At 46.0% G+C, this 288,358-nt stretch overlaps 4 protein-coding genes across 4 annotated transcripts; 3 read left to right on the top strand and 1 right to left on the bottom strand.

Annotated features, from left to right (window-relative positions):
• Positions 1 to 65,327: 65,327 nt before the first annotated feature.
• Positions 65,328 to 194,452, top strand: PIEZO1 (piezo type mechanosensitive ion channel component 1 (Er blood group)). Its single transcript, XM_073659170.1, has 51 exons — positions 65,328 to 66,308; positions 116,357 to 116,452; positions 142,712 to 142,834; positions 142,927 to 142,969; positions 143,965 to 144,130; positions 145,737 to 145,917; positions 146,577 to 146,790; positions 154,966 to 155,137; positions 155,277 to 155,393; positions 155,854 to 155,947; positions 159,640 to 159,740; positions 164,260 to 164,520; positions 165,005 to 165,116; positions 165,200 to 165,378; positions 166,071 to 166,219; positions 166,416 to 166,592; positions 167,373 to 167,461; positions 168,434 to 168,594; positions 168,713 to 168,889; positions 169,534 to 169,659; positions 170,142 to 170,342; positions 170,430 to 170,634; positions 170,717 to 170,821; positions 171,661 to 171,814; positions 172,188 to 172,431; positions 172,663 to 172,759; positions 173,134 to 173,302; positions 173,453 to 173,542; positions 174,034 to 174,110; positions 174,262 to 174,339; positions 174,968 to 175,068; positions 175,154 to 175,283; positions 176,328 to 176,405; positions 177,232 to 177,404; positions 177,984 to 178,120; positions 178,200 to 178,406; positions 178,502 to 178,760; positions 178,850 to 179,038; positions 179,142 to 179,310; positions 181,228 to 181,333; positions 182,193 to 182,340; positions 182,427 to 182,641; positions 182,718 to 182,876; positions 183,148 to 183,295; positions 184,135 to 184,323; positions 191,344 to 191,436; positions 191,530 to 191,702; positions 192,132 to 192,254; positions 192,349 to 192,428; positions 193,227 to 193,422; positions 193,512 to 194,452. Exons 1-51 carry the CDS (start codon positions 66,245 to 66,247, stop codon positions 193,759 to 193,761), a joined length of 7,545 nt encoding a protein of 2,514 aa, XP_073515271.1. The 5' UTR covers positions 65,328 to 66,244; the 3' UTR covers positions 193,762 to 194,452.
• Positions 194,453 to 196,865: 2,413 nt separating this feature from the next.
• CTU2 (cytosolic thiouridylase subunit 2) lies at positions 196,866 to 207,614 on the bottom strand. The gene is made up of 15 exons (XM_073659172.1): positions 207,356 to 207,614; positions 206,234 to 206,308; positions 205,829 to 205,907; positions 204,737 to 204,796; positions 203,165 to 203,225; positions 202,903 to 203,012; positions 202,148 to 202,428; positions 201,924 to 202,059; positions 201,633 to 201,764; positions 199,181 to 199,272; positions 198,789 to 198,889; positions 198,094 to 198,238; positions 197,942 to 198,008; positions 197,596 to 197,654; positions 196,866 to 197,064 (listed from the first exon to the last, which is right to left on the bottom strand). Exons 1-15 carry the CDS (start codon positions 207,412 to 207,414, stop codon positions 197,004 to 197,006), a joined length of 1,518 nt encoding a protein of 505 aa, XP_073515273.1. The 5' UTR covers positions 207,415 to 207,614; the 3' UTR covers positions 196,866 to 197,003.
• A 68-nt stretch (positions 207,615 to 207,682) lies between these two features.
• Positions 207,683 to 221,885, top strand: RNF166 (ring finger protein 166). The gene is made up of 6 exons (XM_073659174.1): positions 207,683 to 208,088; positions 213,266 to 213,422; positions 214,261 to 214,373; positions 215,450 to 215,564; positions 216,071 to 216,178; positions 217,598 to 221,885. The coding sequence occupies exons 1-6, from the start codon at positions 207,919 to 207,921 to the stop codon at positions 217,661 to 217,663; spliced, it is 729 nt and encodes a 242-aa protein (XP_073515275.1). The 5' UTR covers positions 207,683 to 207,918; the 3' UTR covers positions 217,664 to 221,885.
• Positions 221,886 to 232,117: 10,232 nt separating this feature from the next.
• LOC141174657 (uncharacterized) lies at positions 232,118 to 244,764 on the top strand. The gene is made up of 3 exons (XM_073659582.1): positions 232,118 to 232,321; positions 235,633 to 236,181; positions 244,208 to 244,764. Exons 1-3 carry the CDS (start codon positions 232,243 to 232,245, stop codon positions 244,387 to 244,389), a joined length of 810 nt encoding a protein of 269 aa, XP_073515683.1. The 5' UTR covers positions 232,118 to 232,242; the 3' UTR covers positions 244,390 to 244,764.
• The last annotated feature ends 43,594 nt before the right edge of the window (positions 244,765 to 288,358 follow it).

Here is a 288,358-nt window from a genome sequence, read left to right as displayed (position 1 = left end):
CCCCCGCCCCAATGGCAAACATGGTGGAGGCGTAGGTTTCCTCCTATCGGAACTCTGCGCTTTCACCAAAATCCCACTGCCACCCTCCGTTACACTCCCCTCTTTTGAGGTGCACTGTGTGCGCATCTATTCCCCCTCCAACCTCCAACTGGCCGTCGTTTACCGACCCCCAGGGCAAGCCACCACCTTCTTAGACCACTTCACTACCTGGCTGCTTCACTTCCTTTCCACTGACATCCCCACTATCATAATGGGTGACTTCAACATCCCCATTGACACTCCCCACTCGTCTGTCTCTAAGCTCCTATCCCTCACCTCCTCCTTTGGACTCACTCAATGGTCTTCCACACCCACCCACAAAGATGGCCACACACTGGACCTCATCTTCACCCGCCTCTGTTCCCTATCTAACCTCTCTAACTCACCACTCCCTCTCTCTGACCATAACCTCCTCACATTCTCTACCCTCTCCTCTCCGGGTGCACAATCCCCACTCCACAAACTCACACACCCTCGCAGAAATCTCAAACACCTTGACCTACACTCTCTCTCTGAATCCCTCCTTCCTCTCACAGACATAAATTCCTTGCACGATGCAGACGTTGCTGCTGCTTCATATAACACCACAATAGCTGCAGCTCTAGACTCGATCGCCCCTCTCACACACACCACACCTCGCACATTCAACAGGCAACCCTGGCACACTAAACTTACCAAAGAACTGCGCCGGGCCTCCAGGGTTGCGGAGCGGAGATGGAAAAGGTCTCACTCCATCGAGCACTTCATGGCATTCAAGCAATCCCTCACTAATTTCAAGTCCGCACTCACTACAGCAAAACAAACCTACTTCTCATCTCTCATATCCTCCCTATCTCACAACCCTAAACAGCTATTTAACACTTTCAACTCTCTCCTTCGTCCCCCAGCACCTCCTCCCTCTTCTCTCATCTCAGCCGACGACTTTGCCTCATTCTTCAAACAGAAGATTGACACCATCAGACAAAACTTTGGCCTAAAGTCCACACAACCCCTCCTCATATCTACTCAACCATCCTCCTCCAAACCCCACTTCTCCACCATTACAGAAGGTCAAGTCTCCTCTTTACTCTCCAAATCACACCTCACCACCTGCGAACTTGACCCAATCCCATCCCACCTCATCACTAACCTCACCTCAGTCTTCATCCCAACCCTAACCCACCTCTTCAATCTATCACTAACAACCGGAGTCTTCCCCTCATGTTTCAAACATGCCGCAATCACACCCATCCTCAAAAAGCCCTCCCTTGACCCTTCCTCTCTGACCAGCTACCGCCCCATATCACTTCTCCCCTTTGCCTCAAAACTTCTAGAACAACATGTCCACCTTGAACTGTCCTCCCACCTCTCCTCCTGCTCCCTCTTCGACCGTCTACAATCTGGCTTCCGACCGCATCACTCGACTGAAACTGCCCTGACCAAAGTCACAAACGACCTACTAAATGCCAAATCCAAGCGACACTACTCCATCCTCCTCCTTCTGGACCTGTCATCTGCCTTTGACACAGTGGACCATTCCCTCTTACTCCAGATTCTCTCATCTCTTGGCATCACGGACTTGGCTCTATCTTGGATCTCCTCATACTTAACAGACAGGACATTCAGCGTCTCCCACTCACGCACCACCTCCTCATCTCGCCCCCTATCTGTCGGTGTCCCCCAAGGTTCAGTTCTAGGACCCCTGCTCTTCTCCATCTACACCTTCGGCCTGGGACAGCTCATAGAGTCTCACGGCTTTCAGTATCACCTCTATGCTGACGACACACAGATCTACCTCTCTGGACCCGATATCTCCTCCCTACTAACCAGAATCCCACAATGTCTGTCCGCCATCTCATCCTTCTTCTCCGACAGGTTTCTAAAACTCAACATGGATAAAACAGAGTTCATCATCTTTCCACCCTCTCATTCACATCCCCCATCTGACCTATCCATCAACATCAATGGCTGTTCACTCTCCCCAGTCCCACAAGCTCGCTGCCTTGGGGTAACCCTGGACTCTGATCTCTCCTTCAAACCACATATTCAAGCCCTTTCCACCTCCTGCCGACTCCAACTCAAAAACATCTCCCGGATCCGTGCATTCCTCAGCAAAGACTCTGCAAAAACACTAGTGCATGCCCTCATCATATCCCGCCTCGACTACTGCAACCTCCTGCTCCGTGGCATCCCTTCCAACACTCTTGCACCTCTCCAATCTATCCTAAACTCTGCTGCTCGACTAATCCACCTGTCCCCCCGCTATTCCCCGGCCTCTCCTCTCTGTCAATCCCTTCACTGGCTCCCTATTGCCCAGAGAATTCAGTTCAAAACTCTAACCATGGCATACAAAGCCATCCACAACCTGTCTCCCCCATACATCTGTGACCTAGTCTCCCGGTACTTACCTGCACGCAACCTCCGATCCTCACAAGATCTCCTGCTCTACTCTCCTCTTATCTCCTCCTCCCACACTCGTATACAAGATTTCTCCCGTGCTTCCCCCCTACTCTGGAACTCTCTACCCCAACATATCAGACTCTCGCCGACCGTGGAAACCTTCAAAAGGAACCTGAAGACCCACCTCTTCCGACAAGCCTACAACCTGCAGTAAACACCACTGCACGACCAGCTCTACCCTCACCTACTGTATCCTCACCCATCCCTCGTAGACTGTGAGCCCTCGCGGGCAGGGTCCTCGCTCCTCCTGTACCAGTCGCTGACTCGTTTTGTTAAGATTATGTAAATGCTTTTGTTATGTATATCCCTATCACATGTAAAGCGCCATGGAATAAATGGCGCTATAATAATAAATAATAATAATAATAATAATACCAGGCCGCCGACCCAGCCATGACATGGTGGCCGGCGTCTGCCTCCACAAGCCTAAAAGGCCTTATTTCAAGTGCAAGCAAGCTAGCAGTATGGTATTGCAGCCTGGGGGCGGGTGGGTGGCAGGCTGCACACTTACGCTTGCATTCCAAGAAAACAAAGCAGATGCTAACTTCTATCATCATCATCATGCTCCTCACCTTGGCACTCTCATCTCCCCTGATGGAGAAGCCAGGGCCCACCGGAGGAGTCTGGTTGTCTGGTGGGCTCGGCCAATGCTTCCCTAAAGCAGGCCAGGCTAAGAAAAGTGTGGGGAAGGTTACCGGGACAAATAGAGGCGGCTGGGGACCGAGTATGGACACCCGGCCGCCCCCTGGCGGCTGGGGACCAAGCGTGGCCACCCGGCCGCCGGGCGGCTGGGGACTGAGTGCCAATATTCAAAAAGGGAGCGAAAAGTGACGCCGGAAACTATCGGCCGGTGAGTCTGACGTCCGTTGTGGGCAAAATTTTTGAAAGCTTCATTAAAGAGGCAATTACGGAACATCTTGATGCTAATAATCTTTTAATCCCGAACCAACATGGATTCATGAGGAATCGCTCCTGCCAAACAAACCTGATTGACTTCTACGAGGAGGTTAGCTCTCGAGTAGATCAGGGGGAACCAGTGGATGTCGTTTATCTCGACTTCTCAAAAGCGTTCGATAGCGTGCCACATAATAGGTTGGTATACAAAATGAGAATGATGGGGCTGGGGGAAAATGTCTGCAAGTGGGTAGCTAACTGGCTAAAGAATAGAAGGCAGAGGGTGGTTATAAATGGAATATACTCAGATTGGGTAAGCGTTACTAGTGGGGTACCACAGGGGTCTGTACTAGGCCCAATGTTATTTAATATATTTATTAACGACATAGTCAACGGGATAAATAGTAAAATATCAATATTTGCAGATGACACAAAGTTATGTAAAACAATTAATACAAAAGAGGACAGTGCAGACCTACAGAGGGATTTGGATAAGCTGGGTAGGTGGAGCATTAAATGGCAAATGAGGTTTAACGAGGAGAAATGTAAGGTCATACATATGGGAAGGAAAAATGGAAGTCACCAGTACTCACTGAATGGGAAATCATTGGGGAATTCAGAGATGGAGAAGGACTTGGGCATCTTGATTGATAGCAAACTAAATTGGAGTGCCCAAAGTCAGGCGGCTGCTGTAAGGGCAAACAGGGTAATGGGATGTATCAGAAGAGGTATAGCTGCAAAGGATGAGAACATTGTTCTTCCACTGTACAAAGCACTGGTCAGACCACACTTGGAATACTGTGCTCAGTTATGGGCCCCAATATATAGAAAGGATATAAATGAGCTTGAAAAGGTACAAAGGAGGGCAACAAAATTAATAAAGGGAATGGAGGGACTGCAATACCCAGAGAGGTTGGCAAAACTAGGACTATTCAGCCTGGAAAAGAGAAGGTTGAGGGGGGACATAATAAATGTGTACAAATATGTTAGGGGACAGTATAGAGATCTTGCCCGGGATTTGTTCAAAAGGAGGGATATTACGGTAACAAGAGGGCACTCACTAAGACTGGAAGAGAAAAGGTTTCAGCACCAGCATAGGAAGGGGTTCTTTACGGTAAGAGCAGTGAGAATATGGAATTCACTGAGTGAGGAGACGGTAATGTCAGATTCACTAAACCAGTTCAAGCGGGGACTGGATGCATTTCTAGATACCAGGCAGATTTCTGCATATACTTAAAAATAAAATAAAATAGTAGGTTGATACAGGGATTTATTCTGACTGCTGGTTTCAGAGTCGGGAGGGAATTTTTCCTCAGGTGAAGATTGGCTAAATCATTTGGGGTTTTTGCCCTCCTCTGGATCAACTTTAGAAATTACAGAACTAACAGGTCGAACTTGATGGACGCAAGTCTTTATTCGGCTTTACAAACTATGTTACTATGATACCAGGCCGCCGACGCAGCCATGACATACATGGTGGCCAGATTCCGCCTCCACATACCTAAAAGGCCGAATTTCAAGTGCAACCAAGCAAGCAGTATGGTATTACAGCCTGGGCATGGGTGGGTGGCAGGCTGCATACTTGCGCTTGCATTGCAAGGAATGGGGGAGGTACAATTGAACACTGCCCTGGGACGAGGACTTGCACGGGGATAGTTGCAAGTCTACATCTTCTGATGCGGCAAGGATCACTTCTGATGGGCACACTTTTAGGCAGTGACCTGGGTGTCAGAGATGCTTCCAGGGGTCTTCCCCATGCTGTTCCCATGTCTTTTCAGCACTGTATGCATGTGTCACACAGCACATGGCCAGATAAGGTTGTAAAATGTTAAAATGACATTTCCCGGTGAATGTATTTGTCATGGTTGAAAGCAATACAAAAGTGCAAAAACGCATAAAAAATGCTACTTGTGAACATAGCCCAAGGTGTGGAGGAGTATTTTTGTTTTTGGTTATTTATTTTACCTTATACACAAGTCTTTACCCTGGAAAGGAAGTTCCTTTACATATTTCACGGGAAAGCAGTTTCACTTTCTTTTTTGAACGTTTTATTGTGAGCCCGTAAAAGTGGCTTAATACCTCTGACCACGTTGTTGACAGCAGTGACCTGGGGGTCAGAAATGCTTCTTGGGATGATCCCCATGCTGTCCCCATGTCATTTGAGCACTGTCACTATCGTTTTGGGCACTTTTTAGGCTTTCTACAGACTGCCGGGGGTGCCGCCGCGAAAATGCTCGGGTCTCCCATAGACTAACATTGGGCTCATTGCTCGGGTCGAGCACCCGAGTATCACGGTGAGCTCGGCCCAAGCTTCGAGCACCCGAGCATTTTAGTGCTCGCTCAACACTAGTTATTACCAAAATAACAAGTTTATTGTTTTATAGTTTTCTATTTCAGTTGAAAAAAGTAACTAATTTAGAAATTAATAGCAGTAACCCATCTCCAAAAAGTTGGGACAGGGTTAAGAAAAGGCTGGAAAAGTAAGTGGGGGTCAATACTAAACTAAGTCACATGACTGTGTATAACAAGAACATGTTAGAGAGGCAGAGTCTCTCAGAACCAAAGATGGTCAGAGGTTCACCAATCTGTGAACAACTGCGTCTAAAAATTGTGGAACAATTTTAGAAAAATGTTCCTCAATGTAAAATTGAAGACTTTGAATGTCTCACCATCTACAGTGGGTACGGAAAGTATTCAGACCCCTTTACATTTTTCACTCTTTTGTTTCATTGCAGCCATTTGGTAAATTCTAAAAAGTTCATTTTTTTCTCATTAAAGTACACTCTGCACCCCATCTTCACTGAAAAAAAAAACAGAAATGTAGAAATTTTTGCAAATTTATTAAAAAAGAAAAACTGAAATATCATATGGTCAGAAGTATTCAGACCCTTTGCTCAGTATTGAGTAGAAGCACCCTTTTGAGCTAGTTTTTTACACCTGGATTTGGGGATCCTCTGCCATTCTTCCTTGTAGATCCTCTCCAGTTCCATCAGGTTGGATGGTGAACGTTGGTGGACAGCCATTTTCAGGTCTCTCCAGAGATGCTCAATTGGGTTTAGGTCAGGGCTCTGGCTAGACCAGTCAAAAATGGTCTGAGTTGTTTTGAAGCCACTCCTTTGTTATTTTAGCTGTGTGCTTAGGGTCATTGTCTTGTTGGAAGGTGAACCTTTGGCCAAGTCTGACGTCCAGAGCACTCTGGAAGAGGTTTTCATCCAGGATATCTCTGTATTTGGCCGCATTCATGTTTTTTTCAATTGCAACCAGACGTCCTGTCCCTGCAGCTGAAAAACACCCCCATAGCATGATGCTGCCACCACCATGTTTCACTGTTGAGCAGTGCCTAGTTTTCTCCACACATACCACTTAGAATTACCGCCAAAAAAGTTCTATCGTCGTCTCATCAGACCAGAGAATTTTGTTTCTCATAGTCCGGGAGTCCTTCATGTGTTTTTGAGCAAACTCTATGTGGGCTTTCATATGTCTTGCACTGAAGAGAGGCTTCCATCGGGCCACTCTGCCATAAAGGCCTGACTGGTGGAGGGTTGCAGTGATAGTTGACTTTGTAGAACTTTCTGCCATCTCCCTACTGCATCTCTAGAGCTCAGCCACAGTGATCTTGGGGTTCTTCTTTACCTTCAAAGTTTGCTAAAAAAAAAAAATGGCGGCATTTACCAAGACCCCTGGCGTCTCAATTTTTCGTGATCTGGGGCCGGGTGAGGGCTTATTTTTTTGCGTTCCAAGCTGACGTTTTTATTGATACCATTTTGGGATAAATCCGATGTTTTGGTCGCCCATTATTGCATTTTATTGCAATGTTGCGATGACCAAAAAACCGTAAGGCTGGGTTCACACGATGCGTTTTTCATGCGTTTCCACGGCGTTTTTGCAGTTGCGTAAACGCCACGGAAACGCATGAAAAACGCATGGTAGAAGGGCAGCAATGTTCCCCAATTGAAATCCGCATGTGCTGTGCCCATGATGCGGATTTTTCCGAAGCGTAAACGCGCTCAAAAATCCGCAGCATGTCAATTAATTTTGCGGAAACGCTGCTTTTTTGGCGCCATTGACTTGCATTAGACCGCATGGAATCCGCATCACTTTATATGTTGATGCGCTTTTCATGCGGTCTAATGTGCGGATGGTACCCGGGTGTGGAGGAGAGGACTCTCATCCAGACCCAGGTACCATTAAAAAAAAAAGAATAAAATAAAAAATATATACATACTCACCTTCTGACGGCAGGCGCAGCGCTCCTGCTTGGTTCCCCGCACTTCGCGGTTGAATGAAGAAGGACCTTCGCTGACGTCAGAGTCATGTGATGGGTCACGTGACGCTGACGTCGGCAGGTCCTTCAGTCTTCACTGCCGGCAGCTGAGACTGAGCGAAGCCGGACACCGGGGGCCATCAGAGGGTAAAGTATATATTTATTTTTTATTTTTTGACATTCACACACTATATAAATCCATGCCGGCTGCATGGATTTATATAGTGTGTGAAGTTGACAAGCACTTTCCAAGTGATGCTAAAATCGCTTGGGAAGCGCTTGTCAACCCGCATGCGGAAATGAAAGTGAAGAACGCTTCACATCCGCATGTCCCTGGCAGGAAACCGCATGTAGAATCCGCATGCGTTTTTTCCTGCCAGGGAGATGCAGAAATGCTCAGGAAAAAATCGTGTGCACATACCCTAATTCTGGCGTTTAGAATTTTTTTCTCATTACTCCGCTTACCGATTGGATTAATTCTTTTTTTGTATTGATGATCGGGCGATTCTGAATGCGGCGATACCAAATATGTGTATGTGGGAATTTTTTTATTATTTTATTTTGAATGGGGCGAAAGGGGGGTGATTTAAACTTTAATATATATATACATTTTTTATATTTTTAAAACCATTTTTTACACTTTCTGCATGCTTCTGTAGTCTCCATAGGAGACTAGAAGCTGCAGTTTCCTGATTGTTTCTACTGCATACAGGCGACGAGCAGATCGCCTATATGTAGGAGAAATGCTCCTGTGCTATGAGCGCCGACCATTAGGGGGCGCTCATAGCTAGCGAGACATGACAACCACAGGGGTCTGCTGCAGACCCCGGGTTGCCATGCCCACCCATCAGTGACCCGCGATCACGTGACGGGGTCACTGATGGGCGGGGCTAAGGCCGCGCTTCTGGCGCGGCGCTGTTAAATGCCGCTGTCAGCGATTGCAGGCACATGTCAGCTGTAAGAATCATCTGACATGTGCCCGGTTCAGTGGGGGCTCAGCGCCGGAGCCCGCGCTGAACCGGGTGTGATGGCCTGGGGCGTACTAATACATCATAGCCTATTAAGGGGTTAAAGGACATATGCTCGTGCTTCGGGTGCGGCCTGTGGGGGGGGCGCTATTTTGTGCTCTGCTTATATATTCATCTGCATGCTCTTACGGCAGCTCACTGTGCCTTCACTGAGCTGCCTCCTATTTTACATAATGCATCTAGTAGTGCAGGGCTAGGTAAAATAGGAGGCAGGTCAGTGAAGGCACAGTGAGCTATCATAAGAGCATACAGGTGAATATGTAAGCAGAGCACCAGATAGAGCGCCCCCCCACAGGCTGCCCCCGAAACACGAGCATATCATTATCTCCAAACTGAAAGTAAAGATTACACAAGAACCACAGGACGGATTTCATCAACCAAGATATCATATTAATCAGTGTAATTTCACCCAACTGACAGTGTATGTGGTTTACTGAGCACAGTCCTGCTGACAGGTGGGCTTTAATAAAAAGGTTAAAAAGAGTCGGTCCTAACACAGATCCCTACGGTCCCCACTGATGACTATATCCCATTTAGAGAACATACCATTTATGACAACTCTTTGTTTCCTATCATTTAGCCAATTCCTTACCCATTTGCATATAGTTCCCCCAAGTCCTTGCTTCTGTAGCTTCAGTATAAGGCTGTTATGTGGTACAGTATCAAATGCCTTTGCAAAGTCCAGATAAATCACATCAGCCGCATTACCAACATTCAGACTTGCACTTACCTTCTCATAAAACCCCAACATGTTGGTTAGACATGACCTATCTTTCATGAATCCATGCAGATTATCATTTATTATATTATTCTCTGCGATATAACTATGCATGTCATCTCTTATGATGCCCTCAAAAACTTTGCACACTACCGATGTCAGACTTACTGGACGGTAGTTACCTGGATCCATTTTCTTACCTTACCACATCAGCTATCCTCCTATCCTGTGGCACTACCCCTGTTACAAGAGAGTCTAAGAAAATGAGATTCAGCTGTCTGTCAATTACTGAGCTCAATTCCCTCAGTATCCGTGGATGAATACCATCTGGGCCCGGGGATTTGTCAATGTTTAATTTGCTCAGACACAGGCGTACTACTTTTTGTGTTAAACTAGTTATATCAGGTGATGAACTTTGATTTTTGCCCCGTTGAAAGATCTGTTTGTTGGTGAACATGGATGAAAAGTGTCTGTTTAATATCTCAGCCTTTTCTTTGTCCTCTATAATTATATTGTTATTATCGTCTTTTAAGATGCCGATACCATTTGTTTGTTTTTTTTCTTTTTGGCATTGATGTATTTATAAAAAATTTGGGGATTTAATTTAATGTCCCTGGCGATTTGTTTCTCTGTAGATAATTTTGCTAGTTTGATTTCTTTTTTAGATTTCTTATTTAGGTCTTTATACTCCTAAAATGCTATTTCTGTATTCTCGGCCTTCAAAATTTTAAATGCCCTTTGTTTTTGTCTTATTAAACTGTGTACTGTCTCATTTATCCATAATAGTTTATTTTTATTCCTGAACATTTTATTACCAGAGGGTATAAATTTTCTATAGGATCCTACTAGTATTTCCTTAATCATGCCCCATTTACGTTCGGTATCCCCAGTTACCATGACATGGTCCCAGTCTACACGATTAAGCTCTTCCCTTAATCCCTTAGTGATCAGACCAATTTTTGAAATCTAACCAGAGCCACTTTATGTAGTAATAACTCTGGAATGCTTCAACATATCCCATTGATTTTAAGATTGTTTCTTCGTGACACCTGATACTTTATAATAATGGTAAATTTAGGTTGATATCTTTCGAGTTTATTTATAAAAATATCAGAAATTTGACAAAAATGTTTTAAAAATTGCAATTTTCAAACTTAGAATGACTATCCCTTTAATCTCAATAGTAGTGTTGAGCGATACCTTCCGATATCCGGAAATATCGGATCGGATTGGATCGGACCGATACCGAAAAAGTATCGGATATCGCCGATTCCGATACCGGAAACCAATGCAAGTCAATGGGACATAAATATCGGTGTAACGGGTCCGGGAGGCGGAACCTCTGAGCTACTATACAAGGGGGCGGCCCTTGTAAGGGAGCGGGTGGCAGTCTCTGGATGAACGGACAGGGAGATACGGCAAGTGATCAGGGCAGTCTCTGAGAGAACGGACAGGGAGATACGGCAAGTGATCAGGGCAGTCTCTGGGTAAGGGGTAGGTACGACCTGTGATGGCAGAGCCTCCGGGTAGGCTAGCAGGCAGATGGTAGATTGGTGCTCCCAGGTGAGCAAGCGAGAGTCTCTGGAATAGCAGGTGGTCACGGCACGTGACGGCGGAGCCTCCGGGCTGGCAGGCAGGCAGGTAACGGAGAAGCGCTCCCAGGTGAGCGGGCAAGAGTCTCTGGAATAGCTGGTGGTCACCGCACGTGACAACGGGACCTCCGGGCTGGGAAGCAGGCAGGTAACGGAGAAGCGCTCCCAGGTGAGCGGGCAAGCTGGTCCATAGACAGACTGACCGGAGTAGTAAGGCAGACCGTCGGACCTCAGGCAAGCAGGCAGGTAGCTGATATGCGCTCCCAGGTGAGCGGGCAGGCTGGTCCTTAGACAGACTGACAGGAGTAGTAAGGCAGACCGTCGGACCTCAGACTGGCAGACAGGTAACAAGTATTCAGGCAGGAATCAGGCAGGTAACTGGCAGGAATCAGGCAGGTAACTGGCAGGTAACTGGCAACGGGACTTGAGGGCTGAAGCACAGGTGAGACACAGGTGCAAACAACATTGCTCGGGCACCTCCATTTTGGAGGAGGTGCCTTTTATATGATGAAGTCCTCCGGCCATTGGCCGGGGACTCTTTAGGGCGGCGCGCGCGGCCCCTTTAAAAGGAGGGGAGCGCGCGCGCGCGCGCCCTAAGCACAGGGGCCGGGAAGGAGCGCGCGCCGAGAGCAGAGCAGGGAGAGGACGCCGGGCACGGAGCAGAGCGGTGAGGGGAGCAGCGTCCCTGCCTAGCAGAGGGCAGGGACGCCAGCGCTACAGTACCCCCCCCTTTAGGCCCCCCCTTTTTTAGGCCAGACAGAAATTTAGCTAGGATGAGAGGGGCATGGATGTTCTCCCGGGGCTCCCACGTTCTCTCCTCAGGACCAAACCCCCTCCAATCTACCAGAAAAAAGGTCTTTCCTCTTACCCTTTTGCTGGCAAGAATGTTCTCTACCTCAAACTTGTCCTCAGCAGAAACCAGAGCAGGAGGCGTACCTGTAGACTTAGAAAAAGAGTTAAGTACCACAGGTTTGAGGAGAGATACATGGAAGGAGTTAGGGATCCGTAAGTTGGCCGGGAGTTTCAATTTATAGGCTACCGGGTTGATCTGACCGATGACCACCAGTGGGCCGATGAACCGAGACCCTAACTTATAGGAAGGGATCTTGAGTCGGACATATTTGGACGAGAGCCAGACTTTATCCCCAGGACGGAATTGAGGAGGGTCCATCGCTAAATGCTGCCAGGGGGCAGCAGGTACTGGCAGAGGAAGAAGGCGGCCGGCCGACAGGTGTCTCGGAACTTTGTTGCGGGCGCAGGACACACAGGCAGAAACAAAGTCCATAACATCCTTGTGCAGGTTAGGCCACCAGTAGTGTCGGGTAATAAGCTGGAGGGTCTTTTTCCGACCGGCGTGGTCAGCTAGTTTAGACGAATGACCCCAGTGTAGGATTCTCTCCCGATCAGGTACCGATACGAACGTCTTACCAGGAGGGAGACAATTTAGACTCACGGGAGCCACCTGCATTACTCTGGCGGGATCGATGGGGCAGTCACATGGTCTATGAGGTGGTGATGTCTCTGCCTCCTCCTTAACAAAGACATCAGCACTAGACCAATAAGGAATCGGAAGTCCAGGTAGATTAGCTGGGATAGGAGAGGGACGGACGGAATGGACGGGAACCAGGCAGGTTTTATGACAGGCCTGTCCCCAGTGAAGGACTTCTCCGGTTTGCCAGTCAAGCACGGGTGCATGTCTCTGGAGCCAAGGCAGACCTAGCAAGAGGGCGTGAGGGAGACCAGGCAGAACGTGAAAGGAGATACTCTCTGAATGCAGCATTCCCACCTGCAGAGTAATGGATTCGGTGATGAATTGGATGGGGCGAGGTAAGAGGCCCCCATCCACGGCAACAACAGACAAGGGTACAGCCAAAGGTTTGGTGGGGATGCGGAATTTCTCCACCAGGGACTGTGAAATAAGATTTCCGGCTGCTCCAGAGTCAAGTTGGGCTAGTTCGGAATAACGATTCTCCCCGCAGATGATTGAGACTGACAACAGCAGGGATGGAGAGGATTTATTTTTGTCTAGATCGACCCCTCTGAGTGAACCTAGATACAGGCGTTCTCCCGACCTCTCCGGGCAGGCACGGATCAGATGCTCCTTACTGCCACAGTAGAAGCAGCTCCCCTCGGCACGGCGGAAATCCTGACGGGATTTGACCATCTTGGTCTGGTCGACCTGCATAGGCTCAGGAGAGTGTTCCTGTGGAGAAACGGAAGGAATGACGGGTTCCTGGAAAGTAGGAGCTAGACGTGGAATCCTTCTCTCACGGGTGACCTCTTTGGCACGCTCCTGGAACCGTAGGTCAATCCGGGTGGCAAGGGTTATTAGATCATCGAGAGTGGTAGGAATGTCCCGACCAGCAAGTTCATCTTTAATACGGCCGGACAGACCCTCCCAGAAGACGGATACCAGGGCTTCGTTATCCCAGGCCAGCTCCGAGGCAAGGGTACGGAACCGTATGGCATATTGGCCCACGGTGAGGCTTCCCTGACGGAGGCGAAGCAGAGAAGATGCGGATGAGGTCCTCCGTCCGGGTTCGTCGAAGGCTTTCCGGAAAGCCATGAGAAAGGCAGGCAAGTCGGACACCAGGGGATCTCCTCTCTCCCATAGAGGATTTAGCCAGGCCAGGGCCTCCCCGGTGAGATGGGACATGATAAAGGCAATTTTGGCTCGGTCGGAGTTAAACTGGTGGGATAATAGTTCAAAATGCAGGGTGCACTGATTTATGAAGCCCCGAGCCAGGACGGAGTCGCCTCCGAAGCGAGGAGGTGCAGAGAGCCGGGGTCCGGAAAAGGATACCATGGTACTGGCGGAGGTTGTTGGTGGATCAGACAGAGTGTTCAGGCGAGTATTAACATTCCGCAGGTGACCCAGGATGGTCTCCTGTTGGGACCTCTGACGGGACAGTTCAAGACAGAGGTCCGAGAGCGAGGGAGCTTGGGGGCCACCGGGTTCCATGGCCCGAGCAAACTGTAACGGGTCCGGGAGGCGGAACCTCTGAGCTACTATACAAGGGGGCGGCCCTTGTAAGGGAGCGGGTGGCAGTCTCTGGATGAACGGACAGGGAGATACGGCAAGTGATCAGGGCAGTCTCTGAGAGAACGGACAGGGAGATACGGCAAGTGATCAGGGCAGTCTCTGGGTAAGGGGTAGGTACGACCTGTGATGGCAGAGCCTCCGGGTAGGCTAGCAGGCAGATGGTAGATTGGTGCTCCCAGGTGAGCAAGCGAGAGTCTCTGGAATAGCAGGTGGTCACGGCACGTGACGGCGGAGCCTCCGGGCTGGCAGGCAGGCAGGTAACGGAGAAGCGCTCCCAGGTGAGCGGGCAAGAGTCTCTGGAATAGCTGGTGGTCACCGCACGTGACAACGGGACCTCCGGGCTGGGAAGCAGGCAGGTAACGGAGAAGCGCTCCCAGGTGAGCGGGCAAGCTGGTCCATAGACAGACTGACCGGAGTAGTAAGGCAGACCGTCGGACCTCAGGCAAGCAGGCAGGTAGCTGATATGCGCTCCCAGGTGAGCGGGCAGGCTGGTCCTTAGACAGACTGACAGGAGTAGTAAGGCAGACCGTCGGACCTCAGACTGGCAGACAGGTAACAAGTATTCAGGCAGGAATCAGGCAGGTAACTGGCAGGAATCAGGCAGGTAACTGGCAGGTAACTGGCAACGGGACTTGAGGGCTGAAGCACAGGTGAGACACAGGTGCAAACAACATTGCTCGGGCACCTCCATTTTGGAGGAGGTGCCTTTTATATGATGAAGTCCTCCGGCCATTGGCCGGGGACTCTTTAGGGCGGCGCGCGCGGCCCCTTTAAAAGGAGGGGAGCGCGCGCGCGCGCGCCCTAAGCACAGGGGCCGGGAAGGAGCGCGCGCCGAGAGCAGAGCAGGGAGAGGACGCCGGGCACGGAGCAGAGCGGTGAGGGGAGCAGCGTCCCTGCCTAGCAGAGGGCAGGGACGCCAGCGCTACAATCGGAATTAAAATAAACCCTTTCTTTCCTTGTAGGTTATTTCTACATGAAGGAAAACAACTAAGAATAATGTAGAATGTATTGGGGGAGGTGGGGGAGACAATAAAGGCATAGAGGTTTAGCCCAGTCAAATGGAATAGCAGGAATTAATATTTTTTTATTATGTTCTGAGTTACGGAAATATTAACTATGTTAAGTATTTTTATATTTTGTCAGATATTTATGTTTCACTACTTCCATGCTCTTCACCTTCTTTTTTACTTCTCCCACACTTTCTCCTTCATCATCCTCAGCATCTTTTTCATCCACTTCTTCTTCACCTTCTTCTTCTTCACCTTCTTCGTATTATTCTTTTTTTTACATTCTTCATATTCTACTTCTTCATCTTCTTCATATTCTTCTTCTTCATCATATTCTTATTTGTGACAGGCATTCCTGTAGTTGTTATCTATAAAAGGTTGGACATTACACCTTTCGTTCTGCCCGTCACAAAAGATTTACAACAGGATTTGTCCGCGTTCAGTTTGGCCTGCAGCAGCAGGTCTTTTCCAGGGGCACCACGAGGAGGAACGGACTCACCCCCATACACTGCTTAGTCATCTTCTGCTTATAATTTAGATATTATCTTTTGCTCTGATTTTTAGTCTTATGCTTAATGTTCTTCCGCTTTTTGTTCTGCAGCTTCTTGTATTTCTGCTTCTTGGTTTTCTGTCTCTTGTTTTTCTGTATCTTGGTGCTTGTCTTCTCTTCTTTGTCTTCTTGGTCAACTTCTTCAGGGTCATCTTCTTGGTCTTCTTCGGGGTGGTCTTCAGGGTCGTCGTCTTCGGGGGTCCTCGTCTTCGGGGTCCTCGTCTTCTTCGGGTTGGTCTTCTGGGTCCTCGTCTTCGGGGTCCTCGTCTTCTTCGGGGTGGTCTTCAGGGTCCTCGTCTTCTTCGGGGTGGTCTTCAGGGTCCTCGTCTTCTTCGGGGTGGTCTTCAGGGTCCTCGTCTTCAGGGTCATTGTCTTCGGGGTCCTCGTCTTCTTAGGGTTGGTCTTCAGGGTCCTCGTCTTCAGGGTCCTCGTCAGGGAGATCCAGAGTGATTACCAAGAACCATTTCAAAAAGCTTGAACTTGGAAATGTAGCAGAAGGTACAAGAAAGCTGAGGAACTACCGAGGACCAGCTGACGGTACTGGAACCCGGATGGATAGCAGAAGGTACAAGAGCCAATGGAACTACCGAGGACCAGCTGATGTTACTGGAACTCGGTTACTAAGCAGGAGGTACCTGTGCCAGAAAGCACTACCAAGGACCAGCAGACGTTGGTGGAACTTGGATACCGAGAAGGAGGCACCTAATCCAAAGGCACTGCCGAGAACCAGCTGACGGTACTGGAACCCGGATGGGTAGCAGAAGGTACAAGAGCCAATGGAACTACCGAGGACCAGCTGATGTTACTGGAACCCGGATGGGTAGCAGAAGGTACAAGAGCCAATGGAACTACCGAGGACCAGCTGATGTTACTGGAACTCGGTTACTAAGCAGGAGGTACCTGTGCCAGAAAGCACTACCAAGGACCAGCAGACGTTGGTGGAACTTGGATACCGAGAAGGAGGCACCTAATCCAAAGGCACTGCCGAGAACCAGCTGACGGTACTGGAACCCGGATGGGTAGCAGAAGGTACCCATGTAAAAAAAAAGTTCAAGGCCGCGAGCCGGCCGCAGTTACCAAAACCCACAGTCCTACAGAGGGTGCTTGTCCTATTGGCACTATGGAACCAGCCTTCATTGCCAGATCCCGCAGCCCACATAGGAGTCACCTAAACTGCAGGCACCATAGAGTCGGCTAACCCGACCGCAACACGACAGGACAACGCATTGGAGGCAAAGTGACGTTGACACTACCCGGAAACAGCTGGCGTGCTGGAACCAGGCTGGGCAGGAGGGAGTACCCGTGCCAAAGACACTGCCGAGAACCAGCTGACGGTACTGGAACCCGGATGGGTAGCAGAAGATACAAGAGCAAATGGAACTACCGAGGACCAGCTGATGTTACTGGAACCCGGATGGGTAGCAGAAGGTACAAGAGCCAATGGAACTACCGAGGACCAGCTGATGTTACTGGAACTCGGTTACTAAGCAGGAGGTACCTGTGCCAGAAAGCACTACCAAGGACCAGCAGACGTTGGTGGAACTTGGATACCGAGAAGGAGGCACCTAATCCAAAGGCACTGCCGAGAACCAGCTGACGGTACTGGAACCCGGATGGGTAGCAGAAGGTACCCATGTAAAAAAAAAGTTCAAGGCCGCGAGCCGGCCGCAGTTACCAAAACCCACAGTCCTACAGAGGGTGCTTGTCCTATTGGCACTATGGAACCAGCCTTCATTGCCAGATCCCGCAGCCCACATAGGAGTCACCTAAACTGCAGGCACCATAGAGTCGGCTAACCCGACCGCAACACGACAGGACAACGCATTGGAGGCAAAGTGACGTTGACACTACCCGGAAACAGCTGGCGTGCTGGAACCAGGCTGGGCAGGAGGGAGTACCCGTGCCAAAGACACTGCCGAGAACCAGCTGACGGTACTGGAACCCGGATGGGTAGCAGAAGATACAAGAGCAAATGGAACTACCGAGGACCAGCTGACGGTACTGGAACCCGGATGGGTAGCAGAAGGTACAAGAGCCAATGGAACTACCGAGGACCAGCTGATGTTACTGGAACTCGGTTACTAAGCAGGAGGTACCTGTGCCAGAAAGCACTACCAAGGACCAGCAGACGTTGGTGGAACTTGGATACCGAGAAGGAGGCACCTAATCCAAAGGCACTGCCGAGAACCAGCTGACGGTACTGGAACCCGGATGGGTAGCAGAAGGTACCCATGTAAAAAAAAAGTTCAAGGCCGCGAGCCGGCCGCAGTTACCAAAACCCACAGTCCTACAGAGGGTGCTTGTCCTATTGGCACTATGGAACCAGCCTTCATTGCCAGATCCCGCAGCCCACATAGGAGTCACCTAAACTGCAGGCACCATAGAGTCGGCTAACCCGACCGCAACACGACAGGACAACGCATTGGAGGCAAAGTGACGTTGACACTACCCGGAAACAGCTGGCGTGCTGGAACCAGGCTGGGCAGGAGGGAGTACCCGTGCCAAAGACACTGCCGAGAACCAGCTGACGGTACTGGAACCCGGATGGGTAGCAGAAGATACAAGAGCAAATGGAACTACCGAGGACCAGCTGACGGTACTGGAACCCGGATGGGTAGCAGAAGGTACAAGAGCCAATGGAACTACCGAGGACCAGCTGATGTTACTGGAACTCGGTTACTAAGCAGGAGGTACCTGTGCCAGAAAGCACTACCAAGGACCAGCAGACGTTGGTGGAACTTGGATACCGAGAAGGAGGCACCTAATCCAAAGGCACTGCCGAGAACCAGCTGACGGTACTGGAACCCGGATGGGTAGCAGAAGGTACCCATGTAAAAAAAAAGTTCAAGGCCGCGAGCCGGCCGCAGTTACCAAAACCCACAGTCCTACAGAGGGTGCTTGTCCTATTGGCACTATGGAACCAGCCTTCATTGCCAGATCCCGCAGCCCACATAGGAGTCACCTAAACTGCAGGCACCATAGAGTCGGCTAACCCGACCGCAACACGACAGGACAACGCATTGGAGGCAAAGTGACGTTGACACTACCCGGAAACAGCTGGCGTGCTGGAACCAGGCTGGGCAGGAGGGAGTACCCGTGCCAAAGACACTGCCGAGAACCAGCTGACGGTACTGGAACCCGGATGGGTAGCAGAAGATACAAGAGCAAATGGAACTACCGAGGACCAGCTGACGGTACTGGAACCCGGATGGGTAGCAGAAGGTACAAGAGCCAATGGAACTACCGAGGACCAGCTGATGTTACTGGAACTCGGTTACTAAGCAGGAGGTACCTGTGCCAGAAAGCACTACCAAGGACCAGCAGACGTTGGTGGAACTTGGATACCGAGAAGGAGGCACCTAATCCAAAGGCACTGCCGAGAACCAGCTGACGGTACTGGAACCCGGATGGGTAGCAGAAGGTACCCATGTAAAAAAAAAGTTCAAGGCCGCGAGCCGGCCGCAGTTACCAAAACCCACAGTCCTACAGAGGGTGCTTGTCCTATTGGCACTATGGAACCAGCCTTCATTGCCAGATCCCGCAGCCCACATAGGAGTCACCTAAACTGCAGGCACCATAGAGTCGGCTAACCCGACCGCAACACGACAGGACAACGCATTGGAGGCAAAGTGACGTTGACACTACCCGGAAACAGCTGGCGTGCTGGAACCAGGCTGGGCAGGAGGGAGTACCCGTGCCAAAGACACTGCCGAGAACCAGCTGACGGTACTGGAACCCGGATGGGTAGCAGAAGATACAAGAGCAAATGGAACTACCGAGGACCAGCTGACGGTACTGGAACCCGGATGGGTAGCAGAAGGTACAAGAGCCAATGGAACTACCGAGGACCAGCTGATGTTACTGGAACTCGGTTACTAAGCAGGAGGTACCTGTGCCAGAAAGCACTACCAAGGACCAGCAGACGTTGGTGGAACTTGGATACCGAGAAGGAGGCACCTAATCCAAAGGCACTGCCGAGAACCAGCTGACGGTACTGGAACCCGGATGGGTAGCAGAAGATACAAGAGCAAATGGAACTACCGAGGACCAGCTGACGGTACTGGAACCCGGATGGGTAGCAGAAGATACAAGAGCAAATGGAACTACCGAGGACCAGCTGACGGTACTGGAACCCGGATGGGTAGCAGAAGGTACAAGAGCCAATGGAACTACCGAGGACCAGCTGATGTTACTGGAACTCGGTTACTAAGCAGGAGGTACCTGTGCCAGAAAGCACTACCAAGGACCAGCAGACGTTGGTGGAACTTGGATACCGAGAAGGAGGCACCTAATCCAAAGGCACTGCCGAGAACCAGCTGACGGTACTGGAACCCGGATGGGTAGCAGAAGGTACAAGAGCCAATGGAACTGCCGAGAACCAGCTGGCGGTGCTGGAGCCCAGGGTAAATACTAAAAACAGAAGAGCCAGAGGTGTATTTGGAGGAGGTTTTAAATCCGTACTACAGTGGATGTGGACAAAGCAGGAGAATTTGCCGGACACACAGCTGGGGATCAGCTGACGTTACTGAATCCCAATAACACTGGAGCAAGCGTTGACTGTGCAGACGGCACTTCTGAGCAGCAACTAGCGGTATTGGAGCCCAGGGTAAATACTAAAAACGGAGGAGCCAGAGGTGTAATTGGAGCAAGTTTTAAATAAGTAGCACAGTGAATATGGACAGAGCAGGAGAAATTGCCGTGAACACAGCAGGGGAACAGCTGACGTTACCGAACCCCAATAACACCGCAGCAAGTGTTGACTGTGCAGACGGCACTTCCGAGCGCCAACTGGCGGTGCTGGAGCCCAGGGATAAGAATGAAAACAGAGGAGCCAGAGGTGTAATTCGAGCAACTTTAAAATGTGTAGTACAGTGGATGTGGACAAAGCAGGAGAAATTGCCGTCCGCACAGCAGGAGAACAGCTGACGTTACTGAACCCCAATAACACGGCAGCAAGTGTTGACTGTGCAGACAGCACTTCCGAGCGCCAACTGGCGGTGTTGGAGCCCAGGGTAAATACTAAAAACGGAGGAGCCAGAGGTGTAATTGGAGCAAGTTTTAAATAAGTAGCACAGTGAATATGGACAGAGCAGGAGAAATTGCCGTGAACACAGCAGGGGAACAGCTGACGTTACTGAACCCCAATAACATGGTAGCAAGTGTTGACTGTGCAGACGGCACTTCCGAGCGCCAACTGGCGGTGCTGGAGCCCAGGGATAAGAATGAAAACAGAGGAGCCAGAGGTGTAATTCGAGCAACTTTAAAATGTGTAGTACAGTGGATGTGGACAAAGCAGGAGAAATTGCCGTCCGCACAGCAGGAGAACAGCTGACGTTACTGAACCCCAATAACACGGCAGCAAGTGTTGACTGTGCAGACGGCACTTCCGAGCGCCAACTGGCGGTGCTGGAGCCCAGGGATAAGAATGAAAACAGAGGAGCCAGAGGTGTAATTCGAGCAACTTTAAAATGTGTAGTACAGTGGATGTGGACAAAGCAGGAGAAATTGCCGTCCGCACAGCAGGAGAACAGCTGACGTTACTGAACCCCAATAACACGGCAGCAAGTGTTGACTGTGCAGACAGCACTTCCGAGCGCCAACTGGCGGTGTTGGAGCCCAGGGTAAATACTAAAAACGGAGGAGCCAGAGGTGTAATTGGAGCAAGTTTTAAATAAGTAGCACAGTGAATATGGACAGAGCAGGAGAAATTGCCGTGAACACAGCAGGGGAACAGCTGACGTTACCGAACCCCAATAACACCGCAGCAAGTGTTGACTGTGCAGACGGCACTTCCGAGCGCCAACTGGCGGTGCTGGAGCCCAGGGATAAGAATGAAAACAGAGGAGCCAGAGGTGTAATTGGAGCAACTTTAAAATCTGTAGTAGTGAGAATGTGGACAGAGCAGGAGAAATTGCCGTCCGCACAGCAGGGGAACAGCTGACGTTACTGAACCCCAATAACATGGTAGCAAGTGTTGACTGTGCAGACAGCACTTCCGAGCGCCAACTGGCGGTGCTGGAGCCCAGGGATAAGAATGAAAACAGAGGAGCCAGAGGAGTAATTGGAGCAACTTTAAAATGTGTAGTACAGTGGATGTGGACAAATCAGGAGAAATTGCCGTCCGCACAGCAGGAGAACAGCTGACGTTACTGAACCCCAATAACACGGCAGCAAGTGTTGACTGTGCAGACGGCACTTCCGAGCGCCAACTGGCGGTGTTGGAGCTCAGGGATTACAGTTCAGGTGGTAGAAACATGAACAGAACAGGAGACCTGGATACTGTTGCCAACCAATTATTTATTCTGGAAGAGGACTGGCAAATTCATGAGAGATCCAGGCCTTGTTCATTTTGAGAAAAGTAAGCCGGTCAACGTTATCGGAGGATAGTCGCATGCGACGGTCTGTTAGTACACCACCTGCGGCACTAAAGACGCGTTCCGATAATACACTAGCAGCAGGGCAAGCTAGCACCTCCAGTGCATACTGACTAAGCTCTGGCCATGTATCCAGCTTACAGACCCAAAACTTGAAGGGAGAAGAGCCGTCTGGGAGTACACTAAGAGGGCAAGACATGTAGTCTGTCACCATCTGACGGAAACGTTGCCTCCTGCTGACTGGAGCTGTCTGTGATGGTGTAGACATTTGTGGCGGCGGGGACACAAAACTTTGCCACATTTCGGCCATACTGGTCTTGCCTTGTGCTGAGGCGCTGCTTCTGCTCCCTCTTTGTGCAGAGCTTCCTCCACTGCCTCGACGCACTGAGCTGCTTTGTAAAGCACTAGCAGCACTGCTCTCGGTTGGAATGGAGAACATGATGGAATGCACCAGTGCGTCTTGGTACTCCCGCATTTTACGCTCCCGGTTCAATGGTGTTATGAGGCTTTGTAAGTTGTCCCGGTAGCGAGGATCTAGGAGGGTGGACACCCAATAATCAGCCGTGTTGAGAATGTGGGCGATGCGGCGGTCGTTTCTGAGGCACTGCAGCATGAAATCAACCATGTGCTGCAGACTGCCAACTGGCCAAGAAATGCTGTCCCCTGCTTGAGGCGTGATCTCTGCCTGCTCTGCATCACCCCACCCTCGCTCTAGATACTGACTACTAGAGCATTGTGTACCTCCCTCCTCTGGACAGATGTCTTCCTCATCCATTGACTCCTCCTCATCCTCCTCACAAAGTGTCCCCTGCCTAGGCCTTTGTGAGGAACCACGTTGCGCAGACTGTAGAGAAGCAGATGGCATTTGTGACTCCTCATCCTCCACCTCTTCCAAAACCTCGTCCCTTAGTGCTTGCAGTGTTTTTTCAAGCAGGCAGATAAGGGGGATAGTCATGCTGACTAGTGCATCATCTGCACTCGCCATCCGCGTGGAATAATCGAAGGCACGCAAAACGTGGCAAATGTCCTTCATAGAGGCCCACTCAGTGGTGGTGAAGTGTGAACGGCGCGCACTGCGACTTGTTTGCGCCTGCTGCAGCTGGTACTCCATTACTGCTGCCTGCTGCTCACACAACCTCTCCAACATATGTAACGTTGAATTCCACCTGGTGGGTAGGTCACATATGATGCGATGTTCCGGAAGACATAATCGGCGCTGCAGAGCTGCAATGCGTGATCTTGCATTGCTGGAACGCCGCAAGTGAGCGCACTCTATGCGGACCTTGTGAAGCAGTGCATCAAGATCCGGATAGTCCCTCAAAAAACTCTGCACGACCAAGTTGAGCACATGTGCCAGACATGGGATGTGAGTGAGGTTGCCTAGGCCCAGAGCTGCCACCAGATTTCGGCCATTGTCACACACTACCATGCCTGGCTGGAGATTCGCTGGCACAAACCACACGTCACTCTGCTGCTTGATGGCATTCCAGAGCTCCTGCGCTGTGTGGCTTCGATTCCCCAAAGAAATTAATTTTAATACGGCCTGTTGACGTTTGGCCACGGCTGTGCTCATATCGGTCATCATAACAGGTAACCGTTCACGGGTCGATGTGGAGGTAGACCGTGACGGCTCCTGCAGCGCTGATTCAGAGGAACTGGAGTATGAGGAGGAGTCAATGTGTACAGACTGGATTCCTGCAATCCTTGGAGTTGGCAGAACACGTACAGCGCCACTCTCAAGATCTGTACCCGGCTCCACAACATTTACCCAATGGGCAGTGAGGGAAAGGTATCGTCCCTGTCCATGCTTACTGGTCCACGCATCAGTGGTCAGGTGGACCTTGCTACTGACGGCGTTTTGTAGCGCATGTTTAATTTTTCCCTCCACATGATGTTGCAGGGCAGGGACGGCTTGCCTGCTGAAATAAAAGCGGCTGGGCACGTTGTATTGTGGGACTGCCAATGCCATAAAGTTACGGAATGTGTCAGTCTCCACCAGCCTGAATGATAGCATTTCAAGGGCCAGTAGTTTAGCAATGCCAGCATTCAGAGCCTGTGCTCGGGGGTGGTTTGCCGAGTATGGGCGCCTTTTCTCCCATGCCTGTGCTAACGATGGCTGTAGACTGGCCTGGGAGTGTGAGGATGACTGGGAAAGTGGTGCTGTGGGTGGAATTACACTGTGTCTCTGTACAACAGTGCCAGAGATTCTTCCATGGCGATCCTGTGAGGAAGCCGAACCAGCTGTGTGTGAGCTGGAGGAAGAGGCTACAACACGAGCTGAAGAGGTGGTAGGTGGCGCTGTAGGTTGGCCTAGGTCTTCAGTGTGTTTGTGTAACTCCACCACGTGCTTGGTCCGCACATGTTTCCACATATTTGTGGTATTGAGGTTGCTGACACTTTTCCCTCTTTTCACCTTCTGATTACACAGCTTGCATTTGACAAAGCAAATGTCATCTGCAACTGTGTCAAAAAAGGACCAGGCACTGCAAGTCTTGGGAGCGCCCGCTTTGGATTTTGGAAGAGCCATGCTCCTAATGGGTGCCGAAGTGGAGGCTACAGGCAACCAAGTCTGCCCCCTCCCTCTCCCTCCTTTTTGGGCCGTTCGGGGAATCTCTTCCTCAGAGCTGCTCCCACCACCTTCCTGTCCCTCACGCCATGATGGGTCAAGGACCTCATCATCTACACCACCCTCTTCAAACAACTGCTTCTCCTGGGTAGTCTCGACAGCACAGTACGCACCAGAAAGTGGCACCTGAGTCTCATCATCAGATGCGTACTGAGGTGTGCTGCTGACCATAGGCACTGGCCCACCCGCCTCTTCAGATTCAGAGAGACAAAACGGTTGCGCATCACTGCATACTACCTCTTCTTCAAATTCTCGAATTCTGCTTGGCTGGCCCCCTCTTTCCAAGCCAAGAGATTCAGAGAACAGAAGTAGAGATGGCTCCTGTCCAGGGCTCTCTGACTGCCTGGGCAATTTGGCAGGTGGTGAAGAGACAGATGGGTGCTCTTCAGTGCTCAGGACCTGAGAGGATCTGGAACTAATTGAAGTCGATGCGTTAGCTGCCATCCATCCGACAACGGCTTCAATTTGGTCCTCGCGCAGCAGTGGGGTACGGCTAGCTCCTACAAAGCTGCGCATAAAGGACTGTTCCCTGGTAAAACTGGGGGATGCTGAGTCACTGGTGCCCGCAGCAGGCACAGAATCCCCACGTCCTCTCCCTGCAGGCACAGAATCCTCACGTCCTCTCCCTGCAGAAACTCCACGCCCACGCCCACGACCACGACCACATGCCTTACTCCCTGCCTTCTTCATCTTGGTAGACTGATAAAGATAGGCAGAAAAGTACTAAGGGCTTAGTGTGCTTATTCCTGAACAGCTGCTAACAGGTATAAGAAACACTAATTTTATAAAGTGTGGACTAGACTTTAATATGAGCTAATGTGGCCTACACAACTGTAAAGTGGAGTGTTTGGTGAACTTTATTTAGGTTTTTTTTGTCACAAAAAGACACTGGATGTGCCTAAAGATGTAATAACGATAGTATCACAAACTTTTTGTAGCTATTACAATGTAGGAAGGTAACCTACAATGCAATAGATGAGGCTGCAAAAAATAGGCTAATACTAATCTGGCTGGGGCTGCAGGGCCCAATGCTGCAGAAAGGCTCCTCTATCTACTCCTATATAGTGTGTTTGGAATCAATTTAGCTGAATATGGATGGAACCACCACACTAATAGGAGATATCAGGAAAAATTATGAATTGGCAATAAAGGACAATGTATGAGGCAGTGACACACACTGAGTGCACTACAACCAGACGGGGTTGAAGCACACACTACAGGGTGAGCTGCACTCACACACCAGACCTTGCAGACAGCGGTGAACAGTACAGATGCAGAGCACTGTGCACTAGTGCTGCAAGACGGAAAAAAATTCTCTATCTACTCCTATATAGTGTGTTTGGAACCAATTTAGCTGAATACAGATGGAACCACCACACTAATAGGAGATATCAGGAAAAATTATGAATTGGCAATAAAGGACAATGTATGAGGCAGTGACACACACTGAGTGCACTACAACCAGACGGGGTTGAAGCACACACTACAGGGTGAGCTGCACTCACACACCAGACCTTGCAGACAGCGGTGAACAGTACAGATGCAGAGCACTGTGCACTAGTGCTGCAAGACGGAAAAAAATTTCTCTATCTACTCCTATATAGTGTGTTTGGAACCAATTTAGCTGAATACAGATGGAACCACCACACTAATAGGAGATATCAGGAAAAATTATGAATTGGCAAAAAAGGACAATGTATGAGGCAGTGACACACACTGAGTGCACTACAACCAGACTTGGCTGAAGCACACACTACAGGGTGAGCTGCACTCACACACACAGACCTTGCAGATAGCGGTGAACAGCACAGGGAACTGTGCACTAGCACTGCAAGGCACAGTGATTTAGAAAGTAGCTTGGGTAAAGCAGTATAGAGCAAATAGGTAGCTAAAACTGTCCCTCAGAACAACAGCGTCCTATCCCTAACTGAATTCACAGCAGAGTGAGCTCAAAATGGCGGCGGTGGCTTTTATAGTGCATCATGACATCATTTCAGCAGCCAATCACAGCCATGCCATTAGTTAAGATGCCTACATGCCTAACAGGATGTGCCCACACTTCTTAGGATCCTCATTGGCTGAATAAAATGAAAATGTCTCATTGCATTATGGGAACTTCCGATTCCGGTATACGATATTGCAATAGTATCGGAATTAAGTATCGGAATTCCGATACCGCGAATATCGGCCGATACCCGATATTTCAGTATCGGAATGCTCAACACTACTCAATAGTCATACCACACAATAAAAGTAATAAATAACATTTCCCTCTTCTCTGCTTTATATCAGCACCATTTGTAAAGTGTTGTTTTATTTTTTTTTTGCATTTTAGAAGGTTTAAAAATGTATCAGTAATTTTTCATTTTTTTCAAAGGAATTTACAAAACTTATTTTTATAGGGACCTGTTCAGTTTTAAAGTGACTTCGGGGGTCCTATATGTTGCAAACCACACAAAAGTGATACCATTTTAAAAACCGCACCCCTCAACGTATTAAAAATTGCTTTCCGGTAGTTCATTAACCCTTCTGGAAGTAATGGAAAGTGGCATGACAAAAAATGAAAAAGTTTATTTTTCTCTAGAATCCTCGGTTAGATGAAGGAGCAAGCCGCTTCCTTCTCTGGAATCCTCGGTTAGATGAAAAAGCAAGACGCTTCCTTCTCTGGAATCCTCGGTTAGATGAAGGAGCAAGACGCTTCCTTCTCTGGAATCCTCGGGTAGATGAAGGAGCAAGCCGCTTCCTTCTCCGGAATCCTCAGTTAGATGAAGGAGCAAGACGCTTCCTTCCTTGGAATCCTCGGGTAGATGAAGGAGCAAGCCGCTTCCTTCTCTCGAATCCTCGGGTAGATGAAGGAGCAAGCCGCTTCCTTCATCGGAATCCTCGGGTAGATGAAGGAGCAGCCGCTTCCTTCTCTGGAATCCTCAGGTAGATGAAGGAGCAAGCCGCTTCCTTCATCGGAATCCTCGGGAAGATGAAGGAGCAGCCGCTTCCTTCTCTGGAATCCTCGGTTAGATGAAGGAGCAGCCGCTTCCTTCTCTGGGAATATTTTGATGAAGGAGCATCTGCGTCCTTCTCTGGAATTCCCAGATAGCTGAAGGAGCATCCGCTACCTTCTGTCTGTGGGTACTCAGTAGATGAAGGAGCAGCTGCTTCCTTCTATCTCTGAATATCTTGTAAAAGAAGGAGCAGCCGCTTCCTTCTGTCTCTGTCTTGTAGATGGATTTTATGCGATGGAATATCCATGTTTATCATAGTCCGGTAATAAAGAAAGTCCAGTGAATTTGTCCAGTCCAAAAAATGAAAATTTTCATTCCTAGATGCTTCCGGAATGGGGCTGATTTCTATCAGCCTGATCCTCCTGTAAGAAAAGGAATGTACAGATATAGGGATCAGTGACTCACAAATATACTGTATACTGGGGGGTTAATATAATGATAAGTAGAGATGTGCGATAAGTTCTCGGGTGCCCTGGACAAGTAGCCACATCAATAATCCGTGACCGCTGGACAGGAGCCCTGAAAACTGCATCATGCCCTCTGGATTCCCCAGCGCCTCTTCTGGTTTGTAGGTCCGGCGTAATGTCATTGTGGCAACATCACGCACCCATGAAGTCACAACGGGCCTACTAATGAAAAGAGGCATCAGAGAGGCCAATAGCAGGCGGTTTACACTTGTCTGGTGGATATGGACTAATGATGTTGTTGCTCTACCAGGGTCCTGAGAATCGATTCACTCATGTTTAATAAGGTTATATGTGTGTTATTGGGCAGTGATAATGTAATGCAGGTGCCGGAATGCAACGCACAGAGACACAAGGCGAGAACAGTCAGAGATGTTTGCAAACAGTTTTATACAACAGGTATACTGAAACAAAGGATTAGCAACAAGGGCAATGAACAGTGGTTTGAAATATCAGCAAAATACGAAATTTCTCAAAGTAAGGCGCAGTCTCTTAAAGTAACGTGATGCCCTCAATCATGAGAGACACCACACAAGTTCTTTAACTGTGAATTTGGCCCTAGCGGGGGTCACCGGTTATTCCCGCTAGGCCGTGAGTCTCTTTCCGGATGAATTCAATTAAATCACGTTGTGCTACTTTAGCCCCAACCGTTCCCCTCCCAACCTGAGTACTTAAACCCAATTGTCCCCGGTACCGTGGGTGAGCAGTGGAAGTGACGGCCCTGCTCACGTATGCAGCTCTTGCTTGGCTGTTGGAGGCAGTCTCTCGAGCCTTGGATAGGGGGGTCCAGGCCTTGTCTGTCGGCGGGTGACGTCAGGTTCCGCGAACTCACTCAGCACAGCGATCAGGTTCCTAGTCTCCTCAGCAGGCACAGCACTCGGGTCACAACTGTGAGGGATCCGGAGCTCTTTTACCGGTGCCCGGCTGGAGCACCTCTCAGGCCTCTGGATTTGGCCTGTCACGCGGGGTTTCTCAGGATGCAGGGAGCACGTCTGCTCCTTTCTGCTGCTTGGCGCCAAAGACCCCTCAGGTTTGGCGCGCTGGCCTCTTATCTCCCTGAACTCCTTCCTGGAAGTCACCTGATCGGGTCCAGCGTCTGAACCTGCTCTCCCTGCAACTTCCTTTGTATATTTTGGTTCCTCTTGACTGTATCTGGCCAGTAGATGGCAGTATCGCTCTATCCTTGAAACGTCATGCTGAAGTTCTTTTACAAGCTTTCTTGCCCGTTCTACATTCACCCCTCCTTTTTGCTCGCCAGTCCTCGGGCGAGTGGACTCCTCGCAGAATTGATGTCTCCTTCCAGGCAGTGCAAGCTCAGACAGGAGTTGGGCACACTCCTGCGTTTTCTGTTGGATTCGAGACCAGATAAACTCTTCCTGAGCATGCCGGTTAGGAGGAATTCCGGCATTAGCCCGCTCAGTTCTGCGGGGCTCTTCTTGCAGAGGGGACTCCGGGAGATCTGAGGAATCAACTACTGGGGATTGCAAATAATTTCCTGACTCATTCTGAGTTCCACTCGGGAGTGACACCAACGGTTCTGATGGGCCCAACTGCATTGTGGCCCATCCTTCTTCATCCCCCAAGGTTCCTGTATGTGGCACTTCAGCCAACACGTCTGAGGGCTCAGCCCCGTTACAGACTTCTGCTTCAGAGGAGCAAGGTCGCAACATATTACGGTGCAACACCCTGGATGTCGCGGCGTCATCCCCTTCGGGCCTAACCTCGTAGACGGGGTTGTCTGGGTGAACCTTCTTCACCACCCAATATGGTATTGCCTCCCAACGATGGTCCAGCTTACTCCCAAATCATTTAGCCCTCACCAGCACTCGGTCTCCTGGCTGAAGCGATCCACCTGTGGTCGGGGGCCGAACTGCATGCTCTACTTCCTGAAACTTCTGAGCAACCAGTCTTCTCACGGTATGGAGTCGACGCTGGTGTTCTCGAATCCAGGTACTTGGGCTACTGCCCGGACCTGGGTCTTCTGAGTCTAGCTCCAGTTCGGTGATTTCTCGGCCACTTCTTCCAAATAGCAACATGTAGGGGGTGTAGCCGGTGGTTGCATGAACTCGATTATTATACACCCACACCAGCTCGGACACAAATTCGGGCCACTTCATCTTTTTGTCCGCTTCCAGTGTTCGCAACATTCGCAACAGGGTTCTATTAAAGCGCTCGCATGCACCGTTCCCTTGCGGGTGGTAGGGCGTTGTCCGGGAATGGTCGATCCCATAGATGCGGTATAGCTCATCCATCACTCGTCCTTGGAAGCAGGCTCCCTGGTCAGAATGTATTCGCTTCGGGCACCCATAAATCCGGATGAAATCTTGACAGATGGCCTTGGCTGCGGCTTCTGCCGTCTGATCTTTAGTGGGCGTCACTACTGCGAACTTGGTGAAGTGATCAGTCATGACTAAACAATGTCCATAACCGTTGTATGAAGTTCCTACCATCAAGTAGTCAATCATCAAGACTTCCAAGGGGGCAGAAGTTCGGATGGTCTGAATGGGAGCTCTTTGCTCCGGGGGCTTGTTCAACTCACACTGGCGACATGTTCGGCAGACCCCCTCGACTTCTTGTCGCAGTTGAGGCCAATACACCAGCCTTTGCAACCACCGGAAGGTCTTTTCTACTCCGAAGTGAGCACCTCTTCTATGAGCTTCTTGGGCTAGCTGTGATACTAGCGCTCCTGGAACTACCACTTGCCAGGTAACATCAAACTCTCGAGGCAGCAGGATTCTTCGGCATAGCAAGCCGTCCTTCAGGAGGAGCCTCTCCCACTGGCCTAGGATTTGTAGGGTAGTTGAAAGTGAAGCGGCTCTGGTTTCCTGGTCGGGTCTCTGATTCAGGGCGACCCATTCTCTCAACTTTGCTAGCTCCGGGTCGGATTGCTGCAGATGTATCCATTCGTCTCTTGAACGGCCCAGAATCTGAGTGGGCCTCGGCTCCTCTCTGGTCTCTTGGGCGTCGACCACAGCAGCGGCGAACTGGCTGAAATCTGGGATCTCGTCGCCTTCGAGCTCCTCATCTCTGTCCTTCTTCGGCCCCGCCTGAGTGACCCGGGACAGGGCATCTGCATGTGTGTTCAGGGCCTTGGACCGATAGGCAATTTTATACTGGAATTTGGACATCCTTGCGACCCACCGCTGTTCTAACGTGCCCAGTTTGGCGTTCTCCAAGTGGGCCAAAGGGTTGTTATCTGTCCGCACTTGCACTTCTGACCCTGACAAGTACTCAGCAAATTTCTCGGTCATGGCCCACACCAGTGCCAGCAGCTCCAGCTTAAACGAACTGTAGTTGTCCGGATTCTTCTCCGTATCTCGGAGTGACCTGCTGGCATACGCGATCACTCGCTCTTTCCCTCCTTGTACTTGAGCCAGCACTGCTCCCAGCCCATGCAAGCTTCCATCAGTGTACAACATGAAAGGCTGTGAAAAGTCAGCGTAGGCCAGAATTGGGGCATCTGTTAGCGCCATTTTCAATGCTCGGAATGCCTCTTCTTGTCGTGGGCCCCACTGAATGGGCTGCCGCTTGGCTCCCCCGGCCGTTCCTCTCAGCAATTCATTGAGCAGGATCGCAATCTTAGCGAAGTCTTTAATGAATCTGCGGTAGTATCCAGCAAGCCCCAGGAATGCCCTTAGTTCCCTTAGATTGGCGGGCGTGGGCCACTTCTGCACGGCAGCTATTTTCTCCGCAGTGGGGTGCACCCCTGCACTGGACACAGTGTGCCCCAGATATTCAATTTCTCGTTTGAAGAGACGACACTTACGAGGCTTAATTTTCAGGCCGTGCCTTTGTAGCCTTTCTAACACTTGTTCCAATCGGCGGAGATGATCCTCAAACGTAGCGGAATAGATAATTATATCGTCCAGATATATTAAAGTGGCTTCAAAGTTGAGGTCCCCCAAGCATCTCTCCATCAGCCGTTGGAAGGTTCCTGGCGCATTTGTTAGTCCAAACGGCATTCGATTGAACTCAAACAGGCCCATAGGGAGAACAAAAGCTGTCTTCGGACGATCCTTCTCAGCTACTGGGACCTGCCAATAGCCACTGGCCTGGTCGAGGGAGGAGAAGAATTTGGCGCTCCCTAGTGCAGATAGAGACTCTTCGATTCGGGGGAGTGGATAGGAGTCCCGTACTGTACAGGCATTCAGCTTTCGATAGTCCACGCAGAATCTCAGGGTACCATCCTTCTTTCGGACCAGCACGATCGGAGCCGCCCAGGGGCTCTGGCTTTCACGGATAACACCGTTCCGCAACATGTGGGCCAACAGCTCTTTCACCTCCTGGTACATTTGAGGCGGGATCTGCCGATATCCCTCTCGGATGGGAGCAGTATTTCCGGTGGGTATTTCGTGCTGAATGTCCCGAGTGCACCCGAAATCATCTTCATGCTGTGCAAACACTCCCTGATATCGCTGTAGAAGTTGTTCGATCTGCCTTACTTGTCCAGCTGAAAACTCAGTCAGGTTAGCTTCCATTTCTTCCAGGAGGTGGCGCCCAGCCAACGGTTCTCTTCCATGTTCCTGGCTATTGAGGGACACCTCTAGTGTCCATGGTTTTCCTTCCACAGGTGCCAGCCCTATAGCGTCAGCTCTAGTAAGGGCCCCTGGCATTATGCACACCCGCGCCACCTCTTGTCGGGGCAACAACTGTAAACTGGTGCCACTTAAATTGATGCAGCGCACAGGTACTCGACCGTGCCGCACGGTGGCCAGAGTTCGAGCAATCAGGAGTCCAGAGGGCGCTTCTTCTCCCTCCATTGGTTCAACTTGAATGTCCACGCCGTCTAAGGACACATGTGCCAGCACAGGCAAAGTGAGTACAGTCTGTCCCACCGGCAGTGTCATTGTGGCTTCGGGCGGTATCGATACCTTACCAAGGTACTGGGAGGTAGTGGGCAACTTTTGAATCTGACTGACCCGCACGAGGTGCTGGAATACTCTCTTGTTAGCTGGGTCTCGAGTGGCGCGGGTCCAGTTGTTTTTGCTACAGCCCTCAGCCAGGAACTGTCCGACTTCTTTCAGCACATTCATGCCCAGGGTTACAATGGGCCCATCGCCTCCGGGCCCGGTGGTCAGTACGATCCCTTTTCGACCGAGGTCCTTTCCACATGCCCGCACGGACATCCATACTACTCCCGCTACTGGGATAGGTAGTTGATTAGCCGCCACCAGTTTGACAGTGGGTTCCCGGCAGGAACGAGCGACTTCAGGAAAGTGACTTTGGAAGTACGTCTCAGGCATAGTGGTCACTTGAGACCCAGTGTCCATCAAACAGCGGATCTGCTGCCCATTGAATTCAGCCCAGATAATGGGCCTCTCGGAGACGATGTCTTCAGAGCTCCCTCTTCTACTCTCTGAAGCTCGAGACCCCACGGTATGCTCCACAACCGTGGGGCATTTTAGTTTAACGGCTGTCCCCTCCTCCTCCTTTCTCGGTTGGGACAGTCTTTGGAGATATGCCCCCTACCTCCGCAGGTCCAGCACTCCGGTCCTCGTTCTGCCGATAGGTCGGGTACATGTCGTGCTGGGGCCGGATAGGAACGTCTTTCTCGTTCTGGTCTCCGTCCGCGTTGAGCAGTACGGTCCGTCGGCAAAGGGGGCAGTAGGAGTCTTCCTAATAGCATTCAGCTCACCCCGAATGTCTCGAATTTCCTGACGTATTTACCGTACCCAATCAGGCTCTTGGTTGGTGAATCCAGGAGCAATTGCCTCATGACTTCTAACTGTGGCTTTGAGAACAGGTACTTCTCTCTCCAGGACTCTAGCTTCAGCCCCTACCTCCAGGAAGCCCATATCAGGGCTCAATCGCAGCTGCTCCTTCAGGATCTGCCTCAGGGAAGGGTCTTTCAAGCCAGCAATCAGTTGGTCACGCAACACCTCATCCAATGGTCCCAGTCCTCGGTTCCCATCTCGAGTTTTCTTAGTGATATGGGCCGTCACTTCCTGTAATGCATTAACATACTGATTTACTGTCTCATTTTCCCCTTGGACCCGCTGAAACAACCGTAAGCGCAAGTGTCCCAAATCTGTAGTGTCACCGTGCATGTCCTCTAGAATTTTTATCACTTTATCCACGGTGTCACGGTCCCCAGGTGGGCGGTACATCACAGTCTGTCGGGCCTCTCCATCAAGGGTTAGGAGGGCCAGCTCCGCCTGGGCTAGAGGGTCAAGGGGATACATACGTAGCATACTTCTCAGTCTTTCTGCCCAGTCCCACAGTGACGTGCCATCCCCCGTAAACTTGGGAAGATGGCTGAGCATAGCCCCCAGGGGTACATGGCTCCGGCCGGACCCAGCCACAGACTGATCCGCCATCTCTGCGTCTGAATGTTGCATCCTGCCGACTACGCCAAATGTAATGCAGGTGCCAGAATGCAACGCACAGAGACACAAGGCGAGAACAGTCAGAGATGTTTGTAAACAGTTTTATACAACAGGTATACTGAAACAAGGGATTAACAACAAGGGTAATGAACAGTGGTTTGAAATATCAGCAAAATACGAAATTTCTCAAAGTAAGGCGCAGTCTCTTAAAGTAACGTGATGCCCTCAATCATGAGAGACACCACACAAGTTCTTTAACTGTGAATTTGGCCCTAGCGGGGGTCACCGGTTATTCCCGCTAGGCCGTGAGTCTCTTTCCGGATGAATTCAACTAAATCACGTTGTGCTACTTTAGCCCCAACCGTTCCCCTCCCAACCTGAGTACTTAAACCCAATTGTCCCCGGTACCGTGGGTGAGCAGTGGAAGTTATGACATAGTCAACGGGATAAATAGTAAAATATCAATATTTGCAGATGACACAAAGTTATGTAAAACAATTAATACAAAAGAGGACAGTGCAGACCTACAGAGGGATTTGGATAAGCTGGGTAGGTGGAGCATTAAATGGCAAATGAGGTTTAACGAGGAGAAATGTAAGGTCATACAGGAAAAATGGAAGTCACCAGTACTCACTGAATGGGAAATCATTGGGGAATTCAGAGATGGAGAAGGACTTCGGCATCTTGATTGATAGCAAACTAAATTGGAGTGCCCAAAGTCAGGCCGCTGCTGTAAGGGCAAACAGGGTAATGGGATGTATCAGAAGAGGTATAGCTGCAAAGGATGAGAACATTGTTCTTCCACTGTACAAAGCACTGGTCAGACCACACTTGGAATACTGTGCTCAGTTATGGGCCCCAATATATAGAAAGGATATAAATGAGCTTGAAAAGGTACAAAGGAGGGCAACAAAATTAATAAAGGGAATGGAGGGACTGCAATACCCAGAGAGGTTGGCAAAACTAGGACTATTCAGCCTGGAAAAGAGAAGGTTGAGGGGGGACATAATAAATGTGTACAAATATGTTAGGGGACAGTATAGAGATCTTGCCCGGGATTTGTTCAAAAGGAGGGATATTACGGTAACAAGAGGGCACTCACTAAGACTGGAAGAGAAAAGGTTTCAGCACCAGCATAGGAAGGAGTTCTTTACGGTAAGAGCAGTGAGAATATGGAATTCACTGAGTGAGGAGACGGTAATGTCGGATTCACTACACCAGTTCAAGCGGGGACTGGATGCATTTCTAGATACCAGGCAGATTTCAGCATATACTTAAAAATAAAATAAAATAGTAGGTTGATACAGGGATTTATTCTGACTGCTGGTTTCAGAGTCGGGAGAGAATTTTTCCTCAGGTGAAGATTGGCCAAATCATTTGGGGTTTTTGCCCTCCTCTGGATCAACTTTAGCAATTACAGAACTAACAGGTCGAACTTGATGGACGCAAGTCTTTATTCGGCTTTACAAACTATGTTACTATGTTACTAAGTAACGGCCCTGCTCACGTATGCAGCTCCTCTCTGCTTGGCCGTTGGAGGCAGTCTCTCGAGCCTTGGATAGGGGGGTCCAGGCCTCGTCTGTCGGCGGGTGACGTCAGGTTCCGCGAACTCACTCAGCACAGCAATCAGGTTCCTAGTCTCCTCAGCAGGTACAGCACTCGGGTCACAACTGTGAGGGATCCGGAGCTCTTTTACCGGTGCCCGGCTGGAGCACCTCTCAGGCCTCTGGATTTGGCCTGTCACGCGGGGTTTCTCAGGACGCAGGGAGCACGTCTGCTCCTTTCTGCTGCTTGGCGCCAAAGACCCCTCAGGTTTGGCGCGCTGGCCTCTTATCTCCCTGAACTCCTTCCTGGAAGTCACCTGATCGGGTCCAGCGTCTGAACCTGCTCTCCCTGCAACTTCCTTTGTATATTTTGGTTCCTCTTGACTGTATCTGGCCAGTAGATGGCAGTATCGCTCCATCCTTGAAACGTCATGCTGAAGTTCTTTTACAAGCTTTCTTGCCCGTTCTACAATAACACTATGGGTGTCCCTATGTGCTATACTTACATCTTTGACCCATCTGAATGGTGGGTCGGCTTCGCCGGTCTCCACGTCACTCCAGTTTATGGAGAGGAAGAATGGGTGCTCTCGGATGCATGATGAGATAGCATACCGGGCAGATGGTGTTTTGCAGAGAAGCTGGAAAATGAGAGAGACCATTAATCATTATATTATGTATTATTACTGATAAGTTATTACACAATGTCTATGGACTGTCCACATCTTATCTTCTAGCTTTCCTTATAGTCCCCCATCATCCTTCTTATCCTACTTACCCCTTCTAAGATGTCAAGGGCATCGCTGGGTATCCAGGATGGAACATGTGGGACATCCTCCTGCAGAGAACGGTGGTATTCCTGTAGTGTGCTGCCGGTGTAGAACGGCTGTTTTCCCAATATCATCACATACAAGATGACTCCGAAGGAGAATGAATCTACCTTATGATTGAATCGTTCTTTATCCATTATCTGTGGGAGCATAAGATAGGAGATGAATATATCGGGGAGGGGATTTACACACAGAGGCCATGAGGACCACCGGTCTGTGATTAGATATGAGCAGCATCCTCAGATTTATACTCAGTCCTACTATCGGCATCAATCACACAGGGATGTTCCTTACCTCGGGTGCGATGTAACCTATCGTGCCAACAAAATCATCTAATTCAAATTGGTCATCCTCGCACGCATTCATGATTGATAAGCCGAAGTCCGAGATTTTAACCCCTTAACAACATTTGCCGTACTAATACGCGTCTGTGCCCTGGGACTTAAGAGCCAGACCCGTATTAGTACGTCATGGCGATCGCGCGCGCACACAGGCTGTGCGGGCGCGATCGCCGCCGGGTGTCAGCTGATTGTCACAGCTGACACCCGGTACTATGTGCAGGGAGCGGTCCTGCACCGCTCCCAGCACATTGACCCCCGCAATGCTGCGATCGAAGTCGATCGAAGTCGATCGCGGCATTGCGGGGGCAAGGGGAGGTGATCGCCGATACTCACCTCCTCTTCCGGCTTCCAGCGCAGTCTGCAAAGGCTTCCCAGGTGTTGCCATGACGACCCGATGTCGTCATGACAACATCCGGGTCACCAGACAGCAGGAAGATTGCTTGGACATGCGCAGTGCATCTCCAAGCAATCTTCACACTGTGCATTTCTGACGGCTTGCATGGCATAGGGATGGTGCTGCATTCCTGTGCCATGCAGGCGATCAGAGAAAAAAAAGTGAAAGTCCCAGAGTGGGACAAAGTAATAAAGTGTATAAACTGTGTGAAAGTGGAAAAAAAAAATAAAAAAAAAATAAAAAAAATATAAAAAAAAAATAAAAAAAATAATCCACCAAAAATAAAAATATAATGTACCCATCAATAAATATTATTATAAAAAAAAAAAAAAAACAATAAAAGTACACATATTTGGTATTGCCGCGTCCGGAACAACCTGACCTATAAAACTGTCCCACTAGTTAACCCCTTCAGTGAACACGGTAAAAAAAAAAAAAAAAAAAACGAAGCAAAAAACAATGCTTTATCACCATACTGCCAAACAAAAAGTGGAATAACACGCGATCAAAAAGACGCATATAAATAAAAATGATACCGCTGAAAACGTCATCTCGTCCCGCAAAAAACAAGCCGCCATACAGCTCCATCAGCCGAAAAATAAAAAAGTTATAGCTCTCAGAATAAAGCGATGCTAAAAAATATTTTTTTCTAGAAAATAGCTTTTATTGTGTATAAGCGCCAAAACATAGAAAAATGATACAAATGTGGTACCGCTGTAAACATACTGACCCGAAGAATAAAGATACCTCATCAATTTTACCACACGCGGAACAGAATTAAAAAAAAAAAAAAAAAACAATTCCTGAATTGTTGGTTTTTGTTTATTCTGCCTCCCAAAAATCGGAATAGAAAGCGATCAAAAAATGTCACGTGCCTGAAAATGGCACCAATAACAACGTCAAGTCATCCCGCAAAAAACGAGCCGTCACATGACTGTCTGCCAAAATCTGGAAAAATTATAGCTCTCAAAATATGGCGATGCAAAAACTAGATTTTACAAAAAATGCGTCTTTTAGTGTGTGACAGCTGTCAGTCATAAAAACCCCATATGATTCTGGCATTGCTGTAATCACACCGACCCGAAGAATAAATTCGCCTAATCACTTATACCGCACAAGGAACAGCGTCAAAAATAAACTCTTGGGTTAGGATTGGGCTAGGGTTAGGGCTGGGTTTGGGGCTAGGGCTATGCTGGGGCTAGGGTTGTGCTGGGGCTAGGGTTGTGCTGGGGCTAGGGTTGTGCTGGGGCTAGGCTTGTGCTAGGGCTAGGGTTGTGCTAGGGCTAGGGTTGTGCTAGGGCTAGGGTTGTGCTAGGGTTAGGGCTGGGGTTGGGATTTTTTTAAAAAGTAAGAAAAAAAGATGACGATATGGCGACTAGTGTTGAGAGCAAGTGCTCGCTACTTGAGTTTGCATCGGGTGCTCTGGTATGCATTGAGTATCGTGGGTATTTGAGTGACATGCTCGAGTCTCTGCCCCATATGCTTCGCGGCCAAAAAACTTTACGGGGATTGCCTGCCATGCACGAGCGATCCCCGCATGTTTTTTTTTGGGTGTCTAATAACCGTGAAACATGCGGAGCAGGGACTCGAGCATGTCACTCGAGCACACGCTGTACATGGTGCATACCTGAGTACCCGATGCAAACTCAAGTAGCGAGCACTTGCGCTCAAGAATAATGACAACTTATTCAATATGATGACCTAATGTAAACAAATTCTGTGCCGTACCTCTGGGTTCAAAATGTTCACTATACACCTTAATAAAATCCTTGAGGGGTATAGTTTCCAAAATGGGAACACTTGTGGGGGAGCTCCACTGTTTAGGCACATCACGGGCTCTCCAAACGCGACATGGTGTCCGCTAACAAATTGAATGGAAAATCGACTCAAATTGTTAGCGGACGCCATGTTGCGTTTGGAGAGCCCCTGTGTGTCCAAACATTGGAGCTCCCCCACAAGTGACCCCATTTTGGAAACTAGACCCCCCAAGGCACCTATCTAGATGCATAGTGAGCACTTGGAACCCCCAGGTGCTTTACAAATTGATTCGTAAAAATGAAAAAGTGAAAAAAAAAACACTTTTTCATTTTTATGAATCAATTTGTGAAGCACCTGGGGTTCCAAGTGCTCACTATGAATCTAGATAGGTGCCTTGGGGGGTCTAGTTTCCAAAATGGGGTCACTTGTGGGGGAGCTCCAATGTTTGGGCACACAGGGACTCTCCAAATGCAACATGATATCCGCTAACAAATTGTCGGCTCAAATTGTTAGCGGACACCATGTTGTGTTTGGAAAGCCCCTGTGTGCCCAAACTTTGGAGCTCCCCCACAATTGACCCCATTTTGGAAACTAGACCCCCCAAGGCACCTTTCTAGATGCATAGTGAGCACTTGGAACCCCCAGGTGCTTCACAAATTGATTCGTAAAAATGAAAAAGTGAAAAAAAAAATACTTTTTCATTTTTATGAATCAATTTGGGAAGCACCTGGGGTTCCAAGTGCTCACTATGAATCTAGATAGGTGCCTTGGGGGGTCTAGTTTCCAAAATGGGGTCACTTGTGGGGAAGCTCCAATGTTTGGGCACACAGGGACTCTCCAAATGCAACATGATATCCGCTAACAAATTGTCGGCTCAATTTGTTAGCGGATATCATGTTGCATTTGGAGAGTCCCTGTGTGCCCAAACATTGGAGCTCCCCCAAAAGTGACCCCATTTTGGAAACTACACCCCCCAAGGCACCTATCTAGATTCATAGTGAGCACTTGGAACCCCAGGTGCTTCTCAAATTGATTCATAAAAATGAAAAAGTGTTTTTTTTTCCACTTTTTCATTTTTACGAATCAATTTGTGAAGCACCTGGGGGTTCCAAGTGCTCACTATGCATCTAGAAAGGTGCCTTGGGGGGTCTAGTTTCCAAAATGGGGTCACTTGTGGGGGAGCTCCAAAGTTTGGGCACAGAGGGGCTCTCCAAACGCAACGTGGTGTCCGCTAACAATTTGAGCCGATTTTCCATTCAATTTGTTAGCGGATATCATGTTGCATTTGGAGAGTCCCTGTGTGCCCAAACATTGGAGCTCCCCCACAAGTGACCCCATTTTGGAAACTAGACCCCCCAAGGCACCTATCTAGATGCATAGTGAGCACTTGGAACCCCTAGGTGCTTCACAAATTGATTCGTAAAAATGAAAAAGTGTTTTTTTTTCACTTTTTCATTTTTACGAATCAATTTGTGAAGCACCTGGGGGTTCCAAGTGCTCACTATGCATCTATAAAGGTGCCTTGGGGGGTCTAGTTTCCAAAATGGGGTCACTTGTGGGGGAGCTCCAAAGTTTGGGCACAGAGGGGCTCTCCAAACGCAATGTGGTGTCCGCTAACAATTTGAGCCGATTTTCCATTCAATTTGTTAGCGGATACCATGTTGCATTTAGAGAGTCCCTGTGTGCTCAAACATTGGAGCTCCCCCACAAGTGACCCCATTTTGGAAACTAGACCCCCCAAGGCACCTATCTAGATGCATAGTGAGCACTTGGAACCCCTAGGTGCTTCACAAATTGATTCGTAAAAATGAAAAAGTGTTTTTTTTTTCACTTTTTCATTTTTACGAATCAATTTGTGAAGCACCTGGGGGTTCCAAGTGCTCACTATGCATCTATAAAGGTGCCTTGGGGGGTCTAGTTTCCAAAATGGGGTCACTTGTGGGGGAGCTCCAAAGTTTGGGCACAGAGGGGCTCTCCAAACGCAATGTGGTGTCCGCTAACAATTTGAGCCGATTTTCCATTCAATTTGTTAGCGGATGCCATGTTGCATTTAGAGAGTCCCTGTGTGCCCAAACATTGGAGCTCCCCCACAAGTGACCCCATTTTGAAACTAGACCCCCCAAGGCACCTATCTAGATGCATAGTGAGCACTTGGAACCCCTAGGTGCTTCACAAATTGATTCGTAAAAATGAAAAAGTGTTTTTTTTTTCACTTTTTCATTTTTACGAATCAATTTGTGAAGCACCTGGGGGTTCCAAGTGCTCACTATGCATCTATAAAGGTGCCTTGGGGGTCTAGTTTCCAAAATGGGGTCACTTGTGGGGGAGCTCCAAAGTTTGGGCACACAGGGGCTCTCCAAACACAACATGGCGTCCGCTAATTATTCAAGCAAATTTTACAATCAAAAAGTCAAATGGCGCTCCTTCCCTTCCGAGCCCTGCCGTGCGCCCAAACAGTGTTTTTTCCCCAAATATTGGGTATCTGCGTGCCCAGGGGAAATTGCACAACAAATTTTGGGGTCCATTTTTTCTTGTTACCCCTGTGAAAATAAAAAAAATTGGGTCTAAAGTAACATTTTTGTGAAAAAAGTTAAATGTTCATTTTTTTCTTCCACATTCAAAAAATTCCTGTGAAGCACCTGAAGGGTTAATAAAGTTCTTGAATGTGGTTTTGAGCACCTTGAGGGGTGCAGTTTTTAGAATGGTGTCACTTTTGGGTATTTTCTGTCATAAAGACCTCTCCAAGTGACTTCAAATGTGATGTGGTCCCTAAAAAAATGGTTTTGTAAATTTTGTTGGAAAAATGAGAAATCGCTGGTCAACTTTTAACCCTTATAGCTCCCTAACAAAAAAAAATTTTGGTTCCAAAATTGTGCTGATGTAAAGTAGACATGTGGGAAATGTTATTTATTAACTCTTTTGTGTGACATATCGCTCTGATTTCAGGGCTTAAAAATTCAAATTTTGAAAATTGCAAAATTTTCAACATTTTCGCCAAATTTCCGTTTTTTTCACAAATAAACGCAAGTGATATCGAAGAAATTTTTCCACAATCATGAAGTACAATATGTCACGAAAAAACAATCTCAGAATCAGGGGGATCCGTTGAAGCGTTCCAGAGTAATTACCTCATAAAGTGACAGTGGTCAGAATTGTAAAAATTGGCCCGGTCATTAACGTGCAAACCACCCGCGGGGCTTAAGGGGTTAATATGTCCCTTGTCATCAATGAGGACATTCTGAGGCTTCAGGTCACTGCAGGGAGAAGGAGCAGATACTGATTGTGAGGACAATTCATGAAAATATCTTTCTACAATAGATATGTAAGGAGACAACAGAGATTTATGAAGATGAACTGATTACCAATGTATCACGCCATGTTCATGGAGGAACTGCAGTCCGCATATCATTTCTGCCGCAAAGAGTCTGTGGAGTAGAAAGTAGAGGATGGATCAGTGGTTACATACACAATCATACAGAGAACATCAGGAGATCACACACGTGTCCTTTCCGGGCTTCATTTTCTCCTGATCTCATTGCTCTAGGACTACAATGTACGGACAGTGGATTATTAGGATTCAGCTATTAGAAATGTACCTTGATGTTTCCATATCAAACGTATTTGATGGAGCCAGGTGGCGAAATAGATCTCGTCCGACCAAATACTCCATGGCTACTATGTATTCTACCGGGCTCTCTAAACAGCCCCGCAGAGTTGCTATGAAGCGGCAGTCGACAGTCATTCTTAGGATGTCTAATTCTGTAGTGATTGAATCTTCATCACAAGAACTTTTCGCGATTATTTTTACGGCCAGCATTTCTTCAGTGTCTGGGTCAGATGCCAAGATGACCTGGAGAAAAATCACAAGAGATCAGAACAAACTCTGTCATCTATTATACCGATCTGTTTAATGCAGGGGTTGGTAATTAATTTTCCCTATGGGCTACAAGAGAGACTCTGGCTATTGTGGAGGCCCGAACTTAATTATAGCACTACTAATATTATATATTCATATTTATCACTTATTAAGTCTGTGGACTCGCTGCTACAGCTAATGCACAGTATCCAACATAGTATGATGGAGCCTGGATCTTCCTACAAACAGCATGATGTCCCCACTGCTCCCCACACACAATGATGCCCCACACAGTATGATGAACCCTACAGCCCCCTACACACAGTATGATGACCCTATAGCCCCCTACATAGTATGATGGACCCTATAGCCCCATACACACAGTATGATGGACCCTACAGCCCCCTACATACAGCATGATGGACCCTACTGCCCCCTACATACAGCATGATAGACCCTACAGCCCCCTTCATACTGTATGTTGGACCCTACAGCCCCCTAGACACAGTATGATGGACCCTATAGCCCCCTACTCACAGTATGATGACCCTATAGCCCCCTACATAGTATGATGGACCCTATAGCCCCATACACAAAATATGATGGACCCTACAGCCCACTACATACAGCATGATGGACCCTACCGCCCCCTACATACAGTATGATGGACCCTACAGCTCCCTTCATACTGTATGGTGGACCCTACAGCCCCCTAGACACAGCATGATGGACCCTACAGCCCCCTACATACAGTATGATGGACTCTACAAACAGCATGATGTCCCCACTGCTCCCCACACTGTATGATGGACCCTACAGCTCCCACACCGTACGATGGACCACAAAGACCACACACAGTATGATGGACCCTACAGCCCCCTACATACAGTATGATGGACCCTACAGACCCCACACAGTATGATGGACCCTACAAACAGCATGATGTCCCCACTGCTCCCCACACAGTATGATGGACCCTACAGCTCCCACACCGTACAATGGACCCTACAGACCCCACACAGTATAATGGACCCTACAGCCGCCTACATACAGTATGATGGACCCTACAGCCCCCACACAGTTTGATGGACCCTACAGCCCCCTACATACAGTATAATGGACCCTACAGATCCCACACAGTATGATGGACCCTACAGCCCCCTACATACAGTATGATGGACCCTACAGCCCCCACACAGTTTGATGGACCCTACAGCCCCCTACATACAGTATAATGGACCCTACAGATCCCACACAGTATGATGGACCCTACAGCCCCCTACATACAGTATAATGGACCCTACAGGTCCCACACAATATTATGCACCCCACAGCTTTTTACACACATTATGATATGCCAACATCTCACGTATACATATAGATCTATACTATTGTAGGTCTGGATAATAGATATGTCCCAAGATATGTGTAACAGGTCTGGGAGGCGGAACCTCTGAGCTACTATACAAGGGGGCGGTCCTTGTAAGGGAGCGGGTGGCGACCAGGCAGGCAGTCACAGCAGGTGACCGGGACAGTCTCTGGATGAACGGGCAGGAGGTCACGGCAAGTGACCGGGGCAGTCTCTGGATGAACGGGCAGGAGGTCACGGCAAGTGACCGGGGCAGTCTCTGGATGAACGGGCAGAAGGTCACGGCAAGTGACCGGGGCAGTCTCTGGGTAAAGGGTTGGTACGACCTGTGGCGGCTGATGGTAGACGTGAGCTCCCAGGTGAGTAGGCGAGAGTCTCTGGATAAACGGGTGGTCACAGCATGTGACGGCGGAGCCTCCAGGAAGACCAACAGACAGGCAGCAGATGAGCGCTCCCAGGTGAGCGGGCAGAAGTCTCTGGACAGGCGGGTGGTCACAGCATGTGACGGCGGAGCCTCCAGGTAGGCTAGCAGACAGGCAGCAGATGAGCGCTCCCGGGTGAGCGGGCAGGAGTCTCTGGACAGGCAGGTGGTCACAGCACGTGACGGCGGAGCCTCCAGGTAGGCTAGCAGGCAGGTAGCAGATGTGCGCTCCCAGGTGAGCGGGCAAGCTGGTCCATAGACAGACTGACAGGAGTTGGAAGGCAGACCGTCGGACCTCAGGCAAGCAGGCAGGTAGCTGATGTGCGCTCCCAGGTGAGCGGGCAAGCTGGTCCTTAGACAGACTGACAGGAGTTGGAAGGCAGACCGTCGGACCTCAGGCTAGCAGGCAAGTAGCAGAATATCAGGCAGGAATAAGACAGCAAGCTGGCAGGAATCTGGCAGGTAACTGGCAGGTAACTGGCAACGGGACCTGAGGGCTGAAGCAGAGTAGTGAACAGTGCAACAACATTGCTCGGGCACCTCCATTTTGGAGGAGGTGCCTTATATATGGTGAAGTCCTCCGGCCATTGGCCGGGGACTCCTTAGGACGGTGCGTGCGGCCCCTTTAAGAGGGAGGGAGCCCCTCTTATCCTTGCTAAATTTCTGTCTGGCCTAAAAAAGGGGGGGGCCTAAAGGGGGGGGGTACTGTAGCGCCGGCGTCCCTGCCCTCTGCTAGGCAGGGACGCTGTTCCCCTCACCTCTCTGCTCCGAGCCCGGCGTCCTCCTCCCGCTCTGCTGGCAGCGCGCGCTCCTTCCCGGCCACTGTGCTTCGGGCGCGCGCGCTGCCAGCAGAGCGGGAGGAGGACGCCGGGCTCGGAGCAGAGAGGTGAGGGGAACAGCGTCCCTGCCTAGCAGAGGGCAGGGACGCCGGCGCTACAGTACCCCCCCCCTTTAGGCCCCCCCCTTTTTTAGGCCAGACAGAAATTTAGCAAGGATAAGAGGGGCATGGATGTTCTCCCGGGGCTCCCACGTTCTCTCCTCAGGACCAAACCCCTTCCAATCTACTAGAAAAAAGGTCTTTCCTCTTACCCTTTTGGTGGCAAGAATGTTCTCTACCTCAAACTCGTCTTCAGCAGAAACCGGAGCAGGAGGCGTACCTGTAGACTTGGAAAAAGAGTTAAGTACCACAGGTTTGAGGAGAGATACATGGAAGGAGTTAGGGATCCGTAAGTTGGCCGGGAGTTTCAATTTATAGGCCACCGGGTTGATCTGACTGATGACCTCCAGGGGGCCGATGAACCGAGGCCCTAACTTGTAAGAAGGTATCTTGAGTCGGACATATTTAGATGAGAGCCAGACTTTATCTCCGGGACGAAATTGTGGAGGATCCAGGCGTTTTTTGTCAGCATGTCTTTTCATCCGCTCGGACGACTGAAGGAGTCACTGGACAGGCAGGTGGTCACAGCACGTGACGGCAGAGCCTCCAGGTAGGCTAGCAGGCAGGTAGCAGGAGTGCGCTCCCAGGTGAGCGGGCAAGCTGGTCCATAGACAGACTGACAGGAGTAGTAAGGCAGACCGTCGGACCTCAGGCTAGCAGGCAGGTAGCAGGATATCAGGCAGGAATTAGACAGCAGACTGGCAGGAATCTGGCAGGTATCTGGCAGGTAACTGGCAACGGGACCTGAGGGCTGAAGCAGAGTAGTGAACAGTGCTACAACATTGCTCGGGCACCTCCATTTTGGAGGAGGTGCCTTTTATATGGGAGGTCCTCCGGCAATTGGCCGGGGACTCCTTAGGACGGCGCGCACGGTCCCTTTAAGAGAGGGGGAGCGCGCGCGCCCTAAGCACACTGCCGGGGAAGGAGCGCGTGCCGGAAGCAGCGGGGAGAGCAGCGCTGGAGGATGCCGCGCCAGGATCGGGGAGGTGAGAGGGACGGCGTCTCTGCCTAGAACGGGGCAGAGACGCCGATGCTACATGGCTCTCCAGAAGCGTGAGGTGAACTGTACCCCACGATCCGACACGATGTGGAGGGGCAGGCCATGGAGACGAAAGATGTGACGAATAAAGTCTTTAGCTAGCTCGGGTGCAGACGGGAGGCCTGGCAGGGGAACGAAATGAGCCATCTTGGAGAAGCGGTCAGCGACCACCCAAATGACCGTACAACCGGCAGAGACTGGGAGGTCAGTTATAAAGTCCATTGCTATATGCTGCCAGGGGGCAGCAGGTACAGAAAGCGGAAGGAGGCGACCGGCTGGCAGATGTCTTGGAACCTTGTTGCGGGCGCAGGACACACAGGCAGAAACAAAGTCTATTACGTCCTTATGCAGGGTAGGCCACCAGTAGTGCCGGGTAATAAGCTGGAGGGTCTTTTTCTGACCGGCGTGGCCAGCTAGTTTAGACGAATGACCCCAGTGAAGGATCTTCTCCCGATCAGGTACCGACACGAACGTCTTTCCGGGAGGGAGACGATTTAGACTCACGGGAGCCACCTGCATTACTCTGGCGGGATTGATGATGTGTTTCGGATCTTCCTCAAGATCAGACACCAGAAAGGATCGAGACAAGTTGTCCGCCTTGACGTTCTTGTCAGCCGGGCGAAAATGAAGAACAAAATCAAAGCGAGCAAAAAACAAGGACCACCGGGCTTGGCGCGGGTTAAGTCTCTGGGCATGCTGGAGGTAAGCCAAGTTCTTGTGGTCTGTGTAAATTATTACCGGGTGAAGAGCCCCCTCGAGCAGGTAACGCCACTCCTCCAATGCCAGTTTGATGGCCAATAACTCTCGGTCTCCTATGGAATAATTGCGCTCTGAGGAGGAGAAGAGTTTAGAGAAGAAGCCGCAAGTTACCATCCTCCCGGAAGATGATTTTTGAGTAAGTACCGCTCCGGCTCCAGAGGAGGAGGCGTCAACTTCCAGGAAGAACTGCTTGTTGCCGTCCGGGCGATGCAGCAGCGGGGCGGAAGAGAAGGCCTGTTTTAAGGAAAGAAAGGCCTCCTCTGCTTCGGGCGGCCACTCTTTGGGATTAGTACCCTTACGGGTGAGCGCGGAAATTGGAGCAGTCCGGGAAGAGAAGTGTGGTATGAAGAGGCGGTAGTAGTTGGCGAAGCCCAGGAACCGCTGAATGGCCTTCAACCCCTCCGGTCGAGGCCATTTCTCGATGGCAGACAGTTTCTCTGGATCCATTCGTAGGCCGGTCTGAGAAATAATGTAGCCCAAAAACGGAAGCGAGGTCTGCTCAAAGAGACACTTCTCGTATTTAGCGAAGAGGTGATTCTGCCTGAGCCTGAGCAGAACCTGACGAACGTCCCTCCGGTGAGTCTGGAGATCCGGAGAGAAGACCAAGATGTCGTCCAGGTACACCACTACGCAGGAGTAGAGAAGGTCCCGGAAGATGTCATTGACCAACTCTTGAAAGACGGCAGGAGCGTTACAGAGACCAAAGGGCATTACCAGATATTCATAGTGGCCGTCCCGGGTGTTGAATGCCGTCTTCCATTCATCCCCCTGACGGATACGGACCAGGTTGTACGCCCCACGGAGGTCCAGTTTGGTGAAGATTCTAGCCCCCCTCAGACGATCAAATAACTCCGGAATGAGCGGAAGGGGGTACTTATTCTTTACCGTGATCTGGTTAAGGCCTCTATAGTCTATACAGGGACGGAGAGAGCCGTCCTTCTTTTTGACGAAAAAGAAGCCTGCTCCCGCCGGAGAGGTAGATTTCCGGATGAATCCCCTGGCCAGATTCTCCTCAATATATTCGGACATCGACCGGGTCTCAGCAGCGGATAATGGATAAATACGCCCACGGGGAGGAGTAGTACCGGGTAACAGGTCGATAGGGCAGTCGTATGGTCTATGAGGGGGTAGTGTCTCTGCCTCCTTTTTATTAAAGACATCAGCATAAGACCAATAAGGAATCGGAAGTCCAGGTAGATTAGCTGGGGTAGGAGAAGGACGGACGGGATGGACGGGAACCAGACAGGTCTTATGGCAGTCCTGTCCCCAGCGAAGGACTTCTCCGGTCTGCCAGTCAAGCACGGGTGCATGTCTCTGGAGCCAAGGTAGGCCTAGCAAGAGGGCGTGAGAGAGTCCAGGCAGAACATGACAGGAGATACTCTCAGAATGCAGCATTCCCACCTGCAGAGTAATGGATTCGGTGATGAGTTGGATGGGGCGTGGTAAGAGGCCCCCATCCACGGCAGCAACAGACAAGGGTACAGCCAGAGGTTTGGTGGGGATGCGATATTTCTCTACCAGGGACTGTGAAATAAGATTCCCGGCTGCTCCAGAGTCAAGTTGGGCTAGTTCGAAATAACGGTTCTCCCCGCAGATGATTGAGACTGACAACAGCAGAGATGGAGAGGATTTATTCTTGTCTAGGTCGACCTCTCTGAGCGAACCTAGACACAGGCGTTTCCCGACTTCTCCGGGCAGGCACGGATCCGGTGCTCCTTACTGCCACAGTAGAAGCAGCTCCCCTCGGCACGGCGTAAGTCCTGACGGGTTTTGACCATCTTGGTCTGGTCGACCTGCATAGGCTCAGGAGAGTGTACCTGGGAAGAGACGGAGGGAGTGACGGGTTTCTGAAAAGTAGGAGCTAGACGTGGAAACCTCCTCTCACGGGTGACCTCTTTGGCACGCTCCTGGAACCGTAGGTCAATCCGGGTGGCAAGAGTTATTAGGTCATCGAGAGTGGTAGGAATGTCCCGACCGGCAAGTTCATCTTTAATACGGCCGGACAGACCCTCCCAGAAGACGGATACCAGAGCGTCGTTATCCCAGGCCAGCTCCGAGGCAAGGGTACGGAACCGTATGGCATATTGGCCCACGGTGAGACTTCCCTGACGGAGGCGTAGCAGTGATGATGCGGATGAGGTCTTCCGTCCGGGTTCGTCGAAGACTTTCCGGAAAGCCGTGAGAAAGGCAGGCAAGTCGGACACCAGGGGGTCTCCTCTCTCCCATAGAGGATTTAGCCAGGCCAGGGCCTCCCCGGTGAGATGGGACATGATGAAGGCAATTTTGGCCCGGTCGGAGTTAAACTGGTGGGACAGAAGTTCAAAGTGCAGGGTGCACTGATTTATGAAGCCCCGAGCCTGGGCGGAGTCGCCTCCGAAGCGAGGAGGTGCAGAAAGCCGGGGTCCGGGGTAGGATACCATGGTATTAGTGGGCAGCGGAGCTGCCGGATTGCGAGTCATGGCACTGGCGGTGGTTGCTGGCGGAGCAGTCAGAGTGTCCAGGCGAGAATTGACATTCCGCAGGTGACCCAGGATGGACTCCTGTTGGGACCTCTGACGGGACAGTTCATGACACAGGTCCGAGAGCGAGGGAGCTTGGTTGCCACCGGGTTCCATGGCCCGAGCAAACTGTAACGGGTCTGGGAGGCGGAACCTCTGAGCTACTATACAAGGGGGCGGTCCTTGTAAGGGAGCGGGTGGCGACCAGGCAGGCAGTCACAGCAGGTGACCGGGACAGTCTCTGGATGAACGGGCAGGAGGTCACGGCAAGTGACCGGGGCAGTCTCTGGATGAACGGGCAGGAGGTCACGGCAAGTGACCGGGGCAGTCTCTGGATGAACGGGCAGAAGGTCACGGCAAGTGACCGGGGCAGTCTCTGGGTAAAGGGTTGGTACGACCTGTGGCGGCTGATGGTAGACGTGAGCTCCCAGGTGAGTAGGCGAGAGTCTCTGGATAAACGGGTGATCACAGCATGTGACGGCGGAGCCTCCAGGAAGACCAACAGACAGGCAGCAGATGAGCGCTCCCAGGTGAGCGGGCAGAAGTCTCTGGACAGGCGGGTGGTCACAGCATGTGACGGCGGAGCCTCCAGGTAGGCTAGCAGACAGGCAGCAGATGAGCGCTCCCGGGTGAGCGGGCAGGAGTCTCTGGACAGGCAGGTGGTCACAGCACGTGACGGCGGAGCCTCCAGGTAGGCTAGCAGGCAGGTAGCAGATGTGCGCTCCCAGGTGAGCGGGCAAGCTGGTCCATAGACAGACTGACAGGAGTTGGAAGGCAGACCGTCGGACCTCAGGCAAGCAGGCAGGTAGCTGATGTGCGCTCCCAGGTGAGCGGGCAAGCTGGTCCTTAGACAGACTGACAGGAGTTGGAAGGCAGACCGTCGGACCTCAGGCTAGCAGGCAAGTAGCAGAATATCAGGCAGGAATAAGACAGCAAGCTGGCAGGAATCTGGCAGGTAACTGGCAGGTAACTGGCAACGGGACCTGAGGGCTGAAGCAGAGTAGTGAACAGTGCAACAACATTGGTCGGGCACCTCCATTTTGGAGGAGGTGCCTTATATATGGTGAAGTCCTCCGGCCATTGGCTGGGGACTCCTTAGGACGGTGCGCGCGGCCCCTTTAAGAGGGAGGGAGCGCGCGCGCCCTAAGCACAGTGGCCGGGAAGGAGCGCGCGCTGCCAGCAGAGCGGGAGGAGGATGCCGGGCTCGGAGCAGAGAGGTGAGGGGAACAGCGTCCCTGCCTAGCACAGGGCAGGGACGCCGGTGCTACAATATGTAGGGATAGACTATAAATAACAGTACAACCACCAAGTAAAGCCTATGCCTGGAGACATGGTAGACCAGTATAACCAATGGGGGACTGAAGAGAGCGCCACTGCTCTTGCTTTTACTCATACCATTTCTATTAGGACAAGTTTAGGGGATTCTTGCCTCTTACTATGGGGATTTTTTGATGCACAGTTAATCAATTTCTATCTGTTTCCTGTTGTGAATCTTTTATTCGTCTCTTTCCCAACCACTTTTGTTTTCATTGCAATTACTTAGCAATAGATGTTATATATTTTACTTTACTGATAATATTGTGCCTCTTCCCCCTTTCTTCTTCTTATTGGGTATATGCTATATTTATGCTATTTGCCCTTTTTGAAATACTCCGTTTAGGTTTTATAAAGGGCCGGATGTGGCCGACGAGCCGCACTTTGCCCACATCTCACTAGTTTATCCCAATTATCATTACATACAGTGGGTACGGAAAGTATTCAGACCCCTTTACATTTTTCCCTCTTTGTTTCATTGCAGCCATTTGGTAAATTCTAAAAAGTTCATTTTTTCCTCATTAAAGTACACTCTGCACCTCATCTTGACTGAAAAAAAAGAAATGTAAACATTTTTGCAAATTTATTAAAAAAGAAAGACTGAAATATCACATGGTCATAAGTATTCAGACCCTTTGCTTAGTATTGAGTAGAAGCACCCTATTGAGCTAGTAGAGCCATGAGTCTTCTTGGGAATGATGCAACAAGTTTTTCACACCTGGATTTGGGGATCCTCTGCCATTCTTCCTTGCAGATCCTCTCCAGGTTCGTCAGGTTGCATGGTGAACGGTGGTGGACAGCCATTTTCAGGTCTCTCCAGAGATGCTCAATTGGGCTTAGGTCAGGGCTCTGACTGGGCCAGTCAAGAATGGTCACAGAGTTGTTCTGAAGCCACTCCTCTGTTATTTTAGCTGTGTGCTTAGGGTCATTGTCTTGTTAGAAGGTGAACCTTCGGCGACGTCTGAGGTCCAGAGCACTCTGGAATAGGTTTTCATTCAGGATATCTCTGTACTTGGCCGCCTTCATGTTTCCTTCAATTGCAACCAGTTGTCCTGTCCCTGCAGCTGAAAAACACCCCCATAGCATGATGCTGCCACCACCATGTTTCACTATTGGGATAGTATTTGGCAGGTGATGAGCAGTGCCTGGTTTTCTCCATACATACCACTTAGAATTATCACCAAAAATCTTCATCTCATCAGACCTGAGAATCTTATTTCTCATAGTCTGGGAGTCCTTCATTTGTTTTTGAACAAACTCTATGCGGGCTTTCATTAGTCTTGCACTGAGGAGAGGCTTCCGTCAGGCCACTCTGCCATAAAGGCCCGACTGGTGGAGGGCTGCAGTGATAGTTGACTTTGTGGAACTTTCTCCCATCTCCCTACTGCATCTCTGGAGCTCAACCACAGTGATCTTGGGGTTCTTCTTTACCTCTCTCAGCAAGGCTCTTCTCCCACGATTGCTCAGTTTGGCTGGGCGGCCAGGTCTAGGAAGACTTCTGGTGGTCCAAAACTTCTTCCATTTAAGGATTATGGAGGCCACTGTGCTCTTAGGAATCTTGAGTAATGCAGAAATTATTTTCTAACCTTGGCCAGATCTGTGCCTTGCCGCAATTCTGTCTCTGAGCTCCTTGGGCAGTTCCTTTGAGCTCATGATTCTCATTTGGTCTGAAATGCTTTGTGAGCTGTGAGGTCTTATATAGACAGGTGTGTGCCTTTCCAAATCAAGTCCTATCCTTTAAATAAACACAGCTGGACTTCAATGAAGGAGTAGAATCATCTCAAGGAGGATCACAAGGAAATAGACAGCATGTGACTTAAATATGAGTGTCTGAGCAAAGGGTCTGAATACTTATGACCATGTGATATTTCAGTTTTTCTTTTTTAATAAATTTGTAAAAATTTCTGCATTTCTGTTTTTTTCAGTCAAGATGGGGTGCAGAGTGTACTTTAATGAGAAAAAAATGAACTTTTTAGATTTTACCAAATGGCTGCAATGAAACAAAGAGTGAAAAATTTAAAGGGGTCTGGATACTTTCCGTACCCACTGTACATCACATAATATAATCCAAATTGTTATACATCTGTCCCAGATCAGTACCTTGCAGGGAAGCAAGGTACTGATCTGGGACAGATGCATAACAATGATCCACTAAACTCTGTTGTGCTCCACATCGGGCTTTGCAGATGTCCCATGATCCCATCTGAGCATCAGCCAGGGTCTATATAAGGCTCACTGAGACATAACCCTGTGTCTTGGTATTGCACTAAGACTTCTGTGTTGCTAGACCTTGGTTTGCTACACACCTTTTTCTGCACTCCACCTGCCTGCAGTCTCCAGACGTCCTCCTCCTGCCTGCGGTTTCGTGCACTCCGCCTTACCGCCTACGGTCTCCTGATGTACTACCCCTGAATACGCTTTCCTGCACTCCATGTGTCTGCCTGTGGTCTCCTGCACTCCACCTACCTGCCTGAAGTTTCGTGACGTCCACTGCCTGCCTGCGGTTTCCTGTACTCTATGTGTCTGTCTGCGGTTTCCTGTACTCCACCTGCTTGCCTTCGGTTTCCTGACGTCCTCTGGCTACCTGAGGTTTCTTGACGTTTTCTGCCTTCGGTTTCCTTATGTCCTCTGCCTGCCTAAAGTTTCCTGCACTCCGCATGCCTGCCCGTGGTTTCCTTACATCCTCCGCCTGCCTGCAATCTCCTACACTCCACCTACCTGCCTGCGGTCTCCTGTCCCTTCGCTGTCTGTGTCCTGTGTGCCCCTTCTATAAGCTGCCCTGATGCCCGTGGGCCATGGGCCCACCCAGACCTTGTGCTTAGAGGATCCACCTCACCTGTTGAGTCTAACAAATATTCAGAGAATCTTTAGACATCCATGTACCCAAGAAATAAGGAGGTGTCTGAAAAAGGGTTTAACCGTCCACTATTGAAGTTGTATAGTAATTTAGACAAAAAATGGTTCCAGTGAGTCTTCTTGGCGCCCTTGTGTTTGATGTCATCTCACGTCGATAAGAATGCTTTGTTTAGTTTATTAAAAAGTCAGCGAGACGTCTCTCACACTTCCCTCCACAGCAGGCTGGTGGCGGCGATGCAGTGTCATCCAGTTCCACTTAATAAGAATATCAAACACAACTGTATATACGTGGAAATGCGTATTAAGCCCATGTGGAAAGAATCTGACATCTGATTGGAAACAAATGTATTTCTCAGTTCCAGATGGCAGACACAAGACACAGCATCCTTATATGAAGATCCTTTAATTCTGGAGTTATTATATGACAGCTTCAGCTCATACACGGTGTATGTCATACACTACATCTGCATGTCTACAGTGAATCATACCAGCAAGGGAAATGATTTCATCCTTTTTTAGAAAAAAATGCTGTTTTCGTCGGCCACGTTCTTCAGTGTTTGTCCTTGTTTTTATTCTAAAAGTGACAAAACCAGCAACTTTACCTTTTGCAAATATGTCAAAGACGTCACCTTCTTATAACAAAGTCTGTTGGCACATGCTGAGTCGAACGGGCTGCATGCTCCTGCTTTATTATAGCAAAGAGTGGCAACTATCTATGGTGGTCATACAGTGGGGAAAATAAGTATTTGATACACTACCGATTTTGCAAGTTTTCCCACCTACAAAGAATGGAGAGGTCTGTAATTTTTATCGTATGTACACTTCACCTGTGAGAGACAGAATCTTAAAAAAACAATGCTGAAAATCACATTTTATGATTTTTACATAATTAATTTGCATTTTATTGCATAAAATAAGTATTTGATACAATAGAAAAACAGAACTTAAATATTTGATACAGAAACCTTTGTTTGCAATTACAGAGGTCAGACAATTCCTGTTATTCTTCACCAAGTTTGCACACATTGCAGCAGGGATTTTGGTCCATTCCTCCATACCGATCTCCTCCAGATCTTTCAGGTTTCGGGGCTGTCACTGGGCAACATTGAGTTTCAGCTCCCACCAAAGATTTTCTATTGGGTTCAGGTCATGAGACTGGCTAGGCCACACCAGGACCCTGAAATGCTTCTTATGGAGCCACTCCTTAGTTGCCCTGGCTGTGTGTTTCGGGTCATTGTCATGATGGAAGGCCCAGCCACAGCCCATCTTCAATGCTCTTATTGAGGGAAGGAGGTTGTTAGCCAAGATTTTGAGATACGTGACCCCATCTATCCTCCCTTCATTACGGTGCTGTCCCCTTTGCAGAAAAGCACCCCCAATGTATGATGTTTCCCCCACCATGATTCATGGTTGGGACGGTGTTCTTGGGGTTGTACTCATCCATATTCTTCCTCCAAACACGGCGAGTGGAGCTGATACCAAAAAGTTCTATTTTGGTTTCATCTAACCACATGACCTTCTGCCTTGCCACTTCTGGATTATCCAGATGGTCATTAATGAACTTCAAACGGGCCTGCACATGTGCTTACGTGAGCAATAGGACCTTGCGTGACCTACAGGATTTTAATTCATGATGGTGTAGTGTTACTAACAGTAATGTTTAAGACTATGGTCTGAGCTTTCTTCAGGTCATTGCAAGGTCCTCCCGTGTAGTTCTGGGCTGATTCCTGACCTTTCTCAGAATCATCCTTACTCCACGAGGTGAGATCTTACATGGAGCCCCAGACTGTGGAAGATTGACAGTCATCTTGTGTTTTCTAATAATTGTGCCAACAGTTGTTGCCTTCTCACCAAGCTGCTTGCCTATTGTCCTGTAGCCCATCCCAGCCTTGTGCAGATCTACAATTTTGTCCGTGGTGTCCTTAGACAGCTCTTTGGTCTTGGCCATGGTGGAGAGGTTGGAGTGTGAGTGTGTGGACAGGTGTCCTTTATACAGGTAACAAGTTCAAACAGGTGCAATTAATACAGGTAATGAGTGCAGAGTAGGAGGGCTTCTTAAAAAAAAACTAACAGGTCTGTGAGAGGCAGAATTCTTGCTGGTTGGTAGGTGATCAAATACTTATTTCATGCAATAAAATGAAAATAATTATGTAAAAATCATACAATCTGATTTTCTAGATTTTTTTTTAGATTCTATCTCTCACAGTTGAAGTCTACCTGCGATAAAAATTACGGACCTCTCCATTGTTTATAGGTGGGAAAACTTTGGCAGTGTATCAAATACTTATTTTCCCCACTGTATGTTTATCCGCTATACCCTAGGAATTCAGCCGTGGTCAATAAACGTACAACATGATTAGCTATGGCAATGCCCCCTCTTATTTCACAGTACCAATGAAAATACAGTACTGGAGGAGGCTGGCCTAAATCAGCTGTTTACCGTGTGACTGTCCAGGTCCCACATATTCTGGGGTACTGCTGTATAGCTAGTAGTAAGATCTTGTGGTCCACCACTGAACCACTCTTTCGAGGAGAGATTTCTTCTCGGCGTGGAGGAACCTGATCTCAATCACTTGCCAAAGCTATCTACCCTGTCACTGACTTGCCAACTAACAAGTCCACACCGCCCATCCCCATCAGATATCCAAATTCACCCTGCTTCATAGCTAGTGATAACTTCCTGTGGTCCACCACTAAACCGATCTCCGCACACAGTCATTTTACCATTGACAGGAAGGGCTGAGTGACTCTTTGCTTTCCAAAACTCGTGCTGCCCACTAAGAATCATTCTACAATACCCTCATTATTGACCCCGACAATCTTTGCACCAGGGGCTGGCTAGCAAATTTTATCCTGGGGGGCAAGCACACAACTGGGATTGCAAAATTGCAAAAAAAACATTTTTGTTTTACTTGGTCATTTATCAAGACACAAAGAAATAGTTTTTAAAATTGAGAATGAATAGAGCGGTGGTGCGCATGCTTGACCTTGGCTCCGTCTGGATGGGACTCTACACAGCACCAACCTTGGAATTGATGGGGTCCCAGCAATTGAGAAGCTATCCCCATCTGATGGATTGGAAATAACCTACAAAATTGGCACAATACTTTTTACAGGGGCGTCCATTTCTTCAGGGTAGGATACTGACGTTCGGTCTCTCAGATTAAAATCCCTTCGCGACATATGACATATATTTACGTCATATGTCGCGTCCCTGAGTTTGATGTGGGCTCCGACGCTGAGCCCGCTTCTTTCCCCGCACATGACAGCTGATTTAATCAGCTGCCATGTGCCTTTACCAGTAATGAGAAAAAAAAATCAAAACTCCAGAATAAATTTTTTTTGCTGCCGCAACATTTCAATAAAAGCAATTAGATGAGAACAAAATATTGTATCTACCCCAAAATGGTATCCATAAAAATGTAAGCTCAGGGCACAAAATATAAGCCCTCACCCAGCCCCAAATCCCAAAACATAGAAATGCTGCGGGTCTTTGAAAATGGTGACAAACGGCAAAAAAGTATTTTTTTTTCACCACTTACAATGGTGGCCAAAAGTATTGGCACCCCTGCAATTCTGTCAGATAATACTCAGTTTCTTCCTGAAAATGATTGCAATCACAAATTCTTTAGTATTATTATCTTCATTTAATTTGTTTTCAATGAAAAAAACACAAAAAGAATTGTCCTAAAGCCAAATTGGATATAATTCCACACCAAACCTAAAAAAGGGAGTGGACAAAAGTATTGGCACCCTTTGAAAAATCATGTGATGCTTCTCTAATTCGTGTAATTAACAGCACCTGTAACTTACCTGTGGCACCTAACAGGTGTTGGCAATAACTAAATCACACTTGCAGCCAGTTAACATGGATTAAAGTTGACTCAACCTCTGTCCTGTGTCCTTGTGTGTACCACATTGAGCATGGAGAAAAGAAAGAAGACCAAAGAACTGTCTGAGGACTTGAGAAACCAAATTGTGAGGAAGCATGAGCAATCTCAAGGCTACAAGTCCATCTCCAAAGACCTGAATGTTCCTGTGTCTTCCGTGCGCAGTGTCATCAAGAAGTTTAAAGCCCATGGCACTGTGGCTAACCTCCCTAGATGTGGACGGAAAAGAAAAATTGACGAGAGATTTCAACGCAAGATTGTGCGGATGGTGGATAAAGAACCTCGACTAACATCCAAACAAGTTCAAGCTGCCCTGCAGTCCGAGGGTACAACAGTGTCAACCTGTACTATCCATCGGCGTCTGAATGAAAAGGGACTGTATGGTAGGATACCCAGGAAGACCCCACTTCTTACCCCGAGACATAAAAAAGCCAGGCTGGAGTTTGCCAAAACTTACCTGAGAAAACCTAAAACGTTTTGGAAGAATGTTCTCTGGTCAGATGAGACAAAAGTAGAGCTTTTGGGGAAAAAGCATCAACATAGAGTGTACAGGAAAAAAAAAAGAGGCATTCAAAGAAAAGAACACGGTCCCTACAGTCAAACATGGCGGAGGTTCCCTGATATTTTGGGGTTGCTTTGCTGCCTCTGGCACTGGACTGCTTGACCGTGTGCATGGCATTATGAAGTCTGAAGACTACCAACAAATTTTGCAGCATAATGTAGGGCCCAGTGTGAGAAAGCTGGGTCTCCCTCAGAGGTCATGGGTCTTCCAGCAGGACAATGACCCAAAACACACTTCAAAAAGCACTATAAAATGGTTTGAGAGAAAGCACTGGAGACTTCTAAGGTGGCCAGCAATAAGTCCAGACCTGAATCCCATAGAACACCTGTGGAGAGATCTCAAAATGGCAGTTTGGAGAAGGCACCCTTCAAATATCAGGGACCTGGAGCAGTTTGCCAAAGAAGAATGGTCTACAATTCCAGCAGAGCATTGTAAGAAACTCATTGATGGAAGCTTTTGTTCGCAGTTATTTTGGCTAAAGGTTGTGCAACCAAGTATTAGGCTGAGGGTGCCAATACTTTTGTCTGGCCCTTTTTTGGAGTTTTGTGTGAAATGATCAATGATTTGATTTTTGCTTCATTCTCTTTTGTGTTTTTTCCTTGCAAGCAAATTAAATGAAGAGAATAATACCAAAGAATTTGTGATTGCAATCATTTTCAGGAAGAAACTGAGTATTATCTGACAGAATTGCAGGGGTGCCAATACTTTTGGCCACCACTGTAAATAAAAAATAAACTATATATGATTGGTATCTGTGTACTCGTACTGACCTGGAGAATCATGTTATCAGGTCAGTTTTACCATATAGTAAACATGGTAAATAAAAAACTCGAAAAACAATTGTGGAATTGCATTTTTGTTTGCAATTTCAGCGCACTTGGATTTTTTTTCCTGTTTTCTAGTACACTATATGGTAAAATCAATGGTCTCATTCAAAAGTACAACTCATCCTGCAAAAAAAAAAGCCCTCATATGTCTATGGGGATGGAAAAATAAAAAAGTGGAGAAAGGGAAGGAAAAAACGGAAACTGAAAATGGCCCTGGCGTGAAAGGGTAAAAGGGGTGGTCCGAAACCAAATGTGAATTTCATCCTAAATGTCTATCACTTTAATGTAATAATTGGATCGCTTTTCTAAAATACTTTAGATAAAAATTTCCTACTTCTCCCTCTCTACTGTAAGTCCTTGCATTTTTTTTCTACTTCCATTCCGAAGACATTTAGTTTGCGAATCCCCAGTGCATGCTGGGATACTCAAATAGGTTGTTATCAGGGGGCTGGGCTGCAGTCATTAGGGAATTTATAATTAATGTATATTAGAAAAATGATTCTAGTTATTAAATTAAAGCGGTTGTCTGGTCTTAGACTACAAGTCTGCAGTCACTGTATGTGACTGCAGACTTGTGAATCCACACATTGGGAGCAATGCAAGCTGCAAGGATTCTCCAGTGCAGGAAGCGATGGGAACATGACTGCAAGTATGCGATTTACATACTTCCGTCCACATTCCAACTGTTTCCGGTCTCACTCAATATACTAGCATTGAATGAGGTTGCGCCCATTTAGTTGGCATGTATGAAAATCACACATACTTTCAGTCATATGCCCACCGCTCCCGGGACTCGAGAGTCCTCAGAGTGCAGTGTGCGCAACGGGAGGATTCACAAGTCTGCAGTCACATAGAGTGACACATAGTGACTGCAGACTTGTAGTCTAAGGTCGGACAATCCCTTTAAATAGACATTTAGGGTGAAATTTTATTGCCTCCTGGCCCAGCCTACCCCTGCTTTGCGCTATACTTTTTCCACCATAAGGCCATTTTTTTTTTCACAAAAGCTCACCTCTCCCCCTCCCAGGATCATTATAGCCAGGTACACATATAAAATTGGGAAGGGATGGTGAAATCCAGCATCGGAACTATAATAAATTAATTATTTATTGGATCAACATTAAAACAAACCAAATGGGACACGTAACACCTTACACGTTTCAGACAATGATGTACTTACTGATACCGAAACGTGCAAGGTGTTACGCCTCCCATTTGGCTTGTTTTATTCTTGTTTGATTTTTTTATGGTTCCGATGCTGGATTTCACACTCTCTTCCCAATTTTGTCTACTCGGGAATACTGGTTCCGAAGATCGGTTATTTCCTGAATCCATGGATATTTCATTATGGTTGGTGAGCTGATGGCGTTTCTTTTTATCTTTTTTTGACTACCCTTATATAAAACCGCCATTAGTCTCCCTAACGAGTCAGGGTTTTCCCTTTCCCCCGTAATTTCCTTCTCGTCACTAATGGTCCATGTTTGGTCAGATTCCCTCCCACATATGTAGTGCTATCCGCTGAGCACTGCCTGGGGTCTCCATCAAAATTCCGAATAAAAACCTTGACCAATGGAGTCACTTTGGACACTCTCTAGCCTCCGTTCCGGGAATGTATGTTTCGTCTGCTATGCTTTTGGGTACGTCTAAAAAAGACGAACACTAACAGGACAGAGGCCATACTGTGTCCACAGTGACTCAGTCTGCCTCATAGTAAATGGCTAAGTTCCCACCATGAGTTTTTGATGCTGCGTATTTTCTGCATGAAAATCGACTCAACGTGTGAACTTATCCTAAAATGTTTAGGACTACAATGCCATGTGCACATAGGACTTGTCCTCTGTGGATTTTCCGCAGTGGGAAATCGTGCAGACTGGTCAATTTTTCACTTGCAATTTTTCTTCGCAGCACGGAGAAGAGATTTGGTAAATCTGCCAGTCCTGTAATAGTAATTAGTTCATAGACATCTGGTAAATCTGTGCAGGACGCTCTTTCACCAGTGCGTGATCTTGTGCTCTCTCAGCTCACTGTCATTCATTGTTCTCGCAGTTTGAGAGACTGCCAACCCCCTGACCGTCTGAGTGCCTCTCCTCTGATGGTTCAGTGCGGAGGGACGGGAAAGGGGCACAGGCACGGGACAAGTATTGTCACTGTGGCATTATGAAGCCTTTGATGCCCTGAAAACTTGAGCGCGCTCTTGTAATAGATACCATGTGAAACTAGTAAGATGCCAAGGGTTTGATGCACACAGCCATTGTTCTCCCAGAAATGTATTCATAACATCCTGGACTGTGCCAGCACGGACGAGGCTTTATTATACAGTCGCTGGATCTTGTAATGTGCCATTTCTTTCAATCCACCACTTCTTTATCCTCAATGCAGTTATGTAATGAGAGATGGAAGGGGCTTATTCTAGTGATTTTTGTGGGGGTCCCAACAAACCAATATTTATCACCTATCCTATGAAAAGGTGAGAAATATTCATCTTATGTTTCCATACAATGCAGCAGATTTAATACCCATATTGACCATTTACATGGTGCAAACTTGGATTTAAAGGGAATCTCTCATTAAGTTCGACCCTCCTAAGCCGTTTACATGGTCGTGCAGGTCTTAGAAAATTGAACACAGTAAAATGGTACCTTGATATCTGAAATCCAATGTCTAATTCCGGAGAAATCCACTGTAACAGCCACTGCCGGCGCCCCTGCATGATTCCCCTGCTCTCTCCATGCGGGGACGCCGACAGACTTACTGCCCCAACTGCAGCAGCGTCCTCGCACTCCTCCTCTCTCTCTGTTTTCTGGTGGCATGTCTAGTGCGCACGCTCGGTCCCCTGCTCTCAAAGGGGCAGCGCGCACCTGCAAAGATGCCCCAAGCCAATAGCTGGGAGGAATCTTGTATATAAGGCACCCTCCCCAATAGGGAAGTGCCTGAGCAACCCCTGTAGTTAGTTTGTTAGTGGTGTGGGTGTGTGCAGCTGTATGTTTCCCAGGTCCCCCTAAGTCTGTTATAGTTATTCCCTTATCCTGTGTCGTCCCATTAGCCTAGTATAGTGGGTTTGTGATCCTGTAGCCTCTTCGGCGGTATACAAACCCTGAAACCACACTGGCGGTACCTGAACTGTTTCCCGATATGTTTTCATTCAGACATGCAGTCTATGTCTGAGACCAAGTTATCCGGACTGTCCGTCAGTCTCTGAATTCTGCTTGTCATTGACTTCGGTCATGTCTCTTTATCCAGCGAACCCGACCATTTGGGATCGGCAGCTGCGGTACCGGGGACTACCTGGGAGTGGTACATGGCAGCTACCTACAGCTAAAGCCTGACTCCACATTCAGGAGCTCCAGTGAACACCACGTGAGCCACGTGCAAGAGTGACATCCACCTTTTTCTTAAAACGTTAATGAGCTGTTAAGATCTCCGGGCCGGACATAGATCTCCCCAAGAAGCTGTCTCCACAGCTTGTTTTATATGAAACTTTACCAGTGTGAGACATGTAATGACTGACAGTCTGCACTCCTGATCTAGGTGTCTCACACTGGTAACAATCCCTTTCATATAAAACAAGCTCTGGAGGCAGAATCTCAGGGAGATCTATACCCCGCCCATAGATCTATAACAGCTCATTTGCATATTAAGAAAAATATGGGTATCATTTTATTCACCTTCCTATGACCTACATGCCCATATAGACGGCTTAGGAGAGTCGATCCTACTGACAGATTCTCTTTAACTGTCACCAAATGTATTGCATAAAACTGTGATTTTTTTTTTTCCAGACAAACCACCACTTATTATTGGTTCACTGTGCTGTCCGCTGGCATAAATATACAGTGCCTACAAGTAGTATTCAACCCCCTGCAGATTTAGCTGGTTTGATAAGATGCAAATAAGTTAGAGCCTTCAAACTGCAAACGAGAGTAGGTTTTATGAACAGAAGCATAAATCTTACAAACCAAAAAGTTATGTTGCTCAGTTGAATTTTATTAAATTTTAAACATAAAAGTGTGGGTCAATTATTATACAACCCCTATGTTTAATATTTTGTGGAATAACCCTTGTTTGCAATTACAGCTAATAATCGTCTTTTATAAGACCTGATCAGGCCGGCACAGGTCTGTGGAGTTATCTTGGCCCACTCCTCCATGCAGATCTTCTCCAAGTTATCTAGGTTCTTTGGGTGTCTCATGTGGACTTTATTCTTGAGCTCCTTCCACAAGTTTTCAATTGGGTTAAGGTCAGGAGACTGACTAGGCCACTCCAACACCTTGACTTTTTCCCTCTTGAACCAGGCCTTGGTTTTCTTGGCTGTGTGCTTTGGGTCGTTGTCTTGTTGGAAGATGAAATTACGACCCATCTTAAGATCCTTGATGGAGGAGCGGAGGTTCTTGGCCAAAATCTCCAGGTAGGCCGTGCTATCCATCTTCCCATGGATGCGGACCAGATGGCCAGGCCCCTTGGCTGAGAAACAGCCCAACAGCATGATGCTGCCACCACCATGCTTGACTGTAGGGATGGTATTCTTGGGGTCGTATGCAGTGCCATCCAGTCTCCAAACGTCACGTGTGTGGTTGGCACCAAAGATCTCGATCTTGGTCTCATCAGACCATAGAACCTTGAACCAGTCTGTCTCAGAGTCCTCTAAGTGATCATGAGCAAACTGTAGACGAGCCTTGACATGACGCTTTGAAAGTAAAGGTACCTTACGGGCTCGTCTGGAACGGAGACCATTGCGGTGGAGTACGTTACTTATGGTATTGACTGAAACCAATGTCCCCACTGCCATGAGATCTTCCCGGAGCTCCTTCCTTGTTGTCCTTGGGTTAGCCTTGACTCTTCGGACAAGCCTGGCCTCGGCACGGGAGGACACTTTCAAAGGCTGTCCTGGCCGTGGAAGGCTAACAGTAGTTCCATAAGCCTTCCACTTACGGATGATGCTCCCAACAGTGGAGACAGGTAGGCCCAACTCCTTGGAAAGGGTTTTGTACCCCTTGCCAGCCTTGTGACCCTCCACGATCTTGTCTCTGATGGCCTTGGAATGCTCCTTTGTCTTTCCCATGTTGACCATGTCTGAGTGCTGTTCACAAGTTTGGGGAGGGTCTTAAATAGTCAGAAAAGGCTGGCAAAAGAGATCTTTAATCCACACATGTGAAGCGCATTATTCTTGGTGCCTGAACTACTTCTTAATACTTTAGGGGGACCAAGCAGAATTCTTGTGGTTTGAGGGGTTGAATAATAAATGACACTCTGAATTAACTTTTAACGTTTTTTAAAAAAAAAAAAAAAAAAAAAAAAAAAAAATTTGCTGCAGTGCATTTCCCACTTCCGGGCTGATCTACAGTACAAATGTCACAATGCCAAGTTAATTCCGCATGTGTCAACCAGCTAAATCTGCAGGGGGTTGAATACTACTTGTAGGCACTGTATACTCATCTGAACAAGTCCTTATTGGGTTTTCCAAATTTCTGACCTCTTGGAGTTAACAAAGCTGGGGAGGGGTCGTGAAATAGTGAAGAACTGAAGCACAAAACAAATTAGAAAGTTGCAAAAGTTTCAATTTTGTAGTTAAGCGTTTACGTATCTTAAGAGTTAAACACATTATGTCTGGACTAGATATTGTTATCACAGCTGAACACCCTGCACAGCACCCTCTGTGCTATTGCAGCCGGCGTGACATATAAATAGGTGGGCACTAGGGGGTGCTGTTTGCAAACTTTTTTTTGCTTTTTTTTTGGGCATGAAATGATTAAAAAAAAAGTGAAAGAAAGAAAAAAAAAACAGAAAAACTGCCTAACTGAAGCCAAGAGCTGCACACAGCCAGTGACGCATGGGGCAAGGACTCAGACAGCAGCTGGTAGCAAGGCATCCTGGTGACACTGGCACACACAGCATGGGACACTGCATGCCTGGGCATCTGCAGCAGAGCCATAAAGGAGGAATACTAGCAAAGCAATGAAGACTGGACTTGGGGAGGCAGAGACAGCTGAGCAGGTGGCACAGAGGCATTACTAGTGTCCTGCACTGAGGAGAAGAAGATGCCCATTAGTGGGGGATGCCATCTTTGCTGCTTGTGCCAGGCACTCTCATTGCACTGAAGCACATGCTGGCAGCACTCTGGTAATTCCAAACTGTGTGTGATGACAGCAGAGGGTGGGGAGTGGGGCTGGCACTGGTGGTGGGGGATCCTGCTCACAGGAGGAGCAGCAGGGCAGTGCCCCCTGCACCCCTCACCCTGCAGGGCTGGGACTGTTATGTGGGTGTTGCCAGAGGCTTTCTTTTGAAGGAAGTAGGGGAGAGTTTAGGTAGGAAATGCTAAGGGAGGAGGCTGGTCCTGTATAAAGGCTGTGAGTGAGTAAGAGAGACCTGTAGAGGGGGAGCCCCCATGCTTCTGAGCTCATGCTGAATAACTTGGGGGAGTGACTAGGACAAGACTCAGAAGTTGCACAACTACTTGGAGGATCCTCATCAGATCTGAAGAAAAGGAGGAGGTGCTGCTGCACTGGAGGTGTGCTGCTGCTGCTGACCTGCCCTGCTCCATGAGGACAAGTGCCACACAAGCTGCTCTGGCCATCAGCACCTGGATGGGGACTTGGTCCTGAGTGACACATGGCCTGACAAGGGCCCCCACACCTTCCCTGGTCTGAGCCTCCACGTGGGACTGGACTTTATTTACTGGCTGAAGTGTGAACATGGAGCTACAGGTCCTGTGTGGAGCTTTATTCTGGGTCTTACTGCCCCTCTCTCTCCTGGCAGGTAATGATCACCTTCCTGTGCCAAAGCCCCATTGCTGGAACATTGACATAGTGACAACATGTATATCCTATAATGGGAGGGTCCTGTGTATCTCTTGCTTGTTTCTCGTGTACTCAGGGCTGTTTACTATATACTGCACAAGTTCCTATTCATTTATTCTTAGTATCTGTTAGTTTCCCCATAGTTCGAGCCTCCTATACAATGGTCACTGAGGCATCAATGTCCAGGTGAGCGACCGCTGTCATTCCAACTTGTCGCTGTCTTCTTCTAGGAATGGCTGACTTATTATGATCTGGTGTGTGAATACTTGTCCTAGTGTTTATTTGTTGGTAGGAGATGCTGGGATTTGTAGTTCCACATCAGTTTAAAAAATGCAGACCCTTTTGCCAAATTGGCTACTGATTACTGGGACTCTTTTTTTTTTTTTTTATTGATTACTGGGACTTGTAGTTCTTGTGATTCTAGACCTTCAAAAGGGGTTGTAGTTTCCCAACATTAGAAAAATTAATAAAAATGAATGTTTATTGTTATTAACATTCATTTTTATAATAATAATAATTAATAATATTTTTTTATTCTTGGTGGGAGGGGTGGAGGAACAAATGATCTGGACTCCAATGGAATAGCATTGGTCCAAAAGTGGTGTGTAACTATTCAGATCATAAGAAAATATATATTACAGTTGTGTGAATTTGGCTTTACTGAGACTTGTATTTTGTTGGGGGGTAATTCTTACATTTACACCTGCGGCTGTCAGAGCATGCTGGGTGTTGTAGTTTTTACACTTTGTTGGCAGGTATGGTTTAGACAAGTGTTTTCTCGAAACCTGATATGGTGTGCCATAGTCGGTAATTGATTGCGTTCTTAAAGTATGCCATCGCTCACCGGTAGGTCTTGGCAGCGTGATATCAGAAATGAAGGTTTTCCCTATGGGTGAATAAATGGCATGCGATATTCTAGATCCGCAGTGGATGAGGAATCCCCTGAGGACAGGCAGGGTGCAGTGCATGGGTGTTGTATTGTGGGTCCCTCTGTGGAGGTGCGGAGCTTTTGGCTGGTACATAACTTTGTGTGGTGTGTGGGATCGCAGGCTCACAACTCTGGAATGTCTGTCCCAGCTGATGCATCACTGTGCAGGCAAAGGCTTGAATTCAACCAGTAATCCATAAAATAACAATAATTGGCCTGGGGGTAATTGAACTGCTGGTGAAACGCAGGAGGATCATCGGTGAGGTTGACATCATTATTGTCTCACACCTCCAATTTAACTCTTTGAATAAATTGACAAGCGACGGATTTGTTGCAAAACAAAAAAATAAAAAATTGCACCACCGTCCTATTCGTCTAAATGGGTATCCGTAAAATCTAAGTCCTCTCTGTAGGGGGTGGGGGAACCACTGAATGAACGGGACTGATTTTCAGTCTACAATTTGCTGCAGGTGAATTGACCTCAGGCTGAGTTCACATGTGGCATAATGCCAGCAAAGTGGATGGCTTTTAATTTTAATCATTCAGATTTTGTTTTTTTTTCTGCCAAGAGAGCAGGTTTTGCCTGCGGGGGAAAAAACCGCAACGTGTGAACGTAGCCTTACAGTACATGCTCATGGGATCTTTCTGCTGTGGGTTTGCAAAGGATGCAATCCAAGAGAGAAATTGCCATGCACCTGGTTGATCTGCGGCTTTGGTCAATTTACATTGCAGCTTTTCTCCGCACAGTGTGAATGAGCTTTTACTAATCGGCCCAAGTTATAGTATGACTGTGTGAACCCAGCCTAATACACAGCGTGTTTTCCTTTAGGAACTTGCTGCAGATTTCGACCTAGGGGTAAAATTTGTAACAACAAAAAAAACATTAATCAACTATCTATACAAATCCATACAAAACTCCATGGAGTTTTGTATGGATTTGTACAGATAGTTAATTAATGCTGCTTTTTTTGCACATTTTACTCCTAGGTTGAAGTCTGCAGCACAAGTCTATTTGCACAAGTTTCTTTTTCAGTACAATACAGATGACGTTTGTTTAATACAGGGTGGACGTGAGGATTTTTCGGCCCCCGGACAGAGAATCCATTGTACCAGTCTCTTGGCCATGTTCACATGTAGCGTAAATACTGCGTTCTTAGTGCAGAAAATCTGGTGCGTTTAAGTAACGTGGATGAGACTTTGTGAAAACTCATGCCTTTACATATTTGATTGAACTCCCAATTATTTTTTGTTGCATTTTTAAGTGTAAAATCAAATTTTTCTGTACAAACAAAAAACTTTTTGCACCAAAAAAGTGAAAAAAAAAATGCATTAATCAGATTATTTTTATGTATTTTGGTGCAGTAAAAAAAAAAAATGCATGTTGCGTTTTGTTACGTGTGAACACGGCCTTAGGCAATTTTCACACGTTCAGGAATAATACCGTGCAAGACAAGTGATTGGGGATTTCAAAACGCAGTCCCACATGTAGCTGAAGTTCTGATTGTTCTTGCAGCCCTTTTTCTTATTAGGCTTCCTATAGAGGCCTCTCTGGGCCATTGTCGCCTGTGTTTGATCATGTGTAGCTATGCGGCACAGGCGGCTTTGGTAATGCACCTGCAAAAGCTGTCCCGGACGATTGTGTCAGTAAATGTTCCTGTGCACGGATGGCTGATGCTATGATCCTTCAGATGAAATACTAGCTAGAGAGTCAATCAGTAATTTTTAAAGGGAATCTGTAAGTATGTATTTTGCTATTTAATCTGAGAGCAGCATAATATTGCGTACGAGTGCCTGATTCCAGGAATATTTTACTTATTAGGTTCCATACAATCAGTATTTTATCAGCAGGGGATTATCAAAGCAGGACTACATGTCAAGGGCAGACTAGTCTGTGTAGCACCGCCCCACCACTGCCAATCAGGGGTGTGAGCGGGGTTACGCAGCCCAGAAGTCGTAGCTCTGCTACATCTACATTAGAAAAAACTGGGATTCTATCAAAACTACAGCAAGCAGCCCAGTAAGTGACACCTCACTGAAATCGGAGTCTCTTGCTCCATGCTATGGTGCTCTCAAAAGAATGGATATATAAAAAGAAAAATTATGTTTATTTAAGAATATTAATATACCAACAAATGGTGAACAATTGCAGATCTGCTCGCATTGACATTCATCATTCTAGTTCAGCCCTACAGCAGACATGTAATTTCCATTGACATTATAGGTACAGTCATGCCCAGCGGTAATTATGTATACACTGCTTTTGTCATGGGTTTGCCATGGGAACGTTTATTTGCGATGGCTTTTTTTTTTTGTCCTGCAGGTGGTGATGATAAGTAAACACTGCAGCCCCTTCATTCTTAGTATGCTTGAGGTCCAAGAAATTGGTTTCCCCCACCAATCACAAAATGCCGCATATCTTAGTGATGGGCCGTCGATGTAAATGAAGCAGAACAGGATGTAGTGCAGGTGTTGCCTTCTCGTCTTCTGGAGAGCCCATTGACACCCTCGGCACTTTACTAATTTGTCTTACAAGACCCCTGAAGGACATGTAGGGAGCACTCCTAGGTCTTTTCATGCCAGTTTGGCCACATTTTGCTACTTGAGAAAAGAAAATGAATAGTGACTAATTGTTTTTTGCGTATCTGAAGCAAGCACAGGGTAATAAAGCCATACAGCGCCATATATCTCTGTTTACTGCTCCTTTTGTGGGATGAAACTGGCATTACACCTGACTACCGTCAGCCCTAGGAGCGCTTTACTACTTCCCATCAGTATCTCTCTAGCTCCTAAGCATGAATATTTATTTCAGTAGGGAAATATAATAAGCCTATCTTCCTTTTGAAATAAAGGATGGGGCATGTGAAAATCCAACATGCCCAATCGTCCTCCTCCCCAACCCCGATAGCTGCCACTGGGGAGAAATGACTATACTATAGTGTGTAACTGAACTTTTAAAAACCTTTGGACATGGCAGAAATTTTGGTTTTGACCGGAATGCTGATACCCCATTCCCCCGACTGATTGCTAAAAGAGAGGGGCAAAGCTACTCTACTGAGATCCTCTTCAATCTCCAAGGAGAGCCACACTTGGCTGCACTTCTTCTGCCCCTTTAGTTTTGTAACCGGTGGGGTCCCCCCAAAAGTCAAAATATCTGACATGTCAGGGTGCAGTTATACTTTTAGGTCTTCAGGAGCTGTGAAAATAACTTTTTTCTTCTGACTCCTTCCCGCCCAGAGCAGCGATGACTCTCGGGCCTTTTGCATTTTGTTTGTTTTATTAATTCACCTTTTATACCGATCGCCTCTTATCCCTGAGTAAACATTATGTGGTTTCTATGTAAAGCGTTTCCAAAATCTCTGCACACAGTCCTGCGGGGCGCACTAACGCCACTATATTGCATCTGAATCACATATCCCATACAGATAGACTTTGGGGAATTGCTCATGTAGCAATTCCCTAATATTTTTGTATTATCCGAATAGCTCCCTGGAGTGCAAGTGATCCTATAGTAGGGCAAGAGGGGGAAGAGAAAAAAAATGTACACCCTGTATTTCACTATCAGTACAAGTGGATGAGAGAAATTTTACTGCACTGATGTGCATAATTCAACTTTTATAAAGGAGTTGTCCAACAATAAAGGAACTATTTGAATAATTAAGCCAGCCCACTTGCCAGTCAGTCATTGCATGGGGGGGCTCTGGACTGGCTGATGGAATGAGCAGTCAGGCAGCCCCCTTTACTCACAGTACTGATGATGTGCCCACTAGGGGAAACACTGTTCTGTGTCCAGCACAAGTCAATAATTTTGGCAGTGAAGACACCCGACTGGAGCAAATATTTTCCAATCTGTTAAAATAATTTATACATTGCAGGTTTAATGGTATATATTCACACACATTAAAAAAATATATATACAGTACAGACCAAAAGTTTGGACACACCTTCTCATTTAAAGATTTTTCTGTATTTTCATGACCATGAAAATTGTACATTCACACTGAAGGCATCAAAACTATGAATTAACACATGTGGAATTATATACTTAACAAAAAAGTGTGAAACAACTGAAAATATGTCTTATATTCTAGGTTCTTCAAAGTAGCCACCTTTTGCTTTGATGACTGCTTTGCACACTCTTGGCATTCTCTTGATGAGCTTCAAGAGGTAGTCACCGGACATGGTCTTCACTTCACAGGTGTGCCCTGTCAGGTTTAATAAGTGGGATTTCTTGCCTTATAAATGGGGTTGGGACCATCAGTTGTGTTGTGCAGAAGTCAGGTGGATACACAGCTGATAGTCCTACTGAATAGACTGTTAGCTGCTTTTTTTCTTGCCATAATACAAATTCTAAGTACAGAAAAACGAGTGGCCATCATTACTTTAAGAAATGAAGGTCAGTCAGTCCAAAAAATTGGGAAAACTTTGAAAGTGTCCCCAAGTGCAGTTGCAAAAACCATCAAGCGCTACAAAGAAACTGGCTCACATGAGGACCGCCCCAGGGAAAGGAAGACCAAGAGTCACCTCTGCTTCTGAGGATAAGTTTATCCGAGTCACCAGCCTCAGAAATGGCAGGTTAACAGCTGCTCAAATTAGAGAACAGGTCAATGCCACACACAGTTCTAGCAGCAGACACATCTCTTCAACAACTGTTAAGAGGAGACTTTGTGCAGCAGGCCTTCATGGTAAAATAGCTGCTAGGAAACCACTGCTAAGGACAGGCAACAAGCAGAAGAGACTTGTTTGAGCTAAAGAACACAAGGAATGGATATTAGACCAGTGGAAATCTGTGCTTTGGTCTGATGAGTCCAAATTTGAGATCTTTGGTTCCAACCACCGTGTCTTTGTGCGACGCAGAAAAGGTGAACGGATGGACTCTACATGCCTGGTTCCCACCGCGAAGCATGGAGGAGGAGGTGTGATGGTGTGGGGGTGCTTTGCTGGTGACACTGTTGGGCATTTATTCAAAATTGAAGGCATACTGAACCAGCATGGCTACCACAGCATCTTGCAGCGGCATGCTATTCCATCAGGTTTGCGTTTAGTTGGACCATCATTTATTTTTCAACAGGACAATGACCCCAAACACACCTCCAGGCTGTGTAAGGGCTATTTGACCAAGAAGTAGAGTGATGGGGTGCTACGCCAGATGACCTGGCCTCCACAGTCACCAGACCTGAACCCAATCGAGATGGTTTGGGTTGAACTGGACCGCAGAGTGAAGGCAAAAGGGCCAACAAGTGCTAAGCATCTCTGGGAACTCCTTCAAGATTGTTGGAAGACCATTTCCGGTGACTACCTCTTGAAGCTCATCAAGAGAATGCCAAGAGTGTGCAAAGCAGTCATCAAAGCAAAAGGTGGCTACTTTGAAGAACCTAGAATATAAGACATATTTTCAGTTGTTTCACACTTTTTGTTAAGTATATAATTCCACATGTGTTAATTCATAGTTTTGATGCCTTCAGTGTGAATGTACAATTTTCATAGTCATGAAAATACAGAAAAATCTTTAAATGAGGTGTGTCCAAACTTTTGGTCTGTACTGTATATTAGTAATTATTTTTTTATATATTTAAATGGAAAATATGGGGAAAATATATATTCTTGCACCTTGTTAGCCAGTAGATAGAAAAATATTTAGATTTGAGAGTCCTCAGTGGTTGATACCTTTTAATGGCTAACTGAAAAGATGGTAACAAATTGCAAGCTTTCGAGACTACTCAGGTCTCTTCATCAGGCGTAGTATACCACAAAATCTGAAGTCACATATTTATACACAATAAGACACACAAGAAAAAAAATAAAAGTAAAAAAAATGCAATAGGTAAGACAAGTGATGAAAAGCTGAGTTATTATTGGAAGAGATAAACAGTTCTGGCTATAAATATTTAGCTGTTAATAGATAATGAGTGTGAAGGTTTTATTGTCCTGTGACCAGGTCCAGTGTTGTGATGGCCTCACAATTCTCAGGAGCACATTCCTTAGTTGATGTAGAATGACATAAATCCATGCGACAAATTCATTCCTGCTCTGAAAGTGTTAAAGGTCATCATATATTTTTATATTCTTTGACTCTCTTTTCTCTCTGAGATTTGAAGTTACCTTTTAATACTAGTAATTTCATATCTTTTATGCTGTGATCAGGGGAACAAAAATGCTTGGCTACAGGCAGATCTATTCTTTTTTCTTTTATTGTGTGGCGATGATGATTCATCCTTGTTCTAAGTTTTTGCCCTGTCTCCCCTACATAAAAACCCCCAGCTGGACATTTGGTACATATAATTAAGTACACTACATTAGATGTGATACAGCTGAATGTACCTGGGATCTTATAGTCCTGATGTGAATCAGTCATCAAAGCAAAAGGTGGCTACTTTGAAAAACCTAGAATATAAGACATATTTTCAGTTGTTTCACACTTTTTTGTTAAGTATATAATTCCACATGTGGTAATTCATAGTTTTGATGCCTTCAGTGTGAATGTACAATTTTCATAGTCATGAAAATCTAGAAATTTCTTTAAATGAAAAGGTGTGTCCAAACTTTTGGTCTGTACTGTATATAGACGTGTGTGTGTGTGTGTGTGTGTGTATTTTTTTCATATATAAATTATAATGTAATTTTTTTAAAATACAAATACATTTTAATAAATAATATTTAAATGTAATGAGGATAGCTAGGGGATCGCTGTTGCAGAAGGGTAATGTGTCAGATGTCTAATATATTATTTCTGTAGTGGAGGTGTTCCTTAACATGACTTTTCAAGAGCAGCTTGTATCTCTTCCCACTTGCGCAGTAACCTCTGCAGCCTTCCAGATGGACACTGAGGTTATCACCAAATTGAAGTGTTGACGTGGCTGCAAAAAAAAAAAAGGGGTTGATGCCTTGTTTTGGCAAGGAGTCAACTGGCCAGTGCCAGCCTCACAAGTGTCAGTGGCAGGACGCCACTACTACTAATTCCCAGATGTGCAGTGACGATGACTGTCACTTGTACAGGAAAAATATCATTTGATCCCCATGGACCTCACAGCTTGTTAGAAGAGGACAGCAGAACCATAAATCCATCAGCATAAAATATACCTCCAAAATATAAATAAGGCCATGCAAGAAATTAGGAGTAATGCAATGTTTTATGGCCACCATAAACCAGAAAGAAAGAGTTGTTGTGAATCAATGATCGGGCATGTTGAATTTTGATGCCTGATCCTTTATTGCTTAGCTGCCTGCAGACTTAACTGCATGATCTCCAGTGAAAACGCATTCCTGCTCAGTCAACCGGAGTGTGCATATGGTGGAGACCGGAGAATTAGCTGCTGGCCATACGAGCAGTCTTGGTTATCTAAGGTGTATGCGTACCCTTAATTTGCCAGTAGTATTGGGTATGGGCATCCTCTTTTTTTTTTTTTTTTTATAACTTCTGCTAGATGGTCTGTAGTGTCCAGGATGCAGGTGTCTGGAAACTGTTTCTTCTTCATGTAAAATAAGAGGAAATGATACTGCTGGAGAAGTAAGTTTTCTACCAGATTGTGGGAAGATCGAAATCCTTCAGTAAAACACCCCACAAGATGCCTCTGAGTCAGACAAAGTGAGTCAGAGGGCGCCGTGCGGAGAGGAAACCAAGTTATGTTACTCTTCTTAAAGGGAGACAATAGGACGAGGACAGGACTGCTCTGATTTCTGAGTTCTATGGTTGCTCAATTCCATCACTCTGTAGTAAACCAATGAGTAGATTCATCTTATAAATGAAAATCTAGATCTGAGGGGGCAGAGAATATTTACTGTCAAATATATATATTATATATAGTATAGTATATATTTTTTTTCTACATATTCATAGACCTGCATTGGTGAGTTTGATCCAACACTTATCAATATCTGACAAGTCTCCGCACTTGTGTGGACCACTTAGTAATAAAAAATAATCGCACATGTGAACTACCCATAGACTATATAAAAGGTACGAGTGTTTGTGTGTGGTTGTGACAGGGACTGTCGTACACCCCCACCTCCCCGATGGTAGCGTTTGCGAGAAGTATATTTAGATATGTGGTTTTATTGTATTTTCTTAGCAGTGTGAAGTGCATGGAACCTTATAGGCACTAATGTATGCAGTTCTTCTAATGTGTAGTGTATAGGGAAAGCGTAGTTTGGTTTTGGGGTATAGTATAGGGCTGATCGTTTAGCATAGGAAAGGGGAAATATGCAGTGGCTGGCATATTGGTTATAGGAAGTAGTGCACAAGTTTACATACAGTTGATTTGTTTGGGACCGGCCCAGCATGGGAGAGGCTTAGGTCGTATAGAAAAAGGGAGCACTTCCTGGTTGAGATAAAGTAAGATTTCATGGCTGGAGGTCACGAGAAGTACGCATTGTTCTGACAGTATGAGAACGTTAGCAACTATTTTCAGCGGACATTCCTGTAACATGTGGCCTACGGCCTGAACTAGGGACTAGTAAGTGTGCCTTATTCCCTTCCAATAAGTGGAAGCTGGATGGGGAAACGCATGAGGGAGACGGGACGGGTCTTGTGAATACTGCGGAGCCGGACGGAGTATCCCGGGGGCTGTAGGAGCCAGTAAGCGAAGGGATAGCTCAGGCTGAACAAATGGAGAACATGGAAACGTACTGTGATTTGTCATCAATTGAACTCGGACTGTTAAGCAAAGTTGAACTGGTTGTTAAGAAGCGAGTATATCCTGGTTTATGTGCGGCTGATCCTGGACCACCCTGTATACCTTACAACTGCCTAAAAGTGGATCGCACTCAAATGAGAAAAACGGACGCCTGAATGAGTCCTTACAGTGTGGCACCAGTTCAGACTATGCACCATGACAGACAGTGGCCAAATTCCTGTAAGGTGGACAGCTAATAAAGCTGCTCAGCATTGGAAGTACTCAACTAAATGGCACCTCATGAGTCCGTTTTGGAGAGGGATTTATTTATTTTTTTTTTTTTTTTTTTCCCCACTAGGAATCGGCGTGAAAGCGCCCCATAAAATGAACATAATGCACAGCAATTTCAGAACGCAATTGCTGCGTACATGTTCCGTCTTATGTCACTTCAGGGTTCTGAAGCCGCCCGCTTTATATACTTCACATGATGGAGTAAAAGACTCTTCAGGAAAACAACTACCGGCATTTTAATGGAGCAGCTTCGCCTTGGAAAACGCTGCATCGGCGTCTAATAGCCGCTGTGTGAACATAGCCTTAGGCTGGGAGTGGAGCTAGGATACATCTACCATAAAAAGTCCATTGTGTTGTCCATGTGTCACCTTACAGGAATTTACACACTGTCCGTCCTGGGGCATGATCTGAGTGGGTGCCACCCTGTAGCCTGCGATGTCTTCACCCTTCTGTAGCAGTTACATTGTGCTGCGGCTGTACAAGGCTCAGTACATGGCTCTGTGCCCTTACACTGCTATGTGGCAGAGGGGGCTTTGTGGCCCTCCTGAGGTCGCAATCTTTACTTTGATACCGGTCTAACAAGAGGTTACACTTCTCGCTTTCTGTTTCTATTTGCGCTTTTTTGGATTTCCTTTCATATACAGATTTATTTTTTTGCTGTTGCTTTGGATACTTCTGTTTAGTCAGTGTATCGAAGCAACGTAATACTTGTATCGTGCAACTAATAACAGCGTCATCCAAAACTAGTGCTCAGAAGGCTGAAAACCTAGACAATGTGTGTGTGTATTTTTTTTATGTACTTTTTTTAGTAGTCGCAGCTTTATTTGATTTATTTTTTTGCTTTTGTGCACATATATAATTACAGAACACTTAATGGTGCAAGCACAAACTTCATATTTAATTTTTTTTTTTTCCTTTTTCACTCTTTTATGGTAAATGCAGCATGGTGGGTTCCTGGGTTCAAATCCCACAAAGGACAACATCTGCAAGGAGTTTGTATGTACCGGTACTCCCCGTGTTTGCGTGGGTTTCCTCCGATTTCCTCCCACACTCCAAAGACCTATTAGTAGGGAATGTACAGTTGTGCTCAAAAGTTTACATACCCCGGCAGAATTTTTCCTTTCTTGGCTTTGTTTCAGAGAATATGAATGGTAACAAAAAAAAACCTTTTTCTCCACTCATGGTTATTGTTTGGGTGAAGCCATTTATTGTCAAACTACTGTGTTTACTCTTTTCAAATCTTAATTACAACCAAAAACATCCAAATGACCCTGATCAAAAGTTCACATACCCTGGTGACTTTGACCTGATAACATGCACAGAATTTGACACAAATGGGTTTGAATGGCTATTAAAGATATCATCCTCACTTGTGACCTGTTTGCTTGTAATCATTGTGTGTGCATAAAAGCTGAGTGAGTTTCTGGGATCCAGGCAGACTCTTGCATCTTTCATCCAGCCACTGATATCTCTGGATTGTGAGTCATGCGGAAAGCAAAAGAATTGTCAATGGATCTACAGGAAAAGGTAGTTGAACTGTATAACACAGGAAAGAGATGCATAAAGATATCCAAGGAATTGATAACGCCAGTCAGCAGCGTCCAAACTGTGATTAACAAATGGAAAATCAGCCGTTCTGTAAAAACCAAACCACGGTCAGGTAGGCCAACAAAAATTTCAGCCACAACTGCCAGGAAAATTGTTCGGGATGCAAAGAAAAACCCACAAATAACATCAGCTGAAATACAGGACTCTCTGAAAACTAGCGATGTGGCTGTTACAAGCTGCACAATAAGGAGGCACTTGAAGAAAAATTGGCTGCATGGTCGAGTCACCAGAAGAAAGCCATTACTGCGCAAATACCACAAAGTATCTCGCCTACAATATGCCAGACGGCACAGAGACAAGCCTCAAAACTTCTGGAACCAGTTAATTTGGAGTAATGAGACCAAAATTTAATGTTTTGGCCACAACCATAAACGTTACATTTGGAGAGAGGTCAACAAGGCCTATAATAAAAGGAACACCATTCCTACAGTAAAGCACGGAGGTGGATCACTGATGTTTTGGGGATGTGTGAGCTACACAGGAAACTTGGTAAAAGTTGAAGGAAAGATAAATGTAGCACGTTATCGGCAAATACTGGAGGCAAATTTGCAACTCATCAGCCCGGAAGCTGCGCATGGGACATACTTGGACGTTCCAACATGACAACGATCCTGTAACATCCCTGGTGGCGTGCTTGCATGGTGCACCACCTCCCACCATGCAAGACCGCAATCTTACCTGTCAGTCCATGCTGCACTATTTTTACCTGCTGTGTCCATGTCTCTTGTCTGATTGCTTAGGACGTCGGCGCGGCTTTCTGCTTGTTTCTTATAGCTACTGTGTGCACAGTCCTAATGCGTCCCCAGCCTATTGCTCTGAGTCACTGGATACTTAAACCCCCTCCACCCAGTAGGAGGGGCCTGAGCAACACTTTCACTCAGTTTGTCTTTAGCAACTGAGTTGCCAGGTAGGTCCTGTCCTGACTCTAGTCTGTTTCTGCCACCCTGGGGGCTGAGTACCCAGGGCCGCTACCTGTACCTGTGACTTCTAGTCAGTTTCTGCCACCCTGGGGGCTGAGTTCCCAGGATCATTCCTGTATCTTGTTCCTGGTTCAGGCCCTGTCTGAACAATGTCCTAGTCCGTTACTTGTTTGTCTCTGTCTGTATCTTCCCTTTTTCCTGCAGTATCTGAACCTGCACCTAATTCCAACTCGTTGTCTCTGTACTTCTGTTTGTGAGTTTTGTATCCCACTCGCTACTTCATTGCAAGTACCTTGTGTGCATCTGGTTCTGTTTCCCTGCCTCTGTATCTAACTCCTGTGTTACAGCTGTCTTCTTGTGTTTTCCGGTCTGTTCCATGTGAACAGAGCCCTGTCCTGTCTACCGCATCTGCGGGTTTTGTTCTGCTCTGCTTTGCTTGTTCACCGCATCTGCGGGGTTTGCTCTGCTTTGCTTGTTCACCGCATCTGTGGGTTTTGCTCCGTTCTGTTTGTCTACCTCACCTGTGGCTCTGTTCCTGTATCCCAGTCTGTACTGGTCCCTATCCTGCCTACGTTCCTACTTGCCAGTACTCTCCTGTCTGCATGCCAGCCGTGCCTGCCAGTACCCACCAGTCAATATGCCAGTTTAACCTGCCTGTTCCTGGATTCCCCGGTGTGGGTTAACAGCTGTGACCGGGGTCTGACCTGCAGTAGCAACTGGTCCCTCTGCTCGGTTCCTCCCTGGTTCACGGAGTCGACTGAGCCGCCGTGTGACCTTGGTCGGATCGAGTTGATACTTGGTTACGCCCCTCCAGGCACTCCTCGGTTCATGGTACAGTGGGATCACTAATCACGCTCACGCCAGTCAGTCCGGGCGCGAGCGCAACAGATCCAAAAAGCACAAGGCCGAGTCGACCTGTCATTGGCTACAGCAGAACAACATGAAGGTTCTGGAGTGGCCATCTCAGTCTCCTGACCTCAATATCATTGAGCCGCTCTGGGGAGATCTCAAGCGCGCAGTTCATGCTAGACAGCCCAGAAATTTACAGGAACTGGAGGCTTTTTGCCAAGAAGAATGGGCAGCTTTACCATCTGAGATAATAAAGAACCTCATCCACAACTACCACAAAAGGCTTCAAGCTGTCACTGATGTTAGAGGGGGCAATACACGGTATTAAGAACTGGGGTATGTGAACTTTTGATCTGGGTCATTTGGATGTTTTTGGTTGTAATTAAGATTTAAAAAGAGAAAACACAGTAGTTTGACAATAAATGGCTTCACCCAACCAATAACCATGAGTGGAGAAAAAGTTTTTTTTGTTATTATTCATAGTCTCTGAAACAAGGCCAAGAAAGGAAAAATTCCTCCGGAGTATGTAAACTTTTGAGCACAGCTGTAGATTGTGAGCCCCAATAGGGACAGTAACATAGTCTTCCTTCAACCTTAAAAGCTAAGTCCATCTAGTTCAACCCATAGCCTAATATGTTGATCCAGAGGAAGGCAAAAAAAAACATGTGGCAAACCCTAAGCTCCACATTGGGGGGGGGGGGGGGGGAATTCCTTCCTGACTCCATATGACAATCAGACTAGTTCCCTGGGTCAACACCCTATCAAGGAATCTAGTATATATAACCTGTACTATTATGCTTTTCAAGAAAAGCATCAAGGTCCTTCTTAAATATTAGTAGTGAATCACTCATTACAACATCATGCGGCAGAGAGTTCCATAGTCTCACTGCTCTTACAGTAAAGAATCCGCGTCTGTGATTATGATTAAACCTTCTTTCCTCCAGACGTAGAAGATGCCCCCTTGTCCCCGTCTCAGGCCTCAGAGTAAAAAGATCAATAGAAAGGTCTTTGTACTGTCCCCTCATATACTTGTACATTAGTAAATAACCCCAAGTGTAATAACCTGTCTTGGTATTGCAGACCCCCCAGTCCTCTAATAACCTTGGTCGCTCTTCTCTGCACCCTCTCTAGTTCAGCTATGTCTTTCTTATACACCGGAGATCAGAACTGTACACAGTATTCTAAGTGTGGTCGCACTAGTGACTTGTATAGAGGTAAAATTATGTTCTCATGATCATCTATGCCTCTTTTAATGCATCCCATTATTTTATTTGCCTTTGCAGCAGCTGACTGACACTGGCCACCAAACGTGAGCTTGTCGTCCACCAATACACCCAGGTCTTTTTCAGTGACAGTTTTGCCCAGTGTTTTACAATTAAGCATATAATTATACATTTTATTTCCTCTGCCCAAGTGCATTACCTTACATTTATCCCCATTAAAGCTCATTGCCATTTATCAACCCAAGCTTCTAGTTTACATAGATCCTCCTGTAATATAAAATTGTCCTCCTCTGTATTGATTACCCTGCAGAGTTTAGGGTCATCTGCAAATATTGAAATATTAGTCTGTATGCCCCCTACAAGGTCATTAATAAATATGTTAAAAAGAAGGGGGCCCAATACTGACCCCTGTGATACCCCACTGTTAACTGAGACCCAGTCTGAGTGTTTTCCATTAATAACCACCCTTTGTTTCCTATAACTGAGACAATTCTTAACCCACATACATACAGTGGTGGCCAAAAGTATTGGCACCCCTGCAATTCTGTCAGATAATACTCAGTTTCTTCCTGAAAATGATTGCAATCACAAATTCTTTGGTATTATTATCTTCATTTAATTTGTCTTCAATGAAAAAACACAAAAGAGAATGAAGCAAAAATCAAATCATTGATCATTTCACACAACTCCAAAAATGGGCCAGACAAAAGTATTGGCACCCTCAGCCTAATACTTGGTTACACAACCTTTAGCCAAAATAACTGCGAACAACCGCTTCCGGTAACCATCAAGGAGTTTCTTACAATGCTCTGCTGGAATTGTAGACCATTCTTCTTTGGCAAACTGCTCCAGGTCCCTGATATTTGAAGGGTGCCTTCTTCAAAATGCCATTTTGAGATCTCTCCACAGGTGTTTTAAGGGATTCAGGTCTGGACTCATTGCTGGCCACCTTAGAAGTCTCCAGTGCTTTCTCTCAAACCATTTTATAGTGCTTTTTGAAGTGTGTTTTGGGTCATTGTCCTGCTGGAAGACCCATGACCTCTGAGGGAGACCCAGCTTTCTCACACTGGGCCCTACATTATGCTGCAAAATTTGTTGGTAGTCTTCAGACTTCATAATGCCATGCACACGGTCAAGCAGTCCAGTGCCAGAGGCAGCAAAGCAACCCCAAAACATCAGGGAACCTCCGCCATGTTTGACTGTAGGGACCGTGTTCTTTTCTTTGAATGCCTCTTTTTTTTTTTTTTTTTTTCCTGTACACTCTATGTTGATGCTTTTTCCCAAAAAGCTCTACTTTTGTCTCATCTGACCAGAGAACATTCTTCCAAAACGTTTTAGGCTTTCTCAGGTAAGTTTTGGCAAACTCCAGCCTGGCTTTTTTTATGTCTCGGGGTAAGAAGTGGGGTCTTCCTGTGTATCCTACCATACAGTCCCTTTTCATTCAGACGCCGACGGATAGTACGGGTTGACACTGTTGTACCCTCGGACTGCAGGGCAGCTTGAACTTGTTTGGATGTTAGTCGAGGTTCTTTATCCACCATCCGCACAATCTTGCGTTGAAATCTCTCGTCAATTTTTCTTTTCCGTCCACATCTAGGGAGGTTAGCCACAATGCCATGGGCTTTAAACTTCTTGATGACACTGCGCACGGAAGACACAGGAACATTCAGGTCTTTGGAGATGGACTTGTAGCCTTGAGATTGCTCATGCTTCCTCACAATTTGGTTTCTCAAGTCCTCAGACAGTTCTTTGGTCTTCTTTCTTTTCTCCATGCTCAATGTGGTACACACAAGGACACAGGACAGAGGTTGAGTCAACTTTAATCCATGTTAACTGGCTGCAAGTGTGATTTAGTTATTGCCAACACCTGTTAGGTGCCACAGGTAAGTTACAGGTGCTGTTAATTACACGAATTAGAGAAGCATCACTTGATTTTTCAGAGGGTGCCAATACTTTTGTCCACCCCCTTTTTTAGGTTTGGTGTGGAATTGTATCCAATTTGGCTTTAGGACAATTCATTTTGTGTTTTTTCATGGAAGACAAATTAAATGAAGATAATACCAAAGAATTTGTGATTGCAATCATTTTCAGGAAGAAACTGAGTATTATCTGACAGAATTGCAGGGGTGCCAATACTTTTGACCACCACTGTATATTTTCCCCTATCCCCATTGTTCCATTGTTCTCATTTTATGTATCAACCTTTTGTGTGGAACTATATCAAAAGCTTTTGAAAAGTCCATATACACAACATCCACTGCATTTACTTGGTCCAGTCCAGAACTTGCCTCCTCATAAAAGTTGATCAGATTAGGTTTACAGGAACGGTCCCTCGTAAACCCATGTTGATATTGGGTCATGAGGTTATTCATCTTCAGATACTCTAGTATAGCATCTCTTAGGAAACCCTCCAGGATTTTACCCACAGTAGAGGTTAAGCTTATTGGCCTATAATTTCCAAGTTCAGTTTTTGTCCCCTTTTTGAATATTGGCACCACATTTGCTATACGCCAGTCCTGTGGTACAGACCCTGTTATTATGGAATCTTTAAAGATTAAAAATAATGGTCTATCTATGATGTTACTTAATTCCTGCAGTACTCGCGGGTATATCCCATCCGGGCCCGGGGATTTGTCAACTTTAGTGATTTTTAGACGCTGCCGTACTTCCTGCTGGGTTAAGCAAGTGACATTTAATGGAGAATTTTTGTTATCACTGATCATGTTTTCTGTCATGCGATTTTCTTGTGTAAATACTGTTGAGAAAAATTTTTTTTTTAGCATATTGGCTTTTTCCACATCCTCATCCACCATTTCACCCAGACTATTTTTAAGGGGGCCAACACTATCATTTTTTAGTTTTTTACTATTTATGTAGTTAAAGAATATTTTGAGGTTATTTTTAATTTCTCTGGCAATGAGTCTCTCTGCCTCAATCTTTGCTGCCTTGATTTGGTTTTTACATAATTTTATTTAATTTTCTGTATTTTTTTTAATGCCTCATCACTACCTACTTGCTTTAGTTCTCTAAATGCTTTCTTTTTGTCACTTATTGCGCCCCTTACAGCTCTATTTAGCCATAGTGGTTTCCTCCTATTTCTAGCATGTTTATTCCCATAGGGTATATATTGTGCACAGGTCCTATTCAGGATGCTAATAAATGTCTCCCATTTGCTTTGTGTAGTTTTATGTCTCAGGATATCGTCCCAGTTTATTGCACTAAGATCATTTCTCAACCGTTGGAAATTTGCCTTCCTGAAGTTGTGTCCTTGTAACCCTTCTACTACACATCTTATTAAAGGATACATGAAAACGTATTATTTTGTGATCACTATTACCCAAGTGACCCCCCAACTCGTATATTTGATATGCGGTCTGGCCTGTTGGTTAATATTAGGTCTAGCAGTGCCCCCCTTCTTGTTGGGTCCTGAACCAGTTGTGAAAGGTAATTGTCTCTCAAAGTTGTCAAAAACCTATTACCTTTGCTTGAACTACATGTTTCTGTCCCCCAATGTATTTCAGGGTAGTTGAAGTCCCCCATAATAATGACTTCTCCTTGAGTCGCTGCTTCATCTATTTGCTTTATGAGGATATTCTCCGCTGCTTCCATTATTTTTGGAGACTTATAACAAACCCCTATCAGTAATTTATTATTTTTCCCCCTCCCCTTATCTCCACCCACAGGGACTCTACATTTTCATTAGATTCACATATATCCTCCAGCAAGATGGGTTTTAAGGATGATTTTACATATAACCCCCCCCCCCCCCTCGCTTGTATGTACGGTCATTTCTGAACAGACTATAGCCCTGTGAATTAACTGGCCAGTCATGGCTCTCGCCCAACCACGTCTCGGATATCCCTACCATGTCATAATTATTTTCCAACAAAATTAATTATAATTCCTCCATTTTGTTGGTGGGGCTTCTGGCATTAGTGTACATGCATTTTATGTATCTCTCTGTACCTCTATTCCTTCTTACTATATTGACTGTTGTAACCCCACCACCCATTTCTTTATTAGTGCAGATAGTGACCTGGGCACAATCTTCCCACCTATAAAATGAATACCCTCTCCCCCAATCCCTAGTTTAAACACTCCTCCAACCTTCTAGCCATTGATGATGTCTGTAAAGTGCTGCTGAATTATTGGAGCTATATAAGAGTAAAATAAATAAGATCAGCAGACGCATGGCGAGGTTTGGATTGCGGTAATTCTTATCCGGATCGTATGGATATATAGAAACCCGGCCTGCACAGGATGGTCGCTGAGGAGTCGGACTGTAGTGGCCAATGTGCGTCGTCCCCCCCTCCCCCCCCCCCCCCACAACCCAACTCCAGTGTTAGATCGGGAGAAAGAAGTGCTGCACAACCCCATTAAGGTCTTAGGATTGTATGACTTCATAATAAGTCACTCCTAGCCTGCTATGGCCCATATTCTACTTCTGTATATTATGTGTCAATGTGCAAAATTGTGGTTTTATTCCATGTTGTAATTGGTGGAGAAAGGTCTTTTTTCCAAACTATGTATTCCAAAGGTATTCTCTAATAGCAAAGGGCATGCAGCACTGTAGCCCATAGAGGAGCCATGCGGCAGCACATGGACTATAGGTGGTCTGTAATATAAGTGCTACCATTAAGCTGAAACCTTTGGTAAAACAACTGGAGGATCATTTATATTGTCACTGACACCAGGAGATGTCTGACCTCCTATAGGTATGTATATAGTCATATTAGGTGAGTGGGGAAAGGATATGCTGCTCCCTGTTAGCTGCAATAGAGAAGGGTAGAAAAGTGAGCCCCATGAAAACTAATAACCTGACGAGACTGGTACCCATAAAAAAGTTAGAGTTCACATAGTTGTGTTCATTTTTATCTGTTACTCGTTGAGAAACAAAAAATCAAGTCTGAACTGTTCCATACAGCAACAGAAGTACTCCGGAGTAAAGTGAAGCTTTAATTTCTTGGCGGGAGGAACTCCTACCCCAGAATTGCACAATGATCAGATAAGGTCGTTTCCTCACTACCAGTGGTATATTTCTGTGCAAAAGCTGAAAATATATATTTTTTTTTTTCTAGATGTACCTGTTTATGGAAGCAGTGATATTTGGCATACAGGATAGGCTTCTGCGGGGGCTGTGATCTAAGCGTACTAACTCTTTAATATTAATCTCCCCCCGACAAAGCGAGAAATGTTGCAGATCGTGCACAGAATGCCAGGCCTGGAGGAGAGGGATGCCGAACAGTTTATAACATGGCAAACAGTGTTATGTTGTTAAAGACTACCCTGTGTAGTATTAGAAAATAGGGATGGATGGATTGTGTGAACAGAACACTTAGTTACACTAAAACGGCCAGAAATGTGCACCGAGGGATGAACCTAGCGTAACGTTGTCTTGACTGTGGATTCAAAGGCTAGCCAGGCGCAGTGCACTAACGATGAAGCCTAGCTATTTTCTAGTTAAGTAGCATTATTTTAACATGTAATTTTATTTGCAAAACTAGTAAAGAGTGTGGCACCCCAGGGGTCTGGTTTCCACAGTAACAGCAATGTTATGTCTGAGAGCAGGTGGGAGGTCTCTTGGTCAGGAATCCTATGCATGCCACACCTCCTGCCCAGTCCTGGGAGGGGAAGGACTTCCCCTATATAAAACTGGGGCTGAGGCAGGGTTAGAGAGAAGAAGAGTAGAGAGAAGAGAAGCAGTAATAGGAAAGAAAGATCAGGAGCTCTGTGGGAGTCGTGCTAAGAGTAGGTCAGGGCTGGAAGCTGTAGAGCTCGCCCTGATTGAAGATTTCTTACCGGACCCGGAGTCCGAGGCTGTGGGGACTAACTCCTACCCAGCAGCAGAAACCTACCAGCAGGGGATTTCAGGTCCTCTGGCCCAGAAACCCGAAGGCTCGGTCACATGTGTGGGACCAGCACCGCCGTCGTGGAGCGGAAGCTACTAGAAGGCCCCGAGTCACCGGCCATACGGGAGAGCACCACACGGTACACTCAGGGACGTGGGCTACTTTTACCCGCCTCTAGCAAGGTAGCCAGAAGAGTACAATTAGTTGGGGAGGCCTACAACTCCGCCTGGCCAAGGGAGATCCCATCTGCTCAAGGACTGACCAGGCCCCGACCACTAGCAAGTACTCCGGGAGGGTCTATCTTTGTCACCAGTAAAGACCCTGAACTACACCGCACCGTCTCTGAGTGGTTCCTGCTACCCCCATCATCCCCATCGGCTGCCCTGAGGCCATACCTCTCCCGTTGGGGGTTATACCATCACGCTGCACAATCTTACCACCGGCCTCAGCGGTCTGCCCTGCAGCGGCTGCTCCATAGCTGCATTCAACGGGTGGCGTAGTCGTCCAACATCTACTGCTAAATATACCGCCACTTAGTCTGACTCCCTGGGCACGGACCGGGTCACCGCCACGAGACTACTACCCCTATCAGATCTGGCTCCGGGTAGTCCCTGCGTGCGCAACGCTACATCACATAGGCCCAGGGCGTGTCAAGAGCACATCAAAATAAATAAAATCCAGAACAGAAAAACATCAATGTGACAAAGTAGATAAATCATTTTGTTATGGTAAGAACCCTTAGAACCAGTTCACTGATGTGTGTGTGTGTGTGTGTGTGTGTATAATAATATAGATAGAGATATATATATATATATATATATCAACCTCCTATGCTGATAAACTACAACATATCATTCAGAATACAGCCGACACGTAAAAATACACTGATTAAAAACGCACACCAACTTCCGTTTCCTTCGAATAAATACAAATTATATGACCTATATAGCATCCCTGAATCATATAGCCCTTTATAAAGTCTTCACGCATTTCACTTCTCCTGTGGCAAGCGACTCCTCAGGAAACAATAATCTTAAGTTAATAGGTTCACAAACTATTACCCCTGAGACCTCAAATAAAATATAAACCCAGTGACCTTATTCCTGAGTACTGCACTTCGACTAGCAGAGCCTTTTGCAGCTCAGAACACATCAAATATAAAATTTGATATAATTTTTTTTTTTTTTCCCGCACGTTTTTCTATATTGGATTTTCGTTATATTTTTTTAACAAGATGCCCTTTTAATTACTTTTCTGGAAGATAACTTAACACCTCCTACTAGTAAAAGTAATGTTCCATATAGCATTCATGTTGTCATCAGCACACACACACCCCTTTTTTACGTTGGAAGATGTGTTGCCAATAACTTTTTTTCTATTCTGACATAAACCGCACAGTCGGCGACTCTAGAACCCCACCATCCTCTTATAAGCAAGGAGGAAGCCAGAGACTGGGGTTGGCTGTGCGCTCCGAAGTCAAGATGTTCATTCGGGGCCAATTTATGGACTGATATTGTCACAAAGGAGCATTCCCAACTATCGGCTTGTGTTAACACGTCAATGATCAGATGATAAAAGAAGGAACATACTAAATAGGGCAAGTTGAATTATTCTTTTTTTTTCAAAACCAGATACTTTTATTAAGACGGGAATAACCCTTTAAGCTCATGCACTTCATCTCCAAATTTATACCAGCTTGAACTAGAAGGCCGATCCTGCTCCTTATCTGCAGGGAAACACTTATCAGAAAGAAAATTCAAGGAGTTCATAGGCTGCTGATGTTGTTAATGTGTTAGAGAGGAATGAGTTCCAGGAGAACTGGATTTCCTGGATTCCAGCTTGTTGATGAATACATTAGGATCCCGGGTTACGTACGGCAGGTCATGGCAGTATACATGACTGTGTAGCTGACGTATAGGTCTGATTGCGTGTAATTAACATTTTTCATATTGCTGTACTTGTCAAGCAATAATTTTTATGTATATAGCGCCAACATATTCCGCAGCACTATACAATTAAGCGTACACGTCAAACTTCATCTTCTTGAACTTTATTCTCCATACCTCAACTTTTTTATAGAAAAATTCCTTGAATTTAGGCATTGACAACGCAACATTTTTTGCTAAGAACTTGTATTTGTCCTGGGGGCAAGCAGATCTGGATTGCCACCACCTTCATTGTACATGCCACCTTAAATACGGATAAGCTCTTGTTTTATTCTCCTTCCTTAAGGCCCTCGTACACCCTAGACAGTGGCCTACCGCTCTCCTTCACTATACTGCATCACGAGCTGTGTGTGGGGGGGTCACAGTTGGGGGATCATACGGTGTTTGGGTCACCATACTCTCCCGATAGAGTTTAGGTGGCCTACAGTAGGGTCATCATACTGTGCGTGTGGGGGTATCCTACTGTGTTTGGGGGGCACTTACTTTAGCATCATACTTTATGGGGGCAATGAAAGGGCAATCTAGGGTTTCAGTAGGAGGAAAATTACTTTGAAAATATCTGATAGCGGCTCTCCCATAGCGAAGACTGGAGCGTTTGGCCGAGAGCATTCCTAAGTATGGGAGAGTCGGGTGAGATGTCTGCCATCATCACAAAGTGTGGGGTGGGACTCAAAGACTGGTACATAGTTGCAATAGTCTGAAATTTGATCGACTGGCCCAATGGTTCACACAAACTGTGCCTAAATATATGCATTTCTACTGTATTTAGTATGGGACTCCTTTTTACTGAGATGTTTATAAGTATGATGGGGCCCGCTGGTATAATTTTGTAGGTTGGAGAAATTTCCAGCAATTATCACTAGTCTTAATAGTGTTTTAGCTGTCATATGGGCCAAAGGCATCCTTATGCTCCAGGGCCCGGGTGCGATTGTAGGCCCTGCACTCATTACAGGACGCCCCTGCTGGGGCCACGCATTGATGATGGTCATGTTACTAAGTGATGCGATGTGGTCACGACACGATAGTTCCTGGGGGGGTAAATCACAAACCTGTTGGATATTTGGTGGCAAATTTTGAAAATAATGCCCCATTATTTTTTTCCCTTTAAATACTGATTTGCACGCAACGAATGACCAACTCGCACACATATATTATTTATACACTTAATGTCGTATAACCAAAGTCTTAAATACATTTTTAGGCTAGGCATTTCTCACTTTAATGAATTTTATGTAATGTAGCAAAGATGGCCGATTCCCTCAGCTATGTTCAGCTCCCTTCACATTGGCATCCTATTTAGCTGATTGGATATAAAATTTGTGATAACCCTAGACTTGTTGTATTAATATTAAGAAGGAAAAAAACACGTTCCAGAAAATCTTTGTCATGTATACATTGGCCAGGATACCGGCCTCAGTTATAAATGGAGTGTAGATGTTGCTAATGGCAACCAATCAGACTGCTCCTTTCATTTGAGAAGCTGCACTTGAATAATGAGAGGGAGAATCTGATTGGTTGCTATGGGCACCACTTCTAGTCAGGCTTGGTTTCCGCAGACAAGGCCTGCTGTTGTGGTAAGTGTTAGTGCCTTGAGGCTGTGGGCACTATTGTTTTCCTGTGGTATTGTGTGCCCAATAGATATAGGCACTGGAAGGGGTAGCCCATATTTAACAAAAAATATGAAGGGACCCCAGACTATGGGGGGGTGGGGGGGGTGGGATTTACTTAGACTGGTATATTATTCACCAGCCTTAAACAGCAGTGCGCTGCAGCAGGCTATAAGAAGGCAAAATTTTGCTCTTTAAAGGGGTATTCCAATCTTGTACGTTTTTATGGCAGATCCATGGGATCTGCTGTACTGTTACACATGTCTGTCCTGAGCCAGGCTCCGCCGCCCTTTGCTGTGCTCCACATCAGGTTTCACTAGTTGCCTGGTGTGGGTCCTCCGACATCACCCAAGGCCTTTTAAGGTCTGTTTTGACACATAGGTGGTGTCAGAGTATTGAGTCAGTGATGTTCCACTGATGTTTCTATTGGAGATAACAACAGAAGAAAGTGGCAATCATCTCCTAAGACTACTGTGGTTTCTACAACTTGCTTGTACTGCTGCAAAGACCAGGCCCCTCGTTTGCTGTAAGCGTTGCAAACTGCTTCCTATAGACTGCGTTCACATTACGTTGCAAACTTCTATGGTTTCTATCTGCATCTACTGCTTTTGTGGATCAGCTAGTTAACCCACTGCAGTGAATAAGGACCTATGGAAAATCCAAGGACCCAATGCATGGAGGCTGTTTGGATCCCTAATATGAGGACCCTAAGACTCTGCTGAACAGAGATGTAAACCACCATATAAAATGAGTTCTAATGACTATGGCTTGGGGACCACCCTCTTGTTATCTGCTTTTGAGGCTATATTAATATTAATACATTTGCTTCAATATACTTTTCAAATACTGCATTAAAAAAAAAGAACTTCCCAAAAAGCAGCGTCTCCTGAAAAACTCATTAATTTTGACCACTTAAAATTTTATATATATATTTATTATAATTATGGTCATAGCATAAACCAGATTTTTGCTACCCATCTGAGAGCATCAGCATGATATAGGGGCAGAGACCCTGATTCCAGTCATGTTGCTTGCTGCTGTTTTGATAAAATCATTTTTCTCTGCTGTAGATCTATCAGTTCTCTGAATGCCGAGCCCTGTATAACCCTAGCCACTCAACTGATTGACAGCTTTCTGCCTATGCACAGTGTACATAGAAAGCTGGCCATCAGTGGTGTGGGCGGGGTTGGACTACATGGCAGCAGGTTTACTAGTCCTTTAGTGATAATCTCCTGCTGATAAAATAATGATTTTTATCAAAACTACTGCAAGCAAACCAGTAAGTTACACATAGCTGGAATCAGGGTCTCTATCTCTACATTATGCTGCTCTCAGGTTAGGTTGCAAAAACCTGGTGCCAGATTCCCTTTTAAGAGGGTCTATGGAAAGAGGTTGTCCAGAATGGGCCTAATTTACGTTGGCTAGTATTTCTCCTGGTATTCTTATTTGGCTTTTACCGCTATTGTGCAGTGTAGCATTTCTAATCTTTTATTATGGCTGCAGATAATGATTTTTTTTTTTTGCCCTTTTTGGGATTTTCTTACAATGAGGGAATGTGAGAAATCCAACCTATTTTGACATCATTGGAATGCAGATGCTCAATCCTTCCACTAACCGTACTCCCACCTCTGCAATCCCAGCACATTATCAGATATGCCAGACAACAAGCTACAGAGCTAACTATACATTTGGAGCAAAGTTTTGCTGTGATTTTTAAGCTGCTCCTTAAAAAATGTGCAAGACTGGTGAGCCAAGTGTGGTAATAAACCCTGCCCCATCTGTTTACTGTCATTGTAATATAACAAGGATGACACAATATAGAATCTGACAGCCACGCCGTGTAATATAGGAGCTGGCGGTGTATGCATTTATTCTCCATTCACCTTTCATTCACGGTCTATTGGCCGATATACAGTACTGTGCGAAAGTTTTGGGCATCTATGGGGTAAATGCTGCAAGGTAAGAATTCTTAAAACTTTTATTTTTTATCAATTAACAAAATGCAGAGTGAATGAAGAAAAAATAAAATTAGATCAATATTTTGTGACCTCTTTGCATTCATTATTTCTAGGTCAGAGATGTCAAACTCAAACATACCGAGGGCCAAAATGAAAAACATGGACAAAGTCGTGGGCCAACCAGTATACAGTATTATGGGCCCCACATAGTCCTCCCTACAGTATTATGGGCCCCATATAGTCCTCCCTACAGTATTATGGGCCCCATATAGTCCTCCCTACAGTATTATGGGCCCCACATAGTCCTCCCTACAGTATTATGGGCCCCACATAGTCCTCCCTACAGTATTATGGGCCCCATATAGGGATGCTGGTTCTGGTGTCGCAGGCCAAATAAAACCACCTTGCTGACCAGATTTGGCCCACGGGCCATAATTTGACATGTATGTTCTAGGTACTTGTCACTTCCACAGAGTTTTTGAAGGAACTTTAAAGGGCCGTTGTTCCAAACATCTTGGAGAACTAACCCCAGATCCTCTGTGTATGAGGCTTGTGCAAATCCTTCTATCTCGTGATGTAATCCCAACAGGCTGAATGATGCTGAGATCCGTGGGGGCTGGATCATCGCTTCCAGGACTCCTTGTTCTTCTTTACTCTGAAGATTGGCTGAATGGTTGAGGCCATTGTCTTGCTGCAGAATAAAACTGAAGGAGTACATTGTGAAATCTTTGAGTTTGAACCTCCATTGGAGGTATACAATGTACATAGAGCGTAATTAGACCAGAAAGCTTTCTATATGCTGACATTAGTTTTGTATAAGCCTATTAATCTCTTGATTCTGGAGACCTAAGCTAGGGCTGCGCTGCAACTTGCCATGAATTACAGGATATGATGCATGCGTATGTCAACCCAAGGCTGTGGTATTCCAGATAGGAACATGTTGGGTTTCTCCCATAATGAGCCATTGGTTCATATTGTGCAACGATAACTTTACTATTGGATGGTAAGACACTTTAAGGGATTCCTGGCAAGACTGAACTTTCCGGTTTGGACAGTAAAGACCTATTACAATTGGGCAATTAGCATTGCCGAAGACTGATTTGTTAAATCCTAGTCATTTCATTTATATATTCCCTTCTCTGTTCTTATGTCAGTGAACAATGCGCCTATTGTAGAGTTTATATTGATAGCGCGCAAACATGAAAGAAATCTGGAAATGAAAGTGTGGTTTAACACCCAATGTGCGTTTTTTGAGTTGAAGCCAAAAGTAGATTCTAAAGGAATGACAAATATGAAAATTGTATACTCTTCATTCTTGATGGATCCACTTATGACTCTGGATCAGAAAACAGCATATTTTATAAAGGCGCCACTGCAGTTTTTAATGTAGTGTGTGTGAAACTACTTATAAATGGGGTTGTCTTGGACTAAAGCCACCCATGCACAGAAGCTGTGAATGGAACCATAAAGGGGTTGTCAAGGTTGGACCAAAAGTCTTCAGACGCTCAATAAGACTGCAGATTTGTGAATCCTCATGCTGTCAGGATTCTCCGGTGCTAATGGAGAAACCGGGTGGTCATGAGACTGCAAGTATTTGATATGCACACTTCCGGCCGCATTCAGACTAGACGTGCACGGACTCTCTCAATTCACTTGCATTGAGTGAGGCTGCACACGTTTAGTTGGAATGTGGCCTGGAGTAACCATGGCGCATATTTGCAGTCAGAAGACCGCCTGCTCCCACCGCCAGCACTGGAGAATCGTAACGGTATGCGCCGTCAGAGTGATTGGAGCCTTTCGAGACCAACCTCAACAACCCCTTTAAGCCACTGCCAGACTAATCTGGCAGCAGTTTATCTTCCTGCGGAACAAAAGGCTCAGGAAGTGGAAACGTTCTGATCCTTCTCTTTCCCAACATAGTCTGTCACGGGCCCCAAATACAATTGAAGGCCAACTGATCCTACAAAAAAAAGGTTGGTTTGGCTGACCTTTCATCTAATGTGTATGGGAGCTTTAAGACAACCTATCCTTAATATCCGATTGGTCCAACTGTTGCCCCCACCGATCTGCTGTGACGTCATAGCTATATATACTCTGTGGTGGTATCTCTTGGGTACTTCAGCTTGGCTCTCATTAATTTCATAGAATTGGTCCCGGACATCCTTTGTAAACTGCTTGCATTTTCAAGTACCCGGTCAGCCATTTGTAGTCAAGATTTTGCCTTTTCAGGGCCCTGATCTATCAGTCGCATTGGAGTGCAACTATGGAGAGGCTGCTTGCTCCCTTTCTCTGGCTCGCTATCACTCTCCTCTCCTTTCTGTTTAATTTTTTTTTCTCTGTGGCAGTCTGTCATAACCCTTTAAATAGCTGATAAATACTGATATATTCTGTAGTCTCTTTACCATTTGTGAGTTCATGTATGACCTGAAAATGTCATGGGTGTGTCAGGTGTAATAGACAGGCGCTCTGGATCTGGCTGTAGAAGGTCACTGCGCTTGGCATTGCAGACACCTTCTTAATCCTTCTTCCTTTTGGACCCAGCGGCGACCTCCCTCCTGCTGCTGATTGAAACACCCTTGCATGGGAGTTAAAAACCCTGTTTGCTCCAGGCAATTGCCTGTGATACTTCTATGTACCTTGCATGCTTGGAGCACTAGCTGTTGGCTAGTTTCTTCTCTGCTGCCCTTGGAGGACAGTTGGCGTTCTCTCTGCTGTCTTCTAAAGCTAAGTTAATCCCCTTTTGTTTATCTACCTTGTTGTCTTTAGTTTGTAGTGGGGTCTGACCAGGGCTCACCCCTCCATCTCCCTATCTAGGGCCAAGCTCTAGGGACATACAGGGTTTAGGGTCCTGCTCAGCAATAGGTGTGGAACCTATATAGGGATGATAGGGTAGGCAGGGTGATATTAGATCTGCCTAGGTTCTCCACTCCCCCTTTCCCTAGTGTTTGGGCTTCCTCCCCCTCTTTCCTTCGTGTTGCACTTAGTCTTTCCCTCACCTTGTAATCTTTTGCAAGAGTCTGTTCTGCTTCCCTGTCTCTTTTCCTGACACGTCTCTCTTGCAGAGTCCAGTTGGAACGTTCTGTAAACTCCCAAAACCAGATTCTAGTTCCACCCTCTTCGGAAGCCGATTATCACATCATTGAGATTTTGGACACGCATGTGTATCTCGAGCAGCTGTTCGTATTTACACATAGTCCAGACCTGGTGGCTTATGAAAGAAAAGCTCAGGATAAATGTACAGTTTTGTGTGCGCATTCGCTATTTACATGAGATAAATCTGTCACTACGGGATGCGGCAATTGATAAAGGGGGGAACTAATCACAATACAAGGGTTAGGCGCGGCTTTCATCTGTTTGCTATGCTGCACTGATCACCTGGCGTTATTGGTGAACTACAGAAAGAACAACCACCCCAATATTGGTCCATAGCACGATCTAGGGAATACGAGTTTATAAAGTAGTTATTAAAGGGAACCTGTCTAGCCATATTATTGGTTTTCCGTAGTAAAATCATCTAAAAGTCCCACACAACAATACCTTTTTTTTTTTTTTTTTTTTTTTTTTTTTTTTAATCTGATGTTCCTGATCAAATCAAGCCAAATTCAAAATATCTTTGAAATACATTGAGGGCGTAATGGTGCACTCAGTATCTGCTCACCCCCAACGTACTTCTTTCCTTACTCATCATCGGTGTTACCGGTGTGTCAGATGTAACAGACAGTCTCTCTGCAGTTGGTTGTAGAAGGTCACTTTGTTTGGCTTTGCAGATGCCATCTTAAATCTGTCTTTCTTTAGGACCCAGCGGCTACCTCCCTCCTGCTCCGATTGACATCCTGGCCTGGGTGTTTAAATACTTTCAGTTTGCTACAGGGAGGTGCTTGTGATATTCACACGTTCCCTTGTGAAGGCTTGGAGCTATTGCAGTCTGCTTACTTCCTCTCTGGTGCTCCGGAGGACGTTTGGTGTAATCTCTCTGAAGTCTTCTCAAGTTAAGTTCCCCCCTTCCCCTGTGTTATTCTCCCTTGTCTGTAGCTTCTAGTTGCGACTGACCAGTTCTCGTCGCCCCTTCCCCCTTCAATATCCAGGACCTAGCTCTAGGGATATACAGGGCTTCCGTTTCCTGTTCAGCGATTGGATAGGGACGGTAGGGGGTGATATTAGTTCAGCCAAGGGGTCTCCACTTCCCCTTTCCCTAGTGTCTGGGCTCCCTTCCCCTCATCCTTTCTTATTGCACTTTCTTTCCTACACTGTGCGTGACAATCGGCACTCCAGGTTACTGCAAAAGAGTGACGTTTCCATTGCTTAATAAACCCTTACCAGTAGTTTCAGAAGTAATATTGTCCGGACAGGTTCTTTTTAACCAGGGATGTGGAGTCAGGAAGCCAAACCAACGACTCTGATTACTCAACTTCCAACTCCAACTCCACAGGACTGCCTCACTACTGAGTATCTACATAAAGTGCAGCACAGATTGATCACAACAGCCTAAATCCTTAGATCAGGAACAGAACAGACATTTATAGGACATTTCATAACTTTCCCAAATTCTTATGAAAACGTTTACAGCACATCCTGCCCTGTACTACTGTACCCAATTTATTATATATTTTAGGAGTCGGTCCATTTTATACCGACTCTGACTCCACAGCCCTGCCTTTAACCAGCCCTTCCTGATACTGGGCTGGTCCAAGGCCTTTCTGATTTTGCAGTTTTGTTGGCTTGTTCCAGAAGTCTCTAAAATGAGTATCGGCACAAAATGACTTCAAATCACCAAGCACAGGCGCTCAGTGCACCCTTGGTGCAGCTGTTCAGTGCACCTTTTTTACCTACCTTTTTTCTATATATCTCAGATACCTCTGGCACCCATAAAGTCAAAGCTGTCAGTCAAGGAAGACGGGGGCTTGGATGGAAGGAAAACAAGTGGGTAGGTGCACTGAACTGTTCAAATCAAACACAGGAACTCCGTGCACCCTTGGCTTGGCCTGTCATTATTGTGCCGATTAAATTCCCTTCAATTGCCATTTGTAGACAGGCTACTTGAACATTCCCGATCATCATCATCATCATCATCATCATCATCCATACGAAACTGTGTGTTGATGGTCTGCAGAGGAGTTAATAGTTTTTTCCTTTTATAGGAAGAGTTCATAATTTAAAAAATTTTTTCAAAATTTTACAAAAAAATTGCATGATTGCTAATGAAGGCTTCATAAATACTCTACTAGGGTATATGCGTATGGACTTTGAGGTAGTTAAAAAAACAACTTGTTTTCAAGTGGAAATGCTCCTTTTTGGAGGGAGTTTCTTGTTTCCTGAAGAGGTGTATGTGTGTGTGTGTGTGGGGGTTTTCTTTGCAGCCTTTTGATTGGACAGTGCTTAGTTTGGAGCAGATTCCGGCAGAAGATGCTTTACGGAAAAGACCTATGTTGGATCCTACTGAAAATGCCCCAAAAATGTTTGGAAAAATATTAGTTTTTGACTGTAGTATTTTCTATCTAGTCATTGGTTAGCTTAGTAGTAAAAATGAGTTTGACATCTTCCTTCCATATGGAAGAGGGACTTCTTTGCTTAGCAACGCAGGTCAAATCCCAAAATCTATCTGCTGCTATTTGGTGGAGTACGGGGAAGCCAATCCCTTTTGTTTAACCTGTTTATTTTTTCTCTGAGCAGAATATTTCGCAAACCACTCCAGAATTATTCTTATGTCAACCACAAGTATTTGTCTTCTTCATTATGCTAGCGGATTACCTTTCATGGCTAAAGGTAGCCATACACTGTAAATGGCTGTTGGCTCATCACCCTGGAGAAGTATGAAGCATGTTGAAATCAGCTATCTGTCCAATCCTTCTTCTACTCCCATCACATCTGCCATTGGGAGAACGTTATCTAATAAATAGAGGATGGATCTGAAGGACCCGGCCGCGGCCACTATAGTTTTGACAGAGCTGCTGTGTACCGGCAGCATCTGAGAACTTCCAGTTGACGCCTCGTAACAAGTGATTAGTGGGGGTGTTGGGTGTTGTACCCCCATCGATTTTTAGATATTGACGGCCAATTCTGAGAATAAGAGTCAAGGGTGTATCAGATGTAACAGACTGTCCCTCTGGATCTGGCTGCAGAAGGTCACTGCATCTGGCATTGCAGACGCCTTCTTAATCCTTCTAACTTTTGGACCCAGTAGCAACCTGCCTCCTGCTCTGATTGACACAACCCTGGTCTGGGTGCTTATAAACTCAGTCTGCTTCAGGGAGTCACCGGTGATAATCTCATTTTCTCTTGTAAAGGTTTGGAGCAATAGCAGTCGGCTAGCTTTCCCTCTGGTGCCTTTGGATGACGTTTGGTGTTATCTCTCTGGTGTCTGCTCAAGCCAAGTCCCCCCCCCCCCCCCCTTTTGTTTGTCTCCCTTGTTTTCTTTAGTTTATAGTGGGGATTGACCAGTGCTAACCCATCCCCCTCCCTATCTAGGACATAGTTCTAGGGATATACAGGGATTAGGTTTCCTGTTCGGCGATGGGTGCGGAACCAATATAGGGATGGTGAGGTAGGCAGGCTGATATTAGATCTGCCTAGGGGTCTCCACTCCCCTTTCCCTAGCGTTTGGGCTACCCTCCTCTCATCCTTTCGTGTTGCACTTAGTCTTTCCCACACTGTGCGTGACAATAGGCCATCAATAAACCAGGGCTGTGGAGTCTGTAAACCAAACCTCCGACTTCTCCCTTTCTCTGACCTCCGCCTCCACAGCCCTGCAATAAAAGTAGTGGCCAACCCGTCACTTACTTTATAATTTTACCGTACTTGCATTCTGGTATGAGTTTATTGTTTTTTAGGACATACAATGTGGTCTGTCCTCCAATTTTCTTACATAGAAGTCTGTTTTGGACTTAGCGCCATTAGACGGCAGGTTATAGCAGTTCTAGATTCGCCCAGTGAAAAAATTTCAGCCCCTTTTGCTGGTGACTATATGGAAAGTGGTCGGGGTCAGTGGAAACTTTTTCTTGACCTCTAGATTAGTAAATATTTATTAACTTCTCTTCTGCAGAACTTCTCACTATATCCTGATGAAATAACCCAATTCTTACTCATTCTTCCTTTCTTGCTGAAACCTAGCCCTATATCTCTATAATCTTTTAGCGTTTAGTTCATATCCGCCGTGGTATTTTGGTTGTGGTCCAAACTTTTTATTTCTGTTCTACCCCCTCCACAAACCATTTTCTAAAGCTTGGTTATCAGGAGACCGGTCAAAATGTGTTTTGTGATGGTTCCTTTTATATTCACATTTCCTTTTTTAATCAACACTGTGCAGCAATTGATCTTCCACCCTATTTCCTGCTCTCTTATCTGACCGCACCATGTATTGAAACCTATTGGTCTGAAATCCTTTTACCTGTTTCCCATCCCAAACATTAGGGGAGGGTCCATGTGTGCAGCTCATTATTAGGTCCGGGCCAGTGCAATGTCTTATTGACATTGCAGATCCACAACTGGCATCCTCCACTTGGCAAGGGAAGCCCTGAGCTGTTAATCCCATTACTGATGCTCTGAGCTGCCAAGAAAATACTTAACGCGTTCAGCACTGCGGAGCCAGGCGTTTCTCCAGATCTACATAATGTAGAAGTCTGTAGGAGGTTGTACGAGCGAATAAAAGACATGGCTGCTTTTGTCAGACAGCTCCACCCTTGTCCATAGGCTGTGTCTAGTATTGCAGCCTTAATACAACTTCGTTTTAAAGAGAATCTGTAAGCACAAAATGACTGTTCAAACCAAGCGCAGATGTTAGGTGCACCCATGGCGTGGCCAAAAAGCTTTATTACATTTACCTAAGCAAGAAGCATGTCTCTTGCAGGCTCTACGCTGGATCCGTCCAGCTTCTGTTCCTGTAATGCAAGGTGTAGGAAAGACTAAGTGCAACACGAAGGGAAGGGGGAAAAGGGTGGCCAGACTCTAGGAAAAGGGGGTAGTTGAGACCTCCTAGGCTGACCTATATCACCCTGTCTCCCCTAACATCCCTATATTGGATCCGCACCAATTGCCGCCCAGAAACCACACCTTGTCTTTCCCTGGCGTTTGGCCCTAGCTAGGGAAGGGAGGGGATGAGCGCTAGTCAATCCCCACTGACAACTAAAGGCAAAAAGGGGGAACAAACAAGGGAAGATAGCTTAGCTTTAGTAGACTTCAGAGAGATGAACACACGTCCTCTTAGCACCAGAGAGGAAGAAGTGCTGCACTAGCTTCAAGACTTTACAAGGGATCATGTGAGTATCGCCGGCACCTCCCTCTAGCAAACAGCAGGTATTTTATACACCCAGGCCTGGGTGTTAATTAGCAAGAGGAAGGTAGCCGCTGGGTCCTAGAGAGACAGCTTCTAAGAAGGTGTCTGTAATGCCAAACAAAGATCTCCTGCAACCAACTGCAGGGCGACTGTCTGTCACTTCTGACAGTTCCCCTGGCTTCTCTCAAAAGCTGCTTCATATCGAAGCTTGGGAAAGAGTTTCGTTTGGACCAGAAGCACGACCATGCCGCTGGTCCAAACTATCCATCTTGAGAAGCGATGCGCTCTTGAATGAAGAGTCAAGCCCTGGCTTTTCTAAATATCAGCCAGTTTATCTGCCAATTAAAAGACCTATAGTTTTTGTAGATCCTGCACTAAAAGTCTTCAAGTCATATGAGGCTGATTCCCCATTACTGGCCATTTGTAGACCAAACTTGATGCAGAGTCTATTTTGGCGTTCGATTCTGCAAATTACGATGCATGCACCTCCTAATGAATTCATCGCATCTTCCAGTTGATAAGCGCTAGAGTCAGAAATTTAGCGACATGTACAACAGTTTTACACTTGCACCAACTGCTTAATGGATCGGGGCCATAGTGTTCTTCTCCGGCTAATGGGATTTATTCTTGAGTCTTCAAGTTTAGATTTACAAGTTTTCTCTCTCCCAGAACAAAAAAACTTTCACCAACTCCTTGGAGATAGTTTCCCTGTAAGTTAAAACCCTGAAACTTTAAAAGTGACTATACACTTTTGGGTGGAGAGTCGCTTTAATGTCTGACCTGTTAACGAGCCATGATCTAATTCAGCCAGCCAATCTTTTCTCTACAGCAGTCTATGTAGTACTCGCCCCTCATCAGTGTAGAGAAGTGTCCTATATCCCTTGTCATGATGCAAGGCTTGTTATAGGGTCAGACAGTGACATATAGGGCAGCAACATGAACTAAGAGTCACTAGGATCTGTCTCTACTTAAATGACAAGCTATACATGATCCGACTATTGCAGGTTGATCACAGAGCGAATGTAAGATGACCGTGGTCCTGGTACCTTGGCTGGTTGGTCAACTTCTGTGTGTTGATATTTGGGATGACCTATAGGCATGGACATATAGTAGCAGATTTTTTTGGGTACAATTTTCCAGCTTGTAGAGCACGTGGTGCATGCAATAGCCTTCAGCATCTGTTTCTCTCCTTCTCCAAGTCTGAGTTCTCATAAAACCATGGAACTACCGGTGGCATCTGCTTTCTGCTCCTCATCTGGCATTGTGTATGCAGCCCCATACTATGGTGCAGTTCCATTATCCTTGGAGCTCATGTAAATGCCCACGTTCTGTAGACCTGAGGATCCTTATGTCTCTATATAAAGCTAGATAATCTGCAGTTTCACCTTCTAAGGCTATGTTCACACTAGGCGTTTTTTCAGGTTCTTTTTCTGCAGCAAAACCTGATCTCTTGGCAGGAAAGAAGCTGCATCAAAGACGCATTTTTTGGTGCGTTTTTCAGGACCCCGAGTTCAGCTTTGCTTCCACCACAGAAGCATACAGTTCACCAATGCAAGACACATGTGAAAACATATTAACCAGAATTACAAATGTAACAGTGGGGGAGGTGAATTATTCAAAAATAGTTTTTCTAAGACACTGGCAGTGCATTGAGTTTGTAGGACACTATTTATTTTCACACTATGGTCTGCCATTGAGTTGCTCAGGGATTGTTCAATTTCACACCTCCTTGGGCCACAGGTATTGTTCAATCTCACACCTAGGTCAGCCAATGTTGACATTGTACACAACCCTAATTTAACTAAGCTGTCCTATTCCAAACTGCCACCTCAGGTGACAAAGACAAGATGGTAAAGTAACAAAAATAAATGAGCTTCACATACTGCTGTACTTGCTCTTTTTCACTAAAAACACAGCGAAACCTGATGGCTATGTTCACACTAGGCGTTTTTTTTTCACCACCCATTACTTTCAATGGGTGAAAAACGCTAAAGTGGTCTGCTCTGTTGTGAAAAAAAAAAAATGCAAATCACAAAATACTGATAACACAAAAACCAAGGTGTGTGCATGAGATTTCTGGAATCTCATAGACTTTGTTGGTACTGTAAAACGTAGCTGAAAATTTGCATAGAAAAAACGCCTAGTGTGAACATAGCCTAAAAGGCAATTGACCAGGCTTCTCCAAATTATGTTGTGCATCTGTGTAGCACTAGGTCCTTCTTCGTTACCCAAATCACACAGCAGAGACTGTATTAGAATGTCTCACTTCAACTAAGAAGTATGTATAGCTCGGGGGTTGGTATTTATAAGCATGTTTGCTAAAGGTATGCTTCTTATACCAAGTAGTTCTCAAATAATCTGGAAGACAGGAATTTCCTCGCAGCGATTATCTGTGAAATACATATATATATATAATTTTTTTTTTAATTGTTAACGTTCATGGACTGAAACGTATACTTGTTTACTCAAAGGTATACGTAGGAGATTCATGGACCAGCCACGAGTTTCCCGGCCTCCTATACCTATATAATGAGGCTATGAAGGAGACCCTTGGCCAGTCCAAGTCGCCTAGTCCATACTCTGACTGTGATACAGATGTGACTGTAGCGTAAGAGTGAGAAGTCCTCCTAGAAAAGCTAGAGCAGATTCTCAACAAATATTGTGGATTTCAATGCAGAATTACAGTGGATATGTGGTCTGCAAAGGGTGAAATCCGTAGAGAAAATCCACAGCATACATTGACCTACTGTGAAGGATACATAGTACTGTGGAAAAAATGCTGCAAAGTAAGTGTTTTAAAAAATAGAAGTGTTTTTTTAACAATTTTATTTAGTTAATTTTTATCTATTAAGTGAGTGAACAAAATAGAAATCTAAATCCAATCAGGATTTGGTGTGACTGACCTTTTTGTTTTCAAAACAGCATCACTTCTTCTAGAAACACAGAGTTTTTGAAGGAACTCTGCAGGGAGGTTATTCCAAACATCTTGGAGAACTAACCACAGATCTTCTATGGATGTTGGCCTGTACTTCAAGTGTTTTGACTTCTGCGGGTCAGACAAGTTTTGACGTTTAAAATTGTTGTCCCAATTGGGAAAGTTATAACCTATGCACAGGATAGGTGATGAAATGCTGATCTGGTGGGGGCCTGACTACTGGGACCCTCACCAATCCTGAGAACAGGGTTCTAAAATGACCCAGTAGAATGGAGCCAACGCTCTTTCATTGTCTTCGAGAGTACTGGAGATAGCTGAGTCAAATTTCAGAAAATTAACTATTTGTTACATGGAGTTTTTTTCTTTTTTATTATGATCTTTATTATAAAAACAAAATGAGCAATTTTGCAATTTTCATGTGGCTTTTTTAGACTCCTACTGTCATGTGTCTGGGTTCAAACCCTTGAGCCTGTACTTTGTGGTTGGCTTCTCTCTCCACTGAGCAACAGCAGATACACTTTTTTTTCTTTTTTGGGTAACAGGTCTTTTCATTTACTCATTTGTCTGCCCCATCACCTTTTGGGTGAGGATTTATATACTTTCCCTACTGGTGATATTCTCATTTGGATGTCCAGCCATACTGCTAGTTTACGCCAGTCAGTGAAAGACCAGCTAGGGTTTCGCTTTGCTGTTTGTCCTTTACCCTGCACATATATCTCCTGTTTTCTTTTTAGGAAGTAGGCGGCATATTCTCTAACAGTACGTACTTAAGCCTTTTATTTATTTTTTTTATTTTGTGGTTTGTTTTACTCACTCTGGGATCTTTCTATTTCAGCACACTTTCGCTTCTGTAAGTAATTTACACTCTGCTCTGCCCTCCGGTTCTTTAGGAGGAACGTGAAGCGCTCAACGGCCTTTCAGGCTGCATAGGTCCGAGTTGCCATCTTCTAGTTTGTGGTTAGGGCTATTTCAGCTCACGCAGGATCCACTAGAGACTGCGGGGTCAGGATCTCTAGTCTGTATAGGAACCGGCAGGGTCAGTTGCAGATTTTAGTGTGTTTTTATCTATTTTCCCGAGTGAGTTGCTACATGATTATAATGCCTACTTCCTGTCCTCTTCAGGAAGAATTTTCACCAGGCTCCTTATCAGTAGAGGTAGGATTACAGTGACAGATGTACCCTCTATACACAGCTCATAACACATTGCCCACCAATCACAATAGGTAATGTCACAGTTCCTCCCCTCCATTTACAATGTTTTTTTTCACACGCTCATTAGATGCTTCAATACAAAACCTAGTGTCTGTTCATTGCTGCTAATGTACATGTGCATTTCCTGAAACATAAAGTTAGAATCTTTAAAAAAAAACAAAAAAAAAAACAAATGGCCTTTATAAAAACTGCAAAAAATATATATTTTTAATACAGATATTGCCACATTGCTTTTAATCTCCTTTGGTGACACTTTGCAAGTTGCAATCTGCTGGGTCTGAATCGGTGGGGGGGGGTCCCAGGAGAGGAGCTGCAATACTGCAGACGGCCATAGACAGGGGTAAAGTTGTAGACTGCTATAAATTCATCCCATTTTAACCCTGTAGTATATGTTGTATTAATATTTTGCGGCCATTTATGATTTTCATGAAGCAGTCTTAAAATCTCTGGGGCTAACTCTGACCATGTGGCCCAGCATGTGATTATGCATCCTAGAGGTTTTGCTCAGTGTCCTCATTTCATGACCACATTGTAACACTGTACTATGTGTCAATTGCCTAAATGTTGTAATCTGTTCAGCATGGTGATCAGTTACATTGTGCAGGGAGGGATCTGGTATAAATACTCTGTGCCCCCCGGGCATTGCATTTCCTGACTTCTCTACTGAATATACCTTCATCCTGGCGAGTCCAAAAAAAAATGTATATCCTACAATAGGTGCATCAGTGTCCAGGGTGTTTGTTTGTTGGGTGGGGTTTACTAATGGCGTGCTGCCCCCTGACACATAGACAGGAAGATGGAAAATTCCTATGTCCTAACACCAGGAAAATATTCTATACAACAGAGCGGCCTCTGTAGGGAGGGGATACGAATGTTGGGCTGCGTTTCCGCGTGTGTGAATGTGTTTTGTGAATTGCAGAATATATACTATTATAGATTTGTTATGAAACCTGTAAAGTGTGAGAGGTAAGGCATGATTCTTCGCTGCGGAGAATGCACTGTGTACGGGGGAGAAGGATGAGCCAATCGCTGGTGTCCTCCTGTAGGACAGATCCTGAGTATTCTGCATATGGGATTGCTCGCTCTTCTAACAGACCCCTTACTGTTCATTGCAGGTAGTACAGAAATATCCCTATTTTGATCTGACATCTTTTGAGAGGCTCCGATAAAGAAAACCATTAGCTGACTACTGGAATTCCTGGACTGTCCGGTCCTACATGAAGGGGATTGTACTGTACAAGCAAAAGGGTCTTTCGGGTATAAGTTGATAACCCATAAGGGTCGGCTTCACCTTGATGACCCTTTCCTTATATATAGGAATGAGCAGACCTGTGGAAGCTCGGGTTCTGGTACCTGATCCAAACTTTAGTTCAAAGACCCCGAACTTCCCCCGAAAGTCCCCAACCCCATTGAAAATAATGGAGACCCGAACTCGGGAAAAATCTTGCTCTCGCTCTCTCTTTCATGCTCTCTCTCTCTTTTGCGCTCGCTTATTTGCTCGCTCGTTTGTGCTCTTTTATGGTCTGGGGAAATTCCATGGCATCTAAATATCCTGTGCTAATATTCTTTTGGAAACTGTGGCTGCACAAACATTTTACAGTTGTCCTAGTCAGTGCCTTCCCTTGCAGCATTATGCAAGCACTTTCAGAACGATGTCCTATTTAAAGGGGTGTTCCATTTTTTTCAAAATTTAAATAAAGCTAAATTTATTTCTCAATGAAATCCATTAACTTTCTGCAGACGCTATTGTGAAGGGGATATTTTATACTTCATTCATAAGCAACCGGATAAATCTGTTTCCATTCATGATTTCTGAGTGAGGGTTTTGTTTTTGTTTTTCTTATCAGCACTATAGGTGCTGGAACATTCTTTCTCCTCATTTTCCAAGATGCATTGCTCATACGATCTGTACGTGTAGGCTGACGACGTTCCCGTCAGCACATGTCCTGTGTACATGTGGTGGTGTGCTGCTGAGAACGATGATTTTTTAAGCCTGCATTTTGTTCATTTGTTGGGTGATCGGCAACTGATTTGCATTGCACGATTATTGAGAAACAAGCATTCCTATTCTGGAAACAGCATCATATACTGATTAAACCAAAAATAATTCTTTATCCTAAAAACACACACACACACACACACACACACACACACACACACACACACACACACACACACACACACACACACACCCACACACCCTGTGTTTCAGCAGCAGGCCTCAAGCAAACCTCCCCCCATCTTCCCCTCCAGCCCACGCATACTGTGATTTTATTTTTATTTTTTTTAAATGTCTATATCACTTCCTGACAGGATGGTACCAAAAATCACTTGGGATTTGTGTTTTGCTTTTTTTTTTTTTTTTCATATTTATTTCTTTAGTCATCCTATCATTGTGCGGACCCCATGCTGTTGTTACTCCATCTCTTGCCCAGATCATTACCGCTGCATTGTGGGTACTAGCCGCTAGCGCTAAACTAAACAATGCATTTATTATTTTTTTTGGGCAGTGCCGAATGTTATCTGGCTGTATTTTACGCTTTCTGTTCTCATTTGCAAGGTTTATTTCTCAAATGTATTTAAAATTAAAACAAAAAAGCTACCTAGCACATCCAACAAGCCTTTTATATGCTTGCACTCACTACTAATATCGACTGAGCCCACCATTAGTCTAATGTGTATGGAGGCCTCCCGACTCTTCCCCCAACAGATAATGTTGGGAGAAATAAGGATCTGACCAGTCCAATTTTAGGGACTGTTGATCCTTTTGTTTTCCGCAAGATAAGCTGCCAGCAGATGATTCTGGCGTCAGCTCGATCATAGAGAACACAGCCGTGCTCTGCAGAGCAAGTCAGGAGAGATGTCTTTGAAGACTGCTATATCATATTATTTATTTATTTATTTTTGTCTACAGCTCCTTTGTAGACTTATTTAATTCCATGATTACAAAAAAACTTTGTACAGTTAGATCCTGCTGTCTTACTCCTTCTCTGTCCCCTACTTCTGCCTAACCTACAAGAAGTAGAAGCAGGGGAAGATGGGAGTGTGAGATCCTGCAGTCATGCTCCTTTTCTGCTCCCTACTTCTGCCTAACCTACAGGAAGTAGAAGCAGGGGAAGATGGGAGTGTGAGATCCTGCAGTCACACTCAGAGGCGTACCTAGGGTTTTGGTTCAGGGGGGGGCGAAACTTCTGAGTGGGCCCCTAACCAGGTAACCCTGATTACAACTATAGTGGCGCACCCTAATAGTGGATGTAGGAGAACCTCAGCAGATGACAGCGCTGTTACTGAAAATAATCTCTATACAAAGACCAGCACTGATATTACCGCCATATGGTGACATATATTGATAGATACCAGTCCTGCAGAACATATAAGAGATCACAGCACAGTTATATATCGTACCTTACAGCTGACATTCTTTCTGATTAAATTGTTCACTTTTCCCGTCTTTTCCATCTGGCCCAGACCGTCACGGCAACTTCTCCAGCCAGGGCTCAGTCTCAGGTCTGCAGAGATCACAACAAAGACACATTTGACTCCTTACATTTCGGGCACTGACCACATATATCCCCAACCTGCACAAACTTCTCATCCTGCTCATACCCCAATACTCTGCCTCTGCTGCAAAATGTGTCCCTGTTTACTGCACCTACTGTGTGCCCCCTAGATTGTAAAACAAACCTTTATAATATATATAATACCGTGTGCAAGTGTCCTAGAAAACAGTAACCAAATTGTGCCCCCTAGAAAGTAATAATGCCCTCTGTGTGCCCGTCTGACAGTAACTATAACCGGAGTTCCCCTATAACAATAAGTGCCCACTTAAGATTTAATAATGTCCTGAGTCTCCCCCCATGTACAGCTCCCCTCTAACCAGTATGATGTTCTCCTATACACGATATAATTCCCCCGCACTGTATAGTACCCCCACACAGTATACTGACCCCCTTAGTAGCCTCCAAATTGATGGCTCCCACACTGTGCAAAACCCCCACATTATCTCCCACACTGTATGATGGCCCCCACACTGTGCAAAGACCCCACATTATCTCCCACCCTGTATGATGGCCCCCACACTGTGCAAAGACCCCACATTATCTCCCACACTGTATAAATAGCCTACATATAGTATAATGCACCAGATAGTACTCAATATAGTATAATGCACTCCCCATAGTCCTTCGTATAATATAATGCTCCCCCCCTCCTCATAGGCAGAGTCTGTAGTATAATGCTCCCCCCCCATCTTATAGGCAGAGTATGTAGTATAATGCTCACCCCCATCTTATAGGCAGAGTCTGTAGCATAATGCTCCCCCTCTCCATCTCATAGGCAGAGTCTGTAGTATAATGCTCCCCCCTTGCTCCACATAGGCAGAGTCTGTATAATGCCCCTCTCACCTTTAGGCAGAGTCTTTAGTGTAATGCCCCCCCCCCATCTTATAGGCAGAGTCTTTAGTATAATGCCCCCCCCCCCCATCATAGGCAGAGTCTGTAGTATAATGCTCCCCCACCCCATCTTATAGGCAGAGTCTGCCTATGGGGAGGGGGTAGCATTATACTACAGACTCTGCCTATGGGGCGGGGGAGCATTATACTACAGAGTCTGTAGTATGATGCTCCCCCCTCTCCCATAGGCTGAGTCTTTTTAGTATAATGCTCCCCCCTCCCCATAGGCAGAGTCTTTAGTATAATGCTCCCCCCTCTCCCATAGGCTGAGTCTTTTTAGTATAATGCTCCCCCCCTCCCCATAGGCAGAGTCTTTAGTATAATGCTCCCCCCTCTCCCCATAGGCAGAGTCTTTAGTATAATGCTCCCCCCTCTCCCATAGGCTGTCTTTTTAGTATAATGCTCCCCCCCCCATCATAGGCAGAGTCTGTAGTATAATGCCCCCCCCCTCTCCCCATAGGCAGAGTCTTTAGTGTAATGCTCCCCCGCTCCTCATAGGCAGAGTCTGTAGTATAATGCTCCCCCACCCCATCTTATAGGCAAAGTCTGCCTATGGGGAGGGGGGAGCATTATACTACAGACTCTGCCTATGGGGAGGGGGGGAGCATTATACTACAGACTCTGCCTATGGGGAGGGTGGAGCATTATACTACAGAGTCTTTAGTATAATGCTCCCCCCTCTCCCATAGGCAGAGTCTGTAGTATAATGGCCCTCCCCCCTCCCCCGTGGCTACGCTACTGGTCACATTTCTTCTCTGCCCCCTACTTCTGCCTAACCTACAAGAAGTAGAAGCAGGAGAAGATGGGAGTACGACACCGGATAACTCTACAATACTGTTTAGACTATTTTTTATGTTATTTTTTTTCTTAATGAAGAGGTTTTGAAAAAGTGCATGTCCCTTTTTTTTTTTAAAGTGGATCCTGATGGAATCCAACAATCCAAATTGGAAACTCTTAGATTAAGACTCGGGGGGACGGGTCAATTCTTCCAAAATCATTCAAAACTTCATCAAAAAAACTGTTTCGGGAAAACAACATAACAACTTTCCAAAAAAATGGAGTTTACATCATGACATCTACTTGCCAGTTGTCTACGCCATAGTGGTGGTGCAGGGTTTTGCGGTATTTTCTTTTACTTTGACGGGACAACTGCAATACCCCACACCCTTGCTACCAACTAGATGGAGTTTGTAAACCGTGAAAAGGCTGCAGGGTCATTGTGGCCACTTCAAACAACTGGGTGGCCAAGAGTTGGACCCTCACTTATTTTAATATTGATGAGCTGTCTTAACAATGGGTTAGAAGTACTATAAACCCCCCAAAAAAACTTTGAAAGGTTATTCGGATCAACAAGTGATGGTGATGTCTGACTGTTGGATGTTGATGATTGCCAGTATGTAGGGAACTGCTAAGGGTACATGCTATTTTAATCTTGTGATCTATGGGGGTCTCAAGGTCAGACCCTCACTAATCAACTGGTGTCTCTCCCCCCCCCCCATATGCTTCAAACATGCCTTAATCACACCTATCCTCCAAAAAGCCCTCCCTTGACCCATCCTCTGACAAGCTACCGCCCTATGTCACTTCTCCCTTACGCCTCAAAACTACTGGAACAACATGTCCATTCTGAGCTGTCCTCCCACCTCTCCTCCTGCTCCCTCTTTGACCGCCTCCAATCTGGCTTCCGACCGCACCATTCTACTGAAACTGCACTGACTAAAGTCACCAAGAACCTACTAACCGCCAAATCCAGCGACACTACTCTGTCCTCCTAGACCTATCATCTGCCTTCGACACAGTGGACCATTCCCTCTTACTACAGACTCTCTCATCTCTTGTCATCGCAGACTTGGCCCTATCTTGGATCTCTTCATACCTAACAGACCGGACATTCAGTGTCTCCCACTCACACACCACCTCCTAATCTCTCCCCCTGTTCAGTTCTAGGACCCCTGCTCTTCTTCTTTATCTACACCTTTGGCCTGGGACAGCTCATAGTCTCATGGCTTTCAGTATCACCTCTATGCTGATGACACACAGATCTATCTCTCTGGACCAGACATCTCCTCCCTACTAACCAGAATCCCACAATGTCTGTCTGCTATTTCATCCTTCTCTGCTAGATTTCTAAAACGTAATATGGATAAAACTGAATTCATCATCTTTCTACCGCCTCACTCAACTCCCCCATCTGACCTATCTACCAACGTCAATGGCTGTTCACTCTCCTGAGTCCCGCAAGCTCGCTGCCTGGGGTAACCCTGGACTCTGAACTCTCCTTCAAACCACATATCCAAGCCCTTTCCACTTCCTGCCGACTCCAACTCAAAAATATCTCCCGGATCGGCACATTCCTCAACCATGAATCTGCAAAAGCACTAGTGCACGCCCTCATCATCTCCCGCCTCGACTACTGCAACCTCCTGCTCTGTGGCCTCCCCTCTAACACTCTCGCACCCCTCCAATCTATCCTAAACTCTCCTGCCCAACTAATCCACCTGTCCCCCCCCCGCTATTCCCCGTCCTCTCCTCTCTTCTCTGTCCATCCCTTCACTGGCTCCCCATTGCCCAGAGTCTCCAGTTCAAAACCCCAACCATGACATACGAAGCCATCCACAACCTGTCTCCCCCATATATCTCTGACCTAGTCTCCCAATACATACCTGCACGCAACCTCCGATCCTCACAGGATCTCCTTCTCTACTCTCCTCTTCCCACAATCGTATACAAGACTTCTCCCGTGCATCCCCCTACTCTGAAGCTCTCTACCCCAACACATCATACTCTCGCCGACCGTGGAAACCTTCAAAAGGAACCTGAAGACCCACCTCTTCCGACAAGCCTACAACCTGCAGTAACCACTGCTCCACCATATCGCTGCACGACCAGCTCTACCCTCACCTACCGTATCCTCACCCATCCCTTGTAGATTGTGAGCCCTCACGGGCAGAGTCCTCGCTCCTCCTGTACCAGTCGCTGACTCGTTTTGTTCAAGATTATTGTTAAGTGTTTTTATATGTATACCCCTTTTTCACATGTAAAGTGCCATGGAATAAATGGCACTATAACAATAAATAATAATAATGCTATTTTAATCTCATGATCTATAGGGGTCTCAAGGTCAGACCCTCACTAATCAGAAAATTATGGCAAACTTTAGCAATATACCATTGCTTTTTGTTACTGGTGGACACATATGGTGAAGGGCCCAAGAGCTCATCATAATGCACAATTCCATCTGATTTAGAGATAGAAATGGGCCCCTTACGTTTTTGGCTCCTATGCGGCTGTATATGTCCGCCCCTGCTTTCTGTGATGGAAATATCCCTTTTAGGTAAGGGTATACTACCGTGCGGCTGACACCGACCCCTAGGAAGGAGGGGACTCTGCAGTAGCAAAGTGTATGGAACCAGCTATGGCAATGTTAGCTTGGCTCAGTATTTTTGATCCTCTCTTTTGTTGCCTTCTCTATGTATATCACTAGGATTGAGGTCCATTCCGCCCAACATGGGGATACCATATTTTTACATATGCTGGGAATCCGCTTCATGTATAGTTCATTTCCTATTTTATTTTTCCATGTACGGCTCCAGTTTTGGACTCTGCCAATTTAATCATTAATGAATTCTGGTTTTCATTTCGCCTGTCAGTTTAATATTTAGTCTAAGTTTGTTCCAGTAACAATACTGAATTAATTTGTGGCAACGATTCGCATGTGCACAGATCCAACTTCACTGGGAGCCAAAGCTTTAAAATTGGATTAAGAAAAACATATCTTTTTTTTTTTTTTGTGTAATGTAAGACAAAACTTCCATCAGAGACCCCCGCACTCTTCGTTGGAGACCAGCACAATGAATTGTAGACCTAGTATCCTTGTAAGAAAGTGCTTACCACCAGCCACCATATCCAGTGTCGGACTGGATTGACAAAGGCCCACCAATAACAGTGATTCTTGGGGCCCACTTTTCAGCTACATGCAAAAAAACTGACCCTAGTAAACAAATTTACTTTTACGTCTATGTAAAATAATAATTTGGCTAGCTTGCTTAACGAATGATAAGTTAATACTTTTTTTTTTTTGCACTACTCATTAGCAATTCTTCACAGGGGCCTACCGGAGAATACTCCTGTTACCCCGGTGGGCCAGTCTGCGCCTGACCATACCTGTAGTACTAGAAGAGATAACATTGTGACTGTGCAACCAATCAGTGACCTCAGCAGTCAAGTGACTGACGGTCAAGATGTAATCTCTGACAATCTGGAAGAAACTGTTGGAGTGGTGGAACTGGATCAGAAGGCAGATTCTGGGGGTAACCATGCCGTCTTTGTTTTGTTTTTCTCCGCTCCGTTTCTCACTCGTTTGTTGGCTGATTGGATCTTTTAGATGATCCTTTAAGTTATTGTAGATAGCCGACAACATGTATGGAGCATGAGCAATGACCTTAATAGTTCTGTGCCCTTACAGGTTGTATCCACCTGTGTGATGGGGCCTTTTAAACCATTGACTTGTATGTACCCCATTGGTGCTTGCCGCATTCAATGGACCTTTTATTGGCCTTAAACGATCCAATCTGATCAGCGGCACGTTTTAGATGGACCACCAATTGGGAATGTGCGTGTCTATGAACGCTTGTTCCTAGACTGTCAGCTCGTGTGAAAAATCCTTTATGCATGGTATCAGGTCCTATAATTTTAATGGTCTTACGACACAGATCTTTTTTTCTAAAATATCAGTGTCTGCCCGCTCATAACGTATAGGATCTTTCCTTCTTATGTTTATAGGCGGCTCACAGGATAAGAATGTGCTGTCGTTAATTGCCGGAACGATGTCCAATCTGTAAAGCTTCTTTTGAAGTGATTATTTTAACCATTGTTGGCAAACGAACCATGAGGTGTATCAAAATGACACCCTTCCTAATAAACCCCCATTGACATTATATAGCATAATGGCCGCTAACAACACTGTATGGAAACTCTGAGCAAAGCATGACCATTCCCGGCACATACTTTCCCAGAATGGTCCCGAATGTTAAATTCTAATTCTCAGAAGTCCAATCTTTTGAAATGTTTCCATTGTTGAACTTTGATTTTCTTCATGTGTGTCATGTACAGAATGCAATACGTGCCATATTATTATTTTTTTTTCTATGGCATTTTAAGTTATTACTTAAACCCTATCTCTATAAATATTACAGCCGGGGTCTGTCTTTTTGGTTTCAGACGTATTCTTAGCACTGGTTATACATGAAACTTTTGTGACATTTTTGGGGTTACAGTTCTGGGATGGCATATAGTTTTTTATGACTCCTTGTGATAACCAATATGAGACTAAAAAATTTTGACAGCGGCATATGACATTGTCCATAGCATTCCAATGTATACAGTCATGAGAAAAACTAACTCTTTAAATTCTAGGATTACGTATTAGGGCATTAAAAAAAAATCTGTTCCTTAGAGAGTCTTAAAATTGGGTAAATACAACCACATGACAAATTACACCATGTCATAATTTTTCACACACCGCTTCTTCCTTTTTCTCCCTGTTTTTGCTAAATAATGTACCCCCTTTCTGCTCCCATACAAATAAACATGGTAATTAGCAGTCAGCTGCTAATGAAAAGCCATTAATTAATTGTTCATTAGCAAGTGTGATCAGCTCTATAAAAGCAGAAGTTTTGCTTGTCTGGAGCATTCAATCATGTGTTAACAAAATGCCAAGGAGGTAAAAAATCTGTAATTATATTAGATAATTAATTGCTGCCCATCAATCTGAAAAAGTATTTTAAGGCCATTGCCAAACAAGTTGGAGGCCATAATTCTATAGTGAAAAAGATTATTCACAACTGGAAATCATTCAAGATGGTTATCGATCCTCCCAGAAGTGGAAGTCACACAAAATGTAGCAGCAGCAGCTTAATATTATTTATTATTATAATTAATAATATTTATTATGCTCTGAGATCTTGCTAAATAAAAAAATAAAAAAAAGGAAACCTAAGAGCTACACCTCAGACTCTAAAGGCCTCAGTAAGGTCAATGTGCAAATTTATGACAGTACAATTAAAAAAAAAAAAAAAACTTTTGAAGAATTAACAGCAGAAAGCTTCTGCTTTCTAAAAATAACATGGCAGTATGGCTAAAGTTTTCAAAGTTGTATCTTAACTAAAGCTATTGATTCCTGGGGTGTACTTTATTTTTTTCACATACTAGTTCTGCATTTCGGCCTAGTTTTTATGGCCATAAATAACTTTGTGTGTGTGTGTTTTTGTTTTTTTTTTTTTATTTTTTTTTTTTATGCACCCATATCTGTTCCTGCTAATCCTCGAGATAAGACAGTGTGCACTGAGCCTTACATCTGAGGGCGCAGCTACAGAATTTATTACTGTTCTCTTGGGTCTGGCATTGTCCTAAATTAGCCTTTGCATGTGGTCAGAACTATATTGCACTAATGTTCAAGATTCTCGCTCTTCAGGAGCCTAAAGTTGAATGAGAACTTTTAATTAGGTGCACGTCCGCCTCGTCTAATCTTAGCTGTAGAATAACAATATATTGTAAACAGCCGGCCTGCCAGCTTCACGGCTTCCCAAAATTTCAGTGTTTTTTGTATTCAGTATGTGACTGTTTTGTGGTTGCAGACAGCGGTTGATTAAACCATCCTGTATTCTCATCCTCCTTCTGTGTTTGGAAAACCACAGAGTAAAGCATTTATCATCCACAGGATATAGCAAATGCTTTTTACTCATGAGTCTATGGGTTATTGCCATTTTGCGAAGTGATGGTATATAATTTATGATCAGTGGGGGTCTAACCTTTGGAAGCCCCTCCAATCCGGAGACTGAAGGAGCTGCAGCACTTGACTGTTTTCTTACTTGCACATCAGCACTTCTGGCCCTGTATAACCCGCCCACACCACTGATTAGCAGCTTTCTGTCACTATACATTATGCACAAGAAACTGCCAATCAGTGCTGGGGGTGTGGTTGGACCAGGAGGCACATGACACCTAGTCCTGGAATGATAATCTCTTGCTGATAAAACGCTGATAGTATTTAAACCGCCTAGTAAGTGACACATTGCTGGAATCAGGGTTTAAGCCCCTACATCATGATGCTCTCAGATTACATAGCAGAAACCTTCTTTTTGGGGCATTCTCCGGTCCACATCGTCATCGTTGCATGGGCCTCCTTTACAGTACATGCACAAGCTGTTTGGTCCAACATGACTCAAGCTGTTGTACAATTGCTACCATCATGTCGTGTGTGTGTGTGTGTGTGTGTGTGTGTGTGTGTGTGTGTGTGTTTTAACCCTGATATACTGAAATTGACTTTTATTTTTTTCTTTTACCTTCCACAGCCTGTCTATTTCGTTACAACGTATTGTCCCTGATGTACCTGCTGTTCCTGCTCCTATTACCATGGTTCTGTGGTCCGAATGCGCACAGCATGAGAGGTATCAATGCTTTATATGCACTGATTATTATCCCTTTTTTTTTTTTTTACAGATACAGAAAGTAAATGCAAAATCTTGGCGTAATGAAATTGTATAAGCTTTTCCAAAACAACTTTCTCATATTCATTCTACATGGTGTTCAAAATCTCTGCTTGCTGTCAATCACTTTATTTGCTTCCAGTGGGTGAAAATGTTTCATGGCCATGTGATGATCACACAGGTGCCCCTGCTTGTTCCCTGCCCCTGCTTGTTCCCTGCCCCTGCTTGTTCCCTGCCCCTGCTTGCTCCTTGCCCCTGACCCTGTAATGAGCTATGTGCCTGTGTGTCCATCGATTGGAAAGCAAGTCCTAGAGAAATGAAGTTATATGTAACACGCGTACAATAGAAAAAAGCAATGTGATATATTTGGTTTATTTAAATGTTGCAGTTTGGTCTTGATTTTCCCCCGTTGCCTCTTTTGAACAGTAGTAAAATATTTCCAGATAACTATTACTCATAATAAACAAATGTGCATTAATACCATCTGTCTGAAAAAGACTGCCAAAAGAGGGAAAACCTTCCAGGGTTTGTGTCCACTACTGGACAATCCTTTAACAAATTAACTGTGCAACATAAGATAAAAAATAAAACATACTCGCCATTCCTCTACTAGCAGTGCTATGTCTTCTGGTGGCCATGAGACCGCTGCTGCCAATCGGCGAAAGACTGCAGCCAATCAGGAGCTGCTTATTGGTTGCAACACTTAGATGACATAACAATGTCTCGTGATTCTTGGGAGAAGACACGGCGCCGGTCCGCCAGGCAAGAATGAATATATTTTTTATTTTATAATGCACATTTTTAGCTTTTAAGAGGTTGTTCAGTAGTGGACATCCCTTTTTAAGAGTTATCCTTTTTTATTTCCCAATTATTGTACTGTAGTAGCTCTATTTAAAGGCCTAAAATAAAGCGGCTATCTCCTATCCAAAAAACAGCTGATCTTTGGGTGTCCCACTGTTGGGTTCCTTATCAATCTTGTGAATGTGCTCGGACGTTCCCCATTTGAATGCCTTTATGGCCAAACATCATTTGGTTTGCTGATATTTGATCTGCACCGATGACAACTGATGGTATATCTTTGCCATTGTCATCACTTTAAAAGGTGGGAATAACTTTTGAGCCAACTTATCCTGTATGTTTTAAGATGTTTTCACATCTTAAACGTTTATGAAGTGTCTGTGGGTTAAGCAGAGATCTCCCTTCTCGGACTGTGTTCCTTTTGGGAGAACAAGGGACTGTGTCTGAAAACTGGGAAGAAACTGAATGGAAAGGTGGCTGGGTTTGTTTGCCACCAGTGAGTGCAGAGGTGCCGGCTCTTTTTATTCATTGCTATAGGAGTTCAGAATACAGCAGAGTAAATGGTCCCACTACCTCCTCGCCAGTGGCCGGACGACTGCAGGAACACTGGATTGGGGACACATTTTTGGACATGGGTGTGGGCACGCAACTATCTGACATTTGTCATATATAGGATGAGAAGTTTGGGTTAGTCAGGTTCGACCTTACTTTTGTCCAAAGTTTGACTTGGGTACCAGAACTGTACCCGAACTTGAACCTGAAGCCCATAGAAATCAATAGGTTACTCTAACTTTGGAGCTGGGGAATCTCTTCCCTTCTCTCTTCCTTCTCTCTTCCTTCTCTCTTCCTTCTCTCTTCCTCTCTCTCTTCCTTCTCTCTTTCTCTCTTCCTTCTCTCTTCCTTCTCTCTTCTTCTCTCCTTCCTTCTCTCTTCCTTCTCTCTCTTCCTTCTCTCTTCCTTCCTCTCCTTCTCTTCCTTCTCTCTTCCTTCTCTCTTCCTTCTCTCTTCCTTCTCTCTTCCTTCTCTCTTCCTTCTCTCTTCCTTCTCTCTTCCTTCTCTCTTCTTCTCTCTTCCTTCTCTCTTCCTTCTCTCTTCCTTCTCTCTTCCTTCTCTCTTCCTTCTCTCTCTTCTCTCTTCCTTCTCTCTTCCTTCTCTCTTCCTTCTCTCTTCCTTCTCTCTTCCTTCTCTCTTCCTTCTCTCTTCCTTCTCTCTTCCTTCTCTCTTCCTTCTCTCTTCCTTCTCTCTTCCTTCTCTCTTCCTTCTCTCTTCCTTCTCTCTTCCTTCTCTCTTCCTTCTCTCTTCCTTCTCTCTTCCTTCTCTCTTCCTTCTCTCTTCCTTCTCTCTTCCTTCTCTCTTCCTTCTCTCTTCCTTCTCTCTTCCTTCTCTCTTCCTTCTCTCTTCCTTCTCTCTTCCTTCTCTCTTCCTTCTCTCTTCCTTCTCTCTTCCTTCTCTCTTCCTTCTCTCTTCCTTCTCTCTTCCTTCTCTCTTCCTTCTCTCTTCCTTCTCTCTTCCTTCTCTCTTCCTTCTCTCTTCCTTCTCTCTTCCTTCTCTCTTCCTTCTCTCTTCCTTCTCTCCGCTCATCTCTAGTCATATACTCCCGATATACAATGGGTCAGGGCTCCTTCATTCCAAAATAGTTGGAGGTCTCAACTCTTGGACCTCAATCTATGATCTATTTAGGTCATATGCTATCCTGAGAGTGGCACAAATATAACATAGTTTTTCTATTTGCCTCACATGATGGTCACCGCATGATATCACAAGACTTCTATGTGAAGGCAGAAATACATTACCGCATAAAAATTCTGGACACAGAAATCCTAGGAGCCCAGAGGTCTTCAGAAATGGTTCCTAGTGCCACAGTTCTGAATGAGAAATACAAGCAAACGCTTGTGTGTTTTTTCCTTTTTCGTTCATGGGGGCGGGGGTTGCTAAACTCCCCCACCACGATCTGTGTGAATCTTTCTTATAAGAAAAAAAAGTTTTGGTAGCAGATGAAAAAAATATTTAATTGTTCTAAGTGGGAGAAACAAAATAATCTTGTAGTTAAAAGTTATAACAAAAAATAAGTGATTTTACAAAACAAGCTTTCAAGACTACTTCATCAGGCATGGTATAACAAAGTATCTGAAGAAATACAAATGTATACACAAGAAGAGCAGAGACGGCAGAATAAATGGACATTAAAAAAAACTATGCTCAGAGAATGGATCCTTCATTAGCTTAGTATGTATAGCGCCACCTATTGGAAGCAGCAATCCTACAAGTCACAATCATCCCTTTAACGAGTCGTGCAATATGACTTAGGATAAAAGCCAAATCAGAATCTCAATTTGCAGACACAGTGTTTCGGGCTGTTGGCCCCATTAGCTTAGTTAGATAAGTGGTGTGAACTCTTATTGTCCTAGACGATGGCACTCACTGTCTCTGGAGCCGATTCCTCAGATTATTGTAGAAAAATATTAAAATGTGAGAGTCCTCAGTGGTTGATACATTTTTGCCATTTGTTGCCATCTTTTCAGTTGGCCATTGACAGGTATCATAACTATAAGATTATTTTGTTTCTCCCACTGAGAACAATGAATCATTTCTTATCTGAGGTCATGTACAAATCCCCATTCTGTAAGGAAGAAGGTGACAAATTGCCTTATGTGAAAAGTGTCTTTTCACTACCTTTTCTGTATATTTTTCTTTTTTTTTTTTTTTTCTTTTATTCCTTTTTACTATTTGCATTTTCTTTCAATGTTCTAAATCTGTCTGTCTCCTCACTTGTGTCTGCAATGACTCTGTTCCGCCTGTCTCTGTAAACTTTTTATTTTTCAGTTTTTTCTTTGTTTTCTTTTCCTTTTTTGTTCTTTCTCCTCTGTTCTTGGTCGTGCTTGCTTTTTCTCCACTTCTCCCCATCTCTTCCTTTCTTGGTCGCGCTCCCTCTTTCTCCTCCCCTCCCCATCTCTTCCTTTCTTGGTCGCGCTCCCTCTTTCTCCTCCCCTCCCCTTCTCTCCCTTTCTTGGTTGTGCTCTCTTTTTCTCCTCCACTCCCCTTCTCTCCCTTTCTTGGTCACGCTCCCTCTTTCTCCTCCACTCCCCTTCTCTCCCTTTCTTGGTCACGCTCCCTCTTTTTCCTCCACTCCCCTTCTCTCCCTTTCTTAGTCGTGCTCCCTCTTTCTCCTCCACTCCCCCTCTGTCCCTTTCTTGGTTGCGCTCCCTCTTTCTCCTCCACTCCCCGTCTGTCCCTTTCTTGGTTGCGCTCCCTCTTTCTCCTCCACTCCCCTTCTCTCCCTTTCTTGGTCGCACTCCCTCTTTCTCCTCCACTCCCCTTCTTTCCCTTTCTTGGTCGCACTCCCTCTTTCTCCTCCACTCCCCTTCTTTCCCTTTCTTGGTCGCACTCCCTCTTTCTCCTCCACTCCCCTTCTTTCCCTTTCTTGGTCGCACTCCCTCTTTCTCCTCCACTCCCCTTCTTTCCCTTTCTTGGTCGCACTCCCTCTTTCTTCTCCACTCCCCTTCTTTCCCTTTCTTGGTCGCACTCCCTCTTTCTCCTCCACTCCCCTTCTTTCCCTTTCTTGGTCGCACTCCCTCTTTCTCCTCCACTCCTTCTCTCCCTTTCTTGGTCGCACTCCCTCTTTCTCCTCCACTCCCCTTCTTTCCCTTTCTTGGTCGCACTCCCTCTTTCTTCTCCACTCCCCTTCTTTCCCTTTCTTGGTCGCACTCCCTCTTTCTCCTCCACTCCCCTTCTTTCCCTTTCTTGGTCGCACTCCCTCTTTCTCCTCCACTCCTTCTCTCCCTTTCTTGGTCGTGCTTGCTCTTTCTTTCTCCTCCACTCCCCTTCTCTCCCTTTCTTGGTTGCGCTCCCTCTTTCTCCTACACTCCCCGTCTGTCCCTTTCTTGGTCTCGCTCCCTCTTTCTCCTCCACTCCCCTTCTCTCCCTTTCTTGGTCCCGCTCCCTCTTTCTCCTTCACTCCCCTTCTCTCCCTTTCTTGGTTGCCCTCCCTCTTTCTCCTCCACTCCCCATCTGTCCCTTTCTTGCTTGCGCTCTCTCTTTTTCTCCTCCACTCCCCGTCTCTCCCTTTCTTGGTCGTGCTCCCTCTTTCTTCTCCACTCCCCTTTTCTCCCTTTTCTACAGGCAGCAGAGTATACTTATCTTGTGCAGCAGCCTTTTTGTTTTCTTAGTTCTCAGTGACTTTTTTTTTATCCATTCTGGTTTCATCTGACATTCTTTAGTCATTCACCCCCTGCCATTGTGCCTATTCCCTATACTGTATCGCTGATCTCTCTTCCCTGCACTCCTCCTCTTGTGTCCTGTCTGCCAAGCTGCTTCTTCATATAAACCTTCCTTGTTTGAATTCTTCTCTGTTAGCCTCTTCCCTGTCCTGCAGCTTTTATAGTTTATCTTGAGTAAATAGGGGCTGTTTTTCTTATTTTTTTTGTAGCTATAGCCCTGTATGATCTTCTCTGCTTCCGGGAGACGCTTCTTTGCTTGGCTCCACACTTGCACTTGGCCTGCTGCTATCCCCCAGAGATCTAACCCCATCTGATGAATAAAGTTGACTTTCGTTTCTTATACAGCCATGATTTACATCACTAATTCATGCTAGATCTGTGGTGAAATTCAAGAACTGCTTACTCAGGTTATAGTTATATATGGTAATATTATTTTTATTTATTTTTGCTCTTCTATCCTTATTCTAGACTCATGGTGCCAGCTTTTTTTTATTTCTATGTATTTTTTTTCCGCTTCTAGACTGATAGTTTCAGCTTTATTTTTATTCATATAGTTCTTTATTTTTAATTCCCCACATTTTGAATTTTTCTGCACTGTCTGACCATACGTTTTTCCACCAATCTGGATTATGGGGAGAGTAAAGACTTAGACAAAGCGCTACTCAACACTCCTACTATCTTCCAATTACTATTCCCATTTTCTTTTTCTTTTTATAGATTTTGTGTAATTTTTATGGCTGTCAGACAGTTTTAGACCTCTAATTAGAAAAGTAGTATAGTTCTTCTGATTCGCTATGTCGCTTACCCCATGTCCAGGACATTGCAGTAGCTAAGGTATCCATGGTTACGACCACTCGTATAATGACAGTTAGTTGTTAGTGATTGTAATCATGGATACCTAAGCTACTGCTATGCCCTGCACATGGGGTAACTGACATGGCGAACCAGAAGAACTATACATTTCTAATTGGAGGTATTTGCTAATATTATTACATCGACTACATATTGGGATAGGATATTGACGGTGGGAATTCCCATTTAACCCCTCTCTGACATTTGTGGTAATAGTACGTCCTTGTGCCCTGGGCCTATTGGGCCAAGGACGTACTATTAAGCATAATGGGATCGCACACAAGCGGTGCGGGGTGATCGCCACCGGGTGTCAGCTGACTGTTACAGCTGACACCCAGTGCTATGTGCCAGAAGTGGTCCCGCAGCGCTCCCGGCACATTAACCCCCGCAATGCTGCGATTGATTTCGATCGCAGCATTGCGGGGTCAAGGGGAGGTAAGCGCAGATACTCACCTCCTCTCCCGGCGTCCCACAGTGTCTGCAGCGGCTCCCGGATGTTGTCATGATGACCCGATGTCGCCATGACAACATCCGGGTCTCCAGGAGGCAGGAAGTTACTTTGGTCATGCGCAGTGCATGACCAAAGTAACTTCTCCCTGTGCAGCTCTGACAGGCTGAATATAGCATAGGGAGCTTCTTCTGCTCTCTATGTTATACAGCCGATCAGGCTGCAAAAAGTGAAAGACAAAGTGTAAAAGTGTAAGAAAGTGAAAAAAAAAAATAATAATAATCCCCAAAAAATAAAAATATAATATACCCATCAATAAATATTATTATGAAAAAAATAAAAAAATAAATAAAAGTACACATATTTTGTATCGCCGCGTCCAGAACGACCTTACCTATAAAACTGTCCCACTAGTTAACCACTCATCATACCGCCAAACAAAAAATGGAATAAAACGCAATCAAAAAAGCGAATGTAAATAAAAATGGTACCACTGAAAACATCAACTTGTCCCGCAAAAAACAAGCTGCCATACAGCTCCATCATCCGAAAAATAAAGTTATAGCTCTCAGAATAAAGTGAAGCAAAAACAATTCTTTTTTTCTATAAAATAGTTTTTATGTAAAAGCGCCAAAACATAAAAAAAAACGATAAAAATGTGGTACCGCTGTAAATGTACTGACCCGAAGAATAAAGCTGCCTTATCAATTTTACCACACGCGGAGTAGAATAAAAAACAATTCCTGAATTGTTGGTTTTTGTCTATTACGCTTCCCAAAAATCGGAATTGAAAGCGATCAAAAAATGTCACGTACCTGAAAATGGCACCAATAACGTCAACTTGTCCTGCAAAAAACAAGCCGTCACATGACTGTCGGCCAAAATATAGAAAAATTATAGCTCTCAAAATATGGCGATGCAAAAACTAGATTTTACAAAACAATGCGTCTTTTAGTGTGTGACAGCTGTCAATCATAAAAACCCAATATGATTCTGGTATCGCTGTAATCGCACCAACCTGAAGAATAAAGTCATCTAATCATTTATACCGCACGAGGAACGGCGTAAAAAATAAACGTTAGGGTTGGGGTTGTGCTAGGGGGGTTGGGATTTTTTCAAAAGTAAAAAAAAAAAATGATATGGCGACTAGTGTTGAGTGCAAGTGCTCGCTACTTGAGTTTGCATCGGGTGCTCGGGTATGCATTGAGTATCGCGGGTGCTCGAGTGACATGCTCGAGTCTCCGCCCCATATGCTTCGCGGCCTAAAAAAACCTCACGGGGATTGCATACCATGCACGAGCGATCCCCGCATGTTTTTTTTTTTTGGGTGTCTAATAACAGTGAAACATGCGGGGCAGGGACTCGAGCACACGCAGTACATGGTGCATACCTGAGTACCCGATGAAAACTCAAGTAGCGAGCACTTGCGCTCAAGACTAATGACAACTTTTTCAATATGATGACCTAATGTTATCAAATTCTGTGTCGTACCTCTGGGTTCAAAATGTTCACTATACCCCTTGATAAAATCCTTGAGGGGTGTCGTTTCCAAAATGGGGTCACTTGTGGGGGGTTTCCACTATTTCGCCACACCAGGGGCTCTCCAAACGCGACATGGCGTCTGCTCTCTATTTCAGCCAATTTTGCGTTCAAAAAGTCACACAGTGCTCCTTCCCTTCTGAACCCTGCTGTGCGCTCAAACACTGTATTTTCCCCACATATGGGGTATCTGCGTACTCAGGAGAAATTGCACAACAAACAACATTGCAAAATTGGGGGCTGAAAAAAACATTTTTGTGGGAAAAATGTGAAAATTTTATTTTTACGGCTCAATGATATAAACTTCTGTGAAGCACCTGGGGGTTCAAGGTGCTCACCACACACCTAGATAAGTTCCCTGAGGGGTCTAGTTTCCAAAATGGTGTCACTTGTGGGGGGTTTCCACTGTTTAGGCACATTAGGGGCTCCCCAAACGCAACATGGCGTCTGCTAATTATTCAAGCAAATTTTACATTCAAAAAGTCAAATGGCGCTCCTTCCCTTCCGAGCCCTGCCGTGCCCCCAAACAGTGTTTTTTCCCCACTTATGGGGTATCAGCGTGCTCAGGGGAAATTACACAACAAATTTTGGGGTCCATTTTTTCTTGTTACCCCTGCAAAAATAAAAAAAAATTGGGTCTAAAGTAACATTTTTGTGAAAAAAGTTAAATGTTCATTTTTTTTTTTTTCTTCCACATTTCAAAACTTCCTGTGAAGCACCTGAAGGGTTAATAAAGTTCTTGAATGTGGTTTTGAGCACCTTGAGGGGTGCAGTTTTTAGAATGGTGTCACTTTTGGGTATTTTCTGTCATAAAGACCCCTCAAAGTGACTTCAAATATGATGTGGTCCCTAAAGTGTTTTTGTGAATTTTGTTGGAAAAATGAGAAATCGCTGGTCATCTTTTAACCCTTATAGCTCCCTAATAAAAAATAAAAAAAATTTGGTTCCAAAATTGTGCTGATGTAAAGTAGACATGTGGGAAATGTTATTTATTAACTATTTTGTGTAACATATCTCTCTTAAGGGCATAAAAAGTCAAATTTTGAAAATTGCGAAATTTTCGCTAAATTTCCGTTTGTTTGTTTTTTCACAAATAAACGCAAGTGATATCGAAGAAATTTTACCACAATCATAAAGTACAATATGTCACGAAAAAACAGTCTCAGAATCAGGGGGATCCGTTGAAGCGTTCCAGAGTAATTACTTCCTAAATTGACAGTGGTCAGAATTTTAAAAATTGGCCTAGTCATTAACATGCAAACCACCTTCGGGGGGTAAATGGGTTAATGTACAGAAGACTCTTTTTAGAAGTATCAGATGATGCTTTATTCACAATATGACATTATACATCAGCAAGACCTAGCGGCAGCAAATATTAGAGCCTGACATTCTGCGTAAATCCTGTCTGCCTATGCATAGCATGTCTAATATAACTACAATTGGTGACAAATGTAGATTTATGACATTTTTCGTTACCATACCCCCCTTTTCTGTGATGTGGTACAAGGAGGTCATTCTGACCCGATTTTTAGGCCGTTCTTTGCAACCATTGTCCCTTGCTTTCTTCATTTCCGTGATTTAGCAGCTTGATGGATACACTAATCCTCTGTCTAGGAAAAGTTATTCATGTTCTCCACGCCCTTTTTGATGCCATTATTATTATTTTTTTTTTTTTTCTTTTAAGGTTTTCTGAAACCAAAAATCAACATTTTGTTCTCTAGGTATAATATTGCATGTAAATTATGTAAGGTTAGAGCCAACCAGTCCCTTGTGGGCTGCCTGTGCCATACATGCGGCTGCACAGGGAATGGCGCTTCTCCTCTCCTGTGTGTCCCCCATGTGTATGGATACAAGAACACCTCTGATGGGCATGAATTCAAGCGCTTAGCAAAAATGTAATTTTTCTAAAATATTAATAAATTGCAGTACAAAAGGACCTGAACAAATGGAGATTGTCATGGTCTATACATACAATGTATATTGGTCCATTATAAGACTTTTAATTTCTTTCAGAAGGGGCTGGTTATTTTATTAATGGAAATCCCACTAATCTAAAACACTGTGGAATTCTTTTCCTTCCGCGCAGGATTTCTCTCCTTCCGCGCAGGATTTCTCTCCTTCCGCGCAGGATTTCTATCCTTCCGAGTCATACGTGAGCATCGGATCTCATTCACACAGCTGTATGCAAATGTTTCTATCTTTTTCTGAATGGGAGACACGTGAAATAAAATGGTGACGATGGAAATAGCTGATAAATGGGATTGATGGATAAGGGTGTAGAGGGCAGTCGGATAGGCTGTAGCCCCTTTTATACAGAATAGTTGACACAGTGACTTCTGCTGACTGGTAAATGTTACTGCGCCTAACTGCAAAATGTCTTTTGGAGACCATTTCTTCTTACTTAAATGCATGTATTTTTGGCTTGAAATCATTTTTTTTTTTTTGTAATCTGGCTCTATTTAAAAACATTGCAGCCTATGTGATACACTGTCTACTGCTGGCTGCAGAATGAGTTAACTGAGAGTCCATCAGTGATTTCATTCTGACAGTCCAGTGAAAGGGTTTCTACATGTTTTTTTTTAGTTAGTTTTTTTTTAATAAAAGCTCCTTCCTGGGGATTTATGACCATAGACCATATCAAAGTTGAATGTGCTGGAAACAAAGCCTGTAAAAGTGAAATGGGGCAACATTTTTAATAAAACAGAATTACAATATGGATTTTTAGCCCCAAGTACATGCATTTACGTTAAAAAGTTTTTTTTTTGTTGTTTTAGGTAAAGATCACCAGAGCATTGTAGAATTTTATTTTACTTTGTTCCCCACTTTCTGAAATGTAATCATCTCTGTTGAAAGTTGGGTATGTGCAGCAGCAGTAAGTGATTTCTAGTGATCGACCAATGATTCGTGAGAATATAGAGGTCCTTAAATAGATCTTTAATCACTATCTGATGCTTTGTGGATTTACTTAGTTTTTCAGACACATTTATGAGAAAATGCTTTGTAGGAACTAATCTCCTGTGTCACTAAGCCCCTGTGCTCATCATCTTCTCCTGGAGACGTTCTGCTTCCTGACACTTGGCTTTGTATATGGAACACTTTCCGCTCTTTCCAGATGATGGTTTCTTTTCTTTTTTCTGGGTGGGGAGGTGGTGACTGTGAGTGACAGTCTGTGACTCTTTGTAAACTGATTTACATTCATTGTTTTTCTGATTTGGTTTCGTTCAGCCTCTGTAGTTTCGCACTCTGCGGAATAATAAATGAGGTTATGACAGACGTCGAATATCCGTATTATCAGGATGTCTTTGGGGAGCGATCTAGATTTACAGCAGAGTGAAGTTCAACTTCTTCGCCCTTTCCTTTTCTAACTATCCATCCACAAGCTGCAATGTACCCTGCACTACTAATCCCTCCGAAATAGAAGAGGACACTGTGGCTTTAGTTCCTGACTGTTACATGTGCCAATTGGGGGATTAAAGGGGTGGTTCCTTGATGGTGGTGAGCTTCTGATGATTGACAGTTCAGACTAGCAGCATAGCCTGAAATGTGAGATCACTGATTCTGCAATATGAGGCAGATTTGCCTCTGTCTCAAGATCCAGCGATTCCTGCCAACGTCAGCGCATTGCTAGCAAGCTCTATAGCATTGAGCTTGCAAGCGCTGCACTCCTTGCTTAAGAAACCGTCCACTGCTGATAAACTGCAGAAGTGACCAGTAACCCAGGCAAAGAACAGTAAAAAAAAATATATATATATCAGTACAGACCAAAAGTTTGGACACACCTTCTCGTTTAAAGATTTTTCTGTATTTTCAAAACTATGAAAATTGTACATTCACACTGAAGGCATCAAAACTATGAATTAACACATGTGGAATTATATACATAACAAAAAAGTGTGAAACAACTGAAAATATGTCTTATATTCTAGGTTCTTCAAAGTAGCCACCTTTTGCTTTGATGACTGCTTTGCACACTCTTGGCATTCTCTTGATGAGCTTCAAGAGGTAGTCACCGGAAATGGTTTTCATTTCACAGGTGTGCCCTGTCAGGTAGAAATGTACATTAAAGATCCGGCCAGACCGACTGGTCGTCCACCTACTCATGGTGATATCTTAGTCAGGTCTAAACAGATGGGAGGCCTCGGTCTCCTGGATTGTTGAAAATACTATATGGCTGAAGTCCATCCCAGAATACTTGATTATTTTCACCATCAACATGGGAAACTTTGGGCTCATATAGTGCAAACTATATGTCCAAAAACATTCTCCTGGAACCAACATCCCTCAGCCCTTAAACCCTCTCAACAATCCTACAGCACATTCTGTACAGTCCTAACCCTACACTGAGACAATAATATCTGTTGAATTGACCCACAGGGCCCATTACACCCAATCTCAGACAATCTCACCTTCTTACCGGGACTAACTTCCAATCAATTTCTGGGAAGAAGTAAATATCACCCTCTTCACTTTACTCATGTACTGTCTAACGCATATTTAATACCCCTCAACGAGATCTTTCGGGACTGCCCTATCCATCCAAGAGCCGACTACGACTATAGACAATTGCAACATTTCTATTCCCATGTTAAGAAAGTTGGATGGCTCAATAAAGATCTTACAAATTTTGAAAAACTTTGCCTCTCATCATCTCCACTCTCGCCCTCCATCTCATTGCTCTATAATCACCTAATAGGCTAACCTATTGCGCTGCATGGGGAAAAAGAATCGGGCAAATATTTTGAGGTCAAATTTTTTTCAATTTGCTCACAAAACTTCCATTGCAACCAAAGCTCAAGAGACCTCCTTTAAGATTATCTCCAGATGGTACCAGGTTCCCGTATAACTCCATAAGTGGTTTCCCACAGTATCAGATGCCGGAGATGTGGAGTGGAAGAGAGGACAATGACACACATTTGGTGGAGCTGTCCCATAACAAGAGGTTTATGGACAAATTATTCAAAAAATGACTAGTCTCTCTGTTCCCGACTCTCTTGAATATTTTGCTCTTTATGATACCAACTGGTTTCGCCAGATACAAAATATCTTTAATAAGCTACCTTATACAGGTTGCTAAGAATATCATTCCTCGTCACGGGAAAAGTACTTCTCCGCCTACTCTGGAGGAGTGGTTCTCTGAAATAGCCCTTCTAAATAGGATGGAACCTTTGATTGCCCAATCCTCCACGGACTGGGTAGATACTGTGAGACTTGGAGAGACTGGATTGAATTCCAGGAATCCGATGCCTACCACCTTATCAGACTGACGTGACTGACCCTTTTTCTTGGGTGCTCTTCTTTTCTCTACTGATTATGCTCCGCGACTGACTGCACTATGTATGTGTCAGGTGTGACCGACAGTCGCTCTGGAGCCAGCTGCAGAAGCTCACTGCGCTTGGCATTGCAGACGCCTTCTTGATCCTCTCATCTCTTTAGTGTTTGTTATATCCGTCTTCCTTTAGGATCCAGCAGCTACCTCCACCTTCTGCTGCTGATTGACACACCCTTGCTGGTTAGATAAATAGTCTCAGTTTCTCCTCCAGAGAGTTGCCGGTGATACTTCTATGTATCTTTGTGCAGGCTTGGAGCACTAGCAGTTGGCTAATTTCTTCTCTGGTGCCCTTGGAGGACAGTTGGCGTTATCTCTCTGGTGTCTGCTCAAGCTAAGTGTATCCCCTTTGTTTGTCTACCTTTTGATTGTCTTTAGTTTTATAGTCGGGCCTGACTAGTGCTCACCCTGTCCCGTCCCCTATCTAGGGCTAAGCTCTAGCGACATTCAAGGCTTAGGTTCCTGCTCGGCGATAGGTGTGGAACTTGTATAGGGACGGTAGGGTAGGCAGGGTGATATTAGATTTGCCTAGGGGTCTACACTCCCCCTTTCCCTAGTGTTTGGGCTTCCTTCCCTTCTTCCCTTCGTGTTACACTTAGTCTTTCCCACACCTTGCGTGACAGTATGGTTCCCTTTTGGATTTTAGTAACCTCATAATTGGAATACTGATGGCTTAAAATGTTCTCTCCCCTTCCCTCCTTTTTTCTTCCTATAAATTGATGTTTTATTGAACGTCCTACTTATATTTTACAATATATTGATACTGATCTTGTCCTGTTTATTCTTTTTTGTATCTTTTGTAATTGAAAATGATATAATCCTTCAACAAAAATTTAATTTTGAAAGACCATAGACAGAAACAAAATTAGTTCGACTCTGCCCCTGGCCGGCTCCTCCCAGCATCGCTGATTGACAGGTCTCTTTCATGTGTGTACATAAGGAGAGACCAGTCAATCGGCAGCGCTGGGAAAAGCTGGTCTAGTCTGTTTTCCTACTAAGGTCACCAGCCGGATCTTAAGGCTAAGTGGCCACGATGCAGAAATGCTCCGTTTTTTTTCTGCATCTCCCTGGCAGGAAAAAAAGCATGCGGATTTTACATGCATTTTTCCTGCCAGGTAGAACCTTTTGTCAAGCGTTCTTCACATGCATTTCCGCATTCGGGTTATCAAGCGCTTTTCCAAGTGATTTTAGCGTCACTTTGAAAACTGCTTGGCAACCGGCATGGATCTATATAGTGTGACCAAGTTAATAGTTTTAAAAAAGACTAAAAATGGTAAAAAAAAAAACAACACATTATACTCACCTTCTGATGGCCCCCGGTCTCCTTTTCTGGTGCGTCCTGTGTCTTGTACGGCTCGCGGTGGTGTAAAAGGACCTTCCATGATGTCATTTAGTCATGTGACAGGTCACGAGACCGCTGACGTCAGCGGTTGCGTGACCTGTCACATGACTAAATGACGTAATGGAAGGTCCTTTTACACCACCGCGAACCGCCCAAGACACCGGACGCACCGGAAAAGGAGACCGGGGGCCATCAGAAGGTGAGTATAATGTGTTGTTTTTTTATTTTAATTCTTTTTTAACTACAAGTACTATGGTACCCGGGTCTGGAGGAGAGTCTCCTATTTTCCAGACCCGGATACTATCCGCACATTGAAACGCTTAATATCTGCATGTGCACATGTAGTAATGCGGATATTAAGCGATTCAATGCAAGTCAATGGCGGCAATTACGCCGCGTTCCCGCAAAATTAATGGACATGCTGCGGATTTTTCCGCAATGATGATCCACAGCGAAAATTTCCGCAGCATGTGCACAGCACATGCGGATTATCATTGGGGAACATGGGGCACGTATTACCAAACGTTTTTTAAGCTTTTTCGCTGCTGAAATTCCGCTGCAAAAACGCTTGAAAAACGCATAGTGGGCACGCAGCCTTAAAGCATATTTTTTCAAAAAAAAAGGATCCCTGGCTGCAATCGTACATCCAGGTTCTGATTCATGCCGCCTGCAATTTGGGCAACATTAATAAGGCTACAGTTTCCCTTGTAATATAGGGCTGGAAATTTTTTCGCAAAGCCATTCTGACACTTATTTCTTAGACCTGATGAGACTGGCGTACTTACTTTGAAAATCCATATAATATATGCAGATAATATTGTGAAATCTGGTGACAGATCCCTACTGTTTTATAAAGGACTTGCCATATGTCTTCTGTGGACCACCTTTTGAGGCTTGGAACACCCCTCTATGAGCCAGAAGGTAGAGCTCATTCTTTAGGGTTCATGTTCCTACATTTTGCAACCCCTTGACATGCTAAATGCTTAAGACGTATGACATTTGGATTGGTGCTTGTGATCTGCTTCTTTTGAATCCCGCTTACTCTATCTTGGGCAGCTATGTGATAGGAGTTGCATCACTTTGGGGGGTCGGCAGCTGTAATATTAATTATGGAAGCCGTCAACGCAGTCCTGCTATAGGACGGAGCATCTATCCTTTAAACTCCTAATAAATGTATTGGCCGGGGCAGCCGGTGGCCTCGCACACGTGCTGCCATCTGCTATTAGACCTGACATTCACTTGCTTCCTCCCTGCTGGGATTTTGGCTGCAGTCATGTGTAACTCGATGAGCACTTGGATCAGATCTCCAGGGGCTTTAAGTCCGGACCCCTTTCTGCCTCAGCTAAAATGAGGAGGATTTGTGTGTGATGATAGTCGCCTTCCATCAGTTTCCCAGTGACTGATCCCTCCCTTCCGGGCACTTGCAAAAGCGATCACGTCTTAATATTATGCTCATGAAATCGGAGACGGAAAAGTATATTTGCCCAAACGCCACTGACATCTGTCAACAACATTAGGAGGATTTGCAAAGAAAGAAAAGAGAAAATGCATAAGTGTGTAGATTTGTCTTAGATAAACCTTTTATTTAATGTGGCCAAACCAGTCACTTCCTTCCACCAAATAGTAGTAGGTATTTACCCTTAAAAGTGGCTTCTGACTTCATCCAGGGGAGGCAAGTTGGTTTTAGTTTCCCACACATGCATCATTAGTATTAAGATCTATGAAAGATGACGAAAATAGGTGCGCAAGCACCCATATTGCATTAAAGGGGTATTCTCATCTCCAAGATCCTATCCCAATATGTAGTAGGTGTAGTAATAATAATATTTAGAAATGTGGTATAGTTCTTCTGATTCGCTATGTCGCTTACCCCATGTGCAAGGCATTGCAGTAGCTTGGGTATCCATGGTTATGACCACTAAGAACTAACTGTCACTATATCAATGGTCATAACCTTGGATACCAAAGCCACTGCAATGCCCTGCACATGGGGTAAGTGACAGAAATGTAGTATAGTTCTTCGGATTTAGCTATGTCACTTACCCCATGTGCAGGTCATTGCAGTGGCTTTGGTATCCAAGGTTATGACCATTGATATAGTGACAGTTCAGTATCCATCGTTTTGATCACTAAGAGCTTACTGTCACTAGATCAGTGGTCATAACCTTGGATACCTAAGCCACTGCAATGACCTGCACATGGGGTAAGTGACATAGCTAAATCAGAAGAACTATACTACATTTGTGTCACTTACCCCATGTGCAGGGCATTGCAGTAGTTTAGGTATCCATGGTTATGACCACTGATATAGTGACAGTTAGTTCTTAATGATCATAACCTTGGATACCTAAGCTACTGCAATGCCCGGCACATGGGGTAAGCAACATGGTGAATCAGAAGAACTATGCTAAATTTCTAATTGAAGGTATTTGCTATTAATAATAATAATATTCCTCCTACTACATATTGGAATAGGATCTTGGAGATGGGAATACCCCCTTTAACTATACTGGAGCGTGACTCTTCAAAACTTGGTAGTATGGCTGAAGATACCAGTACCCATTGTCCAATACCTCACACCCTCTCTTTCTCAAATAGGCAGTTTAAAGGGTTATTCTCACCTTCATAGATGGATATTATTGGAGAGCACAATCACTTTTACAATTACAGTTTATTGAAACTTGCATCCGTTCTTGAGATATTAACATTAACACTTTTTTCCCCTCCTTTTAACTACAGCTTGTTGCCTAGGAGTCCGACCACTGCAGCCATCTAGCTTGTAAGCGCTGCTCTGAAGCTGGCCAGGATTAGGAGATAACTGCGTTCTCCGGGGATCCTAGTTAGCTTCAAAACTGGGCTTACAAGCTCAATAGAAAAGCGCTTGTTCGCACTGAGCATTTTCTGACATCTAGTAGTGGTGGTCGGTCTCTAAGACAACGAGCTATAAACCACTCCATACAAAACCTTCAATTATCTTATTAGAAAACCCATTTTAACTACTGTGTAAGTATGGACCGTGATTTTCTGGACCGGCTGCTATTCTGCTAGCCCAAAATTTACTTGAGATTGTTGAGTTTGGTTCAGAAGATCCACTTCCAGTCGAGACAAAATTCAGAAATTCGTGAAACGAGGTTTCTGAGCTTCATCTGGAATGAGTGAACACTGAAGAGGACCCCACACATTGTGGTGACAATGGGAGCAGTGTAATATGTCACTTCTCCTGCGGGTGTGCTGTGATGGAATGAAATACTTGCTAGATTTCCTCCATAGAGTCCATCTGATCATTTGGGGTTAAAGTATTCTGGTGCCTAGTGATCCTCTTATTTTTGAGGGACGTTTTTCACAAAAAGAGGATTAAAGAGAAAACCCATTTAACTAGTTATACTGGTTATAGTGGCTATGATGAGTGACAGCCTCAGACATCCTGCATATTTAATACCTGGAATTAAAATTCATCAATGAAACACTATGATCCTGAATTTGCAGCTTGCGCCTATGTAGGTCACCTTTACCTGGCGGAGAGACTTTCTTTTCCCCTGAGATCGTAAATACCTTGCTGCCTCTGTATTTACTGCGGCACCATCCTGCTGTCATCACCAGCAGGTTCCCTTTCCCGGAGTCACCCGAAGAACTGACTGAGGTTTTCTGCTTTACTTAAAATATATAGATTTATGTGGTCCAGGAAACCCAGCTTTAAATTCCAGCTGACACCGAGACTCCGCACCTCTGGCCTCAGTAAATGCGTAAGCAGGAGCAACGCAGGGGGTCAGGCCGGAGGGACGCACTTGTAACATGTCTGTGATTTTACAGCTAGGAGGTGTATATTACTGTCACATTATAGTTGGCGACCTTAGTTTATAACCATTGTACTAGTTTAAAACCTATCCCAGCCTGCAGCCATAATTCTTCTAGTAGGACTGGTCATTAATGCCAATAGTTGGTGACTCTGATGACAAAACTAGTAATTAAAGGGGAAATAATTAGGTTTTTATGTTAAACTACGTTTTATTAAAAAAAATAAATTCATGTCACAGCTCACCTCCTCCTCCTGTACAATCACTGATATCACCTCTACATACAGTAGATAACACTGGATCCACCATTCACAATAGGTGATGTCACAGCTCACCTCCACCTCCTCCTGTGCAATGACAGATAACACGGGATCCACCATTCACAATAGGTGATATCACAGCTCACCTCCTCCTCCTCCTGTACAATGACTGGTAACACCTCTATATACAGTAGATAACACAGGATCCACCATTCACAATAGGTGATATCATAGCTCACCTCCTCCTCCTGTACAATGACTGATACCACCTCTATATACAGTAGATAACACAGGATCCACCATTCACAATAGATGATGTCACAGCTCACCTCCACCTCCTGTACAATGACTGATAACACCTCTATATACAGTAGATAACACAGGATCCACCATTCACAATAGGTGATGTCACAGCTCACCTCCTCCTCCTCCTCCTGTTCAAAGACCTATGCTGAGATTAGAGCATGTCCAGTTTATACTTCTATACAAATAGGATCAGAGTCGGTCTATTACTAATAGTATCTGTGCAGAATGGAAAGTAGGAGTCTAATATTCAGCGTTGTGGCCAGTGTAAACATTGTGAAAAAAATAAATAATAAAAAAAAATTATATATATATATATATATATATATATATATATATATATATATATATATATATATATATATATATATATATATATATATATATATATATATATATATATATATATATATATATATTTATATAAAATAAATATATATATATATTTATATAAAATAAATATATATATATTTATATAAAATAAATATATAAATATAATTTTTTTTTTTATTTTTTTTTTTTAGATAATGACATAACAGAAGCCGAGGTGGATTTTTTTTTTTTTTTTAATTTAGCTGCAATGGTGATGTCATGTCGACAGCGCTGCAGCCAGTCACTTAGCCTTTGCTGCAATTAACAGTGGCCACTATTATTAGGTCCATGCAATTATTGCAATTATTTTTATCTTTTTTTGTTTTTAAGCAATTTTCCATTACACATTACTTGATAATGTTGAAAACATGCAATTAATGTGCACTACAGTTGTTCTCATAGGGATGTGAATCAGTCTCCACATTGTCTATATGTTTTCATCCTGTGGTTAAATCCCAAGTGCTCGTGTCAATTTCTCACACATTTAGCAGTAAATTTTGCGTTCTGTGAAATGGTTTTATGTTTCGCGTTAGAGACCTATTTGTACAGTGTAATGAACGCTTTAACCCTATCCATCTACTGAGCGAACGCACAACCAGTGTGTGAATACAGTCATGGCCAAAAGTGTTGGCACCCTTGAAATTGTTTCAGAAAATGAAGTATTTCTCCCAAAAAATTATTGCAATCACCCATGTTTTGTTATACACGTGTTTATTTCCTTAATGTGTATTGTAACAACACAAAAAATAACAGAGAAAAAAAGACAAATTAGATATTTCACACACAACCCCAAAAATGGGCCAGACAAAATTGTTGGCACCTTCAACTTAATATTTGGTTTCACACATTTTGGAATAAATAACTGCAATGAATCACTTCCTACACCTTACTACATCAGCTTCTTACACCTCTCAGCTGGAATTTTGGACTCTTCTTTTGTAAACTGCTCCAGGTCTCATATGTGAAGGCGTCTTCTCCCAACAGCAATTGTAAGATCTCTCCACAGGTGATCAATGGGGTTTAGATCCAGCACTTTGTTTCCATCCATTTCTGGCGGATTCTTGAAGTATGCTTGGGGCCATTGTCCTGCTGGAAGACCTATGACCTAGGAATCAAACTCAGCTGTTTGACACTGGGCACTACATTGTCACCAAAAATAGTTTCGTAATCTTCAGATTTCATGATGTCTTGCACACCGTCAAAGCACTCGGTGCCAGAGGCAGCAAAACAGCCCCAAAACATCTTTTGAACCTCCACCATATTTGATATTGTGTTCTTTTCTTTGTAGGCCTCATTCTGTTTTCAGTAAACAATGATGTGCTTTACCAAAAAACTCCATCTTGGTCTTATCTGTCCACAAGACGCTTTCCCAGAAGGATATTGGCTTACTCGCGTACCTTTTGACAAACTGCGGTCTAGCTTTTTTATGTCTGTGTCAGCAGTGGGGTTGTCCTGGGTCTCCTGCCTTAGTGTTTTATTTCATTCAAATGTTGAAAGATAGTTCACACTGACCCTGATGTACCCTGAGTCTGCAGGACGGCTTGTCTTTCTTTGGCACTTGTTTGGGGCTGCTTATCCACCATCCGGACTATCCTGCATTGCAACCTTTCATCAATTTTTCTCTGCGGTCCTTGTCCAGGGAGATTAGCTACAGAGACATGGGTTCTAAACTTCTTTATTATGTTATGCACCGTGGACAAAGGATCATCAAGATCTCTGCATATGGACTTGTAACCTTGAGATTGTTGGTTCTCAAGTCCTCAGACCGTTCTCTTCTCCTCTTTCTGTTCTCCATGCTTAGTGTGGCACACACAATGCAAAGATTGGGTCAACTTCTCCCCTTTTTACTGTCCACAGGTGGGTTTGAGCGAACATCACATGCTTGAAACCAAGTTGTTTACCCACAGTTTTGAAAAGGTGCCAACAATTTTTTCCGGCCGACTTTTGGGTTTTAATGTGAAATTCTGTCCAATTTGCCTTTTTTGTGGTGTTTCAATACATACAAAGGAAATAAACGTGTATAACAAACCATGTGTGATGGCAATATTTTTCTGGGAGAAATACTTAATTTTCTGAAAATATTTCAATGGTGCCAACACTTTCGGCCATAATTGTATGTCTGTATGTATGTGTATTCGATATAGATGTGTATTCATACCCTGTGATCTTTTCCACATTACACATACAAATTTTAAATGTATTTTATTGAGATTGTGTGATATACCAACACTAAGTAAAAGCAAGTATTTGTGAAGTGTAAAGGAAATGATACATGATTTTTAATTTTTTAATTATTTTAAAACTATAAATCTGAAAATTGTGACTTGCATTTGTATTCAGCCCCCTGCAGTCTTGTACCTCTAAATAAACTCCTGAGTGACCAATTGCCTCCAGAACTTACATAATTAGTAAATTGAGTCTACCTGTGTGTAATTTATTCTCAGAATAGCTACGGATGTGCTGTGAAGGCCTCAGAAGTTCGTTTGAAAATATTAAGGATAAAACCGCATCATGAAAACCCAAGAAACCCACCAGACAGGTCAGGGATAAAGTTGTGGAGAAGAGTAAAGCAGGGTTAGGTTAAAATAAAAAAACTCAAGGTCTGAACATCTCTTGGAGCACTGTTCAGTCCATCACCCAAAGGAGGAGTATGGCTCCTCTGCAAACCTACCAAGACATGGCCACCTAAACTGACATCCCAAGCAAGGAGAGCACTAATCAGAGAAGCAGCCAAGAGGCCCATGGTCCACAGCTCAGGTCGGAGAATCTCTCCACAAGACAACTATTAGTTGTATACTCCACAAATCTGGCCTTTTTGGAACAGTGGGAAGAAAGTCCTTTTTGAAAGCAAGCCAGAAGAAGTTCCGTTTGCAAAAATCCGTGTAGAGAACAAAGCGAGCATATGGAAGAAGGTGCTCTGGTCAGATGAAACCAAAGTAGAACTTTTTGTGCTTAATGCAAAACGTCAGGTGTAGTGAGTGGAAAACTAACATTGTAACTCATCCTGAAAACACCATCCCCACCGTCATACATTGTGGTGGCGGAATCATACTGTGGGGAGGCTTTTCTTCAGCAGGGGCAGGGAAGCTGGTCAGAGTTGATGGGAAGATGGATGATGCTACCTACAGGGAATAAAACCTGTTAGAGGTTGCAAAAGGCTTGAGACTGGGATCTGGGTTCACCATCCAGCAGGACAGCCACCCTAAATATCCTGCCAGATCTATAATGGATGGTTTAGATCAAAGAATATTCATGTGTGCAGGGCCACCTCAGGGCATTACTGCCCTTACTGTTGTATAGGGTCTGGTGAACAGCAGTAAAGAGCAGGGGCCCGGTCCGGGGCCCCTTTGCTCTTGTACTTCTCACTGGGCCCCGGGGTATTGTGTGCGACCGCTGTGGTGTGCCTGCGTGCCACAGCCGTCTCCTCCATGCAGGGAGTTCTGGAGCTGCACGGCTGTCAAAACTGAACAGCCATTCTGCTCAGGGAAGTCCCTCCTCCCCTTCAGTGACGTGCTGGAGATGGCCGTACGCGTTGACATTATCGCGTACTCGCCGGCATCCAGTGCAAGGATGCTGCCAGGTCAGAAGTGGAGCTACAGGGATCGTATAAGAGGTAAGCATGAAAACTTTATTTTTTTTATAGAATTACGTGGTCTTGGGGGGACAGTACATGATGAACTGGGAGGGGGCGTAGCTAATGATGGACTGGGAGTGGGGAGGGGGTGTAGCTAATGGAGTGGGGAGGGGGTGTAGCTAATGATGGAGTGGGGAGGGGGCGTAGCTAATGATGAACTAGGGGGGCTAATGAACTAGGAGTGGGGGAGGGGAGCTAATGATTAATTGGGAGTGGGGGGTGGGGAGAGCTAATGATAGATTGGGAGTGGGGGTAGGGAGCTCCCGTGAATAATGGCTCTTATAGTAATGTTTTTTTTTTATTAATCAGTATTGTAGTATTCGGTCACTATGTGGTAGCAATATGTGGTCTGCTCACGGTGTGGAGGTATTTGTTCCTTTTATGTGGTATTATAAAGTCACTGTGGTGGGAATATGTGGTCTGGTCATAGCGTGACAGTATTTGTCCCTTGTATGAGATATTACTGGTCATTTTAAAAATGTATGTGACTCATTCCCTTAAAGAAAAATAAAGAAAAATATACCTAAAAAGAGTATTGGGTATTATAAGAAATGTTTAATAGGTTCGAGTAGAGTAAGGCCCGATCAGAAGAGTCTCCTTGTTGTGATGGCAGCTTAAAAAATCTTTTTAGCCAAAACCAAAGCTGCTGGCTATGTATGTGATCTGGTGTTCAATGTGAACTGTTAATGTGGGATTGGTTTTCCAAGAGTGGGCGGTGGGACTGTGGAAAGTTCGAGGGGTGGGGGTGGAGCCTGGGCGGAGTCTCAAGGAGGCCCCAAAATTTTGCCAGTATGGGGCCCTGAAATTTCTAGTGGCACCTCTGTGTGTGAACGGCCCAGGCACAGTCCAGACCCAAATCCCATTGACAATCTGTAGCAAGACTTTGAAATGCTGTTAAGACGTCTCCATCCAATCTCACCGAGCGAGGGTGCAAAGAAGGGGCAAAAATTTAATTTCCAGAGACAGACCCCAAAAGACTTGCAGCAGTAATTACAGTGAAAGGTGGTCCTATAAAGTATTGACTCAGGGGGGCTGAATACAAATGCACCTCACAATGTTCAGATTCTTCACAAATACCCCTTTCCAACTAAGACGCCCAATAAATGTGGTGCAAGACATTTTAAATGCATTTTTATTTTATTTTAGTACTTTCTTCCTGAAGAAAACCGCTTTGTGTATTGTTTCTACCCCTAACGGACTGATCCATTAGACCTGGGCACTTCTGGCTAATAGTCGTGTGACTGATATAAGTCCTACACTTATGCCTTTTGTAGACTCTGTGCAATTATCCGTTCTTGTTACGCCGTTTTTTTTTTCCACAATTTTTTTATTATTCCCGTAATTCCACAGGATTTCAAAGGATTTACTGGAAAAAAAAATAACTGTTTCATGGCACAAAATTGATACTTTACGCTAATATTAGCGCCTTATTGCTTTTCACACTCTAAAGAATAGGCTTAAAATCTATTAATTGTGATTCTGCACACAATCGTCATTTATATTCATAGGGAGGCCATCCTTTCTTAGAAATAAACACATTTACGTTACCAAAAAAACTTAAAATAAAGGGGTTGTCTCATTAAGAGATCCCCTCTATATGGGGTATACGTAGATCATAGGGGAGGATGACCCTGCACCTCCAGTTTGAGCTGCTCTGACCTGTTATACTAATGTAATGTATCCCAGGCCTGCAATATACAGTCATCCCCGAAGTGTTGGCACCCTTGAAATTGTTCCAGAAAATGAAGTATTTCTCCCAGAAAATTATTGCAATTACACATGTTTATTTCCTTTTGTGTGTATTGGTTCAACACAAAAAAAGCAAAAAAAAAAACAGGAAAATCTGGCATAATTTCAGACATATCCCCAAAAATGGGCCAGACAAAATTGTTAGCACCGCTCCAAAATTGTGAGTAAACAAGTTACTCAAGCATGTGATGCTTGTTCAAACCCACCTGTGACAGGTGTGGGCAATATGCAAATCATACCTGAAACCAGATAAAAAGGGGAGAAGTTGACTCAATCTTTGCATTGTGTGTCTGTGTGTGCCACATGAAGCATGGAGAACAGAAAGAGGAGAAGAGAACTGTCTGAGGACTTGAGAACCAAAATTGTGGAACAATATCCTCAATCTCAAGGTTGAAAGTCCATCTCCAAAGATCTTGATGTTCCTTTGTCCACGGTGCGCAAGATAATCAAGAAGTTTACAACCCATGTCACTGTAGCTAATCTCCCAGGACATGGATGGCAGAAAAAAATGTATGAAAAGTTGCAACACAGGATAGTCCGGATAGTGGATAAACAGCCTCAATCAAGATGCAAGAGGACCCCACTGTTGTAACACAAACATAAAAAAGCTGTACTTCAGTTTGCCAAAATCCTTCTGGGAAAGTGTCTTCTGGACAGATGAGACCAAGATAGAGCTTTTTGGTAAAGCACAGCATTCTGCGGTTTACTGTTAATGGAATGAGGCCTACAAAGAAAAGAACACAGTACCTACAGTCAAATATGGTGGAGGTTCAAAGATGTTTTGGGTTTGTTCTGCTGCCACTGGCACTCGGAACTAAACCACTGCAGTCTCTTCTTCTTTCTAAGGATCATGAGGGTCCTAGAAGTTGGACACCCCCCACTCTGATCACAAAGTGATAGTTTATCCTAGAACTTTGTCATCCATTTATGAGACTGGAAACCCTTTTTTAAGAGGAATAAATAGTGCTAAGAAAAATTGCTAAACAATGATTGAAGTGATGAAAATTATTCCCATCCTCATAGATGGACATTGTCAAATAAATCTTGTAAATACAAGCAATTTTACAATTTATGGCTTATTTAAAATTTTAAGCCGTTCTTAAGATATTAACACTTCTTGTTTACAGTTCATTGCCCTGCAGATCGACCACTGCTGCTAGACAGCAAAACATTGAGTGCTTCCAAGCTCTTTTTTTATGGAGTTTGTAAGCGCAGTTTTGAAGCTGACTAGGATGGCTGGAGAGCGTCGTTAAGTCCTAATCCCGGCCAGCTTTAGCGCAGCGTTTACAAGCAGGGGTGGTCGGTCTCCAGGGCAGCCATCTGTATACTCAGGAAAAGTTTCAATATCTAAAGATCGGCTTGAAATTTTAATATGCAGTAAATTGCAAAATTGCTTATACTTACAAGCACTATCCGACAAAATCCATCTAAAAAGATGGGAATAATTTTAGTGTTATCAGATTGCTACATAATTTGGCACTTTTTGCCTTTTCTCAAAAAATCTGCATGGCAATCCAGATGACCCAGCAGTTTCTGCCATATTGGTTGTATTACGGGCTTAGTTGCCTGTTTCTTTTCTCCTCCAGGTCATACGGGCCGTCTGCTGAAATTTCTGTTGTCCATCAGCATCATCTTCCTCTGTTCACACTTCATATTCCAACTCTGCCTCCATACAGTGCCGGGACTGGATGACATGCTGGGACACAACTGTATGTATTGCAAGGACTGTGGGCGAGGGGGATACCGTTGTGGAATATATATGTGAGGGCTAAACCTTTATTTTTGTGTCAACCTTTTTCAGGCAGTGACTGGGAAGTTCTTGCTCGCCATGTTGGTGTTACCAGGTACGTGCATCCACAAAACAATAAAGGGGTTGTCCACTACTTTGATGTTTATGACCTTTCATCAACAACAGATTGGTAGGGGTCTGATATCTGACCCCCCCCCCCCTACCACCCACCACACCTGTATCCATTATTTTTAAGCTTGTATAAAAATTATCGTTCTTCAGATATGTGCTGCTGACGACATGCTGTTCTATGCGTACAGAACGATCATATTAACGATTGCTCTGTGCACACAGAAGTGCGGTTGACCTGTCTAAATTGGATTGGCTTCTATGTAACACATCCTTCAACGGCCGCGGGTCAGCAAGTCTTGTTCTTTCCCAAAGTACATTTTACTTTGATGTGAACCTGTAATGTAAATCTATTGCAATTTCTTCTTACCTTCTTCCACCAGATCATGTCCACTTGCTTTTAATGTTCCACTCCTTCCTCTGTATAAGTATATTCCGCTTTCATTAAATCCTGTATTTAGTTATACAGTAGTCAGGGTGGAAATAAAACTACTCTGGAGGCAATGCGGTTGTCACGCTCTGGAGGAAGAACCTAAAAAATTTCCAGCTTGCTGATCTCTAGAAAAGACCAATTTTAGGGTCCAGATCTGGTGGAACTTTGTAATCCTTAAGAACTCCATGCATAATGCTTGTCTGTGCTTAAAGGAGGAGTTTGACCAAGTTTGGAAGTTATTACCTTTCCATAGGAGAGGGTATAACTTCCCAATTTGTGGGGGGTCCAACTTCTGGGACCTCCACTGATCCAGAGAATTGAAGCTCTGAAGACCTTCGTGTGACTGGAGCGGTGGACAATCATTGACACCTCCACTCCTTTCATTCTCTATGGAGATTGCCGGGCGCAGCGTTTGGATGTCCTTTGGAGTAGAGGTACGAATGATCAACCATTGCCCCTCAGATTCCTGGATCGGTGGGGGTCCTGTGGATAGGGCAGTAATTGTAACCTTTATTCAACCTCTCACAATTTCCTTTGCCTTCTTCTAGGTTGGATATCTACGACATTCCCAACACAGTGCGGATGGTGGCCCCCGATTTTGGCATGTTCCTAGTGTCGGCGATTTGCCTTGGCTTGTGCAATCGTTTGACCCGACGACCGAAAAGTCCAACACCGCGTGAGAGACTGAGCAGGTCCTCAGAGCCTCCAGAGCAGGTGGGATCGGTGGCCAGAATAAGAGCTGGCCGGGCTGTGGTGTTGCTGTGTGTCTATTACGCCCGCGCACTTCCCGTAACCTCACTTCTCCTCCAGGGTTTTTATACCAGCCTTTTCCATACCATATAATTTTCTACACCCCCATGTCCTGATTTATTAACCGTCCTCTGTTCTCGGCAGCTACAGCTTGTCTACACCAGGATCGGGTTATACGTGGGAGAATGTTTACTTAACTCGTCCCTTTACTGTTATATTTATTTTCATGTCATATTTCATTTTTGACTTTTCACTTCTCTCCTATCTCGGTTTCCTTTCCCCTGCATTTTTCCACTACCCCCACCCTCCGTGCATGTGCCAAGCTGTCCGGCCAGTTTTTTTTTTGTTTGCCCGTTCCCTTTATTTACATTGATGTTGGCACAACCAGCTGTGCCGACCATGTGACCTCCCCTACTGTCAGTAACCCGTCACCCACTGTATGAGCAGATGTTGTAATGGTTTAACTCTACGTGATCCACAACTGAATATATATATATATATATATATATATATAATAATACTTTTCCGTTAATGTTTGCTTTACCACTCGAGGGTACAGTGGTATGGAGATTTGGCTCCTTTCACGCTGGGTCAGGACTTGAAGTTCTAGGGAGACGCCAGAGTGGAATTAGACCCGTGACCAGCAGATGTGTATTGTGTGACTAAAGTGTGCTGGAAATTCACTTAGTCCCAGAATAAGCCAAGAACTGAGCAGATCGCTATCCTCGAGAAGTTCTCGTCGTCCTTCGCTGTAAGAGAAGAATGGAAGCTTCTGTGGTTCAGGCTTGTTTCATCCTGACAATGTCATAATGTTGGCAGCGTGCAGGAATCTGCTGTGATATTGACTTTTCGGCCTACGGATTATTCAGTAACTTCTTATTTTGATCCTGGCCCTTACCTGGTTTCCAAACACCATTTGAGCAATCTTTGGGTTCACCATCTTGAGATTATTTATTATCCAGACCACTGAAGAACGAAAGGTTAAAGGGCTTGCGTCTGTGAGTATCCATGAAGTAGACCCCTCTTACATCTTCACAGCCCACCATGTAACAAAGCTTTTGTCGTAGTGATCTTGGATTTTCACCGGCACCAAGAACATGGATGACAAGTCCTGGCCCTGGTCAGTCTTTATTTATTATCCAGACCACTGAAGAACCTCTTTTTCTCTCAACGTCAGACCACTGAAGAACTTATTTTTCTCTCTACATGCTTGGGGGCCGGTTTATTGAAGTATTTTCAGGGAAATCAAACACATTTTTTAGGGTATCCTCCAAGTTTAGTTTCGATCCATTAGATTCCTATCTGCAGGAAAACTGGTGATCACCTTATTTGCAAGAGCTCTTTCTAACAAAACCCAAAGGGGACAGCCAAAATAGTGACCTAATTACCGTTTTATACATGTCTGACCTCTTTCCAGGAGATGATGGGCTGTCGTTGATTGACTATAGCAATCATTGGTGTGTTAAATGTCTCCCAACTTTTGATGGTTATCTGTTTAGATCACTTGTTTATCATTCCAAGACCGGAAAAAAAGGCCGTACATGTCTCATCCCTCTTTTTCTATTCGCAGGTGGAAGAGGAACACCAGACAGAAGTGACTGAAGATGAAGACCCAGAGGGTGAAGGAGATGATGAGGATATTCAGATGTCTCCGCAGGATGGGGTGCTGGCCTCACGGATCAGAGAAGCTGCCCACAAACTATTGGAAGCCGTGGGGAAATCGCTGGCTCTTTTGCTGCTGGCACTTGCAGGTAATGAGGCTTCGCTGCATGTTAGGCACATTATGGTAGTGCCACGGGGACCTGACCAGAGATTAGTGTGAAGCATAAATATATTCAGCATCTCTATACAAGATGGGGGAGCAAAGACTCAAACAGTATTTACTGAAGTGTAGTTGGGCAGGTTACTCTGAAAAACTTGTGCCCGTTTATTTCTGATACTAGAATATTTCCTAATATGGCTCCAGTTGAAAAATATGTTTTGCATACGTGCAAGGTGCTTGGCTTGTCACTCACCGTAAGGAGAAACCTTACCCCTTAGATCATATTTGTAAAGCTAAGTTTTTGTCTGTTATCCCATAATTAAAGGAGTTTTACACAATCTTTTTTTATTTTTTTATCATGTGTCCACTCTGGTCATGCGATGAAAAGGAACAGGGACTTTGGGTTCCCAGTTCTAAGGATTAGTGAGGGAACCCCAGCGATCAGACACTTATTACTGATTATGTTGCTAGATGATAAATCTCTGTTTTGGGATAACCTCTGTAAGGGTGTCTGCACCTGGAGTCTTTTTGTTTTTGGAGCAGAACCTCCCACGTTTTTGAGTAGGATTTGGAGTTTCCACTTCCGAAAAACTCCCATATGCACATAGCCTAAGAATGGTGTTAATATGCATCCTGTTTTTCTTGCAGGCATCACCGTGCCTTCTGGTTTTTCGGCTGTCTATTACTTGGCTTTTGTTGGCTTTTGCACCTGGTGGGCTTGCCACTTCCCCATCAGCCAAGTGGGATTAAACACCCTCAGTGTCATGGTTGGCTTTTTCGCTGGTGGTCACATCATCTGTCTGTACGGTTACCAGTCTCCATTCATTCAGAATTTCTTCCCTCCACCGGAGCTGTGGGCCAGGTATGTGCCACTTTGTCATATAGCTATAGACAATCTCCAAACTTCACCTAAACTTCTGCACACTAGGGATGAGCGGGCATGCTCGGATAAGGAGTCATCTGAGCGTGCTCGGGTTCGGATAGAGGAGCCGGCGTGCCCGAGTCAAAGCTCGTGTACCCGCGGCCGCATGTTTGTATAAATCTGGTTTCAAACAAAGTCACTAAATATCTTGTGAAAGTAGCTGATCGTATGGCATGAGAAGACATTATAAAATGCAGCATTTTATTGCACGAACGGTTATTTCTTCATCCGTAGGGATCGTTTTTACTAGATCTGTCACTGGGAACTATGAATGAGCCCTTCTCCATCATGTGCTCCGTCTTGTGTTCAAACTTCAACAAAAAGCCGTAACTTTATAATTTTAATGCTCAACTGTGAAGTACGTCACGGCATGTTGTCTCTTTACTTGGCTTTTTTTTGTTTACAAGGCTTTCCGTGGTTTCCTTTACTAGATATTGTTTATTGCAACTTTTTCTTATAGTTGTCCGGGATTGTAAATGCGTATGAATGAAGCTATACGGATACACACACAGTGGGAACTTTTCTTATTTAGCATGGTTTTATGACGTTCCTTACGTACAGGACAGGATAGGATCCGCATCCAAACTTGTTGGCGTGTTTGAGGAAGACTAAGACCCCGAGAGGAAACCAATATTGTGCACTCTTCAAGACGACGGTGGCATCTTCAAAATGAAAGATCATGGAGTCCTAATAATTGGGCCTTTTGCACTATGTGTGTGAATATGGCAGCAGGTGTTCAGTTCCTTTTGCAGCGTCACCACGGGACAAATTGAGCATTACATAGTGCCCGTTTGAAATATTAGGTTTCGGTTGAACACCGTGAATGTGCTTCATCTTCCAGACAGAAAATAAGGAGTCCTCTTTGTAACCACTCTCCACATAAGACCGGTGTCACACGTCTATCATTTATGGTCCGAGTAGGGGCCATGATGTCCGGACTGACCCCGGATCTGTGAACCCGGCCATATTTGGAAATGGGTTTTCTAAATCAGACGACCCTTTTAGGTTCGGCGCCTTTCCTGTTTTTATACCCTAGTTAGCTAGTTTTAATTGGAGGCAGGAGATTGATGAAGCCGCGACCATGTAATCCTAGTATAGACTATAATATAATTATAGACTGCCGGGGATTCCCAGTTCTGAGAAATGGCCTTTTAATGTCTTTATACTATGGATTACCACACTCCCCCAGGGTTTACATACGGTCTTCGTCTGTCCTTCACTACATTTATATGACTAGGAGTATGTTGACCCATCGTAAAAAGAGGCGATTTACGTTGTTGACTCATTATCACACGCCTCTTTCCATTAGAAGGCTTTTTCTATACTTCGTGAATAGAAGACCTTCACAATGTTGACTTTCTGTTGACACTTTGGGCCTCTCATAGTCTGCAAATGACAAGGTCGGCAAACCTGTAGGAGGAATATTGTGAGACCAGAAGATGGTGAAGATATCCGTATTGTCCTGATGAAGACTTGTTTGATCATTTAGTTGGTTTATAATTAATTTGTTTGGATCTTATGTGTCACATAAGATGTTCTCTCATCCTGGGCTGTATATGCCGATCATATAATGGGCACAAACTGAGACCAGTAGCGGGCTAGTCCTTGCCACATTTACCAGATTGGCTGATTAATCCTATTACTGGGGGACGTTCTGCTCGAGGTCACACATTATGTTTCTGGACCACTTCCTCATTGTCAGCCCTCATTGGTTTCTTGAACACCAGGAATGTGGTCTGTACTAAAGAGGGAAAGTTCTTCGATATTATACAGCATACACGTGGTCTGCAGTGTATACCGCTATACACTGTCTCTATAATGACCAATCAATATCTAAGGGCAGCATATACGCTACACAGACAAAAGTATTGGGACACCCGTCTTGGTAATTGAATTTATTTTTTGCATTTCGCCCCCAGTGTATAACATCCGGCCCCTCACCTTCCATGTATAATATCTAGCCTCTCTCCCCTGGTGTACAACATCTGACCCCCTGCCCTCCATGTATAACATCCGGCCCCCCGCCATGCCATCTGGCCTTACTAACAGGGCTGTGGAGTCGGTAAGCCGAACCTCAGACTCCTCAATTTCCATGACACCGACTCAAACTCCGACTCCCTCATACATGGCTCATGTTTAAGTGATAAATTTACTGTAGCACAGATTCATCTCAGCTAAAAGTCTAGACCCTTAGATCAGGAATAGGACAGACATTTATAGGACTTTTCATAACTTTCCCAAATTCTTATGAAAAAATATTCCCCACAAACTGCATTGAATTACTGTACCCAATTTATTATATGTTTTAGGAGTTGGTCAATTTTATTCCGACTCCACCAAAATGGACTCCGACTCCACAGCCCTGCTTACTAACACGTGACAGAATGACCGGTGGTGCAGAGCTCACTGATACCAGCTCGGTCCTGTAATAGGAGCCACCGGTGTAACAAGTCCATCCATAACATTTATTCCTCCTAAAGCTTCCTCTATCACCTGTGAGTGATATTATTGAGAAGTAGAAGTAACTGCAGGAACTCAGGAGACCCCCATAACTTTACAGATCGGGGTCACTGAGTGCTGAGAAGCAGAGGGCGGAAAAGTCCCCACCGCTCTGCTGACTCCATAACTGCAGAGTCCAGACCTCCTCTGATATTAGCATCAACACAAATACTGCTCCCCCGCGGGGAGCTTCATGGCCGAACAGCTGCAAGCAGCTGTACATCACTAAGCACAATACCAAGTGTCGGATGGAGTGGTGTAAAGCTGCCACCACTGGACTCTCCAGGAAATGTGTTCTGTGCAGTGACGGATCACACTTCTCTATCTGCGTCTGATGGATGAGTCTGGGTTTGATGAATGCTAGGAGAACGTTACCCACCTGACTGCATTGTGCCCGCTGTACAATTTGGTGGAGAAGGATATTGCTATGGGCTTGTTATCAGGGGTCGGCATTGGGCCCTTAGTTCCTGTGAAGGCAAAGCTTAATATTTGAGCACACAAGACATTTGGATAATTATAGCTTCCAACTTTGTGGGAACAGTTTGGGGGAGAACCTTTTCTGTTCCCTATGACTGCCCAGTGCACAAAGTCCATAAAAATGTGATTGGGGGAGTTTAGTGGAAACACAAAAGAGGCCACATAGAGCCCGGACCTCAGTCCTATCCAAGAATGGTGATTGTGAGCCCGGCCTCTCCCCAACATCAGGGACTGACCTCACAAAACTCTTCTGGATGAAGGGGAAAATATTCCCATAGCCGCCTCTAAAATCTTGTAATAAGCCTTCCCAGAGGAGCGGGAGCCGTAACCTCTGCAGAGGGGACAATTGATGTAGAACGGTCAGCCCATCCAATTGTCCAAAATGTCTTGTCTTGCAAAAGGCAGCCTATCCGAACAACGGGTGATTTATAATTTTCACAATTTTATGTGCAGGATTTATGTTTAAGAATCAGTCTGTGAAACATTCACAGAATAATTTCTATATAAAATCTTGTCAGATCTGGGGAAACGGGCACAAGACAGGCTGTGACATGTGGGCTTCCTCCTATACTGATGACTGTCAGTGTCTTTTAGTTTGTGGCGCACTACGTTACGCAGATGCAATTTACTCGTCAGGCGGTCCTGTTGTAAAGCATTATATATAGTGAGGAACACAGATTTTCTATGATAAAAGCATACTTCTGTTCATAATTGCTGTCGGCTGTACTTTATCACATGCACTAATTTATTACTTCCAGAATATTCTACCCAGATGTTGCACATCGGAGATAATGATGATGATTGCGCGGTCACTTTTATTCCACTAGGCAGCACAGGAAGATAATTGAAAAATTGAGAAAAAAAATGTCACTGCTATTAAAACTGATATATTCTTGAATGTTTTATTTGCTTATTTCGTTGCTCCCCTTTTTTTTATTTTGGAGAATTTTTTAAAGAAAATGCTCCATTTTTTTTTTTTCTTTTTTCCTACATTCCCATGGTTTCTTCCTATAAACAGAGAATTAAAGGTTTTGTCCCATAGACTACATACTGTATATGTATTTCCTATCCACAGGATAGATAATTAATATTTGATGAGTGGGATTTCGGCTGCTGAGACTCCAACCGATCCTGAGAGTCCCGAAATAAAGGGAGAATGGATGATTAACACTTCTATAGACAGTGAATGGCGCTCACTACCACTTCCTTCTCAGAAGGACCTGGAGATCAAGGGGATTACTCCGGGGTCTCTTGCGGTCAAATCCAAGGTCGGCGTCAGTACCCATAAAACCTGAACAAGTCCCGGGGTGCATTGGGCTTAGCTTTTGAGCGAACACCATGCATTTACAGTGGATGTCGCCCATAGAAATCTATCTCAGATCGCAGCAGTTTATCATTTTATATTCTGCTGTCATTGTGACAGCAGCATCTAAGTGGTTGAGAGGGGGGGAATGCGAGGGGGAGTCCTTCCAATGCTGCTCGGTCCTGATGAGGTCCCAATGACGGCTAGGTGACCTACTGAAGCACCCTGTGTTTACGCCGTGTGTACACCTATAAGCCCAGGCTGTGGGTAGTTTTCCAGAACATTGTCCAAGCGACTGCAGGTTTAAGTCCACTTAGGTGAATGATAAAAAAATAATAAAATTAAAATTGCCTCCCTTTTCCTAGAACGTAAATAAAATCTAGAAAAAAATAAAAAATTTGAGATCGCCGAGTTTATAACTGTCCACATTAAGAATATAACAATAATATTTATTCCATAAGGTGAATACTAGAAAAAATACCCTATTTTATTTTATCCTGTCTAGCAGATTAGGTGATATATGTTGGTACCTTACTGTTTCACTCCTTATTAAATTTATTGTTTTGCACTGTCTTCACTTAGCTCCCCCTGGTGGTGACCGCAGATATCTGCAATTTTTCATTCTGTCTTTGCAAAGAGCAGCAGCCGATTTTAGAGGTTTACATGAAAAAATAAATGACTTGTAAAAAGAATCGACTCAGTCATGTAAAGAGGACTTTGACTACAAAAAATAAAAAAAAATCTTGCCTTGTACCAACACTTGTATGCTGAGCAATGGAGCCATTAATGAGGTTTCATTCAGCAACTGATTAAAGGAACCTCGTTGCATATTTTGAAGCTTTTGAGGATACGATTTCAGGAAGTTTTTTCATGGAGCAGAAATTAATTTTTACGGACACCCAAGAAGTAATTCATCAGGGTCTTTATGGAAAAAGAGGCAGTGGTGGTGAGGTGGGTGGGGGGATGAATCTCGGATTATTATTAAGAGCATTTCAACCATGACTGTTCGTGTATCTGTCCTGTAAAAATTAGAGTGGAAAAACGAGACTTGTCACACATCTGTGTAATGTGAACAGGCCGACATAGCTCGCTCCTCTTAGTCATATCGCACCTATGTGCTGCTGAGGGGTAGTAGGCACGCCATCCACGCCGAGGCCTGCCAGCTTCATGTAAACGAATAATAAAATACAGACCGTCTTATACAATCCCCAGAAATGTGGACATGTTTCCATGAAATGATTGAACCGATTGCTTATGTGGGGTTTTTTTCGTGCAAAGTAGTGGTAGCATTGGCCAGAACTCCATATCTATGTATGTAAATGTGTCTGCAGGTTCCCGGCACTGGACATATATTACAAAAAGTGGTGGCTTCATACCGGTAATCCCATTAAAAAAAACAAAACCTTACAAGATGTCTGAGAACCAGAAACACATGATTGCATTCAACAGAAAAAGTGGAAATGATGACGCCAATACCTAAGGCGGCGGTCATTACCCAGACCCCTATGTCCTCCTTATACTGTACCAGGAGGTGATGGACCTGGTACCACATTGTGTATATTTCTATATTTCCCATACTGCAGATTTCCGGATGGGTTTAATTACATGACATGTTGTGTAATTGGAGAATATATAGGAGCAAAAGGTTCCTTTTACAAAGAAGCAAGTGTGGCTAATGCGTGCCACCATATCTATTAGCCGGGAATGTTTGCTAATAAAAAGTTGTATTTTTAGCAGATTTTCAGTAAAACGTTTGTCTATAAATATTTTTGCACCATATAACGAACAGTCGTTCCTTTTGTATTCCTTGTGTTAATTGCTCCCAGCGGAAGTCTCCGATGCTTTGCCTGGACCAAGGTGCCGTTCTCTGGGCCTATTACTTTAATGTTTGATGGGGAAAATTAAAGGACTGTGTTTCAATTTTATTTCGGCACTATAGAGCCCTAATCACTTGCACATCATGGCAGCATTATTTGGGCAATGTATAATAGCAAGGCACTGCATGGGACTCGTATTTGGCTATTTTTCTGGTTTCAGCAGCACTGAAGCCAATAACTGAGCGCAATCGTTGTGCCTGAGTTGAGCTGCAACAGATGAGTCCCGTCCACACTTGGTGTAACGCTCCACAAGGTTGTTGCAATAGAGAGAAATCCAGGAACCAGGGCGCCAGACGTCTTCCTTTTGGTAACTTTATTAATACAGAAAAGTCAATGTTTCGGCCAGCCATAAAAAAGACTTGCATAGCTCTTCTTTTTTTTTTTTTTTTTTTTTTTTTTTTTTTATGGCTTTATGAAGTTTCCGCGCCGCTGAAATGTTGTAATTTTTCTGTACTTATAAAGTTACCAAAAGGATAACGTCTGGTGCCCTGGTTCCTAGATTTCTCTCTATTGCTACAACCTTGTGGAGGGTTGCACCAAGTGTAGACTTGCAGCTCAGCGCTTCTGAATGGCTGGGGTCATCAACTCGGGCAGAGCCCTTACGCTCAGTTATTGGCTTCAGTGCTGTCAAAAAAGGAAAAGTAGACAAATTCCAGTCTTACTTCTATACATTGCCCAAATAGTGCTGCTATGATGTGCAAATGATTAAAGCACTATAGTGCTAAAGTAAAATTGAGACAATCACAGACACTGGAAACAACATTTGCCCCAAAGTGTGCCGTGTGGATTTTTTGCATTGCAAATCTGGAACATCCATTGTTTATCTGACCCATATGGATCGTATAGATTATTTTATTTATACCCTAGCTTATCCCGGAGCCATTTTTCCTTCCATAGGACGGAGGGGACCCACAAGTAAAGTTGTCCCCAGGGATCTCCATGGGCTTTGATCTTGCACTTATCCTTTATTTCATGGCTATAAATGAGTTTGTCATGTTTGGAGGACACATTTTCAGCAGAGCTATAAACAGGGCTACAATTGTGTCCGTCCTGTACAAGCGTATAGAGCAGCTACCTGGCAGTGAACCAAGAATGTATATAGATCACTAGGATAACCACAATACAGTTAAGTGCTGCATTTAACCTGCCAAAACACGTAATACATATGTATAAAGTAACGTAGCCCAGAAGCCAAAGCTACGACTGGAGCATAATCCAACTTTCAAATACTTGGGAACCTTCAATATCTGCTTGTACTTAATGTCATCTGACATGATGAGATTTATTTCGCTATATATTGGATATCTTTTAGGATGGTAGGAAATGTTTGCTGCCCAAAGGATGCCGTAAATTAGACCATATCTTCTAAAGAGCCTAATGTTTGTTTTTTTTTGTTTTGTTTGTTTTTTATTTTGAGTTTTGGTGCTGTTTTATTTACCCGGGGATTAGAATAAATCAAATGAATCTACACGTAATAAATTTTGTCCCTTATATTCCCGCATGATCCGATTAGCTGAACAGATCAGAGTAAAATGAGTTATAGGATTGGGTTCGGAGTTGACATCTCTTATTTCTCTCTTCCTGGGGTTTGTCATGTTGGCTGCCAAATTGTAAACTTTGTGCAGCATAGAGCGGGCGAGTGTGCCAATGGCAGAAGATAAAATAAATCTTTCGCTGTATGTGTTGTTCCAGAGTCTCTGTGCATGGAGATATTTACTCCTCCAGATAAAAGCCATGTACTTAGTGCCAAGGATGGAGACGTCCCTGTTGTCCCAGGATGGGATGGATGTAGCTTATACGGAGCCTCGGAGTACCCACAAAACCTAGCGGATTCATGCAACTCGTACTATGGCCATCAATGCGTCTCTTGCATGCATATTTATGGAAAAAACTTTAACTCCTCAATGTATTTTTTTGTATGCTGCGCTATAGATCTGTTCTTCATGTGTATCATTGCAGGCTTTTCGGTCTAAAAGACATAATCATCCACACCAATTGCACGGGCAATGTCGACGAGCTCATCCTCAACCAGAATCATGACTGGCCGGTATATGTCAATCCAGGGATATTGCTTCTTCTGTACTATGCAGTGATCTCTGTGCTGAAGCTGAAGACCCCCAGCACAGAAAAGGTAGGGAACAAAGGTTGTGTTAATATTGTGTTGGTGTATATTGTCATGGATGGGGTCAGATATGGCCACGTGATTGAAAAATCTGCAAAAAAAAACTAGCTAGTCTGATATTGACAACACCTTCTATCCCTCTCCGAAGAGGGATGGAGAGGAGATGCGAGCGCCGGACCCCCAAAAGTCTGCACAAGAAGACCTGGAAATGGCAGATGTGGAGTCGTGGAGAAAGGAAAGATACAGTGAAGGCGAGGAAACAAAGGTGAGATGTGGCCGATCTTTGTATGATAATTAGGGATGAGTGGACCCGTGGAAGTTCTGGTTCGACTTTAGACCAGAGTTTGGTTCGGGTACGAGAACTATACCCGAACCCCATAGAAATCAATGAGGACCTGAACTTTGGAGCTAGAAAATTTCTTTCTCGCACGCTCTCCTGTAAAAGGACTTCCAGGAGAAATCCTTATTTGGAGTTAAGGTCCGGTATGAAGCCCGAACTTTACAATTCTGGTCCGCTCATCTCCAATGATAAGATACAAAATTATACATGAAGAATATAATGCAAATAAAATATTTTGGTGCCAATGAGATTTTGCGCCTGGAGAACAAAGTTGCATGGATGACTAGATTTGATAGCATGAGCAGAGCAGAAAGGCAGAAAGTGTTTGCTCCTCCTCCTAAAAAAAAAATAAAATAATTCCTCTTGCTTTGCTCCCGTTCATCAGCCCATGTTACCACCGCAGACTAGTGAAGCTGCAGAGAGCGATCCGCAGGACTGCACAGTCCACGTCATCCAGCCCGAGTCCAGGCATAACGCAGGTGTGTATTCTTTACTGCGATCTGTCGGTATGTGGTAGCAGAGGTATGGATCTATAGGTTCTTGTACCCTAAGAAAAATGATACCTTTTCAGCAGAGTCATGAGAAATCTAGCCGAGAAGCCATATGCAAACTAGGCTGGAAGTGCACTGGGGGCGTGTTGATGCAGTCCACGTGCATGAACACTCCCTCAGTGCACTTCCCGCCTGATTTGCATACGACTTTTGCAGTAGTTTTTTTTTACGTTTTTAGCACTTAGACATCTATACCACTACTTCCATATGCAAAAACCTGCTGAAATATTTCCTCTTAATACTTATTTTATTATATGCTCTTGTACTTTTGCTTGTCTGTGTTCAGCTGAGCAATAGAAAACTCAATTATTACGGAAGTTTTTGCATCCGAATATTGTCAGTTTCCAAATGGTAAAGCATATGGTAAATCCACTGTGTTTGTACCATAGAAACTCCGGCGACATCTGCTTAATTTAGGGTAGATATTGACCCTGCAAATTTGAGTTGGAATGTACCATGATGGGTCTCCAAATGCATGGTACTTGAAGGGAAGCCATCATCCTGCTATTTAAAATGCTTGAAATGCGCAGGTTCACCTAGTATGTAATCACCAAGTCCCAGAAATGCCAGTCTGACTCCATAAACACCAGCCCTAGAAGTCATCTTTGACATTGTGCCGTTACGGTCCAGTCTGGTTTCCTAGTCTAACTGGCCTAGCAAGTTTTGTTTGTTTTTTTATCCAATGAGGATATGTCAAATTGTGTTTACAGCAAATATTACACAAAGATTTAGAAGAAAACCGAAAAAGGCGTGTGCCTGATTCTTATCAGAGCTGTATGCTCTCATGTACATTAAAGGGGGTATTCCCATCTCCCAAGATCCTATCCCAATATGTATTAGGTGTAATAATAATATTAGCAAATACCTCCAATTGGAAATGTAGTATAGTTTTCCTGATTCACGGTGTTGCTGTCACGCAAAGTTTGGGAAAGACTAGTGCACCACAGAGGGAAAGGGAGCCCAGACACTAGGGAAAGGGGGGAGTTGAGACCTCCTAGTCTGGTCTAGTGTCACCCTGTCTCAACTACCGTCCCAATATTAGCTCTTAACCAATCGTCGCACGCGTGCCTCGCCCTGACTTTCCCTGGCATTAGACTCTGGCTAGGGAAGGGAGGAGATGAGCGCTAGTCGATCTCCACTGAACTCTAAAGACAAAAAGGAAGGACAAACAGGGGAAATCACTTAGCTTTAGACAACTCCAGACAAATGCGCACACGGCCTCAAACACCAGAGAGGAGGAAGTACTGCACTTGCTGAAGTCTAACAAGGAGTAATGAATATCGCCTGCACCTCCCTCTGTACACAGCAGGTATTTATACACCCAGGCCAGGGAGCTAATTAGCCAGAGGAAGGTAGCCTCTAGGTCGTAGAGACCACCTCTAAGAAGATGTCTGTAATGCCAAACGTAGAGATCTCCTGCAACCAACTGCAGGGTGACTGTCTGTCACCTCTGACACACCCTTGACAGTTTCTTACCTCATGTGCAGGGCATTGCAGTAGATTAGGTATCCATGGTCGTATTGTTAGCTAGTTGCTAGTAGTCCTAACTAATGATGAGTGAGTGTGCTCGCTACTCGATCGTGCATCGGTGTGCTCGGTTATGCATTGAGTATCACGGGTGCTCGAGCACGCATCGAGTATCGCAGGCTCTCAAGCACCAAGCTCTATTCCCACCCTGCATGTTTTGGGGGGGTGTTAAACAGCCAATAAACATGCGGGGATTGCCTGTGTATGGCAGGCAATCCCTGCATGTTTATTGGCTGTCTAACCCGCAAAACATGCTTGGTGCTCGAGCACCCGTGATACTCAATGGATACCCGAGCCCCTTGATGCGCGATCGAGCAGCGTCGCTCATCACTAGTTGTAATCATGGATACCTAAGCTTATGCAATGCCCTGCACACGGGGTAAGCGACATAGCAAATAAGAAGAACTGAACTACATTTCTAATTGGAAGTATTTGCTAATATTATTTTGCCTACTATATATTGGGATAGGATCTTTGAGATGGAAATACCCCTTTTAACTGCAGCAATTTCAAGAATAAGTCCTTTGATTAAGCTGAATTTACACTTAAAGATTACCTTGATTCTTAAGAATGCTCATTTCACAATTCTATATTTTTTTCAGCACTGTTCTCTTGGCGTTGGTGGCCAGTGTCTATGGGGGGATGAGTTAGAGTCGTGGGGGCTTTGCCTCTCACGGTGGTTTTAGGACCCCTTTTTGCCCATGTTTTATTCTAGCCTTGACCTCCTGTTATCCTAAATGTACCAGTTGCGCTACAGGTTTTATTACTGAGCGAATCTTCCTATGGCCAACACTTTAATGGCATTTTCCACTTTCTAACCTTCTGCACACTCCTGTGATTGCCAGTGCGTTTCTTAAGCAGCGAACATTTGTCACGCTTCAGTTGGCAGAGCTGGCGGCAAATCTTGTTTTATATGGAAGAAACCTCTAGTACATGATTAATATGAGTTTTCCTTCTTTACAAAGGATGCCTTTAGATCTTTCTGGTGATGTAAAGTGCTGCAAAATTTCCACCCTGTAGAATAGATGAATAAAATAAATATCCCATCAATATTTGGTGTGAACTTCCTTTGACTTCAAAACTGCATCAATTCTTCTAGGTACATTTGCACAGTTTTTGAAGGAATTTGGGCAGGAAGGTTGTTCCACAGAATCTGTGGTTGGTTCTCCAAGATGTTGAGAGGCAAGTTTTTAAAGCTAATTAAAATCAAAAAATACTTTATTATGACGTCCTTAAAATCGCAGCATGGGCATAAAACATATATATTGACGTATTTCGAGTCTAGCTGACTCTTAATCGTAGATATGATTATCTGAAAACCACTACTGGGCAGACCTCTCCGAATAGTAGATGGGGTGTAGCTGGTCCCCCTTGTCGCTGCCAGTTCTGAACTGATGGCACTGCTGGACATATTCTTATTTCAAAGGGAAGTAAGCATAATGTGTCTTCATCTGCTGCACTAAGTTTCCATGGTCAACCACTGCGTCTATGGGCCTCAGCATTGCCCATTTTTTGGTGCTTCTTCAAAAGACCTTGAACAGCCCATTTTGAAACCGCAGTCTGCTTTAAAAAATCTTTGCGTGAGACCTTGCTGGCTGATGCAGTGTAACTACCTTGTGTGTTGTTGCTGTGCTCAAGTCTTGCAATCGTCTATAACCTGTGATTAAAACGGTCTTCCACAACCTCACCTTTTGTAGTAGTTTGTCTGTTCCTCACCCAGTTTTAAGCTGTTTCCGTGACTTTAAACCTACATATGGAAATGATGATCGCTATCAATGTTTATTTGCTCATACGCCGGACAGCAATCTCACATTTTACCTGACTTTGTAAGTGTACCTTGAAGAATTGGTGCTTTAGATGCTGTTAAAAAAGCAGAGAGCAATCACATTAAATATTGATGGGATTTAGATTTCTCTTTTGTTTATTCACTTGTCTATTTTCTTAATTGGTAAAAATTAAACTATTAACACTTTTTGTAATCATCTTTCTTCCATGTCGTTGTTTCATAGGCCTATGAATGAATATGATGATCTATAAGAAAGTGAAAACCATAGTCTTATATATTGTATTTTTTTTCTCTCTCTCTCCTTAAGCCGATCGTAAACCAGATGCCTCCAAAGAGCAGTCACCTCTTCTTTTACTGGGAAACGTCATCCTCAACCAGAGCTATATATGTGCGTTGATTGCCATGATGGTAAGCGATGGTTCTAGAAGATCCATGTAGCTGTTACTACTATCAATCGTTCTATAGGTGCCCAAATAATAAAGGCTGTGGGAAAATCACATTTACATGTTAGTGGTTACCTTTAGTTAATAAAATTACACTACATTTCCGTCTGCAATCTTCATTCCTTCCATTTTTAGACCTTCTGATTTGCACATTGATTCAAGTTTCAGATGTTTCTCTCGTGGGAGAGTGTCTCTCCCAGTAATACAGGCTGAATGTGAGATCTGTGTGTCTCTCCCAGTAGTACAGGCTGGATGTAAGGTCTGTGTGCCTCTCCCAGTAATATAGGCTGGATATGAGGTCTGTGTGCCTCTCCCAGTAATATAGGCTGGATGTGAGGTCTGTGTGTCTCTCCCAGTAATATAGGCTGGACGTGAGGTCTGTGTGTCTCTCCCAGTAATATAGGCTGGATGTGAGGTCTGTGTGTCTTTCCCAGTAATATAGGCTGGATGTAAGGTCTGTGTGTCTCTCCCAGTAATATAGGCTGGATGTGAGGTCTGTGTGTTTCTCCCAGTAATATAGCCTGGATGTGAGGTCTGTGTGTTTCTCCCAGTAATATAGGCTGGACGTGAGGTCTGTGTGTCTCTCCCAGTAATATAGGCTGGATGTGAGGTCTGTGTGTCTTTCCCAGTAATATAGGCTGGATGTGAGGTCTGTGTGTCTCTCCCAGTAATACAGGCTGGATGTGAGCTCTGTGTGTTTCTCCCAGTAATATAGGCTGGATGTCAGGTCTAGCACTTTAAACGGAACCTGTCACTAGGTTTTCCCAATATAAGCCTTTTAAGCACCTCCAACGAGTCATAAATGTATTTAATAAATATAATTACATACATACATATGCTTTATACCTGGAGTCTTCAGTAATTTTAATACACATGAGAAATTCAGCAGGGATTTATTGGAGCAGGGAAGGAATTACTGTAAATGCCTTTATAGTGTAAGTCTTGCTTCATAAACCGCACACATGGGGCTGCGTACTGTTTACGGGCCAGAAGAGCTGCTTCTGCGCTGGAAGTAAAACACTGCTGTTCTTGTGTTTCACAACCATCGTCATTGTGCGAACGGTGGTCAAAACTCAGAATCAAATTGGATTCAGACCTTTACATCAAACAGGTTTTAATAAAAATACTGTTATATTGCCATCATTTAAACTAGTTAACGGTAAAGGTTTCTGAAACATTTACTGGGGGTTGTAAAATAGTTATGTCCCCTTTTAAATGTTCTTTTATAGAACAGATGAGAACCAATGCCTCTGTAATGTGACCACTTTTCCAAGTTTGATGCCTAGGATACCCCCACTTTAAAAAAGACGTTGGCCACATGTTAACAGTAGACATGTCCATGTGACGTCTCATACACATGGTCACGTGACAGAATTGTCCTTCCGGTCTCAAAAATATCATTTTTAGGCAAAGTTTTGTTCCCAGGTGATTGAAGGGTACATTTTTTACAATCACTATGATGCTCCTGAGCTTGTTTCATTTATAATATCCCCTTCTCATACACATTTACATACTTAAGTCCCCTTAAAGGGAACACATCAGCATGTTTTTACGTGGTTTAGCTGTATATGCGTTTGTCTCCTAATAAAAATGATACCTTTTTTTGTAGAGATCTGATGTACCAGTCATGAGAAATTTAGCCTAGAAGTTTTATGCAAATCAGGCTGGAAGTGCTCTGGGAGGGCACTCCTTTGTGCTAATTTGCATAAGACTTTTAGATTAGATTTCTCAAGACTGGCATATCTGATCTCAACAAGTAAGGTATCATTTTTATCGGGTGACAAGCGCCTATGCAGCCGTACCACTATCAGGTTCCCTTTAAATAATATAAACTATAAAATGGAGTAAAAAAAAAAAGAAATCTACATAGTCGAAGTACTTCAGAGAATGTGGTGCTGGATTAGAATTTTTTTTTTTTCGGAAAAGGCAAGGAGCGGCTTTACGACTTTGGTGTCTCGGAAGTATTTCACTTCTAGATATTTCTTATAGAGTAATGCCAAATTTCACAGGCAGTAGCCCTGCGGTGCCAGGTCTGCGAAGAAAGAGCAGAAGAGCTCTTGACATGGCGTGGTAATGGAAATTACAGTGTAATGTTGGGAGAGGAATATTCATTGGCACCTGGCAGAGCGGCTGCTGCTTTGTTGATACCTTTTTCTGGGCAAACAAGCGTTGCCATGTAAAGTTCATTATATTTTGCCCCGTGAGGCGTCTTCATCCTTCCTCCCTGATCTGTTCCGCAATTTGGTGAAGGAACTTTTTTTGCTAATTTTATATAAATTTCACTAAGTAATTATATAATTAATTAGGTTTTACAACTTTTTCTGTAAAAAGTCCTCACCATGACGGATCTGCTGAAGCATGTACTTATGATCCAGCAGTCCTATTTCAATTAGAATGTATTATAGAATTCTGCTTCATTCCATTCCTCTGATAATCCTCCTGGAAATGTAGAAATGTATGAACTGATTGACAAGGGGGACGGTAAAACACATTTATCAAAGAGGTGGGTCCCTATACAGTCTATGCATGTTGGTCAGATGTATGGGCCCTTGTAGGGTTCTAAATCCTATAAGGACATACAAGTTGAACCCCCTACCCCATTTTGTAGTAATGTTCCCCATCCTGGACCTCATCCTGGTATATACTTGTATATCCCCCATCCTGGTACATATTTCCCCCATCCTGGTATATATGTCCCCCATTCTGACGCTGTTCTTTAATGCATAGAAAAAAAAGAAATGATTCTACTCCGCTCCCCCGCCACGCTTCGTCCTCTTCTGAAGCAGGCAGCTGACTTCAGCGTGTTAGTGACTGGAGCGCATGATGTCACTGCCATGCATGCCAATGTCAGCTGCTGACCTCTGATTGGCCAGCAGCATATATTGCAGCGCACAGATTCGGCGGGTCTCTGCGCCACAGTACACTTCAGCTGAATTTGCGTCCGAGGACGCACGTCCAGTTAAAGTTTGCCCTGGTGTCGGAGGGCCCTTCACCTGCACGGGCCCACTCTGCAACCATGATCATTATGCCCCTGCTTGTTGCCAGATTACTGGCCATTGCTGCGGTCTAGCAGCGATGGCTGAACTTGCACAGTGCTTACAAGCTGTTTCCAGTAGAGCTTGTAAGCGCTGCTCTAAAGCTAGCCAGGATCGCGTGAATGCACTATTGGCTTCCGATCCCGCCAGCTTAGGTGCAACTGCGCCCTTGTGATGATGCAGGGGTAAAAGCTCTCATGCATCAGAGAGCATACAGTTTTGGGCTTGATGATGCCGCTCGTCCAAACTGTCCAAGTAGCCGCACCGCCCCCAGGAAGCAGAGAGGAAGAGGAGCGGTGCGCTCCTGCAGAAGATGAGGACGTCCCTTTTAAATAAGAAAATGATGAGTCTATGAACCCCTTTTTCTCACGTAGGCAATTATTTTGGGTGTACTCTGTCTGGTAGAGTTTTCCTCTCGGCACGAGTCCTAAAAATAATTTTCTGATGAACCCATAAATCGTATTTTCTATGTCCCGTCAGCTTCTCCTCACTCTCACCATATTTCATGTATTAATAACTTTTATAAGACAAGTCCCATCCATATAAAATGGAATCAAAACGTCTGATGTTTATCGTAAAGTTTGGACGTGATCTGCGGATTCTCGGCTCAGTTTACAGATATTTTTTTTTCCAACCACTTAATTTTCCATCCTAAAAGAAAAAAAAAATCCTAACCTGTGCTATAAATACATTTGTTTTTTGGACACAAGTCACCGGAGGGAAGATTTTAGAGGCACAACGTTAAATAATGGCAGCTGGCAGATGTGACGCCGGCATTTATTTATTTAATTTTTTTTAATAAAATTTGGCAGCAGCCCCAGAAAATTAGAGGCAGCGGAGGACTTTACACATGTAGAATTGCCTTAGAGAAATCCCCTGTATAAACTTCAAAGAGGGGGAAAAAACAGTCTGCCGACCAATGGGAAGCAGCCTTTGGTGTGACATCACTGGGCGCTTTGACAGCTCTGAGGAATGTACGGGGTGTAGGCGGCGGAGCGCGCGGCACCGACCATGCTCTGCACAAGTGCTGCTCTGTCACATCACCAATGACTGATGTCTTTTTGGAAAGGTCTGCAGAGCAATTGCTCCCCCAGGCGTTATGACCTCGTGAACCAGTCGCCTTCAGTTCCTCCACTCTGTTCTTCCCGCTGACTAATATGATTTTTCACTTTTTTGGTTTATTGCAAATATTTATTGTGCACTCTCATATTATGTTATATTATTAATAAATAAATAATATATAATATAATTTCCTTCCTATATAATGGACAATCACTATAAATACCGTATATGACTTTTTTTTTTCCTGGAGTGTGCCTTTAACACCGTTCAGCTTCTTCTCTAGTGCCCTCTCAGTGAGTACAGGCAAAATAATGCAAAGTAGATATGTATGGGATTTTTGTGAATTATTTATTTATTTTTGTGATTTCTTTGTAACCCCAACCCCAGGTATGGAGCATCACTTATCACAGCTGGCTGACGTTCGTTCTGCTGATTTGGGCCTGTCTCATCTGGATGGTGCGCAGCCGGCGGCAGTTTGCCATGTTGTGTTCTCCCTTCATCCTCCTTTACGCTGTGACGCTCTGCAGTTTGCAGTACGTCTGGAGTATGGACCTAGAAAATGAGCTACCCAAGCAACTAGGATTCATGAGACTTTCACAGCTTGGACTTGCTCGGGCCCCTTACCCCTGCCTCAACCTGGGAGCTATGGTCAGTATGTTTGTTGCACTGTACGTCTGGCGGTTTAACTCCACTCCCACCAATACACATGCACGCTTGACCTGGTGGAGCGTACATGTGTTCTGAATGGGGAGAAAATAAACCTTTTCCAGACATCTGCTGTGAAAGCAAAGAACTGGGCATGTCGAAAAGTAATATGCCTGATCCTTCTTAAGCTCATATTCGGCCGGCATGGGTATCTCTCGACATGAACACTAGGCTCTTGAGTACAGAGAGTGGACTGCAAGTGGTTTATCAACCCTGAAAACAAAAGATCGGGAGTTGAAAATCCCACGGCATGGAGTTGGGAGACCCCCATACACATCAGATCCTGTGGCTTTTATCTATTGTGTATGGAGATCTTTACCCCCCACATCTGTCGTCAGTGGAGAGCACACATAAATGGTTAGCTGAAGTGGTAATCAGTCAGGCAGGTGGCACCTTTCCATGATGTCCTCCATACTTTTCCCTGCAGCTTCTTTACACATTGACTTTCTGGCTCCTACTCCATCAATTTGTCACCGAGCAACTCCTTAAACGAAAGAGGGTGACAGCCGCTCTGGTGGAGGTGGCTGTGCCGGAATCCGGTGAGTCGATCGCAGTCCGCTTCCTTCGTTTTCCGTCTGTCCTTTTAGCTGAAATTTGGAGCATAATGTCCCTGTCCTTGCAGGTCAGCCAACGGAGAGAAACCTGCTGAAATGCTTTGGGGCGCAGGTGATGAGCTTCTACGCCAAGTACTGGATCTACGTCTGCGGAGGGATGTTCATCATGGTCAGCTTCGCTGGACGCCTTGTGGTTTACAAAATTGTCTACATGTTCCTCTTCCTTCTCTGCCTGATCATCTTCCAGGTGAGAGCGAAAATGAAGAATCCCGCTCTTGATTATCTGATATTGTAGAATTTATCTGCAGAAAATGACTCTGTACATGGAGAATTAGTGTATAATAAAGTATAGCACGAAAATGAAGTAATTGTCACAAATCTGCGCCTTTTTTTTTTTTTTTTTTTTTTACGAACATTACACACAACCCATGAAATGATTCTAAAATTAAAGTGTAACCTCAATAGCCAAGATCCTATCCCAATATGTAGTAGGTGCAAAATTAATATTAGCAAATCTCTCCAATTAGAAATGCAGTATAGTTCTTCTGATTCGCTAGGTCACTTACCCGATGTGCAGGCATTGCAGTAGCTTAGGTATCCATTTTTATGACCCTCATACAGCGACAGTTAGTCAGTTAGCTGTTTGATATCCATGGTTACAACCATTAACAGCTAACTGACTGACTAAATGTCACTGTATGAGTGTTGTAACCATGGATACCTAAGCTACCGCAATGCCCTGCACATGGGGTAAGAGACATAGCGAATCAGAAGAACTATACTACATTTCCAATTGGAGATATTTGACAATAATAATAATAATATTACACATACTACATATTGGGATAAGATTTTGGAGATGGGAGTACCCCTTTTTTTAAGCTCTTATTTTGTCCAAATGAATAATCACCTGTCATCTCCTTGTCTTCCTGCTCGTAGGTGTATTACATACTATGGAGGAAGCTGCTGAACTTTTTCTGGTGGCTCGTCGTGGCTTACACCATGCTGGTCCTCATCACCATCTACACTTACCAGTTTGAAGATTTCCCCTTGTATTGGAGGAACCTGACCTCTCTCACAGATGAGCAGTATGTGTTTTTTTTTCTTTTTCTTGCTAGATGAAGACTTGACAGCCATACTTTATTGTCTTTGTATGGTATTAGAAGGAGCTCTATTTAAGCGACTAGGATCTAGTTGCAATACCACATCCAGCCAATGAACAGGAGTGGCGCCATTTTTATTTTTTTTGCTTTCTCACTTGACTTTCCTGTTTTTTCTATGCAGGTTGAGTGCCATGGGGCTGGAGCAGTTCAGCGTGTCTGAGCTCTTCACCAGTATCCTTATTCCTGGCTTCTTCCTTCTGGCCTGTATTCTTCAGCTCCACTACTTCCACAGGCGGTTCATGCAAATCACAGATCTTGCTCGAGCTTCGTCTCTAGTGAACTCCTCTTATAAGAACAGGTGAGGACTGAGTTTTTATTTGAAAAAAAAAAAGTCAGCTTTTTATTTCTTTTTTTTTTTTTTTTGCCGGTCCAAGGAAAAAAATCGCGGCATGACCAACTTTCATATGATATTCTGGTCGTACTCGACCATGCAAGTCAATAAGTCTGTGGAAACCATCAAACTGCACTCTGATAACATCTGAGTCTGGCCCGATTTCTGCGCACTGACACAATGGAGAAAATGGAGACATTTTTATAATCTCCCCATATTAGATCATGTCTATTTAAATGTTCTAACTTCATAAACCACATTTGTTTCCTCATTCTCAGTTTCACACTTTCTTTGTCCCTGTGGCTCGGGTCTTTGCTAAATATTTAAGATAAAATGCTATGATATATTTTTGATAGACATATTTCTGAGTCATCTCATTATCATGGATCCTGTGATAGTAGAAACCATGACAGAGGTTTAAACGGCCAAAAGCAGGAGATGGTATCAATACGGTTACCAAAAAGTGTATGTCGATCACTATATTAGCAAAAATACAGAAATGCCACTTACCGTCGTGATTTTCCCTTTGGACTTCTTTTTATTGGACTCTTCAGCTATTGTGAAACTACTACTGTCAGGAAGCGCCATTCGTAAGAGCCACTACAATGCCAGACAATGCCCATTGGCACAGGTGGCACTGGGGGGGGGGGGAACATATGTTTTTTTTTGGTTTTTTTCTAAGCCTAGAGAATCATGTTGTATCTAATCAATGAGTTTAATTTATCAATTTTTATAAATCTTTGATAGTGAGGCAAAGATTGAAGAGGATGGTGCAGCCTCTGCCAGTGAAGGCGAAGAGGAGGAGGAGTGTCCAGAAGATGGTGCTATACCTGAAGGTGAAAAAATCAATATAAGAATTGTACCACCCCATCCCAGTCCATATATTTTCAGGGGGTTAGGGACAAAATGCAATGCACATATTTATGGTACTTTATCTTAAGGCCCACAAACACATAAGAATAACTTTGGCCAAACCTGCCAATCTAGACTGATTCTGCCGACAGTCTAATGCGTATGGGAGCCACTGACCGTTTTCTAAGAGATAAGCTGCCACTAGAGATGTCTGCCAGCGGCTCTCTCCTAGAGAACACAGGAAAGCTTGATGAAGAGGGCGCTCGGTCCCAGGCAGTAGATATTGTCGTCATGTTTTCTTATTGCGATTTTACCTGTCTATAGAGCTGAAACATGGCATGGATAGCATCATCCATCCGACCGATATTAAGTTGGAGGGGTTCTGCCTGCCTTACAGTGATGTGACTGAATGTGTTATGTTCGTCTCTTCGCTACGACATCGAAAATCAATATCAGATTGGTGGGGGACCAACACCCAGCACAACAACCCCTACTGATCAGCTGTCTCCGATGTACAGAGCCCAAAAAAGCCTAGCTCTGTACATGTTTAATGCTGCTGTTATACATTTTAAAAAGGTATTCCCATCTCCAAAATCCTTTCCCAATATATAGTAGGTGTTATAATAATATTAGCAAATACCTCCAATTAGAAAGGTAGTCTAGTTCTTCTGATTCACTATGTTGCTTATCCTATGTGCAGGGCATTGCAGTAGCTTGGTTTTCCATGGTTATTACCACTAACGGCTAACTAACTGTCACTATGAGTGGTTGTATACATGGATACCTAAGCTACTACAATGCCCTGCACATGGGGTAAGTGACATAGCAAATCAGAAGAACTATACTAGATTTTTAATTGGATGTATTTGCTAATATTTATTATATCCTACTACATATTGGGGTAGGATCTTTGAGATGGGAGTACCCTTTTAACGATCCCCCTCCTTATTTGTTAGTGACCCTCAGCAAGTGGGATTTGGTCGCTCTGCGGCTGACGGTGCTTTTCTACAAGTTTTCGGCACTTCTGCACCAGTTGCAAGTTTTCCTGTGGCGGCTACTTGAGCTCCATGTGATGAAGCTGGTGGCCCTGTACAGCGTTTGGGTTGCCCTGCAGGAGGTGAGCAGAACTTAATAATAAAGAATTTTACATCTTTTTTTTCTTTAAATCACTGGTGCTAATATGTCCGTACTATCAACAGAAGAAGTAAAGTTCTTCTGTCACTTGTTTTCATCAGGTAACTGTAATGAATTTCCTCTTTGTGATCCTGTGGGCATTCGCTGTTCCGTTTTCTCGCTTCCACCACATGGCTTCTTGCCTTTGTACCATCTGGACGTCCATAATCATTGTCTGTAAAATGCTGTATCAGCTCACCATAGTGAATCCCGAGGACTACTCTGTGAACTGCACACGGGTGAGTACAAGGTGGTGTAGTCTGCTTTTATCTAAAGTGAATGACTGCAGCACAGTGGCCCAAAATTCAGCTCAATTGATCAACCAGGTCCGTCTCTGATTTGAGGTTTAACTCCTGATTCCTATGGCCATTTGCGATATTGAAAGGTATGCTGTACTGTGCTGGCTCAAAAATGGAGGTGACATGGTACTCACCATGGCATTGGAGCCCCTTCAATCATAGAAAACACAGGAGAGCTCGACCGAAAGGGTGCTCAGTTCCAGGCGGTACATATTGTCGTTTCTTATTGCGATTTTACTTGTCTATAGAGATGAAACATGGCATGGATAGCATCATCCATCGGACCACTATTAAGTTGCCATCAAGATTAGGAGGAAAGACCCCAAATCTATATATTGTATACATCTATTCTGCACTCCAGAAGTGAAGATTATGTAAAAGTTCACTTAATTCTGTTTAATATTTCCATCTTGGAAGTGCCAAGAATTTGGTGGAATCTAATTTCAGAAAAATGAAAGAGCAAAGTGAAATTTCTTCACTTCTATTGTGTTGATTTTCCATGTGAAAAAATGTTTTTGACCTAAATGGTGGTCAGGACACATCCAAGCTCATTGATTCAGCTATTTTTTTTTCTTATCTTTTAGCCACTTTCTAATGGCACCAATCTCCTGGACGAAGAGATCCAAGACTCCGTATTATACCGTGGACCGGTTGATCCTGCTAATTGGTTTGGGATTCGCAAAGGTCATCCTAATTTAGGATACATCCAGGTAGCCATCCCTAATAAAACTTACAATAGAACTTTTTTTTTCTCTTTAGAATTCTCTTCAAATTACAAGTCTACCTAAATATATATTGTACTGTGACCCAAAATCATCACCTATCCATTATCACATATTAACCAGGAGAGACTAGGTAGAGACGTGCCCCATTCTGGTGATCGGTGGAGATCTTAGTGGTGAGACACACACCGGTCTAAAAATTATAACCTAATAAGTGTATAGGGGATAATTTTTGTACACTGGAATAATCACAAAATACAGTTCTCTCTCCAGGATCCTCATCTATTACACACAGTGGGGAGCATCTCCTGAGAACCATCCTAACATGTCTGGTACATGGGGTTATTCCAGTGTACAAAAATGATCCCCTATACACTGATTCGGTTATAATTTTTAGACCGGTGTGGTTCTCACCACTACTTCTGTATAACTTTAACTATATATATTTTTTTATATTCTGGCATCCACAGAATCATTTGCAGGTCCTTGTTTTGCTGACATTTGAGGCTATCGTTTACCGCCATCAAACTTTTTATCGTAAGCGATACCAGCTGGAGGTACCGCGCAACCAGACCGTGTTCCCGGACGTGTGGCGAGAACATCTTGATCAGAGTCTACTCAACTGCATCAAATATTTTATTAACTATTTCTTCTATAAGTTTGGCCTGGAGGTAAGGCTGGGCCTTCTTGCAGCTCAGTCTCATGACTATTTTTTTTTTTTCTGTACTTATCTGATATATTTTTCTTTGCAATCTCAGATCTGCTTCCTCTTAACCGTGAATGTAATCGGTCAGCGTATGAACTTCATGGTTATCTTCCACGGTTGCTGGCTGATTGTAATCTTGACCCGACGACAGAGAGCGAAGATAGCAAAAGTGTGGCCAAAGTACTGCTTGTTTCTTATCTTCTTCCTCCTCTGGCAGTACCTGCTGTGTCTGGGTATGCCGCCTGTGCTCTGCATAGGTAAGTACGGTTCTGCCACACAGCATCATAAATCATCATATGGATGTCATTAACGTGGGCCTTTTTATATATTCACTGACAGAATATCCCTGGAGATGGGACAAATTTGTTCCCGTGAACTCTGCTTTGATAAAATGGATGTATCTTCCCGACTTCTACACTCCTCCTAATGCTACCAACCTTATCAGTAAGTTATGTCACTGAAAGTGTAAGAAAAGATGACTGTTTATTATCCCTTACCAATGTCCACATCCCAACTGGCTCCAGAAGTGTCACTAAAGTGTAGATATACGAGGACATTGATGGTTGGATTCAGGTTCTTTCACGTTCTGCGTTGGACCTTGCAGAAATGGCACTGATGTCTTAGGCGGTAGCGTAGAAGTAAAGTTGTCTATCCAAAAGATTTGCCATTAATGTAAAATTTATGGAAGTCTCCCCAATTTTCAGAGCAGAATTGTGCCCTGATCCCACATGTCAAATTTTGTTAAGGGCACTTGAGTGGTGGACATGTATGGAAATTCCCCCAAAAAATAGCGCTCGTGGCACCATCGGATTAGGGTATCGGAGACCCCTTTTCTATTAGACAACCATTTTTATCCAATTATACTGCTTATTTCCCTTTCCTCGCATGTTACTTTTAGGTCTCATACACAATTGTGTATGAAATAACCTAAATAAATAACCTGTAAAACACAAACGTGAACAAAATGTTCCAGATCTGTTTTGCCCTTGCGGCCTCCACTTTGTGCATCAATATCCACTTCATCGTTTGGATACAGAACATGTCCAGCCTATATGTATTTAGGAAACCGGCAGGACACCACCTTCCCGCTTTTGTGACCAGAGAATCCGTACACTTCAAAGTGAGCTTTGACTATTCAGTGTACAAGCCAATAAAACAGGAGGAGGCCATAGTTCCTTGAAGTTCTGCCAACTTCTGTTGTTCCTTTCATCCTTCAGGTTGTCTTCTCCAACTTTTTTTTTTTTTTTTTTTAAATTGTTGACCCAGTTATTCTTTTATCGCAGGTGACTTTCTCCTGCTGCTGTGTGTGTCCCAACAGTGGAAAGTATTTGTTAACGAAAAGAAGGAGGAGTGGTACACCGTGGCCGGGGAGAACACCGAGCAGATAGAATTTCCCGGGGACAGACCCAACTTGGTCCCAAACTACATCAACTGTCGGTGAGATCCTTAACCCGTCATCCAGTAAAGCAATGCTCTGAGCAAAGGGTGCACTCTGTGTTTTCCAAGTGGGATCCGCGCGTGACACCAATGCAAAAAAAAATCCATAAAGGGGGTCATGCACCCGTCTCCCCCTAGGAACCACAGTGTATCTGATTTGTCCAGAATATTCCTTTTTAAGAATTTTCACTGAAGGCATTTTTGAAGGATCATGTGCCCAATGTAGGGTATGAGCAATTCCTGGCCCGACTTAATGGCATCAAGCATATAAAATGCTATTTCTTTGGGTCGGAGATAATTTATTAAAGGACACGTTGTTGAATAAAGTCTGTAATGCCATCGGTCAAGTGAACCCTATCTCCTCTTATTACAGGTCCTATCTGGACATGCTGAAGGTGGTGGTTTTCCGTTACCTGTTCTGGTTCGTCTTGGCAATTGTCTTCATCACCGGAGCCACTCGGATCAGCGTTTTTGGCCTCGGTTACCTGATGTCCTGCTTTTACCTCCTCCTCTTCGGCATGGCGCTCCTCCAGAAGCCTGTGAAAGCCAGACTGGTGCTATGGGACTGTCTGATCATCTACAACATCACCGTCATCCTGTCCAAGAATCTGTTGTCGGTAAGAATTACCCTTTTACCCAGAAACTTATAGGTGTGTGGCTTTGTTTTAATAAAGTTGTTAAAAAGTCAGCAAATGCTCTAAAATTATCAAATAAAGGTGTAAGTTTTTTACCCAAATTTTTGTATTGTTGAAGAACTGCAAAGCTGATGGTAAAAATGGATGGAAATTGGATCTGCCCCACTGCGGTTTTTTCTTAATCTCTTATCTCATCTACCTCTTCTCTTCCAGCTCTTGTCTTGTGTCTTCGTCCAGCAAATGCAGAACAACTTTTGCTGGGTAATACAGCTGTTCAGCCTGGTGTGTACCGTCAAGGGCTACTACAATCGTGAGTACCGCCAAGACAAAAGCCTATTAAGCCTGGACCAGCTTAGAATTAATCACACGTCTAATCTGATTGCAAGGTCAAATTATTAGCTTCAATTCACAAATATTACTGAACTTGGTGCCAGAGACATTTCTGAATGTCAACTATAGAACAAAAATATAACTTGGGAAACGTCACTTCCATATCTACATTAATTGGAGTCTGAGATGAGCTTTTTGTTATTCCTTCGAGCTTTGGGATTGTAATTGTGATCCTGTAGATGAATTCAGGGTGGTCAGAGGTAGAGACCAAATCAGAAGGAACATTCCCCGGCCATTTATTTGTCATTATAATGTATGATTTGCCATTTACTACCCCCCCATTTCTGTCTCCAGCCAGGGAAATCAACAAAGGTCATGATTGCCCACTGCCCGTGGAAGAAGCCGGGATCATCTGGGACAGCATTTGCTTTTTCTTTCTTCTCCTGCAGAGAAGAGTCTTCCTCAGCTCCTACTTCTTGCACGTGGTCTCTGACCTCCGCGCTTCCTCCCTGCAGGCCTCCAGGTCTGATTTTCCTTCCCTGCATACTATAGAAATACGCATGCCGCTATATACAACCAGATTGAAATCGATTTCCTTTATAAAAATATTGCAGAAAGATTCTATTTTACATCTTTTTTAATATAAAAAATTTTTTTTCATTTTTTTTTGCAGAGGATTTGAGCTTTTTATGGCCAGTATAAGGAAAAACATGGATTTCCGCCAAGACACAGAGAGACGATCGCTTGGTCAGCTCAAGAAACAGTAAGTGGCCACAGTATCCGGCACAGATATACTGACAATGCAAAGGACAAAAGACGTCCTCATTTATCTTCTACATTTAGCTTTGGGGTAGGAGGGGAGAACTGTGTAATTGTCTTTGTTGCCCACAGCGTCCAATCACACTAGACGAATAAAGGTTGCCCTGCGATTAATCCCTATGGGCAAAGGAAAAAAATCTATATTTTTTTTTCTTTTTTGATCCAAGGAGTCACTGGATTTTAATGCATTTCTATAACCACGTGTCCCGCTCTCACATTTCCCATCCGTGGATTACATGATCGTTCAGCGCGGCAGATTCTTAGTGACTACACCTCATCATTGGCTGCCATTTAAAAACTTTTTTTTTTAAGCCCCTCCGTGTTTTCATTATACAAAGGGGCTTAAAAAAAAAAAAAAAAAAAAAATTTAGTTCATTGTGGATTCCTTTCTTATTTGGACCAGCATGTCTAATGGACATCAATTATTATCCGCAGAATGGAAAGAATTCGAGCCAAACAGGAGCGTTATCATCAAGGAAGGAAGAAAAGTGAAACAGAGCAGGACAATGCAGGTATGAACAGTGAGGAAGCATTGGATCGACCGCTGAATACATTTTTTAAATGTTACGCTCCTGCTTGGAGGGAAACTGCGTGTTTTTATGTCTTGATCTCCTGTTGACGTGACCAAACTGACTGATTAAAGTTTCTTTGGTTCATTTCCAGGTGGAGAAGAAGGTGGTAAAAAGGCCTCTTCCAAAAAGAAGATTCACTGGAGCCGCCCCTGGTTAGATCATGCTTCAGGTAGTTATAGGGACAAAACAAGGTGATGCACCAAGAAACTTCATTTCCTACTAAGAGATGTGAATAATATGAATATAGATAATAAATGGCTTGTAAAAGGTAACTATGAAAAAAAACGGCAAAACTGAATACTACTGGTTTCACCCTACACAATGATAAATCTGTTTGAGATTAAATCATAGTCTCCATTGCCAGCACGCGATTCCACATATCTCATCTCTTAATTTATTGTCCCCTTTAAGGCCAAGTACTGCAAAACTAGACGTCAGATTTTATAAACCGTACTATTAAAACATTTTAGGCTGATGTGGGAAAAGTACTGAAAAGTAAGAATTCTTCCATAAGTCAAATTGTTAATAATAATTTTATTTTTGTCAATAAACAAAACGGAAATCGAAATAACATCGATATTTAGTGTGGTCGCCCTTTCCATTTTATCATCAGTTCCTCTAGGTACACTTACACTTGACTATAATCCTATAAAATCCCTAACTTTGTGCATCAGTAACTAATTATACCAAACAGGCGATAATGATCATCATTTTCATATGTAGGTTTAAACACCGTCATTAACTGAAAGAGAAATGGCTGTGTAGGAGGCTTAAAATTTTCTTTGTGTCCCTGACAGTTCTGCACTCGGGAGATTATTACTTGTTTGAGTCGGACAGTGAGGAAGATGAGGAGTCTGCACTGGAGGATCAGAGACCACCCAAGCAGAGTGCTTTCCAGGTAAGACCAGGTTGTATATTTATGAATGTTTCTTGTCTGGTGGGCTCTCTGACCCGTATACTTCTCCATCACTTGTATATTGTAGTTGGCATATCAGGCCTGGGTCACCAGCGCCAAGACAGCACTGAAAGAAAGAAGAAGGCACCACAGGCAAAGGATGGAAACTGAGAAGATGAGACAAGTGGTGAAGAAAGGAGCATCAGTAGAGGAGAAATGTACCAATTAGATTTTATATTTGCCTTATTTACCTGCCTAAAATAGAAGGCACTTAGTCCTGGGTCCCGAAATAAGGGGCTTGTGATTAAAGGAATTATCCTGGTGTCTCAATCCTTAGGAAAGGTGTCTATATTAGATCATTGGGAGCTTGAATGGAGCAGAGGTCGGGCATGTGCACCTGTACTCCATTCATTCTCAGTGGGACTTCTGGAGTTTGGAGATAGCCCGACGTTGCGGCAATCCCATTAAGAATAGAGATAGTGGATCGTTTCTCGGGACTCCGGTCCGGCATCCAGGGCAGCCAGACTAGAGGCCTGCGACTCTTACCTTCCGGCATTTGATTTTTCAGGGCTGGTGCAACTTCATCTGTGTAACGTGATGCACAGATGACGTCGCCCCAGCCGTGGCTAATGAAAAGTTGTGTCAGGGACGCTGGAACGTCTATCTGCCACGTCCTACTGACCTGGACGCCGGACTGAAGTCCCACAAATGGATCTGCTCTCTCTGAATGGGTGGAGGTGCACATGCTCGACCTCTGCTCAGATTGGGGCTCTTCAGGGTGGCATTGTTTAGATTGGTGGTCGGACACCCAGTGGGAAGTCTGATTTTTGACCCAAGGAACAGATAAAATTCACTAATGCAAGATTGTGGGTCAGTGGAAACCCTCGGAAAGCACGCTGATGTCCTCCTGGTGCTGACCGGTCTTTTTACTCATAAGGGGAAGCCCGAGAAACCTCCATCAGGTTTGTTTTTTTCTTATATGAGAGATACTGATGGTAAAAATATACACACTGATTAAAATCTGATCCAGGACACTGATAGAAATCGAGAAAAAAAAAATGGAGACCAGAATGAGGCCAATGTCTGGTGCATTTGATCATTGGAGTTTGCTGCCCATAATGTGGCCTTTAACTGTGTCTCCCTATTTACTGTTTTCGTTGTGAAGAGTTTTAATAGTGCGACATTTTACAATTTTCTATGAAATCTGTCTCATTTATGGCAAATTGAGGTCTCATTAGTAATTTTACTATTTCGGTTTTCAGCAGGAGAATCTGCAAATGAGAACCAGGAGGAACCGCCAAGTGAAACGGAAGAGGATGAGGTTCTAGATGAGGAGCAGGGTGAGCAGGACGTTACATGGGGCGTTGACGCCTCTGGTATCACGTAACTCTCATAGGATTTTAGGACTCCTTTTCTCGCCGATTCCTAATCTTTCCTCCACTAGCAAATCTGCTCGGTATCAGAAATGGAGCAATTTGCAGGATTTCTGCGTCAGTCTTCCCTTTCCAATTGATTGCTGCAATTTTATGCCAAAATTTTATGCTGTACAATCAGTCTGTATTCCAAAGAGGTCGACTGTAGCAGGTATTTAGAAACAAGTAATTTTCAAATCCACATGTCCTTATTTCATACAAGTTTCAATACGTATCCCACCAAAGAACAAGAGGTAAAGATTCTACTTAGACTTTGCCAAAAATAACAATTTTTACCCTAAGGAATTTACCACGTCCGATTCGGTCATAAATATCTTGCCCACCACGATGTCAGCGCCTTCTCTACATTGTATGATCAGAGGCCACGAATAACACGTGACCACGACTGCTTAATACCATCTTGAGCCCGTTGCTGTTTTCTTTGTCTCTGCACCAAGTTCTTAATTTTTAAGACCTGTTCTGCCACCGCGTCTTTGGAGAGAGATAGAAGAAATGAAGTCACCGTGTGAGAAGCTTCCATTAATACGTTTTATTGAAATATTACCTGGATTAAACCTGAATTAAGGCCGGATTATAAGGGGGGGCGGTTGGTGGATTAGTTCTCCCCAAATTCTTATTACAGGAAATGACGGCTTTGTGTCGGTTTTACGACTCTTCTAGAAGGTCGTGCTGATTTATGAGGCTTTGCTGCCTTATTTCGTGTTCTCTTCTGATTTTGTTCCGTCTCCTCCAGGTGGAAGGAACGTGGTACAACGTATTCTGGACATACTGAAGTTCCTCTGGGTCCTCTTTCTCGCCATGTTGGATGGTCTCATAGACTGGCTGGGTACTCTTACCAAGCAGTATGTGGACATGTCCACTGTATTGTGGGTAGAGAGATACATTTTAACCCAAAAGTTGTCCAAGGTAACCATTTATTCTGTAGCATTGTAGAATTGTAATCGTTCTGTCGCCACATCCCTTTACTAAATTGCCATAAAAGCAGTGGCTTGAGAATTTATTTGGCTCAACGCATCCGCTTTGATCAGCTTAGAGGGTAAGAATGCATCAAAAATGAAGCAACTTTGCAAAACATTTTGAATGCGAAATCTCTTATGTAGATGTCTCCATGGTAACAGACTACAATAAACCTTGTGTAGTCGTAGTCCTTTTCTGTCCACTATTTTTTATTTTTTTCTAATTTAGAAAATGGTTGAGATCATGTACAAATCCATTAAAGATTAAATGAACTTTCATAGGAGGATGTTCAAATGCTGAGACCCCCAGTGATTGCAGGTACGAAGGGGCGGTAATTGACTGTCCTCTGAGACTGAAGACTTTTAGTCTGAAGTCATCTTCCGCAGAGACCATCACAGCTGAAGGCACCTTTGTTTCAGCAATTAGTGGGGGTCTCAGTAACTGGACTCCCATCTATCAAAACTAGTGCAATTACTATTTAGTCCATGGAGTGACGATCAGTTCATGTTGCCTTCTATTACTTTGCAGGGTGATGATGTCACTCGAAAGGATCTCTCCTCCCTTCATGAGACGGAGAAGGACAAGAAAGGACCTGGCGCATCCTCTCTGCCCGCTGTGACTACTTTTGATAAGGGCGTGGACTCGCAAACCAGCATGGCTTCAAGGTAAGCGTAGAGGTACAGACATTGGGTAGAAATGGACGACATAGGCCCTGTGCTCATAGTGACTTCTTCTTCTTCTTAGTGGCTGTGATGAAGAGGAGGCTCTCAGCAGTTTGGCCGACTGTACAGATATCATCACTCCACTCAGTACCGGCTACAACACCCGCACTAACAGTATGGAGCAGATATCTGCTGCCATCGGCTGGGAGGAGAGTCCATCAGATAAAGGCTCCCTAGAAATCCCGCCAACAAAACGCTCCCGCACCGCCAGCGAACTGCTGCTCTGCAGGTAAGCACCGCTACATAACGCAGCCATTCCTGTGACATCCGCAGTGGTGGTCTTCTAATCTGATGTTCTCAATATCGCATGTCTCCATACGACAGGCCGCTCACATTCCCTGAACTCTCCGACTCGCAGCGTTTCTTCAGGTCACAGAGTCGACTTTTAAGGTTTTTGTTTGCCCTCTATCACTTGGTGGCGGCTCACTCTGAATTACTCTGCTACTTTATCATCGTCCTAAACAACATGGTGAGCGCCTCTCTCATCTCGCTCTTCCTCCCTATCCTGGTCTTCTTGTGGGCCATGTTGGCCATACACCGGCCAAGCAAGCGATTTTGGATGACTGCTATAATTTATACGGAGGTACGTCGGCCATCAGTTTGGTGTTAACATATCACTGGCGAATATCCCATCCAATACCTATAACCTTTGCCGTGTTCTTCATCCTGCAGGTTATGGTGGTAATTAAATACCTCGGTCAGTTTGGTTTCTTCCCATGGAATAGTGATACCGTTCTCTTTCGCTATGATGGGAAACCATTTTTCCCTCCTCGAATCCTCGGCCTGGAGAAGAGCGACTCCTACATCAAATATGATCTGATCCAACTTCTGACACTTTTCTTCCATCGATCGCTGCTCATGGTAAGGAGGTTGTCACAAGTGTTTGATAAATGCCACAAATGTTACTCCTCACTATATCCATACAGGTTTACCATCCGTATTTCATTCTTTTTTTTTTCCCCAGAGCTATGGATTATGGGATCGGAAGGATTTGGAATCCGTAGAGAAACCTCAGAAGGAAAAAGAAAGTGAGACAGAAATCCAGATATCTGAAGAGCCGGATCCCAAGGGAAGCACCAGCTCTTTGCGTCGGCGGAAAAGAAGAGAGTCGCAGACAAGCGAGTTGGACAAAGGTGTGACTCTCTTCGTGCCAATGAGATTAGGGTCTTATGCTAGTTACAGTGGGTGGGCTGAATGCGTTGGTTCATATGGGTTTGTGAAGGACCAGTTTGTATATATTTTATGTTCTGATGCCGAGACCCTTCAGACCACAACGCTTTCTATGGCTGTTTCTGCTCCCATGGTCAGACACGTAGAGATATACAGTACAGACCAAAAGTTTGGACACACCTTCTCATTTAAAGATTTTTCTGTATTTTCATGACTATGAAAATTGTACATTCACACTGAAGGCATCAAAACTATGAATTAACACATGTGGAATTATATACTTAACAAAAAAGTGTGAAACAACTGAAAATATGTCTTATATTCTAGGTTCTTCAAAGTAGCCACCTTTTGCTTTGATGACTGCTTTGCACACTCTTTGCATTCTCTTGATGAGCTTCAAGAGGTAGTCACCGGAAATGGTTTTCACTTCACAGGTGTGCCCTGTCAGGTTTAATAAGTGGGATTTCTTGCCTTATAAATGGGGTTGGGACCATCAGTTGTGTTGTGCAGAAGTCTGGTGGATACACAGCTGATAGTCCTACTGAATAGACTGTTAGAATTTGTATTATGGCAAGAAAAAAAGCAGCTAAGTAAAGAAAAACGAGTGGCCATCATTACTTTAAGAAATGAAGGTCAGTCAGTCCGAAAAATTGGGCAAACGTTGAATGTGTCCCCAAGTGCAGTTGCAAAAACCATCAAGCGCTACAAAGAAACTGGCTCACATGAGGACCGCCCCAGGAAAGGAAGACCAAGAGTCACCTCTGCTTCTGAGGATAAGTTTATCCGAGTCACCAGCCTCAGAAATCGCAGGTTAACAGCAGCTCAGATTAGAGACCAGGTCAATGCCACACAGAGTTCTAGCAGCAGACACATCTCTTCAACAACTGTTAAGAGGAGACTTTGTGCAGCAGGCCTTCATGGTAAAATAGCTGCTAGGAAACCTCTGCTAAGGACAGGCAACAAGCAGAAGAGACTTGTTTGGGCTAAAGAACACAAGGAATGGACATTAGACCAGTGGAAATCTGTGCTTTGGTCTGATGAGTCCAAATTTGAGATCTTTGGTTCCAACCACCGTGTCTTTGTGCGACGCAGAAAAGGTGAACGGATGGACCCTACATGTCTGGTTCCCACCATGAAGCATGGAGGAGGAGGTGTGATGGTGTAGGGGGGTTTTGCTGGTGACACTGTTGGGGATTTATTCAAAATTGAAGGCATACTGAACCAGCATGGCTACCACAGCATCTTGCAGCGGCATGCTATTCCATCCGGTTTGCGTTTAGTTGGACCATCATTTATTTTTCAACAGGATAATGATCCCAAACATACCTCCAGGCTGTGTAAGGGCTATTTGACCAAGAAGGAGAGTGATGGGGTGCTACGCCAGATGACCTGGCCTCCAGTCACCAGACCTGAACCCAATAGAGATGGTTTGGGGTGAGCTGGACCGCAGAGTGAAGGCAAAAGGGCCAACAAGTGCTAAGCATCTCTGGGAACTCCTTCAAGATTGTTGGAAAACCATTTCCGGTGACTACCTCTTGAAGCTCATCAAGAGAATGCCAAGAGTGTGCAAAGCAGTCATCAAAGCAAAAGGTGGCTCCTTTGAAGAACCTAGAATATAAGACATATTTTCAGTTGTTTCACACTTTTTTGTTAAGTATATAATTCCACATGTGTTAATTCATAGTTTTCATGCCTTCAGTGTGAATGTACAATTTTCATAGTCATGAAAATACAGAAAAATCTTTAAATGAGAAGGTGTGTCCAAACTTTTGGTCTGTACTGTACATTTTTTTTTTCCATAATATCCTATCAAATCGAATGTGTTTTATCATTTCTGGTAATAATGTAGGTTTCTGACACATTATCCAATTTTGTCCTAGATGCAACAAAGGAAAAGCCGCAAGATTCAGAAAAGAAGAAAAAGAAGCCGGCGGCCGTGAAAATGAAGATGGTGGGAATGAAGGTTGAGAATTTTTTCATCCGGCTGTAAGTGGTTTACGTGTACTTTGCATTATTTGCTGATTATCCCATTTACACCATGGTGGGAATGAAAGGGCTGAACTGAGAATCTAACACTAGCATTGTATAAAATCGCTTTGGCACATTCTCGCATAGAAGATTTTTGTTGAGAATTTGATGCAGATTCACTGTCGGGATCAATTCTTAGTGCATTTCGCACGTTGCAATGCAATCAATTTTCTTTTTTTTTTTTTTTTTTGCTCAGAAATTTTCAGCAACATGTTAATGATATTTGTTGAAATCTCGTCTGCTAATCTGGTGCTGTTACTGTACATGCAAATCCGCGCAGGAAAATCAAGAGCATCTATGCAGTGTGTGAACATACAGCATGGTCCCCTGTGTGTTATACCTCCTGTTGGCACACACCGTTACAGTGTGGTCCTGGGACACTGGCATAAGGGAGGTAGAGAAAGGGAGGATGCCCCTTTGTTGGTTTGATGTAGGGAACTCTGGATGGTTTGCATTAAATGGGACTAGGAGTCACACATCGGCACCATTACAAGTACAGCGCTGCAGTATTACGTCACAGTACAGCAATGGGTTAACAGTCTAGATCCTACATTTCTACGTAGAAGGTGAAGTGTGTGTGTGTGTGTGTGTGTGTGTGTGTGTGTGTGTGTGATGAATATCCACCTATTTAAAATGATTTATTCGCATGTCCCGGTCCGTAGTCTACAATAGACTGGACGGGAGCCATGATAAATGCCTTACATCTCCCGTCCTGGATGTTGGAGGCCACCGTCCTGGATGTTGGACCAGGTCCTGCTAATTGATCCGAACTGATTCTACTATCTGAGATTGTCCTGTAACCGTGTTCCTGTTGTAGGGTGCAGGGAGTGTACAAACCATTGAAGGCTTTCTTCCACGACATCCTTCATACACAGTACCGAGCGGCCACCGATGTCTACGCTCTTATGTTCCTCGCTGACGTGGTGGACTTTGTCATCATCGTGTTTGGCTTCTGGGCATTTGGGGTAAGTGACTGCAAAGTTAAAGTTACCAAATCTCCATTTACAACCCCATCACCATCACATTGAGCTCAAGCTCCTCTCCCCTCTAGAAACACTCGGCCGCTGCTGACATAACCTCGTCGCTGTCAGACGATCAGGTCCCTGAGGCCTTCCTTGTGATGCTTCTCATCCAGTTCTCAACTATGGTGATCGACCGAGCTCTGTACCTTCGGAAGACCGTACTTGGGAAGCTGATCTTCCAGGTGATACTGGTCATCGGCATCCATGTCTGGATGTTCTTCATCCTACCTGCAGTTACTGAAAGGTAAGAACCCCAACATAAAGTCCATGTCGTGATGGATCTATACACCTTGGTCCATTATTATTTCCTTATTCTCCAGGATGTTCAGTCAGAACACGGTGGCGCAGTTGTGGTATTTTGTAAAGTGCATCTACTTTGCCCTGTCTGCCTATCAAATCCGCTGTGGATACCCAACCCGTATTCTAGGCAACTTCCTGACCAAGAAGTACAACCACGTAAACCTTTTCCTCTTCCAGGGGTAAGACATCTTTACGGTGTAAGATCTTCTAACTACTGATACGCTGCCGCTAGAGATGAGCAAGTTGATTCCTAGGACCCTGGTCTGTACTCCATAGCCTCCTCCATCCCCGGCTTCTCCTCTGATTAGCTGGCCTGGCTTGACGCACTTGACACTAAGCCGGCTAATCAAAAGGCAAGGTAGGAGGAGGTCTGCAGAAGACTGACCAGGGTCCCACGCCATTATTTGCTCATCTCTTAGCTGCCGCCTATAACGTCCCGCTCTCTTGCAGCTTCCGTCTGGTTCCCTTCTTGGTGGAGCTGCGGGCCGTCATGGACTGGGTCTGGACGGACACTACCCTCTCATTATCCAACTGGATGTGCGTGGAGGACATTTATGCCAATATCTTTATTATAAAGTGCAGTCGTGAAACTGAAAAGGTAAGAATGAAAATTCAGGTCTACAGAAGGGGCTCCCTGCATGCGGCCTCCGAAACCCACTGATCGTCTAACAAACATGGCTCCTAGTAGCCCTGCAGTGACTAATAATTCAGCCTCGGTTATATCACAGCTCATCAGGTAATATATGGACCGATCAGTCTATCATCAGTTTTTCCCCTACTTTAGCTGAACACCTCACTAAGAAAAAAATATATATATATTCTGGGCCGGCATCCATTGCATTACTCAGAAGGGCTGAAATTATTTTCTAAATTCCTGTAAGAGCTCAGGCTGAGGTGTGACCCCCGCCGCCGACAATCACTGAATATTTATGGCGCTGGCTCATGGAATAATGTCACCGTATCTAGAGGAATTTGGAACGACCGCCAGGACCGCCTGCTTTCTATCCGATCAAGAATATATTTTTTTCTTTCTCATGAGGTCATATAAAGCCGATTGAGGAAGAAAAGAAATTAGGAAAACGGCTTTTCTTTTTACAGACACACCCTTCTTTATAGCAGAGGAAAATCTGTTTCATTGTTAGTGACGGCTGAATCATGATTTTCCGTTTTACAAGAAATCCGCCAGCTGATATCTGATCTTTACCGGACTGGAATATATCAAGCGTTCAGAGAATTTAATGTATAATATACATAAAGAAGTCAGGGACAAATGGAAGTGACACCTCAATATGGACCCTCAATGAAGCAAATAGAATTGTTTTTTTCTCTTTGATTCTTTCCTTTTCGGTCCATTTGAGAAAGTTTTGATCACATCTAAATAGTTCAATAAACTTTGCGACAGATTTCGAGTTATTGTAAAATTTGTCTCCTCTTCAGAAATACCCGCAGCCTAAAGGACAGAAGAAAAAGAAGATGGTGAAGTACGGCATGGGCGGTCTCATCATCGTTTTCCTCATCTGTATCATTTGGTTTCCTCTGCTCTTTATGTCTTTGGTGCGTTCAGTTGTTGGAGTCGTCAACCATCCGATCGATGTGACTTTGACCTTCAAACTGGGAGGATATGAGGTATGCAAAACGGGCATTTCAGGGACAGGACTATAAGGCTATGTTCACATGTTGCGTTTTTTTCTGCACTGATGGCAGGAAAAGAGGGATTTTTGGTACTCACCATAAATCTTTCTTGGAGCCTTCATTGGGGGACACAGGACCATGGGTGTATGCTGTTGTCGCTAGGAGGTTGACACTAGGCAAAAAAAGAAATATCTCCTCCTCCGCAGTATGCACCCGCCTACAGGCACCAAGTTCACCAGTTAGTGGCTAAAGCAGTAGGAGGAACATAAAACAATTAACTATGCAATGCCCAACGGGGCACAACCGTGAAAACTAAATTAGATGCCCAACCGGGCCAACTGTACCTATGCCCAAAATCAGGGAGGGTGCTGTGTCCCCCAATGAAGGCTCCAAGAAAGATTTTACGGTGAGTACCAAAAATCCCTCTTTCTTTATCGCTTCATTTGGGGACACAGGACCATGGGACGTCCAAAAGCAGTCCCTAGGGTGGGAGAGTAAAAGATAGCCACAGACTAGGTCTGACTGCGGGCAACCGCTGCCTGCAGAACCTTCCGTCCAAGACTGGCATCAGCCGATGGACCTTGTGTGGACCTTGTAAAACCTTGAAAAGGTGTGGAGTGAAGACCATGTTGCGGCCTTACAGATCTGAGAATTTGAAGCCTGATGGCGAACAGCCCAAGAGGCCGCCACCGCCCAGGTGGAGTGAGCCCTTACCCCCGGAGGGGGAGATTTGTCCGAGACGCGGTATGCTTCCAAAATGGTCGAACGTATCCAACGGGCGATGGTTGACTTGGAAGCAGGAAGACCCTTGCGTTCGAACGCCGAAGGGAAGCCGTTCTAGAAGGGTACACATGCAAAGCTCTGACCAGATCCAGTTTGTGCAGGGATTTCTTCCGAGGGTGCACTGGAGTCGGGCAGAAGGAAGGCAAAACAATGTCCTCATTGATGTGGAAAGAGGAGACCACTTTTGGCAAAAAGGAAGGCACTTGGCTAAGCACTACCTTGTCTTGATGGAAGACCAGAAAAGGCGACCGACAAGAGAGGACTGCGAGCTCTGCAACCCTCCTAATAGAGGTAACAGCCACAAGAAAAGCCACCTTCCAGGAGAGCAGCGAGGCTGAGATATCCTGAATGGGTTCAAATGGGGGCTGTTGAAGGACGCTCAGGACCATATTAAGGTCCCATGGATCCACCGGGGAGCGATAAGGCGGCACCAGGTGAGCCACCCCTTGTAGAAACGTATTGACCTGAGGACGGAAAGCCAAGTTACGTTGGAATAGAATGGACAAGACCGAAACCTGGCCTTTGAGAGTGCTTAGAGAGAGTCCCGCTTCCAGGCCAGACTGAAGAAAAACCAAAATGACCGGAAGCGAAAAGGACATGGGAGCTAGCTGATCATTCTCGCAGTGACGAAAAAAGGCTCTCCAGGTTCTGTGGTATATGTGTGAGGTTGTGGGTTTCCTGGCACTAATTAGGGTCTGGATGACGTTGTCTGCAAAACCCGCCTTCGTCAACACTGCGGCCTCAACAGCCATGCCATTAAATTCAGAGAACGAGAACTCTGATGAAGAATAGGCCCCTGGGAGAGGAGGTCCGGACGGTCCGGTAGTCTCCAGGGGGAGTCGACGAGCAGGTTTACTAGATCTGCTTACCAGATGCGTCTGGGCCAATCCGGGGCTACTAGAATTACCGCTACTCCTTCTGTCTTGATCTTTTTGACAACCCGAGGTATCAATGGTAGAGGAGGGAAAAGATAGGGCAGCTGGAACTGAGACCATGAAATGACTAGCACGTCTTGAGCGATCGCAAGAGGATCGCGGGACTGGGCTACGAAAGATGGAACCTTGTGGTTTAACCGAGACCCCATGAGGTCGACATCCGGCGTGCCCCATCGTGAGCATATCTGATGGAACACCTCGGGATGGAGAGACCATTCTCCTGAGGCAAGGTCCTGCCGACTGAGGAAGTCGGCCGCCCAATTGTCGACCCCCGGAATGTGGACTGCTGAGATTGCCGGAACAGTGTTCTCGGCCCAAACTAGCACTCTTGTCACCTCTTTCAAGACGGACTTGCTGCGCGTTCCTACCTGACGGTTTATGTACGCCACCGCCGTGGCGTTGTCCGATTGTACGCGGACTGGGACCCTGCAAGAATGTCCTGCCAGTGATGCAACACCAGGTAGATTGCCCTTATCTCCAATATATTGATCGGTAGGGTGGCTTCGTGGGGACTCCAACGGCCCTGAGCCGTGTTGTGGATGAAGACTGCCCCCCAACCGATGAGGCTGGCATCAGTCGTGACCACCTGCTAGCGAAGCGGTAGGAATGACCTCCCGGGTCTGAAGGAAGAAGGACGAGTCCACCATATTAATGACCTTCTCACATGAAGAGGTAACCTGATGCGTCGATCTAGAGACGACGGGTTCTTGTCCCATGCCGACAGAAGGGCCAGTTGAAGAGGCCAGGTATGGAACTGGGCAAACTGCACTGCTTCCATAGCTGCCACCATTTTTCCCAAGACACTCATGGATCGGCGAAGACGGCGTGGACTTGGGTCGGAGAGAAGGTGAATTCCCCGACGGAGAGAGTCTATCTTTTCCCTCGGGAGGACCCGGGCATGGGTCGTGTCGAACTGCATCCCTAGAAAGGTTAAGCACTGAGATGGGACCAGGGAGGATTTGTCTGTGTTGATCAGCCAGCCTAACCGAGAGAGCGTGTTCAGGGTGATCTGGAGACTGGAGACAGTCCCTGAACGTGGGACCCTTGATCATTAGGTCGTCGAGGTAGGGGATAATTACAATCCCCCTGGCTCGTAGAATGGCCATGACCGTCGCCATTACCTTTGTGAAAACCCTCGGGGCGAAGGCAAGCCCGAAGGGGAGAGAAGTGAACTGGTAATGTGCGTTCTGGAAGGCAAATCAAAGGAACTTCTGATGTGGTGCGCAGATTGGGATATGAAGATATGCATCCTGAATGTCCACTGAACATAGATATTCCCCAGCCTCCATCGAGGCGATTACCAACCTGAGGGACTCCATTCTGAAGTGCCGTACGCGTACCTGTCTGTTTAGTTGTTTGAGGTCTTGGATCGGATGTAGTGAGCCGTCCTTTTTTGGAACGACGAAAAGATTGGAGTAGAAACCTGAACACCTTTCCTGAAGGGGGACTGGAACTATGACTCCTGAACGCAGAAGGGAGGCAATGGCCTGAAGGAAACCGGGAAGCAGAGATGGATGCGGGTGGCAGGACCTGAGAAATCGTGTTCCCGGTATGGCGTTGAACTCGATCTTGTAGCCTGAGGTTACAATCTCCTTGACCCAGGCATCCTCTATTGCCGATACCCAAGGGTCTCGGAACAGAAGTAGACTGCCGCCCACCCTGGGAGAAATCCCAGGTGGGAGTGTCCCGTCATGCTGAGGAAAATCTGTTGGATCAGGATCCAGAGGGCTTGGAAGAGCGACCTTTTGCGCGCCAGTTGGGAGTGGGCCTAAAGGTAGGTTTACGTCTGTCTTGCTGTGCTGGGGTACGGTCCTGTTGAGAGGAGGGTCCTGGTTGAGCGAACCGACGAAAGGACCGGAACTGAAGGGAACATTTCCTAGGAAAGGGGCGATTAGGTCTCGGCTGGGGAAGGGAAGTGCTCTTGCCCCCAGTGGCATCAGAGATGATCTGGTATAATTTAGACCCAAATAGTCTGGGGCCCTGAAAAGGGAGATTTGTTAGTGATTTTTTGGAGGCAGGATCGGCGTTCCAAGCCTTCAGCCAAAGAATCCTACGTATAGCGATGATATTGCTGAAGACGCGGGCTGAACAGGTAGCGGCGTCAAGGGATGCCGTGAGCAGATATTTCCCTGCGTGGGCGATCTGATCCGCTAGGTCAGCCAGATCGTCTGGGGAAGCCCCCATAAAGATGCCCTGCCTAAGCTGTTTGGCCCATGCGGAGACTGCTTTTGATACCCAAGTTGAGGCGAAGGAAGGACAAAGAGGTGCCAGCAGCCTCGAAGGCTAACTTAGCCAAGGCCTCAACCTGTCTATCCGTAGTGTCCTTGAGGGAAGAACCGTCTGGAAGGGACAGTACCATCTTAGCCGAGAGACGAGAGACAGGAGGATCCACCGAAGGGGACTCCGTCCATCTGCTGACGAGGTCGTGGTTAAAGGAGTATAGCAAGTCTGTTTCTTTCCAGTGAAGCGATTTTCTGGATGCTCCCACTGTTTCTGAAAGACACCATCAAATTCTGAATGGTTAGAAAAGGTGCGTGCCGGGCGCTTTATTCTCTTGAAGGAAACTGAGTAGTCCTGAGAAGGGTTCTCGTCCTCTTTAACATGCAGAGTCTGATTGACGGCCGATATAAGGCTGTCAACCATGTCCTGGACCTTAGAGTATTGGTCCGTGTCGGATCCAGAGTCAGAATCTGATGCCGCGTCTGATCCCGGAGTGACCTCTGGGGAAGAGGTGTGAGATGCAGGGAGCAATTTGGAGTCTGGAGAGCTGGAGGATGAACTTGTGTGAGTCCGTTTCTGAGAACGTGCCCTCGGTCTGCCCTTAGGAGGAGGGGGCAGGGGTGCCTGCGAATCGTCTGTTGGAAAGTTCAGAGCACTGGTGGCCGTGGATAGCATGGGCAAGCGTTCTAGGACCTGCACCAGAGATTGAGATACCTTGGTGAGGTCAGAGACCGACTGGGACATAGCAACAGCCCACTCCGGAGGAGGGGGAGTTACCCTGTCCTGGGCGGCAGGGGAATCTTAGAGTGCCAGCATGGTGGGAGGCTTGCAGGTCGAGCAGAAAGCCGTTGTCAGACCTGCGGGCCACTTACTACGCCTGTGCTCTTTGCAGTACTATGTGACTGTGTGAGTGGGACGGACAGAAAGCTCCCTGGGTTTGGCCATATGTGCCTAACCAGGAATACTGCAGAGGAGGGAGCCTGTGTGTGTGTGTGTGTGTGTGTGTGTGTGTGTGTGTGTGTGTGTGTGTGTGTGTGTGTGTGTGTGTGTGTGTGGGTGCCAGAGTAGGGCCTACCCGGTCTGGAATGTAAAAACCTGAAGGTGTGAACTGGAACATAAATTGATGTGCATGCAAAATGTAAATGCATGTTCACACAAGGCCATTAGACAAAGAGAAACCCTTGTGGGACAGTCCTAACTCTAATATTAAAAACCTTTTTTTCTTTGCAGTTAGTATGCTTGAGTGCATATAAAAGGGTGTGGCCGCCCTTTGTCTGGGCTGGGACGCTGATCCTGCCTCGGTTTTATGCTTGCACCAGGGATCCAGTCTCTCTGTCCTTGTCCATATGTATGTCACTTGACAAATGGTAAGGTTTTTAATATTAGAGTTAGGACTGTCCCACAAGGGATGCCGTGACGTAGCGGGACAGCTTTTACATTATTTTGATCAAAATTATGTTAACTAAATACCCTTTATTATTTATTATTATTTTTGCACTGTGCGATCTATACATTTACTTTTAACCATTTGGGTATTTTTCTTGTCTTTGGTTTCTCCCGGTCTGGAATGTGCACGGTCCTGTATCCCCCCGTAGGAAGGTCCGGAGCTGCGGAGACAGGAGCAGGGCTGCGGTGATGAGGCAGTCAGACAGAATGCTGCTGCCGGAGCCAGACCGAGAGCGGCGTAGAGGGCGGGGCAGGAGCAGAGCGTGTTGCCCTGAGTAATTAGGGGAGTCGAAGCTCCGATAGGCAGATGGAATGGGGGTGGGCTTAAGAACTCAGCCGCTGATAGGTCCCCGGGAGAACTGTGGGCGTGACGGAAGCATCACATTGCTCCTCGGTCCTGATTGGCCGATTTCCGGGGGGGGGGTGGGTATACCCGCCGGAAAGAGTAACGCCCCACCCGAGACGCCCCCCGACAGAGGGCGCGGGCAGATTTGCCGCGCAAAAGGGAAAGAGAAAGGGGGGGTTGTGGGGGATGCTATGCTGAGGGGGACGCCATGCTGTGATAAATGATCCCGGAGCGAGCTCTGCCGTGAAGATGTGGAGAGGGGGCGTGGCCAGGGAAGCGCTGCTGTAAGTGAGCGTCGGTGGTGTGATGCCCCCATTAATATCCCAGGATTTACGGGGCCCGCTGACAGGTAAGACTGTGCCATAGCCGTGTGCTCTGAGGGACCTGGGGCTGAGGAGGCTTGGGAGGGATTGTACCTTTGTTTAAGGTCCCGATGACTCTTCTTCTTCTCTCCCTCTGAGGATGGTCACAGGAGGTCCTCCGTGGATAGGGGGGATCCTAGCTCTTCCTCCTTCCCGCACTGACCGGTCCTGGACAGTGCAGGAGACTGTGTCGACCCCAGAATCTGGGGGAAGGTCACCCCAGTGACCACTGTCTCCCTCCCAGGCCGCTCCGAGGAGGGGGCTGGGGTGGGGAATGGGCAAGGACTGGCCACCGAGAATCACCCTGAGATACCTGAAGGTGACAGGGGATAGGTCCTGCCCAGCGGGTCCGAGAGTGGGGAATGCCACACTGCCCTCTCAGTCGCTTGAGAATGGGGATAACAGGGGACGCAGTGTTCCCTGTTAACCCTGAAGAGCTGTATCTGAAAAATAAAGAACAAACATTAATAAAACACAACAGGGTTGGATCAGTAGGATCCAGGTCTACCTCCTACAGACACTAAGCTTAAACTGGTGAGCTTGGTGCCTGTAGGCGGGTGTATACTGCAGAGGAGGAGCTATTTCTTTTTTTTGCCTAGTGTCAACCTCATTGTCCCCCAATGAAGTGATAAAGAAAAACACTGCGTACAATATTTTCATCATTCAAGTGAAAAATGCTGCAAAAATTGACACTATGCGGATTTGAAAAATCGCTCTGGTTCATATCTGCAAAAAATAAAATAAGCTATTTGAGAAATCTCACTTTGCAAAAAAACGCAACATGTGAACAAGTCCTAGCTAGAGACAGATGTAGCAGTCACACGGTGCATTTTTCCACAACTTTCTCTTCCATGCGCTGCCTTGTTCCCTAGGACATGTGAATGTATTTTTTGATTTTTTTTTTTTTTTCTTCTCCGTCCAGCCGCTCTTCACGATGAGCGCTCAACAACAATCCATCCAGCCCTTCACTCCCCAGGAATACGAGAAGCTCACCAGTGAATTTGATCGGCAGCCGGTGAGCGGTCACGGTTCAGACAGAATATATTCTAGGTCTTTAGGCCATGGAGCAATGTACAAGTCGTCATCTTCTTCTTCTGTTTTGTTTCAGACAGCCATGCAGTTCATCACGCTGTACAGCTACGAAGACATAGTGACCGCACAAATCGAGGGGAACTCCGGCTCCATATGGGGGATCAGTCCTCCGAGCAGAGAGCAGATGAGGAAGGAGCTGAAGAACGGATCGTCAGCCATTACACTTAGATTTACATGGGACTTCCAGAGGTGAGACCTTCCATGGAACCGGTACAGTAACGACACCCACATTGTATATCTTTCTGTATATACATCCTGCGAAGTGGAATATACATCAAAATTGGTAATATATTGAAGAGTTGCAAATTTATTGTGCAATTCATCTGACAACTAAGCACAACAGAGTTACTCCATGCATCATTATAGTCGGTCAAATCCTGTTTTACGGGATTGAATGCAAATCCTAAGAGGCATTGAACATAGGGTAAACCGCAATGTGAACATTGCCTAAGACACATGCACCTCTTAATGAATCGGGCCCTTCTGACTTGAGCGTGTCCCCTCATCAAGACCAACGTGATCAATCCCAGGCTTGATGAATTGGGACTGCTGGATGATGAATGAAAAAATTGGCAATTAAAAGCCTGATTAATGTATTGCAAATTCTTGCTATTCCAGGGATTTGGCAAAAGGGGGCACTGTGGAACACACATCAGAGAAACACACTAAGGACCTGGAGACGGGGAGTGAGGTGCGGATGCAGCTGGCCGACCTCTTAGAAGGCACCCGAGTGACCCCTGTGTAAGTGCTCAGATCTCAGAGCTTTATGCCCCTTTACTACTGATTGAAAGGCAATGCTAAATGTTGAATTATTCACCCACCCCTCTCTGCACAGATGTGTCCCCCACTTGTTTCCAAAGTACATCCGAGCCCCTAATGGACCAGAGGCAAATCCTGTGAAACAGCTGCAGCCAGGTAAGAGAATTCACTGTACACGCAGCTGTCATTATTTTGTCACTTACCTGCTGGAATCACCTTTTTTTAAGTACTGTATTTTTGACTATAAAGAAGCATTTTTTTAACAAGAAAACCTTGTTAAAAAGTGTGTCTCCTAGTCCGGAGGCAGCTTTATATAGTCCTTCCCGATCAGAGAGCTGCTGTCTCCCCTCCGGTCACACTGATCTATGTGATGTACGTGTAGCAGAGCTGTGTGTGTCTATATGTGCATGTAGCGGAGCTGTGTGCATGTAGTACAGCTGTGTGTATCTATCTCCGTGTAGCAGAGCTGTGTGTGTATAACACTGCAGAGACACTAACAATAGATTTATTACCTTGCTATTCTACCCTAATACATTAAAATTTGCGATAATGACCTCACTCCACTTTACACCTCCAGGGAAGTTTTAATTAATAGGAAAAAACATTTTTTCCTATTTTCTGCTGTCTAAACCGGTCTGAAAAATACGGTAAATTGATTGGAGGCTGCCCTGATAATATCCTACGGTGTATCAATGAGCTCCATTTTTTGCAAGGTAGTTTTCTACAAAGAAAAGCAGCTTTCTTCGAAAAGTGGTTGAATTACCGCCAAATTTCTATGCAGTTTTATGTCCATGTGCCACAAATTATTTTTTTTTAAAGTGTTGACAGGAAATATACTCACGTCCCCGACACTTCGTTCAGTGGTGCCCGGCTGCTCCTGGATGACGGGTGCGCTGCTGTAAGGCTTTGATGAATCGGAGTCTCTGTGTATAAATCCCGATCTCTGTTTCTCAGATGAGGAGGAAAGTTATCTGAATGTGAACGTGCACCTGAACCGTCAGCGAATAAGCGAGGGCAACTCAAGCAACAGCTTCGTGGAGTGGTGGGTGATCAACCTGGAGGACTGCAAGCGAGACTGCAACATCCTCCCCATGGTTATATTTAACGACAAGGTCAGCCCCCCAAGCCTGGGCTTCCTCGCTGGATATGGGTAAGAGCAATGCCACCTAAGGCCTCGTTCACACAAGCTTTTATGGTTTGTACACATTTTCACCAAATCCACCATTTTGTCTTCGGCAGAATTATGGGTCTGTACGTTTCGATCGTCCTGGTCATTGGCAAGTTTGTGCGCGGTTTCTTCAGCGAGATCTCGCACTCCATCATGTTTGAGGAGCTGCCTTGTGTAGATAAGATCCTGAAGCTTTGTCAGGACATCTACGTGGTGCGGGAGCGCGGAGAGCTGGAGCTGGAAGAAGAGCTGTACGCCAAGCTCATCTTCTTATACCGATCACCGGAGACCATGATCAAGTGGACAGTAGAGAAGGACTAAGCATGGCGACGCTGAGCCGCGAGGCGAGTACTAGATGTGAATGCTGCAGGAACGTGACATGAAGTAAGAAGAGCGCCATCGTGCTCTCCGGAAGGAAAACTATTTATGTGACTGAGCGCAGAACGTCGATACTACCTGTCCAGTGCAAGGAAGGCAAGCGAGAAGGTCAACATTTCTTCCTAAACCCAGAACCTCAAAACACTGCTGCAGTCTCCTACTGCCGCCACAAGAGGGCAGAAACGCTGCCCGATGAAGATCTCCGACCAGCCCTAAGACATCATCACTAGACCCATATTGCTGCTTAATGTTTGGAGATCCCGTGCCGCCGTACACAGAGGATCTTGCTGGGGGGTGAAGACTTTTTTTATGTAATGTTTATCATTTGGAACTTCTGACCAAAGTTCTGGAATGACTTGTGATAAAGAGATATTTATATACTGTAAAAAGTTTATTTTATTAAGTGCGGAGAACGCCTGGGTGTGCGGCTGCCGACTCTGTACACTACCCGACGCTGGGAGGGGACCAGCCTGTACCTCACATCAATACTGTACACCAAAGAGGACCCTCCGCTGTGCAATACGGCAGGACGCCGCCCGGTTCATTCTCTGCTTTCTGAACAAATCCAAAATCAAGTAAAGTTTTCAGAGTTACTTGTGTTTTTTACTATTAAACATGGCATCTGTGAAATAAACTGCACTGTGCTGTCCATCAATCAGACGGAAAGGTCATATTACAATTCTTGCTCTATACTTTTGCCCTTTTTTTTTTTTTTTTTTTTTTTTGTAAATTATTTGGGCCTTTTTCTGGTACATAGATACTTTTATCCGCCCCAAAGTTAACACCATGCAAGTTTTATTTTCCATGACCATTTTTGCTAATAAGAGTCTTAACTTTTCTCTAGTACTAGTTTCTACACACTAACATCTGCACTTCATTCTTCCACCAGATGGTGCTATCATAGGAGGATATAATATTGCCACATATAAGCTCTGGCCCATTGGAATTAGAGGGGTGATCTGATCAGCGCCACCTAGTGGTAGTAATATGTAAAGGCTAAGATCACACTACACAACGCAGCTCGTTCCTTTTCATGAAAGCAATGAAGAGCACATGGAGTCAATGAAGCCGTATTGCTGGTTAATGAGCCCACACACGCTTTGAGCATTGGAGTCATAGGAGAGAGGTTTCTGATACAAAGGAAGAAAAAAATTGTCACCGTAAATGGTCCCCTACTGCCGTCACTACGACACATTTTTACTACATAAATTCAGTAACTTTTTTAAATACGCTGTTTTAATTCCACATTACATGTAAGATCTCAGCTTGCAGTCAGTAGCTACAAACATTCTTGCCACATTGCAAGCCTGAAAAATGGCTGCAGGAAGTCCATGCAATGCTGTGCGAGCGGCAAGAGTCTACACCATGCTCTGTGAGCACCATCTATCTGTATAGGGGCTACATCCCTAGTTTAGAAGTTTAGTTTGGGCTGACAGAATCCCCTTTCATTTGTGAGAATTTACAGATTTTCAACCCATGGATTAATTAAAAACGGCCTTTCAGAATATTATTTTACATTGCATATCTGTAGTTGTAATTCTTAGTGTCAGCCTCCAGGTGGCAGCAGCATACACCCCATGATTTCCTGTGTTCCCCAATGAAGCGATCGAGTACTTTTTTTTCTTTCTCTCCGAGGTTTCATTGCAAGAGAGAAGACGCTCCGGATCTACCCCAGACACTGCAGCATTATTCCCCGATATCTGAGAAACCTCCAGAGCATTTTATGGATGTGACAAGCATTGCCGCTCTCCCGCTAAATGATGGAGGTGAAAAATTCTTGGCATGAACCAGTTAAACTTGCATTTATTCTCCTCTATGTTGCAGCCTTTATATGATTGAGCAATGTCGTACAGAAGAGGAAAAAAAAAAAAAAGTTAAAGAATAATCATTTCTTAACATCCCTTTGTTAAAGCGGAAATTTGCATACAGACCTCAAAAGCCCATATCCCTGCAATACTGGGTTGAGAGTTAATACCCCTTTTAACTGATGTAGACAGTTTTATATATAGGACCCTTAACTAGATTTTATACGGTTGTTTCCCAAAATTAATATGCAAATTGCCTCTTCAGAGACAAAGAGGACTTGAACTCTATAGCGCCACCTATTGGAAGCAGCAATCCTACAAGTCACAATCAACCCTTTAATGAGCCTTGCAGTATGACTTAAGATAATAGCTAAATCAGAATCTGTTTGCAGACACTGTGTTTCGGGCTGTTGGCCCTCATCAGTGCAAAGTATGAGAACTGATTTGGCTAGATAAGAGGCTCTGGACTGAGGTCTAAGGGGTAAGGTTTCTCCTTGTGGAGAGTGACACACCGGCTCTGGCATGCCAAGGTAAGGAAGCTTATTCGCCATGCAATGCTTTTCTGGGAAATTTAATATGCTAATTGCCTCTTCAGAGATAAAGAGGAACTTGAACTCTATAGCGCCACCTATTGGAAGCAGCAATTCTACAAGTTCCAAAAATGAAACACTATCCCCTAAATAGGTGAAAACTTGCTGATCACTGGGGGTGCCCCAGGAATCTCGAGGACTGGTCTCTGGGACTTGCTTGATTGACGTTCTATTCATAGTCTACGGGACTGACAGAGTACAGCACTCTGCTATTAGTAGCCGGACCATGGACCACGAACAGAGCGGCGTTCGAGCATGTGTATTCGAGTCTGGTAACCTGGATCTCGAGATCACTGCAGGTCCTAGTGATCAGCAAGTTATCCTCTATTATATGGATGGGAGACAACTTACTACTTTGGTGAAACATTAACGTATATTAAAAAAAAGTTGCCAAATCTCATACATTTCATCAGCATAAATCTTTAAAATGCCTTAAAAGTGTAAGTTATGTCTCATGACTCAGCTTAAGCCACTTTTGCACCTGCAATGAGCGCATTGTTTTTATTACTATATATTATGAGATTTCTTTATGGTTTAAAACACAACATTCTCATTATTTTAATAAAAAAAAAATCTGCTCTTCCACCAACCACTTGCTGTGACCCAGAAGGACTGTTTTCCCCTTGATAAAGGAGGCTTCTCCATCTCTCTCTGCGCTATAAATTTTTCTATAAAACTTTATTTTATATGATAAAAGATCAAAGTTTACATATAAATTAGCATCTATTTAAAAATACAAGTGTGGTGCCGGCCTGTGCGGCCTCCTGGACACCGTCCGGGCCCGATCCGCTCATATGTCTTCACATCCTTCATCCAGCAGGAATTCCTGTATCTCGCTCCTCATCGCTGACCTAAACCACAGGCATAGACGAGAGAAATATACAGATATATAACTATATATATCCCATCAAATGTGTTATTGTATGAGCTCTTTAGGGGGCATTCCACCTGTGGAAGCGGAAAGATCCTACTCATTTTATTTGGCTTCATGCGGACGTCAGTTTCGTCTGATTTTCATAACTTATATAGCGCTATATTATTCCACAGCACTTTACAATTTCATCAGTTTTTCTCGTATGTGAACATTAAAGTTTCTCAACCTTCTATCGAACTGTCCAGCACAAGGGTGGCATCTGATTTTTTTCAATGATCCATAGACTTGCATTGCCAACTTTGAGCCAACACCCAGATCAATATAGGACCTATCTCCGCAGTTTTGCACAGGCCACTCTGATTTTTTTTTTTTTTTTGCCATCTGACTTTTGAACAATCCCATAGACTGTCATGGGTACAAGTACAATCTGTGAAGAACACTTGTACACCCAAAAACTGCTGTGTGAATGGGGCTTTAATGTCATAGCTCTGGATAATAAGCAGATTACCTGCGGCTCCTGTGCTCGGCCTCCTGCAGGATGTATGGAGGGAAGGCGCTTACTGATGTCTGGTACATGAGGAAGAAAGAAGAAATATGTCACAATATAACTAAATAGTGCATGCAATAAAGGATTAAAGCCAATGGTTTTATATTATATATGAGGTTTATGGCTGGGACATTACTTTGCCTATGGAGTGAGCTGCATCCAATCAGTCGGCCATGATACAGGCTCATTTTCACGTCCATATTAAAGCCACAAGTCCAGGTTTTATGACACAAAGTATAGGGATCTGAGTCAGAGTCACAGACTTGGTAACACATTTTTTGGCTAATAGCCCTGAGATTTCACCTACCACGTCCTTGACCGTCACTCGGCAGCTGTAGCATAAGAAGGATGTGAAGTCTTGTGTCCTGGGAGCACTGGAGGGGGAAGACATTGTAAGTGAAGAATATACATATATACCCAGCAGTGTGGCCAATGACACCAGGCACAGGCAGCATTCACCTGCTACAAGAGGTGGATTTGTCACAGCTCTGTCCGCCGGTGCAGCATTGCTTATCGGGGTCTCTTGGGGGTTCTGCGTTGCTTTTTGGCCTCTTTTGGGAGAGATCCTGAGATATCTGTGTGGCACAGAAGGCAGAGGCTTCACCTGGTGGAAGAAAAGCACATCGTTATAAGACACATGCAAGGCATTGTGAGCGTGCACTACACTATTATCACCACAAGGTGGCACCAAACTCATTGCCATGAAAGCGGGTGAGGGACATAGTTGGCCCCGGAGTGGAAACATTTTTAAAGGGAATGTGTCACGATTTTTTTTTTATTTTTTATTAATGACTGTTCATTATATAATCAATTACTTTTAATGCAAAATTAGATGTCACATTTTAACATTTAATTTATTATTTTTTCCTACAGCCACTGGGGGCAGCAATTTTTATATGCTGGTGTGTAAGTGTCTGAGCACAACCCTTACACACCACAAATACAGCAGCCCCTGTAGATAGGAGACAGTGGTCTGTGTCCAATCTCATCTCTCTACACTACGGCTACATTTCATATTTTATACCATTAAAAATATATATAAAAAAAAAACATTAATACTTTACATTTTATCAATTGTTGGGAAAAAAAATGTTTTGATAACACATTCCCTTTAAAGAAACGGGGCAGAAGATGATCGGACCCTCAGTCCTCACCAACACGTGTGTCCAAATGGCACATGCACATAAGACATCTTTCCTGCTGGACGTTCTCATCCGCAGCTTCTCTCCTAGAGATATTTAGCTTCTCACTTGTCCTGAAATAAAAAAAAACTCTCATTATATAACATCAGACTAATGGAGAATTACTTGTCCCTGCACTGATTGTTATCGATCGTAAAGAGGATGCACAGCCCCGGCGCAGGACGCCCTCCGAGGCCCCCCGACACAGGACGCTGTCCAAGGCTCGTGGCCGTCCTGCCTGCAGAGGAGACCATGTGGAATAAATACCCCATAGGTGGAGTACAGGCGGACCCCAATTTGCAGATAGACAATTCTGCTGTTTCCAATGATAGAGAGACTGGAGAAGTTGTGGTGGAGGATGTTACCTGTACACGGTGCTCACTGTGGAGGGAAATTCTGCCTGCAGCTTGGTGATAAAAGACTCGGAGAGGTGCTGGAGGCTGCTGTTCTCAGGAGCCTGGAATAGACGCAGATGTATGTGCATTAAACATGAAAAACTCTGCAAGATTTATCCATAAAGCTTTGGAAAAAACACACAGCACAACCTGAACCCCGCACAGGAGAAACCACACGACACCCTGAGCGCCCCCCATCCAGGAGAGGCCACACGCACGACACCCTGAGCCCCCCCCCCGTCCAGGAGAGGCCACACGACACCCTGAGCCCCCCCCCCCCCGTCCAGGAGAGGCCACACTACACCCTGAGCCCCCCCCCCGTCCAGGAGAGGCCACACGACACCCTGAGCCCCCCCCACCGTCCAGGAGAGGCCGCACGACACCCTGAGCCTCCCCCCGTCCAGGAGAGGCCGCACGACACCCTGAGCCCCCCCCACCGTCCAGGAGAGGCCGCACGACACCCTGAGCCTCCCCCCCCCCCCAGGAGAGGCCGCACGACACCCTGAGCCTCCCCCCCCCCCCCCCCCCCGTCCAGGAGAGGCCGCACGACACCCTGAGCCTCCCCCCCCCCCCCGTCCAGGAGAGGCCGCACGACACCCTGAGCCTCCCCCCCCCCGTCCAGGAGAGGCCGCACGACACCCTGAGCCCCCCCCACCGTCCAGGAGAGGCCGCACGACACCCTGAGCCTCCCCCCCCCCCCCCCCCGTCCAGGAGAGGCCGCACGACACCCTGAGCCTCCCCCCCCCCCCCCCCCCGTCCAGGAGAGGCCGCACGACACCCTGAGCCTCCCCCCCCCCGTCCAGGAGAGGCCGCACGACACCCTGAGCCTCCCCCCCCCCCCGTCCAGGAGAGGCCGCACGACACCCTGAGCCTCCCCCCCTGTCCAGGAGAGGCCGCACGACACCCTGAGCCTCCCCCCCCCCCCGTCCAGGAGAGGCCGCACGACACCCTGAGCCCCCCCCCCCCCGTCCAGGAGAGGCCGCACGACACCCTGAGCCCCCCCCCCCCCCCCGTCCAGGAGAGGCCGCACGACACCCTGAGCCCCCCCCCCCGTCCAGGAGAGGCCGCACGACACCCTGAGCCCCCCCCCCCCCCCGTCCAGGAGAGGCCGCACGACACCCTGAGCCTTCCCCCCCCCCCCCCCGTCCAGGAGAGGCCGCACGACACCCTGAGCCTCCCCCACCGTCCAGGAGAGGCCGCACGACACCCTGAGCCTCCCCCCGTCCAGGAGAGGCCGCACGACACCCTGAGCCCCCCCCACCGTCCAGGAGAGGCCGCACGACACCCTGAGCCTCCCCCCCCCCCCCCGTCCAGGAGAGGCCGCACGACACCCTGAGCCTCCCCCCCTGTCCAGGAGAGGCCGCACGACACCCTGAGCCTCCCCCCCTGTCCAGGAGAGGCTGCACGACACCCTGAGCCTCCCCCCCCCCCCCCCGTCCAGGAGAGGCCGCACGACACCCTGAAGCCTCCCCCCCCCGTCCAGGAGAGGCCGCACGACACCCTGAGCCCCCCCCCCCGTCCAGGAGAGGCCGCACGACACCCTGAGCCCCCCCCCCCCGTCCAGGAGAGGCCGCACGACACCCTGAGCCTTCCCCCCCCCCCCCCCCGTCCAGGAGAGGCCGCACGACACCCTGAGCCTCCCCCCGTCCAGGAGAGGCCACACGACACCCTGAGCGCCCCCCGTCCAGGAGAGGCCACACGACACCCTGAGCGCCCCCCGTCCAGGAGAGGCCACACGACACCCTGAGCGCCCCCCCGTCCAGGAGAGGCCACACGACAGCCTGAGCGCCCCCCGTCCAGGAGAGGCCACACGACAGCCTGAGCCCTCCCCCCCCCCCGTCCAGGAGAGGCCACACGACAGCCTGAGCCCTCCCCCCCCCACCGTCCAGGAGAGGCCACACGACAGCCTGAGCCCTCCCCCCCCCACCGTCCAGGAGAGGCCACACGACAGCCTGAGCGCCCCCCATCCAGGAGAGGCCACACGACAGCCTGAGCGCCCCCCATCCAGGAGAGGCCACACGACAGCCTGAGCGCCCCCCGTCCAGGAGAGGCCACACGACAGCCTGAGCGCCCCCCGTCCAGGAGAGGCCACACGACAGCCTGAGCGCCCCCCGTCCAGGAGAGGCCACACGACAGCCTGAGCGCCCCCCGTCCAGGAGAGGCCACACGACAGCCTGAGCGCCCCCCGTCCAGGAGAGGCCACACGACAGCCTGAGCCCTCCCCCCCCAGTCCAGGAGAGGCCACACGACACCCTGAGCGCCCCCTGTCCAGGAGAGGCCACACGACACCCTGAGCGCCCCCCGTCCAGGAGAGGCCACACGACACCCTGAGCGCCCCCCGTCCAGAATAGGAAACACCACAACCTGACACCCCCATCCAGGAGAGGCCACATCACAACCTGAGCAGCTTATTTATCGGTACCATAGTCTCCATTGTGGGGATAAAGACGGACGGCACATGGAAAAGCCGGTTATAGAAGGATATTTCTTTCAGTGAATATTCCCGCATGGGCCGGACAATAACCACATCTCCAGAGCGATCATCAGAGAAACCCTAAAAAAGAAAGAAAATCCTAATGTAATCCTGTATTGAGAGCAGCTGCACGCGACCGCGTAGGATGCCCAGCAGCCACCGCGTAGGATGCCCAGCAGCCACCGCGTAGGATGCCCAGCAGCTAACTTTTCCACATGGTTGTACAAGAAGTATATTCACCGTGTCCAAAGCTAGGAATGCCCCACGTCCTAAAGATATGTTAGAAAGCAGACGAGCCGCCAGACGTGTGCAGCTTTCACCGCACATCACCTTGGAGTATCCGCATGTACGAGCCACGTGGAGGATAAGGTGATTCCTACAGACATGGGAGAATCTCGATTACTAAACAAGAAGATGAAAAGTGCGAGTATAAGCAGCGGGTGCACATTAGGAGTGCAGCTTACCGGAGCGATTGCAGCAGCTCCACCTTGGCCGTCAAAGTCCTGGCAGAGTTGAAGACCTCAGTCAGTGCGGAGGTGGTCTCCGGAGGAACACGACTGTATGTGCTGCATTCATCGCCAGTAACACGGAGCTGTGCCAGCTCATCAGCGCTGCCCGATACCTCATCTGCCCCATGTGCCCGCTGCTGTCCTGAAAAGCTATTCACTGCCTGCTTGTAATTCTCCGTAGGCTCCAGTTTCTCCGGAAGAACCGACTGCAGAACAGACCGTGGTAGAGAGAAAATCTGGGGACAAAACAAACGGGAACAAGAAAAAAAAAAAAAAGCAGTTTTCCTATGACATTGGTACAGCCCATCATCATCTGCTTTTTTCTAGACTCTCTGATTACTGTCAGTATAAGGGAACGCCTCAAAATGCTAAAAATCCCCCCTGACATTACTTCTCACAGCTGAAGCGGTTGCTACAATTGCCTTCACATGAGAAAAATCCTCTGTGATCTGAACTCATCAGCAGCGCAAATCTCTCTCCTGCTCTAAGGACAAATTCACACCATGTGATAGTGCTGCTTTTTTTCTTTCCTTGGATTTTCCAAAGCCAATATTAAAATAGCAGAGTTTAATTGCGATCTCGGGAAAAAACCGCAGCGCAATCACACGCCAGAACCTTATAGAAGAAAGGTAATGTAGCGGCGGCTGTTGAGGAGCCGCGGATATTATCCCCCCCATGTTCCTCGCTCCTAGATGTGACCACCCATGTACCTGCTCCAGGGGCACAATATGGAAGGGGAAAGTGGTCTTCTGTAAAACCCTCTGTATTTCGGACACGCTCTGTTCCCTCTGCTCCCAGCTCTGTCCGCTCACCGCACCTTCTGTAATACAAGAAGGACCCGACCGTCAGTCCCAAGGACAGGAAGATAAGAGACGTCAGTAAGACCCCCGATACAGACACGTCGTCCTATCCTCACATCCCCCAAAGGCAGAGGGTGAGCGGTGCTCCTCCAAGTCTGTACTTCTCACTCACCATCGATGAACAGGATGCCAGGAATGAAGCGCAACTTTTTCGGAGCGTCACGACCCAAACCCTGGAAAACACAAAATCACAAGTAATGAGTGACCACACGGTAACAACAAAAATTAGAGGGGTTTCCCCAATAGTAAGTGATGGCCTATGGCCGGTAAGTTATTAGCCGCCACTACCCAGAGCTCAATAATCCGAGGAAAAAGGGGGGCTGCTCCAGTGCTGCAACCTCCTGCTCCGAATTACTCTGAATATTGACACTACGGACCACCCACTGTATAAGAAACTGCCAGAAGTCAGCCCCCCACCAGTAATAATGTTAGGATATCCTAAAGTATCACCCCTTTAACGCCATCTTCCATTTTTTCCTCGCCTGTTTCTTAGAGCCATAACTTTTATATTTTTGCGTCAATATAGCCGTATGTAATTGTTTTATTATTTACCATGTTCACTATACAGTAAAACTGACTTGGTAACATGATTCTCCAGGTCAGTACGAGTACGCAAATACCTAACATGTAGAGGTTTTTTTATTTAAGTAGTAGAAAAAAAAATTATTCAGAAATTCGTAAAAAACAAACATAAAAAACCTTTCTTCTGTCGCCATATTCCGAGACCCGTAGCATTTTCATTTTGCAGGATATGGGGCTTTGAGGGGGGTATTTTTTGTGCCCTGAGCTGACATTTTTATTGATACCATTTTTGGTTAGATACAAAGTTTTGGTCTCCTCTTATTGCAACGTTGTGGCGGCCAAAAAAACATAATTATGGCGTTTTGATTGTTTTTCTCGTTACACTGTTTACTGATCAGATTAATTTATTTTATATTTTGATTGTCTATGTGACAGCTCTACAGGACACCATAGCTCCATCAAGAGGGACACAGATTTGGATTCTACAGGATGCCAGCTAAAGGGACCAAGACCCCAGCTGGAGGAATACAGATCTGCTCCATTGACTATCACAGAACCCATGGATACGTTTGGGGAAACCAGGTTGGGACCCTCCGGTCATATGGCCCCATGGAGACGCTCGGAGAAGCCAGGTTGGGACCCTCCGGTCATCTGGCCCCAAGGAGACGCTCGGAGAAGCCAGGTTGGGACCCTCCGGTCATCTGGCCCCAAGGAGACGCTAGGAGAAGCCAGGTTGGGACCGTCCGGTCACCTGGTCACGTACCTCAATGGACTGTCAGCTTCCTAAGCTTGCCGCTACCTCCTCTCTATGGGGGCCCACCAAAAGCAGGGTGCCACTGATGGGGTAGTCGTCCCTGGGTGCCCTGGAGTCGCAGCGGCTTTAATCCCGACAAGTCAGCGGAAGGGTGAGACTGTAGTTTGCACCATCTTGGGTATTTGTTGGGACTCTTCTGTATGTTATTGTCTGTTTGGTGGTTCAATAAAGTATTGCCACACTGTGTTACCCTCACCCTGCGTTGTCTGAGTGGTATTATGCCCACGGAAGACCCTGGGTCTTCACAAGTTTGTGTTTTTTTTTCTTAATTTTTCATTGTTGGACAATCTCTTTAAATACAATGTTACTTGTAATAAGATATAATGGTATAACATGTAGTGTTCTCACCTCCTGGACCTGCTGGATCAAAGCACTTGAGGACGGTCCACCAGAATAAGCCAGGAGAACCTGAAACAGATGGACGTCATAACAGAAATCCTTGATTTCCCACGTGCTGTAAAACCTCTCGTGTGATCATGCATCTCTGAAGCCACATCACCCGCAGCAAGGACGGCCAGTCCTGCCATTTACTTCTGCTGCATTGGAGAACAGCTGGATCAGTAATGTAGATGCCTGGTCTTTTAGGTACCGTTGGTCTCAGCAATAACTATTGTTCTACCCTACTCCATGCTTTATACTGCAGCTTTGCATGGCAGGCTGCTGTGTGTATCCTGCATGAAGCATTAAGTAATTTCAGGGTCGAAAACGCCAAGGCAAAAAAAAAAAGGGACCACAAATGATGAATAGAGCCCAACGTCTTTTTGGGATAATCTGTGTGTATATATTGCCGCACGAACATTATAGAGGGCATCCTGTGATCCTACTATATATTACATGGACGGTCAGCCATTTGAACGGTCGCCGTTTAATGATACAATGATTGGCTGCAGTGGTCATATGCACAGAACGGGACCACCGGGGCCAGTAACAGGCTACCCACAGTATAGGGGAAATCTTGTGAATTGGTGGAGCAGAGCATGAGCACCACACTCCCATCATTGCCTATGGGACTAAGGGTAAGAGCACAAAGCTCAGCTTAGAGAATGAATGGAGCTCAGGTACCGGTCCATTCCCGTGGGGCATTTTTAACCCCCCCCCCCCCCCGTTGGGATCTTTAGGGGGTTCACAAAGCTGGAAACCCGAGGGATCCACAAGTTGTAGCTTTACAGGTTAGAAATAAACATTTAAAGTATAATTATCACTTTGTAGGAATTTTAACATATCTTCAATATTTCTGCCGATCGGAGGGGGTTCAAGTTCAGAGACCCAAGCAGTGTACGGACCCACAAACTTATTATAGAGCCCATGCACCACTCTGTGTGTGCAGCGTATGTAGGAGCAGGGTTTTGACTCAGGACCCCCATACACCCTTACGATCAGCAGCTTTTTCAAAATGATGGTCGCACTTTGAGTAATTATCGAACCCAGAGGTTCCGTTACCTTCTCTCCTGGATACACGACTCGGTTCTTCCCCAGCATGGCTCGGAATTTGTGTACAAAATATTCTTTGAAGCACGACCTACATCGAGAAAAGAGAGGGAAAGAGCTCAGGACAAGCCGCTCAGGGAGTTCAGACTGCAACATCTACCACTAAAGGAAAATGCCACGTGCGGAAAAACATGGCAGATGCACAAGAAATAGAACGATCTTTACAGATAAAAGTTTTGTGACGGAATCCACAGCTCTTGTTTTGATTAGTCAACTCATTGCGATGTAATCGTTGCAGTGTGACATAAGCGCCAGACCGGCTAATCAGAAGAGGAGCTATTGATGCCGTCACGTAACAGGCGGTCCTCCGGACTTAGCCCCAGGGGGCGGAGAGACTCCGCAATGTGCACAACTTACTTGCAGAAGGCGTCTCCCACCCGTATGATGAGGACGGCGGAGCTTTCCTTGCACTTCATACATGTCTGCCCCGACCTGAGGATAGAAGAGAAGTCACGTCAGCCTGAAAACCAGAAAACTATCCCCTCCCCCAACATGTCCCAGGAGCTGCAGTGCCTCCTCCCGACTCGGGTCACATCTGGGATGGAGGCAGGTTCTGCCCAAAGTAAGAAAAAAAAATGTAATTCACACAGCAGGCGCGTTTATCATAGATCAACGGACCCCATAACAGTTGGCAGGGTCTTCTGTGCGCTGCAGGTGACGATTAAGTGTCAGGACCGGCACAATTGTTATTTTCATTTCTAATGCATGAGTGAAAATATGTGAAGGCGGGCATTCACTACCTCTAGGGAACACCGTGAAGGCGACCATTGACTACCTCTAGGGAATAGCATGAAGGCGGCCATTGACTACCTCTAGGGGGCACCGTGAAGGCGGCCATTATATAACTCTAGGGGGCACCGTGAAGGCGGCCATTGACTACCTCTATGGGGCACCGTGAAGGCGGCCATTGACTACCTCTAGGGGGCACCGCGAAGGCAGCCATTGACTACCTCTAGGGGGCACCGCGAAGGCGGCCATTGACTACCTCTAGGGGGCACCGCGAAGGCGGCCATTGACTACCTCTAGGGGGCACCGCGAAGGCGGCCATTGACTACCTCTAGGGGGCACCGCGAAGGCGGCCATTGACTACCTCTAGGGGGCACCGCGAAGGCGGCCATTGACTACCTCTAGGGGGCACCGTGAAGGTGGCCATTGACTACCTCTAGGGGGTACCGTTAAGGCGGTCATTATATAACTCTAGGGGGCACTGCAGAGTTGGACATTGACCACCTCTAGGGGGCACTGTGGAGGCGATCACTGATTACCTCTAGGGGGCACCGTGAAGGCGACCACTGACTACCTCTAGGGGGCACTGTGAAGGTGGCCATTGACTACCTTTAGTGGGCACTGTGAAGGAGGCCATTGACTACCTCTAGGGGGCAAAGCAGAGGCAGGAATTGTCAACATCTAGCTGAGGCGGCCATACTGGTTGTCACTCAGCTTTCCTGGCCTCTGAGAGACAATGTTGCCCCTGCTCACCTGTCACTTTTCTCCTCTTTCCCCCAATCCAATTCTTCCCCTTCCAGGACTTCACACATAGCTGCAGCGTGCACTCCCAGCAACCTCCGGCGCCGACCGATGACGTCACTAGCACAGGGTGACGCTTAATGTCTGCGCCTGTGGTTATAGACCAGTTTTTCTAACAATAGATATCGAATAATTGCTCCATTACATTTAAATCATTAACACTAACGGTTTCTAACCCTCCCACAGGGAAACAGGACGCATCTTTTCAGTCTCAGCCCCAATCACCCCGTTCTGCCCTCACTCAATATGGCGGATTATCCCTCAGTAGAAGCCTGCGTCCACTTTCTTCCCTTTTCGGATGCGTTATTTGGCTCCCTGGCGATATACAGCTGTGGGCTTCACGCTTCTGTGTTGCATTACATGTGAATAAGGGGGTTGTAAAGCTTCCCGGGCCCTGAGGGGTCTCCATGGCGACGCGTGTCGCGCGGGTGACGTCACACGGCGGCGCAGAGGGATGACGCGCAGTGTTTATGTCCTGCTGAAGCCGCGGAGGTGACGGTGCTTGTGTCGCGGTCATGGCAATGTTCCGTAGTCTGGTGTCCTCGTCCTCCCAGCACCGGCAGCAGCACCATACTCACCAGAGCCAGTCCTCGCCGTCCGCAGACAGCCTGGAGACGCAGTATGGCTGCCCCATCTGCCTGGAGGTGTATTACAAGCCTGTGGCCATCGGGAGCTGCGGTCACACGTGAGTAATGGAGGACAAGGGGTGGGGGATGGGTAACCCGTCATCAAGGGGCACCTTATATACAGCGTCAGAGACCCCCCCCCCCCCCCCATAGTATAATATGCCCCCAGGATGGAAACTTAAAGGGGATGTCCACCATCAGATTTCATGGACAAGTTCCTCCATGTTTTTGGGGAGCCCCTTACAATGATACAGTGGGGGCGCAGGAGGATGGGACGCCTTTGGCCCCCAGTCACACCCGTCTGTCCTCTGCAGCGGGTGCACTGATTTTTTGCAAACGCCTTTCAAATGAATGGGAAAGTCACCGAAAATTCTGACTTGGGTGCTGCAGCTGAATTGGGAGTTCAGCTCTGAGGTTTATTAGAATCGATGACTTCTGTAAATAATTTATTGCTATCGTTGTGTGAGGCGCTCTTCTATTTTTATGTAGCCCGGTCCAGCATAGTGTTAGTGCATTATATTACTGCGTGTTCTATTCAGCTCTGGTACCTGCTGCTCTCGTAGACAAGACATCAGACTGGAAGCTCCTCCATCAGTTTCCCCATAACCGTTGTAAAGCTGCAGCCAAGACTGACACAGGTTCCTTATTCCGGTGACGATATATGGCCCACTTTATAATGTGAAACTGTATCTTTATAAATACATTACTGATCCTGAGTTACATCCTGTATTATACTCCAGAGCTGCATTCACTATTCTGCTGGTACAGTCACTGTGTACATACGTTACCTGTCCTGTACTTTACCCCAGAGCTGCACTCACTATTCTGCTGGTGGAGTCACTGTGTACATACACTACATTACTGATCCTGAGTTACATCCTGTATTAAACTCCAGAGCTGTACTCACTATTCTGTTGGTGCAGTCACTGTGTACATACATTACATTACTGATCCTGAGTTACATCCTGTATTATACTCCAGAGCTGCACTCACTATTCTGCACATTACATTACTAATCCTGAGTTACATCCTGTATTATACTCCAGAGCTGCACTCGCTATTCTGCTGGTGCAGTCACGGTGTACATACATTACTGATCCTGAGTTACATCCTGTATTATACTCCAGAGCTGCACTCACTATTCTGTTGGTGCAGTCACTGTGTACATACATTACATTACTGATCCTGTACTGATCCTGAGTTACCTCTTGTATTATACTCCAGAGCTGCACTCACTATTCTGCTGGTGCAGTCACTGTGTACATACATTACATTACTGATCCTGAGTTACATCCTGTATTATACTCCAGAGCTGCACTCACTATTCTGCTGGTGCAGTCACTGTGTACATACATTACATTACTGATCCTGAGTTACCTCTTGTATTATACTCCAGAGCTGCACTCACTATTCTGCTGGTGCAGTCACTGTGTACATACATTACATTACTGATCCTTTACTGATTCTGAGTTACATCCTGTATTATACTCCAGAGCTGCACTCACTATTCTACTGGTGCAGTCACTGTGTACATGCATTACATTACTTATCCTGTACTGATCCTGAGTTACATCCTGTATTACACTCCAGTGCTGCATTCACTATTCTGCTGGTGCAGTCACTGTGTACATACATTACATTACTGATTCTGTACTGATCCTGAGTTACATCCTGTATTATACTCCAGAGCTGCACTCACTATTCTGCTGGTGCAGTCACTGTGTACATACATTACATTACTGATTCTGTACTGATCCTGAGTTACATCCTGTATTATACTCCAGAGCTGCACTCACTATTCTACTGGTGCAGTCACTGTGTTCATACATCACATTACTGATCCTGAGTTACATCCTGTATTATACTCCAGAGCTGCACTCACTATTCTGCTGGTGCAGTCACTGTGTACATACATTACATTACTGATCCTGAGTTACCTCTTGTATTATACTCCAGAGCTGCGCTCTCTGTTCTGTCAGTGAACAAGATTGTTGTCACTCATACCCAGTAGATTGATTTGTTTTTCCTACATTAGCTGACTGTACCTTTTTCTAGAGCTTTGTTTAGAAACTGAAAAAGCAGGGAATGCTGTGCTGTTTTAGCTTTTATACCCGTAGAATTGAGAATACAGCACTGGAGTATAATACGATTTATAACTCGGAGAGGCATCTGTTGGAGATCACTTTCCTACATTGTTCCATATCACCCCGAATATCAATTGGATGCTCAATACATATTGGGATCATTGACTGCTGGAGTGTCCCTTTAATCTCCCTCTGGCCGGAGTGTGCTGTCACTGCTCATAATCACTCACTTTATATCCATTTATGTCATTATCTGTAATCTAATTTCCAGCAGTAACCAGATGTCTCCCTCACTGTACAGACCTGGTTCTCTGCTTCCTGATTTCTCTGGTTCATTATCAGAATGTCACAGTTGTTTTATAAATACTTATTTATACTTATCCACAGGATGTATGATAAATATCAGATTGCGGGGGGTCCGATTGTTGGTGACACCCACCGATCATGAGCAGCTACTGCTCTATCACCTGTCTATATTGGGGATGACTGCACATGTGCATTACCTCTCCATTCATACAGGCAACCTCTTGGGCTCCGCTTCTCTGGATCGGTGGGAATATCAGCAGCTAAACCCCCCTGTAATCATACATTGATCAGCTGTACTGAGAATAGGAAATAAATGTGGTTTATAGGACATCCCCTTTTAGACTGGCAATGTACCCAGACATAAGAGGAATGGTGGCTTTATATTCTGCATAACTGTGTAGATATACACTATACCGAGAGAAGTATTCATCTTTTCATTCTCCCAGTGTATAACATCTGTCCCCTCTGCTCCCGGTGTATAACCTCCGGCCCCCTGCCATGACGTCTGCCCTTGCTAACATGTGACAGAACGGCCGGTGGTGCAGAGCTCACTGATACCAGCGCAGTCCTGTAATAGGGGCCACAGGGGTAACAAGTCCGTTCATGACATTTCTTCCCTCCTAAATCTTCCCCCATCACCTGTGAGTGATATTACTGAGAAGTGGAAAGAACCGCAGCAACTCAGCCAGGAAGTGGAGACCCAGTAACGTTACAGAGTGGCAGGTTATGGAGCACATGGCAGAAAAGTCACCACCGCTCTGCTGACCCCATAACTGCAGTCAGACCTCCTCTAGTATCAGCACAAACACTGCGCCCCCGCTGGAAGCTTCATGGCTGAGCAGATGCATGCACCCGCACATCACCAAGTACACTGCTCAGCGTCTGATGGAGTGGTGTAAAGCTGCCACCACTGGACTCTGGAGGAGACGTGTTCTGTGCAGTGACGGATCACACTTTTCTCTCTGGCATCTGATGGGGGAGTCTGAGTTTGGTGAATGCCAGGAGAACGTTACCTGCTTGACTGCTTTGTGCCCGCTGTACAGTTTGGTAGACGAGGGATAATGCTATGGGCTGTTATCAGGGGTCGGCATTGGGGCCTCAGTTCCAATGAAGGGAAATCATAATCCTTCAGCACAAGACATTTTGGACAATTGCAGTTTCCAGCTTTGTGGTAACGGTTTGGAGAAGACCTTTTTCTGTTCCCCATGACTGTGCCCAGTGCACAAGGTCCACACAGACATGGTTGGAAGAACATGACCAGCCTCACAGAGCCTAACCCCAACAACTAGACCGGAGATTGTGAGCTCTGCCTCTCCCCAATGTCAGGGTCTGACCTCACAAATGCTCTTCTGGATGAAGGAGTAAAAATTTACAGAGCCATTTCCAAAATCTTCTAGAAATCCTTCCCAGAAGAGCGGGGCCGTTATATCAGCAGAGGGGCGACTCCATATAATATCTATGGATTTAGAACATATGTCAGAAAAGCTCCTATAGGGGAATACGGAGGGGGCACAATACCTGTGTCCATATAGTGTGCGCGCCATTCCCAGATCGTAGATCTCTGGGTGACATCCTGGATTGGGATTATTGTAACCACCCTACTGCACTTTTTACTAGCTTTAAAATTTCTTAGATTTTCACTCTGAAAATTGGCTAAAAAACACTGTGTATATGTTATCCTGCCAAAGTCTAAGGCTATGTTCACACATCTGAGAGAAAAATACCGATTTTGTCCTCACTGTAGCAGATGGTATCAGAGCTCTGATGGCTCTCTATCGGGAACTCTATAATAATAATAAATGTTTTTATTTATATAGCGCCAACATATTCCACAGCGCTTTACATTTCAGACAATTCGCAGACATTATGGGCACTGTCCCCATTGGGGCTCACAATCTGGATTCCCTATCAGTATGTCTTTGGAGTGTGGGAGGAAACCGGAGAACCCGGAGGAAACCCGCGCAAACACTGGGAGAACATACAAACTCCTTGCAGATGTTGTCCTGGGTGGGTCTTGAACCCAGGACCCCAGCGCTGCAAGTCTGCAGTGCTAACCACTGAGCCACCATGCTGCCTGATGGATCTCATTCATACATCTGAGAGAAAAGGACCGATTTTGTTCTCACTGTAGCAGATTGTATCAGAACCCGGTTGGATCTCTCGGAACCCGGATGGATCTCTGAAGATCACTGTCGAGTCTTCCAAAAATTGCAGGCTAGCCTAGATTGATCGACATGCGGTGCATTGCTAGAGCAGCGGTCGGCTGTCAGGACATTCTGGGATTAGTAGTTTTACAATAGCCACAGATTTCAGGTCATTGTTATAAAACATGCTACTGGATTTGCGCAGGTTTATGAATCACATGCAGGTTCTGATCTGTCTTGTCTGGATGAGAGGTTGCCCCTTTATTTCTTTTCCCCCTATGATACATAGAGGCAGAACGCGGTGAGTTATGAGTGTTGTATTTCCTCCCTGCAGAAGCAATGCTAATGTGATTGCTTTATTCTCGCCCGGTGATGAATGCCGTCTTCCCCATTTATGTTTCTGCCGAGCGTAAAGTCGGCGTTTCTGAGAATTTAAAGCGAGACGAACAATATTACAGTCCTTAATCATACACAGCGCAGGCGGCACAGACTATTACACACATGATGAATTGAGGCCCTCTACCAGCCTGTACTGCTCTGTGTAACTTAGTGGGCAGTGCATGAGTTAATAACCTCCCACATTCTTGCATTTTTTTGATTTTTTTCCCATTTATTATTGTTGCAATGTGTGTCATATATTTTGCTGGTAGCGTTCTGCCATCATCAAACTGCTGCAAAAAAAATGGACCGCTTTTCTTACAGGTTTTGCGGTGAGTGCCTGCAGCCATGTCTTCAGGTCCCCTCTCCTCTATGCCCCCTCTGTCGTATGCCGTTTGACCCAAAGAAGGTGGAGAAGGCCTCCAATGTCGACAAGCAGCTCTCCTCGTATAAGGCCCCCTGCCGAGGCTGCAGTAAGAAGGTAAGCGCTGCTGTCATATTCCCCCTGTCATAAAAGGGTTCTTGCCGTTCTAGCAAATTGTCACCCTTCCTAACGGCCAGGATCAGAGCTAAACGGCCATATAACCCCTTAGATGGCACGGTTAATGCAGAGTGAAGCATCTAAACGGTTAGAGGAATAGGGCACCCCATTACCCCTAACCATCCAGCTTCAGTGGCTTACCCCAGGCCTGCCATGTATGAATGTATATTAGGCGTGAAACAGGAATATCGCAGTGTATTATATGAGCGAAGAGAGGCTGGCACGTTCAAGTCCCCTACTGGGACTTAGGGAAAAAAATGTAATTCCAAGTAAAAAATAAAAATTACCACTTTTTCACACCTGATAAACTTTTATTTCTAAAATAAAAATAAGTAAAAAATGTAATAAAATATAGAATACATTTTTTTAATTCCAAGTAAAAAAAATAAAAATGATCACTTTCTCACCGCTGATAAATTTTTATTTATAAAATAATTTTAATAGGATAATAGAATAAATTAACACTTGTATCCCACGCAGTAAACATCTTTAAAAATGCTATTAAATGCTCTAAAAAGTGATAAAAAAAAATCTTACGTAGAGATCAGAAGGACCCGCAGAAGGTAGGGATCATGATTAATGCAGAATTACTGTGTTTTTTTTAACCCCCCTCCCACCATCACAGAAAAAAAATAAATAAATGGGTGTCATTTAAAAAAAAATATATAAAAATGGCCGTGATACTTCTACATCAATGGAAAAAGAAAAGTTTATGGCTTTTTAAATGTGGAGACTAAACAAAGAAAAAAGTAAAGACTTGTTGTTCCTTACCTTACAGGTGACCCTCGCAAAGATGCGATCTCACATTTCTTCATGTGCCAAAGTCCAAGAACAGATGGCCAACTGTCCAAAGTTTGTTCCTGTAGTCCCAACATCTCAACCTATTCCAAGGTAATTGGTCCCATCGTTTGCTGACCTGCTTTATCACACCGTCTGGGGAACTGATTATTAGGAATATATCTTTAAAGGGTTTTTTTCTTTTTATTAAATGCATGTGTTTGGGGCGAAAATTGATCTTTAGTAAAAAAAAAAAAAAAAATGTTGCACCGTTTTGCTTTTGCGGCCTCTTTGTTTCCCGCCACATTCAACTTTGATGTGGTCTGTGGTAGCTGAGAGGAGCTCAGAAAAGGGAGAGATAAGAGTTCGGTTTAAATTGCACCATCAGAATGAGCTCACTGATGGATTCCATGTCACCTCATTCTGCAGTAATAGGCAGTAAAACACTGAGGCTATAGAAGGACCATTTTATAGAAGGAAAATTACACTACAAACACCCATAGTAAGTATATTGCAAAATGCCTGGAAAACCAGTGATCACAGTAAAAGATGCTAATGGGGTATGAGGAGAGGGTAACAGTCTTACCGCAGTGGGGTTGAGAGCTCAGGTGGACAGAGGAGGCGATGGAAGGAAGCCCAACGCGCGTTTCGCTTTTTTCAATGATGCTTTCTCAAGGGTCAGGTGAGACTGTTCCCCTCTCCCCATACCCCATTCAGTGATCACAGTAAAAGATGCTAATGGGGTATGGGGAGAGGGGAACAGTCTCACCTGACCCTTGAGAAAGCGTCATTGAAAAACTCAAAACGCGCGTCGGGCTTCCTTCCATTTCCTCCTCTGTCTACCTGAGCTCTCAACCCCACTGCGGTGCGGTAAGACTGTTTCACTTTCCCCATACTCCATTAACATCTTTTACTGTGATCACTGGTTTTCCAGACATTTTGCAATATACTTACTATGGGTGTTTGTAGTGGGGCTGCCTGCTATATTAGCACATGCTAGATACATTGTACTTTCATATATGTGCTGTGGACAGCTTTCTTTTTGTCTTATTACTCTTGTTATATATTTCTATATATTTTTAAGATACTTAATAAATATTATTTTTTAAACCATTTGTGAACTCTGTTTCCCCCTGTTTATCATATTGCCAATCATGTATTTTTTTTTCATCTGCTGTCACTTTTCACAGTAATATTCCAAACCGTTCCACCTTCGTGTGTCCATATTGCGGAGCCCGAAACCTGGACCAGCAAGAACTTGTGAAACATTGCATGGAGAACCATAGAAGTGACCCCAACAAAGTGGTAAGTCCCAGCATAGGAGTGGATCTCGGAGAAGACGGGACCTTTTAGGAAAAGTTACAGGGTGTCCTTTTGATTAAAAAACATAGTGCACCCATGCTTTATTCTGCAGTTTACTCATCTCCTGCCGTGATCAACTTCTGGAAGAGAAAATATCATGTATTTGCAGCACTTTGCAAACTAACACCCATCTGTCAGACACTTCTGCTTTTGCTCAGACATTTCCTGTGCGATGCAGATCAAAGTGCATGAAAAAATAGCAAAATTTTGCAATCATGAGGGTCCCAGCATCAGACACCCTGAGAACAACTGAGCATTTGGGGGAATTTTTCTTTTCTAAGTGAGCTTCCACTTTAAGGACTCACAATGATTTAACAAAAACTGGAGCGTCCTATTGGAATTGTCTGTTTTATTATTCAGGACTTAAAGCTGTGCGATTCTGTACATTGGATTTAACATGGTTACAGCGCTCTTTTTACAGTTGCACTTTTTATTTTTATTCCTTTTAGGTTTGCCCTATTTGTTCAGCAATGCCATGGGGGGATCCCAGCTATAAGAGTGCCAATTTTCTTCAGCACCTTCTTCACCGGCATAAATTCTCGTACGACACATTTGTGGTATGTATGCTCACGAGCAAGGAGAACAAGTTTTAGGCTTTTCTATTGCAGTTCTGTCCCTCCCAGTAATATAGGCTGGATGTGAGCTCTGTGTGTCTCTCCCAGTAATATAGGCTGGATGTGAGTTCTGTGTGTCTCTCCCAGTAATATTGGCTGGATGTGAGTTCTGTGTGTCCCTCCCAGCAATATAGGTTGGGTGTGAGGTCTGTGTGTCTCTCCCAGTAATTTAGTCTGGGTGTGAGCTCTGTGTGTCTATCCCAGTAATATAGGCTGGATGGGAGATCTGTGTGTCTCCCAGTAATATAGGCTGGATGTTAGCTCTGTGTGTCTCTCCCAGTAATATAGGCTGGATGTGAGCTCTGTGTGTCTCTCCCAGTAATATAGGCTGGATGTGAGCTCTGTGTGTCTCTCCCAGTAATATTGGCTGGATGTGAGTTCTGTGTGTCACTCCCAGCAATATAGGTTGGGTGTGAGGTCTGTGTGTCTCTCCCAGTAATATAGTCTGGGTGTGAGCTCTGTGTGTCTCTCCTAGTAATATAGGCTGGATGTGAGGTCTGTGTGTCTCTCCCAGTAATACAGGCTGGATGTGAAGTCTGTGTGTCTCTCCCAGTAATATAGGCTGGGTGTGAGATCTGTGTGTCTCTCCCAGTAATATAGGCTGGGTGTGAGATCTGTGTGTCTCTCCCAGTAATATAGGCTGGGTGTGAGATCTGTGTGTCTCTCCCAGTAATATAGGCTGGATGTGAGGTCTGTGTGTCTCTCCCAGTAATATAGGCTGGGTGTGAGGTCTGTGTGTCTCTCCCAGTAATATAGGCTGGATGTGAGATTTGTGTTAAGGTGGAACAAAATGGGAGGAAATTTTATTGAAAAAATGATTTAGTAAATTGCTTAATATTGCACTTAGAAAATGAACAATACTAAAAGAACAAACAAACAAAAAAAAAATCACGTTTCCCTGTGTAAAATCCCAATTATCTTTCCCCACCAGACCCAATGGCTGCTAATGTACTGAGCTCCCAAGAGAACAGAGACGGTTAAGAGCTTGTCCAACTTATAAACTTCTTTCTTTTCAGATCCTGGTGTGTTTGTCGGGAAAATCGTTGCTTACAATATACATGTTTTTAACGTGTTTTTGTTACATATTTTTCCCCATTCATTAATATGGGCGAAAAACTTAGCAAAAATTGACAGATTTAAATCTGCGGAGAAAAAAAAAATAAGCCCCATGTGCATGAGATTTCAGTAGTGTCATTCACAAGTTGATGTGGACGGTCACTAGAACGGTGGGTCCCCACAGTGTCCGGGAAGAGTTGTCATATAATGGCTTTGTGTCTAATATTTCTCCGATCTTTAAGGATTTTATACTGTATGCCCCCCTCTCCGATCTCACCTATATTTTGGGGTCTCTTTGTTTTCCAGGATTACAGCATCGATGAAGAAGCAGCGTTACAAGCGGCCCTCGCTCTGTCGCTGTCCGAGAACTGAAGATTTCTGTTTAGACGCAAAGGTTTCCCTTCTCGGTGTCGTCACCCACGGCCGAGGCTTGTACATTCCTTCCAAAACTAGCTAATCACATTTCCTTTTCCCCATGCCTTTCTCTAGTAGTGTTTTTATTAGTAAGGTGGAATCTTTTAGGAATTGCTAAGTTCAATTGTTAGGCCGGATTTGTGTCTCGGTGCAATCGGATAGGGAAGCGGAGGCACGTGGTGCTGACCAAGCACCCCCTTTTATTGTTTATTTTCTCCTTTAACCCATCGCGCCTATGTACTGAATATTTACCGTGAAAACTTTCTTTTCACTTCTTGAAAGAATCCCAAAAAACAAAAGCAAATGGGATGGGCGCAGCAGACGGCTGCCATATAGGCTTTGTTTCCCAAGCCACAAAATATCTTGACCGCTATCGACAAGTACAGAGAAATGGAGCGTAGTAGGCAGAAGCCATGAATAAGACATAGGAGGAGATATACAAGATGTCAGTATTACCAGTTCTTAGTATTTTATCTCTATAGTTCCAGTAAGAAACAATCATTAGATATTTAATCATTTAGATCATTTGTGATTTTTTTTTTTTTTTAAAAGTTTACATATTTATTGTATAAGTGATAAACTTCATAGTATGTTCCTGCTGCTTACAGGGTATGTACACTTTTGCAAGGCTTTATATATTGCTCCGATGCTTCTAGGAGGGATTAGGAGATATGCAAGTCGATATATCCGCTGTATGCGGAAGGAGATTTTCATCAAGACTTTTTTTGCAAAGTTGCTATTTCTTTTTTTTTTTATTTTAGATGCATCGGAGCAATAAAAGTGGTCACCAAGTTCATTTGTCCGGTTACAAGCTAAAAGTGCGGCGGGATAAAAACTAGCGGAGAGCTTTTTTTTTTTTTTTCAAGTGTAAAGTATATGTGCAACCTGTCAATCACTACCTTGCAAAACATGCAGAGCTCTCCTCACATGTATAACTCGGACCACCAGTCTCAGGGCTGCTAGTAGCCAAGCGGCATTTTGTGCTGTTTTGTGTTTGGAACTGTAGCCGTGTAAAGTCCAATTAAACAATACATTAAACTGTGCCGGAGAATGGAGCAGCCTGTCAATCACCAACTTGTGGAAAGTGCAGAGCTCTTCCCTCATGTATAACTCGGACCACCGGTCTGCAGCACTACTAGTAGCCAAGCGGCATTTGTGCTGTTCTGTCTCTGGACCTGTAGCTGTGTAATATGCTGCCCTTACTTGTCAGGTCCGATTAAACAATATATTAAAATGTGCCGGAGAAGGGGTGGCTTGGAAATCTTTCCAAATTTTGGTTCTGATTGGATTCTGGCAGGGAATACATTTAGCAAATTCTGTGAAGCTTCCACCTTGATGCAGCTGCCGTACCACGGTGACTGGACTTTTGGGGTTTAAAGTGTCACTCCGTGGGTAGCTAACATCACACCTGTACAAGGTTAAAGACGGTGGCGGGTTCCTAGATAAGATTTTCCCTCTTGTACAATAAGGTGTGATTTTATTTTTATTTTTTTTAGCTAGAAGCGGAGCTACCCTTTAAGTTTGGATATAGCAGCTGTCACCTTTTCTCTGTGGGTGATCTATTCGTGTTTTGGGGGTGAAAACTGGGGAACTCGCTAGAGCACTGCAGGAATAATTCTTTCCAGAAACGCTGCCACCCATAGGATTGGACTGGTATTGCAGCCCCAGGATTTACCATAGCTGCAATACCAATCACAGCCTAAAGACAAGAGTGGTGCTGCTTTTGGAAGGAGGAAGCGGCCAGGCTTATTCTTCTACAACCCCTATAAAATATAAGGGAAGAATATAAGGAGGGCGTCACGTTCTGCTCTCTATACCAATAATAAAGTAAAATCTTTACAAAAAAAGCGTTACTATCTGCAGAAATCTATCTGATGCCCTGCAGCGCTTTAGCACACAGTTACACAGAGAATAAAGGGTGAACACATTTCTTTTTTATTGGCTTTAAAAAAAATTAAAAAAAAGAATAAGAAATGCACATTTTTTGGCATTTTTAATGCATTCGTGGGAAGCTTTGCTATTTTCTAGTGTATAAAAACGATGTAACATAAAAGTAAGGAAATCACTTTACTCTTCATGGCGTCCCTGTTTGGATTAGTAATAATAGTATTTTTCTGGAACCGAAGAGCTCTGATTCTATTCCTTCGGTCAGCTTTATGATCGGTAGGGTTGAATCTGGCACTACGATAAAGAGCCCTGGATATATATATTATATTATTTTTTTTAATTTTGCCTATATAGGACCGTGTAATGGAGTATTGCCCCTGACAGACTCAATAAATGGGTTTAAATAAGCCGGGATCCACCATAAATATTTTTTAAGGCGCTGTTAGATGGCCATATAAATCGGACTGAAATCTCCCAGCAATGCAAAGACTGGCCGGCAGCTGTAACGTTCGGCTCGGGAGAGCCGCCGGCCAGTCAGTGCATTGCGGAAAGTTTTCAGCCTGATTTATGGGGCCATCTGTGCCCTTAAAGGGATGTTCCCACCTTAGAGATGAGCGAATCGTAAGGACCTGGTCCAGTGACTGTCTGATGTGAGCCTTGCAAGCGTCCTGACAACTTACAAAAATCCCCATCATCGATATGCCATGACGCTGCACCTGGGCTACTAATCAGAAGGCAGGTAGGAGGCAGTGCACAGGGCTCCGATCATAAATGTCTGATAGATGAAGGTCCGATCTCTATCTCCAAAATGTAGGTCCCCTCCTACCAGTCTGTAACTCCCATAGAAGTGAATACAGAGAGTTGTGCACATGCATGACCATTGGTCTAGTCATGTGCTGACCCATCTTAAGGTGGCAATTCCCCTTTAAATCCATCCCATTTTCATTACCAGGATTCTGATTTAACCATGCGACCAGTTAATAAGTAATTTCCAGAAGCCGTGACCCCTCCACCCTATGTCACAATAGGATTTGGACATCTTTCCATTGATGTTAATAGTAGCTATGGATGACTAGACATGGACTGGATGCTTCGTTTATGTCTACAAGATGCAGGACTATGTAGAAAAGAATTAAGAATTAACTCCCAATATCCTCCATGGCGAGCGCACGTGGAAATCTCTTTAATTCTCATTGATTTCTATGGGCATCAGGGTTTCCTATAGTCCAAGGACGGGAAGCGGGTCCCCATCTAACATCCCAAAAAGTTGTACTTTCTGTTAAACCTCATTTTCCAGTCTCGCCGGTCGCAATCATTTTAGAAAATATCACGGAACGCAAACTTTTTTTTCTTTTTAAAACCTGAATGTATAAGAAGGTTACATGTGACCCCCTTTTACAAGCATGGCCGAAGCCCCCTTTTTCTGTTTTTTTTTTTTTGTTTGTTTTTTTATTACACCTGTGGTTTTAGCAGAACATTCATTTTCTTTTATGTTTTATTCCGGGATTATTGAGATATTGATGTTTGCACGTTTCTTATGTCGCTGTCATTTCATAGAGAAGCATGTTTGTTTTGTTTTTTTTATTTTATTATCACTATCCTGCATAAGCACCTTTTGGACCTAAATAATAAAATCTGTCATTTCACATCAGTACAAGATAATGACAGCAAACGGGAGCTTTAGGCTCCGTCCCAAACTTCATATTTGCACTAACATCTGTCCATGTAGTACCCTTCATGGTCCATAGAGGGCAGCAGAGTTAGCATGGAAAAGTTTTATCACTTTTATTTTACCTATTTCTCTTTTAATTGTTTACAGGTAGGCAGGGGTTCAAAAAATTGTTGTTGTTTTTTTTCCTACCTCCGCAATAGAAAAAGATTTTGCGTAAATGTCCGTCTTCTGTGGTAGTATTATACCTTTTTTTTTGTCAATTTCACTTTTGCAAAAGGTAAGAGGGCAGTTTTTTTTCGGCCTTCCTACACCAGTACAGTCCGGGCACAGAAACAATCTCTTACCTCAACCGAACAATGCAAATACGTCTTATTACCATTGCCGTGGGTCTTCTGCTGTTCTCCATCTGTCCGTGGTCATTTCTCTTATTTAAGGAGGGTGGGGTGAAATAATTAACACATTATTGGACAGGGACTTAATTTAATTTGCTGGGTTAGCCAAAGGTTGTAAGGGACCACCCGTTCTGAAACTGGGCACATTCACAAACGGCGGTCACTTCAGTCGCGCAGATTTGGGAGGAAGGACAATTCTTTCCCCTTTAAAAAAAATTCCACATATATATATATATATATATATATATATATATATATATATATATATATATATATATATATATATATATATATATATATATATATATATATATATATATATATTATGTATAAATATTATTTTATTATAAGCTTTGCTGTTATTATCGGTTTGGTCTCCCCTTGGGACCCCCAAGAATAAAGGGCTGATTCTGTACCACAGCCCCGTCTAAATTTTCCCTGCACAGCAGTGCCACCTAGCTGTGGAAGACGGTGCTGCAAGTCCCCTGCGCAGCCAAAAAGTCACTGCGCAGGGATAGAGACATGTGAATATTGTCCAATTACTGCGGCTCCTATATTCTTAGGATCAGTAGCGCTGTCTCGTTCACTTATATAGGGGCACAATCCACGGACAAGAGCGGCGCTGCTCCTGGGGTGACGTCCTAAATATGGAATCTGGAGGTAAAATTTGCCACTGAAGATTGACAGTTCGGACAATTGTCCCGCTTCTGGTCCGAACTGGGCGCTCTCCCATGCTGCAAGCAGAATCGGAAGATTGGCGATCTGGCCAACTTGCAAGCCCACGCTCTTTACTGACCACCTCTGATAAGACTGCAGAGGAAGCCGGCAACCTATGAGACTATCAGTAAACTTGTAGAGATTAAAAAAAAAAATCCCTCCATTTTTGAGAATAAATAAGATTTTTAATAAGAAATAAATTGCAAGCACTTTGCAATTTGATTAAAAATCCCCTTTTAAAGAGGGGTCTTATGGGGTACACGTGGATCTGCGACTTAAGTGACCGATTCCGACTTGTGTTTATGAATGTAACCAGACGACTGCTTTTTTGGGGTAATTTTTCTTAATTAACCCTTTCATTGCCGCCAGTAGATTTGATGGGGGTCAGTGACCAAGTGTAAATCCAAAGCAGTATCTGGAGGCCGGTGGTGGTAATTCAGATAAGTCACTTTAATGCACCCAATCTCTAAAGGTTATGGTGCTGGGGGTGGGATTCAGGGTAGGGAGCGGGCGGGGAAGTGTCTGTATTTAAAGGGGTGGGGGGGGAGGGGCAGGGGGTGCATATTGCAAGAAATTCTTCTTTTCAGAGCCCTGTATCCTCCAGATTGTGTGGATGTATGGAGGACTTGCACATGTGAATATATCGTCTGTCTGTGTGTAGTTCTTACACTGTGTCTCTCTGTGTTACCTGTTTTATTTTGCAGAACATGCTGAATACTAGAAGTTTTGATGAGAAAAATAACTGTTTTTTGGAAGTTACAACAATTTATTATGTATTTGTAGCAAAACCATTTTTCTCAGTAAAATGCAGTTTCATTCCACCGAGTGTTTTTTTTTGTCTTTTTTTTATTAAGATATATAAAAAAAAAAGTCACAAAAATCCAACCTGAAATTTCCATAATGGGGATAAAATATTTTCCTAGCATCCTATGTGTCATCAAAAAATTATCTATTATTTAAATCAGGTATTTTGTAAACATTTATATTTTTCATATCAGTATAAAAAAAGAAGTAATTTTCACACTGAATACTTTACTATACAGATTACTTTCAGCATTCTCGTTATCATCACAGCCAGGTTAACAATGACAGGATCTACCAATCATAATAAGTGATATATCACAGCTCACCTCCTCCTCCTCCCTTCACAGTGACCTTGCGTGCTCCAATATTGGGTCTAGTGTGAAAATTTGCAATTTTGTTTTCATTCATTTATATAAATTGTGATCTAAAAAAATCTTATTACATTTATTATGAATACCAGATTTAATCATATGGTCATTTTCTGATCAAAGGGGGTGTCTGGAACTGACATATTGATGACCTATTCATAGGAAAAGTCAAAAATGCTGCGGGCACGGAGTGCTATGTTTAATATCGCCACGTACGGTGCTTATCTGGCTACTGCCTCAGCTAATTTTAGCTGATCAGTGGGGGTGGTAGGTGTCGGACCCCCACTGATCTCATGTTGATGATCATCAATATGTCATTTCTGGACAATGCCTTAAAAAAAAAAAGGGCATTAGGTTTATCAATGCAGTCCCCGCGTCACCCTGGTAGTGTGCATGTGCGACCACCTCTTCCTATCAGTGGATGACGCACTGGTCACGTGCTGCTCTTCATTAATACAGGGGACTCAAGACCCCCCTACAGCAATCATACATTTATCACCTATCTACACAATAGATGAGATGACATGCAGCTATAATCCTGTGTCCAAACAATTGGAATATTGATGCAAACACATTTGCAATCTTGGAGAATGAGGGTATATGTAATATAAACACATGCACATATACAGTGGGTAGGGAAAGTATTCAGACCCCTTTAAATTTTTCACTCTTTGTTTCATTGCAGCCATTTGGTAAATTCTAAAAAGTTCATTTGTTTTTCTCATTAAAGTACACTCTGCACCCCATCTTGACTGAAAAAAAACAGAAATGTAGAAATTTTTGCAAATTTATTAAAAAAGAAAAACTGAAATATTACATGGTCATAAGTATTCAGACCCTTTGCTCAGACACTCATATTTAAGTCACATGCTGTCTATTTCCTTGTGATCCTCCTTGAGATGGTTGTACTCCTTCATTGGATATAGTTGTGTTTAATTAAACTGATAGGACTTGATTTGGAAAGGCACACACCTGTCTATATAAGACCTCACAGTGCATGTCAGACCAAATGATAATCATGAGCTCAAAGGAACTGCTCAAGGAGCTCAGAGACAGAATTGTGGCAAGGCACAGATCTGGCCAAGGTTACAAAAGAATTTCTGTATTACACAAGGTTCCTAAGAACACAGTGGCCTCCATAATCCTTAAATGGAAGAAGTTTGGGACCACCAGAAGTCTTCCTAGACCTGGCCATCCAGCCAAACTGAGCCGTCGTGGGAGAAGAGCCTTGGTGAGAGAGGTAAAGAAGAACCCCAAGATCACTGTGGCTGAGCTCCAGAGATGCAGTAGGGAGATGGGAGAAAGTTCCACAAAGTCAACAATCACTGCAGCCCTCCACCAGTCGGGCCTTTATGGCAGAGTGGCCCGACGGAAGCCTCTCCTTAGTGCAAGACATATGAAAGCCCACATAGAGTTTGCTCAAAAACACATGAAGGACTCCCAGACTATGAGAAACAAAATTCTCTGGTCTGATGAGACGAAGATAGAACTTTTTGGTGATAATTGTAAGTGGTATGTATGGAGAAAACCAGGCACTGCTCATCACCTGCCCAATACTATCCCATCAGTGAAACATGGTGGTGGCAGCATCATGCTATGCGGGTGTTTTTCAGCTGCAGGGACAGGACGACTGGTTGCAATTGAAGGAAACATGAATGCGGCCAAGTACGGAGATATCCTGGATGAAAACCTCTTCCAGAGTGCTCTGGACCTCACACTTGGCCGAAGGTTCACCTTCTAACAAGACAATGACCCTAAGCACACAGCTAAAATAACAAAGGAGTGGCTTCAGAACAACTCTGTGCCCATTCTTGACTGGCCCAGCCAGAGCCCTGACCTAAACCCAATTGAGCATCTCTGGAGAGACCTGAAAATGTCTGTCCACCAACGTTCTCCATCCAACCTGACGGAACTGGAGAGGATCTGCAAGGAAGAACGGCAGAGGATCCCCAAATCCAGGTGTGAAAAACTTGTTGCATCATTCCCAAGAAGACTCATGGCTGTACTAGTTCAAAAGGGGGCTTCTACTCAATACTGAGCAAAGGGTCTGAATACTTATGACCATGTGATAGTTCAGTTTTTCTTTTTTAATAAATTTGCAAAAATTTCTACATTTCTGTTTTTATTCAGTCAAGATGGGGTGCAGAGTGTACATTAATGAGAAAAAAAAGAACTTTTTAGAATTTACCAAATGGCTGCAATGAAACAGAGTGAAAAATTTAAAGAAGTCTGAATACTTTCTGTACCCACTGCATGATGACTGTACTGCAAAAAATGTCAAAGAACCAATCATTCGCAGCTTGAAAAATCTTCATGTGTGTATATACTTTTACTATAAAATGTGAAAAAGGAGCGATCAGCTCACTTGTCCGAGTGCACGGCAAAATACTCCAGTAATAGCAACAGTCCAAACGACAGCCGGCACTCACATCTTCTTAAAACAATTGCTTTATTGATCCAGTAGTATAAAAAGTAAAATAAAATGGATGAAAACAGCACAAAAATTAAAAAGGCAGAAAAGAAATATCCACTGCGCTCCCGGGCAACATGTTTCACACTTACCTGCCCTGACAAAGGACCATGCAGGTCTGAAACATGTTGCTTGGGAGCGCAGCAGATATTTCTTTTCTGTCTTTTTAATTTTTGTGCCTTTTATACTACTGGATCAATCAAGCAATTCTTTTAAGAAGATGCGAGTGCCGGCTGTCGCTTGGACTGTTAATATAGTTTTTCTCTCGTCCATCCACCGACATAGACGAGAAGGTAAGGGGCAGCACATGACTGCGGGACCAGACTACACATGGGTTTGTTTGTCGTCTGTAACCATGGAGATGCATAGATCTGCAAAGGAGCTGGTAATGATTAAAAAAATACTTTATCAAATTTCTTTTAAAATGTTAGATGCATTAATGATCTCACGGCTTGATTTGGAGACATGATTATGGGGGATTCACATCATTCAAAGCCAAAATTTTCCAAGCTGACGTCATCTAATGCCAGTGTTACATTGCAAGTCTCTGATTTTCATGTCCCCCTCCCTATTCCCCAGCCGGTGCAATGGGGGCACCTGTTAATATTTACATGGAGTGAGTAAGGTGAAGGCAAACACTGCTGATCCTCTGGATTGCTGGGGGAGCTGATAATGACATGGAGGTGTCTACATTCCTCGCCCTGCGCTGAGGCATCTGGCAGTCCTGTGATAATCTCACCTAGGTGCAGCCTTAAGAGTTAGGTAAACTTTCCATATCTTCAAGTGTTACCTGCAGCACACAGAGGAGAGAAAGGAACCAGTGTGGCCGATCCCAGGGACCTTGTGCACCGGCTTATTAAACACTTGAGTGTGATCAAAGCCTCCTCAAACAGCTGCAGCCCACCTATATGTCTGCGGGCCAAGGCCGTCCTTTAAACCCGTATACTTGCACAACAATGGCGATGCATTGCCATACAAAGAAAAATGGTTCTCGGAGACCCAGATAGTGAGAAATGTTTGTTAATGGACAATCCCTTTAAGAAAGTCAGTATTAGAAAACTGCATAACTTGCAATTCCATAAGCTAATAGAAGCTGCAGGTGGTATCTAAAGATCAAGAAGCATGAAAGGGCTCATCCAGGAAAGCGTTGTCCTGTTTTGTTTGTTTTTTTACTGTTTAAAGGGTTTGTCCACAACTTGGAAATCCTTTCTTAAATACAATATTCCCCAGTGTAAAATAAACTACAATTCCCATCTGTAAGGGTATGTTGGGAGCTGTAGTCACACTGCAGCCGATGTGCTGCAGGGTTGCCTATCCCTGACCTATTCTGAAATCTAAACCCCATTACGTATTTAGCATTTCAGTTTTATTTTTGGTTTTCTGGGTATTGTGTCTTTTCTTGTGTTTTTCTTTTTTCTTCTTCCTTTGGCTTTTCTATATTATAAAGGAAAACCTCCCCTACACATAATACGCAGAAAATCTGCAAGAAAAGGGGCAGTAATGGTAAATGAACAAGATTTGGGCTTTAACTGTCTACAGTCCAGATCTGCACTAATGTAATTTCACCTGATATTTAATTTAAAAGAATAAAATTAATTATATATGTATGTATGTATATATACGGTGTGTGTGTGTGTGTGTATATATATATACTGCTCAAAAAAATAAAGGGAACACTCAAATAACACATCCTAGATTTGAATGAATGAAATATTCTCATTGAATACTTTGTTCTGTACAAAGTTGAATGTGCTGACAACAAAATCACACAAAAATCATCAATGGAAATCAAATTTATTAACCAATGGAGGCCTGGATTTGGAGTCATCCCCAAAATTAAAGTGGAAAAACACACTACAGGCTGATCCAAGTTAAAATGAGGCTCAGTATTGTGTGTGGCCTCCACGTGCCTGTATGACCTCCCTACAACGCCTGGGCATGCTCCTGATGAGGTTGCGGATGGTCTCCTGTGGGATCTCCTCCCAGACCTGGACTAAAGAATCCGTCAACTCTTGGACAGTCTGTGGTGCAACGTGACGTTGGTGGATGGAGCGAGACATGATGTCCCAGATGTGCTCAATCGGATTCAGGTCTGGGGAACGGGCGGGCCAGTCCATAGCTTCAATGCCTTCATCTTGCAGGAACTGCTGACACACTCCAGCCACATGAGGTCTGGCATTGTCCTGCATTAGGAGGAACCCAGGGCCAACTGCACCAGCATATCGTCTCACAAGGGGTCTGAGGATCTCATCTCGGTACCTAATGGCAGTCAGGCTACCTCTGGAGAGCACATGGAGGGCTGTGCGGCCCTCCAAAGAAATGCCACCCCACACCATTACTGACCCACTTCCAAAGCGGTCATGCTGAAGGATGTTGCAGGCAGCAGATCGCTCTCCACGGCGTCTCCAGACTCTGTATTGTATTGTAGAATATCTTAATGATAATAACTGTCTAACTCCATATCAACATGGATTCATGAGGGATCGCTCCTGCCAAACAAACCTGATCGCCTTCTACGAGGAGGTGAGCTCACAGCTGGACCGGGGAGAGTCAGTGGATGTTGTATACCTTGACTTCTCCAAAGCGTTTGATACCGTGCCACACAAAAGGTTGGTATATAAAATGAGAATGCTTGGTCTGGGGGATAATGTGTGCAAGTGGGTAAATAGCTGGCTGAGTGATAGAAAGCAGAGGGTGGTTATCAATGGAGTAAGCTCAGGGGGTGTCAGGGTTACTAGCGGGGTGCCTCAAGGGTCTGTCTTGGGCCCTATATTATTTAATATATTTATTAATGATCTAGTGGAAGGGTTGCATAGTAAAATAGCAATATTTGCAGATGATACTAAACTTTGTAAAGTAGTTAATACAGATGAGGATAGGGCAGAGCTACAGGAGGGTTTAGATAAATTGGGGAGTTGGGCCAAAAAATGGCAAATGGGGTTCAATGCCGATAAATGTAAGGTCATGCACATGGGAAAGAAAAACAGCAGTCACCCATACATATTAAATGGGAAACCGTTGGGGAAATCTGACAAGGAGAAGGACCTGGGCGTCTTGGTTAATAGCAAATTAAATTGGAGTGCCCAGTGTCAGGCAGCAGCTGCGAAGGCAAATAGAGTCATGGCATGCATCAGAAGAGGAATAGGGGCATATGATGAGAACATTGTTCTTCCTCTGTATAAAGCGCTGGTAAGGCCGCACTTAGAATATTGTGCACAGTTCTGGGCTCCTGTGCTCAGGAAAGACATATTGGAGCTAGAGAGGGTACAAAGGAGGGCTACTAAGGTAATAAAGGGAATGGAGGGACTAGAATACCCAGAGAGGTTGTCAAAATTAGGCCTATTTACGTTGGAAAAGAGAAGGCTTAGGGGAGACCTCATAAACATGTATAAATATATCAGGGGGCAGTACAGAGATCTCTCCCATGACCTGTTTATACCAAGGATGGTGACAAACACGAGGGGGCACACTATGCGTCTGGAGGAAAGGAGGTTCCTGCACCAGCATAGAAGGGGATTCTTTACGGTCAGAGCCGTGAGACTCTGGAACTCTCTGGGAGAGGAAGTGGTGATGTCCAACTCACTTAATGAGTTCAAGAGAGGCCTGGACGCCTTTCTTGAGAACAATAAAATTACATCTTATGCTTAGTGATAGTTAATTAATCCAGGGATTTAATCTGACTGCAAGATTGGAGTCGGGAAGTGAATTTTTCCTCAATGATGTAAATTGGCCTATACCGCATGTTTTTTTTTGCCTTCCCCTGGATCAACACTGCGGAATAGCTGCAGTGCACAAGAAATAGGCTGAACTGGATGGATGCATGTCTTTTTTCGGCCTTATAAACTATGTAACTATGTATGTCACGTCTGTCACATGTGCTCGGTGTGAACCTGCTTTCATCTGTGAAGAGCACAGGGCGCCAGTGGCGACTTTGCCAATCCTGGTGTTCTGTGGCAAATGCCAAGTGTCCTGCACGGTGTTGGGCTGTGAGCACAACCCCCATCTGTGGATGTCGGGCCCTCATACCACCCTCATGGAGTCAGTTTCTAACCATCTGTGCAGACACATGCACATTTGTGGCCTGCTGGAGGTCATTTTGCAGGGCTCTGTCAGTGCTCCTCCTGTTCCTCCTTGCACAAAGGCGGAGGTAGCAGTCCTGCTGCTGGGTTGTTGCCCTCCTACGGCCCCTTCCACGTCTACTGGTGTACTGGCCTGTCTCCTGGTAGCGCCTCCAGCCTCTGGACACTACGCCGACAGACACAGCCAACCTTCTTGCCACAGCTCGCATTGATGTGCCATCCTGGATGAGCTGCACTACCTGAGCAACTTCTGTGGGTTGTAGAGTCCATCTCATGCTACCACGAGTGTGAAAACGCAAACAACATTCAAATGTGACCAAAACATCAGCCAGAAAGCATTGGTACTGAGATGTGGTCTGCGGTCCCCACCTGCAGAACCACTCCTTTATTGAGGGGGTCTTGATAATTGCCAATAATTTTCATCTATTGTCTATTCCATTTGCACAACAGCATGTGAAATTGATTGTCAATCAGTGTTGCTTCCTAAGTGGACAGTTTGATTTTACAGAAGTTTGATTTACTTGGAGTTATATTCTGTTTAAGTGTTCCCTTTATTTTTTTGAGCAGTGTATGTGTGTATATATATATATATATATATATATATATATATATATATATAAATTATATAAATTAAAGACAGCACCATTTCATATTACTCACTAGTGGGTGCCAAGCCTCCAAACAGTCTGTCCAAACTGCTGCATGTCAATAGAAAAAATATAAAGAGGCAGCACTCCACGAAATTTCTTGGAGTGCTGCCTCTTTATATTTTTTATATATATATATATATATATATATTATGTTTACTTTTATTCTGTTAATATATTATATATATATATATACAGTGCAGACCAAAAGTTTGGACACACCTTCTCGTTTAAAGATTTTTCTGTATTTTCATGACTATGAATATTGTACATTCACACTGAAGGCATCAAAACTATGAATTAACACATGTGGAATTATATACTTAACAGAAAAGTGTGAAACAACTGAAAATATGTCTTATATTCTAGGTTCTTCAAAGTAGCCACCTTTTGCTTTGACTGCTTTGCACACTCTTGGCATTCTCTTGATGAGCTTCAAGAGGTAGTCACCGGAAATGGTTTTCACTTCACAGGTGTGCCCTGTCAGGTGTAATAAGTGGGATTTCTTGCCTTATAAATGGGGTTGGGACCATCAGTTGTGTTGTGCAGAAGTCTGGTGGATACACAGCTGATAGTCCTACTGAATAGACTGTTAGAATTTATATTATGGCAAGAAAAAAGCAGCTAAGTAAAGAAAAGCGAGTGGCCATCATTACTTTAAGAAATGAAGGTCAGTCAGTCCAAAAAATTGGGCAAACTTTGAAAGTGTCCCCAAGTGCAGTTGCAAAAATCATCAAGCGCTACAAAGAAACTGGCTCACATGAGGACCGCCCCAGGAATTCCACATGTGTTAATTCATAGTTTTGATGCCTTCATTGTGAATGTACAATTTTCATAGTCATGAAAATACAGAAAAATCTTTAAATGAGAAGGGGTGTCCAAACTTTTGGTCTGCACTGTATATATATATATAATATATTAACAGAATAAAAGTAATCATAATATATATATATATATATATATATAAAGTCAATATAAAAATAAATATATAAAAATAAATATATACGATATATATATAAATATATATAATGTTAAAAGAATAAAATTAAATATTAAAAAATCATAATTAATATAAATAAATATATAAATTAATATATATAAATACATATATATAAATAAATTATATCATTTATATATATTTTTATTATATATATGTGTGTGTATATTTATTTAATTTATATATATATATATTTTCTTATGGTTAGATTTTTATTTCATTTATATATTTATTTAAATCAGGCCAGATTATATATTATAAAATCCATTACTAGTGTATAACGCAGCCCCCTGCGGAGGCTCGGCGCGCCCCCCACCCTCTCTGCCAGGATATTCTCTATAAGCACCTGCTGCAGCTGGAAGCATAGGACGGACCCTCCTCCCACCTCGCCCCCTTGCACTTGTCTCCTCTCTCCATTGGCCGTGCTGGAGGCAGCGTGGTAATGTATCCAGAGAATGTCTCCCCAGATTGTGACTGTCCTGGGCTCGGGGACAGTGGCAGAGGATGCCCAGGTCTTTCCTGGTAAAGAAGCCCTGCAGCCACAGGATCCCCAACTATGGACAACTGCTGGAGGCGCAGGCAGGTAAGGGACACACACCCCAGATAATGAATATCCCCCATATCCCTCATGTATTGTATGAGACTGTCAGCTGGAAATACTAGATAGAAAAAAGTTACTTTATATTTGTAAACATCTGTCTCTGTTTATAAATATAAAGTATCTGCATTGTATCTACATAAATATATATCGTTACTTTATATTTATCACATGAATCCTCGGCATTTCTCCATTGCTGTCATTCTAGTTTATGGATATTTTTACGCCTACTCCCTAATAAGGGTGCTGACCCCTTAATTAATACAGTGATTTATTGCCGTCCCTTTCTCCTATTATTATAAGTAATATCCATCGCTCTTGACTAGATCTGGCCCAAAAAAAGGCTATAGTTAATTTTTCCTTTCCCGTTGGATATTAGCTTGCAGATAATTGAGAAAAATCTATCAGACAATGCAAAAACACAACGGGGGAAATTCACACTTTTCTGACAATTGCACCCAACTTTTCAACATTTGGAATAATAGATTGCTGAGCATGTCTGTCAATTCTCAAAAAAAATGAGGACCCTGCTTATGTATCTGTCACTTTTTCGGATTTCTTTTCACCACTCCCTCTGGACACTTAAAGGCACTTTCTGTGATTTTACAAAATTTGGCCAAGAGTGAGAATTGTTATAAAATTCTGCGGTTCCTGCGGGGATCATGTGCACCACGTGACCACAATAATTGGTTACGTAATTCATGGACCGGACAGCGGCCATCCAACCCTAATGGTCATTTATTTTATTGTTTTATAATATTTCCTACTATTGGTTACGTTTTGTAAAATCCCTTTAAAAAGTTTTATGCCCTAAACAAAAAATATATATATTCTGGCGTATTTTCTAGTTCTCCTAAAACAAACTAGTTTCAATGTTAAAGAACCGTCCATTTTTGCTGCTTTTCCAATTGGTGTCCCCCATCCCGAAAATAGTCTTTGCTCCCAGAACCGGATCACTTTACAATCTACTGAAGTTTATTAAACTTTTTTTTTTTCGCAATATTTTACATTTTCCCGGTCCGATACAGAGAAAATACATTCACAAAAAAATGATCTGAAAATACTAAAAAAAAATGGAAATTTTCAATGAAAGCTCCAAAATTCCAAGGCTGGATAATGAAGCCGTGGATCAGGGTTGGGGACAACTGGTGTCCCCGCTATAGAGGACAGTAAACACCAGATAACTAGAATACTTTATCTTGTTAGTGGGCGACCCCTGTGAATTCTCGCCCCCCAGAAATGCTTTTGTGCTGGGATTTCTTGCTGGAACTAATTCCTATTTCTGGGAGCGGAGGAGCAGGTGCAGCCGGAGAGACGTGTGACTGCACCGTGACCACATACCACATGCACCTGCAGCTCACTCCTTCCGTCTCCGAATAGTCTGCCCCCTATATGACGCGGGTGGGATTTATGCCACAAGGGGATATTAATTATCCATATACAAAAGACTGGTTATTCTCTTCACAGTCTCTTAATGCACAGCGCTGGGATGTTCCGCAGCAGCTCAGGCACCGATTCAGTTATAGGAAAAAAAAAATATTTTTTTTCCCCTTATTTTGAGCTGGGCTTATCAGATTGACACCGTGATGTGTCTGTAACAGCGAATTAGTCACATTTGTGCCTTTTTTGGATCCTAAAAAAAGAGGAAGATGAAGAACAGTTTTATTCTAGGGTGTAAAAAGCTTCTTAGTAAATTAAATCTCCACACCGATGTAATAACGCTTTCTAGGTTCAAGAAAATTTCACTTTTGGTCACTTGTTAAGAGCAGCATTTTGTGCTCCGGAGCTGTACTTCATACTGTAATTGCTGGAAATTTCAGTTTTGTTCACTTAAGAGCAGCATTTTGTGCTCCAGAGCTGTACTTCATACTTTAATTGTAGGAAATTTCAGTTTTGGTCACTTGTTAAGAGCAGAATTTTGTGCTCCGGAGCTGTCCTTCCTTGTAGGAAATTGTCAGTAATTACCATTTCACAGTTATTAGAGCTGAGTTTTTTGCGATACACAGACCACATCCTTCTCTGTACCAGAGGTTAACACTCCAGCTACTGTGAAACAACAAGTCCCAGCATGTCCTAACAGCCGCCTAAGCAACCTGCAGCTGGCAGAGATTGCTGGGAGTTGTAGTTTCACAACAGCTGCGGTGCTGCAGGTTGCTGACCCCTGCGATTCTCCCTCCCTACCCTCTCCCTCTAGACATTTTGGTACATTTGCTATATAGGTACATAATAGAAATCCAGAGACCCCAGATACACAGCATAGTCAGCATATGTCTATACACAGCTAGTGTGAAGCAGCAGAGCTGCAGTGTAAAGCATAGGGGATGAAGAAGAAGCAGCCTGAGCTTCTGATGGTACAAGAGTTGGATTTTACAAAACCTAGCTCCAAAACACACATGTGCCATTATCGTACCTGATCCTTAAATCTGGTCAGAAAGACATCTCTGTCTTCCAAAAAAAAAAAACAGTCTGCAGATTACCCCCCGTAATGCAGCACAGCTCAATTAAACTGAATGATGCCAAGCTGCAATACCACACACAACCTGTCGATAAAGGTGGTGCTGTTTTTGGAAGGAGGCAGCTATAATTAGCTGCAATGCTGTCTAAGTCAGGGTTCCCCAACTCCAGTCCTCAAGGCCCACCAACAGGTCATGTTTTCAGGATTTCCTTAGTATTGCACAGGTGATGTAACTATTGCCTGTGCTGATGATGGAATTATCACCTGTGCAATACTAAGGAAATCCTGAAAACATGACCTGTTGGTGGGCCTTGAGGACTGGAGTTGGGGAACCCTGGTCTAAGTAATATAAATGCTGCAGACAATGACAAACATCAGGAGCAGCAGCGGAGACTCAGGTATGGACCAAGGGAGGGTGGGTAAAGGACATTTAGTGTTTTTTTTTTAGGAGGGGTTCTGAAACTCGAAAAACCCATTTAATAACTGACACAATTATCTGTCATTTCTAGCAAGTTTTACAGGAGCTAGGACTGCGAAGCAGGGACACCAGGTGGAGAGAATGGTGTATTGCAGATGACTCCTGATGGAAAGTGATTCTCAAAAATTAGTCAACAGACCCCATGTACTTGCAACATTAAAATGCTGGCGGCATCTTTTGCTCATTCAGCTACATGCAAGTATTTGTGGTCGCACTGCAACCTGCAAGGAGTCATAACAAGCAAGTTGCAAATAATCCAACTTTTGCAGCTTGCTTGTTGCAGTACTTTGCATGCTGCGATCTTTGACCACGTCGAGCAGCCCAATATCCGTGGTGTTATCATGTTGTGTGCTTTTGGTGCAGGACCGGTGCCGTCGCTATATCAGAACCCAGACACCTCTCCTCCGAGACAAGAGATGGCAGATCAGCGGCAAACACGAGACGCTACGTCACAGATCCAAGTGGAAAGAGGACAAGGCGATCACGTTAATAAAACATTGCTTAACCCGCTGGAAATTAGAAGGAGCGACGCTTTGCTAATTTTGCCAAATGGATTACCTCTGAAAGACAATATGAACAACCTGAACATGCCTCTCAGGGGCAGAACATCCGACGGAGGATGCCCCGCGCCCGGGAATAAAGCCGCATGCAACTCCAGCTCTCAGGAAGAATCGCCGTATGTTCCAGATTCTGTTGGGTGCTTAGACTTTCCAAAAGCAGATGGATTATTCCCCGGGAACAAAATAAGGAACTGTCGGTATTTTAGTTGCCCCCATTGTTCCAAATCCTACAGTAGCCTGGGTGCCCTAAAGATGCACATCCGCACTCATACGCTGCCCTGTGCATGCCGGATATGCGGCAAAGCCTTCTCCAGACCTTGGCTTCTACAAGGACATATTAGGACACATACAGGTAAGAAGGAAGGCCGACCACTATCTTAAAGGATTGTTTCTCAAAATCGCAAATTATAACCTATCCATAAGTTGAGCAGGTACACCTCTGTGCTAATCAAGACAGACCCGTTCTGGGGGTCCCAGCGGTCATACCCTCAGCTGTTAGCAAGTTAACCACTATCTTATGGATGGGGAATAATTTGCAATTTTGAATAAAAAAAAAACTTTATGGGCTCACAGATTCTTATGTGACCATGAAATGTATTTATACCTAAAGGTAATATTCTAGCTGTCTGCTGTGACCACTAGAGGGAGCTCTGGATCCTACTGTGTACTGGATATACCTTGCACTCGATGGGATATGAGCTCCCTCTAGTGGTGGCTGCACCACTGGAGGGCGGGAGAGATCTTGGGTTCCGGCTCAAAAGACCAAGCTGTTAGAAAAATTATCTCCCAAGGCACGGGTTTATGGTATAGGCACAGAAGTCCTTGCCAAGCGTTTTTACATTTCTCCCGTCCGTCTCTCTGATGAAGCATGTGTAGTTTCCTGGGTATGCTGTCACAAGCGGGGGCACATCTTTTCCCGTAACGGGGATACAACAAAGATAACGTTTTCCCTTTATAAGTGGTGGAAGCATTGGAGTCTTTGTACAGCTATAAGATGCATTGCAAACCCTCAGGATCATTGCCCATATTAATCTGAAAAGGTGCAGTCCCCAACCCGGCCCTTGCTCGTGCACAGGCGATGCAGTTAATTTTTTCTTCTATAGTTTTTGCAATGTAACTCATGCATTCTAACCATTCCCCAGAGACTGATTGACACCGCTATAACTAAAACCATGTATCAGCATGAGGAACCATTTGGACCTATCATAACTGATGAAGAGAAAGAATTGATTTAATGTGAACTTTTTGGGATACATTTTGTGTAAACAGGAGGGAAATGTAAGGAAAATCAAGAGTTAAAGGATGTAGCAAAATGCATTTCCAAGAGATGTTCTCATGGAAAGGATAAAAGAATGTTTGTAGATTTGTATTTATCAAACCTGTTTATGGGATAGAGATAGAATGAGACTGTGGTCTGGGATTTATACAGGACTTGTGTCATGGACACCTGAGGGTTAGATAAGCAGGCGCATTCGGGGGAGATCGGTCAAGACAGCGTCATCGCTTCAAGTATCTTATGTATGATAACTAACATTCCAAGAAGTTAATTTGGCAAATCGATATTAACCAATAAAAAAGAGACAAGTATATCTGAGTGACTCTATTGTATTCTAAGAGTATAAAAAGTCCGGTGATGTGCAATAAGTTGGACAATGCTTATGACCAATGCCTTGTTCACTTGCTGCAAGAGAAGAATAAAGAACTACCTTGATTCAGATGACACCGTCCTCTCAGTTCAAGAACCAGTCACCCTCCCGGGGTCCAGAGAGGCTGGCCTCTTTTTACGGCAATTCAGCCGGAGGTCTTGGAAAAAGTAGCCTTTAGCCACCCCGTGCACGGTGTCAGCCTCGACCCTGAAGGGCGGGAGAGATCTTGGGTTCCGGCTTGAAGGACTAAGCTGTTAGAAAAATTATCTCCCAAGGCACGGTGTCATCTGAAACAAGGTAGCAGAAAGTGGAGAAGTCATTGATCATAAGCATTGTCTAACTTATTGTACATCACCGGACTTTTTATCCTCTTAGAATACAATAGAGTCACTTTATTTCTTATTGGTTAATATCCATTTGCGTAATTAACTTCTTGGAATGTTAGTTATCATACAAAAGATACTTGAAGAGAAGACGCTGTCTTGACCTGTCTCCCCCAAATGCGCCAGCTTGTCTAGCCCACAGGTGTCCATGACACAAGTCCTGTATAAATCCAAGATCACAGTCTCGTTCTCTGACGCGCCCCTGGGCCTTCATTGCGCGGCATCGCGCGCACGGGGGAGGGCTTACCCGGAGCCGGATCCGATGGGAGTAGTAGTCTCGTGGCGGTGACCCGGTCCGTGCCCAGGGAGTCAAACTAGGCGGCAGCGTTTTGCAGTAGATGTTAAAATGTTCGACTACGCCACCCGTTGATTGCGGCTATGAGGCCGCCGCTGCAGGGCAGACCGCTGAGGCCGGTGATAGGATTGTGCAGCGTAGATGGTATAACCCCCAACGGGAGGGGTATGGCCTCAGGGCAGCAGATGTAGATGACAGTGGTGGTGATGGTGAAGCAAGGAAGCTCAGAGACGTGCGGTGTAGTTTCAAGGCTTTTACTCACAGGTGTTGCTCCGGTCACTTCGGCCAAGAGTGACCACCCAAGCCGTGCTGCGTCCACCAGGTGCGGGACTCGGCCAACTCCCGGGCAGTTCCAGAGCGTGGTCCTGAGCTCCCCTCTCTTCCTTCCTACTGGCCGTCCTCACCAGGGACCCACCTATGTCCGGCTCCCTCGGGCCTTTTGGTGGCGAAACCTGTCCCGGCTTCCCTGACCCTATTCGTGGTCTGCCTTCCTGGTGGATATGGCGAGGGGTCGCGCCAAAACTTGTCCACGACCTCCGGTTCCTGGCTAAGGATGATTAGCCTCTACCAGCTTGGGATCCGGTACCCTTTTCTGCCAACCCTTCACCCTTCTGGTTTACTTCTGGGATCTCAGGGTTCCCTCTTGTCTTGTGTCTCTGGGCCTCTCTTCCTCCTTTTCTCCACTACAGGCCTGGCCCTGGAGCTGGGCCCAGCCGGAGCCACAGCTCCCTGTCAGCCCTCCTGGCTGAACTCTCTCTCAGAACTCACCCCTGTCTCTAGATGGTGCCCACCATATATACTCCCTCTATGTGTGAGCCCAGGTGACTAGCACCCAATGGGCTCCTACCTCTATGCCCAGAGCCCCTCCCCTATCTGCCCCTACACTACTGGGATGTTCCTCCCCCCTCCCCACTCCAGCCAGGGACAGACGCTGTCGTACCTGCACAACTATTTGGTGGGAGTACCGTTGTTCTGTCCCCCGGAAATGGGGTGAGTGTAGTGCATGCAGCTATCTGAGCTCAGTCCCACACTCCATCCTTACCCGGGAGTGGAATACCACACCTCTGGTTTGAGGTGCAATACCCCTGTAGCAGCCGAATCCTCGGGGTGCTACATTCCCCCCTGGTAAACCACAGAACGTCCTCGGGCTGGAAAAGAGTAAAACATACCAAAACTTACAAACTTTTTTTTTTTTTTTTTTCTTTTAAAACATACACTAACAGGTAAAACATTATCAGTAAATATAACATGACAGGTAACTTCTTATATATTATTCTAGCAGTATAAACTTTTGATATAAAACTTTTCCATAATAAACGTTCTTGATCCCTGGCCACCGTGCAACTTGTGACCAGGTAAAGTGCCACAATCACTGATAGAAAAACAGTTCTCCTATAAAACCGGTAGGGGGCGCCTTAGGAAGCGCAACTAACCACAGGATATGGCCGCTCTCAGTCCTCGGCCAGTGGGAACAGGGGAATGGCTGCTCACAGTCCTCAGCCTGTGGGGATAAGGAATGGCTGCTCACAGTCCTCAGCCTGTGGGGATAGGGGCACACGGGGAACAATTCACACTAGTCCCGACGGGGAACACACTTTAATTAGCAGTATGACAAATACCCCTACGGGTAACTATATACAGCTTCAGTTTATGCTACTTCCCTTCAGCAGCGGTGTCCTCTCCTTGTCTCCTCCTGAGGGTAGTCTTCAGACCCGTCCGGGTCCTCTTGATCTTCCTCATACCGCAGCTCTTCCTCCGTTAACCGGTGCACGTGAAGGGCGTACGGTCCTTTAGCGTAGGGTTCCCCAACTCCAGTCCTCAAGGCCCACCAACAGGTCATGTTTTCAGGATTTCCTTAGTATTACACAGGTGATAATTGCATCACCTGCACAGGCAATAATTCCATCACCTGTGCAATACTAAGGAAATCCTGAAAACATGACCTGTTGGTGGGCCTTGAGGACTGGAGTTGGGGAACCCTGCTTTAGCACACTGATGCCGGGTGAAGGTGACCTCGTCACCCGGGTAAAGGTCATGTCCTCGGTGTCCCTCCGGCAGATGGCTCTCGACATCCCTGCGGGTGACAAAGACGTCGCCGGGGGTTCTGTGATCCCGGATAAAGCCCCAACCGTGCTCCAGTTGGAACTTGATTACGGTCCCGGTGGCGCGTGGACCGTGGGCTACACGGGGGTTTCGCCGGGTCCGGCGTTTCTGCTCCGCGCTCTGTACCTGCAGCCGCTCCTCGCGGACCCGCCTCTCTTGCCGTTCTTTGTTGAAGACCTCTAGTTGTTGTCGGCAGCACGCCACACGCTGGGCTGCGGCTGCCCGGGTCTCTTGGGTGAACCCCATGAGGTTTTCACCGGTGGGGTCCCATGCGAACTGAGCCTCCTCCAACGGGAGTGGGGTGATCTTGGCAGGCCCCGGAGCCGGGATCAGGGGCTCACACAGGGGCCATTCCTTCCGGAGTCGGGGATTGACGTACTCTGGTGGCCACACAAAGGACTGCCCATCCGGGCAAGTATGTTGTGCGAACAGGTCTTCACCCAAGGGTAGCACTATGGAGGTTGAGGGCGCGGTGGTGGTAGCGGCGCCCGGATTCACCAGGCCTTGCGACCAGGCCGGTGGCGCTCTGAAGGTGAAGGGCACTGTGGAAACGGCGGCGCCCGGGGGTACTCGGCCTTGCGACCAGGCCGGTGGCGTTTCCTGCTTCGCCGTACTCGGAGTCAAGGAGCGTAGCGCGGAAGGGGGCGTGGCTGCGGCTTCTGCCGCTTGAGGCCTAGCTGGGAGCAGTGGCGGTGCAGCAACGGGCGCGGTAAGTAGAACTTCAGGCTCTGCGACGGGGAGCTGGGACAGGCTTTCGGCCACGGGGCACGGGGTGGTGACGTCCCCTTTACCTGCTTCCATCTCTTTGGCTCCCTCCACGGCGTCGTCTCCGGCCTTCGTTCTTCCTGCACCATCTTCAGGGGCAGGCATGCTCCTCGTTGCGGGTGGCGTCCTCTGCTGGCGGGTTCCAGCCTGTAGGGCCATTTCTCTGCTCCACTCGGCCAGCACTTCTTGCTGCACTCGGGCCATCTTCCGAGCCAAGCCCTCCAGCGCGGTCTGTGCATGCTCCCGATCTTTGGGGAGCTGTGCCAGGATCTCCACCAGGCCTTCTGGGGTGGCGGCCTGCAACAGGCTCCTGACCAGAGGGTCGGTGCTGCCTGACTCTCCCTCCATCTCCGGGTGCGATCTGTCCAGACTCCTCCAGGCTGCACCCATCCTCTCTCTTTTGTTCTTGATCCGCCCATACTGAGGGTGGTCCCGGGGCCACTTGGTGATTGTCAGTTCCAGGGGCAGACCCCTCGCTCTGATGGACATCTCTATCATTGCAGTCTCTGCTGGTGGGGGCGGTCTTTGCTTTTGGCGCTCTTCTGGGACCAGGCCCACGATGGGAGGTCGTCTCTTGCCACCCTCTGGCACGCCCATAATGGCGTCCGCTCTGCCAGGGCGGGAAATCGTCTCAGATGGCGGGAATCGTCTCCTAATGGCGGGAAACTCTGCGGATGGCGGGAAAAGGCTGCAGATGGCGGGCAAACGGCGGGAAACGACCCGAGATGGCGTCCGATGGCGGGGACCCTCTGGAACTGGCGGGAGACTTCTTCTTACGGTACATATAAACTTTTCTTCAGGCACGCAGTACCCGGTAGTTGCGGGCACGAAATCCTGCCGACTACGCCAAAGTTGACGCGCCCCTGGGCCTTCATTGCGCGGCATCGCGCGCACGGGGGAGGGCTTACCCGGAGCCGGATCCGATGGGAGTAGTAGTCTCGTGGCGGTGACCCGGTCCGTGCCCAGGGAGTCAAACTAGGCGGCAGCGTTTTGCAGTAGATGTTAAAATGTTCGACTACGCCACCCGTTGATTGCGGCTATGAGGCCGCCGCTGCAGGGCAGACCGCTGAGGCCGGTGATAGGATTGTGCAGCGTAGATGGTATAACCCCCAACGGGAGGGGTATGGCCTCAGGGCAGCAGATGTAGATGACAGTGGTGGTGATGGTGAAGCAAGGAAGCTCAGAGACGTGCGGTGTAGTTTCAAGGCTTTTACTCACAGGTGTTGCTCCGGTCACTTCGGCCAAGAGTGACCACCCAAGCCGTGCTGCGTCCACCAGGTGCGGGACTCGGCCAACTCCCGGGCAGTTCCAGAGCGTGGTCCTGAGCTCCCCTCTCTTCCTTCCTACTGGCCGTCCTCACCAGGGACCCACCTATGTCCGGCTCCCTCGGGCCTTTTGGTGGCGAAACCTGTCCCGGCTTCCCTGACCCTATTCGTGGTCTGCCTTCCTGGTGGATATGGCGAGGGGTCGCGCCAAAACTTGTCCACGACCTCCGGTTCCTGGCTAAGGATGATTAGCCTCTACCAGCTTGGGATCCGGTACCCTTTTCTGCCAACCCTTCACCCTTCTGGTTTACTTCTGGGATCTCAGGGTTCCCTCTTGTCTTGTGTCTCTGGGCCTCTCTTCCTCCTTTTCTCCACTACAGGCCTGGCCCTGGAGCTGGGCCCAGCCGGAGCCACAGCTCCCTGTCAGCCCTCCTGGCTGAACTCTCTCTCAGAACTCACCCCTGTCTCTAGATGGTGCCCACCATATATACTCCCTCTATGTGTGAGCCCAGGTGACTAGCACCCAATGGGCTCCTACCTCTATGCCCAGAGCCCCTCCCATATCTGCCCCTACACTACTGGGATGTTCCACCCCCCTCCCCACTCCAGCCAGGGACAGACGCTGTCGTACCTGCACAACTATTTGGTGGGAGTACCGTTGTTCTGTCCCCCGGAAATGGGGTGAGTGTAGTGCATGCAGCTATCTGAGCTCAGTCCCACACTCCATCCTTACCCGGGAGTGGAATACCACACCTCTGGTTTGAGGTGCAATACCCCTGTAGCAGCCGAATCCTCGGGGTGCTACATCTCTATCCCAGAAAATGGTGTTTGGTACATACAAATCTACAGACATTCTTTTGTCCTTTCCATGAGAACAGGTCTTGGAAACGCATTTTGCTACATCCTTTAACTCTTGATTTCCTTAACAGCGTCCATGTGCAACCGCTGTTCCAAACTACGTTCTGCTAATTGGTGGGGGTCTAAGCTGTTAGTTTACCTATTCAGTGGGCCTGTCCCTCTTGGAATACCCCTTTACCCCTATAATAAAAAGTGTAACATTCTACATACTATGGGGAGAATTTATTATGGGTTTTATGGTATAAAATAAAGGTCACAATTTTTTTTGCACGACATTTCTATGCACAAATTTGTAATATTTTACCCTTCCTGTCTCGTTCCACAAGTGGGGCGATAATTAGCAGGAGGGGATGGGGCTATTTAGTATAATTTATGCCACAAATTGGCGTTAAGTATAACAGCAAGAAATGACTTTTAATAAATTTGATGCGTCTTACTCCAGCGCATATTGGTCTTGGATTGACTTTATATCTCATTCCCTTATGTTTCATTTCTAATTTCTACATTTCCACTGGCTGCTCTTATTCTTCTTAGGCCACGGCCCCACAATCAGTATTTGGTCAGTATTCGGTCAGTATTTTTTCTCAGGAGTGAGTGATAAATGCAGAATTGGTGACTTGTTTCTATTATACATTTTCTCTGATTGTTCCTCACCTGGTTTTGTCTCCCACTCCTGAGAAAAAATACTGACCGAATACTGACCAAATACTGATAGTGGGGCCGTGGCCTTAGGCTGAAAACCAATCTCGACCTAGCTGTGGAAAAATTATTCAGACTGATACCTTGAAAAAAAAGCTCATCCGCTGAATGAGCAGGACAAGGTCAAGATGGCTGTTCTCCTTCTGAATGTAAATGAGAACTGACAGCAATCAGAGGTCTTGGGAATGAAAAATAATTAAAATGCAAAGGATATTAGAAATATTATTTTTTGCAAAATCATTGCATACATAGGTGATATCCGTAAGAAAATTGCAAACGTCAATTGATTGGCTTTATAACACAGCGGTAAGGGGGGAAGGTTACTTTCATGTCATTTATGTTCTGCATCTTCTACTTTACGCAGGTGAGAAACCATTTTCGTGCTATCACTGCGGCCGCGGTTTTGCGGATCGCTCCAACCTGCGGGCTCACCTGCAGACCCACTCAGAAGTGAAGAGATACAGGTGCCCGGGTTGTGGGAAAACCTTCTCCCGTATCTCCCTCCTCACCAAACACCGTGATGGCTGCTGCTGCCCAGTGTCCTGACTTTCGCCATCCATCCATCCTACTGCCATGGAAGAAGCCGATTCAACCACAAGACACGTCGCTTATGTAAAAACAGCTGATGAAGTTCCAGTAACGCAAAGCGAGGAGAACCCCCTGCCCGCAATTTTACAGGGGCCACTGGTTGGCACCTTCCTCTACTCCTATAAAGCAACTGTTCCCGTGTTATGATTATATACAATTATTCCCAATCTGGAATCAATTCCTGAAAATATTGTGTCAATATTCCATCATAGTTCATAATAATGCGTCCACTAGGTGGCGTTGTTTTGTGGGTGATTCCAGGCAATGTGGCAGCTATAAATACTGTGATGCAGCCTGTAGTTACATAATGCCCCATTATCTGTTTGTAATAAAGCTTACAACTCCATTTCCTGGTGTCATACATAATATAATACTTTCTGGGTTGTTAGAAGCCAGTCCCATGGACATTGGATGCACTTTTTTTTTAAGGCGATACCTCCGTGATGTAGCCAAGAGATAGTTTCGAGGAATTTGTTCACACATTTCCAGGAGGTGCAATAGAGGAACAGCACAATGCAGAGTTCTACACTTCTAGAAGAGCTGACGAGGCCTCTTTAAATGTAAAATTAAAGGATGCTTGACTTGCCGACATATTCGGGTTATCCCTAGGTCTATCCCAGGCATACCCCCCAGGACACTTGTGTAGTGACAGAATGCGGAGTATGAGCCAGGCAGTATGGAAGACCCTTTACCCCACCCCCGGTCCCAGATCCAACTTCATTCTCATACTATGTGACCCATCATTGTTAACCAGCTTCTATTTCCAGCGTCAATATCTAAATGTGTCGCTGCACCTGTCTCGGTGGGGTGAAAGTATTTTTGCAGGTCTAAAATAAGAGGAGATGTTTTCCCTCCTGGAAAAAAAAAGAAGCTGGTGTAATGTCCGCTGCTTGTTGGCAGGTGGAGGGCTGTGCGAGACTGCGGGGTCAATCAGATTTTCCATGTGTCCTGTATACCACATTTCACACATCTCTTCTACCTTCCTGCAGACTGATGACATTTTTTGCTGTTGCCTGGTAATACACGATAAGAAGAAATATTTATTTCCATGGCTGGAATGTGAAGATGTTTTTTTCCCATATATATATATATATATATATATATATATATATATATATATATATATATATATATATATATATATATATACAAAATAGAAATCTTGTAATTCTCACACTGACCACTGGGGCTTTTTTTACACTCATATTTCCGGTAGTTTCAGGAAATGCACACACATATTAGCAGCATTGAACAGACTCCTCCCCTATTGCATCTAATGAGCGGGTACACAAATCAAAGTCAAAAAGGCTTTGACAACGCCTACTGTGACTGGAGGATCCTGTGTATAGAGGTGTTACTGTGACGCCTCTTCTCGGAAGCCCTTGTCTTTACCCTGGGAGATGGGGGACTCGGAGTCGGGTCCTATGATGGAGAAATGGGGTGCAGCCGTGGCCCGGACCCGACCCGTGCTCAGGGCCGTCACAATTTAAAAAGGATGGTGTGGGCTTATCCGGGTTGAGTGGCTGATTTACGACTACGCCACCTGTGGCACCTGGTGAAGGCCACCAGCGCCGCTGCAGTCCGCTGAGGCATGGTGTTATGGCGGCCAGAGTTATTACTACTCGCCACAGGCGGAGCAAGGCCTCAGGGCAGCGGGACAGGATGGAGGGGGTAGTAGTAGAGGAGAACGGGCGCCGCATCGTGCGGTGTAGCGCAGAATAAACAGTTCGGAGGCCATAGGGGTGAACTTCCAAGGCTTTACTCACATTAGAGATGGCAAAAGGAAGGCGACTCCCTGCTCCCCGCGGAGTCCTGCGGTCACCAGGAACTGGGGTCCGACAACCTCCGAGTAAGTCCAGCGTTCAATCGGGGCCCTGCACCAGAGTGTTCCTAGACTACAGACCGAATCCTTTCCTGTCCGTGTGTGTAGATAGGCCGGGTCTCCCTCTGAACTCCTCTCGGAACAAGGGTACGGGTTGCAGCTCCGCTCCTTACGATACCCGGTGGGATCCTCAGGGCCTACCGGGCTTTCCCGACCAGGACATGGAGTAGCAAGGTCGGGTGTCGGGGGCCGGTACCCCTCTTGCAGCCGGACTCCCTCTGAATATATCAGGTTGGCGAGGACAGGTGGCGTATACCGCTCCGTCTGCATCCTCCCCGGGATCCATTTGCGGTGGAGCTACACTCCTAAGCTCCGGGCCTTCTTGGTCGTGATCCTTGACCGGGTTGAGACATTCCTTGTCTGCAACCTGCCCCTCGACCCAAGGCCGGGGTACGAGGGCTGTGTCTCCATTCGCTGCAGGTCCACACAGGATCCACGCTCAGGGAGGGAGATCACAATACAAAAGACCATGAGCCCAAGATGGCTGTGTATTAAATATGAAATTTACAGTGTCACTAGATTGTGAGTCCTCCACCCTCACCCACTAACAGGTTCCCCTAACTCTTGGTTCCCCAGTCTCCCTGTAACCAGGAGGGCAGCACCTAGTGCATTCTAGCCCCCTCTGGTGGAGAAATGTGGTGTTGGATGTAAAGGTTGGGTCCCGACCATCACGCTGTTTTTACCTCAGAGGAGGAACACTACACTCCATTAGAGAAGTGCAGCATCCCTGTGGCGGTCGAACCCTCAGGGGCGCCACATTACCTGTCATTGCAATCCTGCCTCTGGTGATAACGAAACTGCTGAAAATACTAAAAATCAAAAAAACACCGGAGTGTCCACCTTAAAAATTCCAAGATTGCAAATTTATTTTTATTAATACAGATAGTGATATGAAAAAAAAAAATCATTGCCAATTAAAAAAAAAACAGATTTAAAATCTGGTAATAGTTTGTCTTTAAGAGGCTGAAAGCCCGAGTCTCCTGCTGGAGTATTTAGCGTTGATCTAATATGAGGGCAGATTTATACTGATGACGCTTATTGGAAAAAAGACGTCCCCTCCTTATGCTAATACACACTCTTCAGACAGAAATAACCCACTTTACAAAGAAATTAATCCACCGCCTCTTTAAGTGGTGCCAGGTGCCCTCTACCACCTCCATGTGACTGGGCAGACCCAGCTCAGACCTCTAATGTTTAGTGTCCTATGAATGGTCCTTAAAGGGACACTTAATCCTAATGTGCGCAGATGAGAAAACTGCAGAAATAGTAGCACTCAATAAATAGGCCTTCAAATGATAAATGCTATTAGGGAATTGCACTCTAAGCGATTACCTAAGAGACAGAATAAATGCTAATTCTGCAGCCACCACTAGAGGGAGCTCTGGAGCCTTCTGTTCAATGTATGAACGGTTTACAGTAAACTCCCCCTAGGGATGGATGCAGGTAGATGGAATTTTGCCATTTCTCTGCAGAGGATTTGGAGCTCTGTATCAGAATAGCAAAGTGCTTACTACTATAAAGATATTTTGACTGTTGGGACCCCACTAATCCCAAAGTCCCTATACAGGTAGAGCACAGGTGCAGCCACTACCCCGTTCCCCTCTTGGGTTATATGGCAGTTGTAGTGCACATGTAAGTCTATGGCTCCCATGGATGTAAATGGAGCATGTGCACAACTGTCAGTGCCCTTTGATGCCCGTGCCGTTGTGTATGCCCACCTCATAGAGCTCTGACATGTAAGGTGCTGTCACAGAAATACAGCCCACTATAAATATCCCAGCGCCAGCTCAGTGAAGGGGATTTCTCTGGGGTGGTATGTCGCATAAAGTTCTAAAAAAAGCCTCCATGTTACTATGTATACCCCCTCTAAGTGGCACTCCCCCAGTTCTTTGGCATAAACTCTGTGTCTCTTTGGATTTTTCCCTGGCATTACCCCAGCCTCGAGACTTTCCTACGCACCCTCGCCAAGGCCGGACATGCCAAATTCCCGTGCCATAAGAGACACCTGTGGACAGTGAGGCTCGGACACAGATTAACCCCGTTAGGGTAAAATAAAGACTTTGATATGCAATTTAATAAATAAAGAGACATAAATTGGAAAAAAAAAAAAGACTTCGAAATATAACTTTATTCTAACTATGTCCCCATTACACAGTCCTGGGATTAACCCATTCACAAGCAAAAATAAAGGAAATATAAATTGAAGGCGTCTCCTACAATTGACATTTATCACCGATCTACGCGCTCGCCTCACGGACAATAAATGCACACCCCACCATCTCTCCATACAGATGCCTCATTGGAATGGAGCGAGAGCTGGACACCCAAATATTGGTAGGGTTGTAAAGTTTATATGTATAAAATTATTTACAGAAATAAAACCGATCCGATTTAGATCCTGTATTATACTCCAGAGCTGCACTCACTATTCTGCTGGTGCAGTCACTGTGTACATATGACGCGCCCCTGGGCCTACTTGGTGTAGCGTTGCGCACGCGGGGACTACCCGGAGCCGGGTCTGTTGGGGGTAGTAGTCTCGTGGCGGTGACCCGGTCCGTGCCCAGGGAGTCAAACTGTGTTGCAGAGTATTAGCAGTAGATGTTGAACGACTACGCCACCCGTTGAATGCAGCTATGGAGCTGCCGCTGCAGGGCAGACCGCTGAGGCCGGTGGTACGATGGTGCAGCGTAGATGGTATAACCCCCAACGGGAGGGGTATGGCCTCAGGGCAGCCGACGTGGATGATGGGGGTAGCAGGAATCACTCAGAGACGATGCGGTGTAGTTCAGGGTCTTTACTGGTGATAAAGATAGACCCTCCCGGAGTACTGGCTAGCGATCGGGGCCTGGTCAGTCTTTGAGCAGATGGGATTTCCCCTGGCCAGGCGGAGTTGTAGGCCTCCCCAACTAATTGTACTCTTCTGGCTACCTTGCTAGAGGCGGGTAAAAGTAGCCCACGTCCCTGAGTGTACCGTGTGATGCTCACCCGTATGGCCGGTGACTCGGGGCCTTCTAGTGGCTTTCGCTCCACGATGGCGGTGCTGGTCCCACGCGTGTGACCGTGCCTTCGGGTTTCTTGGCCAGAGGACCTGAAATCCCCTGCCGGTCGGTTTCTGCTGCTGGGTAAGGATTAGTCCCCGCAGCCTCGGACTCCGGGTCCGGTGGTAACTCTTCAATCAGGGCGAGCTCTACAGCTGCCAGCCCCTGATTCCTTTTAGCACGACTTCCCCAGAGCTCCTGATCTCTCTTTCCTATAGCTGCTTCTCCTCTTCTCTCTGTACTCTTTCTCCCTAACCCTGCCACAGCCCCAGTTTTATATAGGGGAAGTTCTTCCCCTCCCAGAACTGGGCAGGAGGTGTGGCATGCATAGGATTCCTGACCAAGAGACCTCCCACCTGCTCTCAGACGTAATATCTCTATTACTGTGGCAACCAGACCCCTGGGGTGTCACATTCCCCCCTAGTGAAATTTAGTACTCCGGGACTAAACATATTTTTGTAACATAACAAATTACAAACAGAAACAACGCAATAAAGAAAAACATTAGGATGGTCACGGCATGTCCGCAACCGGGTGCAGTTTTTCAAGAAAACAAGGGTGTCCATTTCACCAAAAACAGGGAGACGTAACCAGGTAGGGGTCTGTCCTGCCCCGAGTCCTTATCAGTCTTTTAGTCCGTCCTGGGTTACGCTCCAACTATATGCACAAAGGATTCCCGGTAAATCCACCAAAGACTCCTACAAATAACTAGAAACACATAATTATACACAAGCAACAATAAACAGGTAAACATTAATAGAATAGCTTGAACATTTAGATCCTCCACCGTATGGGCAACTGGCCTCTAGTGACCCTAGTGGACCTACGGAGCTGGCTGACTGGTCCTGAGCTACAGGGTATAGGAGCTGTCAAGGGTAAACTGGGCAGCCGTCTACGGACTCTTTGGCTCACTAGGGGTATGGCAGGCTCACTATAAGCAGAGGGTTGATTCTCCTGGTCTGCTTGTGTGGGGTCTTCTGCCTCCTGGACCGGCTGTTCTTCCAGCTCTACCTGTGTCTCCGTAGGCACTTGGGATGCTGGTTGGAGGAACGTGAGGACGGGTACCACAACAGCACCATTGACTTGAGTCCAAGACCGAGGGAAGTCTCCGAGCACAGTACTAACCATATCTTCCCTTTCCTCTACGGGTCGAGGGTCTTCTTGTTCCTCTTCAGGGTTCCGTAGCTGTTCAGGACACTTCTTCAGGTGATCCCGGGATACAATGGCTGTGGTTTCCCCTCCATCTTTACTGATTGTACAGATCTTTGGGTTGTCGTGGCTTGAGGGCAGTACGGTGTACGGGTCCTTCTCCCACTGGTCGTCCAACTTGTGGAGCCGTCTTTTCCTCTTCAAGACCTGCTCTCCGCGCACCAGGGGAACAGCGGGAGCATACTGGTTGTAAGTTTTCTCTTGTCTTTCCCTAGCTTGACAGAGACTTCGCTCCATGCTCTCCTGTACTTTCCGGTACTGCTGCTGCCTCTCTGTGTCCCAGTCTGCTTCTGGTGAAGTGTCCTCGGGTGTCAGGACTCCCATCTCCAGATCAACAGGAAGCTTACCAGGTCTTGCCCTCATTAGGTAAGCCGGGGTACAGTTGGTGGAACCTACAGGGATGTGGTTGTATAGGTGCACCAGGTCGGGCAGCTTTTCAGGCCACAGACTACGTTCTTCCAGGGGCAATGTTTTCAGAAGATCTATCACCACCTGGTTCATTTTCTCACAAAGTCCATTAGTTTGCGGGTGATAGGGTGTTGTTCTAATCTTCCGGCAGCCATACAGGGTGCAGAACTCCTGGAAGACTTCCGCTTCAAAGGCAGGCCCCTGGTCCGTCAGCACCTGCACCGGGTATCCGTGCGGACGGCAGAAGTGCTGCTGGAAGGCTCTAGCTGCTGTTTGAGCCGTTAAGTCCTTGACGGGGACGACAACCAAGAACCGGGAGTAGTGATCCACGATGGTTAACGCGTAGACGTAGCCACTTCTGCTTGGGGTCAGTTTTACATGATCCAAGGCTACCAGTTCCAACGGCTGTCTGGTGATGATGGACTGCAGGGGAGTCTTCTGGCTGGCACGGTCCCTCCTTCTTAGGTTGCATGGGCCACAGTCTCTGCACCACCTCTCGATGGTTCCTCTCATGCCTACCCAATGGAACCGCCCGCGCAGCAGGAACTCCAGCTTCTTCCATCCGAAGTGCCCAGCTCCGTCGTGGTATGCCTCCATCACCATAGCTGCGTCTCTTCTTGGCACCACTACTTGCCAGATTAGTTCATGCGTCCGGGAGTTAACCATTCTGCGGCACAACTTCCCCTTGTAAAGGAACAGTCGACTCTTCTCAGCCCACAGTTGCTTGGCTTCCTCCGGAGCGTCTGGGTCAAGGCATGCATCTGGCCGAGTCAGCATCTCCTTTACCAGTCGGACGGCAGCGTCACTGTCTTGCGTCTCCGCCCAGTTGTAATGAGGTAATGGGTTGAACGTAGCGGATTGCTTACTCCTTACACGGTGGGAATACTGGATAGTCCCATGACGGTGGAACGCGGGGAGTTCAACTTCTTCCAGTTCCTCTGAATCTTCCCCTACGTCCGGTAGGTTCGGCATCCTGGACAGGGCGTCCGTGTTGGTATTGGAGCGTCCTGCCCGGTATTTGATTGTAAACTCATAGTTGGACAAGCGGGCCATCCATCTCTGCTCTAGGGCACCGAGTCTTGCAGTGTCCAGGTGTGTCAACGGGTTGTTATCCGTGTACACGGTGAACCGGGAAGCAGCGAGGTAGTGCTTAAAGTGTTCGGTGACTGCCCACACCACTGCCAGGAACTCTAGCTTAAATGAGCTGTAATTCTCAGGGTTTCTTTCGGTGGGTCGCAGTTTTCGGCTGGCGTAAGCAATTACCCGTTCCTTCCCCTGCTGGATCTGGGACAGTACGGCTCCTAGCCCGATGTTACTGGCGTCGGTGTAGAGGATAAAGGGCTGGCTATAATCAGGGTACGCCAGGATTTCATCCCCCGTGAGGGCCATCTTCAGCTGGCGGAAGGACTCTTCTTCCAGCTTCTCCCATCTGAGGGGTGGCTTCTGGTTCTTGGCCTTCCTGGACTGGCCTATCAGGAGGTCCTGCATAGGAGCTGCCTTTTTGGTGAAACCGGGAATGAACCTTCGGTAGTAGCCTACCAACCCGAGGAACTGCCTCACTTCCTTTACGCTGGAGGGGCTTGGCCATTCCTTAATTGCGGTGATCTTATCAGGGTCGGGAGCCACTCCGTCAGCACTCACCACGTGTCCCAGGTACTGCACCTTTGGCTTCAGGAGGTGACACTTGGAGGGTTTCACCTTTAGGCCGTAACTTGCCAGAGCTTCGAACACTTCCGCCAGGTGTTTCAGGTGGTCCTCGTAGGTCTTGGAATAGACGATGACATCGTCCAGGTATAACAGGACCGTTTCAAAGTTTCGGTGTCCCAGACAGCATTCCATCAATCGCTGGAAGGTTCCTGGTGCGTTGCAGAGTCCGAACGGCATGCAGGTAAACTCGCTAAGTCCCATCGGGGTGGTGAATGCGGTCTTCTCCCGGTCCGCCTCTGCTACAGGAACCTGCCAGTACCCGCTAGTGAGATCCAAGGTGGAGAAGAAGTTAGCAGATTTTAAAGCAGCCAAAGACTCCTCTATTCTTGGTAAGGGGTACGCATCTTTGTGTGTGATACGGTTAATTTTCCGGTAATCTACACACATTCTCATGGTGTTGTCTTTCTTTTTGACCAAGACTAGTGGAGCTGCCCAGGGGCTACAGCTATCCCTGATTACCCCAGCCTCCTTCATGTCTCTAAGCATCCCCTTGGCGTGTTGGTAGTGTGCAGGGGGTACGGGTCGATACCTCTCTTTTATGGGAGGATGGTCTCCCGTGGGGATGTGGTGTTCTACCCCCTTGACTCGCCCGAAGTCTAACGGGTGTTTACTAAACACTCTCTCGTACTCTCGAACCACCCGGTAGACTCCCTGTTTCTGGTGGGAGGGAGTGGAGTCAGTACCCAAATGTAGTTGCTGACACCAATCCTCCATTATTTTCGTAGAGCCGTTACCTTCCTCCGGGTGAGATGGAGGCAAGGGTTCCACAGACTGTATAGAATTTTGGTTGATAGTATATAATTTGGCTAGCGTAGCATACCGGGGCAGGTATACTTCCCTTTTCCCGATATTTATTATACGAACGGGCACCCTCCCATGGCGTACATCAACTACCCCCCGTGCTGTCAAAATGGTGGGCCTACTGTCTGAGTAGACTGGTTCTACCATGGCCTGGTAATCTCCACCTCTCAGACCAATAGCTGCCCGGCACCAAATCATCATTTCACTTTTCGGGGGCATGGCAATAGGGAAAGGGTCACACATTCTTACGCTACCAATCTCACCACCGGAGAGTTCCACCTGTTGCCGTCGCATCAGCGCCCGGATCTCTTTCTGGAGCACTCGCTGCTGGCCGGCGCTGGCGTTCTTGGCAACCTGCTATAAAATGAAAATCACCTCTGCAAGACAATTTTCAATCACTTTAGTTCCTAGAGTTATCTTTGGGTGACTCTCGCGCTTGTCAATGTCTACAATGATCAGTCCCTGTGCTGCCAGCTCGACTCTACCGATTTTAATGGTCATTTCTTTAAATCCGATCTGTGGCACGGGCTGACCATTACTGGCGATGATACTCAAGTCGTCGTCTGGATAGCGGGTTATATCCGAGTCATTCCAGTACTGCTTGAAGAGCACGTACGGGATGGTGGTGACCTGTGACCCGGTGTCCAGTAGGGCACTCATAGGGATGCCATCCAGTACCACAGGCAAGACTGGACGTCCTCCCACATATTTGTCGCGCCAGTTCGATGGGCCTGGTGATCTTTTTCCTGGGGGTTGGCCCTCTACCCCAGGTTGTGCCAGTTTAAAGGACAGTACCTTGCCATATGTCCGGGTTGATTGCAGCGGCGGCAGATGGGTTGTCCGTCCTCGTTGTATCGGTCGCTGGGTCTTCCTCTGGCCGGTGGGGTCCTCCTTGGTCGACGCCACGGGATGTCCTCCGGTCCGGATGCCAGCTGGATCTTCCCTGGAGTGGAAACCTGTAAAGACTGCACAGTTCGGGTTAGCGCAGCGACGCTTTTAGCTAGCTCTTGGACCTGATGGTGCAGGTCCGGAGCCGAGTCATTGTTCAAAGCCTGCGCGTCAGCTCCCACAGGCCCTACCGACAAGGGCGCCGCCTCCTGGTGGTAAGCGGTAGTAGGGCGCCTGTGGGTCACAACGCCACCCGGTGCCGGTTCTCGGAGCACCCGGATGGCTCTGTCCTTGAACTGTGCAAAGTCCAGATGAGGATCCTGTAAGGCTATGGCCCGCAACTGGGTTCGGTGGACATTGCAATATAGTCCCTCTATAAATTGCTCGGTCAACAGCCTGTCCTCGTTTCCCACGCTGTCAGGGTCGGTCTGCTTATTGGCTCTCAGGGCCTCTTGTAGGTTTAGTGCATAGTCCCTTATACTCTCATGTGCTCGTTGCTTGCACCCATAGAATCTAAGCTTAATCTCGGCTGAGGTGCGGGTATCAAAGGTGTCCCTCAGCCGGGTTAGTATCCCTGCGACAGTCCTCCTCCCAGGTGGCCAGGATTTTACCTCCCTTTGGGCTGCCCCGGTTAGTTGGGCCACCAGGATGCTCACTTTTTGCTCTTCTGTGAGGGGGTACACCTGGAAGAGGCTATCCAGCTTTTCTTTAAAGTCATTCAGGGTATGTGACTCCCCTGAGTACTGGGGTAGCCAGGCTGCTCCCGGGATATAGGGCATGGTGAAAGGCATGACTGCAGCAGCGGTTGCGCTGGCGGGGGTTGAGGCAGTGAAGCTCTCCTCCGTATCCGACATCCTCCTCCCCCCTAGTGGACCGTGGCCTACCTTGCGATGATCCTCTTCCGTAGACCGCGGCTCCGCAGTGGATCGTCAGGGTCGAGGACCTTCCGTCGCGCTCCTGTGACGTCGGCGTCTGCTGGGCTCCTTCCAGGACCTTACGCAACGTCCGAACGTGAGGCGGGGCTTCAGTTCTCGCGCGCTTTCGGAGTCCACGCCCCTCTTCTTCCCGCGCGGCGTCTTCAAGATGGCGTCCAACGGCGGGAAAACTCCACGGATGGCGGGAAGAAGGCAGAAGATGGCGCCGGATGGCGGGAAAACTTCGCGGATGGCGGGAAGAAGGTAGAAGATGGCGCCGGATGGCGGGAAGAAGGTAGAAGATGGCGCCGGATGGCGGGAATCTTCACCACTGGTAAGTTTGAACAGTCTTTTTCAGGCACGCAGTACCCGGTGGTTGCGGGCACGAAATCCTGCCGACTACGCCAAAAGTTGACGCGCCCCTGGGCCTACTTGATGTAGCGTTGCGCACGCGGGGACTACCCGGAGCCGGGTCTGTTGGGGGTAGTAGTCTCGTGGCGGTGACCCGGTCCGTGCCCAGGGAGTCAAACTGTGTGGCAGAGTATTAGCAGTAGATGTTGGACGACTACGCCACCCATTGAATGCAGCTATGGAGCTGCCGCTGCAGGGCAGACCGCTGAGGCCGGTGGTACGATGGTGCAGCGTAGATGGTATAACCCCCAACGGGAGGGGTATGGCCTCAGGGCAGCCGACGTGGATGATGGGGGTAGCAGGAATCACTCAGAGACGATGCGGTGTAGTTCAGGGTCTTTACTGGTGATAAAGATAGACCCTCCCGGAGTACTGGCTAGCGATCGGGGCCTGGTCAGTCTTTGAGCAGATGGGATTTCCCCTGGCCAGGCGGAGTTGTAGGCCTCCCCAACTAATTGTACTCTTCTGGCTACCTTGCTAGAGACGGGTAAAAGTAGCCCACGTCCCTGAGTGTACCGTGTGGTGCTCACCCGTATGGCCGGTGACTCGGGGCCTTCTAGTGGCTTTCGCTCCACGATGGCGGTGCTGGTCCCACGCGTGTGACCGTGCCTTCGGGTTTCTTGGCCAGAGGACCTGAAATCCCCTGCCGGTCGGTTTCTGCTGCTGGGTAAGGATTAGTCCCCGCAGCCTCGGACTCCGGGTCCGGTGGTAACTCTTCAATCAGGGCGAGCTCTACAGCTGCCAGCCCCTGATTCCTTTTAGCACGACTTCCCCAGAGCTCCTGATCTCTCTTTCCTATAGCTGCTTCTCCTCTTCTCTCTGTACTCTTTCTCCCTAACCCTGCCTCAGCCCCAGTTTTATATAGGGGAAGTTCTTCCCCTCTCAGGACTGGGCAGGAGGTGTGGCATGCATAGGATTCCTGACCAAGAGACCTCCCACCTGCTCTCAGACGTAATATCTCTATTACTGTGGCAACCAGACCCCTGGGGTGTCACACATACATTACATTACTGATCCTGAGTTACATCCTGTATTATACTCCAGAGCTGCACTCACTATTCTGCTGGTGGAGTCACTGTGTACATACATTACATTACTGATCCTGTACTGATCCTGAGTTACATCCTGTATTATACTCCAGAGCTGCACTCACTATTCTGCTGGTGCAGTCACTGTGTACATACATTACATTACTGATCCTGTACTGATCCTGAGTTACATCCTGTATTATACTCCAGAGCTGCACTCACTATTCTGCTGGTGCAGTCACTGTGTACATACATTACATTACTGATCCTGAGTTACATCCTATATTATACTCCAGAGCTGCACTCACTATTCTGCTGGTGCAGTCACTGTGTACATACATTACATTACTGATCCTGTACTGATCCTGAGTTACATCCTGTATTATACTCTAGAGCTGCACTCACAGTTCTGCTGGTGCAGTCACTGTGTACATACATTACATTACTTATCCTGTACTGATGCTGAGCTACCTCCTGTATTATACCCCAGAGCAGCACTCACTATTCTGCTGGTGCAGTCACTGTGTACATACATTACATTACTGATCCTGTACTGATCCTGAGTTACATCCTGTATTATACCCCAGAGCTGCACTCACTATTCTGCTGGTGGAGTCACTATGTACATACATTACAGTACTGATCCTGAGTTACATCCTGTATTATATTCCAGAGCTGCACTCACTTTTCTGCTGGTGCAGTCACTGTGTACATACATTACATTACTGATCCTGTACTAATCCTGAGTTACATCCTGTATTATACTCCAGAGCTGCACTCACTATTCTGCTGGTGCAGTCACTGTGTACATACATTACATTACTGATCCTGTACTGATCCTGAGTTACATCCTGTATTATACTCCAGAGCTGCACTCACTATTCTGCTGGTGCAGTCACTGTGTACATACATTACATTACTGATCCTGAGTTACATCCTATATTATACTCCAGAGCTGCACTCACTATTCTGCTGGTGCAGTCACTGTGTACATACATTACATTACTGATCCTGTACTGATCCTGAGTTACATCCTGTATTATACTCCAGAGCTGCACTCACAGTTCTGCTGGTGCAGTCACTGTGTACATACATTACATTACTTATCCTGTACTGATGCTGAGTTACCTCCTGTATTATACCCCAGAGCAGCACTCACTATTCTGCTGGTGGAGTCACTGTGTACATACATTACAGTACTGATCCTGAGTTACATCCTGTATTATATTCCAGAGCTGCACTCACTTTTCTGCTGGTGCAGTCACTGTGTACATACATTACATTACTGATCCTGTACTAATCCTGAGTTACATCCTGTATTATACTCCAGAGCTGCACTCACTATTCTGCTGGTGGAGTCACTGTGTACATACATTACATTACTTATCCTGTACTGATCCTGAGTTACATCCTGTATTATACTCCAGAGCTGCACTCACTATTCTGCTGGTGCAGTCACTGTGTACATACATTACATTACTTATCCTGTACTGATCCTGAGTTACATCCTGTATTATACTCCAGAGCTGCACTCACAGTTCTGCTGGTGCAGTCACTGTGTACATACATTACATTATTTATCCTGTACTGATGCTGAGTTACCTCCTGTATTATACCCCAGAGCAGCACTCACTATTCTGCTGGTGGAGTCACTGTGTACATACATTACATTACTGATCCTGAGTTACATCCTGTATTATACTCCAGAGCTGCACTCACTATTCTGCTGGTGCAGTCACTGTGTACATACATTACATTACTGATCCTGAGTTACATCCTGTATTATACTCCAGAGCTGCACTCACTATTCTGCTGGTGCAGTCACTGTGTACATACATTACATTACTTATCCTGTACTGATCCTGAGTTACCTCCTGTATTATACTCCAGAGCTGCACTCACTTTTCTGCTGGTGCAGTCACTGTGTACATACATTACTTATCCTGTACTTATACTGAGTTATATCCTGTAGATCTTTTATTATAAAAATGAAAAACATAACAATAATAATAGCAGAAACATAACAAAATTAATAACCAGAAAATAAACAGTGTAATGAAACTGGTCCAGCCGCTCCCTCTCTCCTCACACACATATTATACATATATACACAATAATAACTGCCTACACCATGACATCTGGTCCGGTTACCAAACAAATAATAACAATATAATAAACAATAACCGACAAATTATATACATACTAATATATACATTCTTTTTTTTTTTTTTTTTTAAATAAATAAAATAAAATAAATACTAACTATACAAATATATACAAGACAAAACAAAACCCCCCACACTCGAGCCCACCAGTCCCAACCCCGGCACTGACCTGAGAGCTGGTCCTGCGCCTCATGCCTCAGTCCATCGTCCATAGGCCAGATCAGGCAGTGCCAGTTTTTCACCCAAATAACCAGTGTCCCGCAAGATGAACCCACCTCCCCCCTTTTCCCTCCACCCAACCTAACACCTACACCCAAACCCATATATACAATATATACAGAAACAAACAATACAATAACCACAACTGACAAAGCCCAAGTTCGGCGCCTGCAGCCCTACATCACTGTCTACTGATCAATAAAACAAAAATCTATGGTGTCAGCAGCAGCCCACCACCAGGAGAGGAGATGACCAGACTAGGGCACACTAAAAGAAAAGCCCCTCCAGAGGAGAGCGGCCCTCCGTGTACCCAGTCTCTCATACTCCAGAGAACGCACCTTCACCAGGTCACCGAGTATGGTCCTAAACACATCGTCCACTGGGAGGATTTTCCGCTGCGTCGATACTAAGCACCGTGCGTTCCACGTGTGATACCTAACCACTGCGCTAACTAGAAATAAGGTGCAGCGGTCCCGACCACCCAGGTCCCCGAATGCTCCATAGGCCCATTCCGCATAAGAGAGACCGGCCAGCCGGGGCCAGCCAATGGAGGCGCCCACCCTGTTGTACACCTCTGTGTTAAAGGGACAACGAAGCAGGAAGTGGTCCATGCTTTCAAGCATGGTACCACAATGCTCCCGAGGACAGTTCCTGTCCTCAGAGCTCCTACACTTCAGATTGTCCCTCACACACAGTTTCCCATGGAAGCAGCGCCAAGCCAAATCCCAAACCTTCGAGGGGATCCTGATAGAATCCAAAAGATGCAGACCCACCCCAAGATCCCGACTTGGGCAATCCCTGAGCGCCAGAGGCCTCTGAAAATGGGTCAACAGAACCCTTTTGTCAAGGAGCTTCCTTGGCAGAGTCCTGACCTCCCACATTCCCAGACCCCACCGGCGAATTACCTTCAGAACCACGGTAGCGTAAGCCGGGAGATGTCCATGCGGTGTGCGGAGATCCTTCACTTGCCCTCCTGTCTCCCATTCCTGGAAGAAAGGCTGAAACCATCCCTTACAGGAGAATACCCACGGAGGAGCCCTCTCTTTCCAGAGGTTTGCAATATTGATCTTAATGAAGGTATTCACAAGGAATACCACAGGGTTGACCATACCCAACCCTCCTAGTCTCCTCGTACGGTAAGTAACCTCCCTCTTGACCAGGTTCAGTCTATTCCCCCATAACAGTTGAAATAACAAACTGTAGACCCAAGTCCAGAGAGGCTCTGGCAAGATGCACACACTGCCCAGATAGATCAGCAAAGGGAGCAGGTAAGTTTTGATCAGGTTTACCCTTTCCCTTAGGGTCAAAGACCAACCCTTCCATTGGTTCACCTTCTGAGTGGCGATCTCTAGCCTGCTGTCCCAATTTTGTTTGGGGTAATCCCCCTGGCCAAATTCGATGCCAAGAACTTTTGCAGAGACTTTGGGTTCTGGAAGGGTGTCCGGGAGATCAAAACCAGGATCTCCTCCTCCCAGCCAGAGACTCTCACACTTATCCCGGCTGATCTTAGACCCAGATGCCTCCGAGTAGCGATTTACCTCTGACATCAGCCATTCTGCCTCCCCATCAGAGGAAACAAAAACGGTGACGTCATCGGCATACGCCACCACTCTCAGAGTGGCTTCCGGTGCTGCCCGGTCCATCCCGATCCCAGCCAACGGTCCACGCTCCACCCTCCTAAGAAGTGGGTCAATCGCAAACACGTACAGTAGCGGGCTCAAGGGACAACCCTGGCGAACACCACACCCAACCTCAAAAGAGCTGCCAATCCAACCGTTCACAAGCGGGAAACTCTCTGCCCCAGAGTACAAGGTCTTAAGCCAATCAACAAACCCCCCCGGCAGGCCATACCTCAGAAGGACAGACCAGAGGTACTCATGATTAACCCGATCAAACGCTTTTGCCTGGTCCAATGACAGCATGTACCCCTTCCAGTGGCCAGCCCTACCCTGCTCCACCGCCTCTCGGACACAGAGTACAGCACTAATTGTACTGCGGCCCGGAACAGAGCAATGCTGGGCCCCCGAAAGGAGCTGGGGTGCAAATTTCACCAGCCAATTAAACAGCACCTTTGCCAAAACCTTCCTGTCTGCATTGAGAAGCGCTATGGGACGCCAATTCTCAATGCAAGATGGGTCCTTACCCTTTGACAAGATGATCAGGGCAGACCTCCTCATTGACTTTGGCAGAGTGCCCGAGGAAAGACACTCATTGAATAGCTCAGTCAAGAGGGGAACCAAGGCGTCCTTAAAGGTCTTATAGAATTCAGATGTTAAGCCATCCGGACCGGGAGATTTCTTCAGGGCAAGCCCTTCAATCACCAACTTAACTTCCTCTTCCCTGATCATCTCTGTCAAAACGCCAAGAGAGGGGTCTACCCCTGGTTCGGGGACGGCTTCAGCCAGAAAAGCCGACATCTCATCCCAATCCAGATCCCTCTTCCCCAAGAGGTGCGAGTAGAAGGATCTGACGACCTCCAGGATCCCTGATCTGGATCTTTTCAGGGACCCCGCAGTGTCAACCAGTCCTGTAACAACTTTACTATTCACTGACATCTTGCAGTTTCTATAAGGGTCGGGCGAGCGGTACTTCCCGTAATCCCTCTCAAAAACCAAAGATGCGTGTCTATCATACTGACACCTCATTAGCAAAGATTTCACTCTGGAGATCTCCTCGCGGCTACCTCCAGTTGAGACAAGATGCTCGAGTTTCCTCCTCAGGCCCTGATACAGGCGGTACCTGTCCAGGCTCCTGAGGCTCGAGAGCTGGCGGAAGAATCTCGCCACCCTTTTCTTAAACATCTCCCACCACTCTGACTTACTACTACAAAGATCCAGTAAGGGTACCTGGCTCTGAAGAAAATCCTCAAAGGACTGTCTTATCTCCGCTTCTTCCAAGAGAGAACTAATTGAGCCTCCAAAAGCCTCTTCCCATCCGGGGGGTCTCTGTAACATTCAGGGAAAACAAAATCAAACAGTGATCGGAGAACTCCACCTCAACAACAGATACTGCTGAAGAGACGGCTTCCTCCTTTAAATAAAACCTGTCTATCCTGGACCTACAGTTACCTCTATGATAGGTGAACCCCTCGTGGCCTGCGGTGTGCCGGATGTGGACATCCACCAGGCGAGCCTCACTAGCTATACTATTAAGGGCGACGCTATCATAAGTCAGCTTGTCTCTGGAACCTCCTCTATCCCGGGACCTCGTGACAGTGTTGAAGTCCCCTCCAAAGACGACCTGCCGACTCGTAAAAAGGTAGGGCTTGATCCTCATAAAGAGACACTTCCGGTCCCATTTAGATTGGGGACCATAGATGTTAATGAGCCGAAGCTCTTGCCCCTTCATAAGGACATCTAATATCAGGCACCTCCCCATTTCTAACTCAATAACCCGTCGGCATTCTACCGCTGCGGTAAAAAGGACCGCCACTCCGCTATACGGCTCGGCCGCAAGAGACCAATAGGAGGGCCCGAGTCTCCACTCCCTCTTAGCTATAAACACCTCTGCCATATTTGGCAGCCTGGTCTCTTGCAAAAAGAAAATGTCAGCTTCAACCCGGCTGAGAAAATCAAAGGCCGCAAATCTAGCCATGTTTGACTTAATGCTGGCGACATTAATGGACGCCAGCGTCAACGGAGTGGGTACCGCCATCATTGGTGATTGAGTTAGATGGCTTTCTTCTTCACACTCCACTTACCCTCTGCCTCAGACGAGGAATCCTTCCCCCTCTTTAATGATACAGAGGTGTCCATTCCCACATTTTTCCTTCTTTTTTCGTCCTCGTCTCCGGGCTCTGGGCCAGTCCCTCCCCCCAAGGACCTTGCATCCCCAGGAGAAGGAGACTCGGCGCCCCCTGTAAGCTCCGCCGAAGCCAGGACCTCACCCTCAGCCTCCTCCTCAGAGGAAGAGATGATATCAAGGGCTTGGAACCGGTTAGAAAGACCAACCAGAGGGGAGTCAGTTTTACCTTCCTTAGGTACCTTGGTCAGAGCGGGAGAAAATGTTTTACCTCCCTTCTTTCTCTTCTTTTTGGTGCCGAGCTTACGCTTGTGCTCTAGCCACCGCTTATTATCCTCATCCATACTTTCATAATGGGAGGATTCTGAAGCAGAGGCAGTTTCCTCCCTGTGGATCCTCCTGACCTCTTCATCCAACTCATCATCCCTTGGGGCCTCAGCAGCAACACTGGCATCCAGGACAGGGGCCGCCCCGGTAGTCTGGGGCTCGCTCCGCTCCCTCTCCTGTCTGCGCTTGTCTAGACGCCTCAGCTGGGCAGGCGTCTTTTTATTGCTTTTCTTCCCTGGCCCCTCAGCTCCTCCACCCCTGCTAGTCCCCTCCCCAGCAGAATCGGCCTCATGGCTTTCTCCCACCGGGGTCTCGACTGCATTAGTGAAGGAGCGAGGACAACGGCTGAATGGGTGACCTAACTCACCACACAGGTGGCACCTAATCTCCACACAAGAGGCAGCAAGATGGCGACACCCCCACACAACGCACATTTCTGCACGGTGCAGTTTGCACTGAAGTGTGTGGGGTCACCGCACCTGTGACAGAGCTTCGGTTGCCCCTGGTAGAAGACCAGGATACGATCCCTACCCAGGAAGGCATATGATGGAATGTGGGCAACCGTACCACCTGAACGCTTAAGTTTTACCATAAACGTCCAGGCCCCTGACCAGATACCAAACTCGTCGCGGTTTTTCTTTGGCATCTCCACCACCTCTTCATACCGACCAAGCCACGTCATGATGTCATAACAAGAAAGCAACTCGTTATGATTCATCACGGTCACTTTCTTGATTTGGTTTTGGCGAGACACTGCCTTAACGGCAAAGTCTCGCCAGCCGGGCTCAAATTTTGCCAACTTATAATTCGTCCAGAAGAGCTCAAGCCCCTCTGGCCGAACAAAGCTGACATCAAACTCAGGCGTGGAATAGGGATGTATCAAGGCATAGATGTCAATAGCCTTGAAGCCCATCCTCAGCAGAAGCTCCACAACGTTAGACCTTGGAGGACATGCATCACTGTCCCTCCACCGGAGACGGACCACATTCCTACGCACACTGCCTGGCCCGGCTGTTGGGAGGGACCACACTGTATCCCCCCCTTTTTGCTCTCGGAAGGCCCCGAGGCCATGCCTCTCTATCCAGAAGGATAGATCAACCTCTCGACCCTCTACCATTAGTGATCTCTCCCCCTTCTTTAGAGTCTCCAGAAGGTGCCGTTGCAACATGCCGTCCCCAAAGCCCGGAGACGAGGAGGATGCCCTATTTGCCCCGGCGGTGACACTGGCATAACTCTGGACAGGTGTTGCCACCACCGGGGGGGCAACTGGACCAGTGACTACATCAGCCCCAACAGCATCACCATTACCCACCTCCATTTCACCCTCCACCAAACCAGCTACCACACCACTAGACAATAAATTGGCCTCATTCACATCCACTACCACATTCACTCCTGCTGGACCAGTAACAATGGTGGATGACATTTTGACCTCCGCATCATCAGGCACAAGAGGCTCAGTCACCTCCATAGAACTGGAGGCGACCTCACCCCTGGTCTTATGTGTGCCCTCCACATCATCAGTCAGTAATTTCCGCTGTTTTACATTTATAGCGATGCGCCGCTGATCCTTAGCTGTTGTGAGGCGCCGCTGATCTTTAGCATCAGGATCTTCCTGACCAGTGGCGCCAACACAAAATAACACTTTGGTGGGGGGACCGGAACGCTCAGCCCCGACAGCCCCCTCACACTGCCGCCGCTCCTCAACTAAGTGATCAGCGGCAACAGCATTGAGAGGCGCCAAGGCTACCGGAGCTGCCCCCGACACCGGGCTGCTCCCCCCTTCCACTGAAGAGCGCACCACAGCATCGTGGCCTGACCGATCGCCCGCCGGGCCGCCCTCACTGTCCAGCCTCTCGGCTGATGCACCTTCTGCTGCGTCCCCACTACTACAAGCAGAGACGGAGCTCTGCGCCTCACTATCACGCTGTGTAATCTCCCCGCGCCTTTGCACTGGATTCACAGCAGAACCCGGGCTGGTCTAGGCAATGGGGCTTATACAGCAAGCTGACCCTGCAGATGACTCAGGGGGTACAGGAAGGGGGGCATATACACAGCTTACTGCTTCCTGCAGCTTTGGCTTGGTGTTCTAGCCTTTTTCTGGCCCCTAGGTGCCTCTTCTGGTAGATCGTCACCAAGATGGAAGTTCTGGATGCACACTGGGGACTCCAGGAGCTTTATTTCCACCATTAGCGCCCCTCCCTGGCCGCTGCTGTCACTGTCCTCCCCAGAGCCGGCAGAACTGCGACCGGATGTCATTGTCGCCTGTCCAGCAGGGAGCTCGCTGCACGAGGCCTGCGGGTGACTCGCAGGCTTCAGCCCCATCTGTCTTTGCTCTCTGTTATCAGCCATTTCTCTGAATCGGTATTCATTGATCAGTTTTTCCTTAAAAGGAACACTCTGCTCTCTGATGACAGCTTTCCTTAGTTCCAGCACATTAATCTCACTGGTGAGCCTCTTTACCTCCGCCTGGAGTTTAGCCTTCCTCAGTTTGGAGGCACCTGCAGCTTTGGCGCTTGTGCAGCGCAGCTCCACCCGGCGCCTCCTGACGAGCTTACTCGCATCTTCATACTCACGGAGGCGGCTCATGACCCGGGAGGCAGAGGTGAACACAGACTCCTGGGGACTTTGCATCACCCAACCTTCCTCAGTGAGGTCGGCCTCACCTCCGTGAGCACTCAGCTTTCCTTCGGAAGGAGCGCCATCATGCGCGCTGTCAGGCTTTTCCTCCATGTTGGAAGCCTTGCGGCTTCTCTGACTCTCCACAGTCCCGGGGGGAGTAGGAGCCACATTGCTGCGACTCCTGGTGGAGTGTCTCACCCCCAAGTCCTCCGATGTGTAGGCCGGTTGCTGGTTTCTCCTGCTCCCCGTCAGCCTGGTTCGGGAAGCAGAAGCCTGGGACTTGGCTCCATCACTCATCCCAGGAAACCCACTCCCTCCCTGGATAGGAGAGAGAGCAGGTCCCCAGGTGGAGAGGTGCTGGTTCTCAGGAGCTGAGGAGCACACAGCAGGATCTGCAGCCACTGCAGTCACTGTGTACACACATTCCATTACTGATCCTTAGTTACCTCCTGCTGGTGCAGAATAGTGAGTGCAGCTCTGGAGTATAATACAGGATGTAACTCAAGATTAGTGTTGAGCATTCCGATACTGAAATATCGGGTATCGGCCGATATTCGCGGTATCGGAATTCCGATACTTAATTCCGATACTATTGCAATATCGTATACCGGAATCGGAAGTTCCCATAATGCAATGAGACATTTTCATTTTATTCAGCCAATGAGGATCCTAAGAAGTGTGGGCACATCCTGTTAGGCATGTAGGCATCTTAACTAATGGCATGGCTGTGATTGGCTGCTGAAATGATGTCATGATGCACTATAAAAGCCACCGCCGCCATTTTGAGCTCACTCTGCTGTGAATTCAGTTAGGGATAGGACGCTGTTGTTCTGAGGGACAGTTTTAGCTACCTATTTGCTCTATACTGCTTTACCCAAGCTACTTTCTAAATCACTGTGCCTTGCAGTGCTAGTGCACAGTTCCCTGTGCTGTTCACCGCTATCTGCAAGGTCTGTGTGTGTGAGTGCAGCTCACCCTGTAGTGTGTGCTTCAGCCAAGTCTGGTTGTAGTGCACTCAGTGTGTGTCACTGCCTCATACATTGTCCTTTTTTGCCAATTCATAATTTTTCCTGATATCTCCTATTAGTGTGGTGGTTCCATCTGTATTCAGCTAAATTGGTTCCAAACACACTATATAGGAGTAGATAGAGAAATTTTTTTCCGTCTTGCAGCACTAGTGCACAGTGCTCTGCATCTGTACTGTTCACCGCTGTCTGCAAGGTCTGGTGTGTGAGTGCAGCTCACCCTGTAGTGTGTGCTTCAACCCCGTCTGGTTGTAGTGCACTCAGTGTGTGTCACTGCCTCATACATTGTCCTTTATTGCCAATTCATAATTTTTCCTGATATCTCCTATTAGTGTGGTGGTTCCATCTGTATTCAGCTAAATTGGTTCCAAACACACTATATAGGAGTAGATAGAGAATTTTTTTTCCGTCTTGCAGCACTAGTGCACAGTGCTCTGCATCTGTACTGTTCACCGCTGTCTGCAAGGTCTGGTGTGTGAGTGCAGCTCACCCTGTAGTGTGTGCTTCAACCCCGTCTGGTTGTAGTGCACTCAGTGTGTGTCACTGCCTCATACATTGTCCTTTATTGCCAATTCATAATTTTTCCTGATATCTCCTATTAGTGTGGTGGTTCCATCCATATTCAGCTAAATTGATTCCAAACACACTATATAGGAGTAGATAGAGGAGCCTTTCTGCAGCATTGGGCCCTGCAGCCCCAGCCAGATTAGTATTAGCCTATTTTTTGCAGCCTCATCTATTGCATTGTAGGTTACCTTCCTACATTGTAATAGCTACAAAAAGTTTGTGATACTATCGTTATTACATCTTTAGGCACATCCAGTGTCTTTTTGTGACAAAAAAAACCTAAATAAAGTTCACCAAACACTCCACTTTACAGTTGTGTAGGCCACATTAGCTCATATTAAAGTCTAGTCCACACTTTATAAAATTAGTGTTTCTTATACCTGTTAGCAGCTGTTCAGGAATAAGCACACTAAGCCCTTAGTACTTTTCTGCCTATCTTTATCAGTCTACCAAGATGAAGAAGGCAGGGAGTAAGGCATGTGGTCGTGGTCGTGGGCGTGGGCGTGGAGTTTCTGCAGGGAGAGGACGTGAGGATTCTGTGCCTGCAGGGAGAGGACGTGGGGATTCTGTGCCTGCTGCGGGCACCAGTGACTCAGCATCCCCCAGTTTTACCAGGGAACAGTCCTTTATGCGCAGCTTTGTAGGAGCTAGCCGTACCCCACTGCTGCGCGAGGACCAAATTGAAGCCGTTGTCGGATGGATGGCAGCTAACGCATCGACTTCAATTAGTTCCAGATCCTCTCAGGTCCTGAGCACTGAAGAGCACCCATCTGTCTCTTCACCACCTGCCAAATTGCCCAGGCAGTCAGAGAGCCCTGGACAGGAGCCATCTCTACTTCTGTTCTCTGAATCTCTTGGCTTGGAAAGAGGGGGCCAGCCAAGCAGAATTCGAGAATTTGAAGAAGAGGTAGTATGCAGTGATGCGCAACCGTTTTGTCTCTCTGAATCTGAAGAGGCGGGTGGGCCAGTGCCTATGGTCAGCAGCACACCTCAGTACGCATCTGATGATGAGACTCAGGTGCCACTTTCTGGTGCGTACTGTGCTGTCGAGACTACCCAGGAGAAGCAGTTGTTTGAAGAGGGTGGTGTAGATGATGAGGTCCTTGACCCATCATGGCGTGAGGGACAGGAAGGTGGTGGGAGCAGCTCTGAGGAAGAGATTCCCCGAACGGCCCAAAAAGGAGGGAGAGGGAGGGGGCAGACTTGGTTGCCTGTAGCCTCCACTTCGGCACCCATTAGGAGCATGGCTCTTCCAAAATCCAAAGCGGGCGCTCCCAAGACTTGCAGTGCCTGGTCCTTTTTTGACACAGTTGCAGATGACATTTGCTTTGTCAAATGCAAGCTGTGTAATCAGAAGGTGAAAAGAGGGAAAAGTGTCAGCAACCTCAATACCACAAATATGTGGAAACATGTGCGGACCAAGCACGTGGTGGAGTTACACAAACACACTGAAGACCTAGGCCAACCTACAGCGCCACCTACCACCTCTTCAGCTCGTGTTGTAGCCTCTTCCTCCAGCTCACACACAGCTGGTTCGGCTTCCTCACAGGATCGCCATGGAAGAATCTCTGGCACTGTTGTACAGAGACACAGTGTAATTCCACCCACAGCACCACTTTCCCAGTCATCCTCACACTCCCAGGCCAGTCTACAGCCATCGTTAGCACAGGCATGGGAGAAAAGGCGCCCATACTCGGCAAACCACCCCCGAGCACAGGCTCTGAATGCTGGCATTGCTAAACTACTGGCCCTTGAAATGCTATCATTCAGGCTGGTGGAGACTGACACATTCCGTAACTTTATGGCATTGGCAGTCCCACAATACAACGTGCCCAGCCGCTTTTATTTCAGCAGGCAAGCCGTCCCTGCCCTGCAACATCATGTGGAGGGAAAAATTAAACATGCGCTACAAAACGCCGTCAGTAGCAAGGTCCACCTGACCACTGATGCGTGGACCAGTAAGCATGGACAGGGACGATACCTTTCCCTCACTGCCCATTGGGTAAATGTTGTGGAGCCGGGTACAGATCTTGAGAGTGGCGCTGTACGTGTTCTGCCAACTCCAAGGATTGCAGGAATCCAGTCTGTACACATTGACTCCTCCTCATACTCCAGTTCCTCTGAATCAGCGCTGCAGGAGCCGTCACGGTCTACCTCCACATCGACCCGTGAACGGTTACCTGTTATGATGACCGATATGAGCACAGCCGTGGCCAAACGTCAACAGGCCGTATTAAAATTAATTTCTTTGGGGAATCGAAGCCACACAGCGCAGGAGCTCTGGAATGCCATCAAGCAGCAGAGTGACGTGTGGTTTGTGCCAGCGAATCTCCAGCCAGGCATGGTAGTGTGTGACAATGGCCGAAATCTGGTGGCAGCTCTGGGCCTAGGCAACCTCACTCACATCCCATGTCTGGCACATGTGCTCAACTTGGTCGTGCAGAGTTTTTTGAGGGACTATCCGGATCTTGATGCACTGCTTCACAAGGTCCGCATAGAGTGCGCTCACTTGCGGCGTTCCAGCAATGCAAGATCACGCATTGCAGCTCTGCAGCGCCGATTATGTCTTCCGGAACATCGCATCATATGTGACCTACCCACCAGGTGGAATTCAACGTTACATATGTTGGAGAGGTTGTGTGAGCAGCAGGCAGCAGTAATGGAGTACCAGCTGCAGCAGGCGCAAACAAGTCGCAGTGCGCGCCGTTCACACTTCACCACCACTGAGTGGGCCTCTATGAAGGACATTTGCCACGTTTTGCGTGCCTTCGATTATTCCACGCGGATGGCGAGTGCAGATGATGCACTAGTCAGCATGACTATCCCCCTTATCTGCCTGCTTGAAAAAACACTGCAAGCACTAAGGGACGAGGTTTTGGAAGAGGTGGAGGATGAGGAGTCACAAATGCCATCTGCTTCTCTACAGTCTGCGCAACGTGGTTCCTCACAAAGGCCTAGGCAGGGGACACTTTGTGAGGAGGATGAGGAGGAGTCAATGGATGAGGAAGACATCTGTCCAGAGGAGGGAGGTACACAATGCTCTAGTAGTCAGTATCTAGAGCGAGGGTGGGGTGATGCAGAGCAGGCAGAGATCACGCCTCAAGCAGGGGACAGCGTTTCTTGGCCAGTTGGCAGTCTGCAGCACATGGTTGATTTCATGCTGCAGTGCCTCAGAAACGACCGCCGCATCGCCCACATTCTCAACACGGCTGATTATTGGGTGTCCACCCTCCTAGATCCTCGCTACCGGGACAACTTACAAAGCCTCATAACACCATTGAACCGGGAGCGTAAAATGCGGGAGTACCAAGACGCACTGGTGCATTCCATCATGTTCTCCATTCCAACCGAGAGCAGTGCTGCTAGTGCTTTACAAAGCAGCTCAGTGCGTCGAGGCAGTGGAGGAAGCTCTGCACAAAGAGGGAGCAGAAGCAGCGCCTCAGCACAAGGCAAGACCAGTATGGCCGAAATGTGGCAAAGTTTTGTGTCCCCGCCGCCACAAATGTCTACACCATCACAGACAGCTCCAGTCAGCAGGAGGCAACGTTTCCGTCAGATGGTGACAGACTACATGTCTTGCCCTCTTAGTGTACTCCCAGACGGCTCTTCTCCCTTCAAGTTTTGGGTCTGTAAGCTGGATACATGGCCAGAGCTTAGTCAGTATGCACTGGAGGTGCTAGCTTGCCCTGCTGCTAGTGTATTATCGGAACGCGTCTTTAGTGCCGCAGGTGGTGTACTAACAGACCGTCGCATGCGACTATCCTCCGATAACGTTGACCGGCTTACTTTTCTCAAAATGAACAAGGCCTGGATCTCTCATGAATTTGCCAGTCCTCTTCCAGAATAAATAATTGGTTGGCAACAGTATCCAGGTCTCCTGTTCTGTTCATGTTTCTACCACCTGAACTGTAATCCCTGAGCTCCAACACCGCCAGTTGGCGCTCGGAAGTGCCGTCTGCACAGTCAACACTTGCTGCCGTGTTATTGGGGTTCAGTAACGTCAGCTGTTCTCCTGCTGTGCGGACGGCAATTTCTCCTGATTTGTCCACATCCACTGTACTACACATTTTAAAGTTGCTCCAATTACTCCTCTGGCTCCTCTGTTTTCATTCTTATCCCTGGGCTCCAGCACCGCCAGTTGGCGCTCGGAAGTGCTGTCTGCACAGTCAACACTTGCTACCATGTTATTGGGGTTCAGTAACGTCAGCTGTTCCCCTGCTGTGCGGACGGCAATTTCTCCTGCTCTGTCCACATTCTCACTACTACAGATTTTAAAGTTGCTCCAATTACACCTCTGGCTCCTCTGTTTTCAGTATTATCCCTGAGCTCCAACACCGCCAGTTGGCGCACGGAAGTGCCGTCTGCACAGTCAACACTTGCTGCCGTGTTATTGGGGTTCAGTAACGTCAGCTGTTCTCCTGCTGTGCGGACGGCAATTTCTCCTGCTTTGTCCAAATCCACTGTACTACACATTTTAAAGTTGCTCGAATTACACCTCTGGCTCCTCTGTTTTCATTCTTATCCCTGGGCTCCAGCACCGCCAGTTGGCGCTCGGAAGTGCCGTCTGCACAGTCAACACTTGCTGCCGTGTTATTGGGGTTCAGTAACGTCAGCTGTTCTCCTGCTGTGCGGACGGCAATTTCTCCTGCTTTGTCCACATCCACTGTACTACACATTTTAAAGTTGCTCGAATTACACCTCTGGCTCCTCTGTTTTCATTCTTATCCCTGGGCTCCAGCACCGCCAGTTGGCGCTCGGAAGTGCCGTCTGCACAGTCAACACTTGCTACCATGTTATTGGGGTTCAGTAACGTCAGCTGTTCCCCTGCTGTGTTCACGGCAATTTCTCCTGCTCTGTCCATATTCACTGTGCTACTTATTTAAAACTTGCTCCAATTACACCTCTGGCTCCTCCGTTTTTAGTATTTACCCTGGGCTCCAACACCGCCAGTTGGCGCTCGGAAGTGCTGTCTGCACAGTCAACACTTGCTGCCGTGTTATTGGGGTTCAGTAACGTCAGCTGTTCCCCTGCTGTGCGGACGGCAATTTCTCCTGCTCTGTCCACATTCTCACTACTACAGATTTTAAAGTTGCTCGAATTACACCTCTGGCTCCTCTGTTTTCATTCTTATCCCTGGGCTCCAGCACCGCCAGTTGGCGCTCGGAAGTGCTGTCTGCACAGTCAACACTTGCTACCATGTTATTGGGGTTCAGTAACGTCAGCTGTTCCCCTGCTGTGCGGACGGCAATTTCTCCTGCTCTGTCCACATTCTCACTACTACAGATTTTAAAGTTGCTCCAATTACACCTCTGGCTCCTCTGTTTTCATTCTTATCCCTGGGCTCCAGCACCGCCAGTTGGCGCTCGGAAGTGCCGTCTGCACAGTCAACACTTGCTGCCGTGTTATTGGGGTTCAGTAACGTCAGCTGTTCTCCTGCTGTGCGGACGGCAATTTCTCCTGATTTGTCCACATCCACTGTACTACACATTTTAAAGTTGCTCCAATTACTCCTCTGGCTCCTCTGTTTTCATTCTTATCCCTGGGCTCCAGCACCGCCAGTTGGCGCTCGGAAGTGCCGTCTGCACAGTCAACACTTGCTGCCGTGTTATTGGGGTTCAGTAACGTCAGCTGTTCTCCTGCTGTGCGGACGGCAATTTCTCCTGATTTGTCCACATCCACTGTACTACACATTTTAAAGTTGCTCCAATTACTCCTCTGGCTCCTCTGTTTTCATTCTTATCCCTGGGCTCCAGCACCGCCAGTTGGCGCTCGGAAGTGCCGTCTGCACAGTCAACACTTGCTGCCGTGTTATTGGGGTTCAGTAACGTCAGCTGTTCTCCTGCTGTGCGGACGGCAATTTCTCCTGATTTGTCCACATCCACTGTACTACACATTTTAAAGTTGCTCCAATTACTCCTCTGGCTCCTCTGTTTTCATTCTTATCCCTGGGCTCCAGCACCGCCAGTTGGCGCTCGGAAGTGCTGTCTGCACAGTCAACACTTGCTACCATGTTATTGGGGTTCAGTAACGTCAGCTGTTCCCCTGCTGTGCGGACGGCAATTTCTCCTGCTCTGTCCACATTCTCACTACTACAGATTTTAAAGTTGCTCCAATTACACCTCTGGCTCCTCTGTTTTCATTCTTATCCCTGGGCTCCAGCACCGCCAGTTGGCGCTCGGAAGTGCCGTCTGCACAGTCAACACTTGCTGCGGTGTTATTGGGGTTCGGTAACGTCAGCTGTTCCCCTGCTGTGTTCACGGCAATTTCTCCTGCTCTGTCCATATTCACTGTGCTACTTATTTAAAACTTGCTCCAATTACACCTCTGGCTCCTCCGTTTTTAGTATTTACCCTGGGCTCCAACACCGCCAGTTGGCGCTCGGAAGTGCTGTCTGCACAGTCAACACTTGCTGCCGTGTTATTGGGGTTCAGTAACGTCAGCTGTTCTCCTGCTGTGCGGACGGCAATTTCTCCTGCTTTGTCCACATCCACTGTACTACACATTTTAAAGTTGCTCGAATTACACCTCTGGCTCCTCTGTTTTCATTCTTATCCCTGGGCTCCAGCACCGCCAGTTGGCGCTCGGAAGTGCCGTCTGCACAGTCAACACTTGCTGCGGTGTTATTGGGGTTCGGTAACGTCAGCTGTTCCCCTGCTGTGTTCACGGCAATTTCTCCTGCTCTGTCCATATTCACTGTGCTACTTATTTAAAACTTGCTCCAATTACACCTCTGGCTCCTCCGTTTTTAGTATTTACCCTGGGCTCCAATACCGCTAGTTGCTGCTCAGAAGTGCCGTCTGCACAGTCAACGCTTGCTCCAGTGTTATTGGGATTCAGTAACGTCAGCTGATCCCCAGCTGTGTGTCCGGCAAATTCTCCTGCTTTGTCCACATCCACTGTAGTACGGATTTAAAACCTCCTCCAAATACACCTCTGGCTCTTCTGTTTTTAGTATGTACCCTGGGCTCCAGCACCGCCAGCTGGTTCTCGGCAGTTCCATTGGCTCTTGTACCTTCTGCTACCCATCCGGGTTCCAGTACCGTCAGCTGGTTCTCGGCAGTGTCTTTGGCACGGGTACTCCCTCCTGCCCAGCCTGGTTCCAGCACGCCAGCTGTTTCCGGGTAGTGTCAACGTCACTTTGCCTCCAATGCGTTGTCCTGTCGTGTTGCGGTCGGGTTAGCCGACTCTATGGTGCCTGCAGTTTAGGTGACTCCTATGTGGGCTGCGGGATCTGGCAATGAAGGCTGGTTCCATAGTGCCAATAGGACAAGCACCCTCTGTAGGACTGTGGGTTTTGGTAACTGCGGCCGGCTCGCGGCCTTGAACTTTTTTTTTACATGGGTACCTTCTGCTACCCATCCGGGTTCCAGTACCGTCAGCTGGTTCTCGGCAGTGCCTTTGGATTAGGTGCCTCCTTCTCGGTATCCAAGTTCCACCAACGTCTGCTGGTCCTTGGTAGTGCTTTCTGGCACAGGTACCTCCTGCTTAGTAACCGAGTTCCAGTAACATCAGCTGGTCCTCGGTAGTTCCATTGGCTCTTGTACCTTCTGCTACCCATCCGGGTTCCAGTACCGTCAGCTGGTCCTCGGTAGTTCCATTTGCTCTTGTATCTTCTGCTACCCATCCGGGTTCCAGTACCGTCAGCTGGTTCTCGGCAGTGTCTTTGGCACGGGTACTCCCTCCTGCCCAGCCTGGTTCCAGCACGCCAGCTGTTTCCGGGTAGTGTCAACGTCACTTTGCCTCCAATGCGTTGTCCTGTCGTGTTGCGGTCGGGTTAGCCGACTCTATGGTGCCTGCAGTTTAGGTGACTCCTATGTGGGCTGCGGGATCTGGCAATGAAGGCTGGTTCCATAGTGCCAATAGGACAAGCACCCTCTGTAGGACTGTGGGTTTTGGTAACTGCGGCCGGCTCGCGGCCTTAAACTTTTTTTTTACATGGGTACCTTCTGCTACCCATCCGGGTTCCAGTACCGTCAGCTGGTTCTCGGCAGTGCCTTTGGATTAGGTGCCTCCTTCTCGGTATCCAAGTTCCACCAACGTCTGCTGGTCCTTGGTAGTGCTTTCTGGCACAGGTACCTCCTGCTTAGTAACCGAGTTCCAGTAACATCAGCTGGTCCTCGGTAGTTCCATTGGCTCTTGTACCTTCTGCTACCCATCCGGGTTCCAGTACCGTCAGCTGGTCCTCGGTAGTTCCATTTGCTCTTGTATCTTCTGCTACCCATCCGGGTTCCAGTACCGTCAGCTGGTTCTCGGCAGTGTCTTTGGCACGGGTACTCCCTCCTGCCCAGCCTGGTTCCAGCACGCCAGCTGTTTCCGGGTAGTGTCAACGTCACTTTGCCTCCAATGCGTTGTCCTGTCGTGTTGCGGTCGGGTTAGCCGACTCTATGGTGCCTGCAGTTTAGGTGACTCCTATGTGGGCTGCGGGATCTGGCAATGAAGGCTGGTTCCATAGTGCCAATAGGACAAGCACCCTCTGTAGGACTGTGGGTTTTGGTAACTGCGGCCGGCTCGCGGCCTTGAACTTTTTTTTTACATGGGTACCTTCTGCTACCCATCCGGGTTCCAGTACCGTCAGCTGGTTCTCGGCAGTGCCTTTGGATTAGGTGCCTCCTTCTCGGTATCCAAGTTCCACCAACGTCTGCTGGTCCTTGGTAGTGCTTTCTGGCACAGGTACCTCCTGCTTAGTAACCGAGTTCCAGTAACATCAGCTGGTCCTCGGTAGTTCCATTGGCTCTTGTACCTTCTGCTACCCATCCGGGTTCCAGTAACATCAGCTGGTCCTCGGTAGTTCCATTGGCTCTTGTACCTTCTGCTACCCATCCGGGTTCCAGTAACATCAGCTGGTCCTCGGTAGTTCCATTGGCTCTTGTACCTTCTGCTACCCATCCGGGTTCCAGTACCGTCAGCTGGTTCTCGGCAGTGCCTTTGGATTAGGTGCCTCCTTCTCGGTATCCAAGTTCCACCAACGTCTGCTGGTCCTTGGTAGTGCTTTCTGGCACAGGTACCTCCTGCTTAGTAACCGAGTTCCAGTAACATCAGCTGGTCCTCGGTAGTTCCATTGGCTCTTGTACCTTCTGCTATCCATCCGGGTTCCAGTACCGTCAGCTGGTCCTCGGTAGTTCCTCAGCTTTCTTGTACCTTCTGCTACATTTCCAAGTTCAAGCTTTTTGAAATGGTTCTTGGTAATCACTCTGGATCTCCCTGACGAGGACCCTGAAGACGAGGACCCTGAAGACCAACCCTAAGAAGACGAGGACCCCGAAGACAATGACCCTGAAGACGAGGACCCTGAAGACCACCCCGAAGAAGACGAGGACCCTGAAGACCACCCCGAAGAAGACGAGGACCCTGAAGACCACCCCGAAGAAGACGAGGACCCCGAAGACGAGGACCCAGAAGACCAACCCGAAGAAGACGAGGACCCCGAAGACGAGGACCCCCGAAGACGACGACCCTGAAGACCACCCCGAAGAAGACCAAGAAGATGACCCTGAAGAAGTTGACCAAGAAGACAAAGAAGAGAAGACAAGCACCAAGATACAGAAAAACAAGAGACAGAAAACCAAGAAGCAGAAATACAAGAAGCTGCAGAACAAAAAGCGGAAGAACATTAAGCATAAGACTAAAAATCAGAGCAAAAGATAATATCTAAATTATAAGCAGAAGATGACTAAGCAGTGTATGGGGGTGAGTCCGTTCCTCCTCGTGGTGCCCCTGGAAAAGACCTGCTGCTGCAGGCCAAACTGAACGCGGACAAATCCTGTTGTAAATCTTTTGTGACGGGCAGAACGAAAGGTGTAATGTCCAACCTTTTATAGATAACAACTACAGGAATGCCTGTCACAAATAAGAATATGATGAAGAAGAAGAATATGAAGAAGATGAAGAAGTAGAATATGAAGAATGTAAAAAAAAGAATAATACGAAGAAGGTGAAGAAGAAGAAGGTGAAGAAGAAGTGGATGAAAAAGATGCTGAGGATGATGAAGGAGAAAGTGTGGGAGAAGTAAAAAAGAAGGTGAAGAGCATGGAAGTAGTGAAACATAAATATCTGACAAAATATAAAAATACTTAACATAGTTAATATTTCCGTAACTCAGAACATAATAAAAAAATATTAATTCCTGCTATTCCATTTGACTGGGCTAAACCTCTATGCCTTTATTGTCTCCCCCACCTCCCCCAATACATTCTACATTATTCTTAGTTGTTTTCCTTCATGTAGAAATAACCTACAAGGAAAGAAAGGGTTTATTTTAATTCCGATATTTATGTCCCATTGACTTGCATTGGTTTCCGGTATCGGAATCGGCGATATCCGATACTTTTTCGGTATCGGTCCGATCCAATCCGATCCGATATTTCCCGATATCGGAAGGTATCGCTCAACACTACTCAAGATCAGTACAGGATCAGTAATGTAATATATGTACACAGTGACTGCACCAGCAGAATAGTGAGTGCAGCTCTGGAGTATAATACAGGATGTAACTCAGGATCAGTAATATAATGTATATACACAGTGACTGCACCAGCAGAATAGTGAGTGCAGCTCTGGAGTATAATACAGGATGTAACTCAGGATCAGAACAGGATCAGTAATGTAATGTATGTACACAGTGACTGCACCAGCAGAATAGTGAGTACAGATCTGGAGTATAATACAGGATGTAACTCAGGATCAGTAATGTAATGTATGTACACAGTGACTCCACCAGCAGAATAGTGAGTGCAGCTCTGGAGTATAATACAGGATGTAACTCAGGATCAGTACAGGATCAGTAATGTAATATATGTACACAGTGACTGCACCAGCAGAATAGTGAGTGCAGCTCTGGAGTATAATACAGGAGGTAACTCAGGATCAGTACAGGATCAGTAATGTAATGTATGTACACAGTGACTGCACCAGCAGAATAGTGAGTGCAGCTCTGGAGTATAATACAGGATGTAACTCAGGATCAGTACAGGGTCAGTAATGTAATGTATGTACACAGTGACTGCACCAGCAGAATAGTGAGTGCAGCTCTGGAGTATAATACAGGATGTAACTCAGGATCAGTACAGGATAAGTAATGTAATGTATGTACACAGTGACTGCCCCAGCAGAATAGTGAGTGCAGCTCTGGAGTATAATACAGGATGTAACTCAGGCTCAGTACAGGATCAGTAATGTAATGTATGTACACAGTGACTGCACCAGCAGAATAGTGAGTGCAGCTCTGGAGTATAATACAGGATGTAACTCAGGATCAGTACAGGATAAGTAATGTAATGTATGTACACAGTGACTGCCCCAGCAGAATAGTGAGTGCAGCTCTGGAGTCTAATACAAGATGTAGCTCAGGACCAGTACAGGATAAGTGTAGCATCGGCGTCTCTGCCCCCTGCCAGACAGAGACGCCGTCCCACTCACCTCCTCGCTCCCCGCTCTGCGTTCACCAGCGCTCCTCTTCCTGCTGCCGGCGCGCGCAGCTCCCCGGGCACTGTGCTTAGGGCGCGCGCGCTCCCTCCCTCTTAAAGGGGCCGCGCGCGCCGTCCTAAGGAGTCCCAGGCCAATAGCCAAGGGTCCTCCCATATATAAGTCACCTCCTCCAAAATGGAGGTGCCCGAGCAAAAGTTGTTGCACAGTGTTTCTGACCTCTGCTTCAGCCCTCAGGTCCCGCTGCTAGCCTGACTACCAGTCTTGCCCGCCAGCCTGTTACCTGCCTGTTACTTGCTGTGCCAGCCAGCCCGCTCACCTGGGAGCACTTGCCTGTTACCTGCCTGTTACCTGCCGTGCCTGCCAGTCCGCTCACCTGGGAGCACTTTCCTGTTGCCTGCCTGTTACCTGCCGTGCCTGCCAGCTCGCTCACCTGGGAGCACTTGCCTGTGACCTGCCTGTTACCTGCTTGTTACCTGCCGTGCCTTCCTGGAGGCTCCTGCCGTCACTTGCCGTGACCACCTAGACTCCTGCCGTCACTTGCCGTGACCACCTGCCAGCCCATCTAGTGACTCTTGCCGTCACTTGCCGTGACCACCTGTCAGCCCACCTAGAGACTCCTGCCGTCACTTGCCATATCTACCTGATAGCCTACCTGGAGGCTTCTGCTCGCCAGCCTGCCTGCTGTGCCTACCTGCTATTCCGGTCAGTCCCTGCCATCTGTACCGTGGGAGTCACCAACTCCCTTACAAGGTCGACCCCAGAGTAGCACCTGGTCCCTCGGCTCGGTCCCTCCCTGGTCACAGAGTCGTTAGCCGCCGTACGACCAGGGTCGGTCCGGGTTGATACTTAGTTATGCCCCTCTGGGTCCCTCCTTGCACCGTAGCACAGAGGTTCCACCCCCCGGACCCGTAACACTTTGCTCGGGCCATGGAACCCCGTGGCCCCCAGACCCCCGCAATCTCTGACCTGCACCAGGAGGTCTTACGTCAGAGGGCTCAACAGGAGTCGGTCCTGTCCTTCCTGCGATCTATTAACTCTCGCCTAGGTGCTTTGTCTGATCCGTCTGTGTCCATCTCTGGTCAGGCAGCGCCTGCTTCCGCGGCACCACAACCTAGTCCTATTATGGCGTCCGGCCATGGACCCCGGCTCTCGGCACCTCCACGCTTTGCTGGCAACCCCGCCTTAGCTCGGGGTTTCATAAACCAGTGCACCCTGCACTTTGAACTCTTGGCACATCAGTTCATCTCCGACTGGGCCAAGGTGGCATTCATCATGTCCCATCTCACTGGGGAAGCACTGGCATGGCTAAGTCCCCTGTGGGAGAGAGGGGATCCCCTGGTGTCTGACCTATCATCTTTCCTCGCTGCTTTCCGGAAAGTCTTCGATGAACCAGGACGAAAATCCTCGTCAGCCTCCTCTCTGCTACGTCTCCGCCAAGAGAGTGTCACCGTGGGCCAATATGCCATACGGTTCCATACCCTCACTTCTGAGCTTGCCTGGGACAGCGAGGCTCTGGTGTCCGTCTTCTGGAAGGGTCTTTCCGGTCGGATTAAGGACGAGTTAGCCGGTCGGGAAATTCCTACCACCCTGGATGATCTAGTGTCACTAGCTACTCGGATTGACATCCGTTTCCAAGAACGTACCAAAGAGACTACCCGGGAGAGAAAGTTTCCTCGCCTTGCTCCTACTTTCCAGAGACCTGCCTCTCAACCAGTCACTCCCCGGGCGCACTCGCCAGAACCTATGCAAATCGACCAGACCAAGATGGTCAAATCTCGCCAAGAGTCACGCCGAGCCGAGGGGAGCTGTTTCTATTGTGGCAGTAAGGAGCACTTCATCCGTTCCTGCCCGGAGAAGCCGGGAAACTCCAGTGTCTAGGACCGCTCGGAGAGGTCGTCCTAGGCAAAAGTAAGCCCTCTCCGTCCCTGACTCTGTCTGTCTCTATCTCCTGGGGAGAGAACCGTCACTTTGAAATTGCTCACCTGGATTCTGGAGCTGCTGGAAACCTCATTTCCCAGTCCCTGGTAGAGAGATACCGGATTCCCACCAAACCTCTTGCTGAACCATTGTCAGTTGCCTCCGTGGATGGAAGACTCCTTCCGGTGACCATCCTGCTCGTCACTGAACCCATAACCCTGCAGGTGGGAATGCTGCACTCTGAGAAGATCTCCTTCCATGTGCTGTCTGGACTCTCTTACTCCCTATTGCTAGGTCTACCCTGGCTCCAGACACATGAACCCGTGCTGAACTGGCAATCCGGTGAAGTACTCCGGTGGGGGCAGGACTGCCATAGGACCTGCCTGGTTCGGGTTCGCCCGGCTCGTCCTCCACCTACCCCGGCTAATTTACCCGGTCTACCGCCACCTTACTGGCCCTATGCAGATGTCTTCGGTAAAAAGGAAGCAGAGACACTGCCACCTCATAGGCCATATGATTGCCCGATCGACCTGGTACCCGGCGCCACTCCACCCCGTGGGTGTATTTACCCGTTGCCGTCGGCCAAAACCCGGGCCATGTCGGAGTACATCGAGGAGAATCTGGCCAGGGGATTCATCAGGAAATCTACCTCCCCGGCTGGAGCCGGATTCTTCTTCGTTAAGAAGAAAGATGGTTCATTACGCCCCTGTATTGACTATAGAGGACTCAACCAAATCACGGTAAAGAACAAATACCCCCTGCCGCTCATCTCCAAGTTGTTTGACCGTCTTAAGGGAGCTAGGATCTTTACCAAGCTAGATCTACGTGTGGCGTATAACCTGGTCCGAATCCGTCAAGGAGACGAGTGGAAGACGGCATTCAATACCCGGGACGGTCACTATGAATACCGTGTGATGCCCTTCGGTCTCTGCAATGCTCCTGCCGTCTTCCAAGAATTGGTCAACGACATCTTCCGTGATCTTCTTTACTCTTGCGTGGTGGTATACCTGGACGATATCTTGGTCTTCTCTCCGGATCTTCCCACACACCGGAGGGATGTTCATCAGGTCCTGCTTAGGCTCAGGCAGAATCACCTCGATGCAAAGTTCGAGAAGTGCCTCTTCGAGCAGACCTCTCTTCCATTCCTGGGCCATGTTATCTCCCAGACAGGCCTATGAATGGATCCCGAGAAGCTCTCTGCTGTCCTAAAGTGGCCGCGTCCGGAGGGGTTGAAGGCGATTCAGCGATTCCTGGGCTTCGCCAACTACTATCGTCTCTTCATCCCGCACTTCTCTTCCCGGACTGCTCCCATATCTGCGCTCACCCGTAAGGGAGCAAATCCCAAGGAATGGTCACCCGAAGCTGAGGAGGCCTTCCTTTCCTTAAAGCAAGCCTTCTCCTCTGCCCCAGTGCTGCACTGAACGGATAGCAACAAACAGTTCTACCTGGAGGTTGATGCTTCCTCCTCCGGAGCCGGAGCGGTGCTCACCCAAAAGTCTTCATCCGGGAGAATGGTAACCTGCGGCTTCTTCTCCCAACTCTTCTCCTCGTCTGAGCGCAACTACTCCATAGGAGACCGAGAACTCTTAGCCGTTAAATTGGCACTGGAGGAGTGGCGTTACCTGCTGGAAGGGGCTCTGTACCCGGTGATCATCTATACGGATCACAAAAACCTGGCATATCTCCAGAATGCCCAAAGACTCAATCCGCGTCAAGCCCGGTGGTCTTTGTTCTTCACCCGCTTCGACTTCGTCCTACATTTCCGCCCGGCGGTCAAGAATGTCAAAGCCAACGCCTTGTCCCGATCCTTCCTGTCCTCCGATCAAGAGGAGGAGCCTATTCACATCATCGACCCCTCCAAAGTGATGAATGTGGCCCCCTTGGATCTGACTCGTCTTCCACCCGGTAAGACGTTTTTAGCGGTACCAGATCGTAAGAAGGTTCTTCACTGGGGTCATTCATCTAAACTAGCCGGCCATGCTGGCCAAAGGAAGACCTTCCTACTCATTACCCGGCATTACTGGTGGCCTACCCTGCGCAAGGATGTGGTAGACTTCATCTCGGCCTGTTCGTCCTGTGCCCGCAACAAAGTTCCCAGACATCTTCCAGCCGGTCGCCTCCTGCCTCTTCCCGTACCTGCTGCCCCGTGGCAGCACATTGCCATGGACTTTATTACTGATCTCCCTGTTTCTGCCGGTTGTACAGTCATTTGGGTGGTCGCCGACCGCTTCTCTAAGATGGCCCACTTCATTCCTCTGCCTGGTCTCCCGTCTGCATCGGAGCTGGCCAAGGATTTTTTCCATCATATTTTCCGTCTCCATGGCCTACCCCTCCACATTGTATCGGATCGAGGGGTTCAGTTCACCTCACGTTTCTGGAGAGCTACCTGTAAGCTACTGGATGTCACCCTGGATTTCTCCTCCGCCTACCATCCACAGTCCAATGGCCAAGTGGAGCGTATCAACCAAATCCTTACCAGCTACCTCCGGCACTTTGTTAACGCTCACCATACCGATTGGGTGGAGCTCCTACCATGGGCCGAATTCTCCTACAACAACCATGAGAGCAAATCTAATTCTAAATCCCTGTTCTTCATGGTCCACGGTCAACATCCCCGGATTCCCTTTCCCATCTCCGCCTCGGTGAACAACCCTGCTGCGGAGGCTCTTGTCAGCGAATTCTCGACCATTTGGGAAAATACTAGGTCCGCACTTTTTCAGTCCTCCGAGCGGATGAAGAAACATGCTGACAAGAGACGTCTGGATCCGCCTCAATTCCGCCCGGGAGATAAAGTCTGGCTCTCTTCCAAACATGTCCGACTCAAAATACCCTCCTATAAGTTGGGTCCTCGGTTTATCGGTCCATTTGAAGTTCTCAAACAAATCAACCCAGTGGCCTACAAGTTAAAACCCCCGGCCACCTTACGGATTCCCAACTCCTTCCATGTATCTCTCCTCAAACCAGTTGTGTTTAACTCTTTTTCCAATCTAGGTACTCCCCCTGCTCCAGTTTCCGCTGAGTACGTTTTTGAGGTAGAGAACATTCTGGCCACTAAGAGGGTAAGAGGAAAGACCCTTTTTCTAGTGGATTGGAAGGGGTTTGGCCCAGAGGAGAGAACTTGGGAACCCAGGGAGAACATTCATGCCCCGCTTCTCCTTGAAAAATTCCTTTCTGGCCTAAAAAAGAGGGGGCGTAAAGGGGGGGGGTACTGTAGCATCGGCGTCTCTGCCCCCTGCCAGGCAGAGACGCCGTCCCACTCACCTCCTCACTCCCCGCGCTCCCCGCTCTGCGTTCACCAGCGCTCCTCTTCCTGCCGTGCCTGCCAGTCCGCTCACCTGGGAGCACTTTCCTGTTGCCTGCCTGTTACCTGCCGTGCCTGCCAGCTCGCTCACCTGGGAGCACTTGCCTGTGACCTGCCTGTTACCTGCTTGTTACCTGCCGTGCCTTCCTGGAGGCTCCTGCCGTCACTTGCCGTGACCACCTGCCAGCCCACCTAGAGACTCCTGCCGTCACTTGCCGTGACCACCTAGAGACTCCTGCCGTCACTTGCCGTGACCACCTGCCAGCCCACCTAGAGACTCCTGCCGTCACTTGCCGTGTCTACCTGATAGCCTACCTGGAGGCTTCTGCTCGCCAGCCTGCCTGCTGCGTCTACCTGCTATTCCGGTCAGTCCCTGCCATCTGTACCGTGGGAGTCACCTGCTCCCTTACAAGGTTGTCCCCAGAGTAGCACCTGGTCCCTCGGCTCGGTCCCTCCCTGGTCACAGAGTTGTTAGCCGCCGTACGACCAGGGTCGGTCCGGGTTGATACTTAGTTACGCCCCTCTGGGTCCCTCCTTGCACCGCATCACAGAGGTTCCACCCCCCGGACCCGTAACAATAAGTAATGTAATGTATGTACACAGTGACTGCCCTAGCAGAATAGTGAGTGCAGCTCTGGAGTATAATACAGGATGTAACTCAGGATCAGTACAGGATCAGTAATATAATGTATGTTCACAGTGACTGCACCAGCAGAATAGTGAGTGCAGCACTGGAGTGTAATACAGGATGTAACTCAGGATCAGTAATGTAATGTACGTACACAGTGACTCCACCAGCAGAATAGTGAGTGCAGCTCTGGAGTATAATACAGGATGTAACTCAGGATCAGTAATGTAATGTATGTGCACAGTGACTGCACCAGTAGAATAGTGAGTGCAGCTCTGGAGTATAATACAGGATGTAACTCAGGATCAGTACAGGATAAGTAATGTAATGTATGTACACAGTGACTGCCCCAGCAGAATAGTGGGTGCAGCTCTGGAGTATAACATAGGATGTAACTCAGGATCAGTAATGTAATGTATGTACACAGTGACTGCACCAGCAGAATAGTGAGTGCAGCACTGGAGTGTAATACAGGATGTAACTCAGGATCAGTACAGAATAAGTAATGTAATGTATGTACACAGTGACTGCCCCAGCAGAATAGTGAGTGCAGCTCTGGAGTATAATACAGGATGTAACTCAGGATCAGTATTGTAATGTATGTATATAGTGACTGCACCAGCAGAATAGTGAGTGCAGCTCTGGAGTATAATACAGGATGTAACTCAGGATCAGTACAGGATAAGTAAAGTAATGTATGTACACAGTGACTGCCCCAGCAGAATAGTGAGTGCAGCTCTGGAGTATAATATAGGATGTAACTCAGGATCAGTAATGTAATGTATGTACACAGTGACTGCCCCAGCTGAATAGTGAGTGCAGCTCTGGAGTATAATACAGGATGTAACTCAGGATCAGTACAGGATCAGTAGTGTAATGTATGTACACAGTGACTGCACCAGTAGAATAGTGAGTGCAGCTCTGGAGTATAATACAGGAGGTAACTGAGGAGCAGCACAGGATCAGTAATGTAATGTATGTACACAGTGACTGTACCAGCAGAATAGTGAGTGCAGCTCTGGAGTATAATACAGGATGTAACTCAGGATCAGTAATGTAATGTATGTACACAGTAACTGCACCAGCAGAATAGTGAGCGCAGCTCTGGAGTATACTACAGGATGTAACTCAGGATCAGTACAGGATCAGTAATGTAATGTATGTACACAGTGACGGCACCAGTAGAATAGTGAGTGCAGCTCTGGAGTATTATACAGGATGTAACTCAGGATCAGTACAGGATAAGTAATGTAATGTATGTACACAGTGACTGCACCAGCGGAATAGTGAGTGCAGCTCTGGAGTATAATACAGGATGTAACTCAGGATCAGTACAGGATCAGTAATGTAATGTATGTACACAGTGACTGCACCAGTAGAATAGTGAGTGCAGCTCTGGAGTATAATACAGGAGGTAACTGAGGAGCAGCACAGGATCAGTAATGTAATGTATGTACACAGTGACTGCACCAGCAGAATAGTGAGCGCAGCTCTGGAGTATTATAGAGGATGTAACTCAGGATCAGTACAGGATAAGTAATGTAATGTATGTACACAGTGACTGCACCAGCAGAATAGTGAGTGCAGCTCTGGAGTATAATACAGGATGTAACTCAGGATCAGTAATGTAATGTATGTACACAGTGACTGCACCAGCAGAATAGTGAGCGCAGCTCTGGAGTATTATACAGGATGTAACTCAGGATCAGTACAGGATAAGTAATGTAATGTATGTACACAGTGACTGCACCAGCAGAATAGTGAGTGCAGCTCTGGAGTATAATACAGGATGTAACTCAGGATCAGTACAGGATCAGTAATGTAATGTATGTACACAGTGACTGCACCAGCAGAATAGTGAGTGCAGCTCTGGAGTATACTACAGGATGTAACTCAGGATCAGTACAGGATCAGTAATGTAATGTATGTACACAGTGACTGCACCAGTAGAATAGTGAGTGCAGCTCTGGAGTATAATACAGGATGTAACTCAGGATCAGTACAGGATCAGTAATGTAATGTATGCACACAGTGACTGCACCAGCAGAATAGTGAGTGCAGCTCTGGGGTATAATACAGGAGGTAACTGAGGAGCAGCACAGGATCAGTAATGTAATGTAGGTACACAGTGACTGCACCAGCAGAATAGTGAGTGCAGCTCTGGAGTATAAAACAGGATGTAACTCAGGATCAGTAATGTAATGTATGTACACAGTGACTGCACCAGCAGAATAGTGAGTGCAGCTCTGGAGTATAAAACAGGATGTAACTCAGGATCAGTAATGTAATGTATGTACACAGTGACTGCACCAGCAGAATAGTGAGTGCGGCTCTGGAATATAATACAGGATACAACTCAGGATCAGTACAGCATAAATAATGTAATCTGCTGACAATTATCTAACGTTGGAAAATGACTCCTTTAATGCCTTTGACCTGTGACAGCTGCAGTCCTATGTGACAGGTGAGTAGTAATAGTGATCTACCAGTGGACGCCCAACACCAACTCTTGTGACCCCTCCGCAGGCCAGCAGCCAGGCAGTTAATATCGGAGTCTGCATCCCACGTGCTGAGAAGAGGGTTCAGGCCGTGACATATTTATTCCTGGCCGTGGTATGGATACGTGTGTGTTTACACTCCCTGGAGTCCTCGCATGTGTGGAATACTTTCCACGTGAAGTGGCTGCCGCAGGAGGCTTGCACTTGTTAGCAAATTTCACACAGCGGAAACTTGGACCTTACAGCATAAGATCGGAGACACCCGGTCCATACACCAGCTTTGCAGTCTGGACACCTCGGCTACGGGCAAAGCTTACAGTGCAAGATGCATTTACCAAATAATGAGGAATATAAAAACGTTCCAACTGTAGCAAAATACGTTCCATGTAGCCATGCTGCTTTTCCTCGATCACACCCCTTCAGTGGCACGTTAAGTTTACTAAGATCATTGCAGAAGTTGCATGCAACCGACAATGACAATCTGTGGGCTCCCCTAGACATCTCTACATTCAGTAACTTTCTTAAAAATCAGTCCCATTCCGGAAACATCCAAGAATAAAGCTTTACATTAATCGAATGAGAAAACTAAATTGGACTTTCTCATATACCGGACGCTGAGAAATTCTACCGAGCTTCCACTACATAACAGCCACTTAGATTTGAGCACCAAACATCCAGGGATTTAGTCCGATCACCATATTTGGGGTCAGGAAGTATTTTTTTTCCCCTGAAATGAGGATAATCCAACAACTAGTCCTCGGGGTTATTTTTCGCCTTCCTCTGGATCAACATAGCAAGTAATTACAGGCTGGAATTGAAGAACTTCTTTCAGCCACACTTGTTATGCTACCATCTGGACGACTCATCTACAATGTGGTGGTAAGGAGACGACTACCAGAGATGGAACTATACATAATAAAGGAGGACACTATGTAGCAAGGAATGGCACTATATACACAGCTCAAAAAAATAAAGGGAACATTCAAATAACACATCCTAGATCTGAATGAATGAAATATTCTCATTGAATACTTTGTTCTGTACAAAGTTGAATGTGCTGACAACAAAATCACACAAAAATCATCAATGGAAATCAAATTTATTAACCAATGGAGGCCTGGATTTGGAGTCACCCCCAAAATTAAAGTGGAAAAACACACTACAGGCTGATCCAACTTTGATGTAATATCCTTAAAACAAGTCAAAA

This window comes from Phyllobates terribilis, unplaced genomic scaffold, assembly GCF_046119375.1.
Source record: "Phyllobates terribilis strain yellow unplaced genomic scaffold, ASM4611937v1 Scaffold_13__5_contigs__length_258822181, whole genome shotgun sequence".
In the NCBI taxonomy this organism is placed as follows: domain Eukaryota; kingdom Metazoa; phylum Chordata; class Amphibia; order Anura; family Dendrobatidae; genus Phyllobates; species Phyllobates terribilis.
The sequence above is the reverse complement of the archived record's forward strand: the minus strand, read 5'-3'. Positions and strand labels throughout refer to the sequence as shown.

Bases quoted from the DNA above. Each gene is read 5' to 3' on its own strand.
- PIEZO1 (XM_073659170.1), top strand. From the start codon at position 66,245: ATGGAGCTACAGGTCCTGTGTGGAGCTTTATTCTGGGTCTTACTGCCC. The intron at 146,791-154,965 runs GTATGTGCCACT...GTATCATTGCAG, and splicing joins CCACCGGAGCTGTGGGCCAG to GCTTTTCGGTCTAAAAGACA. The intron at 172,432-172,662 runs GTAAGAATTACC...CTTCTCTTCCAG, and splicing joins TGTCCAAGAATCTGTTGTCG to CTCTTGTCTTGTGTCTTCGT.
- LOC141174657 (XM_073659582.1), top strand. From the start codon at position 232,243: ATGCCCAGGTCTTTCCTGGTAAAGAAGCCCTGCAGCCACAGGATCCCC. The intron at 232,322-235,632 runs GTAAGGGACACA...CTTTTGGTGCAG, and splicing joins ACTGCTGGAGGCGCAGGCAG to GACCGGTGCCGTCGCTATAT. The intron at 236,182-244,207 runs GTAAGAAGGAAG...TACTTTACGCAG, and splicing joins ACATATTAGGACACATACAG to GTGAGAAACCATTTTCGTGC.
- RNF166 (XM_073659174.1), top strand. From the start codon at position 207,919: ATGGCAATGTTCCGTAGTCTGGTGTCCTCGTCCTCCCAGCACCGGCAG. The intron at 208,089-213,265 runs GTGAGTAATGGA...CTTTTCTTACAG, and splicing joins ATCGGGAGCTGCGGTCACAC to GTTTTGCGGTGAGTGCCTGC. The intron at 214,374-215,449 runs GTAATTGGTCCC...CACTTTTCACAG, and splicing joins ACATCTCAACCTATTCCAAG to TAATATTCCAAACCGTTCCA.
- CTU2 (XM_073659172.1), bottom strand. From the start codon at position 207,414: ATGTGTGAAGTCCTGGAAGGGGAAGAATTGGATTGGGGGAAAGAGGAG. The intron at 203,013-203,164 runs GTGAGTGAGAAG...CTTGTATTACAG, and splicing joins TGGCATCCTGTTCATCGATG to AAGGTGCGGTGAGCGGACAG. The intron at 199,273-201,632 runs GTACCGATAAAT...CGTCTATTCCAG, and splicing joins TCCCCACAATGGAGACTATG to GCTCCTGAGAACAGCAGCCT.